The 225,425-nt window shown below is 49.9% G+C and overlaps 4 protein-coding genes across 6 annotated transcripts; 2 read left to right on the top strand and 2 right to left on the bottom strand.

The window, feature by feature from the left end:
* The first annotated feature begins 43,981 nt into the window (after positions 1–43,981).
* On the top strand, positions 43,982–78,523 carry GRAP (GRB2 related adaptor protein). 2 transcript variants are annotated; one of them, XM_030578793.1, is made up of 5 exons: positions 43,982–44,248; positions 53,649–53,746; positions 58,823–58,945; positions 75,219–75,495; positions 77,852–78,523. In XM_030578793.1, the coding sequence occupies exons 1-5, from the start codon at positions 44,171–44,173 to the stop codon at positions 78,035–78,037; spliced, it is 762 nt and encodes a 253-aa protein (XP_030434653.1). In that variant the 5' UTR covers positions 43,982–44,170; the 3' UTR covers positions 78,038–78,523. The 2 variants fall into 2 exon arrangements, with proteins under 2 accessions (XP_030434653.1, XP_030434654.1); XM_030578794.1 differs by having other exon boundaries at positions 43,985–44,248; positions 75,219–75,387.
* Positions 78,524–82,272: 3,749 nt separating this feature from the next.
* Positions 82,273–170,648, bottom strand: SLC5A10 (solute carrier family 5 member 10). Its single transcript, XM_030578716.1, is given in 16 exon segments — positions 82,273–82,374; positions 82,377–82,433; positions 83,105–83,141; positions 85,281–85,496; positions 88,010–88,178; positions 97,348–97,498; positions 99,677–99,784; positions 134,037–134,172; positions 137,682–137,887; positions 143,927–144,007; positions 147,008–147,113; positions 164,112–164,216; positions 165,066–165,125; positions 165,777–165,881; positions 168,307–168,378; positions 170,538–170,648. Coding segments are annotated over 16 exon segments (1,803 nt in total). The 3' UTR covers positions 82,273–82,291.
* FAM83G (family with sequence similarity 83 member G) lies at positions 108,248–137,673 on the top strand. Its single transcript, XM_030578715.1, has 5 exons — positions 108,248–108,736; positions 123,577–123,744; positions 128,625–128,749; positions 129,153–130,611; positions 137,167–137,673. The coding sequence occupies exons 1-5, from the start codon at positions 108,248–108,250 to the stop codon at positions 137,590–137,592; spliced, it is 2,667 nt and encodes an 888-aa protein (XP_030434575.1). The 3' UTR covers positions 137,593–137,673.
* Positions 170,649–178,430: 7,782 nt separating the features above from the next.
* Positions 178,431–211,142, bottom strand: PRPSAP2 (phosphoribosyl pyrophosphate synthetase associated protein 2). Of its 2 annotated transcripts, XM_030578543.1 has the most exons (13): positions 211,038–211,142; positions 207,433–207,475; positions 205,513–205,632; positions 204,718–204,869; positions 203,448–203,500; positions 202,745–202,811; positions 201,563–201,735; positions 200,377–200,492; positions 195,764–195,819; positions 191,614–191,762; positions 182,086–182,156; positions 179,746–179,892; positions 178,431–179,097 (listed from the first exon to the last, which is right to left on the bottom strand). In XM_030578543.1, the coding sequence occupies exons 4-13, from the start codon at positions 204,834–204,836 to the stop codon at positions 178,939–178,941; spliced, it is 1,110 nt and encodes a 369-aa protein (XP_030434403.1). In that variant the 5' UTR covers positions 204,837–204,869; positions 205,513–205,632; positions 207,433–207,475; positions 211,038–211,142; the 3' UTR covers positions 178,431–178,938. The 2 variants fall into 2 exon arrangements, with proteins under 2 accessions (XP_030434403.1, XP_030434402.1); XM_030578542.1 differs by lacking the exon at positions 207,433–207,475.
* Positions 211,143–225,425: the final 14,283 nt, after the last annotated feature.

Genomic DNA, 225,425 nt, shown 5'->3' with positions numbered 1-225,425 from the left:
TGAAAACAAATCTTTTTCCGCTGACCAAATTTCCTCCTTTTTTTCAGTTGGGGGGAGAAAAAAAATGATTTTCGTTCCCTGCCCCTTTGTCTCTAGTGCAGCAAACACCAAAACAACCTGAATTGTGATAAGGTTGTGTATCAGCAACATCCTTGACCTCAGGAGACACATCCAAGTGGAACAGCTCTGAGAATATTGTTTGTTAATTAAAAGCAGGGGTCGGGGCTCTGTTCTTTTACATGAATTCTTATTTTCTTTTAGTGCTGTGGTGTCTGTGTCCCACCAATGGATGGAATTATATCAGATCTGTTCACCTGCACCAGACTTTTCCCTTCATATTGCCCACTGATAGAGGGCTAGTGGAGACAAGGCACCGGCAGCCACCATCATTCCTCACAATGCCATCTGGACCTGCTCTGAGCTAGGTTAAAACACTAGCTCTATTCCCTGTGACACTGCACCAGTAGGAACTCAGAGAAAGAAAGTTCTAGTGTAGACACAGCCTTCATGTCTGTGTCAGTTCCCTGACCTGGCTGAGCTCCTAGATTCCTGGGCGAGAGGCCCATGTTTTGGGAGCTGAAGGTCATAAGTTCTATTTGCAGATGCAACAAGCATGCAAGGACAGCTCTGGTATTTGCAGTGCATTGGGTGAAGGAAGATATGCAGGATATCAGACAGACTTCTGTTAACCCACATAGCACATCTGGGTAGCTGGGTGGTTCAAAGAACTGAGGATGTCTGCCAGGAATTCCAGAGGGTTTTAGCAACTCAGCTAACTGGGAGAGAGTCACAAGGATTTCATCAACTAGGGAGGAAGAACGGAATTGGCAAGGGGAAGAGAGCCCACCCCATGGTCTATTTTTCAAGCTAAGCAGTTCATGGCTGGCCACTGGGTGGGTGAGGTCCTGGGTGTCTGGTGGGAGGGCAGGGCAGGTGCTTAGTTGACTAGCATAGAATCTGTATACATGGAGTTGTGGATAAATCCACATGATCTTCCTTTTCCTGTGCTGAGTTAGTCAGTACAAACTAATGGAGTTATGCATCTGGAAAGAGTTCAGAATCACAATAAGAAGCTTCTATTAATGGAGCTGAAATGAGACAAATGTATGATCACGACCCCTGATTATTGCGATGGCAGCTCACTTGAGGAAATGCTCAAGGTGCTTCAACAGTTGTCTAAATATAAGCCGAGCAACATAAGGGGGTTAAAGCACCTGACTCTCACTTCTGAGAATAATCCTTGCCCAGGATTACAGGTCCAGGGAGTTTAGAAGTCTCATTTTAGTCCTCTTTGGACCTTTGTTCCCATCACCAAACCATTTAACAATTCCAGGCAATTGGTCATCTCTGGCAAAGGCAGTGCTAGCCCATTGGGGGCCCTAAGCAGGAATATTTTGGGTCTCCATATACATACTAAAAAGCAAATGGGGGTCCCCTGGTGCTGCTTGGGGCCCTAAGCAATTAGTCTGTTTATGCCTAGCACTGGCTCTGATCTCTGGTCAGCAGAGAGCCAGGGCTGGTACAGATCAGTAGTGAAGTGCATTAGCAGAGCTCTGCCTCCTCTATGTCTGGCTCCAGCTACAGCTATTAGTCACTCACAAGAACCAAATTCCTCTAATTCTAAAAAAAACCCCAAAAAAACAAAACACACCTTAGAACAAAAGTCAAGTCGAAGGTGTTGTTCTCCCAGCGACCATCACAATCTTCCATGCAAACTTGGGGCCCAACCCTGTTTTCACCAACATCAATGGCAAAACTCCCATTGGCCTTCATGGTCGACAGATCAGGCTCAGTATAAAGGAGCTGTATCTGCTCTGCATCACACAAATAGTGAAATGTTCTGAGAGGCAGCCTGGTCTAGTGCAGTGGTTTTCAAACTGTTTTTCTGGCGACCCAGCTGAAGAAAATTGTTGATGACCGCGACCCAGTGGAGCTGGGGATGAGGGCTTTGGGAGGGACTCAGGGCTGGGGCAGAGGGTTGGGGTGTGGGGGTGAGGACTGCAGGGTGGGGCCAGGAATGAGGGTTTCAGGGGGTTGGAGGGGGCTCTGGGCTGGGGCAGGGGGCTGGGGTGCAGGAGGGGGTCAGGGCTTTGGGTTAGGGGTGCAGGCTCTGGAGTGGGGCTGAGGATGAGGGGTTTGGGGTGCAGGAAGGAGCTCTGGATTTGGGGGGGCTCAGGGCTGGGGCAGGGAATTGGGGCATGGACTTACCTTGAGCAGCTCCCAGTCAGTGGCGCAGCAGGGGTGCTAAGGCAGGCTTCCTGCCTGTCCCAGCACTGCGGACCACACTGCGCCCCAGAAGCGGCCAGCAGCAGGTCTGGCTCCTAGGTGGAGGTGCACAAGCAGCTCCGTGCGGTTCATGCCTGCAGGCACCATCCCGTCTCCCCCAGCTCCCATTGGCTGATTCCCGGCCAATGGGAGTGCAGAGCCGGTGCTCTGGCCAGGGGCAGTCTGCAGAGCCCCGTGTCCTGCCCCACTCCCCGCCTAGGAGCCGGATCTGGTGCTGGCCACTTCCAGGGCACAGCACAGTGTCAGAACAGGTAGAGACTAGCCTTCCTTAGCTGGGCAGCATCGCCGACAGGACTTTTACTGGCCCGGTCAGCAGTGCTGACCAGAGCCGCCGCGACCCAGTGCCTGACATTTTGCAACCCACTACTGGGTCGTGACCCACAGTTTGAAAACCACTGCCCTAGTGGTTTGAAGATGGCTGGGGAGCCAGAAATTCCCAAGTTCTGATGCCAGCTGTGATGCTGACTCTCACAATGAAACCTTGAGTGAGAGGTGCTAAGCACTATTAAATCCGGAACAGATGGAGACCTGGGTGAGAGAATAAAATGTTTTAAATGATGAACCATATCTGAAGGAATATGTCCCATTTTTCTTCTCTAGAAACACTAGCAATGGGTAAATGGAGGATGAAGCCCAAGGTGTGTGGAAATCGTATTTTTTTTGCATGTGAATTTGATGCTATTGAAAAGGACCTGTGGAATGAGGTCCTCCATTAATAGAAAATGTGCAGAAAAAGTTTCCTCATGATGCCTTCTCCCCACCCCTTCTTCCTCCACTTCCTCCACTCTGGCCTGAAAGGACCACCTTTGGGAACAAGAGGCGAGTTCCTTCTCCCTATCGAATTCAGTCCTTGGTTGCTCTACTGAGTCTACCAGCATGAGGGCCACTTGTGGTGCTGGTTTAGTATGATGGGGACACCATTACTGAGAACAGAGCTGAGCCAGTCAGACTTGTTTCACACAGCTGATTTATGGCCCCTTTAGGGTAGGAGCCACATTAAGTCCTCGCTACCCTACGCTGGGATCTGGACCTGTGACCTAATAGTGAAAGGCTTTCCATCCAGTCCTCCTATGTTACCCAACCCCTCACTGGAAACATGTGAGAACTGTGCTTAGTAAGTTGCTGGGAACACTCTATCGAATATTGGAGAACTCACAACTTTTCAAAGATGCAGGAGTCGGAGAGTTAGAAGCCATCCTTTACGATACTAATTTCTCATCAGAACCAATTTATCACCTCAGTGTCTGTCTCAGCCCAAGAGCAATCCATGTGTGCAAAGCAGGTTGAGGGTGGAGCAAATAGACCTTTCCAGTTACTGTACTATCTACAGAATTCTAACAAAAGGCATCGCCGTGCAATGTACCATGTGGAATAGAATCTCCTAGCTAAGGAAAAGTGGGTGCAGATCCTGTTGGCTCAGCCTAGGCAAGGCTCCTAGCCTAACAAAGTGCCTGTCAGAAAGCCACAAAGGGGCCCTGTTCCTGATGCCAGTGATGATATTCATATTGCTCACATAGCAAGTGCAGCCACATAGGGCTCGGGGACAGTCACTAATTAGCTAATGAGTCTGTTTTAGAGTGTCTGGCCATCGCTCAAATAACACAACAGGAACACCACCCTGAAAGCATTTCACAATAGGAAGTGCATTTCCCCCCAGCTTAGCATTAAAGAATAGGCTACAAACAACAATGCTCTATGATGATCTGATACTCCGGCCATATGTCAACCAGGCCAGAAAAAACCCTGTAAAAATTCTAAGGAAAACTTGATATATATAGCCCTGCAGTTTGAAATTTGATTTCCGCATTCTATTGTTTCCCATTTCCTGAGAGCTGGCTTGGTGGATCACATTTTCTTCTCCTGTCTCCAGGCCTTGCATCCAGACAAGACTGAATCTCATTATACTGATGCATGACTCTAGCTGCATGCAATTCAATCTCTAAATCACAGTCATTTTGCTCCATTACTGGTTTGCTTTCCCCATTCCCAACCTATAGGTCATTAAAAGAATCAATTTAAAAACAGAGGCCAACATTGTCAAATGTAGGTGCCTAATGTTAGGCACCTAAATCCACATTTATGCACCCAAATAGAAGCCACCTGAGTTTTCAAGGTGCTTAACATCTTCAGTTCCCATTGAAATCAGTGTGTGGGGGAGGAGCTGGGGCTGGTTAGCATCTCTGAACAATTAAACCCATCTAGGTGCCCAAATATGGATCTAAGAGCCTAATTTGAGCTTTTGAGGCCCCCACGTTTGGAAATTTTGAGCAAAGGTAATTAATTAAAATTGAAACTACAACAAAATGCTGCTAAAATTGCCCATTATCATTAGAGCTGAATGAATTTGAAAGGAATTATTTGATAAGTGCAGCCTCTTTTTGGCCTTCTGAATTATCGACAAGGTGCTGACAAAGTTATTGAATTGATTTGGTATTCCAGATCACTCACAACAATTTCCACCTCCAGTTTGTTCTGTAAATTGTTCACAAGCAGTTTGTTGCAAGTGATCACTATTCAGAATCTGAGCTATCTTGTGGTTAGTTTTGATTGGACACACCAGGTCCATATAGTATTGTTCCCTCTCCCAAACTGGATGAGTTTAACTCTTAGGCCCTTGTCGACATGTAACCAAAATAAATGTATCAGTTGTAATACATCTCCTTACTATATACATCTCTCCCTACTATATGTTCCATTCAATGCATTTGAAGAAGTGGGCTATAGCCCAAGCTTATGCTCAAATAAATTTGTTAGTCTCTAAGGTACCACAAGTACTCCAGTTCTTCTTGCGGATACAAACTAATACGGCTGCTACTCTGAAACCTGTCAATACACATCCTCAGTTATTTTGGTTTAAGTCTCAGAGACTTATAGACCTGAAGGCCAGAAGGGGCCATAATGATCATCCAGTCTGACCTGCTGCCCATCGCAGGCCACAGAACCTCACCCACCCACTCCTGTAGTAGACCCATAATCTCTGGCTGAATTACTGAAGCCCTCAAATCTTAATTTAAAGACTTCAAGTTACAGAGACTCCACATTTACTCCAGTTCAAACCAGCAAGTGATCCATTTCCCACACTGCAAATGAAGAAGAAAAACCCTCAGGGTCTCCACCTGGGGGAAAATTCTTTCTCAAACCCCAACATGGCAATCGGTACTGTTAGACCCTGAGCATGTGGGCCTGGGTATGGACTCCCTTATTTCAGTATAAGGGTGCCTTTATATTGATTGAGGTCTGGTCTACACTACAAACCTATATCAGTATAACTACATCACTCAGGGGTGTGAAAAATCTACATGCCTGAGCAACGTAGTTATACCAACCTAACCCCTTCTCGGCCCCCCCATGTAGACAGTGCTATGTTGGCAGGAGAGCTTCTCCCGTCAACATAGCTACTGCCTCTCGGGGAGGTGGATTAACTATGCTGATGGAAGACCTCTCTCCCATCGGCTTAAAGCGTCTTCATTAAAGCAGTGTTTTAAGTGTAGACTTGCCCTTAATTAAGCCCCAGAATCATCTCAAGTTCTATCAAAATAGGGCGTTTTACACTGATATCATTATTTTGGTTTCATTCACAATATAGACAAGCTCTTGGAATCCTTCTTCTAGTGCAAATATTCATATTTACAAGTTCCAAATTTATTCTCCTTAGATATTCTCTAACGGTCACTTAAAGTGCATTCTTTCCGCACCCATTCATTCATTAGAACATTGATGGGAAGGGTCATGAGAACACAGCCCAAGCAAATTGGGTGTTTTTCTTGGAAAGAATATTCACCAAAGACATTATGAGGCATGTACCTAGTTCTAGTCATAACCAAGTGTAACCCACCCACCACCAGGGTGTGGTGCTCTGTCCCATCTAGTGGCACTGAGACCACTTCGAGAGAGATAGAGAGACAGAGGGCATGGCTATACTTGCAGATGTAGAGTGCTTTCGGTTAAGCCAGCCTTCGGAGAGCGCACCAGGGAAAGTGCTCTAGTCTGTCCACACTGACAGCTATAAGCGCGCTGGCATGGCCACATTTGCGGCACTTGAAGCAGTGCATTATGGGCAGCTATCCCACAAAGCACCTCTTCCCATTCTGGCGCTGTGGCTTGTGGGAAGGGGGCATGGGGTGCAGGGCATTCTGAATCCTGTCCCAATGCCCTGTGATGCATCACTTCGCATCCCAGCAATTCCTGTGTCTCCATCCACATTTGGTGCCATCTTTCAATGGTTTCTGCGCTTTGTCTTCCCTTTCGGTCTGCGGGAATGGAGCCCGAACTGCTGCAGAACATGCTGACGAATCTCGCCAGCACGTCTCATTTGGCAGTCGAGTTACTGCTTAAGATCCAAAGTGACAGTGAGGAGTCTGACGATGATATCAAGTCGCATAATGTATACGACACAAAATTGATTGTCTCATTCACGGACATGGTGGGATCACATCATCCTGCAAGTCTGGGATGACGAGCAGTGGCTGCAGAACTTTCGGATGAGAAAAGCCACTTTCATGGGACTGTGTGCTGAGCTCGCCCCCACCCTGCAGTGCAAGGACACAAGATCGAGAGCTGCCCTGACAGTGGAGAAGCGGGTGGCTATTGCAATGTGGAAGCTGGCAACTCCAGACAGCTACCGATTGGTCACTAACCAGTTTAGAGCTGGAAAGTCGATGATTGGAATTGTGTTGATACAAGTTTGCAGGGCTATTAATCGCATCCTGCTCAGACGAACTGTGACTCCGGGTAACATGCATGACATTGTGGCTGGCTTTGAACAAATGGGGCGATAGATGGGACGCATATTCCTATTCTGGCACCAGCCCACCTAGCCTCCAAGTACATTAACAGAAAGGGGTATTTCTCCATGGTTCTCCAGGCACTTGTGGATCACCGTGGTTGTTTCATTAACATTAACACAGGCTGGCCCAGAAGGCTGCATGACGCACGCATCTTTCGGAACACTGCAGCCCTTACCCTCCTCACCCAAAGAGCCCGTACCTAAAAACTTCCTTCCCAAAAAGAAAGCCGCTTACAAGGAACCTCCTCTGTTGTTTGTCCTTCCCCAAGCGACTTCCTCCTGGCTTGAGAAGAGCTCCTGGCTGCATGCATCTAGGGATTCCGGGGTGTCTCTCCACACCTTAGCACCCTCGCTCGCACTTTTCTCCTCCTCCTCCTCCCCAACCCTTGCTGTGCTGGGCTCGGAAATGTCCATGGTGGTCATTGCAGTGGAGGTGGGATCACTCCCAAGTATCGCGTCCATCTTTTTGTAGAATTTGTAGAATTCACACCAGAGTGGCCGTTTGCCTTGCGGGCTTGGCGGTAGCCATTCCGCAGATCCTTTACTTTAACCCGACACTGCATCGCATCCCGTTCATGGCCCCTGTCCATCATGGCCCTTGATATGTGCCCAAAGGTATCGTAATTCCTACAGCTGGAGCACAGCTGGGACTGCACAGCTTCCTCCCTCCAGACACCGACAAGGTCCAGCACCTTGCCATTGCTCCATACTGGGGATCACCTGGCACGTGGAGGCATGGTCACCTGGAAAGATGCGCTGAGAGCACGCCATGCCTGGCTCAGCAAACAGGAAGGGGATTTTCAAAATTTCCAGGGAATTTAAAGGGTGGGTCTGACGCTTGGTCACCTGAAGACAGGGCAGCAGAGTTCAAAAGTGATGACCAGAGTAGCTAGAACAGGCATTGCGAGACACTTCCGGAGGCCAATCAGAGCCAGTCAGAGCGCATTAGGTGTCCTCACTGGCACCGCAGTGCTTCAGCGAGAGCACAACAAATATTATTGCTCTCAGGGAGGTGGAATACCAGGACCACTCCAGCCGCGGAGTCAGAGCACTCACCACGCCTTGCCAGTGTGGATGGGGAGTGAGGTACAGCGCTCTCAGCGGCTTTCTTGTGCTATAACGCGCAAGTGTAGCCAAGGCCCAAGATTAATGAGCCTGCTCTACAGCCTTAGCTAACAGCTACGTGGCTTTTAGCCATGTGGTCTAGAGGCTCATGCCCTAAGCTCCTGAGGTCCCAGGTTAAATCCTGCCCGACGACGATGGGGGTCTCTTGATGTTACACAAGCTCTGTGCTTCTTTAGAAGAAATAGGGACAATCTGATCCATGGTTGTGCCACCTTCTCTTATTCCTTCCCTGTAGATTCCCTTCCTACCCCTCCCTGGATTAAATTCGCCTCTGTGCATAAGGCCAATGCATTACTGTACTTACTGTAAGTCCCACTTAAGCCCCGTTTTGAGAGTTTAAATGGCTTCAGCAGACCCTCCGTGCTTGGGGTGGCAAAATGTCTAGAGCTGCCCCTGGACTTAAGTGTTGCATGGTGGGCCTTATGCTGGCCCATACTCAGGGTGACTTTGAACCCTACCACCACAGACTTGTTCTCCTTTCCTGATCCTGATCCCTGAGTCACAGGGCCGCAATCTCTCCCCAGCTCCCAGTGCTCTGGGCCTTTTTCCTTGTTGCATCACTGGTGTGAACGGAAGTCACTTGTTGCTCCTAAATTGCCCAGTTCTGCAGCCCTTATACACACTGGGTAGCACCCACCCACACCATCTCATTGGGCCTGTCGGCATCAATAAACGCTGCAGAATCAGCCCAAAAGTATTTAGCGAAGAGTGGGGTCACGTAATGCCATCTTACACTTCAATGGAGGAGAGAAAAGAGAGGAAAGGGAGACAACTCTGAGTCTCCATTTCTGTTCTAAAGGCGTAAAATGAACTTGTGGTTTCTGGAGTTTGCATCTTCTAGAAATACGACTTCTTGACTTCCAGCTTCCCAATGCTCTACACCCAAGAGAGCTTCCAGCCAGCAAGGAGGGCTGGACGCAATTTCCTTCAGAGCTTCTCATTGCCAAAGAATGTCTCCTGAGCGTTGAGATGCTCCCGTCTTGCCCTGGGGCTGTCCTCAGAGTGCTGCCAGCTCCTCCTCACCTTTGTAATGAAGGACTAAGCTCAAGATGACCTGTTTTGTTCTACAGATACCTCACGTGGCCACGGATTATGGAACCATAGAAATGAAGGGCTGGAAGGGACTTCAAGAGGTCAGCTAGTCCATCATCCTCCCTGGCTCCAGATTTTTCTTTTTGAGAAAGACAGAAACTCAGTATTAGCGAAAAGTCAGCAGAGCAAAAAGAAGAGAGAACAGAACTCCCTGCTGCGTAGCGCTGCCTTGAAATCGATCTCTTATCACCTTGCTGGGCTGGCGACTGTGCTCATTATTCAGTCTGATCCTATATCTGGCATGAAGAGGAATATGGGAGGCTTTATGCAGAGGGGGAAGTGAAAAAGAGCATGTTTGACTGACAAGCAGAAGAGCTTAATGAACAATCGATCAAAGCTGGTCAGGTAACAATGCCCCTGGGGCTATTCTTAATGCTGTCTCGGTGTGCATTTTAATCAAGGAGCCAACCATCCACACTGCAGCACAGTCCATTAGAGCAGTTTCCCAGTGACCACCAGTGAACCTACAGAAAACAAGAGAGGATGCAGGAGGCCTTGCACTTTGGCATCAAAATCTAATGCCCAGGGGAAAGTACCATCTTAACTACAAAGAAGACTAAGAGCCTGAGTCTCCTGTTATCACTGATGTAAATCCGGAGGAACATTACTGAAATCAACATGGTTACACTAGGAGTAATATTCATGTAAGTAAGAGGAGACAGATTCTTGGTGGCTTCTAGAGGGAAGGTATCCAGGGCCCATTTAATCATGAACTGCTCTGCTACCAGTCATAATGCACATCCCATACTTCTCTCAGAAGGGTGTAGAACAAGAACCTTCTATAGCATGAGCTCAACTATATGCAACTCTAAGACCCAATGCCCACTCAAATATACAGCGGACTGTATCCACTCCATCTCCTGTGGAGATTTCCCTGCAATTTATACTGAGAAAACCAGAACAGAATTTCACATCGCATTACTGTCGCAGTTTGACTGCAATCAGAGGAGTGATAGCAAACTCACACCCCTATGGCAACATGTTCTGTAGTGATGGACAAATCTCAGCGGTTTGGTACGTTTGTACAGCGCCTGGCACAATGGGGCTGTGGCCACTGGGTGCTGCCGTAATACAAACGACAACAGTGGATATAGCCAAACCTCTTTATCCAAAAGTCAGGCTGGGAATCTGGTGAGATTTCTGGTGCTTCCTGTTTCTGGCCAGGGGGAAAAAATAACACAAGAATAGCATCTTTCCTGTAGTATTTTGGTTATGGAATCCCCGGTGTTCACATGGTGAAACTATGTCTAACCAAAGCGTTAACCAGAGTTTTTTGAACCTGAGAGCGGGTTGGCTTGAGTTTCTGGGTAAATGTTCACATCCTTTTCTCCAGTGTGCCTCTCACCACGGCATCTGGGTGTCCACAAAATTCCATGACATTTAAGAAAGTATATTCTCTACCCACCCTCAGGTTTCACCACTAGCATGTATTCAGATCAAGGATGGGTTTGATTATTGCTGGCGTTTATCTACAGGGAAGCATTGACAATCCACACTTTGGATGTTACAATAGTAAGAAAGATTTGCAAAGAAACGAGTCTTAATTCTCATCTGTACTGGAGATTTGCCCCAACTGCAGTTTGCTCCATCAGAGTTAGCTGTACCAGTGCAAACCCCTGGTGTAGACAGGAGAAAACAATTCAAACAGGCATTGGTTAGCTTGATTGCCAGCAGGGGTAAGTTTCACAAGTGCAAATAGTGGCTTTTCCTGTCTATACTGGGGATTGTACTGGTGCAGCTATTCCAATAGTGGGCCAACAATAGCTACTTGTACTTGGAGCAAATCCCCCGGGTAGGTAAGGCGTTGCCTTTCTGTCTGGGGTGGGAGTTTTTCCTTTACGTCACATCAGTTGGCCCATCCCTAAAGTTATCACTACTGACCATAAAAGCAACCCCAGGGCTGCAATGAGAAAACAGGGATTGGAAAACAAAGAGAAAGAGGCTCTAATTGCTCCTTGCCTAATGGAAAACTCACTGAGAAAGCAAACTAAACTCCTCCCACCCGAAGATTAATGCCGTGATAGGAGCTCTCAAATTTCCAAGGGTGGAATATCACACAGATTAAATGAAAGAGGAGTGGTGTAGGGAAGTAGGGGCAGAAGGCCCTTTGTAGTCATCCATAAAAGTGCATCAGCTCTTAATCATTCACAGCCCCTCATCCCCAACAGTGCAAACCAACCTGAGAACAATGCCAGTTCATAACCCCTGGTCCCCGGGAACAGGCTTTGTCCACACCAGCTTTTTTTTCTTCCTAAAACTTTCCCGCTGTTGCTCCCACTGTTTCTGCTCTTTTGGTGGTAGCAACAATGGGAAACCTAATGTAGACAAGGTGCTGGAAGCCACTGACATTTTAAGCACCGTGTCATTTCACCCAGGACTAGGTGACATGACGATAGCTGGCACCCATTCTACACTAATGTCGCCATCACAGCCACAAACAGCGGCACTGAAACCCCGATAGCAACAGGGGGATGTTTTAGCAAAATAATCCAAGTGTACATGAGGCCCTAGTGACCTCAGAGCAACACCCTAAATTCACCACTGAACTAATATTACTCCTTCTCCCACTGAATACACTCATAAGTGTGCCACTTTCTGGAATGCAAATCTGGGGCAGAGACTGTCTTTTGCTCTGTTTGTACAGAGCCTAGCACAACACAAACAAATAAATAACAATAGTGTAGAATCATAAATAGATGGTTCTTAAACCTCAACAAGCAGACTGAAAATTCAGGACACAGGCTGGAAAAGATTCACCTTAAGGTGTCAGGAAGGTACAGGAACCAGACAGCACCGAAGGCAAGAAACACTTGCAGCATTATATTTGGTCCCAACGTGTTATTTGGGCCAGCCTTCCTTCTGAACGCTACCACTGAACGATTGCTACACGGGTCTCCCTGAAGCATTGAGTTCAAGCCTGGTTCAGACACGCACAGAAGAAAGATCTTTATCTTGCAAGCAAAGCAAGTTTCAGTAGGTACCAGAGTGCCAGGGCCGGTTGGTCAGGTTATAATTGGCTGTAATGGGCACTCCCATGCGCTGCCAAATTCTTCTGAGCTGAGTGGCATGGAGAAGCACAGGATTCCTTCCTGGCTGTAAACAGTAGAGGAAGTCAGAGGAATTACTTCTAGTCCAATCCTTAAAATCACACGTAGCACTGATCAGTGGAAGCAAAGCTCACACACCAGCACAGATGCGAACCAGCTTTGGCAGCGCATGACCCTGTTTTTGGTGGGGCTTGTACCACGGCAGCTGGAGCCCTGCGCGGATACAAAAATTTGGATCTGCATCCAATCTGTGATCTGCAAAGAGGGCAAACAATACAACTGCAGATATCAGCAGACATAAAGCCGATATCCAGGATCTGCAGGGCTCTAACGATAGCTTCAGCTGCACTCAAAAACAGGTGGGAAGCAAGTTTCTGACAAAAATATGCTGGCTGCCGCCACTGTCCACCACATCAGTGGCTCTTGTTAGCCCTGTTGTAGCTCAGTTTCCCCATCCGACAAGTAGGCTGACCACAGACAGGCCTAATCCCCACAAGCCGTCTCTTTAAACGGTTCTAAGGCACTTTGTAGGGAATATTAAGCATGGACGCCAATGTATTCAAGGCTGGAACCATATTAAAAATGGGATGACTATGGCTAAGATTTGATGCACAAGGTGCTAACCAGAACAAAACCAGCAAAAGTCAAGTAAACCTGGATTGTCTGAGCATTGACTCAAGTAAGACTCCACTCAGCTGGAAGAAAGCTTGGGACACCTGCTGAGCGAGGCACCTAATAGCTTTACACTGAGGTTATGGCTACACCAGAGAGCTTACAGGGCACAGCTGCACTGCTGTAAGCTCTCCCTGTAGCTGTTCTAAGCCAATGGGCGAGAGCCCTCCTGTCAGCATAGTTATTCCAGCCCCCACGAGGGGCCGTAGCTGGGTCGGCAGGGGAAGCTCTCCCACTGAGAGCACTGTCCACACCAGCGCTTAATCCAGCATAAATTGTGTCACTCAAAGGGGTGGCTAATTCACATCCCTGAACAACATCAACTTAAACTGTAGTGCAGCCGTAGCCTGAGAAAGAATTTACATCTGGCCTGTGTCTTACAGGTGTTTTCCTCTGCTGAAGCCACCGATTTGACCCTTGTGGTCATGCATGCAAGGCATCTTGGCAGAAGCCTTGTTCTAGCTAGGGAATAAAATGAGACTCGTAAGCACCCCAAGACGGTTGCTCTGTATTATCATTCCACTTGCAATCCCTCATTATCCAGCTGTTTATAAACAGCGAGCCTGGATCAGCATTGACAACTCTTGTCTCATGAAACACAGCATTTCCTCAAAGCCTCAGCTCCTGGAGCCCTGCGACTACATCAGAATCTCAGCTTTCTTTTTTTTCTTTTAAAAAGAGTACGTTTCTAGCCCTCCTGAATTGGGGCAAAAAGATGGAAAATGTAAACCGAAAAGCCTCAACATGCAGAAAACAAATAAAAAGAACCCTACCTGTATTATTTTTTTAATCTCTTTTTTTTTTAAAGACAGTCTCATGATTTTGAGGAGCTTGACTGAGTAGTTTTGAACACTTGGATTTGGTAACAACAGGATCCCCCACTGCCTTGGACTCTGTGCCTTCATTTTACCCCTGTACAAAGGAAGCGTCAACCACTAGCACGCCAAACAGTGATGCTTTGCACTTGTCTAAGGCCTGATTCAGTACAGCGCTGAAGCACTGTTTATAGGCTCTTCTGAACAAGGGTGGATTTAAACACATGCCAGAATGATTTGCAGAATTGGGACTTACATGACCCTCCAATGAAGAATCCAGGCCAGCCCCTGCTGAGATGATGGTGCTTAACCAGCTGTGAGACCAAAGGTTAAGTGCCAGCTTCACCTATTGCAGCTCAGGAACACACCTACCTTTGTAGAATTTCTGTATGGTCCTACTCTAATGGAATTAGTTCGTTGTTAGGAGACAAATTGAGATCGCTGAGAGAGTAACATAAGAGCCTGCATAATTTCTCATCCCCTCTCCCCAGCTCAGTTTCCCTGTTCCTGTTTAAATAGCTGGATGTAGGCTCCAGCCTGATCCTTAAAGGCATAGCATGCTCCTGCACCAGGATATGGGCCGATGCATCTGTTTCAGCAGAGAGCTTTGAGTGGGATCAAGGGAATGGCTAATACAAACCTGCTCAAGGAAGAGGGGAGCTAAGAATTCTCCCTTCCTTTAAAACATACAAACCTGGTTTTATGAGGCTACCTTTCACTGCACACCACCCTTTGTAAGAAGCTTGCTAGCCCACAGATGGGGGTGCCTAAATGTTAGATGGCCATTGAAAAACCGGAGGGACAATGGTTCTACGTAATGCAGCCTGTATCAATCCCTGCATTGTTCCTATCTTGAACGCTATTGCTGTTTCCCCCATGTGCTGCATTAACACTTCCCTGCATTTGCCTTCCTGCGACCGTATCCCTTCAGGCCATGAACTCCTCAGTTCTCATACTCTAAGCAGGGTGGGGCCTAGTCCCTACCTGGAGGGGAAACCTCCAAGGAAAACCCAGGGGATTGGCTGTTGGGGATTCAAGAGCAACACTGTCTACACGTGCAGGTTAGCTCTGATTTCAGTCATCAGCTTGACATCTGGGCTAGCTCAAGCAGTGCAAACAGTGGCATGCCCGGTTTGGGTCAGTGCAGCTACACTGAGGGCAGGCCACGGATGGCTGAAAATGGGGTTAAACCCCTAGTGTAGACAATGCTTAAGTGTACATAGGAGAGGGTATTGAGGGAGTTCTGTGCTGTCCTGTTGGTGAAATGTAGAATGCTATGCTCTAGGTGTCTCTAAGCCTCTGGCTACCAGAAGCTGGGATTGGACAAGAGGGAATGGGTCACTCGATAATTGCCGTGTTCTGTTCATTCCTTCTGAAGCATCTGGCACTGGCCAAGGTTGGAAGCCAGGATACTGGGCTAGATGGACCCAGTATGGCCATTCTTATGTTCTTAGAACCCAAGTCATCTCCTTTTGTGTTCATCAAATAGCTCAAAGTGCTTTTATCAATAAGAATTAGGTGTACTAACTCCATTAGTCCCACTAGATTCTAGGCCAAAGCCCTACATTCTGCCTCTCTAAATTCCTGTCTTTGCTTTCCCCTGAGTAATCTATTCTTCTTTTCCCCTCCTATCAATTGTTGTGTGTAGTTGCGGTTGAGTTCTACCCTAGAGTTGGCTGCATTTCAGGGGTCGGGGAGTGATCCCTACAATGTGTATAAAACAGGATCAAAACCATCATTAGCACAAGTTTGTGCAACTCAATTGACTCCAATAAACTCATGGGGACCATCAAAGAATACACAGTAATAAAGGCGCTGAGTTAAGGATCAGTGGCAGGATTGTGCAAGGGGCAGGCTCCAGGAGTGCAGTCTCTGCTGTTTCACTAACTCTGTTCTACTGATTGGCCACCAGCAACAGCCAAAAGCCGCCAAGCTCCATCTCTGTTGACTCATATTGACTTCGGAGATGAACACAGCACACGTGCCTTTTAGGGTTCTTTTCTGCTCCCGTTGAAATCAATGGCAAGATGCCTATTGCCTTCAGCTGGAGTAGAACTGGACCCATCTTCTGCAATTAATTTGGGAAGAGACCCCAGCCTCTCTGAGAGCGTCTTCGGGGGTGCACTGGAGCAAGTTCAGCCTTTTAAACCCAATGCATTAAGGAGAGCGTGCAACAGCTGCTCACCGGCATGCACAGGTGCAATGTTCGATTTCAGAGTAGATCTCCTGGCCACCTGGCAAACCCTGTTATTATTTCCCCCAGTTTGGACCTCTGCACCATCCCAACCCCTGGGGGGGAGGACAATGACCTAACCCACCCCCGCGTGCACTGCCCTCTGTTCTATTTGTTCAGCTTGAAGCCAGGGCAAAGTTCACCGGAGTTCAAAACTCTGACGGAAAATGAAGACAAGAGGGATTCAACCTCCCTGATGCCCCATGTGTTTTTAAACCCTCTGCCCTTTGGAAAACCCAGAGAGAAGCCAAATTCCTTGGGGTTTAAAGGATGGAACAAGACACGTTCAGTGGTGCTGCATTCAAGATAATATACCCTCTCTGAAACCTCCTCAAAGCCTATCCAACACAGCAGGAAACTCCCCAGTGACATTAATCCAACAAGACAACATGCGGGCACAACATGCTGTTCCATCCAGCTGTCACCTAAGCATCCGAATTTTGAAATGGCAGGGTGCTCTGGCACTGCAAAGCTTTTTATGACTAATAATTGGTAGTATTTCAAAGGGTAGGACTGATCCTGCATCCTTCACTTACCCAAGGAATCCCACTGAAATCAACAAGAGTATCTGACTCGAGTAAGGACTGCTTGCATCAGAAAGGGGGGTGAAGAATCAAGGTCTTGTTCATCCTTGGAGTCTTCCATAAATATTGTGAAATAAACAAAAAATACAGATTTGCATTTCAGATGCTTTCTCCACTACACTGAGAAGCATGGTGTATTTGGAATTGAAAGGAACATTCTGATCTCTCTCTCTCTCTCTCTCTCTCTATATATATGTGTGTGTGTTAAAAACCATCCTTGCCTGTGTTAGTAAAAGTACCTTACATGATGATGGCTGAAAGAATTCTTCAAGTCACACTCCATTTGCACCTATTGTGCCATTATCTTATCTTTTGTATTTACATCAGATGCTGAAATAGATGGATCAATTCCACTTGGCTATGGAACATTTCATGCTGGGGTTCTCATGAACTGACTAAGTGGGTGCCGTAAAGTTGGTCTTTCAAACACTGCAGCAGAAGAGCATTTTCTTTTAAAAAAAAAACAACAACCAACAACTTTAATAACATTTTATTTTAACATGGCAAGGAAACATTTCTAGGTATATTTTATAATTGTTTTAAAAAAGAACTCAACAAACCCTACATTTTGGATCTCAACTAGGTGACAATATTCCTTTAGAACAGATGGGCCCAATCTCAATCTTATTTCCACAAATGTAAATCTGGAGTGGCTTCAATGGAACTATACTGGGTTTACACATCAGGTGTGACTGAAATCAGAATCCAACACATCCCCGTAGAAAAGTCCAGCCGTACTTAAACATATTGGGTTAAACCCTATAATCGCTGCTCAATTTTCACTCCGGCCTCACTCGGGCAAAATCCTTGTTTAACACAGTTATAAAGGACCATATCCTCGGCTGGTGTCAGTCACTGTCCTACCCCTGAAGAAAGGGGTGACTAGAACAGAATGAAAATTAAGCTACAGACTTCAGGGTTTGCCCATAGAAAGGTCAAAGGGCTTTTGGCTGATTCAGTCTCCCCGTTCAGCTCAGGAAAAGTGGTACCTACAAATCAAAGGCCCTGGGACTTGACAGCTGCACCTGCATCCGTTCTGTGCCATAGTAAGACACAGAAGACTTTAGTGCTCCATCTTCCTGTTGCTCACTCTCTCCTTCCATATCTCCCCTCTGAATAGATCATTTCAAGAGGAAGACAGTGCTCTAATTCTGTGGGGTTTAACAGCCCATCCAGCACTCTGTCAATGATAACAAGCCTGGGCCCATGGCCAGCAGTCTGTTTCGCTCTTCCTTCGCTGTACGCCTGCTGTACAGATTATTAGCAGCTAGGCCGGGGACGCAGGAACACGCGCATCCTCATCCCAAGGAAATAACAGGCAAGCAAACCCCATCCCGAGGGCTGACCTCGCCAGCTGACTCTCTCCATCTGTGCTGGCACTGGCCGGGAAGTCCACACAGGGCTCCGTTCTTTCCTGAGCCCCTTCCCTCCTGTCCCTTTGGAGCAATTACACTGGCAGAGTTCAGTGAGCTCTGGCTGACGCTTTGACCTAAACGAGGAAAATTATTAGCTGCGGAAGTGAGTGTTGCCTGTCTCTTTATGCCTGATTGCAGCACTGACACAGGGCCCTAGCGCATGCTGGCATAGCAGTTGATTTCACAGTTTACCCTCCCTGCTGATGGGCCCTTTTTTTCCCCAGGCAACTGTTGGTCTGGAGAACATCCACCTGGAGGCCTGGACTTGGAGTTTTCTAGGACTGCTGAGGCCAGGTCAAGTGGGGACACCAGACAGAGCTGGCTGTTTGTAGTTAGTGTGTGGCTGGTTAGAGCTGGAACGTCAGGGAAGGACACAGTGTGTGTGTCCAACAGAAACAAGAATCTCTTTATATTCATTACACCTGAGTCCTGTCTCTTCTCTAAGCCCAGATCACTGCAACAATGAACAGGTGCAGGAAGAGCTCTGGATCCCATTTCCAGCTGCCCTCTCACTCTAATTGTAACAGGCTGGTTGTGGTTACTTGAAATGCTCTACCTTGTTATCATTGTTTGATTCTGCTGGGAAAGGTTTAACTGGAGGAGTCAGTTCACTAGGGTAGTTCATTACCCCACCTAGACACGAAGGGAGCGGAGTGGGAAGCAGCTCTCAAGAGACAGAGGATCTAGGGTGTGGGCTGAGCAATCCTAGGGATGGAAGCTGAAAGCAGCAGCCACAGCTGCACCTGGGGGAAGGTCTGAGCTGACCCGTATGTTATCGTATTGATAATTTCCTTGTTAATAAGGGCAGACTCTAGGACGGGGTTGAGTTTGGATTCTACTGTGTGTGTGGACTTTGTTTTAGAGCAAGCAGCGCCTGCCCACACTGATCATTCGCAATTTCTCCCTAGATCTGTATTCTCCAAAGTCACAGACTTACAGCTGAGTCATTGCAGTGACAGCTCCATTTCCATCACCCACATACATTTTGCAGGTTTTTTTTTTAAAAGACGTAGAAAAAATAACAGCTGTCATTGCCGGGGCGGTAGCTGCTGAGAATCTGTTCTAGTGTCAGGAAGAGTCTGGATGTCACCAGGTCTGGTAGCTCATGGCTTTCCCTAGATCATGTTCCACCAGCAAAGCAACACGTCCTACACCGTGCCCACTCACTGCTGAACTATTATACTGCGCTGGCTGAGCAGAGAGGAGACTTCCTCCAGGAAAAATAGCCCTGGTCCAAATCACAGGCCTCTGCTTCTATTTCTTCTTTCAGCTGTTAGTTGCACCAGTTAAGGAGACTAGTCTGACCTTGCTCCCACTGAAGTCAATGGCCCAAGCGCTTTCCCTCTTGCTTTCCCTATTAGATAATTTGCAGTCGTCTTACTTAGTATTTGCATTTTCATGGATTTTGGAGCAGTGCACATATTTGTGCACTTGGAATCGGACTGGCTTAGCTAAAGGTGTTATTTCAAACTCATGTCATTAGACTAGTCCAACAGGCAGCAAGGACTCTCAGCTCAGCTGTATTTTGGTTTAGCCTGAACAACAGGACAAATACAGGTGAAACACTGGATCCCAGATTTACCACCAGACACCATGGTGCCAGGGTCCAGAAAAGTGATAGTAAAACCCCAGGCTTAGATCCAAAAATCCTGAGCGACGTTCCTGGAAAGCACCCTGAGAAGTGCCTCCAACACAACCAGTGCATGTATCTGATCAGGGTAATCCTGTTTGGTTTAGATTGCCCCGAATTACACACAGGTGGTGAAGAGTGAAGTCCAGGCTAGAGAGGAAGAGCATCTCAGGATATCAGGCAACCACTTATGGCCAGAGGGGTGGGCCCTCTATCCCCACACTGAGCTTTGGAGTCCACATTAAACTAACGCCTGTCCTCCATGAAGCAGCTTGGACACTAAACAAGATAAAGCGACATTCAAGCTGAAGCCCAGCTGTGGACAAGCACAATCCTGAGGGAACCTCTTATCTCATTGGGCCTCATAGTCTCTAAATAAAAAACAAACCACACTTAAAATCTCTTGCATTTCCCCTGTGAGAACCAGACCTTCCCCCAGTCCATTCCAACAGGCCTGCTCAGTCCCCTCTCAGTTGTTGACCTATATCTCCTTTGACATGTCCCAGGGAGCCTTACGAGCTTCAGCTGTTTCCCAGCCCCACTGGTTAACAATCTCCTCCCCACACCAAACCCTTCTGAATCTCCCTGGTTTTCTGACCGATCCCTCCTCCTGCATGGAGATGGATAATAAACCTGTCAGTCACAAAGAGCGTGTGTCTAATCCAGAGTCAGACACTGTTATCCTTCACACCAGCATAAATCTGGAATAACTCTGGGGAAGTCAAAGAGCACAGTGACTCCTAATATTAGCATTCAGTGCCGGTCTCCATAAAAACACGTGTTCCAGCAGGGAGTAATGGAACCCCTCCCGGCTGCAGTGCCTTGTCATTGTTCATCCAAAGCCTCGCTCGAGCCTTTATCCAAGGCTATAGAGCAAACACTCGGGGGATCTCTCCCTGGAGGGCTATTCATGGACAGCCTGGTTCATTGACTTCTTTTCTCTGCTGCGAGCCTCAACACATTTGCTCTCCGCCATGGGCCTCAAGGCTTTTCAGGCCCCGATGACCTCAGAACATCATTTTCAAATGTATTCATCAGAGGTGGGCCCAAGTGGCAAAGTGCAAATCCCAACCCAAACTTCGGGGGCGTTAAAAGTCACTATTTTGCTTTGGTCAGTTATAAAACTAGCTCCAGTTCAAAAGCTCTGACCCAAATCTGAACTTCTCCGAAGTCTGGGGGTGTTCAGATTGTCTGCTCCAGTTCAGGCCTATCTCTAGTAACAGTAGTCATTCATTATTATCATTTTACATAATGCACCCCATCATAAGTGATCCCAAAGCACTTGCAAACGGGGGTCCAAATCCTGCCCTCAGACTGGTGGACGTAACCCCTGGCGACATCAACAGAAGCTTCCCACTCCAGGAATCACTTCACATACCATTGAAATGCAACCACTTCTGGTGTGCAGCCTAGCAGCTGTCTGGCAGCTTATAGAAACACCACACAATCACTCAGGAGAGGATGCAAAGTAGAACACAATATGCCTCTGAAACTGCAAGGCGGATTTTAGGTAGGCAGCATATGATTCTTACCCAGTTGGAATCTAGCCAGCGTACGCCCCTGCAAAAATGAACATAGCAGATTAGTGACTGAATCACTTATTCTGCATGCTAGAAGCAGTCTCCACCCTGTCCCTGTATTATGTCTAATTGAACAGCATCCCACATTCATTTCATTGATTTATTCAGACAACTTACAGCAGCATTGACTATATATGGAGTTAGTGCAAAGACCATACTTAACGGCATTTGGGTAACAAAGGGTACAAGCCTTTGGAGCACCAGAAACAAGGAAGAATGGGCCCAGTTCTGATCTCACCGCTGTCACTCAAGAGTAACCCCATTGGAATCACACTGGCATAGAGCCAGTATCACGGGGTATAGAATCAGGCCTATTGTGTCCTAGGGCAGCCAGGTAGCACCCACAGGTCAGCAGAGTTCTTTGTGCATGTGTGACAATGGGACACCGAAGTGGGAGCAAGGACGGAGTGAGGAGTGGTGTATATGGGCCATTGGGAGAAGGGAAGGGGAGCAGAGGGAACCAGGCCTTCTGTGAAGGCTGCTGCCATGATTTATATGCCATGAGCACTTTGAAGGCCCCAGCTGAGAGGTAAGACAAAGGGCGGGTGAAGAAACGGCGACACAGAGTGAGGAAGTGGCTTGCCATGGGTCACATCACAGGGCAGTGGAAGAGCTGAGTATAAAACCCAAGTCTCCTGAGTCCCAGGCTGTGCCCTACCTGTTAGATCACATGGCCTCGGAGCTTCACTTAACCCAAATCACCTAACCCAAAAACCTTGCCAGAACTTGGGGAGCCCTTCAATCTGAATGTAGCTGTCCCCCCGCTCAATAACAGGCCAAACCAGGGGTGGCTAACCTGAGCCTGAATTTACCAACGTACGTTGCCAAAGAGCCACAGTAATATGTCAACAGCCCCCCATCAACTCCTACTCACTGCAGATCAGTGCTTCCCCCTTCCTACACTTCCCAATCAGCTGTTTCATGGCATGCAGAAGGCTCAGATGGGGGAAGAGCAAGGGCATGGCAGGGGGAGCCCTGGCACACTGGAAAGTTGGTGCCTGTCTATACAAGGAGCTACAGATTGGCCACACCATCACCTCAGCTATGAACACCTAGATCTGAACTCAAGGAGATCCTGGATCCAAATCCAGACCTAACCTTTGTCACTCAGGAGGTCTCCCCCTGACATTATAGAATATCAGAGTTGGAAGGGACCTCAGGGGGTTATCTAGTCCAAGCCCTGCTCAAAGCAGGACCAATCCCTAGACAGATTTTTGCCCCAGATCCCTAAATGGCCCCCTCAAGGATTGAACTCACAACCCTGGGTTTAGCAGGCCAATGCTCAAACCACTGAGCTATCCCTCCCGCACTCTGGCTGAGCATGGCGTGTCTGATCTTGGCGCACCCTCTCGCTTCTTTTCTGTTTCTTCCACTCTAACATTTCCCTCCCGGTGTGGCCCAGCGGCAGAACAGGGTTTGTGGGCCTGAGTCTCCCCTGCCTTCCACTCTGTGGAGTTGCTTACGCCAAGATGGAAATAATGACACATGTTCCTATGCATGGGTGTGGGGGGAGGGTTAACTCTCTCTATGCATAACACTGACAAGATGCTGACTCAGCCCCTGGTATCGAGTCCGATTGGAAAGTGCTGACTCTTCAAACAGAAACTTCTATTTAACACACATGCTGAGCCATTTTCTAGCCTCAGCTGAAGACAGCTCCATATGTGGGCAGTCACGTCCCCCCAGAGCATCTCGGGGACTGACTGAGACACCGCTAAACCCCGCTGAACTCTAGAGCTATGGGCATGTGTGCGTGTTCTCAGACAGGGTGAGCATAGTCATCTGGCATGGTGAGGGGATATATGTCTGTGTGTGTGAGTAAATAGAGCTTCCTGCCTGGCTGTGTGTGAATCTGGGTGCGGGTATGTCTCCACGGCAAGCTGAGGTGTGATTGCAATATGGCTAGGCACCTGAGCTGCCTATAATCCAGCTCAGCGGGTCTCAGATGTCATTGCACTGCGAGCCTCTTCTGACAACAAAAATTACGACACGACCCCAGGAGGGGGGACCGAAGTTTGAGCCCCGCAGCCCCAGGCAGGGAGGCCAAAGCCCAAGGAAATCAGCCTCAGGTGCAGGGCTTCAGCCCTGGGCAGTGGGGCTCAGGCTTCAGCTTCGGCCCCAGCAAGTCGAACACCAGCCTTGGCGATCCCATTAAAACAGGGTCATGGCCCACTTGGGGGTCCCGATTCCCAGTTTGAGAACCGCTGTTTAGTGAAGCCGTGGATAGTTGCCTGAGTACACACCCTGAGTGGGTTTGCACAGCCTGCCCTGAAGCCGGTACTGCCCCAGCTTCACTACTATTGGTCCTTGTGCTAGCGAGATCAAAGCTAATTCAGGTATGTCTCCACATGCGGCAATCTCTTCTCTGACTGCAGTGTAGACATGCCTTGGGATGTGATCCTGCCCTAGGTCTGAAGTTCTGTATGTAAATGTGTGTGTGTGCCGAACCCCTGTATTTCTACCAGGGCTGGACAAACATCAAAGGAGACTTATTCGGGCCAGATCCTCAACTGGTGTAAATTGGAGAGGCTCAGCTGATTTCAGCAGAGCTGCAGTGACTCACCCCAGTTGACAACCGGACTCATTAGGAATTGGTCTGAGTACAAACTGAAAGAGGCCCTCAAGGTCTGGTCCCTTTAGAACTGCTTCTTGGCCTCTCAGAACTCACTGCAAGCTGTGAACTGCTAAACAAATGTTTTCCAAAGAGTAATTCAGTGTTTTCAAATCCCATGTTGCTCTAGGGGAAAGACCACCTGTGGGGCATGTCATATAGATACAGAATCCCCCCAAAGCTCAGCCATGCAGAATGCAGCTACCAAACTCTTTTCTTTTCATTTGATTTTTCTCTCTGTCCCTTTTCTCACCGTCTCTCTGCTCTGTTTTTCACTAGATATTTTTCTTGTTGGTGTGGACTTTTCCTGTCTTTGCTCTGCACAAACCCAACAGCATTACAGTGCCAGAGCTTGGTCTGTTTTGCAACCAGGCAAAAGGAATCGTCCCATTCCTGCTGCACAGGATGTGCGTGTTTGGGTGCGTGGGCGTGGAATGCCTGTGTGGATGTGTTGCTGACGGACTCTGCGCTGAGAACTTGCTTCAAGAGAAGCACTGCAACGTAAGCGGCTCGGTGACTGGCTGCATCTGATGCAAATATAGTGCTAAGTTTACTTAGTAAATACTGTCACTAGTCCTGTTTATCTTTAGCACAAACACTTCCCATGAATACAGCCCCAGGACTTAGAGCTCAGAACGAAAGATGACCAGACTCCACGTGGCTGGCATACTGTTTGCTCAGTGTGGCTTATTCTGAATGGGGTGGTGTCAATCTGTGGATGTCCTGTTTCAGGGGCTAGAGGAAAAATGCTGAGTGCTCTGGGGAGGAGCGGTGTTGCATCACTGAATTCCATGGAAACACAAAGCTTTCCATAAGGAGAAAGTTTAGAATGAATTGTTTTACTGTTCTCGTTTGCTGCTCATTCTGTCATGAGCTCAGTTCTAAACCATGTGCATGAACATAGATAGCGCCTCTGCAGAGGTGGGGATGGAGAACTATCCCCAAACCACAGATGTGGTTACCTAGGGAGCACCAGATTCATCCCTGCACTGGCGTCTGGTTCATTCAGGGGCTTCAGTGCCTCTTATGGTGCAAAATAGCCAGGATGCAGGTTTGCCCTAGACTCAAACTCCTCCCAGCCCCCTGATCCTCCCCAACTCCTCCGCTGGCCCACCCTCAAATGCCCCTGTGCTCAGGGCTCCTGTGGAGACAGCACTGATGAAAAGGCCCAGGGAGGTTCTGCAATTTGCCCACACAGTCAATCTGTGGTGCCAGGCCCTTGCAGAAGTGAGCCAGGGCAGGATTGTGATCAATACACAGGGGGCTCTGTACTGGACACAGACAGACCACTTGGCTCTCCTGTGGTATGGAGAAAACGCTGCTAGAGACACAGACTGGAGCATAACCCATCTGATCCCTAGTCTAGCTGCCAGACTTCACAGCCTGCTCCTGATAGGCAGTGGAGTTTCAAAGTGGTTTGGGGACCCATAAGGAGAGATGCTGGACAATTATTAGTATCAGTGGGTGTGTCCCAGAAGCGCTTTGGGTATGTCTACACTGCAGCTGGGAGGGAGTGTCTCAGACCCGGTAGACAGACTCACGCTAACGGGGCTTGAGCTGGCGAGCTAAAAACCAGCCGTGTGGATGTTCCAGCTCTCAAGCCTGCTCCAGCTCAAGCCAGAACATCCACGCTGCTATTTTCAGTGCACTAGCTCAAGCCAATGTCTTTAACAATCACTTCTGCTTTACGAATCAGCCCCTTTCCGTTACGATGACCATCTGCCACGAATTAAGGGCAGATCTGGGAGCCCTCACTGTCGGTGATGCTGCTAAGTTAACCACTTTGCAGCAAGGGCAAATTCCTTCATCAATAGGACATTTCCTTCCATCCTAGTACAGCGTGTGCATGAGCAAAATATAGAAACTCGTCACTGTGCTAGGCACAAAACAGTATTTTCTGAAGGCTCGGCCTCCGTCCATCAGTCAAATGTTCCAGCGGTGGTACGTTTTGCTAGCTCCTAAAGCCAAATGTTGTGTGAAAGTTCTTCAGATGATTCACCATTCCAAGCAGCTGATCTCCATGGGGGCTTGCCAATGGGCAGGGAAAAACCCGCTCCCAGTCCCTGCAAATCCTGAGAGACAGGAATCCCTGTGCTCCCAGTTAGGGTGACCAGATGTCCTGATTTTATAGGGACAGTCCCGATATTTGGGTCTTTTTCTTATATAGACACCTATTACCCCACACCCCCCATCCTGATTTTTCACATTTGCTCTCTGGTCACTCTACTCCCGAGTCCCTGCAAGTCCTGAGAATGAAGGGGATCCTACTAGTGCCAGATTATTCGATGGCACTCATCTCCACTTGATGAGAACTCCACCCTCCAGCTACAAAATGGTCTCATTTGCCTAGGTTCAAATCTCTGAGATCTTGCATCAACCACCAATCCTGTTAGGGGAACAGCTACACAATCCTCTCCTACAGCGTGTAGTAGGGCCAGTCAGTAACCCCCTATGGAGGCCCAGAGACAGAGTCCTTCTCTTCACTGCTAAAAAAGGGTATTTACAGCAAGGTAACTAATATCTGTGACCTAACCTGAAGTAAAACATACTGAAGACAAGGTTCTCTAGTTTTATTGCGAGGTAAATGAGGCGAGGTCAATCCCAGATGTGGGTCTGTGGCTGACCTTGCCTCATTTACCTCACAATAAAACTGAAGTGCCGTGTCTTCACTATGCTTTTACCTCAGGAGAGCTCACATGCATTAGTTACCCTGAGGTGCCAGAGTGAGGCAGCGAAGACAAGGCCTTAGGTTATCACCATTCAGAACGTCTCTGCTGGGACATGATCATGACATCTGGGTCACTCCCACACGGTGCAGCACCATCCCAGGGAGACAACATGTCACAGTGCACAGACACGGTGTCAACCGCCACAAATACTTCAGGACTGTTTTAAAGGCCTTGGAAGCTCTGGCTCTGGAGCTGGTGACAGCAGCTCCCATCAAAATTGGGCCTGGCCTGTGAGAATCAGGGCACATGTCTTCTCTGGATGAAAACAGGTCACGCTTTCGGAAACGCTGGACAGTAACAGAGAGGCCATGCTGCACATAACAAGGCAGCTGGTAACAACACAGTATTGTATCTCTTTGCTTCAGCCTGTTTTATGTGCACAGTTCAGGATCTCCTAGGGCAGCGGTTCTCACACTGCGGCCTATTGACCATCAATAGCTTGTAGACCCTGCTCCTGGCGGGCTGCTGGATGAACCATTCTGACAATCAAGCAACAAGGAATGGGGATATTGGTCCATGAGATGGTCTCCTCCTTACAAACTTTGCCACTGAATGCCATTGGCGAACCATAAGAACATAAGAATGGCCATACTGGGTGAGATCAAAGGTCCATCCAGCCCAGTATCCTGTCTACCGACAGTGGCCAATGCCAGGTGCCCCAGAGAGAGTGAACCTAACATGGAATGATCAAGTGATCTCACTCCTGCCATCCATCACCACCCTCTGACAAACAGAGGCTAGGGACACCATTGTCAAATCCGTCTGTCTGACAAGGGGCTTACATGGCTCTTGGCACCAAATGATGGATGACTGGGTCTCAGGGAGGGACAGGCCAAGGAGGAAGGGTCTGGAAGGTTGGTGAGGAGATATGAAAATACGTTCTTGGGGAGTGGAGAACTGTCCCCAGTGGCTGAGGGATGCGGAAGAGATGAATATTTTAGGGTGGCCCAAGAAGGTCTAACTACCGATAATGGTAGGAAATTAAGCCCAGGGGAACTTTGCCTGGAGATGAGGAGATGTTTCCTAATGGTGAAATTGATTAGACTGTGAAATAGCCTCTCTACAGTAAGGGAAAGAAACCCTGATGCTGGAGGCCATTGCAGCTGGACTGGAGAAAGTCCTGAAGGGAATAGTTCTGCATTGCTTTGGGACTAGATGAGCTCATAGCGTTTTATGTCCTGCCTCGAACCTCTATGAATCTTTGATTTTTTTATCCTTGAAATGTGATGTCTAATCTTCCCCCGGGGAGCAGAGAGGCTGCTTCCCTGCATCGATCCCTTTGTTCCAGAGCACAGTACATCGGTTTAATGGAAGGATCTGAGGTGGTAATGAACAGGCTGCCCTTGTAATTAGAATAATGACCTCAGGTCTGGTGCACACAGGCAAAAGCAAACACGTGCAGGAACAGGCCCACCCAGACAGGACCAAAATCCCCAGGAAGTGGGTGTATCCATCACAGCAAGGATGGAGAATCCAGGCAGACAATAAATAGCTCTGAGTTCTGAGCTCGGGGTCCCCTTCCTGAATACGTCCCAGCTCTGCTCCTGACTCCGGGGGAATTTCACAGCCTGCCGACTGGAAAAGCGGGAACAAAGCAGTGATCGGTACTCTCAAGAATGGGGAAGAATGGGAGCGAGGGCACTGGGTATGGAGGGTGGGGAGTGGGATGACAGAGAGAGGAGAGGGGACCAGGCAGGGGGCAAGGTAGGGAGAGAGAAGGGGGTGATGGGAGAAGACAGAACTGGGGACAAGGTTGGGAGATGATGGGGGAGTGGGGAGGAGGCTCAGAAGGCAAGTGACACTGTGATGCTGCCTGGGAATCCCCGAAGGGCCCAAAATGTCTGAGTTGCCATGGCCAGGAGGAGTCCCCCAGGTAGGCCACAGCCTCATGGAGATGGCAGTGGCCTCTCTGGTCCCGGTGTCCCCTTGAGAACCCAGTAGAGCTGTGGCTCCCATCCTTGGCCATCAGGAGAGGCCAGCGGCAATCCTGCCATGCAGGCACCTCCAAGATGGCCATTGGCAGCACCTCACCACGTGGACAGCAATCCTTTCCAATGGGTCCCTGGACTGTAGCGCCTACCCCCAGGGCGAGTCTTCAGAGCCCTCCCTTGGGCACAGGAGGGGGCATTCGAAACCAGTGTCCCCTGGGTGCAAGGTGCTGCCTCCGCCACCTTCCCAGTCCTGGCAAGGGCATCTTCCTGGCTAGCAGGCAGGCGACTGCTGGATGGAACCAGTCTGGCTCAGGTTTCCTGATTCCTTGGCCCAAGCCCTCGAACAGCTCGAGGGCAAGTGACTGCGTTGTATTTAGGGGTCTCTGGAAAGCAGTCGTGTCCTATCTCTTTCTATGCCCAGCAGCTGCTGTTGACACTCAGGTGCGAGCCAAGGTAAAAGGCCAGTGTCACGTATCTTCTAGTACTTCTTAAATGTTATTTCGAGTTCCCCCTCTGGCTTCTAATAGCCCCCTGGAAGCTTAGCTCTGGGATCTAATTTCCTTACAGAAATAGCTTCACTCCACTGCATGTGCGCACAGGCTGGTTATCATAGGGTTGCATTACGGGCAGAGCTGTCCCTTGGGTATGGCGAATCAGGGCAACTGCTTCAGACCGCGCACTTTGGGGAGCTTCATGGGCCAGTGCGATTGGCTGGCGCAGTCAGTCCCAGAAGTGATGGATTTGTCACTTCCGTCCCGGACCCTGCACCTCCCTAGAGATCGCCCAGACAATGGAGGGGTTGTTTTTGCAGGGTTGCCTGGGACTGCCGGGCTGGGAACGCTGCTCTGTTTCTGTAGGCTTGCTCATAAATGCCGGGCTGCTGAGATGTGCGCCTTGGTGGTATTTTTAAAAGCATATTTGTTTGGAGCTGAAAACCCAAAACATCTACCAAGCCCCCCGCCCCCCCCAACAGCTTTATCCCAAGCCAGATAAGCTGGGAGCTTCACGGCGGGGGTGGCGTTCCTGTAATGCGCCGAGGTGGTGGATTCAGGAATAGAGCTCTTCATTCCCATAAGAGCCCAAGAAATCTGGGTGCAGACTGGGGCATGTTTCTGCAACTCTGCTGAGCAAGTTCTGCAAGGCAAGAGCTCCCCTGACCTCACTGACATCCACCTCCCCCTGTCCAGGAGTGTCACAGACCCAAGCAGTGGCGGTTTGGGGCAGCGAGGATCTTGCATCAGTTCCACCCCGGCCATGGTTGGAGACTTCTGTGTTTATCAGAGGCTCAATCAGGCCTTGTGGATTCCTGAGTCCTCTGACTCCTCTGACTCACGCCCGCTTTGCAGGGGTGTTGTAATGCCACTAACTTCAGTGGCATTACTCTGGATTTACACCAGGGCCTCTGGGAACAGAATTAGGCCCTCTGAGCAATCAACCACTTTGAAGTGCTCACAGATGACTCAGGAATGGAAGGTGATGCATTACGGACCCCAGATTTGCAGCATGGTCTGGGATTTGACCTGTGACTGTGCTATCCCAGGCTACTGATGATCTCCGAGCAGGTGCAAACACAAGGACAGTGCTCCCAGATTGGCTACAGCATTATTCAGTGGAGGGGATGCACTCAGTTAAAGCAAACCCATGTCAACACCCCACATTAACCTGCTTTGGCTGAGGCCCTGCTGTTGTTTATGCCCACACGGCGCCCACAAAATAAAGCGAGTGTGGCTCTGACAGGTAAAGCAAGATGCTCCCACGTCGTACAGCAGGTCCCAGCCTGGCTTGTTCCCCAGCTTCCTCCCCACACTGGCTGGATCTCCTCAAGCCACAGCAAGGGCATCCTGTCAAGCAGGGATTCCCTTTTCGACACTAAACCGGCGAGATCTGCCTGGGGCAGCCAGTTGCACTTACAGGGCCATCTGTGCAGCTTTGCCAGACGCTCTCCTCTGTGGTCCCTGCGGGCCATCGTGCTCGGAGAACGTGCATGCAAGTCCACAGCCTTCAGCTAAATAACAGCTCTCCTTGTGACCAGTTCTACATGTCAGCTGGCTGCTTTCTGCACAGCGTCCTCCGGTTAGAGCTGGGCTGGGAGTTGGGAGACCAGGTTTTCCAGCCCCAGCACTCACTCACCTTGTGACCTTGGACAGGACAGGATCCCCCAAGGTATTTTAGCCCTAACTCCTTTTCATTGTCATGAGGTTAGGCACCTAAATAGCCTGGAGGAACTGGGCCTTAGCCTGCCTTTCTATGCCTCAGTTTCCCCACCTAGAAAAGAGAAGATAATATTTTTGTAAAGCGCTTTGAAATCCTGGGATAAAAGAGTAGAAGATTAGTTATAATCTATTATCATGCTCTAAGGACACTAGATGAAATCTGGACCCCACCAGGTCAATGGCAAAATCCCCGCTGATTTCAACAGGGCCAGGATTTCACTGTGCTTAAATACTAGAGGAATGGGTGCGATAGGGAACCCAGGCACAGAGAGATCTCTCATTTTCCTTCCCCTCCTCAAGGTTCTGTGACAAAGCAGCATGCTTGTACCTGTGGAGGGTCTGCCCAGGGAACCCATCAAAAATGGATGGCTGGATTCAGCCCACCACCACACATTTAACCAGAGCAATTGCACTGCAGATGGCAGCAGATGGCCTTCAACTCAGTATGCAAAAAGGCGAATGATCCAATTAGCTTCTGCAATTACCTGGGCTAACAGCCCTCATGTACGCTTCAGGGGCCTGATATGTGCATAAATACGTATGGAGTTACACTGAATGCTTCTGTCATCAGCCGTATAAGCAACCAGACCCCTCACCTCCAAATTAGCCTGCTAACTAATGACCCCTATACACCAACAGGACTGGAGCACCCACAGGGAAAAATTAGTGAGTGCTCTGCAAGCACCGGCAGCCAAGCTCCACTCCTCCCCTCCTCCTGTCCCGAGTACACTGCGTTCCCACTCCTCCGCCTACCTCCTCGCGTTTCCCACGCAGCCACCGCTAAACAGCTGTTTGGCCGCTCCGGGGGAGGGGAGGAGTGGGAACATGACCCGCTCAGAGGAGGAGGTGGGGAAAAGGCGGGGCCGGGGCAGGGATTTGGGGAAGGAGTCAGAATAGGGGCAGGGAGGGGGCGGAGTTGGGGCAAGGACTTTGGGTAAGGTGTTGGAATGAGGGTGGGGCAGGAGCAGGGCCTCGTGGAAGGGATGGAGTCAGGGCAGGGGCAGGGCCAGGGTCGAGCACTCACTGGCGGGAGCACAAGTCGGCGCCTATGCAGAGAAGGCTTTGCTGTTACACACACACACACACACACACACACACACACACACCCTGACTTGCTCAGTGTTGTGCCATCCCTACCTGTTATCTGCCCAACACAACCCCATTAGACATCGTAGGCGATTGGGTCAGGCCCTAGGCTATGATCTCTGGGCCCCTGTACATTTCACATTGGGTGGATGCAAACTCAGCCACTTCTCCTTCGGGCGCTAGCGTGGACCCCTGGAGTTACCTAGTGGAAAGCGCTTCAGGAGGCCGCAGTTGGGGCATGGGGCGCTGCAGCACTGGGAGGTTCAGTATAAAGGCTTGATGCAGCCACACCAATGCCGTCTCAGAACAGAGAAGGCCCAGATTGGACTGATCTGCCTGTGACAATACAAGTTTCTGCAGCCCTGGCCGTGACCTCAATGGGATCCACACAGGTTGCCAACTTTCTGACCGAACAAAACCGAACACCCTTGCCCTGCCCCTTCCCTGAAGCCCCACTCACTCCATCCCCCGTCCCTCCATTGCTCGCTCTCCCCCACCCTCTCTCACTTGCTCATTTTCACCAGGCTGGGGAGGGTCCCTTTTTGGACACCGGGGAACCAGGCCAGGCCTGGGCTGCACCCAAACTCTCCCACCGTTCAGGGCTGCTGGGATCCAGTCTTGGCTCAGCCAATGTAGAGAGAGGGCCCGAAAGGTCACAAAGTTTGGGGTGGCTCTAGATGAGCAGGGGATTATCGAGTCAGACTCATCTTGAGGCTGAAAACACAGCCCAGGCCTTGCTGCTGCTCTCGGTTCAGTTTGGGATCAGCCTCAGATGCCAGTGGCTTCAGGGTCTGTCCCCAGCCAGCAGCCCCTTCACGCTCTGAGGCCACATACCCATAAGCCGTAATAAGCCAGGACCCTCAGACAGCAATCGCCTGCCCACTGCGGCATCCTCAGTTTGGTACCAGAGGAGAGATGTGACCCAGGGAGGCTTTCCACAAACAGATCTCGGTTGCACCTGAATCTGGAGTCAGCCACATGTCACCCACCTTGATTCCACCAGCAGCACTTCCTGATGTGGGCCACTGCCTGGTCTCTTAAAGGCACAGCCCACCACTTCCAGCAAGATTCACTGTACAGGCCCAGCCAAGAGGCTGTAGCACACTTGTCTTCACCCTGCGCTGTTGTAGCACTTGTGTGAAGACACTACTGCACTCATAGGACAGCTTCTCCCATCGGCGTAGTTAATCTATCTCCCTGAGAGGCGGCAGCTATTGATGGAGAAGCTCTCCCAATGACGTAGCGCTGTCTACACAAGGGCTAGGTTGGTGTAACTACGTCGCTCGGGGTGTGGATTTTTCACAGTTGTACCCATCTAGGTCTGTAGTGCAAACCTGGCCACGGTTTTAACCCTGAGAGCGCTGGCCCTCCCCAGCTAGCCAGCCAAAGAGACACTTCGGCAGATGCATCTGAAACTCCTAGAGGGGAGACGGACAAGACGGAAGTGCCCTTGGACTTGTGAGGATATTACCCCCGCTGAGCCGGGGTCCCTGTGTCCAAACAGCCGTTGTCTGGGGAGTTTGGATGAATGCTTCTGACTTGGGCACGACCCAGGGTAGTTTCTGTAAAAATCAAACCCATCAGAACGGCAGAGCAGGAGCCCATCTCATCGGGACCGTAGTAGTTAGGAACAAGTGCTGCGAAAGGAGCACCTGCATAGTGTGAACAGGGCCTATGCTAAGAAATGAATCCAAACCAGAACCCTAGCTCCACCCCCTCTTCTCCCAAACTGTGGCAAAGTTTGAGCCAAATCTAGACCCGAACGTCACAGCTTGTGCCCCAGCTCTCCCTAGATGTGAGCAGGCTCCCCCACCCCCCTCCACACACACCCACCCCCTCTCTGAGCTGCCAGCTAAATGTCAGCATTAATTGATCTGAACTTTGCTGAATGAGCCATTCCCTGGGCTGGTTGCAGGAGAGCTGAAAATACCTCTGGAGAGCTGGGGCAGGTGGGTTCTGTAACCTGCCAGCTCCTCTCTCCAGTCAGGTTCTGTCTTATTGCGCCATGGGGCAACTGCTCTCCTGCGGCACTGAGGCACTAAGTGATTCTCCCAAGGTGACACAGAGGCTCTGTGGCTGAGCAGGGAATTGAGCACTGGCCTCTCAAGTCCCAGACCACCCCGCAGACTCTCTGCCCACTCTCAGACCCAGCAAGTCTCCCAGCAGGACAGGGTCACTCTCACTTGGCCGGGGAGCGATTGCTCAGCGTGCCCTAAGGGACAGGAACTAGGGGGAAATGCCCTGAAACTGAGCCAGTCACATAGGCCAGGCTATCCATTTTTATCATTGCTCCAGCATGTGAAACATCCTGCAGTCCCACAGGGATGTGACACCAGGAGGTGCACACAGAATGGCCCTGCTGATTGCTTCTCAGGCTTCCTTTCACAGCAGTTACTGTTAGCTGGACATATCCCAACATCTCTGGGAGAGAGGAAGGATGGCCTTGTGGTTAAGGTACCGGATTGGGACTCTGGGGATGCCTGTTCATTTCAGTTCTCTGCCACAGACTCCCTGTGTGACCTCGGCAAGTCACTTAGTCCCTGTGCTTCAGTTTCCCCATCTGTAAAATGGGGATAACAGCATGGCCTTTCAACCACCGCTCCCTGGGTTCCAAGAAGCAATGAAGTGACTTGCCTCTTGTCACACAGTCAGAAAATGACTCCAGATCTCCTGAGCCCTTAACCAACAAACCACAAGACCAATGTACAGAGCACTGGACTGGTATTGTCACTTCCTGTCTGCGTCTTGGAAATTGCTTTACTGCATTTTTCTCCCAGGCTATAGCAATATCAGCCCAGGGCTGGGAGGCAGATGAATCAGCAAGTGACTCTAAAGAAGAACTACACTCGACAGCCATGACCGAGTGATGGACAAGGGGAGGCATGAGGCCTCTTCCATCTCCAGCTAGTACAAAAAAGCCAGTGGGAGGAAACAAGCTGGCTTTGGGGGAGAGGCAGAGCAAGGGTGGGGTCTCAGGGTGGAGCATGGGCAGAGCCACAGCCTGGGTTGGGGAGGCTTAGCCTCCCCGTCCTATTATTCCCGCCGCCCATGTCTGCCCTCCTGTGCAGCACAGGCTGTTACATTTCGCCCCCGAGACCCCTGTACGGAGCCCCTGAGGGGAGTCCTCAGGAGACCACTGTCAGCAGTCACTAGCAGAGAACAGGTGAGGCTAAGGTGCCACCAGTGTCCCAGGCCCCTGCAGTGGCAGGGAATTGAGTGGGTCAGAAATTCCCGGATGGCCCCAGCCTGCGAACCACATCCCCCGCTGCAGAGGAAAGTGGAAACCCCCAAGGAAAAAGTCCCTGGGAGTTGCTCCTTGGGCACTGGCAGGGCAAACCCACACATGACGTGTACAAGCCAATGTCTCCAGGGTCTTTGTGTCCGTGTGAAACCAGAGGCCAGGACAGCGAAATGAAAACGAGGCTGGGATGTCCAGCTGCAGGAGTTTACGCAGCTGGGCTGACAGGGGGCACGTTTCCCGACTTTCTAGGCTTTAGGGCAGCAACGCAGGGCCATGTGAACAGAGCAACATAGCCCGTTAAAGGGGCTCTGTCAAGATCAACATGAGAGCCCCTGCCACCCGGATCTCAATGGGAGGTTTGCCCGAGTGAGGACTGAGGCAAGGCCTCAGGATTCGGTCCATCTAAAATGAAAGCTGTTGAGACTGCACAGGGTGCTCACATCCCAGGACAGGGGTGGGGATTTACCATCACCGATTGACTAGTGAGGGGCAGAAAAGTGATCAGAGCACCCAGAACACCCCACAGCCCTCTGGGGCTCACAGCCTCATTTCAGTGCAGACCCACAGGACACTCTAAGGATTGAGGGGGCCAGCTGCAAAGAGCGGGTGCAGGGTCACAGTACAAGCAGCAGCTGTTACTGGAAGGAACTGGGGGATTCCCGGGGTGGGAGTGTGCACTTGTGGGGTGGGCCTCAGGACTCCCTGAGGGGAACTCCCTCACTCACCCGGGAGAGACAAGCTCTGGAAACTGTTCCTAGGAATCTCCGTGGGAATTGTATCAACTTCATTCCTTTCCCTCTGATGCAGCCCTAGGCATGGGGGCCACCCTCCCAAGGGGGAGAGGGGGGTTGGGATTTGTACAGCAGGCAGGGGGCGGTTGGCACCCCTGATTGAGTCTTGAGTAGAACTTTTCAGCTTTGGTCCTGTATGAGCCACCACTTTTTTCAAATGCTGGCTGCCCCCTGGTGACCAAACCAATAACTGCCACCTCCAAAAACCACCCTCCTCGGCAACTGGTCCCTGGCTCTCACTGAGCAGAGTCTGGGTATTGGGTTCTCCGCACTCCCTTGTCCAGAGCCTGCCAGAGACACAGGGTGAGGGAGTCAGGCTGCAGCAGCATTTGCCGATTTTCTTTGGCCTGGGTCAGAAGCAAGAAGCAATGGGCTTAAACTGCAGCAAGGGAGATTTAGGTTGGACATTAGGAAAAGGTTCCTAACTGTCAGGGTAGTTAAACACTGGCATAGATTGCCTAGGGAGGTTGTGGAATCTCCATCTCTGGAGATATTTAAGAGTAGGTTAGATAAATGGCTAGCAGGGATAGTCTAGACAGTATTTGGTCCTGCCATGAGGACAGGGGACTGGACTCGATGACCTCTCAAGGTCCCTTCCAGTCCTAGATCCTATGAGTTTTTCCTTCTGAAATGGGACTTTGCATGTGCTGGCAGTGCCAGGGCTGCTCCCGGGTGCTAGATATAAACCTAAGCGAGAGAGAAGGGGAGCCAGGTGGGGTAATTCCCAGGCTGTTTAGTGACCTTCTGAACTGGCTAGTGCAGAGGTGGGCAAACTACAGCCCCTGGGCTGGATGTGGCCCATGGGAACATCGTGCCCGGCCCCTGAGGGAGACTAGTCCCTGGCCCCTTCCTTGCTGTCCCCCCACCCCCACAGCCTCAGCTCACTGTGCTGCCAGCACTCTGGGCAGCGTGGCTGGCTCCGGCTGGACCACGGGGGTGCGAGCTCCTGCCGCTCTGAGCGGCATGGTAAGGGGGCAGCGTGCGGGGGTTGGATAAGGGACAGGGGGTTCTGGGGGGCAGTCTGGGGACAGGGAGCAGAGGAATGTTGGATGGGACAGAGGTTCGGGGGGGGCCGTCAGGGGACAGGAAACAGGAGGCGTTGGATAGGCAGGGTTGGATAGGCATGAGAGTCCCGAGGGGCCTGTCAGGCAGTGGGCATGTGGATAGGGGTTGGGGCAGTCGGGGGACAGGGAGCAGGGGGGATTGGATGGGGATGGGGTCCCAGGGGGGCAGTGGTCCCAGGAGAGGGAAGTCAGGAGACAAGGAGCGGGGGGATTGGATGGGTCGGGAGATCTGAGGGGTGCAGTCAGGGGGTGGGATGTGGGAGGGGGCAGATGGGGGCAGGGGCCAAGCTGTTTGGGGAGGCACAGCCTTCCCTACCCAGCCCTCCATACAGTTTCACGTGAGGGCCGATGTGGCCCTCGGGCCAAAGCACCCCTGGGCTAGTGGTCTGAGTGCCACTGTTCTCTAGTGGATGGAATCGGACCTGCTCCTCTTTGTGGCGTTATTTTAATGATCTGTATCATCAGAGCAGCTGGGATCACCAGTTACAGACCAGGCCCCCGGCTGGGCTAAGGGGAGTTCATTATAGACACCACTCTTGGCAGGAGGGTTCTGCCTCCTGATTTGGCTGCGGTGCATATAGCCCTGGAAAGTTCAGTGGCAAAAGCAAGCCTGAAAATGAAATGGGGTAAAACCCAAATTCTTCTGGTGGATGACTTTGAATATGCTGCCAGCCTCTTAGCAGGCAAAACCACTCAGTTGAAACTGTCAGCGGTGTTCCCAACCTCGACTCTGTTGTGGAGGACTCGGGTGGCAGCGAGGAGGAACTCGGAGCCGGCGCTGTGAATGGGGAATGCCTTTCGCACATCACCTGCCCCACGGAGGAGAGAAAGGAAGCGGAGGCTGTGCCTAGGGTGACCAGCTGTCCTGATTTTATAGGGACAGTCCTGATTTTTGGGTCTCTTTCTTACCTAGGCTCCTATTACCCCCCTCCCACCCCCTCTCCTGATTTTTCACATTTGCTGTCTGGTCACCCTAGCTGTGCCACGCTTCGGCGGTTGGGATCCTGATCTGCACACTGAAACGCGGCCCCTGGCTGTCAAGACTGGAAGGAATCGGAGACCTAAAATCAGATGACTGGACGGCATCTACAGACTCCTGTCCCGCACAGGCATTTTACCCTATAACCCCCCAGATTTGGCTGAGGGCAGATTTGGTTCAGCAGCCTCTCTGCCTCCCAGCGAACCAACTATGCTGCACTGCAGACCAACAACCAGCAGAGGGTAGCAGCCTCCCGTGTCTCCGAGTCCTGCGTGTACGGTGTACAGCCTGTAAACGGCCCAGCCCAGCAGTGTTCTGCACGGCATCAAGCGAGCTGGATCTGGTGACAGTGTGAAAGCCCAGCCCAAGCTTCAGAGCGATTGCAGGCCCCACATCCCGGGGTTCAATCTGTCGTCTGCAATGCCCCTGGCTGCCTCAGGAAGCGGTTTCACTACAAACAAGCACATTTGCTGGATGCATCTGAGCCTGGCACCGACCTGCCGTGACCCGCTGGGGATTAGAACAACACCAGGATAGGTCCAGACCCGCCAACCCTGGCACATCCCGGCCAAGGCTGTGCAGACAACACAACCCTACAGTGCGCTGATATCATTCAGCAGCACGCTGGCTAGCCCATTAGAGTCCTAAATGCCACCCTCCGCAAGCCACATTCATGCACTGGTGTAGATCAGGCGTAAGTCTGCGTGTTACAGGGGTGGGACAGGAAGGCCAGGCCGCAAGATAATGTGGCACTGCCAACTCCCACAGTTGTACCACGAGTATCACAATATGTGGTGCTTTTCTCACAGCCTCCGCGGCTGGAGCTGTGAGACACCGTGAGAATCTCAGCTTTTCAAAAGTACGTTCCCAGCCTTCGGGGTTGCAGAGGGAAGCATGAAGCCGTGATCCCTCCAGGCCCCGAAGCGGAAGGCAAATGACATTCATTGTTTTTTCATATCTCCTGATTTTTAAGCCAGTCTCCCGGAAGGCCCAGCAGGGGCAGGCGTGGGGGCTGAGCCAGGAAACTGCTGGCCGTGGTCGGTGTGTTCCGAGAAGCGGGACTGGGTGGCCATCCTTTGTAAACAAACAGGACTGGACCCAAGAAGAGACCTGACTCCATCTTCAATTTGTCCTCCTAACGGAAACAACCCAGCAAGGCCCCAAATATTGGCTAACCTGGGGGCCTATAGGGCAACTCTGCACACCCCCTTCTCCTCCCAGGCTGAGCAGCTCGGCTCTGACTCTTCTACTTTCTCCTCCCCAGATAAAGAGCCGAGTATACGAGCAACCTCTGCTAACGTGACCTTCCCAGTGGTTCACAACAAGCTGCCGGAGTTCCGGTATCCGTCCCTTGGACCCAGGAACGTTTTTGCCCACGTGCTTCTCTCCTCGTTTTCTTTTCCGCTTGGCCCAGACCTGCCACAAACACTGCCCGTCCCCCTGCTGCCGGATTTTGGTGACAAGGGACTGTGGAGTGTGTTTAGGGTCACCTTGGCCTCCCTCGCCCCATATTACACCCTGCCTGCCCCCATCCTCTCGGCCTGCTCCAGGTGCTTCCTTTGACCCCTGTCATGGCTGATAAGAGCAGCAGGACAATTGCATTATAGCCTTGAACCGCACTTAGCTGAAGGCCACCAGAGAGGAACTGGGGACTCCGGTCCCAGCAAAGCCTGTGGATGAGCTAATGCCTAGTCTAGAGTAGAGCAAAGGGATCGGTGCTAAAACCAGGGGTTTAAGCTCCACCTAAGCTAGAACAAGGGACCTTTGTGGCATCTAGGTGAGGGTTGACCCCCAAAAAAGCCTTCTAGTTAAGCTGCCAGGAGATTCCCAACCCAGGAGAGCGAAGGCACACACAGGGCAGTGCAAGCTTCCTCCTCTCCTCTCTAGCCTTGCCAATGCCCCACCATCCGCACCCACAACCTGCCCTGCGATTCCAGCCCGGGGCTGCCCATTGCTGGGGTGATGCCAGGGGTGACATGAGCAGCAGCCAGATGAGGAAGCATAGAAGAGTGGGCATGATTCGGCACAGGGGTGGGGAGCAGAAAAACCCGAGCTCGGCCCCTGGTTCTCTCTGAAGCCTTGGGCAAGCCACTCAGTTGCTCAGTGCCTCGGTTTCCCTATCTGCAAAATGGGGACTGTAACCCTGCCCTAACCCTCAGGGCATCTGGTGACCAGGCTCTGAGTTCCTCAGGCAGCAGGAGCTAGGGAAATGCACAGTCTAATTCCCTGGGGCCCAGAGGGCAGGGGCTGGAGCATGCAGCGTATTTACCTTTTGCCCTGACTCATCATTCTTCAGGTCACATCCTCTGTCCCAGGAGACGCCATCATCATCTGGCCCAGTGCCTCGCTGATCCCCCTTGCTTCCCTTTTCTTCTGGCCCTGAGTGAATTTTCCCACTGTTTGCAGGAAGTGCTTCCTGAGATCGTGCCAGACAGGGGGAAAACAAGAGGTAAATATTGTTTTTTCCTCCCTGCCAGCCTGCCAGCAAGGCTGAGTGTCTCCAGCCAGCAGCACCCCAGCAACCCCAAACTCTGTGCACCCACTCAGGGGGGTCTCAGCCGATCCCCTGCAACTTGCCCAGGCTTCAGCTCGGGGCCCAGCTCCCCACACATCCTGTGCAGGAGGGCAGGGCATAGACAGCATTTCCCAAGACTCTGACATTGCTCCTGCTGCCCCCTTCTGGGTTCACTGGGCATGAATTTTTCTGCTGGGCAAATATAGTTACCCTCATCCAATCAGGGAACAGAAAAAAGTACCATGTGGTTTGTCTAGCCAATCACGGGAAAGCCAAGAGAGATCAAATGACAAACATTCACAGCTGCTTCCCAAGGTGAAAAATCCAAATAGAAATTGGATAAATGGGAGGAAACCACCATCTGCCCTGCCTCATCCACCAGCAGAAAAAAAGAACAAATACTCCCAGAATAAATGGCTGGCTGTGAATGACCCGCCCCTTTCTCACAGCAAGGCTGCTGAATTGGGTTTGCAGTCCTCTTAATATTGGGGCTCATTTCCCATACCCTCTGCGGTCCTGTCACCCCCTGGCATGCTGAGCTCATAACATTTCCCCACCCTTTGTTTCAACTGTATAGATTGTAAATTCTTTGGGCCAGAGGCTGTGTCTCACAATGGGCCTGATCCTGCCCCATTGACATAAATGAGCGTTCTGCCACTGACTTCAGTGGAAGCAGGCTCCGCTGGATTACATGTGTGTGTGTACAGCACCTAATGCATGACTAGGGCTGCCACGCCACCTCTGATGTCCAACACTCTAGGACATCCAGAATGATCCTGAGCCCCAAAACTAGGCAGCTGATAGTGTGTACTGAGCACCCTTACACACTCAGCTGCCTCAAAAAAGGGATGATCCTGGGAAAACCTTGATAAGCTGACTCCCCTAGACCTGATCTCATAGAATCATAAAATCATAGGACTGGAAGAGACCTCAAGAGGTCATCTAGTCCAGTCCCCTGCACTCATGGCAGGACTAAGTATTATCTAGACCACCCCTGACAGGTGTTTGTCTAACCTGCTCTTAAAAATCTCCAGCGATGGAGATTCTATAACCTCCCTAGGCAAATTATTCCAGTGCTTAACCGCCCTGACAGTAAGGAAGTTTTTCCTAATGTCCAACCTAAACCTCCCTTGCTGCAATTTAAGACCATTGCTTCTTGTCCTAAAGGTTAAGAAGAATATTTATGTACTTGAAAACTGTTATCATGCCCCCTCTCAGTCTTCTCCTCTCTAGACTAAACAAACCCATTTTTTTCAATCTTCCCTCCTAGGTCATGTTTTCTAGATCTTTAATCATTTTTGTTGCTCTTCTCTGGACTTTCTCCAATTTGTCCACATCTTTCCTGAAATGTGGCACCCAGGACTGGACACAATACTCCAGTTAAGGCCTAATCAGCGCAGAGTAGAACAGAAGAATTACTTCTCATGTTTTGCTTACAATACTCCTGCTAATACAGCCCAGAATAATGTTTTTTCTTTTTTGCAGCAGGGTTACACTGTTGACCCATATTTAGCTTGTGATCCGCTATGATCCCCAGATCCCTTTCCACAGTACTCCTTCCTAGGCAGTCATTTCCCATTTTGTACATGTGCAACTGATTTGTTCCTTCCTAAGTGGAGCACTTTGCATTTGTCCTTATTGAATTTCATCCTATTTACTTCAGACCATTTCTCCAGTTTGTCCAGATCATTTTGAATTTTAATCCTATCCTCCAAAGCACTTGCAATCCCTTCAAGCTTGGTATCATCCACAAACTTTATAAGTGTACTCTCTATGCCATTATCTAAATCATTGATGAAGATATTGAACAGAACCGGTCCAGAACTGATCCCTGCAGGACCCCACTTGTTATGCCCTTCCAGCATGACTGTGAACCACTGATAACTACTCACTGGGAATGATTTTCCAACCTTATAGTATCTCTTCCAACGATTTTGCACCCATCTTTTACTATCTCCATCTAGGTTGTATTTCCCTAGTTTGTTTATGAGAAGGTCGTGAAAGACAGTATCAAATGCCTTACTAAAGACAAGATATACCACATCTACCGCTTCCCCCCTATCTACAAGGCTTGTTATCCTGTCAAAGAAAGCTATCAGGTCAGTTTGACATGATTTGTTCTTGACAAATCCATGCTGACTGTTATTTATCACCTTATTATCTTCTAGGTGTTTGCAAATTGATTGCTTCATTACTTTTTCCATTATCTTTCTGGGTACAGAAGTTTGAGTTCTCCAGATGCTACCGTAACTTATTATTGTTATCAGTAATAATAACCTTTTATTGTTTCCTATGTCACCTCATGGCCTTTTTTCACAAGGCAATAAACGTTAAATAAACTAAGGAAATAGAATGTAAAAAACTTTGTGAATGAAAACTTAGGGCTACACATTGAAATGAAAAGAAAACCTGGAAACTAATGTCTGCATTTCTAACGTGCTTCGCATCGCAGTATGTGAGACACTGATGTTTTGTTCGGCCTCCAACAAGTTCTCTTCCAGAAGGTGCTGGACGCTTATGTTCTCAGAACATTAAGTCTTTCCCTTGTCTTGAATTTGCTTTGCACTGGTCTGTAAAAGGGTCACCACTTCCAACAGCATCCCCTCATGGCCAGGGGTGGCTCTGCAGCAACCCGCTGTAGGTTTCCTTCTCTTCAGGGTTCCTCGATCAACTTCAAACCCAGGTTTTGCTCTATTCCCAACACCCATCCTTAGGGTCTGGGCTGATTCCCATCAAAAGTCAAAAGAAAAGTCAAAATCCCCAGTGTACAAAGTTTAAATCAATCCCTTGCTTTAGCAGGCCACTCCCAGCCCTGCCTACTTGGAGCAACTCCCCCAGTGTCTCAGGATCTTTCCTGCAGGAGCCTTGTGCTCGCGCTGCAATCTCTATACCCAGGCCTCTCCCTGATTGAGTCATTGACCTGATTTATCCACCAGGGGAGCTGAGTGGGGCCCATCTCCCCTTAAAGCCCAGCCACCCTGTGACGGGGCCCATTGTTAGTAACACCTGGCCCATCTCGAAGAGCTTTTGTCTGAGGATCTCAAAGCACTTTACAAACTTGCAGCCACCCTCCCTCGAGGGACTGTAGCTCATTGCTATCACCCGATTTTACGGAACGGTAAACTGAGGCACAGATCAGCCAAATGGCTGGCCCTTAGGTAGCTGCATACTGAGCTGCTTGAGTGCCCAATCACATTAGACTGCGTCTTTCCCTTGAATTCAATGGGCTTTAAGTCAGACTCTGAGGCAGCAGGAGAGTCAGGAAAGGGACCCAAGAGTCCTGACTCCCAGCCCCATTCTCTCCTCCCCAGAACATTTTCCCCATCTCCCTATCTCCAGGGGCATCGGTTTCCATGTAACTTCTCCTCTTCCCGCCAGAGGCTGGGATCCCTTCCTGGCCCACCCAACAACAGCCAAGTGGCTTCCTGCCTGATTTCTCACCAGGAAGAATCTCTCACTCAACTAACAAACAAAAGAAAACAAAAAATCAAAGCAGCAATGCCTGCCTGCAAGCCTGAGACGAGAAACAGGAAGCCAAGGGCTTCATCGCCTCTTCCTGAGCATCACTCAGAACAGCCCCCAGGTCTTTCGGGGCCAGCTTGGCCCCTCCCTTCTGCAGCTGCATCCTTGCTCTCCAGCCTCACACCGACAGCGAGGGCAGGTGCAGCAGGCGAGAGACAGGGGACGGCTGCCAGGAGCCCTGCCGAGCCGGCGAGCGAAGAGAGACCGGCTGCTCTGGCACAGGATGGAGTCTGTGGCTTTGTACAGCTTCCAGGCGACGGAGAAGGACGAGCTGCCCTTTCGCAAGGGAGACACGCTGAAGGTACCTCTGCCCCCTGTTTTCTTATCAAGGGAGCCCCAGCAAGGAAGACAGGCTCCCCCAGGCACAGCCACCTGCCCCTAGGAGCTCAGACTGATGGCCTAAGTGCAGCATACCCATTCAGAGCACTTGTAGGAGTCCAGCATCTCTTGCTGGAGGATCCCAGTGCAGGGGAGGGCTAGGGAGTGGGGAGATCTGGGGGCAGATGAGGCTCTAGGATGCCTCTGAAATGCACTGACCCAGAAGCTCAGATTGGATCGAGCCCGAGAAGAGAGCTAGAAAGCATCTGAGACTGGCTGCACCAGCAGGGAGAGGTCGTGCTGGGTGGGGGTTAAACTGTGCCTGAGATGCAGTGGCCCAGAGAGACGGGTAAGCCCTGACTGAGGACACAGCAGGGCCCAAAAGCAGTGTTCAGCCCAAGCTACTATCATCTGTAGTGTGGACGGGCTTGTTCCTTCCATGGCCTGGCACCCAACCACCTCGAAGGGCTGGGAGGACTAGGAGGCATTGCTTGCCACTACCGATCCTAGCTGCACGGATGTCCATGGCCAAGCTGCCTGGGGACTTTACTGGGGAGAGGATCTGGCCCTTGGAGCAGCTCAGTCCTCCACAGATGGGGCCCAATGCTGCTCCAGGGGAGCAGCCCCAGCCCGTAGCCTGCCCGTGCAGCTTTCAGGTGTGTGTCTGTGGGTTGAGGAGGATCCCCAGGACATCTGTAAAGAGACCTGGTCTGGCAGTGGGCCGACTGCAAAGAGCAGATGAGCTTGGAATGAGGCGTCATGCAACACAGCTGAGCTCCTTCAAGTAAAGTGAGACAGAGGATGGGCTTGCAGTCTAGGCACGGGAGTAGGACCCTGTAGATGTGGGTTCGGTTGCAAGCTCTGTGGCAGGGTCCTCCTGTAACCAGGAGCAAACCAACCTATCTCTCTGGTCCTCAGTTCCCTTCTCCCACCCTTCATTTTTACTGTGAACTCTTCTGGGCAGAAACCATCTCTTATGTGTGGGCCTGAAACCACAAACAGCAAACTAGGGGAATGGGATCTAGGTGAAATGACTGTAAGGTGGGTGTGCAGCTGTTGAGAAACCAGTGAGTAGTTATGAGTAGTTCACTGTCAAACTGGGAGAATGTGCCAAGTGGGGTCCCACAGGGGTCTGTCCGGGGCCTGGTACCATTCAATATTTTCATTAATGACTTGGGGGATGGACTAGAATGGACAATTCTGACATTGGTGGACAACACCAAGCTGGGAGGGGTTGCAAGCACTTTGGAGGACAGGATTTGAATTCAAAACGATCTTGATCAATTGGAGAGCTGGCCTGAATTCAGCAAGATGAAAGTCAATAGAGACAAGTGCAAAGGACTACACTTAGGAAGGACACATCAAATGCGCTGCTGCAAACTGGGACTCGCTGGCTAGGTCGTAGTACTGCTGAAAAGAACCTGGGGTTATAAGGAATCCCAAATTGAACATGAGTCAACACTGTGATGCTGTGGCAAAAAAGGCAAATGTTGTTTTGGGGTGTATTGCCAGCAGCATTGTAAGTAAGACACAGGCTGTAATTGTCCGGCTCTGCTTGGCACTAGTGGAACTGTGGCCGGACTACGCTGTCCAATTCCGAGTGCCACACTTCAGGAAAGATGTGGACAAATTGGAAAGAAAAGCTTGAATGCATTGGGCATGAGTCTAGAGAAGAGAAGGGGGGGGCGATAGTCTTCAAATATGTAAAAGGTTGTCATAAAGGGGCTGGTGATCAAGGGCTCTCCGTGTGCGCCAAGGACAGGACAAGAAGGAATCAGCTCTGTTCACCACAAGGGAGATCAAGGATGGATATCAGCAGAAACTTGCTAAGGAGAGCTGAGCTCTGGAATCGGTTATGTAGGGAGGTTTTGGAATCCCTGTCACTGGAGGTTTTTAAGCACAGGTTGGACAAACACCAGCCAGGGATGGTCTGGGTTTACCTGGTCCTGACTCAGTGCAGGGGATTGGACTGGATGAGCTCTTAAGGTCCCTTCCAGCCTGACATATCTTATTTCTGTGATCTCAGTTGGGGCCGCTAGACATACCTGGTATACAAACAGGAGCAGTAAATCTCTTAAGAGATGTTTGATTCACCTGAACACTTATTTACTCCTGTGCTTTAGATCTGAATTAATACACTGCCCCAACATTTTGTCTCAGTAGAGCTCTGACTTACTGTTTAAGAAGAAAGTAGCCAAAAGTCTTTCTTCCCCAGGCTTGTGCTTGCGAAATTCTCCATATACTGTGGTGATATTTCCAGGCACTTTGTATGTGAGAGTTGACACCAGTTCTGTTAAAGTACCATTTGCAAATGACAAATTATGTGATAAATAATGGGGCCCACTCCGAGCTCGATCACTCCTGAATCATGCCAGCATGCCGAAATCATGGCCGTAACAACATTTGCACGGCCTACATCACATAATGTCTCTGGAGACATGGCAGGGCTGGTCTGGTCTGAGTTTATAGAGGTAGCTATCATGGTGATGAGTGAGATATAAACACAACTAGAGAGCTAGATACGAATGGGATTAGATAGATAGATAGATAGATAAAGCGGGTGGATGGGGATAGATAGATAGATAAAGTGGGTGGATGGGGATAGATAGATAGATAGAGGGAGTGGACGGGGAAAGATAGAGGGGGTGGATGGGGATAGATAGATAGATAGAGGGGGTGGATGGGGATAGATAGATAGATAGATAGATAGATAGATAGATAGATAGATAGATAGATAGATAGATAGATAGGTGGATGGGGTGGATGGGGATAGATAGATAGAGGGGGTATATGGGGATAGATAGATAGGTGGATGGGGTGGATGGGGATAGATAGATAGAGGGGGTATATGGGGATAGATAGATAGATAGATAGATAGATAGATAGATAGATAGATAGATAGATAGGTGGATGGGGTGGATGGGGATAGATAGATAGAGGGGGTATATGGGGATAGATAGATAGATAGATAGATAGATAGATAGATAGATAGATAGATAGATAGGTGGATGGGGTGGATGGGGATAGATAGATAGAGGGGGTATATGGGGATAGATAGATAGATAGATAGATAGATAGATAGATAGATAGATAGATAGATAGATAGATAGGTGGATGGGGTGGATGGGGATAGATAGATAGAGGGGGTATATGGGGATAGATAGATAGATAGATAGATAGATAGATAGATAGATAGGTGGATGGGGTGGATGGGGATAGATAGATAGAGGGGGTATATGGGGATAGATAGATAGATAGATAGATAGATAGATTTTCAGCTTAGCCCCCTTTTTTGCAGATGTAATTTTGCACCCACACTCCATCGGGTTGGGTGTTTGGTTTGTTCCCCAGGATTTTCCAAGAGCAGCGCTGATCGAATAGAAAGGGGTCGGGTGCTAACGAAAACAACTGCCTCGTGCTCAGGATAACCTGCAAAACTAGCTCACTGCTCCGCCCCTTGTGAGCAAAGCCGCCATCTCAGACCTGTGGCAATAAAAATCAGGCAGCACTCGTACCTTGCAATAGCCTCTCTGTGTGCCCTGTATGGCTGAGCAGATTAACAGCAGCAGATTGCAGAGACAGCATCACTGCCCTCTGAGAGATAGTCGGGTGGGTCAGGCAGTAGAAGGGGACTCAGGAGGCCCAGGTTCAAATCCCAGCAAGGCTCCACGTTTCCTGGGTGATGTTGGGCAAGTTGCTTCTTCTCTCCATGGGGCGGTTCCCCAGCTGCCCAATCCTAACCCCGTCTCTGTAGACTCTCTCTTACCAGGCCCAGCCTGGATTTAGCCTTTGGGGGCATTATCCCCATTTCACCAAGGAGGAAGTAGCAGCAGGAAGTGTTTGGCCCAAGGTCATCCAGGCTGCAGAGAGGCAGGAATAGAACCAAGGTCTCTGGGTACGTGCCTGCAGCACAAACCCTCGTGTGGGAAGGAAACCTCTTGTATCAATGTCGTTTGGTGTCAGGCCGGGTGCTTTGCCTGTTCCTCGTCCAGCGTTCTCCAGAGTCATTTATGGATAGAGCCACACAGCCAAGGGACTGTCTCTGTGCGGGGGAGCAGGTGGGAAATGGCTGGGACGGTAGCACCAGCGCCGACTGTCAGTACAGGAAATAACAAAGCAACCACCCGCCAGTTCCATGCGTTCGGCTGTTGCTAAGTCAGCTGGGAACCGCTGTGCAACAGGGGCACGGAGCAGACGCTGCCTCGGCTAGGCTGTCACAGGTCTCCTCTAGCCCTAGACCTGGTGGGCTCCTGGCTGACTCCTCAGTCACATCAGCCATGAGGCAGGGGCCCAAAGGCAGGGAGGGAGGTCAGATCCTGCCTTGGACTAAGCAGAGAAGACCAGTTTGGGAGCCGTTCCCTGCGCACCTGGGGTCTGTCTGCCTCTGAACTGCAAAGCAGCGCCTGGAGAACTCACTGCAAGCCCCATCGCCAGGGGCGTCTGGCAGTCCTTGCTCACCTGGGTGGCCCCGCAGAGCTGCTCACGAGACTAACGGCCGCTCACGTGTGTCGGCATGGGGCCACGCAGCTGTGGCACATTCCTCTCCCTCCCCTGCTGTTCCAGCCCTGGTTCCCCATGCAGCCCTGCTGACGCCCCTCAGATCTGCCCTGCTACCACCCCGGCTGTCCCTGGGCACCTCTGGAGAGCAGAGACCCTGCTGAGGACCTTGCAGCTGGTCCGGGGAGGGACTAGGTTGTGGTACCAACTGCAATTCCATCAGTGTCTCCCTTCAAACCCAGGTCCCCAGGGCACCGCCTGGCAGTAACCACATAATCCTCCATCCCCAACAACACTCAGCACCCAGCTCAGGGCCATCCATGGTCCCCAGCGAATTGGGTGTCTGACCTGGTGGCCGAGCCATTAGCCAGCCAGCTCATTTGCTAGCAGGCATTTAAGACGTGACTTGGCTCTCGTTGGGCCAGGCCGCGAAAGGACAGCAGAGGGGCCTGGGCACTGCCGGAGAGGCAGGTGCTCGCTTTGCAGGCAGCGCTGGCTTTTGCAGACACATGTTGCTCAGTCAAGCCCTCGCTGGGTTGGAAAGACGCAGCCTGGTCTGGTTTCAGGGTGGGGAGCAATGTCCTTGTCCACCCGCTGGGCTGTGACAGGACTCTGCCCCTTCGTGCAAGGCAAGAGCTATGCATTGCTTTGCTACAAACAGCTACTTCCCCTGCTATGCAACTCTGAAGCCCTGAGGGGAGCAGGGGATTCTGCTCTGCACTGGCCCCTCTAGCTGGCTGGGGAATAACTTCAGACACCAATTCCCCTCCAGGTCTCTCCTGTGTGGCTGGGTTGATACAATCCAGACAGAAGGGAAGAGGGTCCCAAGGAAACTCAGCCTGCTACAAGCCCAGTGACTGGGGCTCAGGCTGGTGGGAGGGGGCGGGAACGGCTGCAGGAGGGCTGGTGTGTGACTGCACCAGCCTTTCTCTTCTAGAGACTCAGGTTCAAATGCTGGAGGAGGTCAGATGGGAACAGGAGGCCAACGGGTCCCAGCCTTGACGCCATTTGTACAAAGCCCCCAAACCATCACCATTGCTGATGCCAGGAGAGCTCATCGCCATACCAGCCGGTTCATGCCAGATCAGGACTGAGAGGCACCGGCAGCCCAGGGTCAGGATGGCAGGGGCTGGGGTATTGGCATAGCCATTGGAAAGTGTAATGTTTGGTTCAAGCCAGTGCTGTCACAAGCGTCTCATGTGCACGAGTGCTAAATTCATGAGGAAGTGTGCAAAAGGGCTGAGCCTGCTGCAGCCCCTGCCTGGAGAGCTCCCCAGCTTCAGCAACGAGAGAGCCACCTGGACCCGTAGCCCCGATGAGAAGGATGGAATTTCCCCACTGATGCGATTTCTTTGAAAGCCCCATGGCAGTGAAATAGGCTCCACCCCGGTAGCTCTGGACTCTGAGCACGACGCCTCGTTCTTGGAAGGGATGCATGAATCAGAGTCTAGAGTGGAAATTCCCCTCTTGCCCCACCCACGGATCCAGGCACGAAAAAACGCAGTCAGCCAGACAGAAGGGGATTCCTCCGCCATCGCTAAAGCAGTTCCCTGTCCCAGAATCCACCAGGGCACTGTCAATGCAGCTGAGACTCAGCCCAATGTTTCTGGCTGCTGGTGTCAGGCGTAGAGGGCCACCCCCTCCCAGGAGAAGATAGTCGCCCCTCGCAAAACCTGATGTCTGGGAAAAGGTTAAAAAAAATCTGGGCATGTTTCAGCTGGAGAAAAGCAGACTGGGGAGCGGGAGACCTGATAACAGTCTTCAAATATGTTAAGGGCGGTTAAAGAGGACGGGAATATGTCCACTGAAGGTAGGATAAGAAGGATTGGGCTTAATCTGCCACAAAGGGGACTTAGGTTAGTAGGAGAAACTTTCTAACTTTCAAGCTCTGGAACAGGTTTCCAACAGAGGTTGTAGGATCACTGGTGGGTTTTAAGAACAGGTTTGCTTGGTCCTGCCTCAGCACAGGGGGCTGGACTTGATGACCTCTCAAGGTCCCTTCCAGCCGACATCTCTATGATTCTGTGATTCCCACGGTCAGCAAGTCTCCTGAATCGGCTCCTGAGGGCCATAGGGGAATTCCCAGTTATGACGAGGCAGGAAACAGCAATATAAAACGTGCCACAGGAAAGTGCCCTCCTCAGCATTGCCAAGTCTTGTGCCTGGATCACAAGTATTGTGATATGTGGTGGTTTTCTTAAAGCCTCAGCTCCTGGAGTTAGGGGATCATGTGAGAATCTCAGCCTGTGTTTGAAAGAACATACCCAGTACACATCTAGCCCTTGTAGCTGCTGAGAAAAGGCTGAAAACATGAGTGCTAAGAGCACAAACACCAGCAGGCAAAGAGCCCCACGTGCAGGATGTTTAAAATCTCACGGTGTTAAGGCCAGTCTCAGGATTTGTCAGGGGCGGGAAGGGGCGCGACACGTGATTTTTAAAGGCTTGGAGTGGGTGAGTTTGCTACCATGGCAGGGTGCTGGACTTGTACCCCCCAGACCCATTGCAGGTCTGTGTCTCCATGGCCACTCGTTAGTTAATGCCGCTCCTCACATCAATCAGAAGGGGTCACTAGAGAGTAAGGGGGGGGGCGCTCAGCCGGCTGCCTTGGTTGTAAGCCAGGTGCCCCCAGCTGGAAGAAGAATGGGCCAGATCTCAGCTCCTCGTCCTATTCACAGGGGGCCAGCCTGGTCCATTTGCTCAGGCACAGCCTTGATTGTACGAGGCTCCCCCCAGGTCCTGACCCCTTTGCCTTGCTCAGAAGCATGTCTGGAGCCCTGGGTCTGTTCCCAGAGACCCCGGCATCCGCCCTTGGGCCTGGCCCCCCTCTGCAGGTCTGAGCGCTGCCGGCAAGGTTGGGGGGTTGTGTTTGTTCAGCACATGGCTGTTTAAAATGCCCATTCGCCTCTCGAGTCCGGCATGCAGACACGGTGCAGGTCGCGAGTGCAAATGCAGGTCGCCATCAGTACCAAAACCACCACTCAGGCTGCTACAGCTCAGCCCGACCCGTGGCAGCCTCTGTTGTGGGAGGAGCCATGTCTCAGCTAGCAGGGGGCTGGGGGGGGGGCAGCTGCAGAGCTCTGTATGGGGATGGCAAAGGGGCAGCGGGTCAGGAGCTGCATGCGTGGGGAGGGAACCCAGGAGGGCAATGGCAGGGGGCTGCAAGTGGAGGCTGAGATTCATCAGCAGAGGTCCAGGGGTGGGGAGGGAGCCCAGAGCTAGTGCCTTGGGGTAGCCACGTAAGCGACGTTTGCACAGTGCCTGGCTGCTCGGGGCTTGGCTCCAGACAGCACTCCCCTCCCCGGCGTCATCTCAAGCATGGCCCCGGGTTCACACCCGTCATCTTTCCCATAGCCTTGAAGCTATGGCAAGCCCACAGGCGGCGAGTTATATTGGCCCGGGGGGGCCGGGCTCCACCAATATTCAGGAACGTGGGTCTGGCTCCACCAATGTTTGGGCTTAGATTTTCAGAGCCATCCCATCCATAGGACAGACCAGTGAGGCCCCGCGCTTCAAGGGGACGCGAGGTCCAGGGTAGCCTGGGGGATTAGTGGGGGGTAGCGAGCTACCCCAGCCCCAGCCCACTCCCTGCTCCACCCCCTCCCTGACCCCATTCCATCCCTTCCCCAAGCCCCCGTCCCGCCTCTTTCCGGCTTCCGCCCCCTCACGGAGCGACACTGGGAGCCGGCGGGGCGGAGTGGAACGGGCTGGGGCCAGGTCACTGGTTACCGCCAGCGCCAGGCTCCCCGCTAACCTCCAAAACCACCCTGGACCCTGTGTCCCCGTGAAGCACAGGGCCCCCCAGAGTGTGGGGCCCTGGGCGTTTGCCCCCATCTCTGCTTGGACCCGTTCTGGGCGCCACCAAAAACTATACAAACCTGGCACCCAGAGTCAAGCCGATCTGAGCAGCAGCAGGGTCATACCCAGCATGATGTGAACGGTTTCAAATCCTGTTTGCACAGCTGCACTGAACAGAGCTCCCCATTGCGTAGGAGTACTGGAAAATATTGTGAAAGCTGAACTGGGCAGCGGCCCTTCTATTTATATGGGGACATTTCCTTTTGGGTAAAATAGAGATGCCCAGATTAACTCCACATCTGTCTGTCCATCTATGGATCTATTTATCCTTCTTCAGATGCCCATATAAGGTATTGTCTGTCACGTGAGGTGTTGGCATAGAACAGCTGTACCCCATGGGCACCTGTGCCAGTCTCTTGCAGGAGTATCCAAACTTTGCTGTGCTGGCAACCTGTAACCCCAGGGCCACACCTAATGTCTTGGCCCTTTAAAAATCCCACTTGTCCTCCAAGGGTTTTCCTGCCTGCAGGAGGCACTCCATTGAATAACTCTGAGTTCCTGTAAAGAAAGAAAAAAGGATACTCCCTTCCAAAAAGACAGGGGGGGTTTAAAGGGCTGGGTATGCAATTTGCACAGGCTTCCTAGAAATCCCAAATCAACGCTCACGGCTGCCCATAATGTTCCCTCCTGCTTGTATCTGCCTGGGCAGCAGCACAGAAATTGCTGTTTGAGTTCATCAGCCATAGACCTAGCAATTGACATGATTAACAAAATTTGGATCTGGATTCGGAATGTGCCGAAGTCCAGGGGAGTTCAGCCACAGAACTTGGATCAAGCCTGTTTTAAAGACAGGCACAGCCAACAAACAACCTCATCAAATTATCGTTGCAAGAAACAAAAAATATTGTTTTCCACAAAACCTCATTTTTCCTATGAAAAAATATTCCATTGTGGGCCGGCTCCAATCCTGCCCCATTCGATTCCTGGAGCTGACAGCACTGAGAGGTCGCAGTCATTTTCTTTGTTTGGAATAGCTCAGAGTGAGATCAACATTTCAAAAGCACATTCATTCTCTTCCCTTGTGTCCTTAGATCCTGAATATGGAAGATGATCAGAACTGGTATAAAGCCGAGCTGTACGGGTCAGAAGGATTCATCCCGAAGAATTACATTAAAGTCAAGCCACACCCGTAAGTACCTTCCTGAGCTTCCACCTCGCACAGGCCTTGGAGGGTTCAAAGCAGGCCCACTCTGGGCCACCAGGCAGCCAACCCCGCTTCAGAAGGTAGCAGTTGAGTGCAAAATGAAGTGACCATATTCCCCTCCTGAAATAACAAGCAATAGGACTCAGTACTTCTGTGCAATCCTCTTCCTTCAGAGGGTCTCAAAACAGATTGGCAGCTGTGACCCGCCAAGCCTGTAAAGTAACTCACGAACCCCATTTCACAAAAGGGGAAATTGAGGCAGAGACCAAGCCAGTCACTTATGTCTCTGTGCTTCAGCTTCCCTGCCCCCAATGTTAACCCAGGGTTAATGACACTCTCGTTCATCAAGCGTTTTGTGATCTGTGTTTGGAAAACACATTATGCTAAGGTGAAGTATTCTTTCTGAGGGGCTGTCCTTTTAAAAGTCACCCGTCAAGCGATGTGCCTCCTTTGGCACAAAGATTCCAGAACCCATCCCCTGGCACAAAGGTTTCCCTTCCCAAGACGCTGGCAGAACGGCAGGTACCATTCGTTCGCCAATGGCACACAACGCCCACTAACGCGACTGCATCTTACACCACCTTCCTACTAGCCCAGAGATCCACGGCCCTTCGCGCTGCTCCAGCACCACAAAAAGGGGTGAAAGCTGCTCCAAGAGGCTAGTTGGGGTTACCCCAGTACAGGTTAATTCTCAGCTGGCCCAGGGCTGCCGTCGCCAACTATATGCAGCTGCTTCTAGCTCCCACTGTGTAAGGAACGGACTGGGGCGGGACTGGAGCACAGTGCACTCTGGCAATTCTGGCCAATAGAGCAGCTCCTTGGGAGCTCTTCTCTACTGGTGCAAACTACAGGAACCTTGGGGCTACTCTAATTTGTGCCTGGGGCTAATTAAGCCGCTGGCAGTTGCTGGGACTCAGGGCAGGACCAGGATCAGGAAAAGCAAACATCTCTGTGCCCCTGCAGGGATAAGGGGGAGCCGGATCACACTTCTCTCCTTGCATCCTGGCATGAGGCACCTTTACCCCCCACTGCCCAGGTGTGAGCACTGATCAGTTGGGGTCTGGCCCAGAGGATGTTTTCTCTAAACTGTTCAGCTGAGCCAGCCGAATCTGAAGCATTAAACCCCTTTTTCTGTTTGCAAGTCGCTTGTGCCCAGCTTTGCTTTTCACACCTGTACTAGTGACTCCCTCTTGCACCATGAACAACTGACCCCCGTGCGTGTCGGCCTCGGGGACTGTTCCACTATCGGTTTGTCCTCATCTGAGGCGTGAGATTGGGCACCTGAGTAACACAATGTCATTTCCGCTCCCTGACTGGATGTCTGTTGTGCTGTAAAGGAATCGGGAAGGCTCTTCTTGATGCCCCATGCGGCTGTGCGCCCTGGGATTTTCCCAGCCCACCAGCACTCATGTGCACGGATGTTCACGAGTGACAAGGGGTGAGAGGAACAGAGGCGCTGAAGGAGTGCTCCCCAAACTGCTGTGCAATGCTGCCCAGATAGGGAGGCCGCCTGCTCCCCCAATATGCACAGTGGCCCTGGGAACCACTTCCACCCCTGCACTGCCAACCCTGGGGGATGTGCCACCCAGATAAAGCAGCCACCACAGGAAAGGAGAGGGCACAGCGCTCAGCGTGGGAGATGAGCGACAGGATGTGGCTGAGGCTGTCAGTGTTTCTGCACAGCGGGCTTGCACAGCTCGTCTCTCTCAGCCGGGAGCACGATCACAGCCTTGCAAAATCACCAGGATCCGGCAGCAGCCGAGCACCCAGTCCACTCCCTGGCCCATCTCCCATGCTGCGGCAGAGCCAGGGGTTATGCTGTGATGGACATAAAGGGGGAGGGAAGTAACAGGGGCTGGGGGACCTGCCCCACTCATGGGACCCTGTGGTTCTCTCTGGCTCTCAGACGACGCCAAGTGGGGCTGGGCAGCAGCGCCACACGGGCCTGGCCTGGGTCTAGCAGCCAGGATCAGACTGGACCAGGATCAGGAAAAGCAAACAACTTTGCCCCTGCGGGGAAGCTGGATCACGCTTCTCTCCTTGTGTCCTGGGGTCAGGGGGCCATGACTCCTCAGTGCATTGGGGAGGAGAGGGAGAGTCGTATGCTGAGCTGAGGGAAGACAGAAGACGCTGTGCCTCTCAATAACGCCAGCCCAGGGCCGCCTGGCAGGCTCAGCGTTAGCGCTGGCATCACCCCGGCACCTGCTGAAACGTGGGAGTCTCCCAGTAGACTCCATCCGTCTCTTCTGAGGCACGGCCTATTGGCCTGCGAGCAGCTCAGACTCTGACTGCCTCTCTGAGCTGGGGCCCAGATCCTCACTGGGTGCCTGACTCCCACTGGTAGGGGCCGCCCCGGGCAGTGTTGAGGTCAATGGGGGTGTTTCATGCAGGAAGCAATCAGCCCCTGGCCCTGCCTCCCTCTGTGGCTGAGTTTCCCGGTCTCTGGCCGGGCAGCGGGCAGGGTGGTAACCAGCTGAGATGGCAGGATGATTTGCCAGGCAGCACAGTCACCTCCTCCGCGAAGTCACCGTGTCCTCCTCCATCACACCCCTCGCCCACATTCCATGATGGGCGTAGGGATTTTGCGTGTGGGTTTCAGTGATGAGGCCAGGCCGGGCACGGTCACCTGGCAGTGCTGCGGCCTGGCACGATAAAATCGAAAGGACCTGGCCAGCCAATGGCAGTGGGTCACCAGTGATCCAGCCAGAGCCTGGCCTGCCCTGGGAGGGGTGGGCTTAAGTCAGTTCTTGCTCTCTCCATCCTGACTCTCTCTCTATTGCTTGAGTCGCAGGGACGCCCTCAGGCCGATCGAGGCCCCGTTCTAGGACTGGTTAAAAAACTGAGCAAACACAGGATTTGCAAACCCGAGGCCCCACAGCCACGTCCCCTTAGACAGGAAGCTATTTTCATTTCGCGGGACAAAGGCTTTTGTCTAGATCTAACCCACTCCGCAGCGTCTGCAGCCCAAACCTCAGGGACAGTTTTAGCTCCCGAGCCAGGGAGTGAAACAGACCAGAAAGAGAAGTGAAACTAACTGGTGAGCAGCACATTTGCCTGTCAAAATCGCTGGGTCTCCCATTATCCCAGGTGCTGTCGGTGGCTGTCAAGTCTCTGCAGTGAGGGCTCAAGCCACACTTGGGTTTAAAGCTAATAGCACAGGGTGGTGCCCCTTCCCCATACACTGCCCCAGCTGGGGACGCCTTCTCTTCCCTGCTCACTGCTACGTAGGGTCCCCACCCGGGCCGCTCACCCGCCGGTGCCCTCCCCACTGATCCCATCCCAGCTGCCCCTGTGCTTTCCCCAGCTCAGCCCGTCACTTCAGGATGGCTTAGCCCGGCTCTTCAGAGCTTCAGGGACAACAGATCCGTCCCCTCAGCATGCACAGCCCTTGCACCCTCCTGCTAGGGGCAGAGGCTCAAAGGGGTTCCCCCACCACTACAAGCTCCCCCTTCTCTCCTTCTTCTTTGATCAATCCCCAGACACCCCCTCTCCTCCCTGACACACCAGGAAGCAGGATCTAAGGGGGCAAGCGGCAGGAGAAAAAAGACTCTGGTTGGAGAATGTGTGTGTGTGGGGGGATCGCTGCCTTTCCCCCAGGGGACCCAGGCTTGTGGGGCTCACTGTTTCCAAGCCTGGGCTTGAGTGTCCACACTGCACTGGAAACCTGGCTTTACAATTGCTGGTCCCGGGTCTCACCGCTGTGCTAACCGCACTGCGCACACCTGACTTGGGCCTGCAGCTTGATCTGCGTCCACACTGCACAATGACAGGGCTTGGACCCAAACCAGACTGATTTGCATGTGGCTGGAAGAGGGGGTTGGGCTCACACCAGAGTGACCCCAAGTTTAGGGCGCAGCGTGGACATACCCTTTGAGCCTTTTCTGCCGAGTGACCCACTGCTCTCTGTGCAGAGCAAGATGTTTGACTCCAGCCTGTCGTCCCCATGACGGCGACATCCTTTGCGGTCGTCCTGCGCTCGGTCGTTGGCTGTCCTCCGCACGGTCTCCTCCCTCCAGGTGGAATCCAACCTAAGACACACCGGGTGCTCCTGCCAGGCGTAGCCGGATGACACAGCCAACCTGTCTCTGTCTAATTGTCCACCCTCTTCCTGTGTCCTCTCCTCGCCAGACAAGCCAGCATCATGGCTCTGCAGGTCATTGAGCCCTGCAATGACAGGCACCAGCATTGGCCAGGCCTCAAGCCATGGTAACCACAAGATAAAGACAAACAATGGGCCGAGCGGGGCTGGGTGCTGCACAAATAGCAACTGGGAAGCTGCCGTTGCTGTGGCCAGGACGCTACAAATCAGCACACGTGCACCAGCAGGCAATTGTGATGGTGCCGCAGAGGTGGAAAGGCTGCTCATGGGGCTGTAATTATAGATTACACGCAAAAGGGCACAAATCGGGATCATTTTACCCACACCCTGCTCTAACGTCTTCCCCACCATTTCAACCAGAGACGCGCGTCTGCACTGCCCTTCCCACACAGTGCTGTGTTCCACCCCAGAGGCGGCTGCATTTCAGGGACAAGTGAACAGAGTCAGAGACCCTCTCTGGGGTGAAAGAAGGTTGTTCAGTCTCCATGTCCCATTCGACCCTTCGAGTCTCCAGAGGGCTGCATTTTAGAGCAATGCCTCCACACCAGCTTGTGGCCAAGGTTCTGGCAGATGCCTGAGCTCTAGGGGCAGCCTTGTCTAGTGTGTAGAGCACTGAACAACAACTCAGGAGACCTGGATGCTAATTCGAGCTCTGCCACCGAGCTGCTGCATGACCATGTCACATACCTCTATTCCCCAGGTTACTGGGCTCCATATGGGAGTCAATGGGGACAAATCTCTGGCCTGGGCTATGCAGGAGGGCTAACTAGCTGGCATTAAACTCTTTCTGCACAGTCCAGCCAAAGGCCCCCTCTTCAATGTAACCTAATGCCCAGCATCATCTCACACCTTCCTGCCCCATCTGGGTCTGGCCCGTGTTGTTGATGGTTTGGGGGGAGGGGGAGCGGTCACAGGCCTGCCATCTCCTGCTCATCTCCAGTTCTTTGTGTGACCCCCTCCAGGTGGTACGCGGGAAGGATCCCCAGGCATCTGGCCGAAGAAATCCTCTTGAAACGCAAGCACTTGGGAGCCTTCCTGATCCGTGAGAGCGAGAGCGCCCCGGGGGAATTCTCCATCTCCGTCAAGTAAGTTGCTGGTTCCTTTCTCTGATGCGCACGGCTCAGGCCCGCAGCCAGTCCCCTGGCAGGAGCCCTGCTGGGTTGGACATGAAGCCGCTGTGTTTAATGCTGATGGAATAGAGCAGCAGTAAGCAGGTGCAATTGGCACCTGGGAACACTAAAGGGAGCCAATGGTCCCAGCCGTCAAAGGCTGGCGGTAATGTACATCTGGTTATATACCCTCCGAGGAGCTGATTTCCCCGCTAGATCCTTCACTTCCAGCCCCTCGGTGGGTAAATGACACCCGCTCAGACTCCCTTATGGAAGCGTAGCTGGCTCCCCCTACCGCTACATCCAGACTGGCATTTAAAGGTGTCTTGTCTGCCCAGCTTCACCAACTCATTGCACAGTCTAGCGTCGCCAAGGCAGCGTCGCCTGTACCACGTTGGGTTACGGCCTGAGTTTGCCTAACACAGGCGGCTCACTAACCTCGCTCCCCTGGGAGCAGGGAGAGGGTTTTTCCCTGCCCAGGGCTCCTTGGAGCTGGCAGCGAGTGCCTGACTTTTGAACAGAGGCCAACCCGGCCAAAGAGCAGAAATTCTGCATTCGCGTTTCCTCTGTTGTTTCCGAACAGCACCTGTTTCACTTCACTGCCTTCTGCCCTGGGGCTTAGCCCTGCAGGGTCACACAACACCAACATATTCTCTAGGCGGCACACTCCAGCCGTTTAGGTCACATTTGCTTTCCGGTATGCTGGGCAAGGCTATTTTCCTCCTTTTAAACACTCTCTGCCCCCCCCCCGACTCCCCAGGGCTTTAAACTCCACCCTCCTGGCCCCAGTATTATTTGTGGCTTCCTATGCTAAGTGGTTGTGCAGTGTTGCTGTACACCATCGAGCAGCTGCTGCAGCCCACCCCAGAGGTGGCTGCATCCCAGTGGCGGTTGAGTGAGCCTGGTATACTGACTGTAGTCATAAGAACATAAGAACAGCCGTACCGGGTCAGACCAAAGGTCCATCTAGCCCAGTATCTGTCTACCAACAGTGGCCAACGCCAGGTGCCCTAGAGGGAGTGAACCTAACAGGCAATGATCAAGTGATCTCTCTCCTGCCATCCATCTCCATCCTCTGATGAACAGAGGCTAGGGACACCATTCCTTACCCATCCTGGCTAATAGCCATTTATGGACTTAGCCACCATGGACTGTCTGTACTAACTGTGCTCACTTATTTTTGTCAAACATCCTTCATTAGCATTAATTATTTCTATTTCAGCCGAGCACTGGAGAGGGCTGAACTGGGCCTCCCAGCTTCCCCTGGGAGACAGGCAGGGTCATGGCCATGGTGTGCAGTGGAGAAGCTGTGGCACAGAGCGGTCAAGCGATGCGCTCCAGGGCAGAGAGGGAGGCCATGCTCACGGGAGCCAGGCGCAGAACAAGGGGCCGGCCCGCTATGGTTGCTGCTGGGCCGATGGTGCATTCCTGTGCCCATCTGCACGTTGTTTGCTCCCCCTTGGAGAGGCACAGAGGGTGGCTGATCGAGCACCTGATGGCTGATGCGCTGAGGCACTTTGGAGTGGGTACCTGCACTTGGCTTTAAGCTGTAGGTGTGATCTTCTGAAGCCACAAGCAAGGCAGGAGAAAGGGGCACTCATTTCAGGTGCTACCCAGCCCTCTGGTCTCCCATGCAATGCTGCTGCATTCAGTGGGCTCCCAGGCACATGAGCAAAGCCAGCCCGGCCTCTGGTGTCCGTGCTGGGCCTTGTCACTTTGACCGCAGCTGGCTAGTGCTCAGAGATTGCCTGATCTCACTGGAAGAGAGGTGCCGTGGGAGCAGAGCCAGCCCACGGTTCAGCTGGTCATAGCATCCTGCTTCCAGCACCTCCATAACTCAGCACAGCAGCTAGCTCATTGCACAACGTGGTAGGATCAGGGGGAGAAGAATTCTTCCTGGCCCTGTGCCCTGCCGCATGAGGGCTGTCACCCTGCCCTAGCCCCACCAGGCAGGGCAGCTGGTGGGGAAAGCACCCCGACTTGTTCTCACATGACCGACCGGCCCACTGAAACTGGACTCTGGCTTTCTGGGTCCTTACAGAGCCTTCCTGTCCCCCACTCCAGAGCCAGCCAGCTCAGCCGCTTGCAGTGGCTGAGAGGAGCCACAGGGTGGCGCTCCTCCATCGCCCCTGCATCTCAGCCTCTCAGTCACTGGGTTTCAGTGATACTTCCCTCCCCTTGGGGGCTCTGGCCAGCACCCAGAGGGCACGAGCTGACCTATTGCACCGGATCTTAGCCAGACGTAAACCAGTTCAGCTGTTGCTCTCCTGCAGCTCAGAGGCCCTGTAGTGGGCTGGTGGGACCATAAAGAATCCCCTGCAGGGAGCCAGGGTGGGGTGGGGGACACGACTGTCATACAACTAAGCAGTGTGACTGGTCGGAGCAGGGGACTGGGAGCCAGGACTCCAGGGGACAGCTCAGATCCCACTCAGAGGGAAGGTGTGGGCCGCTTCTCACTTCATCTCACGCCAGTTGGCCCAGCCCTGGTTTTCAGTGTGTTTATTTTTTGCTCTGCAAACCTGTCCCCTCCCTCGCTGCAGGCCTTCCCTCAGCCCCAGATCCTCCCACGCACACCCCGGCACCGGCAGGGGGGTATGAAACCATCTGCCACACGTGATCAGATCCTATCTCTGCACCAACACAGCTCTGCATGCCAGCTAGAAGCACGCCAGGCAGCTGTGGGGGAGCTGGCGGCCGGTAGCTCCCAGAGCAGGGCACTGATAACGCGCCTAGCAAGGCGCAGCAGCAAAGGAACTGCACACCAACCCCGGGAGAAAGTCAGTCACTCTGCGTGCCTTGCCTGTCACTCCAGGCTCGGCCGTGCAGTGGCTCTGCAAACATCTCCAGAGGGCGAAGCTGCCCCTGGGCCCATCAGCCTTGACAATGGCATCCCCAGTCAGATCAGAGCCCCAGTGTGCTGGGTGCTGTACGAACAACACACAATAAGAGTCTCTGCCCCTTTCAGTGTAAGGTACAGCTAAACGCCCTGTCTCCCAAACCCCAGCCTGGCTCATGGACCACTCGGCTCTCAGCTCGCTGTTCATCCTGGCTTGGCCGTTCACCAGGACGATCTGGGTGCTTTCCAGCCAGGCAGCGTCTCCTGCCACGGATCTTTAATTAAGCGTTTAAGGAGGCTCTTGCTGGTAATAAAAGCAATTGCTCCCAGGCGCTTGCACCAGCCCAGCTCTGCAAACCTGCCCGGGCTGCATGTGCAGGCAAGGAAGCAGAAGAAAGCAGATCTTTGCAAGGGCCCCTGCCCTTCTCCAACCCTCCACTCTTCCTCCGTCTGGCCTGGGACGTCAGTTTCACAAGAGTATAAATGTTTGGCTCCATTAACCAGTAAGATGGGATGGAAGGGGAATGAACTCCTCAGCGATCCGTCCACCCCTAGACATTCCCATTATCTATCTGTTTATGTGGATGCTGCCACCACAGTCCCTAAGTGCCCTGTAAATATTTCAGTGGAGAAATAACAGCAAGCGATGGTCCAATTTCTAGGCTTCTAACCTCTATCTTTCTGCCTTCCCAGCCTGCAGGAGAAAGAGCGTGATTAGCTAACGGTTTTTGTTTGCTTGCATTGTGCTTGGCGGTGGGAGTGTCAGAAATGAGTTTGGCATCCCTTCCACAGAGGTGAGGGCTGTGGCCATTCTCGTCTCTTGTGGCAGTGAGTTCCACAGTCTAGGGCCGGTTCCTGGGCCCCACATGCTGATTTCAGCTCCTTTTAACAGAACGTTGGTCCTGTTTGTAAACCACACCTGGCGTGACGTCTGGCTGAGGCAGGCTCAGTCCCGCCCCGACAGGGCAGGACTTAATCTGGTGAAGCTGCTTGTGAGGATCCCAGATCTCAGCCCGGGGGTGTGCCCCGGTCACACACCAGGGGCCTGATCCAAAGCCCAGAAGAGTCAGTGGAAAGACTCTGGGATGGGCCCAGAGTGAGTTTAGCCCCCAGGTGCTTTGTTAACTTCCCTTCTTCACCTCCTCCCCCAGCCCCCGGTTTGATTCCCGGCTGGATGAAACACAGCACAGCCCATGTCATTTACTGTCCAGGCAGACAGCAGGTGGGAAGGGAAACAGCTAGGAAGGGACTTGCCCAAGGTCACGCAAAACCGGGACCCCCAGCCCTGGTGTCCTGCTCCATAGGTTGGGGTTCTGTGCACTGGCCCGTGGTCCCTCTCATACCCACATCCTTATCATGCCTGAGGCGTATTGACCAGGCGCCCAAGGGAGCTTATGGAATCCCCATTGCAGCCTCATTGCTGTGGGGTGAATCAGCTCTTTTCTTTGTTGCCACAGCCAGTGTTTGGCCGGCTCCGGTTCCCCCTGGCAAGCTCGCTTTGGATCCCAGCTGTCGGGGATGCGTCTCCTTTGCCAGCACCTGCTGCTGCGATCGGAAATCCCAGTGGAAACTTTGGCGTTACAAAGTAGATTCACTGACCAATGGCCATCAAACAGGAGCCTGTGACAGCTTAGCCACCCCAGGGCTGGAGTCTGGGGGAATGGCTTGTCCATGTCCATTATAAGGAGCATGCAGAGATTTTCTCAGCCTGCCCTACGCTACGAGCTGTGCTATCTTCCTGGGGACACTTCACACATGAATTTTAGGTTGAGCTGTTTTAATAACAATGATCCCTAGCTCTGACCTAGCCCTGCTCACTGGTAGATCTCCAGCTACCTCACAAAGGAGGGCAGTCTCGTTGTCCCCATTTTACAGATGGGGAAACTGAGGCATGGTGTGGGGCCAAGTCTTGCCCAAGCTCACCGCGCAGGCCGAGGAACTGAAGCCAGGTCTTCCAGGTCAGTAGGCCGCACCGTTGATTTTGCAAAAGCACAGCCCTGCCCCTGCCTCGCGCACTGAGGTTTGCCCACACGTTTCCCACTGGGGGCACTCAGAACGAGGCACAAAGCACAAGGTGGGAAAAATCAGGCCCAGGAAATCATTTGGCAAACCAGCTCGTCAGCGGTGCCTTTGTAAAGCTTTGTAAGCTGCCGGCTCCAAACCGCTCTCTCCCGTGTGGATTGGTGTTTTGCTATTGCAGGAGCTGATTTTGCTGTTTGGTCACATGCCAGCCAGCCACTGGATGCCCCCAAGCCAGAGGAGCCAGTTCCATGCAGCTGGCTCTGCTCTCCAGCAAAACTGCTCTCCAGCTAAATGACCTGAAAGTATTTGAACCATGTGGCTGTTCTTGAAGGAAGGCCCCGCAGTGAGGGATCAACAAACCCCCCTCCTGAGGCGGGGTTTGGGGGGAGAGAGCTCCAACCCAATGCCTGATTCTGCAGCTGCTCTGCTTGTTGCTTTCGAGATCGGAGAGATAAGGCAGATGACTTACTTCGGCATTAATGCTCAGTGGCAGGCACTGGCGGCAGGGAAAGTAACAGGGGAACCCGTTGCAACCAAGGGGAATTCTCTTATACCTCCGACTGGAAGATGTATTTGTGGATTCTTAGATTTCCAGGCCAGAAAGGACCATTGTGATCATCCAGAGCGACCCCTCGTATAGCTTAGGCCACAGAGCTGCAGCAGCCATTCCTACAGCTGGGCTCATAAGCCAAAGTCCTATTTTTATTTTTATTATTTATGGCAGAGTCTAGGAGCCTCGGTCACGGATCAGGACCCCACTGCACTCGGTGCTGTACAAACACAGAACAAAAAGATAACCCGGTGCCAACATCCCTGCTGGTTTTGCTTTTCCATTTTTATTTTGCAAGAGTACTTGCAAACGCTTTAGACCAATAGAGATGTCTCCCAAAAACAAGGAGCACAGAATTCACCACTGACCATCTACCCAAAAATGACAGCGACCCAGCCAGTGGACTAATTGCCCAGGGACTCCAGGGCTTGCCGTGAGCACTGACAGCCCTGCCCCTCCCCGTGCCTCAGTTTCCCCATCTGTACAATGGGGAGAATGATACTTTCTCCTCCTTCGTACAGCAGCTTGAGATCTCCAAATAAATGCTACATCAGTGCTTAGGATTAGTACTGAACAGTGCAATCAAGTGTGAAAGTCTACCCCAAGGGAGACCCCCAAGCTCTGCTGCTAGAAAGAAACTAGAGCACAGTTCCCATCAACCTGGCCACGGGAAAGGCTCCCTGTTAGCGAACTGGGCAGCCGGTCCGGCTGGTTTAATCTCACCTGCTGTAACACGCAGGGCACACGCTGCAAGCTGCTCCATGGGAGAGAATTCACTAATTAGGTCAATGCATTCCACTCTCGTGTAGCAAACACAGCAGTCGTCCCTGCAAGAATCAACCCAGCTTCCCCTAGGCACACTCAGCACATGTCTGCTCCTCTAAAGAGTCTCTCAGTCTGGGTTCTTGCTGCCTTCATTCAAACTAGCGTCTGTCCCTGGGATGCAACTGACTTTCCAAGGAACTGCCATGCCTAATGTGGCCCTGGTCCAGCAATCTGAACCTGCTCTGGGGGCAGGGATCTGCTCATCCTAATCCAGTTGTAGGATCGGGGCTTACGGTTTAATTTTAGGAATTGCTAAAAAGGCGTTTGGGGAAATTAGGACCAGGAAGAAAAGACTCAGGGATTCTCTCTCTCTTTTAACAACGTGGCCCCTTGAAGAACACGCTGGAAAGGCAGCGATTCCAACATGTCCCTAGATCAGCCCCTGGCTAAAGCAGCTTCAGTCTTCACCACTCAGGCCTGAGGACATTTCTAATTTACTTATGGGCCCGATGGTTTTTCAGAACATGCATGCACGACCCCCGCTGGAATCTAGGGGGAGCGCTGCTGACATAGAGGTGACAAAGGCGGCCTTCTGGCTCAGCCGGTGGTGGAAAGCCAGCCAGGTAGCTAAGAAAACACTGAGATCGCTTCTGCATGCATCAGCCAAAGCCACAGCCTACATCAGCACTGCTAATGTGTTATTATAGTGACGATTGCGCATTAATTACAAGCTCCCGGCACCATTTATCTCAGCACCTTACGAATGCGTTAGGCCAACAGAGATGCATGTATCAAAAGAAAGGAGCACAGAACTCACCATTCACCATCTACCCAGAAAGGAGGGAGACCCAGCCAGCAGGCTAATTGCTCAGGGATTCCAATTAACATATGATCTGAGCAAAGGTCTGCATTTGGCACCTGTCCTACTATATGCAACCCTTATACCTGAGAACATGGGCTGTGTTCCCACTCGTGCCACCATCTCATCTTGCCCCTCCCTGCACCCACCCAGACTCAAACGCCATGAAGGCAGAGGCCATCAAATGTCCATGAAACGTCTGTCGCCATGGGCAGAGAGAGCTCCTCTCTCAGAATCCAGCCTGACCTTCTCTGATACTCTGCTAGGCTGCAAACAGCCACGGTGAACCAAATGCAATAGCTGGGATCCCAGTTAGTCTGCAGTCACTGAACCTGACTCTCCTGTCCCTCTGGGGTAAATCAGGAATAACTCCATCCAAATCAATGGAGGGGCACCAGCGTAAAATTGACATGAGATGAGAACCAGGCCTGGAAATCCATGGGGCCAGGTTGGGCCACCCTCCCGCAGGTTGACTAGCTCCCCTGGAAATCCATGGGACGACATGCAGTGCCAGGTCCTGCATTCTGTGCACCAGTAGCACCCGGTGCTACAATATCTGCCCCTTTCCAACAGGGAATCCCTCACCATCTGCCGCTGGCTCTTTGCCTGGATCCCCCTTCCAAGCGATTGGAAATCTGCAATGTTACTATTCTGGGAGCATCACTGAGAAGCAGGAGGAGGTACTCAAGGTTTGGTGACCCTCACTAGCTTCACTACCCAGAGAAGGTGGACTGGAGAGAAGGCAAGAAGTCGTCAAACCAATATTCCAGAGAACACCAGATATTTGAGAGGTCACTAGATGTTCCAGCCTCCCAGCAGTGGGGACCAGCCACCCAGCAAGTGCTGGGACAGAAGTTGTCAGTAGGACGTGGGGCTATGAGTGGAGTGGGAAAGGATCAGACCCACCCTCACATCTGTCACCTCTCTGCTCCTCCTCCCTAAAAAGTCCCACTGCCAGAGCTGGTTTGCTGTCCTTGCCCCAGAGCCCAGTGCAAAGCGAGCGAATGTGGGAAGGGATCTGTATATGCCATGGCAGCCTGGTGTGGAGCAGTGTGCCAGCCAGGGTGTCCCTGAGCCCAGCAGGTGCTGGGAGCCCTTCACTGTTCACACACAGTTAGGACTCGGCCATGAGGTAAAGGCCGAGCAGCTTTAGTTATGTTGCAACAGTTTGGTTTTGCTTTTTAATCACTGTTCTCCTTTGCAATTATTTCTTAATTAACACACACAAAGCGATTAGCTGTAATACTGCATTATACAACTCCCCCTCCCTGTTTAACTTTCCAGTAATCAACTCAGAGCAGACACTCGCAAAAAAATCAATAAGAAAACAAAAAGGGAAAATTCATGATAGCAAATAAATCAGGGTTTGTTCTGTTTTTTTTTAATGTAATGCGAAAAAAATGCCTGGGGGGTTGTTTTATCAGTGAAAACCCAGACAAGTTTAAGATTTCTGTCTTCATTAATTTTGTGGGTGCCAATGTTCATGAGTTAAAGCACCTGGGATGTAAACATATCAAATTTAAACTTTACATTTTTATCACCTTAAAACTTTCAAATTGATTTACTTCAAAACTGGCCTGATATTTAGATCTTGAGAGAGCCACAGAAAAAGACAAGTTTGAGGTTTCTAACTGTGCTAGTGTGGGGCTAGGCAAGTTCAAAAGTTGGTCTCCACTTTGAAATCTAAGTCATGCAGGCAGATCCCTGCAGTCATGAAGACCCTCAAGATTCAGTCCTCACAGCAGTGTTCTCTCCCCCTGCATCTTATGGGCCAGCTCCTCAGCTGGTGTAGCTCAATGTAGGTGGACTTCAATGGAGCCACCCAATTTAAATCAGGTGAGGCTTCACCCTACATCTCCCAACACAATCTCTTATCACATCACTCCCACACACACATTTCCTTTATTCACCAACATCAATTCCCCATTTCCTCCAGCTCTCCCACAACTTCCTCTGCACCTGGCCCCTCTCTGATCCACACCACCGGGAACACATTCTCCTTTCCAGCCTCCCCTCCATTCACTCACATCCCTCACAGCAATGATATTAACAATAAACAAACCTAGTTCTGGCTTCCCCAGGGCATCCTGTCTCCCTGGAGACTCGTGGACATAAACTGCAAGATCTTTGGGGCTGGGGCTGTCTGGTTTGTGTCATGCACATTGTCAGTACCTAACAATTAATTATATTACTAGGAGCTGAAAACATAACAGGAACTGACCTGGGTTGCAGGCATTACAATACAATATGCTCATTACATGATCTCCCCCCCCCTTTCCCAGATCCACACACACACCCTCCTTTGTTTAGTCTCTGTCCTGGCTGTGCTGTGTCTGATTTAGATGATTCGCTTCTTGGGGCAGGGATACTGTCTTTTTATTTCCCTATAGAGAGCTGCATGCCCCGTGAATGACATGGTAGACCACGCCAGGATATCAAGAATGCCCTGTTCCACAAGGCAGCTGTGTGCAGCTGCTGGGATTGATACTTGCAATGCTTCCCAAACACTTTGCATCATGCCGTTGTCCCAGCCTGCCGTGGGACATGGTATTTTGCTGTTATTTCTCTAGGGGTATTTATGCGCAGCTCCACTGGGCGTGTCTGGCGGAGACGCTGCTAGGAACTACACTGGTGTTTTGTCCTCTCCTGTGCCATCTACCCATTAAAAAAAAATGTGTTGATCAAGAAGGGAAATGGTGCCTGATAGCTAGTAAAGGAGCACAGACCTCATAGCTGGCCCGTGGAGGCAGTTATCTGATCAGTCCACATATGTTTTTCACTGCTGGGCAGGAAGATAACTAGACAGTCTACACCACCTCTCAGCATCACAGAGAGATCTGCCCAGGACAACTCTGATTGCATCAGCAAACTCCAGCCTGGTTGGCACGGTCCCTGGGATTTTTGACAGCTGTCAGCATTAGCCCAACTCTGAACCCATGGAAGCCAAGGGTAAAACTCCCATTGACTTCAGTGAGGGCAGGGGTTAGGCCAACACAGAGTGCTTTGGAAAAGCCCATCCTTCATGCTGCAGCCCTTTATGCAGCAGACACAGTTGTTGCACTCCAGGTGATACACGGGGATTTGAGAGAAGCACTAGGCATAGCCCTCCATACTGAACAGATGTCTCACACCCCCTGCGTGTCCATCCCCTAATCTCAAGAGCACAGATGGTAGAAGTGACAGAGTGTAGGTGGAGAACGGGCAGCAGTCGCAGCATGGTCACTGGGCGATCAAGGTGCTAAAGGAGCACTCAAAGAAGACAAGGTCATTGTGGAGAAGCAAAATGAATTATTTGCATCAGGCTTCAGTGCAAAGGATGTGAGGGAGATTTCCACACCTGAGCCATTCTTTGTAGGTGACAAAATTGAGGAACTGTCCCAGACTGAGGTGTCCATAGAGGAGATTTGGGGACAAACAGATAAATTAAACTGTAATAAGTCACCAGGACCAGATGGTATTCCCCGAAGTGTTCTGAAGGAACTCAAATATGAAATTGCACAACTATTAACTGTGGTATGTAACCTATGGCTTAAATCAGCCTCTGGACCAGATGAGAGGCAAATATCTAATGTGATGCTGATTTTTTTTAAGGCTCTCGATGAGATCCTGGCAATTACAGGCCAGTAAACATAACTTCAGTACCAGGCAAATTGGTTGAAATTACAATTGACACCATATGTTGGGGAATAGTCAACACAGCTTTTGTTAAGGGAAACCATGCCTCACCAATCTATTAGAAATCTTTGAGGGTGTCAACCAACATGTGGACAAAGGCAATCCAGGGGATATAGTGTACTTAGACTGGCAGAAAGCCTTCGACGAGGTCCCTCACCAAAGGCTCTTAAGCAAAGTAACCCGTCCTGGGATAAGAGGGAAAGTCCTATCACGGATCAGTAACTGGTTAAAAGATAGGAGACAAAGGGTAGGAATAAATAGTTATTATTCACTAGCCGTATTCCCCACAGATCTGTACTGGGACCAGTGCTGTTCAACATATTCATAGAATGCCCCACAGCAGGACTGGGCAGGATCAATGCCTCTTCCAAAGCTCTGCTCCCAGGCCCGAGTGCTCAGCACAGGCTGGTAGCTCGCAGGCTCTGTTGGGAGGCCGCCTTTCCCGCTCGCTTTGGAAAGTACCTGACACATGGCAGGTTCCTTCATTCTGGGGATGGGCTGGGGGAGTCTGGGGTAGAAACAGGAGCCTTCCGGCCACGTGCTACACTCTGCGTTGTTGTAATGGGACAGTGAGCACCTTTCTCTGCAGGCTTCTCTGCTGCCCCTCTCAACTCCCCACCAGCCCTTCTGGCATTGCTGGGCGGGAAGGTGGGTGTATTGATGCAAGAGGCCGAGTAGCGCCAGGTGTGTCAGCAGCAGGGACCCCAGTCATGCAGAGGAGACTTAAATGGACCCAGCTGACTTTTATACATAACAGTCCATCGAAGCTCAGTTTGCTGTTCGCAAAGCACTTGGAGATCCTTGGGCAGGGGGCTCAAGAGAAACCCCCAGTTCTGTTCCCATGTCCCAGCTGGAATTCAATGAGCCCCAGCCAGGACCAAGCCCAGCATCCCCATCCATAAATCCTCCTGATACTCCTCATGGCCCATCCAATTAAACCTTGGGGGCTCGTGTGGAACCCTCCCATAGTGCAGAGGGCCTGAACAGACCAACCCTTAGGAGGCAGGAGCTACCCAGCTGACTAGAGTAGTCAATCCTGGCTTCTTGCTGTCTCTTTTCAGCCTTGTGGGACGGCAGGAATCTCTGGCTGGGTCTGAGTCACAGCAAATAGCGTCGGGGGCTAGTGAATGCCCAAGCCTGGCTTTCTCCTTTAATCTCCACTTTGCATTTGGGGCATCTCCATTTCACTAATGCAAATGCTAACCTCTTGCTGTTTCCATTTCTGGCTCTAGCAGATAGACTCACACGGCTCCTTGTGGCATTTTAATTTGTCTCCTGACTTAGCCAAACTCCCTTAGGGGTCAGCTCTCCGTCACCAGCCATCCGCCACTACAGGGAGGCACCCAGGGGCGAATGCTCTCCTTAGCTAGCCCTGCGCAGCTAGTCTGTCACTCACACCTTGGGAGAGCCAGTCACTTAGTGGCTGGCTTTGTGTGTGTGAGAGTGATATCGCCCTCAAGTGGCCACACCCACAGAGGATAAATGACCTAATCATGCCACTTCAGAGGAGAGCTCCTTCAGCTCAGACAGTAGCAGCCTGTATTTTGCAACTGAACGATCTGCGCTCTACCTGTTTCTTTCGGAGCCCCCTGCAACAAGCTATAAAAGCTCCATGGGCCCCTTGTGCCACAACAACTGGTTTTCTGCCTATAAAAGCGAGGGCCGGCATTCGGAGGCAGCAAGCAGGCAATTGCCTGGGTCCCGCGAACCTACATTGCTCAGGCTTTGGCCCCAGGCGGTGGGGCTTTCTGTCCTGGGCCCCAGTGAGTCTAACACTGGCCCTGCTTGGTGGCCCCCCAAAACCTGCTCGCAGCTCCCCAGGGGTCCCAGACCCCTGGCTGAGAACCACGGCTCTAGACCCAGCTCTGTGTGTGTGTGCACCTGATATATTGAGTCATTGTGTCTGCCTAGAACACCGCTTTGTAACAATGCCTTTGTCCTGTGTGAACTGTAAGTAGCTTTGACATGTCTCTCGCTCTCCCTAAGGAAGGATTTTGCTTTATGGGTCTCTATGTTTTAACATTTACTTCACTCACACAGTATTGTAACCTCAACAGCACAACACTTCACACTAGCCCTTCCTCAGCAAACTCCACCCTCCTCAAATGAGCCAGGCTGGCCTGGCCTGCCCTCCCTCCTGTGACCTGCAGTCCAGGCCACACCCCTGTTGCGATGAACACCTGCAGCAAGTCCAGATTCAGGCAGCTGTTAACTCTTTGCTGCCCCTGCCTTACAACTGGTCTCCAGCGTTTTCCACAGCATGCCCAGACCCGCCAAGTCTCCTGGCCACAAAGAGCCACTCCCTGGTTCAGCTCAGTCACCAGCCTTGTTATTCCAGGGATCTGCCTGCCCTGGCCCCGGGGGACCTGGGGACAGTGCTGACGAAATCTGGAGGAGATTTTCTATCCCCCTGAAACAAAGCCAGGAGAAACCCTTGCCAAACAAGAGGGAGGGATTTGACAACCAGCCTTAAGATTAGAGATGCATTTGGCTCCAGATCCAGATTTCCCAGAAGTTCGGGTGTTCCGAGCCAGGGCTTTGCTTTGTCCCACTGAAGAGCTAGCAATCAAAGGATAAAGGATTTGGATCTGGATTTTCAGGGCTGTGGGAGCACATTGCACTATGGCAATTTTCTGCTTCCTTGGGTCCATGGGAAGCTGAGCACAAGTTAGAGCCACCCCAAAGCCAATCTAACCTACCCCACAATACCAGCAGTGTAATGGTGGCTTAAAGCCCTCTTAATCCCCTGCCCTCTCGTCCTGCCCCATGGAGTAACTGAGAATCCAGGGGGAGATTTTTACAGTCACAAAGGGACTGTACTGCCCCTGTATTTAATTCCACGGCAAATCCAGGCCACGCTCTGACTGTGTCTCTGAGCCCTGCCGTCATTACAGGAAAGGGAAGCAGGGCCAGACACGCTCAGCTCCACGCCCCTGTGCCGAAAGCTTCCCCGTTCAGTGGGGCTGTAAAAGGGAGATGTGATCCCAGATGCCTGGGGACGTCAGCCTCCCGGGACAGAAAGTCAGTGACTCATTTCATAAAAAGACATTGTGTTACCCATGGCATCCAGGTGGCTATTCTGTTTTATGGGCTTTAGCCACCAGGTCAGGGTTCTGATCCGCAGCACAGACTCTGCAGCATAACAGGGCTGTTCTTTTCTGACTTTCAGCTGTCCAGGCTGCATATAGTTTCTGGGAAGGTGCGTTCCTTTCTTCCTTTCAGTTCTTAAGTGCAACTGGCTGCTCTGATGCTTTATGATTATTTATAGTGGTGTTGCTCCTAGGAACGCTAGTTGTGGGCCAGACCCCTATTGTGCTAGGTGCTGTACAAAGAGTACAAAAAGGCAGTCCCTGCCCCAATAGCCTCCAGCCTAAGTCTGAGACACCAGATGGACACAGACGGGTGGGAGCCCCAGGACACAATGAGACCGTATTAGTCAGCAAGATAGGCCATGATGAGTAGGCACTGTGCTGGCCCGCTGCGCAAGGGTGAGCAAAGACTGCGGCTGGCTGGTAGCTTAGCAGAACATCTCTCAGGGATAGGGTGACCACACGTCCCATTGTGGCCAGGACAGTCCCTTTTTCAAGCCCTGTCCCAGCCATCCCAACTTTTCTTTTTTTGGCAAAAGAGGGCATTTGTCCCGTTTTCTCCTGCCAAGGTGATCAGTTGGCAAGAGCAAAAGGGACAAATACCCACTTTTGACAAAAGTGGGGTGTGGTGTGGAGGAATGTGCGGGAGGGGCAAAGGGCCATGCTAGCCCTAAGCAGCGGGGGAGGCGCGGCTGGGGGTGGGGAAAAGATAGGTTTCAGCACCCAGCAACAGCCTGGCAGGGGGCAAGGGGGTGCTCAGGCGAGTGCCTGGAGGTGCCCCCTTTTCCCTTTGGGAATATGGTCACCCTACCACCCAGGGAGCACATTACACCTGCACTCCATCGACGGCACCGATCATTTCCCCGGGCAGTGTGAGGCGTTAGCTTGGATTTATAAAACCCTTTGGGTTTTTTTCTCCTACACACCTGAGCAACCCGGAGCCCAGGTTCTGATCTCAGTTACCCTGGTTTACATTGACTTACACGGTTTACACTAGGTATGGACCTTAACTCTTTATTCCCGGGTGTTTAGAGGTTTCAGCCTAGGCCCGCTTGGCCTTCTGAGACACTGACGATCAACGTTAACTCTGCCTTAATGGAGGGCAGAGAGTAGACAGACAGGTAGAGCCCAGTTCTGATCACTTATTGCTGACATCTATCAGCCCATCAGTAGTATTAATGCAAATGTCCCGTCACAGCACAATAAATCCCACGTTTTCCATTCCCCCTTAGCTGCGTCAGTACATACAGCCCTGAGTAGACACTGGGCTCGTGTCGAAACAAAAACAAGCTTGTCCCAGTTCAGACAAATCAAGCCATGTGTTGCCACTTTTGAATACACCCCTGCTTCTATCCGCAGACACATTTAATCTCACTGGGCAGATCTAGCTGACGGTGGGAAGTGAATATTTGCTGAGATCGTCATGCCCAGCACCTCGCACAGCCGTCGTTGGCCTGCAACATCAATCCATAGGAATTAAGCATGAGGAATAATTACGAGCTGGGTGGCATAAAAGCACTGATACAACCCTCTGATCTATCAACAACCCCATCAGTGTGTTTGTAACACACTTGCCCAAATGTGTTATCTTTGGCCGTACTCTGCTTTACCACTACTAGGGCACATGGGAAACAAGCCTGTTGTCCTGTAGTTCGCAACAGATATGGGCTTGTCTGCACCTCGGTGAAGTCGATACTGACCAGTCCTCTGTTAGCATGAACCAATCTCTCCCCTTGCAAACAGAGGGGACTGCAATGGAAGGAATGGACACCACATCTGGGCTGTGTTGCCTTCTCTGCTACTGACTGGCTGTGGGCAAGCCACTTATGTTCACCCTGCCTCAGTTTCCTGATCCATTAAATAGCTGGAAAAACACTCCTCTACTCCTAGGGGTGTTGTAAGGCTTAATTAATTAATTAACAGGTACAAAGCGCCCGGCGCGCCTCAGATGAAAGAAGCTGGTGAAGGGCAGGTTATTAGTTATTAGCATTGTGCAAGTGACGGGAAGATTCAAATGCAGGCAGGACGCCAAGCGGGTGATCTGAAGCCTGGATTTTGGAACCTATCGGTCCTCCCCACCAGGTTCGGCTTGCACGCTTGGGTCCCCGTTCTGCAGACACTTGGGCACACACCGAGCGTTGTGTGTGCGAGTGGTCCCATCGTGTGTGTAAAGTTGAGCAGGGGTCTGCGCAGGGGATTGTGGCCTTAGGGACTAGCTTGCAGAGCTGTGTGTTCTGGAACCACAGCTCCGATTGTTATAAACCAGGGCATTGGCTTTTGCAACAGACAGGCCAGAAATAAAAGTTCAGATGCTGCAGAATCAGGTCCTGCCAGAGGGGCTGGATAAATACCCCTACAGGCTGGTTCTAGGGGGATAGGAGGGGAGTTGTGACACCCCTGCTTTAAAGCCCACCTTTCAGAATAACCACTCTCTTCTCTGAATGTGTCCACAGCTATGGGGAGCACGTCCAGCATTTCAAGGTACTCCGAGAAAGGAATGGCAAATATTTCCTCTGGGAAGAAAAGTTCAACTCCCTGAATGAACTGGTGGATTTCTACAGAACCACGACCATCGCCAAAAAGCAACAGATCTTCCTGAGAGATGACGAGCAGAACCATGAGGTACAGGGCTGTTCGGCTGCCCACACAGGTCACTCCAAGAGGGTTGCGAAAGAAGGAGAGGGCAGCACCCAGCCCAGCATGCCCACTGCGCACCAGCAACATCGCAAGGCAAGGCCCCAGTGCAGCCACTTCACAATATGCGTGGTATATCCAGCACAGAGGACACAGCCACAGGCTGTTAGAATTCTTTGAGGGTGTCAACCAACATGTGGACAAGGGCAATCTAGGGGATAAAGTGCACTTGAACTGTCAGAAAACCTTTGACAAGGTCCCACACCAAAGGCTCTTATGCAGAGTAAGGAGTCATGGGATAAGAGGGAAGGTCCTCTCATGGATCAGTAACTGGTTAAAAGACAGGAAACCAAAGATAGGAATACATGGTCAGTTTTCACAGTAAACAGTGGGCTTCCCCCAAGGATCTAGTCTGGGACCAGTGCTGGTCAAGGTATTCATAAATGATCTGGAAAAGGGGGTAAACAGTGAGGTGGCAAAGTTTACCCACAATACAAAATTACTCAAGATAGTTTAGTCCAAAGCTGACAGTGAAGAGTTACAAAGGGATCTCACAAAACTGGGTGAGTGGGCAACAAAATGGCAGATGAAATTCAATATTGATAAATGCAAAAGTAATGCACATTGAAGAACATAATCCCAACTAGCCATACAAAAGGATGGGATCTAAGTTAGCTGTTACCACTCAAGAAAGTCACTGTGGATAATTCTCTGAAAACAGCTGCTCAATGTGCAGCGGCAGTCAAAAAAGCGAACAATATTAGGAACAATTAGGAAAGGGATAGAAAATAAAACAGACAATATCCTAATGCCAACATATAAATCCCTGGTACTCCCCCACCTTGAATGCTGTGTGCAGTTCTGGTCACCCCATCTCCAAAATAATATATTGGAATTGGGAAAAGTACAGAGAAGGGCAACAAAAGTGATTAGGGGTATGGAACAGTTTCCAATGAGAAGAGATTAGAAAGACTAGGACTCTTCATTTTAGAAAAGAGGCGACTAAGCGGGGATATGACAGAGGTCTATAAAATCATGGAGAAAGTGAATGAGGGAGCGTTATTTACCCCTTCACGTAACACAAGAACCAGGATTTACTCAATGAAATGAATAGGCAGCAGGTTGAAAACAAACAAAAGGAAGTATTTCTTCACATAACGCACAGCCAACCTGTAGAACCCGTTGCCACGGGGTGCTGTGAAGGCCAAACGTGTAACTGGGTTCAAAAAAGCATTAGGTATGTTCATGGAGGATAGATCCAGCTGTGGCTATCAGCGGTGCAAACCCAAGCTCTGAGTGTCCCTAAGCCTCTGACTGCCAGAAGCTGGGAATGGGCAACAGGTGATGGATCACTCGATAATTGCCCTGTTCTGTTCATTCCCTCTGAAGCATCTGCCACCAACCACCGGGCTAGATGGACCATTGGTCTGACCCAGTGTGGCCATTCTTATGTCTATATTCTAGTTACTCAGGCTGAACCCATTGCTGGGGGAGGGGTTCCTGCCTCTCTCTCCTCCCCCAGTTCTAGGTGAGACCTTTGCATGCTGCCAGGTTTGCAGAGCCCTGGGTGTTCTGCCAGTCTCTCTCCTCCCACCCAGCTGCAAAGCCTGGCTCTGGGCCCACAGCTTGCGTTGTGAAGCCAATCGCAGGAGCGGGGTGCAGCCCGAGACATGCAGAGCTCTCCTTAAATGTGCTGATGGCAGAGAAATAGAAAACAAAGCAAATGGGGGAGGAAGCCTGAAAAGGGGCTGGATTCGGTGTATCTGAACAACGCTAGCTGACAGCTAATGCCTAGCACACCACTCAGGGCTGGGGTGGGAACCGGCAATATACCCAGTCCACCACCGACCAGAATAGCGCTGGTCCTAGGTCCACTTTTATCGGGCACAGGCAGCTCTGCTTCCGGGGGCACGACTTGCTTTTGCCTCTGAAGGGGCAGATGCCCCGCGAGGGTTTCTAGGAGGCCACTCAGATAAAGAAGGCCCTGGGCTGGTAAGGAAATGCGATGGAAGTCGATGGATTGTAAGTGGGCAGCTAATGTTGCAGGGATCTAGAGCCAGAGCGAGCAGATCAGAATCGCCGGATATAGGGGAACATTCAGCTCGGGACGCAGACTTTGCATATTTTCAGTAAATCAACCCGAATCTTTTGCTTCTGAAGAGTTCTGCGGATTTACCCCAACTGAGGCTAGGACCCCACGTTGTCAGTCGGGGAAAGGAGGTGATGGTGAGTCATGGACACGTCCGTGTTTGTACTCATCAGCCAGGGCACGGTCCCTTTAGCAAAAGCTTTCACACGCCCACCTCCACCCCTGCCCATTCCTTGCCAGGAGGCTCCCAGTGTCCTGTGTCAGCAGTTGAGGGCAGAGGGGGGAAGCAGCATTTGCCTGTGCAGCTTTGATGCCTCCTCTGTCTTTCCCTCCTGACTTCTCTTTCACTTGGTTTCACTGCAGGTGAAGAAGCCGAAGTTCGTCCAGGCTCAGTTTGACTTCTCTTCCCACGATCCGTCCCAGCTGGCCTTCTACAGAGGGGACATCATCGAGGTGCTGGACTGCCCCGACCCCAACTGGTGGAGAGGGAAGATCTGTGGGCGAATCGGCCTGTTTCCACGGAATTACGTCCACCCCATTCACATGTGACGTGCTAGCCAGTGTCTGCCTGGACGCCAGAGCTCCCTGGCTGCCCATTACAAGATAAACTGCAATCCCCTTCACCTGATGCCATAGAGCTTTTAGGGGACAAGTTACCAGAGCACCAAGGACCTTTCTCAGGCTTAAAGCCAGACTGGGGGATGCTGCACTGGACAGACCTGAAGCTCTGGGAACTATGTGCTCTGGTGAAACCCCCTGCGCTGCAGAAGCAGCCTGCGCTAGGCATTTGCACATCGGGTTTTCAGTGCGCTGAAGAGGAGGTGATTTACTCAGCCCGGCGCATAAAAAGGACGCGACCAGAGTGAACTTAATGGGGCTCCTAGCAATCCTGATTGCGCCATCACTTTGCTTACGTGGTGTATCCCTTCCTCATCGTCCTCTGTCTAGCTGCACTGCAAGCCCTTTGGGGCAGGGACCTTTGTCCTCACACCTTCCTGCTAAGTGCCAAGCACGCAATAAAACATCCTAATCCCACTCTCTGCTCTCTGAGGGCAAGGCACAGGGAGCTTGGCTTTTCCCAGCTCCTGGGCTTGTGAACAGCCAGGTGACCTGGCCACCCCAGGCAGCTGTCGAGCCAAGAGGATTAAGAATAACCCTTCCAACAAGTATTTCCTTTGACTGGCCTGCCTCCTTCTAGAATCAGCCTCTTTCCCTTCCCATATCTGAGACAGGAAGGCCCAAGGCCAGGGGCTTTCCAGTGGGGTTTCTCATACAAAGCACACTGACATCTGTAGGTGGGCAAAGGTAGGCATGGTGCCACCATGCCCAACCAGCCCCAAACCTGCCCCTTGTCCAAACCTCCTCTCTACTCTGGAGCACCAGGGCCCTCGAGGCAGCTGTCCCGTCCCCCTTGGTGGGTCCCTGGGCATTCTCCCTCCATCCTGCCCTCCCTGCATCCTGAAACTGCGGGGAGTTTTACTTCTACTCTCACAGGGGTTTGCCCCCAGCTGCCATTTCAGCAGACGTATCTTTGTACATGGGCATTTCTCCCGTCTTTCTCAGCTTGGAGCCGCGAGGACCTGCTTGGACGCTTTCTGCACTGGAGTTATCCTGAGCCATCAGCACGAGTGCAATCCACAATGATTAAGGAGGAGGCCATGGGAGGGGACCGCACATTCCTGGCACCTTTAATAGGGCTTCACAAAACGATCAAAGAGGCCGTGTGTCTTTTACTGCACCTGGTTACGAGCTGACTCTGACACACTGCCAGCTGGGTTCCTCCGCTCACCTGGGGTGGAGAGATTTAATTCATTGTTTATGCAAATGTCTCTGTGTCCACCCAGAGCTAGTGTCGTCCCATTATCAAGAGATGGCTAAATTCTGGGGCAGATCCCACCTTGTCAAAGCAGTGGAGTTACGCCCTCATACCAGGTGTGGATTCGGCCCAGTGATTAGAAACGGCGCTTGGATTGTGTATTGGGCGGGCGGGGAGGCTGTTTTGGCCACCTTTAAAAGCCAGCGTCACCCTTGGGAATCCTGCCAGGTCAAACTCCAAGTGGGAAGGGAGGCTGGCTCCCTGAGAAGAACTGGTGTATTTCAGAAGCAAAGACTGGTGAAACCTGTTAGAGAAGGGGATCAGAGGGGGAAGAGGCCCTTTTTGTTCTCCTCCAACTCACCACAAGCTGGGAGCTCAGGAAGATTCTATTAATGATCTAAACTTAAGGCCGTGGCCTGAACAAAGCATATAGCACCGTAGACACCTCCGCGATAAGAGGGATTTGTAACACGTGCTACCTCTATACTCACCTGAGCCTCAGGGAAAGGTGGACACAACAGTGGCCAGCAAACTGAGCTGAAGAAAGATAAGGGCTCAACCTGGAAATACTCGCCTAAGAAACATGTAATGAATCTATGGAACTCACTGCTGCAGGGTGTCATTCAGGCAAATGCTTTAACTCAGGGGCTCTCAAACTAGGGGTCGGGATACCTCAGGGGGTTGCGAGGTTATAACATGGAGGGGTCACGAGCTGTCAGCCTCCACCCTAAACCCCGCTTTGCCTCCACCATTTATAATGGTGTTAAATATATTAAAAAGTGTTTTTAATTTATAAGTGGGGGGGTTGGACTCAGAGACTTGCTGTGTGAAAGGGGTCACCAGTACAAAAGTTTGAGAACTGCTGGTTTAACTGGCTTCAAAAAAGGATTAGCCGCTTCTGTGTATAAGCAAAATGTTTTGTAGCTAGCTTCAGAGCTTCCAAGGGGCATCCTAACTCCAAGTGTTTCAGAGCACCACAGAAATTTCACCCCATAGGCACAGGTTGGATCAGTCAGGTGCATTATGGGGGATCATCTTCTGAGGCATCAGGCCGTGGTCAATGCTGGCAGCAGGGAGCACCAGACAAAATAGGCCGCAGCGCGGTCCATGTCAGGTTGGCAATTTTATGTTTGGCTGAACTCAGGCTGAAAACTGGCAGTAATGCCTTGGTCTTTCACTTGCTGATCGATTGAAACCCAGAGGGTAGCCTGGGACTAAAAGGCTACTTCATTCCTGGGCACTTAAGTTAAAGGCTATTGAACTAAGCCTTGGCTGAAGAAGGCTTGAAGCAGGCCTCCTTAGCAACCAAGACTGACAAGTGTGGGCCACAGAAAGCATCTGAGCCAAACCTGCAGGCTGCCTTGGCTTGTCAGCTGCACTGACGTTGTGACGGCACCGAGCTTCTGAGCCACAGGACCCTGGACGCAGCATCGTGCTACAATGTGAAAGATCATCTACTTCCCCCCTCCCCTCCAACTGGCTCCAAACCTGGCTAGACTAAATTCCACAAGACCAGTCTGAACCCAGAATACTTGTTAATATCTGGGGTGCATCGGGGTGTCACGTTCTGACTACACCGTCGGGGAAATGAGAGGCCAGCCATGGTGTCAGCAGTTCTTTCTAGCTTCTATTTCCAAACTACTATTCAATCAGTTTGATTTTTCATATATATAGCTTGTTTCCTGAGGTCATTAAAGAAAGTAAAGCAAATCTCTCTCTCCACATGGACAATGAGACCAAGTTAATGGTGACGTGGCTGGCAAATGAAACGAATCTCACCAATGTACCATGCTTCAATATCACCATGTTTCAGATATGACCATCTTCTGTTAGCCTGTGTCATATCCCAGGAAATTGAGTATGCAGACACACACCAGCTACTTCTGCAGTGACATCATCCCATTAGGCCAGAGCTCATTGGCTAATATTGCTTCACTCCCCAGAAGTAAAGCCTCCAGAAAGGCAGCGCTTGCAGGACTGATGGGAAACCCCCCAGATTTCAGTGCTGGAGCCGCACAGTTCAATAATTCAGTGATTGTTTGCAAGCAACCAAGCAGATGGCATTGTCATGGGGTGCCCACAGGGGATGGTCAGGCAGATATAATTTCTAGCTGCAAACTGCATTTTAATTTCGAGAAAATAAAAAGTTATTCTGAGGTAACACAAGGGAGGGGGGTATACACAGAACCTGCTGTGAGGTGGCTGGTTTCCATTTCCAATTTTAGGAGGGCCATCCGGAGCTAGAAATACAGGTTACACACATTCACCAGGGCTGACATAACAGTCTACTGTGTGCATACAAGAGCTGCAGGCCAGCTTTGTCCAAAGCTACTGCCCCATGCAATGTCTTTGTGCGTTGTACCATAAGCTTCTTTAGAATCAGTGGCTTAGATCTTAAATGCTATTCAACGAATAAACCAAAAGTGTACAAGACTGGAAAAGCCAGGTTCAGTTTCGGAGCCCAGTGATGGCCCTGGGATGGACAGAACACACACGCAGGGTATGCACGCTGCTCCCAGGCAGCTCTGTCAATGCACCTCAGTCCTGACCTGCTTTTCCAGCTCTTGATCTTCCACAAGTCTCTCCTCTCCCCCAAGCTGAAACACCCCCAGCTATTCACCTCCTGGGCCCCTCCCGAGCACCGCCTGCCCCTGCCATGTGGAACTGGGGAGACCATCCAACACATTTCACCAAAGAGCTATGGCGAGCTGTGGAAAGACAGGCCGTAGGGACCTGTTGTGCCAACCCTGGTACTCCAACCTTCTGGCCCACAAAAAGCTTTGGGACAAATTAAGCTGATGCAAAACCCTCCAATATCCAGAATGTAGGGGAAGGAGAAGGGGGAATTAATCACACAACTGTCGCTTTCCACCCTCCCCTCGCCCCATCCCTCCCCACTACACCTTCCTCCCCTTCTCCCTCGCCCCTCCTCCCACCCCCGGCCCTGCTCCAGATCAGATCCCCCACACCACCTGGCTGCAGTAGGGCTAAGCGAAATAGGCATAACAGAAGACATTGACACACATCAGGATCACAGCATTGATGCAGCAGATCCTAGCCCAGAAGGGGGCCTCTGTGGTGTCCCTCAGAGCCTTTGCTGGGTGTCCCTCAGTCTTCGCCCCCTGGGGACTGCAGAAGGAATCCATGCAGGGGCAGGTCCCTGGTGCCCCCTCCTGGGAATCTGTCACAGATGGAGAGAGACTATGAGGGGGACAGAGTCATGGGTATCACCTGCCCTGCATGCTTCACAAGGGCCAGGATTGGCCAAAGAGAGCTGTGCCTGAGGATGTGCAGAGCAAGAGGGTCCGTGTTTCAAGCGGTGGGGGGCAAGGCCAAGGAGCCTGATCCCAGAACAAAGACCCCCAGCACCCTGATCCCTCCCCGGCTCCTCCCCAACCCCCTGCACTGGGATTGGAACTCAGGACCCTTCTGAGCTCAGAACACGCCCCAGGCCACAGCAGATTTCCAGGTCTAAAGGCAAGTCTGCAGCTGGGATTCGAGGAGACATCCCTGCCGTAGTTAGGAGCGAACTAGCATGCTAGAGTATAGCCCCTCCCACCACTCACACACCCACGTGCCCAAGCACGCTCAGATCTACATCCATTATGTCTCCTTGAGGTGGGATTGACACCCCCAGCTCAAAGTGCAGACCACCCCTTCGTCATTGGGTTCTTAGTCCTAGCGTTGCGTCCATCCCAAGCCCTGGCTGGGCAATATCAAATCACACGCACCCTCCTTTCCTCTCCTGGGTGAGTGGGTCCCTGCTGATGCGCTGGCCATGGAGATCTCGAGAGGCAGGCGCCCCCGGGAAATGGTCCACCAGGTGAGGTTCTTTATCTGGAACACAGAGCGGGAAGCTTAGAGAGGCCAGAGCAGAAGAGTGGCACAGCAAGAGGAGATGGGCCGAGTACCCACCTTCTGCCGGGCCCCTTTCAAGTGTCTCCAGTTGGGCATCTGAAAACGGAGGTTCCCAGCGTCACCAGCTGCTATGGCAAACTGGCTCTGGAGTCTGAGATCCGATTCTCCTGCCCCTCAGTGAAGCCGCCCCCAATTCCCCCCAGGATGAGAGGAGGCCATGCCTGAGGTCACATGGCCTGTATTATCTGAGCACAAAGACGGCGCCTCCGGCGGTGCGGCCACAGCCACCCTGCGATCCCTCAGCCTGGCCTGGCAGCACTCGCCCTCCAGGCACGGCCCTGCCTATGGGGGTTTGATCCCTCAGTGCCAGGGCCCCGCACTGGGTGCTGCCATGGTAAACCTGAAGAATCAGCTTGTTGTGGGGAGTGTCCAGATCCGGGGAGCAAATGCAGCTGTGTCTGGGAAGCACCATCTCACATCACCCCCGGGTGGGAATTGGAGGAGCCCAATTATTCCTCTGAGGAGGCCCAGCAAAGAGCCTGTGGTGAAGGACAACAGGAACAGCCCGTGCCTGGGGACATACCCAGCCCCCAAGGTGGGAGGTCACCCAATGATCTCCCCATGCTGCTCAGCCTGGCCAGCGTCTCTGCAGAGAGTCCCCCTAAACACCTGCCAGATTCGAACCCCGGACTGAACTTTCCGGGCCGGATCCTCAGCTGGGTGTAAATCAGGGTCATTCCACCCCCTTCAGTGGAGCTACACCAGCTGAGGCTCTGGCCAGGGCCTGTGTGGGTCAGCGCAGCCCAGCGTGAGCTCGGCCAGCGGACAGCAGGCAGGAGAGTCACTGGCCATGCTCGCAGCTGGGGCAGGTCCTTGTGCTCCCTGTACCCCAAACTCCTGCATGCTGCCTGGCTCCCCTGAAATAAACCCCATGCTCTGACACCTACCACCATCTCCCTGGCCCCAGACTCGGACAACGGAACCAACACCCCAGCCCTGGCGAAGTCCAGACCCAGAGCCCATCTCCATGGTCGGAGCCTCTCTCTACGATGGGCTGACTTCAAATGCCACTGGACTAGGGGAGGGGGGGAATTTCCATGTGCGTGTGGGCCTCTCCTCCCATAGCCTGTTCTGGGTGTGAGCTCATCACCCTTCCCTGCTCCGAATCCCCATCCCCGCTTTCACGTGACATAACATCAACCAGGCATAGGGCAATGCGAACAAGTGGAACATAGCGGGTCGGTCTGCTGTCAGGCTGCCTTCCGGCTGACGAAGAAAAACAGCCCAGCCACAGCAGGGGTGGAGCAGAGAAGACATTGAAGCCCTGAGCAGCCTTGAGCAGCCACGCATGGGTGGGGCAGAGAGGACATTGAAAGTGGTTCCTCAGAGACAGCTATTCTGTGCCTCTTGCTGGAGGATTTGGATAGGTCTCCCTGGCTCTTAGCTCTGCAATCACTGCCCTTGTTCCCATCCAGAGAAGTAGCTGTGAGAGAGCTGCCTTTCCCCAGCCATATACGCCTGTCCCAAGGAGACACGTCTCTTGCTGGACATGGGGACTTCCCTGCACGAGGGAAGGATCCGCGTGCGTGGGTATACGTAGCGGGTGGATCTGAATGCCACAGCACTGACTGTGCTCGACACGTAACAGCACCACTGCGCTCCTTTGCGTGGCTACCAAACCACAATCCCAGTCCAATAGCAGAAGCTGAGCTCAGGGCTGCTTTGCCCGTATGTTTGCCCATAGGCCATGGCTTAGGACTTTTGCTGCCAGCTACGTGCCCCTCGGCATCAGAGCTTCAAGGTGGGAGGGTGCGGGCTGTGTCTTTTCCCTAGAGGGGCAAGTGGAAATAGGAGACCCGTTCGCAGGACCCGCCTCCTGCCTCCTGGCTGACATGCCCACCTTGGTATCCTCACCAGACTCCAACAACATCCGGCTTGACCTGTGCAGGGGGTTGTGAGGAGGGGCGGCCACCATGGCCTCTTGGCAGCAGGGAGGGAAACAAGGGGCAGCTCAAACGTCAGCCCTGCCGCCCATCGCCCCCTTTGCAGTCAAATTGAACAGCTGATCACTTGATCCTCATTGGGGCCACGCAACCCGACCAGGGCGACTTTACCCACCTGCATCTCGGCGGGGGGCCTGCTCAGCAAGCTGATCCCCACCACAGCGCCAGCAGTCAGAGCACAGAGGAGGACGGCGAAGTGGAGGTAGTGAACGTCCTTCACGAGGGAGGGGCGCTCATCCGGGATGCCACAGCGGGGTGAAGGATATGCAAACTCCAGCCCCATCCTAGCCAGGCCTAGCGCCAGCCCCAACATCAGGCCCCAGAAAGCTCCCTGCAAAACAAAGACGTTCAGGGTGACGGCGCCTCTCCCAGAAGGTCTCACCCGGCGGGAATCCATCATGTCGATATGGCAGGTGAGGGCTGAAGAACGCACTTCTCTGCTGAACTCCCTTCCTGGCTCGCCTTTGCCAGTGAGCACATCCTAATGTGGCTACAGCCTGGGTGACCAGCCCATGTCTTGTGGTTAAGGCCCTGGGGTGGGACTCAGGAGTTCTAGGTTCAAATCCCCGCTGTCATAGACTTCCTGTGTGATAAGTCGCTTTCTGCATAGCCGGAGGTGCAGCTCAGGTTCCTGTACACACGTTAGCTTTGATCGAGCTAGCACATTAAAATTAGCAGTGTAGCCACACGGGCCAGCTGACAGACTGCAATCCTGGGTTACCACTCCAGTTGCTACACTGCTGTTTTTAGTGCACTATCTTGACCAAAGCTCGCCCAAGCTCATCTACCCAAGCTCAAAATTATATCTCCAGCCGCAGTGCAAACATATCTCCTCTCTTGCAGGTGCCCATCTGTAAAATGAAGATAATGTCTCTTACTGTGCACGTACAGCCCCTAGCACCAAGCAACCCGAATTGTAGTTAGGAGTTACAGTAGAACCTCATAGTTACAAACAGCAGAGTTACAAACTGACCAGTCGACCACACGCCTCATTTGGAACTGGAAGTACACACTCAGGTAGCAGCCAAGACAAAAGAAAAAAAAAAAAAAAAAGAAGCATATCCAGTGCAGTACTGTGTTAAATGTAAACTACTAAAAAAATGAAGGGAAAGTTTAAAACAAAGATTTGACAAGGTGAGGAAACTGTTTCTGCGGTTGTTTCCTTTAAATTGAGATGGTTAAAAGCAGCATTTTCTATCTGCAGAGTAAAGTTTCAAAGCTGCATTAAGTCAATGTTCAGTTGTAAACTTTTGAAAGAATGTTTTGTTCAGTGTTATGAACAACCGCCCTTCCCGAGGTGTTCGTAACTCCGAGGTTCTCCTGTACTGTAATACAAATGTTATTCTCTGACCAGCCACAAGACAGCACTGCACAGGTTCTGCCATTGGCTGGGTTCTTTCTTTCCAGGATGCTAACTAACGAGAATGTAACAAACATGTATTTATGCAGTGGAAAGTCCCTCGGGTCCCAGTCTGCTGTTTGCTAACGCAGTTGCCTGACAGTTACTGTTTTCTGTGACAGTGAGCTTAAAACTTCCCAGGCTACAGTCGGGCAGTGTTGCATGTCAACACCTGGGCTGTGCTCACATGTCAGCTACACATGACGCACCCACCAGTTCCTTGGGGAACCACCGGCTCGCTCTGGTCTCAAACGCAGGCAAGCGCAATTTCTGCTCTTCTTTGGGGGACTGGGACTCGGTTCCTCAAACAAGACTCTTCAGAAATCCCTGATGGCGCCAGCGGCTAGAACCGGCCAGCCAGAACTGGACTGGTCACGTCCTCATGGATGAGTCTGATCCCTGAAACCCTTGGCGTTGTCCTACCGAAGAAGAAACCAATGACCTTCAAGTCCTCAGGAGTGTAAGGCTCATCGGGCTGATCCTTGGCCCGATGAGACTCGAGGTGCTGCGTGCCATGCCACACCTCCTCCACTTTCTAGTAGCTCCTTTACCACTAAGGGAAAACTGGGGGGGTCCCACTTGGTGGGAGGGTCATGAGACATTTCATGGGCACTCAGCTAAGACAACAGCATGGTGAGACTTTGCTACAACCCACAAATCAATGTAGGGCCCCTCCTGCCTGTCAATGGTCACGTGACTAGCCCAAAGCCCTTCAGGAAGGCTGGGGTCCCGAGGCTACCTGCGCCCCTCTGTTTATTCCAGGAAAGTCTTGGTGCCCCTAACGAGAGACCCAACAATAGAGGTGTTTCCACCTCAGCTGAGACCCCTGGGCCATCCAAATAGCAGTTACCAGCACCTGATTCTTCAGAGTTCTCTTAAAATTCAGGGGCCAACTGTGCAATGCTGTGTATGGGCAAAAGGCTCCTTCCAGGAATTGTACTGCCCCCTGCTGGCCATGTGCCAGCATGGGGAGCCACAATGTGGAGCCGGTGCAGAAATGCAGTAAATGGATTTTCCCGTGTGACCTAGAACAGGGTCTGACCCCAGGTTTCCCCAAGGGAAAGGCCAGCATGCATTGGAATAATGGTGGTGAGCCATGGCAATTGGAATCGCATCAGCTAAGACGGGCCAGTGCTCTACAAGAGATGCTCTAGCTCGGAGGCTTTCAACCTGTGGTCCGCGGACCATTGGGGATCGAAGATTTCCAAAGGGGGCTGCACCTCTATTCAAAATGGTTCAGAGGGCTGCAAATGAAAAAAGTTTGCAAAGCACTGCTGTAGCTCCACCAGAAGCAGCGGGGCCAATGCAGGAATCATCAGGGGAGGTTGTCTGGTCCATGATATGCAGGGGAGTCAGGTTAGATGATGGCACTGGTCTCTTCCAGCTGTAACATGTAGGCGTTAGAGACCCCCCCACACGCACACACGAAATGGCAGAGAGCTTACCTGCTCATTGGCTCGTCTCCAGAAAACGGCCAGGGCGAACACAGCTGTGATGGGCGGAGCTAGGCAGCTTGTCACAGACTGGATGTAGATGTACAGCTGGCCGCTGTTGGAGCTCTGCAGGATGGGGATCCAGACCACGCTGATGGCGACCAGAACCACTGTGACTATCCTGCAAGAGGCAGCAATGCCATGTGTGAAGAAACAGACCCGTCAGCTGCAGAGAGGAGGACAGGCTATCCCCAGCGGGTGGCATGTAATGTAACGCACTCCTGAGGGAATGCACGTGTGAAGCCTGCCCGGTGCATGCAATATACACAAGGGACAGGCATGAGTTTAGCATGCAGCACATAGGAGGCACTTGTCTATGGTGCCTGCGTTATAGGGCTTAAGGCCGGAAAGGACCAGTCCAGGAGCACTTGTCTATGATGCCTGCATCATAGGGTTTAAGGCCAGAAGGGACCAGTCCAGGTGTGCCAGAACAGAGTGGGCCCACCCAGCCCAGGTAAGAATGGCCCAGGGAGCCCAGGCAGCTGTGGGGAGCCATGGACGCTCCACCAGGCCGGGGGGGTGGCGGGGTCTGAGAGCAGCCCCTGGCCTGTGTCCCTGCCTCCTGGTCCCCAGTTCAGGGCAGGTGGAGGGTGTGCAGCTCCCCACAGCTGCCCACACAGATCTTACCCCAACCCAACTCCAGCTTCCGGCTTGTCCAAGGGGAGAGGCCTCAGAGAAGGGCAGGGCCATGGAGGGGGTGGGGCCTCGTGCCCCTCCATTAGGAAAAGTCCGTGGCCCCGGATCGGGGTAGATACGCACTGAAATTCAAAGCACAGGGCCAGCCTGGCCTTTACTGATTATAGACACCGGAGTGGACTAGGACTTTCTCCTAGGGTGACCAGATGCCAGACATGGAGAAAAGATCCTCAGGGTTCGTTTCTTCTTGCCTCTCACTGAAATAATAGGGGGCGTTGGCACCGGCAGCGAAGTGGCCTCCTGGCTTAGGTCGGGCACGCCTAGGGCTGCAGGTCTTTCATTTCCGAGTCCCAGCTCCACCGGCACCACCCTGCTCCCCCACTGCGCCTGGCAGACTCGCAACTACAACTCCTTGGCGATCGCAGCTGCAGGCTGGACACCGGCCACTCCTGAGGCTTCCCTGCTTTCCTGGCTACCCGGCTGCTACATGTTCCCAGCCTGCCGGGGCAGCTGCATGCGAGGCCCAGACTCCTGAGCCCAATCCCTTTGCAGGAACAGGGCAATACAACTCACTCAATCCATACAGTGTTGTGTGCTCCAAGGGGCACGGAACACTAACCTGGAGCAGATCCAGTGTCAGACTGCATCAGAGTCTGTCTAAACACTGCACGAAACCTGGACCGCAATCTGTGTAATGCCCGATGGCTCTGAGCACGTTACCGGGGACAGGAGCTGCTCAGTGCGCTAACGACAGGCATACTTCACGGCCGACGATTTTGTCCCCAGCGCAGACCTGCTGCTGCTTGTGGTTCATGCCACCCTAGATCCCTGCTGCTCCCAAAGCAGCTGGCAAGCCCATGCTGAAGCAGACAGTCGCCTTGAAGGTACCCAAACGCCTCCCAACAACAGGCTGGCTTACCAAGCACCCTGACTCTGTGTCCCCAGCTGCAGGGCGCTGCGTGTCAGGGAGAGAGCTGAGGCGTGCAGGCCTGGGATTGCTTTTAATTATATCCCAGTCAAAATGCCCTCCGTTTTATTATAATAATCACAAGGCCCTTCCTTCTGGGTCAAAGGCTTTGGAGAGCAGGCCTCTCAGATGGCGTGAGATCCAAACCAAGCCCTCTCCCGCCTCTAGACGGGCTCTGCGCAGCCCAACGAAACGAGTCAGTAAGGGAAGCATGAGCATTTCTTCACCACAGGATTGGAGCCGCAGGGCTTGCTGGGATGCACCCAGATACCTGCTGCCATGGTCTGGCCTTGCGTCCTAAAGCAAACGAACGCCTTGGGGAGGAGGCTTATTCATGTGCAGGGATAGGTGAGGTTTGTTCCCCCCGGTTGTACCCTGACTTTGCATCGCTATCAGCGCTCCAGGAAGATCTTATGCAGAAGGCTGGCTCAGCAGTTTAATGACAAGGTCCTAGGTTGAGCTGGATCTGCAGCTGCCTGGATAGCAAGGTGTGGGAGCACTGGAGAGGCAACACACTAACCCCTGGGAGGGCGAACATGTGGCGCTGTGGTCAGGTGACCCTCCCAGCCACAACGGCAGCCTCTGGCTGGCACTCAAAACGCACGCTGACGTGGAAAGCGCCCCAGCTAGCTCCCTCGGCCAGGAGGGCTCTGAGCAGGCTCAGTCTTGCCAGGGGAACAGACAAGTGCTACATTTTTAAAAGACATCAGCTCTGGTTAACGTGTTCCAAAGTGTCCAGGGGACTTAGAGGCCTTGGATTTAGGCTTGTTAGCCACTTGGGAACTTTTAAAAATGTTACCTTAGACAGAGGGCCGAGTCCCACAGTCCCAGTGCCCATAAAACTCCCCTGATGGCTGGACAAGGGCCGCTGATCAGCCCCCTGGTAATTCCTATCAGATGGTTCGTGTGCTGGGCTTGGCTGGGGGGAGCCACATGGCGCAGCCGTTCTCTCATCAGTCCCTTGATCGGCCCAAAGGAGCCAAATGGGAAGATTTTCAATGTGAGCCTCTCAACCATCAAATTCAAGGGCTTTCTGCAGGCTAAGCCACATTCCCTGTGGAGAACCAACAGGGGAGTGTGGAGAGGCCTGGGAGGCTGAACATCCACCCACCCTTTCAGGAAGCAGCAGGGGCTAGTGGCCAGGACTAGGTGTCAGGGAACCTGGGCTCTATTCCCAGCCAGGCCCGTCTGTCATGGGTATGTCTCTAGACCCCGTTCCCGTAGTGCGTGAGCGCCTCAATCCTTAGCGTGTAGATCCTCCCAACGCCTCGGGAGGCTGTTACCTCCATTGGACAGCTGGGGGCTGAGACCCAAAGAGGCTAAGTGACTCGGCCAAGGTCACCCAGGAAGTCTGGGGCAGTACAGGGAATTCAAGCCCCAAGCTAACCGCCTGGTGACTTTGGGCAAGTCCCATCCTGCCTCTGCGCCTGTTTCCCCTCCCGCCCTTCATAACCCACGCTCCCCAGGCATCCAAGGAGAGGATCTCCTAGCACAGGATAACTCAAGCTCACATTAGCTCTCGCCCCCAGTCCATGCTCAGCACCTGCACTGCTCCAGTCATCTGCCACCTCCCACCCAAGCGCCTCTTGTGCTCACCCCCCACGCTGCCCAGCTGCTCTGGTTTCACTCGCTGATGGCTGAACTGGAGCTTTCAACCCCTCAGATCCCCAGCAAACATGTAGCTCCAGGGACAAGATCCTGTGAGGAAAACCCCTTCCCCGGGAGGCCCTGGGTCCTGCAGGGCAGGGGGAGTCTGTCTCCTAGGGGCTGAATTATCCCATTTATCCACAGAACAGCTGCAGGAGGTTTAGATACCCCAGGTAGTGGGACAGACACCGCCCTGTAACATACTGTAGTGAGGACATGATGGCATGGGCTTGCCATCCCACTGGGGACTCTGGGTACGTAGTTGGGATGCTGCCGCGTCTATGCCACCACATCTTCACTGCAATTACCCACACTAGCTAGATTAGAGCTACCCGGGCTACAGTTCCACCTTTGTCTGTGGTGCAGACCCACCCAGAGACTGCATCCTTCGGGCAGAGGCGGGCTGGCACTGGACTCATCAGTGCTGCTCCTGGGTCAGCCAGCAGTGGGCGCCACTGAGTGGCACGCTTTCTCCCTGCGGCGCTGTGTCAGGGAGACGGTGGCTCGAATCAGGGCTCCAACCCAGGTTCTCTCACCTGGCAGCACAAAGCAATGCAGATAAAAAGGGCAGGCCAGCAGCGGGACCTGCCCAGGTGATGTCTAAGGGTATTAGACACCTGCAGCTGACCAGGGCTCTTGGGGCCTGGGCTAAGGGGCTGGATAACTGCATTGTAGCTCACCTCACAATGGTCCTAGTGCTTGTGCGCCAGCCCGAGCCTGAACATCTACACTGCACTTAAACTGCCCCTTAGCCCGGGTCCCATGGGCCAGCCGCAGATTTTAACTGTGGTGTAGACAGACCCTAAGGGCCAGCAGTGTTCTCCTGTAACAGCTCTGAGCAAACCTGTCTCGGGTAATTCCACTCCATCCTGAGTGCCGTGAAGCATACCAGTGCCTCATCCATGCAGCAACCCTCTATTCCTCTCCCATTTCCTCTCCCCGGCTCCCGCACATTTGACTTTCTGACTCTTTGAGGCATGCTCCGGCCTGAATTCCCCCATCGGGGTTTGTCTGTGCCCATTGAATCACCTTGTGTTTAGTCATCTGCTAATGAGTGCTGATAAAGCTCTGAAAGCCCCCCCCCACTCCCCCCCCGTGTGTCATTCTTAATCATCGTGATTGGTGGCATTGTGCAATGGTCCGGGGAAGACCGCACCCCAGCTCGGGGAGCCTCTGTATCCAAAAGGAATGGGAGAACTAGAGGGAACTCAGAGAAGCACAAGAAGGATGACAAGGGGGAAGGAGGGCCGGGGGGACTGGCTTACAAGGCAAGACCAAGAGAGCGAAATCTATAGACCCTGGCTAAGTGATGGCTAAGAGAGACAGAGTAACAGGCTACGAGCAGTGGAAAGATGTAAATGGCCAAGAATGAGAGACATGAGTGTGATCCAGGGGGGTGGAGGTAGGGGGAATGGAGTGACATTAAGAAAAGGAAGTTATAGCCTGAATCTTCGGAAGTATTCCCTGGAAGCGATACAGTGGATTGTATAGTCTATGCACAAAGCACAGTCGATCTCTCTGTCTGCCCACCCACCTAGCTATTGTTAATGATTACTTGTATTATCATAGCACCCAGGAACACTAGTTATGCACCAGGACCCTGTTGTGCCAGGTGCTGGACAAACACTGAACAGACAGTTCCTGCGCCAAACAGCTTACAATCGAGCTATGTTACATCGTGCCCATCACCGTGATATTGGAATGGCTGGTATCTCCAGGGAACCTGGGGAAGCTCCATCTCTTAGGCCAAAGACCCCAAACCTAGGAAACCCACCATGCTACATGAACAATGGATTGAGCCCAATAATATGTGTAAATGCATATAAGAGACGTGCATTCTTGTCATGTTACTAGTGACAGGTCCCGGATATTCCTCCACTGCAAGAGACAATAATAAAATAAACAATTACGCTTTCATCCCAAGATCCTGAAGTATTTTACAAAAGCAAAAACAAACAATGAAGCCTCACAGTGGCCCTGGTAAGTATTAGGGAGGAAAGAGAGGTTAAGCCACTTGTTCCCATCAACAGAAGAACCAAGAATAAGACCCTGACTTCCTTTCTCCTCATCTAACCACAGCTGCAGATTCATAATTTTTTTACAGCACTTAACCACCCTTTGATGAAAGGTGTTATGTGACTGCAACATAATATCACTATTACTACACTGAGTTATGCAGCACAGATTCCCTAGGACAAGCCATGCCGAGTTGGCAGTATTATTGGCCCAGAATTAATCAAAACATTGTGAAAGATCTAAGCAAATAAGTTGAATCACCTAGCAGGCGGAGGCCTCATCCTCGGGCTTCCTTTTGTTGCATGGTTTTTAATGACAGCGCCTTAATTGCAGGAACATTAGCTACTTCATTTTCTAGGCTCTTTCTCTTTCTGCTCACGCATCACCAGCAAATTGATTGTCACAAGTACAAAAATAGACGAAAGGAAAACAATTAGGAGAGGTATGTTCCTGTTTCATCAGATCTTGTCTCAGTGGGATGGACCAGCCAGGGGAATTGTCCCCGCATATTTACAGGTGAAAGCATGTGATCATTTGCAAAAGCTGGGCTGTGGTATAAAGGGGCTCCACCAGACAGCAGTCCAAATTTAGCTTTGGTAAAAAAAAAAAAAAAACACTGATGGAAAGCCCAGGATGAAAAAAAAAATGTTGCCATCCACGTGTTTTCTTTTTAAAATTCATACAGAAACTTGCTTGCTCTTGAAAAATAAATACACCTCTCTCTGTATTGTTTGCAACCCCTGAATTGCAGCACTGTGTTAGCCCAAGAAAACCACAAAGTGAAACTGTTTATAAACAGAGGTGAAACTGACTAGCCCAGTTTTAGTGCCAGAGCTGAGAGAAGTGCAAGTAGTAAACAAACAGCTCCAAAGTCACAATACCCCAACAAAAAAACTTCAAAAACAGACTCCAGAAAGAAACTGCAGAACTGGAATTAATTTGCAAACTTGACACCATTAAATTAGGCTTGAATAAAGACTGGGAGTGGATGGGTTATTACACAAAGTAAAACCTATTTCCCCATGTTAATTTTTTCCCTATTGCTACTCACACCTTCTTGTCAACAGCTGCAAATGGGCCATCCTGATAACCACTACAAAAGTTTTTATTCTGCTGACAATAGCCCACCTTAACTAATTGTTCTCCTTATAGTTGGTATGGCAACATTTTTTCAGGCCCTCTGTGTATATACCTTCCTACTGTATTTTCCACTGCATGCATCTGATGAGGTGGGTTTTAGCCCATGAAAGCTTATGCTCAAATAAAATTGATAGTCTCTAAGGTGCCACAAGTACTCCTGTTCTTTTTGGTGATACAGATTAACACGGCTCAGAAAATACACTGGTATTCTTAAATTATTTTGCTCTGATTAATCATAGGGCGTTAGTGGGAACACAGGAGAAGACACATGCCTGTAGGTTTTTTCCAGATATATGCCGTGGTACCTACACTCACAACATTTGGTGTTTTTTCTTTAAGCCCCACTTCCTGGATTCAGGTGACTACATGAGACTCTCCGCTCGCACCTAAAACAAACTAAGTTCCTAGCCCTCCAAGTTGAAGAGAAAATCTTGAAAACATGCCTCCTGAGAGCTCCGAAACCAGAATGCAAATCAAGACCTTCACGTTTATTATTTTTGAAATCTCATGATTTTTAAATGCATGGGGGTTTGGCAACACTGTGTATGCAAGTAACTTCCACGGTCTGGAGAGCTGCATTCAGCGCATGACCGGAGGGAGGAGGGGAAAGCTGACTTTAAGGCCAGGTCTACACTAAAAAGTCAGGTCAACCCAGCTACGTGGCTCAGGGGCCTGAAAAATCCACATTGGTGAAATCAACCTAACCCCCGGCGTAGATGGCGCGAGAGTTCTTCCATTGATCTAACTACTGCCTCTCGGAAGGTGGATTACCTAGAGCGGTGGGAGAACCCCTCCTGACCCTGTAGGGAGAGCGGATCCTGAATTCTGGCGGATGCTGTAACTCACACTGGCTGTCCATAGCCCCTCTCTGGAGGTGGTTCGGACACCCAATCCGCAATCTGTGCTGGGACATGGCCTAGGGGGCCTCTAGGCAGCTCCATGCCCCTCAACGATTCCAGTGCCAGGGGGATCCTCATGGGGCCAGTGAAACTGGCATTGGGGTCGCTTTGTGCTGCCAAGCAGATGGTTTGGGGCCCAGGCTCTGGCTCTGGCTCTCTGGGGGAAATCCGGAGGGACTCTGCCGAGGCCAACAGAGCAAAGAGAGTGCGAATGAGATCGCAATCAGGGCTATAGTTACTCTCTTTGCTACGGAGTCTTGGGGGCAGGTTCATCCATCCCAGGGACAGAGGGATACACGTGCACCAACCCTACCCGGGGAGCCATCACAGGGACCCACATCGCAGTGGGTCCTCAGCACCTTGACTCACAGAGCTCCCAGGTGCCAGAGACAGTGGGGGCTCTCACAAGGAAAGGCGCAAGGTGCTGCCTGGTTCAGCCTAGGACCCAACGGAGCAGTAGGATGTGCCTCAGCCTCCTGAACGGAGGCTGTCTGTAACAAGCCCTGGCAGCCTTACTCCCACGGGTGCCAGGTGAGCTAAGCTCAGGGCCAGGGGGGCTGTGGCATGCGATCAGATGAGTTGCCCCAGATGGAGCCAGGCTCTATCTCCAGCCAGCAACATGTTCAACAACTGCCGCGGGAAGTCACCTGCCCTGTTGTGGCGCCAGTCCTCTGCCTGGCATCGCTCGCCCTGGCATCAAGTGCCTCCGATGACGATAATGGCAAGAAGGTTGACTTGGCCCCAGCACCCCCAGCCACAGGAAATGGGGCTGGGTTTACGAGGAGTTGTCTAGCACTTGATTGGCACAGATTGCCCAGTAAAATGGGCCAGCATAATGGATTAGCAATGACCATGTGCATTTAGGAAGCACCTTTCAACCTGGGGCAATCAAAGCACTATGTAACCAGTAATTAATTGTGCTCACAATGCATTTGTGAGCGTGGCTTCAGTGTCATTATACCTATTTTACAGGCAGGTAAACTGAGGCACAGGTGCCACTGGGGGATGAGTCAGGAAATGGGAATGTGCGGGGGGAAACAGGAGAGACCACCTGACCAGCTTGGCTGTAGGAACCATCCAAAGCTGAGTCATTTGCTCCATTAGCAACCTGAACATCCTTAGCACACCAGAGCACTTCGCATTTCATAGCATCTTTCACGTGTGCAAGGAGAGAGCTGGGGAGACAGCACTATCCCCTCAGCCTTCATGGGAGGGCTTCCACGTTGGGGTGAGGGGAAATCAGAGGATTTCATCTCCAGAGCCATCGATCCATCACCAGCACAAACATTCACAACAAAGCATAGACGAATTTAAGAACGAACCCTTCTGAAGTGATGACCTAGATTCCTTTATTATTATTGTCACCTGCATTCTGCCTGGCTGCCAGTTCTCAGAGAGCCCTCCCCATCACACAAAGGAAATAGGTTAGTCATGCACTTTCCTCCTAAATGAATTCCCTGTCCTAAGCACAGCACGATAGAAAAGGAGCACACACTGGCTGGTCAAAAATCGGAGCTCAATACTATTCTTGCTTATACTGGTTTTACACTAGTATAATTCCATTGATTTAAGTGGAGTCACTCCTGATTCACACACTGGTATACCCTCTATTGGCTGAAGTGGAGTCACTCCTGATTTACACTGGTGGAACCCTATTGACTTAAGGGAAGTCACTCCTGATTCACACACTGGTATACCCTCTATTGGCTGAAGTGGAGTCACTCCTGATTCACACCAGTTCAAATGAGATCACAATCAGGCCCAAACCCTTTTAGCTATTTTTAAAGCACCACTTGCTCTTGCACCACTTTTATAAATGAAATCATAATAAATAATAAAATACAAATCTCTCCTTCATAACCACAGGGTTTTGCAGCCCTGCTGTGAGCAGTTACTTAATAGGCTGTACATTAATCTTCACCATGAAAAGGAAAATGTCTGTCTGGCTCTGTTACCCCCCCCACACACACAAACCCTTCCCCTACCTTCCCACCAGAAGCAGCTCCCGCTCCTTGGCATTCCTCCGGATCTTCCTCCAGATGTCCATGGTGAAGAGGGTGCTGCTGCTGTTGAATACTGAGGTCAAGGAGGACATCAGGGCAGCCATCATTACTGCAATCATTAACCCTCGCAGACCTGGAGGAGAAAGAGAAGGACCACGGACTTCAGGTTTCATCTCAAAGAAGCCATTCTCTTTTCATTGACTTGTCTGGGCCTGGGATCCGGCTGTGTGAGTTTAGACTCTGAGCTCTTCACGCAGACAGCACTTTGGGCAATGGGGTTCTGATCCCTGGGCGCTCTGAGTGACACCATCATGTAAATAACAGCAGTACTGACCTATAAAAACAACAGACACACAGCACCACTGAAATGCAGCCAGCTCTGGGGAGGGAGGCAGCAGCCTAGCTAGCACACTGCACAGCAGCGAATTGCCAATCCCTAGCACTTCTGGAAAGTGCCATAGGAGCGTTAATTTCCACAAAGAGCAGACAAGAGCTCACTTTTTAAGATCTCAGCTGGCCTCATGGCATGGCACTCATTCATCGGAGGATTAGTTAGTGGTTAGAGCAGATTACTCTGAGCCAGGACACTGCCATTAACCAGCTGTGCCTCAGGTTCCCTGCCCCTAACATAAGAGGTGAGATCGCTTCCACCTCTGTAAAGGGTTTTGAGGTCCTCATTTGAGAGGCATTAAATAAAGATTAATGACCTGGGTGATGGGATGGATTGCACCCTCAGCAAGTTCACGGATGACACTAAGCTGAGGGGAGAGGTAGATATGCTGGAGGGTAGGGATAGGGTACAGAGTGACCTAGACAAATTGGAGGATTGGGCCAAAAGAAATCTGATGAGGTTCAGCAAGGACAAGTGCAGAGTCCACTTAGGACAGAAGAATCCCATGCACTGCTACAGGTTGGGGACTGACTGGCTAAGTAGCAGTTCTGCAGAAAAGGACCTGGGGATTACAGCGGATGAGAAGCTGGATATGAGTCCGCAGCGTGCCCTTGTTGCCAAGAAGGCTAACGGCATATTTGGCTGCATTAGTAAGAGAATTGCCAGCAGATCAAGAGAAGTGATTATTCCCCTCTATTCATTTGGAATATTGAGTCCAGTTTTGGGACCCTCACTACAGAAAGGACATGGGCAAATTGGGAGAGAGTCCAGCGGAAGACAACGAAAACAATTAGGGGGCTGGGGCACATGACTTACGAGGAGAGGCTGAGGGAACTGGGGTTATTTAGTCTGCAGAAGAGAAGAGTGAGGGGGATTTGATAGCAGCCTTCAACTACCTGAAAGGGGGTTCCAAAGAGGATGGAGCTAGGCTGTTCTCAGTGGTGGCAGATGACAGAACAAGGAGTAATGGTCTGAAGTTGCAGTGGAGGATGCTTAGGTTGGATATGAGGAAACACAATTTCACCAGGAGGGTGGTGAAGCACTGGAATGGGTTCCCTAGGGAGGTGGTGGAATCTCCTTCCTTAGAGGTTTTTAAGGTCAGGCTTGACAAAGCCCTGGCTGGGATGATTTAGTTGGGGATTGGTCCTGCTTTGAGCAGGGGGGGGGGCTAGATACCTCCTGAGGCTCCTTCCAACCCTGATCTTCTATGATTCTATGACAACGGATTCTTATATACTGGCTGGACACCTGTTCCTGCCAATGCATACATGGTGCAGGATGTCACCCCCAAGGAGTGACAGGCTAACCTGCCCTCTTGGGGACTGGGACCTGTGGGGCCAGGTATTATAAACCAGCTACTTGGCCCACCTCCTCCCCCACAGTGAGAATCAGTGCAACACGGGTGGAATGTCGTTGGAGGGAGAGAAGAGACAGGGCCAGGGAGGAGCAAGGGGGATAAAGGAAGGGCTCTGGACGCAAACACAGGCTGTTGTTCCAGCTGCGTGAGATTCCCTATTCCTGGCCTGGCTCGCTCAAGCGCGGAAGGGACTGCTGACCTCACTATGGGAGGAAGCCCATTCCCCCACCACACGTTGTCCTCCTGGGTTTGACTGGGCGCTTATTTCTGGTTTTGCAGCAATAGAAACAAAGAGGCGACTGTTATCAGTGCCTAGGAAGGACACTGCTGTAATCCTGCCAGGGGCTGGAATGGCCACTGATTCCCTGTTGTCACGCTTTCCGCTTCCTCATTTGGAACCCTCTGGTGGAAGCCCCAAGGCCGCCAGGTGGTTTTGCTGTTGGCAGAGAGCTCTCTTGGGCATGGCTGGAAAAGGGAAGCTGACCCCCAGCTCCTCCGACACACACACACCCACAAGACAGTCAGCATGGCCTGGCACTGCCAGCAGCACGGCCCAGACTTACCACTGGGCATCAGTTCGACCACCAGCTTGGGGTAAGCGATGTTGGAGCAGCCCACCTCGGACCCGCACACTCGGACGCACTCGTCGGGATCGACGCAGCTGACGGCATCTGCAACGACACAGAAAGAAGCAGCTCGACCCCGCCGAGAGCACCTGGCTGTGGAGCTGTTCCAGGTGAAGGGAGCTGCAGTATGACCAGAAAAAACCCTTCCTCCAGAAGGGCTTGCACCACATGGGAGCTCCAGCAGTGGGCCTGAGAGCAGAACTGGGTCCTGATTGCCCGCAGAGCAGCTTTCGAGCAAGCTGCCCCCGCCGACGGGCATCAGCCCTGCCCAGAGGAACGCCTGCGAAGGCAGGGAGAGTGAAGTGTCATTCCCCAGAATTTGTTTCACCTTGGGCTACCAATCAGCGTTTTGGTAATGGGGACTCTTGTCTTTGGGAACTGGACCAAGTCCCACCCCCGCCATTGGATAGCAACGTTTGGTCGCTGCTGACCTGGGCTGGATTTGAACCAGAAGCTTAGCGGTGAAAGACAGGCAGGATGACCTGGTGGTTCGGGGCATTAGCCTAGGATCTAGAAGACCTGGAGGACACTTCTCTGCTCTGCCACAGACTTGTGACCATGGGCAAGTTGTTTTGCCTCGCTGGGCCTCAGTTTTCCCCTCTGTACAATGGAGATAACAGCACTACCCTGCCTCAGAGGGGTATTATGAGGATAATTACAGGAAAGACTGCGGGGTGCTCAGTTACTATGGCAGTGGGAGGACAGGGAGCAGATAAGTGTCATCGATAGAGGCTATGGCCTATTAACAGTTTTCTGAGCTGTCCTGGTCCCCTCCAGAACTCTCCTGACCCACTTTAGCACCATTCCATCCGTTTGTTACAATCCGGACTGGCAAAGTGCGGCATGATTGCCAATGTCATGGTGTTTCAGGACAGAAGGGACCATCAGATCAGCTAGTCCAACCTCCTGCACATCACGGGCCCCCAGGATCCACCCACCAAATTTAGACCAAAGGATTACAGCCCCCCATGTCCTGCCTCAAAACCGTCACGGCTGGGACATCAACCTGGCACTGTGATCGTCACTGGAACTGAATCAGCACCCAGCAGCTCCCATCGGGACTCTGAGGGCAGAGGCCCGAAAGGCCCAGCACCCAGCAGCTCCCATCGGGACTCTGAGGGCAGAGGCCCGAAAGGCCCAGCACCCAGCAGCTCCCCTCGGGACTCTGAGGGCAGAGGCCCGAAAGGCCCAGCATCCAGCAGCTCCCATCGGGACTCTGAGGGCAGACGCCCGAAAGGCCCAGCACCTCCCATCGGGACTCTGAGGGCAGACGCCCGAAGGGCCCAGCACCCAGCAGCTCCCATCGGGACTCTGAGGGCAGACGCCCGAAAGGCCCAGCACCCAGCAGCTCCCATCGGGACTCTGAGGGCAGACGCCCGAAAGGCCCAGCACCCAGCAGCTCCCATCGGGACTCTGAGGGCAGACGCCCGAAAGGCCCAGCACCCAGCAGCTCCCATTGGGACTCTGAGGGCAGACGCCCGAAAGGCCCAGCACCCAGCAGCTCCCATCGGGACTCTGAGGGCAGACGCCCGAAAGGCCCAGCACCCAGCAGCTCCCCTCGGGACTCTGAGGGCAGACGCCCGAAAGGCCCAGCACCCAGCAGCTCCCATCGGGACTCTGAGGGCAGACGCCCGAAAGGCCCAGCACCCAGCAGCTCCCCTCGGGACTCTGAGGGCAGACGCCCGAAGGGCCCAGCACCCAGCACCAGTGAGCCAATTACTTAGGGATTTACGTGAGCCCCGAGTCTTTGTTTATTGCTGCTGCAGTCACAGAGCCGAACCGAGGGAAAGGAACAAAGGGCGTAAATATCAGCGCAGCCATCTACTGCTTCACGCCTCTTAATCCTTTCAATAAAGGTAGGGGGTAGCCCACATGCATTTCCACCACCCCTTTATGATCCTCAGCCTCTCCCTGATCTAGAGTCACTCCCAGGAACATCAGAGATGGTTGGACTGGGCCTTTGGATTCAAGCCTCTCCAGCAAACCAGAGTGGCGGGGCAGAGACAGGTCTCCATCCTTCCAGCCCATGACTGATTTTCTGCAGACTGTTTAAAGGACTTTTGCAAAGAGGCCATTTCCTCCTCCCCACAACACCCAGCATTTCTTATACAGACTGGCCCGAAATATTCAGGCAGGCGTAACACAGGCAGCCCAGCAGGACTGACCTAGCAGCAGCATAGATGCCAATTAGAAATAAGAGGAACAGAAAAGGCCCGACACATCCTGGGGTCCAGTGGGAAAACCTGAGCTAAGTAAGCCCTCCTGTTTGCAGTTGAGCAGACTCAGAGCCAGACTCTGCAGCTCACAAGCCGTCTGTAGCCAGCAAACCCAGGCTAGGCAGGATGGCATAGTGGCTAGAGCTGGGGTGGGTCTGGGCATTAGGAAACCTGGTGTTCTAGTCCTGACTCTGCTGTGTGCTCATGAGCAAGTTGCTGTATTGCTCGTTTCCTCATCTGTGAAAAAACTGCTTTAATTACTGGTTGCAAAGGGCTTTGAGCTCCTTGGATGGACGACGACACTCTAGAAGGGCGAAGTGCTACGTTAGTATTAGTCCAGCTCTAGTAATGAAGCAGCAGCAACAATAATGCTCTGCTCGCCCACAGCTCCTCTCACCACAGTGACTTGCAAACAGGAGTTAATGAAGCCTCGCCATAGCCCAGGATTTTTCAGATGGGAACTCTAAGGTGCAGGGAGGCAAAGTGACATGCCCGTGGTCAGGCAGCACATCAGTGGCGGAGGTAAGAACAGATCCCAGGCCCCTCGCGTACTGATGCTTCGCTTTGCATTTTCCAGTTTTGTTTCAGATGAAAAGCTAATGAATAACCAAATGGACCTGTCCTCTAATTAGCATCACCCAAGGCTGGTCCCATTTGTCTGCTCTGTCTGAGTTTGCTGAAAGAGCCGTGTGGCTCTCAAACCTGGGGCCTGGACTCCTGGAGCCAGGGAAGCTCCCAGGGAAAAACAGCCCTGGCTGTCTCTCTTGGCTGTAATCAGCGCAGGGCGAGCCGAAGTGGATGCGGGTAAGCAGGAGGAAGGATTTAAGGACCTGATCCTGAGGAGTCAGTGCTAGAACTTCCATTGACTTCAATTGGGCAGGATCAAGGAGACTATTCAGGCAGTGGGATGCGTTATGTCCTCAGTGCTAGACCGGGGCCCCGCGTGAGCGACCCCATACTGAGCTAAAGGGGCATTGTCTTCTTCCCTCAGGCTAGCTACGGGCTGCCCCTGGATTTGGGTCAGGGGCATCGATCCCTAGGAGGCAAAAATAAATCCTACTACTCCTGATTCCTGAGGACCTAACTCCTGAGCTGCAGCTGAGCAGCACAGACTGACAATTTCCCTTCCCAAACCCAGCAGGGGCAGAGCCCAGCTGAGCCAGCAATGGGTGAAGGCGGCAGCCCAGCGGAAATGGGCGGAGGGTGCCTGATCACAGCACTCATCTGGGCCACACCAGCCATGTGGGCGGCCGCCCTGGCTCTCGGCACGGATTTAACTCGTCCCTACCAAGTAGGTGGCTAATAAAATAATCATCAGAAGTAATTGGTGGTTGTAGGAAACACCCCCACGCAAAGGCGTTCAGAGCCCTGACAAACACTTGAACTCAGGACGGTTCCAAACAGGCCACAGCCCAGACCACGGGGCCATTAGAAAGTGGGCAGGTTGGGTCCCACACAGGGGCAGGCGGTGACTGAACCCAAACAGAGGGCCAGGAAGTGGCGTAGCTCCACTGACTTCCAACCCAGATCCTTCACTGCGGACACAAAAGCCTGGACGGGCTCCATTCTCGCCCACAGACACCTGAGGGAAGGGGCCCAGATGGGCAAATCGGTGTTTTGGTACCCAGTAAACAGGTTAGCCCAGTGGTCCCCAACATGGTGCCTATGGGTGCCATGGCGCCCGCCAGGGCATTTATGTGCACCCGCCTAGTGCTCAGCAGGGGAAAGAAGCCGCGGTCCTGCGGTTGCCGGGGACAGAGGACTCCAGGGCTGTGGGCACTGGTGGTCTTTGTCCCCGGTAGGCGCTGGGCTACAGCTTCTTTCCCGCTTCAACAAGAGAAGCCGCGGCCCCACGCCTGCCGGGCACAGAGAACTCCAGGGCTGCTGGGCACAGAGAACTCCAGGGCTGCAGTCGCCGGCGTTCTCTGTCCCCAGCAGGTGCGGGCCTGCCTAGTGCCTAGCAGGGGAGAGATGCCAGGGCCCCCCACCTGCTGAGGACAGAGTACTCCGGGGTTGCAAGCTGCGCAGCTTCTCTCAGGCTTCTCCCTGCACTGCCCAGAACTGCCGCCAAAAAAACCCAGACAAAAAAAAACAAACAAAAAATCCCATGCTCCGCCTCTGCAAAATGGACCAAATGCTGCCCTGTAGCACATGCTGACACAGGCACATGCTTATTCCACTGGTGCCTGCCCTGTGCGTGAGTATTCTTCCTGCACTGATATTGCTGTTTTCTTGTGCTTTGCAATTTATTATTTTTTTAACATTTTGCTCCATAGTGAGTGGTTCAAATAAGAGACAACGTACGTATTATTTCAACCCAGAATGGGAAGAATATTAAATATGATTTTTTTGTATTATTTAATGTACAAATACAAAATAAGCCTTGAAAAGTTGTTGGCGCCCGCCACACTCTTCTGAAAACATGAATGTGCTACTGGCCACAAAAAGGTTGGGGACCACTGGGTTAGCCCCTCAAGTGGTGATCTGAACCTCCAGATGTAGAACTGGGCTCCTGAGTCCAGATGTCTGTCCAACTTTCAAACAATCCCCTTTGGGCTGGCTCCATGTTGCTCTCCCCACCTGGGCAGGGCACCCTCTAAACATCCACAAGGCCATCTCCTTATCCTTTTTCACACCCCTCCGTTGCCATGAAACCTCCCAGAAACTTGCTAGGTTGCTGGTGTGCTTAGACTCTCTCATTGATTCTGCCTGTGTCCACCTGCCGTCTCTTGTCTTAGACTGCAAGGGCTTTGGGGCGGCCTATCATGTTGTGTGTCTGCAGAGCACAGCCCTGTCCCGTGGCTGGGGCGTCTATTCACTACGGAAATACAAATCATTAAGAATAACACCCCAGATGCATCCTAGGTTAACGAACTCCACAGAGTACAGTACATTCAAGCTTTAAGCTAAAGGCCAAACGCTCAGGGATGTCAACGGAGCTGCCTTACACAAGCTGGGGATCAGACCACTAGACCGTGCACGTCTTCTCCTATTGATGCTTCCTTCAAATAGATCCTTCCCCAAGACCATGTGACCCCATTGTAAGTTTTATGTCCTGGTGGATCCCTCTTCCCCTTAGCAGTTGGTCCAGTAAAAGGCATTATATCATCTACTTTGTGAGCTTTCTCACATGCATTAATGTCAGTGTTTTAAACTATACACACACACACACACCCCCTTCTAAAAAGTATTTGTCCCCATAATGGATTTTCAGTGCAGCCAAAAAGCCACAGGGCTCCATACAGACCTTATTCACGTGGGTGAAGCTCCAATGCACTCAATCGGAGTTGTACACCCAATTACAACAGCTTCGACGACACCAGCCTAGGCCAAGAAACACAGGGCCCTGATTCAGTAAGAGATTTAAGCATGTGCCTTTAAACCACACGTGCAAGCCCACTAACATCCTTTGTGCTGCACAGACCCATAAAAAAGAGACCGTCCCGGCCCCAAAGAGCTCAAGGTGCCCTGCTGAGTCAGGGTTGCAAGGGAAACAGGGGCATCCCATAATGACGACACCAGCTACAGTATTGTCTTAAGGTGGTTTTGTAACAGCCAGATATTGTTTATTTGGGCTAAGGTAGCACCGAGAGGCCCCGTCCGAGATCAGAGGCTCGCTGTGCTTGGCGCTGTACAGAGAAAGCCCCTGCACCAAAGTGCTTACAGCCTAGACCGAATACAGACAAAGAATGGCTGAAAGGAAGTAATTCCCGCCCTGTTTTACAAATAGCGAACGAGATCCTGGATTTCCAATCTTCTGAACGAGGGGCAAGAAAGTCTTATTGACCTGACTGAGGAGCACTTTAAGTTGGTGAGTTATTTCAAAGGGCTCAGGCTATCAGATGTGACACCAGAACTCCTCAAACCATCACCACCACCATCCGGTAACAGCAGTTGGTTTCTTCATTGCCAGCCTAGAACAGATCAGAATGTGCACGTGTGCTCTGCTTTCCCAGTGGAGCTGTGGGTTTATGAGAAATACCCCTTGCCCCAGCCACAGGCAACTGCCACTCTTTGTACCCTTGCAAAGCATCGGTCCCTCATCACACACTATACGGGTGCCACACGTGGACAGGTCCCGCGGCATGATGCAAAGTGAGCCTCACTTCTGACACTAGAATCTTTGCAGCCCTGGATTCATTGGTAGAGCGGGTGCTTTATCCTGGAACAATGAGCAAAATGATTGACACTACTGTGAATTGTCAGCTGGAATCACATCAGCGTAAGTAGCCATGGAAGAACCCCGGATTTACACTGGTGAGAGAACTGGCCCGTTTCTTGAAACCCCTCGGGGCATGGTTCTCAACCAGGGGCACATGTACCCTGGGGTATGCAGAGGTCTTCCAGGGAGCACATCAACTCATCTATTTGCCTCGTTTTACAACAGGCTACATAGTGAACCAGTAGAAACTACAATTTCATACAGACAAAATGAGAAATGCCGTGATTTTAGTACTAGTGGGCTGTGACCCTTCTGTATATTTATATCTGATTTTGGAAGCAAGTCGTTTTTAAGTGAGGGGAAACTTGGGATACACAAGACAAATCCGACTCCCAAAAGGGGGACAGTTATCTGGAAAGGTTGAGAACCGCTGCTTGGGAGTTGGCAGAGTTTAGAGTGACCAGTTCAAAGGGACTGGTGTGTTGGACGCTTTTGGTTTGCCCCGGTCTATTAAAAGAGCCTGGGTATTTGTCTTTCTTTCTCCCAATTGTTCATTTAATTTACTCTGCTGCAGCAAGTTCTAGGAAGCACATGAACTTCTTGCCCCCCGCCCCCTTAGAGGCTGGTTCACCTAAAAAGATAAAAGTCTACTATAGCTACTAGCTATGGGAGGTACTCTGCTAGCTCGGCTGGCAAAGACTCATCCTGTTAGCACTGTTGGCCCTGGGTTCCAATGCTGCTGCCAGGATTGGCAGTACTTCGTACAGCAAGGGTTAACAATTAGAGCCAGTCAGAAAATGGAGTGAGGCTGGGATCTGCAGAAAACTTTGATTTTTCATATTTTTAAATGAAAACCAAAAACTTTTTGCCAACCACTGAAAACACTTTGGGTTTGGGGGCTTTGCTTTGTTTTCATGGCCTCAACCCATCCTGTCCTCAACCCCCCAATTTTCCACTCAAATAATCATTTCAAAGGACAATGCTCAGCATGCTCAGCCAGTCAGGCTAGGCAGCAGCAGTGCTCCAGGAACTGTTGGTAGTTCTAGGACCACAGGTGGGCACTATACCAATACCCCCACAGAGCTTGCAGTCCACAAACTGCGAAAGCCCCAGACAGCCCCTCTCTGCCTTGGGGAAGCAAGATCCAGGAAGCAGTGCTGGGAGCTGAGCTGTGCAGTGCTGATGAATCAGCTTCCTGTCCTCCTCCCACCCAGGGCTGACTTTGCAGGCATGTGTGCACTGCTGAAGGAGTTAATGACCTAGGCAGATATTGGGAATGTTTGAAGGCAGCAGCATGTGATTGCAGGTGGGGCAGGGCGGAGCTATGAATCACTTTGGTTTTTTTTTCCCTTTTCTTTTCTCTTCTTGCTGTTACCTGTCCATCTCCACACTGCCTACCGGCAAGAGCCCTGCAAGAATCCAGCTTCCAGCCCCAGGAACCCTGGAGAAACTGATCAGGCAGCAACAGGCAGGATTTTGCTGCAGGGAAACACAACGGCTGATCCCATTCGGAGAACTTCAGATCAAGAGAGAGAGAAATAAAGAGAGGAAGGATCGGACTGAGACACCCCCCCGGCTGCTGCCTATCTGATTTCCTGGATTTTTTTTAAATTGTTATTTTCCTTTGTATTTTATTTTGTTCTGTTTTATATTATCATCGTGGGAAAGGGCAGGCAGCGAGAGGGAAGTGGATCTGGTGGTAGAAGATTCAAAGGGATTGTGCCACTCTCAAAGTACCCGTGCCTGCAAGCCAGTCGCCGCTCACCTGGCTTCCAGCACCGGAGACCTGGGTGTCAGAGGAAGAATCAGTTTTTCTCTGGTTTTGTCTCGCACAAAGGTCGCCTGGGCTGGCCAGAGCCGATGAGTAAATGAGAAACCAAGTCAGTGTCTCCTGAGCGGAAATAGCCAAAGAGGCAGGAGATTTGAGGCAGAGCGTGGGAGCACTTTGTGGAGAAGCCAAGTCAGCCGGAGGAGGGGGGGGGGGAACCCGCTGCTGTGTCCAACGCAAGAAGGAGAAAAAAAGCGAAGTTATTTAAAACCCGGGAAATAATTGACTCCTTATTTATTGTCAGAGTCTAGCATTCACTGGTGTCGCCGGCTCCCTTCAGTATCTGACTGTTTGCCGGGGCTATGGCTCTCTCCCAGGTGCAGTGTCTGGATGACAGTCATGTCAACTGGAGATCCAGCGAGTCCAAGCCGGAGTTCTTCTATAGCGAGGAGCAGAGACTGGCTTTGGAAGCCCTGGTCTCAGAGGGGCCAGAGGCCTTCTACGAGGTCCTCAAGAAAGAGAACATCCGGGACTTCCTCTCCGAGCTGGAGCTTAAAAAGATCATGGAGTCGCTGGAAACGTACGACCCGGGTTCGGAGTATATCCCACCCCACAGGGGCGGGGACAGCGACGGTGACTGCACCAGCCAAGGGGGCGAGGGAGAGTTGGCACCCTCCTTGGAGTACTGGCCCCAGAGATCCGACCGCTCCATCCCGCAGCTGGACCTGGGCTGGCCTGAGACCATCGCCTACCGGGGGGTCACCAGGGCCATGGTGTACATGCAGCCGCCCATCGACGGGCAAGCGCACATCAAGGAGGTGGTCAGGAAGATGATTGTCCAGGCTCAGAAGGTGAGATGTGTGCCGATCGTTAGGGCAGGAGTTTACTCAGGTATCCAGAGCAGGCCAGACCCCAAAGTCCTCCTCAGCCACGCAGTGCCCTGCAAGGGAGGTCTGGCTGAGCGATGACTGCAGGGGCCAGCCCGGTGTATCATCTATTCTTCCCCATTAAGCTTCACGCCCACTTATGGCTCAGATTCTGCCGCAGGAGAGGGAAAGAGCTGGAAGCCTGATCCAGCTTCCCCTGGAAACAATGGGAATCTTTTCTTTGACCTCCCTGGGCCTTGGCAACCCAGAGGTTGAGGAACTAAGAAAATGCAAACTAGTTGAGCTGCTATCGCTCTCCTAGCCTAAGGTATCAGCCTTCTCCTGATAATTATCTCCAGGGCCCCGGGGAACTGCACGCAGCTCTGCAAAATACAAGGGATCAAATTCTGCCCTGGTGCGAACAGGTGAAGACTGTTGGCATTGTACCAGCTTACATAAGGGCTGAATCTGGCCCAAGGTCTTCCTGTTAGTCCTAGTCAATTGCATCATGGTAAACAGATGACGCAAAATTGGTTAGTGGCTTGCACAGTCCAGGAACGTTTGATCAAAAACAGTATCTGCCCCCTTTCTGCAGCAGACCTTTGGTAAGACCCACCCCAAGGAAAAGGTCCAACAGCTGATTACGTCCAGCCTTTGAAAAAATGAGAACGAGCTGCTTTGCTGCATCTTAGCATTTAATAATGCTCTGATCAGGACCTTGAGATAGACTTAGCCACAATATATTGGTGGAAGGTAGTGAATGGCAAATGGAGAAGTCGTGATCCAGAGATGGAGGACTGGTCTGGGAAGTATCTTCACCCAGAGGGAGGGTGATCGGGATGGGGGAGGTAGTGGAAGCAGGTAGAACAGGTATGTTTAAGGAAATAAGAGCTGTGTACTGAGGGCCTCCTGTGACCAGAGTGTGGAAGGCCCCTCCGAATTAACGCCGGGATTGAGCAGGAATGGGGATCCAGGTGCAGCTGGTTGAGGCTCAGTGGGGTGGAGATCTGAGTGGCTCATCGGGGTGGTTCAGGTGAAGAAGGAGTGGGGCTCATTGGGGGGGGGTTTGAGTGGGAGGAGGGTGAGGCTCGGCAGGAGGGTCTCACTATGAGGGGGGTCTGGATGCCTGGGGGTTGGGCAGATGGGGGAGCAGCTCCCAGTACAGGGATCCCCCCCCCACAGCTGAGGAGCGATGGGTGAAGGAATTGGGTGGGGGGAGGTTTGCAGAGCTTCCTGCAGCCGGGGGAGAAGTCTTGGGGTGGGTCTGACCTGGCCCCAGATGCCGTGCAAGGGAAGAGGATGTCCCACCCTCCCCACCCCACCCTAGCCTAGACAAGCAGCTGAGCCTAGCACAGGGTAGAAGCCACCAGCCGTGTCTTCCCCAGTCCCACCCCACAATGATTTACCTCTCTGCCGGCTACCCTGGGCATCCAAACATACTGCTGGGGAGTGTTGCATGACCACTCTTGTGGTTTCTCTTTGCTTCCACATAAGAAAGTCATTTTTCTGCAGGAAAGCAAAGAAATCTGCAGGGGACATAAATTCTGCAGGTGCGCAGTGGCACATAATTCCGGCAGGAGTAATCTGAGGTGTATACACAGAGCCTTCTCTGCAGGCTGCCCCATGTGTGCCACAGGGACACTGGGGATCAGCAGCCACAGAGGTCACATCTCTGCATCCGATGTGACTTTGTCCTGTGCATTTGCCAGCTCCTCAGCTTGCTGTTCAGTCAGAAGAGCAAGTCAGGGAGCTTCTTTGATGCCTTAGATCCCAACAAGAATAACAGCCAATCTTCATCCAATTACAAAGCGCATCGAATGTCTCTTCCAGGCCCTTGTCGCCAGAGGGCTGTGTATTTGGAGAGGGCGGGTCTCCAGCGGGCCCTGTAGCAGGCAGAAAGCATGATCTGAGAACACGTTTGAACCAGTTCTGAACGCGGGCTGCCAGGTGCGGCCGGGGCCACGCTCTCTCAGACGTGCCGTGATCAGTCCACGCCGCCAGCCAAACAGCGTCTGAAACCAGTTTAGAGGGGAGCCATCTTTAAACCAGTCTGCAAACCTCTCATTCAGGATGTGCTTTCGGTAGCGGAGCAGCTTTGCGTTTGAGTGGGCCTCAGCCTGGCCTGAGGTGGGGGGTAGAGGGGGCTTAATTCCCCTCTCATCCCCCTTGGCTGTCGTCGCAGCCGAGCTGGGGTCTCCTAGGTAAGGAAGGTCTGGTTGAGGGAACCCAAAAACGAGGGGAGAATGTTTGCCATCCCCCCGGCATGCTCGGTTCTAAAGGCACAAGCTGGGGCTTCAGGAGACTGATCCAAGAGACTTTTTTGTCCCGCGCCCCGGTACAAAGCTTTCTGGCCTGGCCCTCCATGCCCCCAGCGGAGTTTGGAGCCAGGGCAGCATTCTGTTCACATGATGCAGGGCTAGGCCAAGGCCCTCCAACTTCTACTGATCCCCAGGGCTGCCTCATGCACAGCCACATCCCAGCTTGTGAGCGAGGTCCAGCATTCTGCAGGGCATTAGGGCCAGGCAGATGGGTTGACGCCTTGGCCAAGGGGCTCGATCGCCCAAGGAGGCGGCAAGCATGAAGCCAGGGAGGGCTTTGAGCCAGCATTCCTCCCTGATGGAACATGGACTGCGGTCGCCCACCTGCGCCCTGACTCTGTGACGCAGCCTGAGCCCAGCCGGGGGGTGCGCTGCACCTGTTCGATCGCTGCGTGGCAGACCCAGCAGGAGGAGATGGAATACGGGATGAACGGACGCAGGCAACCATCAGTGAGAACGTCCTGTCTTGGGGCCTGGCCTATAGTCCCTGACACTGGTTCATACGCTCTCTGCTGGCTCTGCATTCTCGTCACTTCCAACTCCTTCCCTGGGCCTCTGACTCAGAGTGCGGCTGGACCCCTGTCCTCCCCCAGCCCAGACTCCTTCTTCTGGCTGCTGGAGATGGCCTGCCTGGTTGGACGCCGATGCCGCATTTAGTTGACATCACGATCGCTGGCCACTGCTGTCCAGCTGCCTCCCTGTCGCCATCCCTGTGTGTGTGTCGGGATGGACCAAGCACCTGTGGGGGCCTGGCCGAGTCCACCGCTGCCCCATCCGCATACTGAGCTCCCAGAGTGGGGAAAGAAAGTGGCCGCATTGGAGCCTGGCAGCATGGGAATCCCTGCTCCAGACAGAGGAGAGATGCATGCCTGGCGGGGAGGGGGATCCTTTTGCAACACCACACCAATTCGGTGCCTTTCACATTGACTTAGCTGGGGAGCAACATTTGTTCAGAGGGGGCTGGGGAGTAGGAGAGACACGAAGTGTGATCCAGTTGCTGAGGTAGGGCATGAGGGTTCAGGAGATTTGGCTTCTGTTCCCAGCAGTGCCACAGATCCCCGGTGTGACCTTGGGCAAGTCACTTCCCCATTGTGCCTCAGTTTCCCCAGCTGATGAGGATAGTCTCCCATGCAGGGGATGTTGTGAGGCTCTGTTCATTATCCTCTGAGATGTGCTTTGAGATCCTAGGACAGAAGGTGCTCTAAAAGGAACGGGGATTATTAGGAGTCTACGAGTAGCCGGATTTCTCTGGTCATTCTATTGTTTATGCCACTCAAGAGAGTATGAGCCAGATCCTGACCTGGTGTAAAGGGGTGTAGCAGCTCCATCAGCTGTGGAGCAGGTTTTAGTTGCTATCTCTGCAAAGTTAGCCAGGTGTGACCTTCTCTCTGCCATCCCCACGGTTGCTGCTTTCTAGCGTTAGAGGTTTTCTTCTCACTGTCCAGGCGCTGCCTTTATATCATCTGGGTCATCCCATGATGAAATGGAAAAAAAGTGCTACAAGGCATTTTACCTACATCATCTGGAATTTCCTATTACATCCAACGTGACTGTCTCCTGCCGACAGCTGTTGCTTCATGTTCTGGAAGGGCATTGGCCTGCATCTGGCTCTTAAGCAGCTGGGAAGCACAGCTGCCTTTCTTTCCCTGGCTTAAGGTAGCGATCCTTCCTGCAGACTCAGCACCGAACCCTGAGCCCAGCAGCAATTTGGAGACTGAGCACATTTAGCCCATTCAGAACTAAAAAAAAACAGAAAAATCCCAACACCAAAGCAAAATACCGGGGCTGCTAATTGTGTACAGAAGAGCCAAGTTCCTCTGACGTCCTTACTGGGGCAGGTTGGGCACACACGCCAGCACAGCCATCAGCTTAGTTTGCATGCACCATGTGATGCCAGGAGGACATACACCCCTTCCACTGGGTTTTTCTTACTTAGCAAAATCTCCTTTGGCAGAGAGGGAAGCAAACTCCAGCTATTTTGACTACAGTTTTACAGAGCTTGTTCAGGGCTAAGTGCATCTGTCTGGGCTGATTCAGTCTGAGGCCAGGGATGCATTCCTTCTGGGTGCTAAGTGCAGGCAGGGCAGTGTTGTCCAGTGCAGAGGCTATCAACCTTTCCAGCCAACTGGACCCCGTTCAGGACCCTGACTTGTCTTGCGTACCCCCAAAGTTTCCCCTCACTTCAAAACTACTTGCTTATAAAATTGGACATAAAAATACAAACAGCAAAGAGTCCTGTGGCACCTTATAGATTAACAGATGTTTTGGAGCATGAACTTTCGTGGGTGAATACCCACTTTGTTGGATGCAAACGTGTCCCAGCCCACTGTTACTGAAGAATTGCTGACTTTCCCATTTTTACCATATCACTGTAAAATCAAACAACTGGAATATAAATATGGTGCTTATAGTTCAGTGTATGGTCTATAGAGCATTACAAACAGTATAAACTCTATTGTAGTTTGTACTGACTTCGCTAGTGCTTTTTATGTAGCCTCTTGTAAAACTAGGCAAATATCCGGATGAGTTGATGTATCCCCTGGAAGACCTCTGTGTACCCCCAGGGGTATGTGTACTCTTGGTAGATAACTGCTGTCCTAGTGGTTATGAGAAGGGAAGGGAATCAGGACTAAATCCTACAAACACAAGATTAAGCCCTCATGTAGGTGTCTGCAAGATCAGGGCCTACACGGCTAAACATTTTGCTGATGAGTTTAGGGACTAAACATAGTTTTGTGACATAGCTGGAATGGTCAAAAGGAGAAAAAGATGAGGAGGCAGGACGCCTGAGCTCTGTTCCTGTCTCTGGGTGGGAGTATCCCTAGTGATTAAAGCAAAGGAAGGAAAGCAGAACCCCTGATTCTATTCCCAGCTCTTCCAGTGACTTGGTGAATGACCTTGCTGTGCCTCAGTGCTCCCTATCTGTACAATGGGGATAATATAGACATGAGACAAAGAGGCACTATTCAGATTAGTTTTAGGGCAGGATTCAGGTTCAAGAACATGCCAGGATTAAAGCAGACCTGAGTTTTGACATGGCACTGAAATCTCACAGACTATTATCATGAGATTCTGACCCCAACCAGCTGAAAACCTCACTGGCTCAAGAGCGCTCCCATCTCAAATGGGGGAATTCTCAAGCGATCAGTTGTTTTCACAAGACTTTGGCTCCAGCAGAGCTGAAATCAGAACATATTGAAAATACTGGCCTGGAACAAAACCGTAGGAAGTGTTTTTTGAATCTGCCCTCAGAGTTTGCATTAGAGATTCCAGGTTTGGTTCATATCTGGTATTATCAACCTTCTCTACCTGCCAAGGAAGCTGTAAGGTTCAGTTAATTACTGTTTGCAGAACATTTCATGAGACACCGATGAAAGGTACCAGAGAAGGGACAGCAATTATTAATATTAGTCATCCCACTTACATCTTTCCCAACACATTATTGTTCTAATTGTGTGCTTACTCTGAGCTGATAATATATGGTCATTAAATAAACAGGCAGCAGGCCCAAATGCTGGTCTTTGATGATGCAGAAAGTAGGTTAATAAGAACTCCAGTTTCCCCTATAAAAAAATGATCCCACAGTGCACATGTTGATCAAAGCACCCTGAAATGATTCTGACCTCCCTTGTGCTTCCTGGATGGACACGGGATTTGTACGTGACACAGCAACGTCCATTAGACGGACTGTGAGCTGGAAACCTATATAAACACCCCATAGTTTCTCAATACCTGATCCAGCCAAAAATGCTGCACAGCTGCATGTTCTAAATACCTCACCAACTAGTTGGGACTGAGGGAAGACAGATCCAGTTGGAATCTGCTATGGGGTAGAGACCGTCTGGGCTTGGATCTAGGGCTCTCCTTCTCCGCTAGGGAAGGTTTTTACCTAGTTGAAAGCATTTCAGTGGGCGGAATTGTCTTGATGACACACCAGTGAAGAGAGGGAAAAGTCACTGTGTGAAAAGGGTCCGATTCCCCACTGCTTTGGATCCAGTATAGTGCTTTTAGATTGTCAAATGCTCCAAAGTCAGGAAGGCAACAGTGGCCAGTCCCTTTGCAGGGGATTAAATGATTATCCGAGTTACAAGGGGAGGGATGACGTTTTTTCCCCCCAGAGCTGGGGAAGCAGCCTGTGCTGGGGGCAAGCACTCCCACTCCTCAGGCAGGGCTGTAATCAGCACAGAGGGCCGGCCTCCTGTGTCCTCTAGCACACAGGGCTTCATTCTTTGCAGATTAAACCCTGCAGCTGAATTTTTGCCTTTTTCGTACTGATTTCAACAGGTTCCCACGGGTGGAGCTGTGAGCAGGGTTTGACCTCGTGCTGTTGAACTCCCACAGGAATGGGGGATGGGGACGATTTGTTATTAGGCCGCCTCACCCACCCCCCGCCGACACCCAATTGCAATCATGGTTCTTGTATAATCTGTCTTGCAGCAGCGTCTGGAGACTCAAAGTGAGCGTGAGCCCCACCCTGTGCTAGGTTATGTTGTGCAAACTCGCAGCAAGAGACAATCCCTGCCTGAAGAGCTTACAAGCTAAATGGGCAAGAACGCACAAGGGGAAACTGAGGCACAGGGCAGGGCCATGCCTGGCCCAAGGTTCAATAGCAAGTCCGTGGCAGAAATAGAACTTGTCCAGTCAAGACTGGGTGTCCTTTCTGGATGATGTGCTTTAGCCAAACACACACTACTGGGTGCAATATAGGGGTACCTGGGTGACATTTCATGAGCTGTGAAAGAGAAGTCAGCCCAGATGATCTACTGGTCCCTCCTGGCCTTGAACACTATGGAGCCAGGTCTCCCGAGTCCTGCTTCGTGGCCCTAGCAGCTGGACCTCAGTTGTTCCCTACGGCACATTGTCTAGGGCTTTGCTCAGCCGGGTGTTCTAGATCACTCGGGAGTCCCATGGGAGGCTATCCCACAAGCCAATCGATTTCACCGGCCAGATGGTTCCCTACTATTTGTGGCAGGGCAGAGTCAGCAAACCCGGACAACACAAACTGGCCAGAACATACTGAAGAGTTTGGGGGGTTTGCAGCTCTGTGTCTCGACTTTGCCTCTGCAGAGAGAGAGAAACGCCTCCTTTCAGATTCCTGCCTTCAGAAACAAGCAGCCGATGCAAAGAGGAGATAGGACAGAGCTTCCATTGGGGCTGGAAATAGCATCTACCTTGCGACATCCTGACCCCAGGACACATGCTGCCTGGTGGCACCCATCACAACTCCACTGCCCATGGCCAGCAGTCACTAGAAGGGACCTGCATCATGTAGGGCTCGTTTCTTGTTGATTTTATTTTTAAAGGCGATTCCCACCCTATAGATTCTGTATGTGATTATTCCTTGGCACTCACTTCATTCTTTTCATTTTCAAAGCCCTTTGCAGCTAACGCTCAGAGGCTGCTAACTTCTTAGCATCCCTGTTTTCCACAGTCTCAGGTTCCACGTGGAGGAAGTGAAACAGAGAGGCTATCCTCAAAGCTCTTCAGGCATCTCACTCCCAGGGGTTAGGTTCCTAAAGAAACTATGTGGAAATTAGTGTCAGAGCTGGACTTAAGACACAGGCGGTTCTGGCTCCACATCATGCTGGAGTAACACAGGACTGGGAATTTTCCCAACTCTGGCATCATTTACAGTATGCATTTCGATTAACTGGATGGAGCCACTCCTGATTCGCACTGCTATAAGTGAAAGGAGAACCAGGGCCTCTCCGTTCTAATTGTGGCTCTGACATCGAGGCACCTTACAGCCTTCAGCGAGCCGTTCGCAGCCTGATATTCAGAAGTCCACATACCTCACTGAAGTCAACGGGAGCTAGGAGGGCTCCGTATCCTTGCAAATCAGGCAGTCAACCCTTCTGCCTCGGTTTCCCCATCTGTAAAATGGGAGTCATCATACTGCCCTGCCCACCACATGGGATGTGGGTGGGTTCATCCACCGGTTCTCATAAAGGGCTTTGAACCTTGCTAAGGGCCGGGTAAATGAGAAGGGAGAACACATTTGTAAATGATTCTTTTTGATGTCTGCAGTAAAAGACCCAGCGTTACATTTCCCTTCTCACAGCAACTCCCGGTCGCCAACAGGGCAATGAGGGGTGGGCGTGCACCCTAACGTCTCCTGGAAGTGAGTGAAACACCCAGATTCCATTCCTCCTGGGAGCTCTGCTCCAACTCTCCTTGCTCCTGAAGGCAAAGTTCCCCAGCAGGAATGTGAAAGCAGGTGTTTAAAGATCCGTATGATGTCCCTGCTCCGGAGGCAAAGTGCAGCCATGGAGCTGCAGCCGAGCTCTGCGCCTCTGAGTAAACAGCAAGCAAACAAACAAATCAGCAGGCCCAAGTCACTGTTTCTGGTGCCAGGTTTGCTCGGTCTGCCTTTGCAATGTTCTCGCATTCATGCCTTTCATCACCGTAGGGCACTCATGCCCCCGGGGAACTCCCCAAGCAAAGCCGCAGTGCCCCCGCCACCCTGGAGCTGCTGCAGTGCTAACAGCCATGAGCACACGAGCCCCAGTCCTGGAGATATGCGGTTCTGTGGAGCAACGGGCAGGAGGCAGATTTCCAGGGTGACTTTTTCAAACCTGCTCGGGATTGGCCTCTTTCTGCTCCCACTGGACGAAGGCCAATGCTGAGCTCCTTTGAAAATCTCTCCCTCCAATGTCTCCTTGAGTTACACTTAAAATGCTCCTGCACCCAGCAGCCCTACAATGAATCCAAATGACTTGGCAGGGGCAGGAGGTGCAAACCCACATAGGAGCAGAGGATGGGAAAGGACCAGTGCCTTGCTATCACAGGCAACCCCAGCATAGCATCCCATTCATAGAACAGAACAAACTCCACCTGGGAGTGCAGTCTAGACAACATAACCAGGGTGTGGAAATCAGGTTATGCTGTACAATCCAGTCACTTCAGCTTTCTGTGCCTTGGTTTCCTAATCTATACAATGATGATCATCAAACTTCCCCGCCTGCCGGAGGTGCTGTGATGCTAATTTAATTAAATTAATTATGCTGCTTTGAGAGCCTTGGATGAAAGGTGCAATATAAGTGCCAAGCATAATTCTGATTCTCCTCCACCTGTATGAGGAGAACATTCCAGGGATTCTCTTAGTCTCAACATGTGTGTCTGGGTTTGGTGCACAGACAACGTACTCCCATCACAGCTAACTCTCACTGTTCAAGCTCAAACGAATGATCTCCCATCGGAGCCTCACACTTCATTCAGAGTGGGGGGAACCATGTTACGCCCAGCAACCCTGTTCTTACTCCTACAAGCAGTTACCAAACCCAGAGCCTCCTAGGAATAACCGAGGAGACAGAGAAGTAAAGTGTTGCAAGTGATGAACCAGATCAGGAGCCGACCGATTCACACCTCAGCACCTCTGTGCTGCATCCCGACCCACAGCAACAGCAGGAGAACTCCCAAGCGTGCCGGGCAAGGCAGTGAATGGATTCCCAGTTTTAGCTGGCACCTCAGCGCAGCTTTCACAGCTGAGTTGAATGGAGGTGGAGCATCAGCTGTTTGACATGTGATTGACGTGTGCCGCCTACAATGGCTCTGGGAAAGAATAGCCTCTCTCCATGAAGCATGCAAAGCCTGATGGGAAATTCAGGCTCCAAAATTTCCGAGCCTCAAAATCAGGGGCGGCTCTAGGTATTTTGCCGCCCCAAGCACGGTAGGCAGGCTGCCTTCGACGGCTTGCCTGTGGGAGGTCCCCGGTCCCGCGTATTCAGCAGCACGCCTGTGGGACCAGCGGACCCTCCGCAGGCATGCCGCCAAAGGCAACCTGCCTACTGTCCTCGCGGTGACTGGCAGAGCGCCCCCCGCGGCTTGCTGCCTCAGGCACGCACTTGGCGTGCTGGTGCCTAGAGCCACCCCTGCTCAAAATAAATGCTGGGGTATTCAGCAGACAAGGGACAACACACCAGCTAGTAATGTTTAGGGGTGAGAGGAAACTTTCCCCGAGCGCCTACTGCAGGGTTCTGTGCACCACCTGGGCCTGGCCCTCTCAGAGGCTGGGTTCTGGACCAGTGGACATGGGTCTGATCCAGGCTCCTATCCCCGCTTGACTTTTCTGCATTGCCAGGCGGTTGAACAGACCCTAATGGCTTGCAGCTGCGCTTTCCCCTCACCCTGACTGTCACTTGACTAACCCCATCCAGCTCCAACTGCTATTCTGCCGAGTTCAGCCCTCAGATCAGTCCCTGCTGGAGGGTGCAAATTCCCAGACAGACATAGGGTCAGATTCTGTGCCACGCCAACTCGCAGCTCCCGGAGAAGGAGGGAAAATGTGACAGTAAGCCCCCGTCGTGTAACCTGCCAAGCCTCCAGGGGCTGAAGCAAATGCCCGAGCATTACTGAGGCTGGGAGTTGATCCAAGGTATGGCAAGCCTGCAGGACTTGGAGCTACACACACCTCTCTTGCACCTGGGCTTGTGAGGGGACGGGCACACGGACGCCCTGTGCCATGCCTGCATCGAGGGCATTCTCCCCAGCCCAGCTGCGGGGCTTTGCCAGTACTCAGGGACCACAGCAGGTGAGCTACTCTCCTCTGGACAGCTCAAGCGAAGCTACGCCGAGTGCTGCTTCAGGGTTTAAAACGACCTTGTGGAAGGAGGCGTTTAAAGATCCAGGTAACGTCGCTGCTACGGAGGGCAAAGCACAGTCATGGAGCTGCAGCAGCAGAGCTCCTCGCCACCGAACAAACAAGCCAGCAGGCCCGGCTCACCGCTCTGCCCTTGCACCTCAGCATGACTGGATGGAACACAACAAGACCAGGCCCAGCACAACAGCAAATTTCTCCGTTCCAATGCCAGGACTGGAGCCACAAAGGTGACGGCCCGTGGCTATTGACCCAGTAACGCTGCACACGCAATACATGCCACCAGCATCGCCTCCTACCGCTCAACCTTGCCACAGCAGCCTGCCCCGGCTCCTTCTTGACTCCCCAAAATGACAGCTTATGCCCTGGGTGGATATGGGCATACACCCCCGTGGGGTGGAACCACACCCTGAGGTGGCTTTCGCTCCCATCCTCCCAGTGTCTGTTTGAATCAGTGGGGAGTCAGCTCCCCACCCTGGATCTTTTCCAGGGTGCTCACGGGTGTGTTTGTTTGCACATAGGGAATGGCATCCGAACCAGCACAGTGGGTCATATAAACAAAACAGGCCAGGCCGCAGGACGCGACACAATCAGTCATGACGTGCGGTAGTTAGACAGCCTGCTTGAAGGAACACATGCATCTTTCCAGCCACAAGGAACGGTTGGTTCAACCCAGTGTATATTTCCCAGTGAGCCAAACTGCACAAATTCTCCTCAATCGCATCACCAGATTAAACAGAGCAGCCAGGCGTGAACCCTGGTAACTACGACAAACTGCCAGCGACTTTCAAGTAATGCTGCCGGCTTGCAGCCGAGTCAGCTTTTAAAAAGGAAGGTAACGTCATGGCAGATCTTACCTCCGGCCCTAAGTCCATGGTTGCCAACCTTGACTCCGTTCATTTCATTATTTTGAGGCACGTCACCATATTGTCTCCAAATCAATTCACCCTCTTAGTGTCTTGCTTTAAGCTGTTTACCGCCCTTGCGATTCACAGTCTGGACAGTAAAATGAATGATGTTCGAGTCCAGCTCCGACACGAATCAAAATACAAGGGAAGGGTTTTTGTTCTCATATGCCGTTTTTAAAAAAAATTCCGTCACACACCTGTGGGGAAATGCTGCCCTAAATCATCTGGCTAGTGTCTGTGGCTTTACGGCCACGTTTTCCTATTCCCCTCCATCCCACTGCAGAGTGAAAGACGCACCTAAACCAAGAGGGGAAGCTGTGTAACTGTAGCTGAGGCCTGGCCTGACCTGAGTAATTAACACATGGAGGCCTCGTTTCTTGGAGGATCGCATTAGGGAGCAATGCTTTGTCCTCTGACATCCTTTGGCTATGGGAATCTTGGGTGTTTCTGGGAGCAACAAGAGGTAAGGCATTTGCAGACGAGGGTTGCAAACTTTCTGACTGCAGAAAACCAAACACCCTTGCCCCGCCCTACCATGCCCCCAGACCTGGCCCCTTGCCCCAAGGCCCCGCCCTGGATCACTCTATCCCATCTCTCTCCGTCACTCACTCTCTCCCACCTTTGCTCATTCACTTATTTTCACCAGGCTGGGGCAAGCAGTTGGTGTGCAGGGGGTGAGGGCTCCAGCTAGGGCCCAGGCTCTGGGGTGGGGCCAGGGATGAGCAGTTTGGGGTGCAGGAGAGGGCTCAGAGTGTGGGAGAGGGCTCTGGGCTGGGGCAGGGGAGTGGGATTCAGTAGGGGGGTGCAGGCTCTGGGAGGAAGTTGAGGTGAAGGAGGAGGCTCAGGGCTGGGGCAGGGAGTTGTGGTGTGGACTCCAGGAAGGAGGGAGCTCAGGCCTGGGGCAGGAAGTTGGGGCATGGGAGCAGGTTTGGTGTACAGGCTCTGGGTGGCGCTTACCTCAGGTGGCCCCAGGAAGAGGCAACATGTCCCTCCGGCTCCTAGGTGCAGGAGCACTGGGCTGCCAGGGGGCTCTGTGCACTGTCCCATCCAGAGGCGCCGCCCCCGTAGCTCCCATTGGCTGCAGTTCCTGGCCATTGGGAACTGCGGAGCTGGGTTGATGGCAGGGGCAGCGCACAGAGCCCCTCTGTCCGCCCCGACCTAGGAGCTGAAGGGACATGCTGGCAGGTTCTGGGAGCTGCACGGAGCTGGCCACTGTGGCCCGGTTGGGTTAGCAGTGCATTCGACCAAGCATGCCTGGCAACGCTACGACAGACAGAAGTGTAGATCCTGTCCCTTTCACACAAGGAATCGTAGCTTTGCCAAAAGAAATCAGGGACCTGGGCTTCCCGTGCTACATTCCACTGTTAGGAAGAGAGGCTGTTGAGTAGGGAACAGGAGTCAAGACTCCTGGGTTCTGCTCCTGACTCATGCTCATGACTTTGGGCAAGTCATGTAAACAGTCTGGGTGAATTCCTGGCTCATTTGAAGTCAGTGCAAGTTTTGCCACTGACTTCACCAGAAGCAGGACTTCACCCTCTGTGCCCCAGTTTGTCAGTAAAACGGGGTTAAGAACACCTCCCTCCCAGGGCTTAATGAAAGCTCATGAAGGACGAGACGTCGTCAGCCACTGGTGGCTGGAAAGTACAAAGCTCTCTGCTTGGGGCCGGAATGCTGGCTCAAATGACGCTGAGATGGAAATCTCAAAAGTGCCTTCATTTGCAGCCTGTCTCCCGAGCCAAGGGATTTGCACGCCATGCGGGGATACAGAGGGGTGGAATATTACAGGGTAGAGGTGGAAGGTGGTGCCAGCTAAGGACCCAGGTTCTAGTCCCAGCATCTCAGAGAGAAGGATAAAAAATGTCTCCCCTCTCTGCAGAGCACGTGTGAAGGCTGCCATCTTGGCCAATGCACCAGGGCCTTCTGGAGCTCAGAGCGTGAGTTGCTACAGTTTGAGCTAACGAGTCAAGATTCAATAGCTGGGGGCTGTAACTGGCCCACATCCTCTGTGTATTGGTGGGGGGGACCCAGGGCTCTGTCACAGAGAGCTCATAGCAGGGGGCTGGATTGTCAAGGCCCGGTATGAGTTTGCTGAGCTGAGTAAGGTCCGGCTCTCGTAGAGAGATGCACACAGGGGTAGTTCCATTGACTTCTAGGAGACTGCTTCCCTGGGTAAAGGTACCACCGGTGCCTAAGCGCCTGCAGGATCAGGGCCCTGAGCTGGTGGGTATGTCCCCAGCTTGTCTGATGTGAGTTCTTGGGACCTGCTCCGAGTGCAGCTCCCTGCCAGGGAAAGGCAGGGTCCTCACCTGGTGAGCCCCATTTGTTTGTGTCCTAGGCAGATCACAAAATCTTGGCAGTTAAAGTCACATCACCCCGATGACCGTCTTGCTCTGCTTCCAACTTCAGCTCCAATGTGAGCTGAGCACACGCTGCGCCCCAGTCTGCTAGAGTTGGCGATTAATCATAGAATCATAGAATCTCAGGGCTGGCAGGGACCTCAGGCGGCCATCTAGTCCCACCCCCTGCTCAGAGCAGAACAAATCCCCAATGTCAGATCTCATTTGAACGTGGGGGTTGCCAGCTTCCGGTTGGTACCACGCAGAATTCTACATAGTGGGTGTCAATCCAGAGGCAGATAAAATCATGTAAGAATTCCCTTGATGGGGAAAGCAGCGCGGTAAATCAGAGGGAAATCCCACTTCCTTAGGAGGCGAGAAACACTTGGATGGCACCAGTACAACTGCACTGAGGACTAGTAAACATTTCCCAGAGCTGGTCTTGCCCCAGGGATCAGAGAAGGCAGGAACTGTCCTTTTGTTCTGTTTTTGTACAGCACCTAGCACCCTGGGGGGCTGGGGTGTGGGGATCCTGTAATAAATAATAATTTCAGTCCCTGACTTGAGGTGGAACAGCAGGGCTCAGTCAGTGAAGCAACTCACCGCACTCTAGCCTGTGCATATCATTTGAACTCACCCTCTTCTGCCCCCTCCCCTCCCTCAACAGGTCGTGGCTGTTGTCATGGACATGTTCACGGACGTCGACATCTTCAAGGACCTCCTGGACGCAGGCTTCAAGCGGAAAGTCGGCGTCTACATCATTGTGGATGAGACCAATGCGAAATACTTCCTTCAGATGTGCGAGCGAGCGCAGATGCACGCCGGGCACCTGAAGGTAAGACGGGCACCGAGGGCGTGGCGCCGTGCAGTGGGTGGCTATAGGCAAGCAAGATTAGCCAACTGGAAGCTCGAATAGAAAAACTGGGCTTGATTCTGCCCTGGTGTCCTCGGTTACCTCCATGCACAGTGAATGCATGAAAAGGGATGTCACACATGAGCCCGGCTGGGTGACGACACATAGTGCCAGGTGCAGGAGAACTGGGCATCCTCAAGGCAATGGCACTGAATTGCAGCCGAGCGCAGCGTTAAGAATAGCTAGTGCCCTGGACGGCGCATTTCGCTCACGCCCACAGGATAACAACCTGAAATGGAGGGCTGCCTCCCACTCAGGACGCCACAGCTGGCGGGAGCTCGGCTGCAGGTGAGACCATTCCAGCTGGTATTTTCACCCAGTTTACAAGCAATGGTGCTCGCGCTGCCTGTAATTATCATTTCAAAGGCCGGAGAGCTGATGGTGCCATGAGTTGTTGCAACTCCTCCTGGTTCATGTTCAGAGCTCTGCCTTGACTCAGGAGGGGGCGGAAAGAGGCCAGCTAGGCACGTGGTCCCCACAAGCACATCTGAGGCCCAGCTTTCCTTCTGGGCACAAAGGGGGTGCAGATCTCCAGCCAGCCCCCTGCTAGCCTCTCTGGGCACCACCGGGGGAAGGGTATGTTTGTATAAAATGAAGGGGGGTGCTGGCTAAGCCAGGCAGTGGGGCCTAGTGGCTAGGTGCATCTGTGGCACTAGTCCCAGCTCTGCCCCTGGGCAAGTCACCTCCCTGCAATGTGCCTCAGTTTCCCCAGCTGTAAAATGGGGATAACGATGCTGCCTTCCTTCAGCTGTCTCTTCAGGACACAGGTATCTCTGAGGCGTGGGGGAGGCTATCCGTACTGGTAGCACATGTCAGACCGGAGGCTGCTGGAGGAGGTGGGACATGATGGGGAAGTTAGCAAGCAGCACTGGCCCTGAAGGTTTAATCCAGCTCCATGTCCCCACTGCCCACAGGCCAAAGAGCAGATCTGGGTGCAGGTGAATTGCACAAGGGGGAAGGGAAGGGCTAGGAATCCTTCTTCAAAATCCCGGAGCTGCCTCTGCAGCCCGCCAGCCCAGCCATTCTGCAGGAGAAGATCTGTGGAGTCTCCGGCCCGTATACCTGGTCCTGCCTAGCCAGGCTCTCTGGCCGCCAGATCAGTAGCTCCGTGGCAGCCTATGGGGCATGTGGAATGATTGGGTCTGCCACTTACAGGCAACCCTGCAGCCAGGGGAAGAGAAGAAACTCTTGAAAACAACAAGCAAGGCTGTCCCGTTCCAGGGCCTCCACACCCAGCAACAGCAAGGAGGCGAAATGGGAGGGGGGATACACACACCCCCAGCATCTCCTGTGCGCTGCCAACAATGTGTTGGTCCTTCCCATTAATGGCAGGCAGGGCCAGATGGCAACAGCAGAACAGCTGCTGGCACCAGCCAGGGTGATGTCGAACACCCAGCCCGACACAGCACCCACGAGAGAGAGGAACAATGGAAGGAATCTGCCAGCGCAGGCTGTGTTCACACTCAGGCAGGGAGACAAGGAGCGACTTGGCTTTGATGTCCCTGTCCTGTCCCCTTATTTTAACAGGAGAGAGACATGTATTGTAAACAGTCCCCTTGGCAACAAGATCTCATGGCTGCCTCTGGGCTAAATACCTCTGCCCCACCAGGCCCGACAGGGCTAGAATGCAGAGCCCATGGCACAAGCCCCTGCCACTTGCGCTAAAGGAGAAGTATCACTCCGGTGGGGTTTTTATATTGACCGATAACATGTAGGAGCAAGCCCCACAACTCGGCAAAGCAAAGCATTACAGCCCTCCAGAGACTAAACTATTGTGCGCCACACGCAGAGAACAGGGAAGGTCAAACAATGTGTCCGAGGCCCGGGCAGTGGCTGGAATGGATTCCGGGAGATATACCCGCACGTCAGCTGTCTAAGCGCTGCGCTGCCGTGTCCATTTACATGGGGGGGGGGCGGGGATCAGATCTCCTGGCTGGACAGCACCACGAATGTCTGGGATATAGAAATAAGAAACCGGGCACAGGCCATCACCGTGGGTTTGGTGCTCTCAAGCTAGTCCTTCCACTGGCATTTCACCTGCTCCTGCAATATCTAGCACTATTTGGCAGCCTCTGTTCTTGAAAAGCTCCAAGAGTGTTCCAGGCCAGGGACCTGTGTCCTTTGGCAAGCTGTGTGAGAAAGCTCCTGCTAGTGCTGCTGCCAGAGATCCGGACCCTGCTAGCCAGTGTTAGCAAGGCTCACTGGTTGCATAAGCCCATCAGCCAGGGCAGGCGCTGTGTGAAGGCAAAGAATGGATGGGAGGGGTTCCCAGAAGGGACTAAAGCCAGCAGGGCGCACCTTTGGTCCTACCTGCCTGCAGAGCAATGATCAAAAGCCGTCATGCACCAGGTGGGTGTGTGGCTGTTATCACAAATTCCTGATGCATGGGAATCTCCTGGTTTCACTTTCAGGCCTGCTGACCGACCTGATTTTCCAGGTTGTACTTTAACTATCAGGCCTTTGCCTTGCTTGGCACAGCAGATATCTACCTTGAGGAATGCAGCCACGTGGCTCCAGCCACCAAGCGGCTCTCTGATTGGCATCCAAGCACACTCATGAACCTCCCACCTCTCAAGCTAGCCGGAGAATGGCCGTCACAGGGACTGTGGCACAGAGAGAAAGGAAAGTTCATACATACATAGGCAACACAGCACTGGCTCCGACAGGTGCCTGGTGTTCTCCTACCCAGCACATTAACTGTCCGGGGTTGCATGTGGAAGTGATTTCCATGCATCTGGGCTGTGCAGCACCCAGCACTGAGGTTAAGATGAATGTTCAGCTCAGGAAAGCTCCAGGCTAGTCGCAAGGGGTGATGCCGGTGACAACTCTGGTATATTGGCAGAGCTGTGGACGGGGCCAGGACCAGAACAGCAGGCGTGCACCAGCAGATCCCTGGAGACAGAGTCCAGGTTGGATTCTCCCACTGGCACTGACCCTCCTGGCACCACTGGACAGACTCACACTAGCCCGAATCTATCTACCTGGGGTGGGAGGCTGGCAGTGTAGAAATACCCATGGAAGCCAAAACCAACAAGGAGTCCGGTGGCACCTTAAAGACTAACAGATATATTTGGGCATAAGCTTTCATGGGCATAAGCTTTCGTGCATCTGAAGAAGTGGGTTTTTTACCCACGAAAGCTTATGCCCAAATAAATCTGTTTGTCTTTAAGGTGCCACCGGACTCCTTGTTTTTGTGGATACAGATTAACATGGCTACCCCGTTACTTGACACCATGGAAGTCAATGGTGCAAAGCAGTCAGGACATCCCAGAGAACCTGAGACGCTATTTGGAAAGTGCTTTGAGCCGGAGCATGGAGGATAAAAGGTGCTAAAGACACGTAAGTTGTTATTTCAGTGTCTAAAAAGCAGGCTCAATGGACTTGGTAAATACCGCACAAGCTTGGGAAAGCCACACAGTTTGTTAAGCAACTGCTGAGTGTTTGCAGTGATTCAGGGGTTGAGAGAAGTGGCTATTGTGTTTTCTGATCAGGCATCTATCTTTACATGCCCTGGCTTTTGTTTTCTTCCTACTGGAGATTACTTAAAGCAGCTGCTGCTATGAGAGTGAGGAGGGAGAATGAAACATACCCTGAGACCTAGGTGTTTTGCTCTGCTGGGTGTGACCTGAGAGCCTCTAATGGTCCTTTGTGAATTTATGAAAAGGGTTGGCCTAGACAGAGGAGCTGGATTAATGGGCGGTTAAAGGATATTAAGTTAACAGGGATGTACTGAATCGGGTGACGGAATGGGGTCAGCCTCCAACTTGTTTTCCTGGGCATGGAAATGTAAACAACAGCACAGAGCTTCTAATGCGCCTCCCATGCCGGGATCTCAGGGCACACTGGGGTATTCACCACGTCCCTCCCTATGGGTCAGTCCACACTAGCGTTCTCATCTTGAGTTCACTGGCTGCCAGTTATTGCACGGTCAGTAACACGCTGTACAAGCTAGTCTGGAACACTCTCCAAACGGCTGTTCCAGGTGACAAGCATTTGCGGCTCACCCGAGGCCGATCCCATCCAAGCTCCAGCCAGTGGGTGACCAGGAAAAGGGGATAATCACAACAGAAAGCAGAACATTCGCACAAAACCAGGTTAGACATTTTGGGGAAGCAGCAGACTCCTGAACTCAAGTCCCAGATGAGCCACTGACTTGTGGGGCCTGGAGCAAGGCAGCTAACCTCCTTGTGTCTCAGTTCCCTTCTCAGCCACACAGGATAATATTTAGGCCAGTAAATCCACCTCCCTGAGCAGCAGTATCCAGGTGGCAGAAGAATTCTTCTGTCGACTTAGCTGCGTCTACACCAGGGTTCAGGCTGGCTTAACGGAGGCGCTCAGAGGCATGAATTTTTCACACCCCTGAGTGACATAACTAAGTCGATCGACATTTTACATGTAAACCAGGCTTTAGCCGCCTTTCAGAGCTATTGCGGGGATGAGTCAGTATCTATGCAGAGATCCGAATGGTGTTTTGAAGATAAGGGCTGTGCCTTTTTATTGAGACAAGGGGCCAAATTCAGCGCCAGTGTCAGTGGTGTGAAACCGGAGCACCACTGTCGAATTCTGCAGAGTTAATCCAGATTTAGAACAGCACCACTGAGAACAAAATCAAGCCCAAGCTGGCCAACAGAGGGAATGGTCAATGGAAATGGCCATTTAAAAAAAAGAGCAAATCAACAGGGAGAGAGAGACTCGATTTTTCAGCCCTAACCAAGAGTCCATTGAGGCAGGCCAGGAGCATCTCACTGCATCGCCTCCTCTTTGTCTCTTTTCCCACCCGCTGTCTTGCTTTTGCTTTGCAGAATCTCCGCGTTCGCACCACGGGGGGAACAGAATTTTTCACCCATTCGGCCACGAAGTTCAAAGGTGCCTTGGCCCAGAAGTTCATGTTCGTGGATGGTGACCGGGCTATGTGTGGCTCCTACAGGTAATCCAGAGACAGCTCTGTCAGGCGTTCCCACATCTAAAGAGCGTGCCGGATGGGGTCAGCCTCAGCTGGGCCACAGCGGGACCAGGCGGGTCGGCGTTTTAGTTTTAAGGGGATGTGAATTTTGATCCTCATGATAGTGCAGGGTCAGAGCAATGGGTAGAAGCATGCAGCTGGGTGTACCAGCTGAAATATGCATCCCGATCCTGACCTGCCTGAACTCGATCCCAATCCTGACCTGAACTCAGCCCACGGGGTGGCAGGATCCAGCCAGCCCCAGAGAGTATAAAACCGAGCCCAGGGTTGAGGTATTCACATCTCAGTAGCAAGCCAGGTAGCAGGGGAACCCAGGCCGGGTTTGCCGCCATGCACTCAGACTGTTTCTGATTGGTTTCCATTCCAGCTTCACCTGGTCCGCAGCCAGGACCGACAGGAACCTCATCTCGGTCCTCTCTGGCCAGGTGGTGGAAGCGTTTGACAAGCAGTTCCAGGAGCTGTATCTCATGTCCCGGGGGCTCAGCCTGAAGTCCATTCCCATGGACGAGGAGCCGGAACCTGAGCCATTCACTCTGCCCTCTGTCATGCCTGTCACCCCAGCCAACGCAGTGGTGAAGAGACTGATTAACCCAAAATATGCCCTGGTGAAGGCCAAGAGCGCTGATCAGATCAGCAAGATGTCGTCCGAGAGGCAGGCGGACGCCGGCAGAAACAAGATAATGGACAGCAAAGACAAGGCCCTTCCCGAGGGCCAAGCTGCCGAGCGGCAAAACGACATGGCCGACCTAGCCCCACCCATCCACCCCGGCCTCCTCAACATGGAGAAGGCCAACATGTTCGACTACCTGCCCACTTGGGTGGAGCCAGACCCAGACCCAAGCGAAATCTTGGGGTACATCAACATCATTGACCCCACTATAAAGAACGTGAAGCTGTCCCAAATGAATCGCATCAAGGTCTGTGATGTCTCCCAGGCCAATGCCCAGCACAGGCAGATGCTAAAAAGCAAGGAATTGGAAGCCAAGAAAAGCCAAGAGCCTTCTCCAGCCAGCCGGGAGCAAAGAGAGGCCCCTCCGACCCCAATCAAAGAAGCTCCCAAGCCAGTAGAAAGCCCCAAAGCAAGGAGTCCTGGGGAGAACAAGAAAGGAGCTTTGGCTATCCTGGCCGTAAGCCAGCACCTGAAGCAGCCCACGGCTGCAGAGACGCACAAGATGGACATCAGGCCCCCAGTGCCAAGGCCGAGGACGGTTGACGTCATGGACTTTATCTCCAAAAACGGTGCGCTCTGCAAAGACACGGCTGCCCTGCTTGTGGACGCCAAGAAGCAGCTGCGCCAGGTGGCAGAGCCAGCGAATGCAGATCACGGGCCGGGTGAAAACCCCACACAAGCTCAAGCCACAGCCAGCGATCACCAGCTGAGGAGGCAGGAAGCCGTATCCCAGGAAGCTCAGGGCACGGCAGCCATGTGTCCCGTGAACGGGCTGGAAGGGGAGGAAGATGAAGAGGACTATTTGACACTCAGTGATCAGGAGAGCTATTCTAGCAGTTCTGCCACCCACAGCTACCACCACTCCAATGCCTCCTCCACCTCGGATGAACTCTTCGAGGTGAGAGGTCGCTTTGGGCCGCTCCGGAGAACCAACTCAGATCACATCCCCAATGGGGGGAACCTGCACTTGCAAAGGAAAATGAGCGACCCCCACATCAGCCGGGGAACCTACGTCAGCCCCCTGGGGAGCCTGCAGTCGCCGCCAAACTTGCGCTTAGAGGACGCGGTGCAGAGGCAGGACGATGTTACCGAGGTTATTAGGTGTGTGCTGGAAAAGGTGGATGGAAAGGAAGCACTCGCCAGCAAGGCCAGGCAGGTAGGACGGCTTGTCGTATCAGTCTGTTCTTTGCCCTTTCTCCTGCCCTGGAGCCTGGCTGTGCCCTGCATGGGGGTAGGGATAGCTCAGTGGTTTGAGCATTGGCCTGCTAAACCCAGAGTTGTGAGTTCAATCCTTCAGGGGGCCATTTAGGGATGGGGCCAAAAATCTGTCTAGGGATTGGTCCTGCTTTGAGCAGGGGGTTGGACTGGAGGTCCCTTCCGATTCTATGTTGCTCAGGGCCAGCCTTAGGGAAAATGGCACCCTGGGCATGGTTATATTTTGGCCTCCCCCAGCACCCCCTTAATGTCCCATCACCCCTGCCCTCTACTCATGCCCCCCACTGCCTCCCCTGGGTCTCTGTGGCCTCCCACTCATGCCCCCCACTGCCTCTGCGGCCTCCTCTGTCCCCCTACTCATGCCCCCTGCTGCCTCCCCCAGCTCCCCCTCAACCTCCCATCACCCCTGCCCCCCGCTGCCTCCCCTGGCCTCCTCTAGCCCCCCACTCATGCCCCCTGCTGCCTCCCCTGGGTCTCTGCAGCCTCCTCTGGCCCCCCACTCATGCCCCCTGCTGCCTCCCCTGGGTCTCTGCTGCCTCCTCTAGCCCCCTACTCATGCCCCCGCTGCCTCCCCCGGCCCCCCCTCAACCTCCCATCCCCCCTGACCCCCGTTGCCTCCCCTGGCCCTCTGCTGCCTCCTCTGCCCCCCCATCCCTCCCAGCCCCCCGCTGCTTCCCTGGGCTCCTCCCCATCGCCCCTGGGCCCCGCTGTCTCCCCAGGCTCCCCTCACCATCGCCCCTGACCCCCACTGCCTCCCTGGGCTCCCTACTCCCCCAGCCCCCCACTGCCTCCCCATCCATCCCCCTATCGCCCCGACCCCTGCTGCCTCTCCGGGCTCCCCCCGCAACCATTCCTCCCTGGCCTCTGCCTCCCCACCTTTGCCCTGGGCTCCTTTCTGCAACCTCGCACCCCAGGCCTTCCCCACTCCTTGCCTCTAGACCACGGCACCCGGGTGGTTGCCCACATGGCCCACCTGTAAGGCTGGCCCTGATGCTGCTACTCCTGGGGTGGCTAGACCGTCCTGCCACCCCCGCAGCAGCGGCGCTATTTATCGCGTGAGATCTCAATCAAAGCTAGCACGCATCTGTCTACCCAACCTGGACGTTACGTCTCCAGCTGCTCTGCGGATGGAGCCCGAGAGAGCGGCGAAGGGCCGTCTGGGAGCAGAGCAGAACATCCATCCCCCCCACGCCCCTTCGTGAAGCTCTTTTCCCCAAGCCGTATTTCAGGCTCCAGCAAAAGGCCCTTTCAGCAACAAACACGTGTGCCGTGGCATGATGCACAGGTGGGGCCAGGGTGGCCCATGCAGGCAGGTCCCACCCAGGCTTGCTGTTTAGCTCCTGATAAAACACCGATTAGCATCAGAGAACAGCACCCGGTGTGGCATGACTCAGAGGCACCCGGCAACAGTGCAGTGAAATAGGGATGGTGGAGAACATTGCAACAGTCCGCAGTCAGCACTTTTCAGGCCTACTCACTCTGCCTAGCCACAGCAAGGAACATGCTGATCATTTGGGCTTGGTTTTCGTTGTGGGACAGCTGTTCCTGCGAGGCGGACACGCCCCACTTTTTGTCTCAAATGCTGAGGTTGCTGCTTCGCTGCTCAGCACTTACTGCATTTCCTTTTCTAGAGGCACAGAAATTAGTCCAGGGCCAGCTTTCACATTCCGCCTTTCAGTGTGTTCCGTCATTCAGGGCCTGATCCTCCACTGGCCGAAACTGGAGCAGCTCCGCTGAAATCAGCGGAGCTACCCAGGTGTACAGGGTCTCAGGATCCAGCCCTCAATGGAGCTCTAATCCAGTGGGTCTCAAACTTTTGTACTGGTGACCCCTTTCACATAATAAGCCTCTGAGTGTGACCCCTCTTACAAATTAAAAACACTTTTATATATTTAACACCATTATAAGTGGTGGAGGCAAAGCAGGATTTAGGGTTGAGGCTGACAGCTCAAGACCCCCCATGTAAAAATCTCGCGACCCCCGAGGAATCCCGACCCCCAGTTTGAGAACTCCTGCTCTAATCTGTCTATAGGTAACAAAATTTACCAGCCCAGACCCAACGCATGCTCGCCCTCATGTCCCTGCGGAGATGATGCTAAGCTAACAGCCAATGCGATTTCACCCATTCATCTGAAAATCACAGCACTGTGTAAAGCCGGCGGTGCCAAAGCTTTCAAGCACTGCGATAAAGCAGTCTGCTGTGGCCCAGCTTCCCAGCCACTGGCCAGGGAGCTTTGTATTGGGATTAGTGTTCTTGCAATAGCTTCCTCAAGACTTCTGAAGGGCAAAGAGACCAATGAGTCAAGTGCTCATATTAGGAACAGCCAGAAACCTAAACCAGCTCATTCATAAACAACAAGCTGTTATCAAGCTGTCACAGAGCGTGGGGGAGTCAGGATCCTGCACCCCCGTCTTCCTGCGATTTACCATGACTCTCAGCCAGCCAGTAAAACAGAAGGTTTATTGGATGACAGGAACACACAGGGCTGGTGCAACCCATTAGGCGACCTAGGGCACTAGCATTTGGGGGGCGGCATTATGGGTCCTTCGGCGGCGATCGCAGCGGCCGGATCTTCGGCTGCCCCAGTCGTTGGCATTTAGGCGGAGGGAGCTGGGGCAGGGGGGCACAGGGATGGCCGCCTGCAGCAAGTAAGGGGGGAGGCAGCACGCAGGGGAACCAGTCCCCACCCCAGCTCACCTCTGCTCTGCCTCCTCCCCTGAGCATGCTGCCCCGCTCTGAACCACTGTGAACATCAGTGGGGCATCAAGGATCTGCGTCCCAAAACTCAGACACACTCTGCAGAGTTTTGGTTCCAAATTGAACCCCAAATGGAAAGTCTGTTTCCCGTTTGGATGCTGCTGAGATCTCACAACATCAGATGATCTTGCCAAGCTTGGGGCAAAGCCTCATAAGAAGAGCTGTTGCCACCGAATTTCAGCTCTAACCCCAAAATTCAGCCCTGATCCCCCCCACCCTCACACCTCTAGTCCCAATTGGGATCAAAACAGCCCATCTCCAACACAACAACATAACGCTCCTTCCAAAGCATTTCACTGGCTGTATGCACACACCACCACTGAAATGCAGCCACCTCTGTGGTGGGGGAACTGCAGTCCACCGATGCCCAACACACACTAGGAGGGAAAAAGGGGAACTTTTGACCAAGGATACTCAGGCAAATCTCATGCCCTTTAAAGAGCCCCTGCGGGCTGGTTAGTGTCCATGCAGAGGGACTCAGCGTGCTGTCCCAATCCTCTATGCAAAGTGGCTAAAGCTGCCCTCCTGAACTGCAATGGCTTTTGCTCAGTGACAGGCAAATTATAAAACCCTGCCGACACTTCCTCTTTGCTGTGTCTGTACCTCACCTGGATAGAGAACCCGGCTGATCATCCCGGGCATGATGATAACCCCCAGCGGCAGCATTTTCAAATAGCTCGCCAGGATGGAGCCGGCCTTGGCATGACTCAGGTTCTTAGCCGAGAGAGACCTCTGCACAATGACCTGCAAGAGAGAGGGAGACACGACCAGCTGCAGCTTAGTGCTTGAGAAATTGGGCCCTAACCACCATGTCATGTCCAAACTCCCCCAAACGCTGGGGACGTTCAGAACTCAAACCAAATTTTGCAGCCCAGGCCCATCTGGTCCTTGCATCCTGCAGGGCTGCTCCAAACAGGATCTGTTGGTATTATTCCAGAACATCAGAATGGCCCAGTGCCACCCATGGACTTCCCCCGCTGGAGACCCCAGCTCCTTGCATGCAAGGTTCCCCCTCGCCCTCCACCGGGCCGGCGCGAGAGCACTGCATGCTGGGATACAACATCTCTGCGGGTGGCAGCCTGGAGCAACAGAGCAGGAACACAGCTGCACTCAGCCGTGTTTGAGATCAATCAGGTGGGATTGCTGGGTTCCTGGCTAGCGGCTAATGCGACCCTCAGAGAGCTCTCCCGCCGACAAAATAAATCCTCCCCCAGCAGGAGGCGGTAGCTTTGTCAGCGGGACAAAAGGCTCTTCAGAACGGCGCTTTTCATTGATAACACTTTTGTTGTTCAGGGGGCGGTGGGAGGCAGGCTTCACACTCCTGAACGACAAAAGTTTTCCCGACGACAGTGCAGCGTAGACAAAGCCTTCGAGCGAGGGGAGACGTTGCAGGAAACTGGGCCCATGTATATTCAGAGACAGAAGCATTGTTAAGTCCTCAGTTCAGTGTGACAGATTCCCGTTCACACCAACCCTCTCTATCCTATAACGAAGGAGCAATTTTCCCCCCACAATTAAATTCCAGATTCCCCTCAAAAATATAGATCTATGTAAACAGCAGCACTTCCATGCGACCCTACACAAACAAACCCACTAGTGCTTACGGTGTCACATGACCATGCAGGTCCATCATGCTTTGCGTGCTGTGCCTCTCCATGCTGTCCTTACAAGCGGGCTGAGAGCACTAGGCAGAGCATCCCACTGCTCCCTCACCATCCCCGCTGATCCCAAGAGCAGAGCGGTGCCGTAGCAGTGAGTGGAGGAAGGGACACAAGGGAGCATTCCCGCAGCGTGCGAGGCGTGACGCTGTCATCTTCAAAGCACCAGACACCCGCCCACACAGCCTCACTCACAGAGCCGTTGCATTAGTGCTCCCATTTCACAGATGGGGAAACCGAGGCAGCGGAGTTAAGTGCCTTCCCTGAGCAACTCAGTAGCAAAGCCAAGAACATAGAGCAAGAGTGGCTGGTTCACAGGTCTCTGCTGGAACCAAGCTCCCCCCATTGACGGCAGGGCTGGATTCGGAGCCTCTCTTAAAACAGCCAAGTCAGTGGAAGAGCTGCAAAAACCCAGCTTGGCTAAACAGCCCCTGCCAGCCCCCATGGCTTCATTATCAGGGGCTCAGCACCGCTCTGGCTTTGGCTCCATATTACTGGGCCGTGTGTTCAGAGGTGCCGAGTGCTCATGACCCCCCATTGTTGTTGTGGTCTTGGGGCCCGGGAAAGGCCTGCATAGGTGACCTCCCCAGGCAGCAGCATCGCTCTGACGGGCCAGAAGCCTTGTCTCAAGTCAGAAGGGCGAGGCTTTCCCTGCCATTGTGCCTTTATCCGTCACCTAGAGCTGCAATGAGCAGGCGTCTCACAGGCACCACGGCACTGAGCTACCGCTCACTCACTCCAGGGGCACCGCCGCTGAAATCGCTCTGGAGGGAGACTCGCATGGGTAAAGGGAGCCTCAGGCCCACAGATCTAAGAGAGCGGGAGGGCAAGTCACGTCATCTCATCGTGCCTCAGTTTCCCTTCTAGAAAACGGGGTGTTGGAGGCCCATGCCATTTCAGAGTGGGAGGCACTCAGGTGCATCAACCAGAGTGGCAGGGCCAGAACTACAGCCTAGTGGGTCACCTGCAAGGAGCCAGCGTGTTTCTCAGCAGTGCTGCTGTGGCTCAGAGCCTTGTGCCAGGGATCCTGTTTGCTGACGAGGCGTGGTGGAAACACACATGGTGCATTGCCTGGTTTCCTGGCAATTGTCTCTGTTATCTAAATATTTGCTCTTATCTCAACACGTTCAATGGGCTTTTGCACGACACCATCCAGCTGGGTCCTCTGGGTTTGTTCTGCATGGATCCAGCACCAAGAGGCCTCTCTGGCTCAGGCATGGAGCCATATTGGCCTCAGAGCGGAGCCAGGACAAAGACACACCCAGGATGTGCTGGCGTATTGTGCCCTGTCATTTACACCAGGGTGAAGTGGATGTGGAATGCGGCCTCCCGCATGAGTGGAGGCCTCTGATTTGGGTGTGGTTTTACATCCATTTTACAGGCTGGCATGGGAGCCCATGGCAAAGGACTGGAGTGAAAAGAAGCCATTCAGGGTATTTAACCAGCTAATAAAATGGAAACAGAGGGAGACAAATATCCAGTTTATGCAAGTGGTGGATTAAGACTATTGGGGCCTGGACCCAATGTAAAGGCCCCTCCACACACCTAATCAAGGTCCCCAATGCTACGGTGCTGCTGGCTTCCTGCCCCACTAATGTCACCTCCTGCTCCACCCTTCTCAGATGGCATCTTCCCCACCACTGAAATTCACAGCTCCAAGTTGTGTCAGTCCATGGTCTCCTCCATGCCCAGAGCCAGGACCTGCAGCTGCATGGATCTTGCCTTAAGAATGAAGCAGCCACACCGAGGTGACAATGGGTGTTTAGGCTACTATCCAGTGGCAGAGCACTGAAGTATCTCTGAAGGCCTAAGTGATGCCGTGAATTTCTGGGTGAAACAGAGGGCAAGCTATCATAGGATCCGCACTGGAAAACGCTGGGTTAAGGCTTAATTCTTTCTCTTGGGGGTTTCCAGTGACCCCAGACCCAAGGAGAATTATAGCTAGGGAACGGTGAGGGACTCGCCCAAGGCTGCACAGTAAGTCAGTGGCAGAGCCAAGCCCACACATAGCGTTTCAGGCGTGTGTCGAACCCATTCTTGCCAGTAATCTTTATTCTCTTCTCTTGTCTTTATCAAACAGGGTCAGCCTTTCCACCACTACGTATCCAGGAACCCAGCATGCCCAGGACAAGGCAAAGGGGGTGTCCATGCCCCGAGACACGAGAAAAACCCAGGGCCCAGTAAATACAAGGCGGACGGAACCAGTGCTAAGAAACCCACCACAGCCACCAGCCCCCCACCATACTGGCAAAGCAAAGGTTTCAGTTCTGCCAGGAACGTGCAGCCCCGCCACCTCTCGCAAGGCATCAGCAGAGCAACCGGCAAGCCCTTGTCCTCCCTCCCAGAAAGCCAGAGGACAGCGGACGAAGTGAGGACGCCTCTCGGCATCCCACTCACCAAACTCTCACAGTCCAAGCACCTCAAGGCCAGGGTGGGCGGAGGCCAGCAGGTTTCCACCGACTCCAAACGGAGGCTCCCGGGGGCCGCCAGCCGCAAGGACCAGTAGGTACCGAAGCAGCTGGACTGCAAGTATTCAGAGGCCATAGAGCGGGGAGATGCAATTCCGCGAGGGAGGGGGAATATGTTTACATTTACCTGGTCGGTGCACCAGTACCAAGTGGCCAAGACAGACAGCCCGAGAGTCATGCCAGTCCAGGGGAGGTCTCCGGAGATGGGATCTCGGAAGAGGTGCATGGCGTCCACTCTGGGCAGGTGACATGTTGTGTTGGGGATAATCTTGGCCGGAACAGCCTTTAAATAAGCCTCTGCCAGGTTCTGGTATCCTCCGATCTTGCTAAACGCTGGAAGGGAACAGGGAAGGGAAGCTGATTAGAGCACTGAAATACAAGCAGATCAGCTGGCAAAAGCCACAGCGACCTTCCTGGGCAGAATCTATCCCCCCTTCCCGCTTGCCCTGAGAAGCAGGGCCGGGGAAAGAACCACCGCACGTTACAACAGAATTTTATTCTTATTTAAGAGTACACAGCTGAGGTTTTGCACAATTGGGCCCGGCAGAGTCCTGCTCCCCCCCAGGGGAAGCATCCCAGGTCGTGGATCCAGGCTCCCCAACGGGACGCTCTCTCCACTGAGTTTGTACTTCCAACGAGTCACTTTTATTAAAGCACAAAGGTCCCTGGGCAGCCGAACGTTCTTGTTGAAGTGATAAATGCGAGCAGAGGGGGTAGCGACTGACTTGATCCGTGACGGTGCTAAGTGCACCCTTTGGCTCAGGGGTCAGGCCATTTTTTAGCGATCTAGGTAGTGACCTGATAGCCCCATAGTCTCTGGGTACCTAGACTCACTTCGCTGGGTTTTCTTAGGGTCCATCTACACTGCGAGCAGAGGTGACTGCAGCACGTGGAGACATATCTGAGGTCGCTTCGACCTAGTCAGCGTGTGTCCACCCTGCCAGGTATCCTGGCTAGGTACTCGAGTGACTAGACCATTCTGCTCTTGGGACAGGAGCTGGCTAGCGCAGGCATGGCTGGACGTGCTACATTCACATTCACAGCTCCGGCTGCAGCCCAGATGTACCCTGTGAAATGGCACCTTCTCTCTGGAGCAGTTAATTCCCTGGGGTGAAAGTGACACCTGTGCTAAAGGCCTAGCCCCCTGCTCTCCCCAAACCATCCCAAGCCTGGGCAGCCACTGGCAAATGAACCCCAGATTACAGACCCTGCTATCAGCGCCATCGCTCCACTCCCTGCCCCGCCAGCTTAAGCATTGCAGCACAAGGATCTTGTGGAGCACCCAGCTGCCCGACAGCCATGGGTAGTGCTGCCACGCGGGAATCCAGGCTTGCTTCTTCACAGCTGCTGGGAGACGGAGCTAAATTCACCTTGCAGTTGCCCCACTGAAGCCAGGGGATTACCCTGGCTAGCTGGGAGGAGAATTTGGCCGCGGATGCATAGGAAGGCAACCTACTTGGCTTGCAAAAGGAGGTGGGAAGATGCCGCTCCCTTTCCTGAGTGCCTCCTTCCTAGCCAGTTCATGCAAGAGCACGAACACCCCCTGTCTGTGGTCACTTCTCATGAGAGCAGGCACTCCAGGTGTTTGCATCCCACCCACAGCATGCTAGGTGGCACAGCGACGGTTACTCACACCCAGGAGGAGCTCCCAGAGTCTCCTCTTGCCCAAGCCCATGCCATGCCCCCACTGGGCGCCGGGCACAGACTCCTGCGCCACGGCAGACGGGGCAGAGGCGAGGTAGCCATCTGGGGGCAGGTTGAGGAAGCAGCCCCACTATGAAGGGCTGGGCGAACCCCAGGCCCGGATATCGGGGGCTGCTTCTAGCACAACTTGTGGTGTTTGGGGCTGAATCCAACTCTCAGCACCTTGGCATTAGCAGCAGGTTAGATTCATGGGGTTGCTGGATTGGTATGGACCCTCCCCTCCACCCCCCACACCGCCTTTCTGTGCCCTTTGACGGAGTCTGTGCCAGGGCTGCCACCCTCATGACTAGCTAGTGCCCATAAGTCACAGTGGCTGGCAGCCAAGAGAATTACCAGTGCAGCCCATGGAAACCGAATGCCCTGGTAGTGCTCCTCTGGGCCCAGGCCAGAACTGGGGGCCAGGTGAAAGGCCTGGGCCATCTGCTGGGTCTGCCCCATGGAGCCTTTCATGCTCCAGCCTGCTGCGGATTTGTGTCCAAATCTGCAGATTCTTAAGCCGGATGCTCCCAAACACAGGCATCCTTGGCTGGGAATTCATTACTGAGAATTCACACTCAGGTGGGGTGACCAGATGTCCCGATTTTATAGGGACAGTCCCGATTTCTGGGTCTTTTTCTTATATAGGCTCCTATAACCCTTCACCCCTGTCCCAATTTTTCACATTTGCTGTCTGGTCACCCTACACTCAGGTAACAATGGCCCCGAGCCCAGACTTTATTCCTTTATTCTTTATTTATCGCAATGGGCAGACGGGCCCATTGCGATCCCCTGGTCTGACCTCCCGCAGGACACAGCCCATAACTGCCCTGGGTTCCTGCCTGTTTGAGTGTGAGCAGCTCTTGTAGAAAAACATCCACCCGTCCACCTTCTCCTCTTCATGCCCCCTGGCCCCCTGCACTGTGGGGACACTGAGATGGGGCTTCCCCCTCCAGAAATGAGCCTGACCAAACTCCGATCCAAACACCCCAGAACCCTGGGCTGATCGAAGTGCAGTGCTCTGTTTTGTCAGCGGTCCCCAGCTTTGTAACCGGCCAAGGCACACAGCTCCCAGCAGTAGACGTTTGAGATCTGAGTCCCACTCTTAAGTTTGCGGCGTGAGTCCATCCCGGTTCCCTTTTTAAGATGCCACCCCAAAAATGCACATTACTCCCCCCTCAGTGTCTTTCCATTCCAGTGCAGTTCCATGGCCATGTGAGCTGAGGACCTGAGTAACTCAGGCAATGGTTACGGGCCCACCACAGGAGCAGGTGGACGAGAGTCTCTGGCCTGCAGTGGGCAGGAGGGTCAGACTAGATGATCCCGATGGTCTCTTCTTCTCAGAAGTCTGGGAGTCTGCGGTTTAGTCCTGGGACCATCAATCCCAGGCCAAAGTCAGAGGGGGGAGGGGGATGTTTTCAGAGCATCGTCTGAGGACTCGAACCCTCTCACACGCACACACACGCCGCTTTGAGAACAGGCCCGTCGCACTGGGGAGAGGATCAGTGTTTGTAAGCTCACCCTGCCCTTGTGACAGGGGAAGCGGCTACACGCCCACACCTGGTTAATCCCGGTGTGGGCGAGCCAAAGAGCGGGGTGGGTGGGAAGCAGCAATACATGCTCTCTAATAAGGGCAGGCGGTTAGCAAATGCTGAGTCATACTGGAAAGCAGGTAGATGCACTCCGGGCCCTGCAGTATTTCCAAAGGCAGCAGTTTGCACGCAGCACCGCTGGCATTTGCACACACAGGAGGTGTGGACCAACAGAGGGATGTTGCAGTTTGGGAGGCCCGCTGAGAATTTGCTCCACAGCTGCCTCATTAATGCCCAATGTGTTCACACACCAGGATTAACGTCTTTGTGGTGCATGCCAAAAGGAATCAGGGATTTAGGCTGTGATTTCAATGACTTGCCATGGTAACCAAGCCATGAGCCACAACAAGAGGGTGTGTGCGCGCGATGGTACGTTCCTCCCCAGAGGTCGGGACAAGGACTGTTTGCACCAATGCCACATTTGCGAGAGCCAGCCCAGGGCTAATGCTGGATAGGGGGATCCCAGTCCAGAGCCCTGCGCCAGGCTGCTTGATTTTTACCCCATCTAGAGCTGGGCTCCCAACAGTGGGGTTGGGCTGATGGCAGTTCTAAAACGTTTTTCAAAAACTGTTTGTTAATTGACACATTTTGATTCAATTTCAAACTTTTTTTTTTTTTTTTTTTTACATTTTTGCATTTTTAAAATAAAATTTGGGGGAAAATTAAACAAAATTTGGGGGGAAGGAAATTCCAAAACCTCAAGTCATTTCAACCCCCCAAACTGAAACCTTTCTGAAAACGTCATGTCAAGATTTTGGAACTGTTTTTAGGGAAGTTGGTTTTTGTTTGATTTTTCTTGACCGGAAATATTTGCGGAAATCTACCCCAGTTCACAAAATGTTTCAGTTGACTTGGATCTGCACATTTCAACTGTTAAAAATTTCAGATGAAAAATTTTGCCCAGTTCTACTCCCAACTCTGTGGTCATGGCTCAATGTTTGTAGAACAGCCTGGTGGGGGTAGCTGTTTAATACGTGAACCCTGTACGAACCCGCTCTCTATGCAATCACGTGGTGCAGGTATTTCCTAGCAGGATTTGGTGACTTGAGGCTGTTCCTCAAAGTATTGTGCTGTTGAGTATTTCTACAACGACAGCCCAAAATGAGTAGTTGGCAGGGACTGAACCTGTGACCTCTGATTTCAAAGCACAGGCCTCTACTGCTTGAGCTCAAGGAACAGCTATTTTGCAGCTGGCTGGTAGTAGCGGATTCAACCCTGTATGTGTGATCTAGCCACTAGAATAGGTTGACCAGGCAGCGAGTGTGAGAAATTGGGATAGGGTGGGGAGGTAATAGGAGCCTATATAAGAAAAAGACCCAGAAATCGGGACTGTCCCTATAAAATCGGGACATCTGGTCACCCTACAGTAGAGGGGGACAAAGAGGCATTTGGGAATGCCAGCCCCACATGAGCAGACACCTGTGTGCATGCCATTCCCACACTTGCCCTCCAGATTAAAAACCAATAGCCATAGAGGCCTTCCTGTTCAGCTGCCTGCACCAAACACGGGACAATACCCAGAATGCCAGGGCCTTTAGTTCTCTCTTCTCTGTCCCCAGCACAAACTGCGGCCGCCTTTCTGATCTGCACCTCCGGTAGGGTCAGGACGGTGGGTCTGGTCTGGTGACTACTAGGGGTGAACTGTCCTGCTCCTTTTTGTGCAGTCGAAGCCTTGGCTGCTGTTTGCCTTTGGTTTGATTTCTGTCAATACACGGCGTCAGAAACAGTGCCCCCTCCCAGCCCCAGAGAACAGGTGCTGAACTGTACGAGGAGGGTGGCGGGGAGGGGGGGGCTGCACAGAACAGGTGCAGCAAGGATTGCGGAGACGTTGGCTAGGGAAGCAGGGGTGTCTGCGCTCTACCCTCGACTCTGCCCCTGACTCCCGAGCGATCTAGGACAAGTCACGTAGGTCAAAGCTGGTCAGGCTTGGGTGCTTCACCTGATTTCGTTGGGAGCTGCTGGCACCCAGCACCTCGGAAATCAGGCCAGTTACTTAGTCTCTGAGACTTTTCACCATGAGTCCCCCCACTTCCCTCAGTGCAGACGTAACTCACTCTGGAGTTAGGGTGTGTACACTCGGACGACTATAGCAGCACAACGGCAGTGTTGCAGTGCAGACATTCACTACAGCCCTGGGAGGGGGGTTCCCAGCAGCGTAGACAATCCATCTACCCGAGAGGCAGCGGATAGTTCAACACATGAATTCTTCTGTCAACCTAGCACTGTCTATGCCCGGGGCTGGGCGACAGAGCTACGTCTCTCGGGGGGTGGATTTTTCCCACCCCTAAGAGCCATAGCCGTGTCATTGTATGTTCCCGGTGTAGACCACCTCTAGTGAGAGACACCCAACTGTGAAAATTGTGCCTTAACCCTTCTGCGCCCAAGTGCCCTGTCCATGAAAGGAGGAGAACAAGACTTCCCTACCTGCCAGGGGTGTTATGAGGCTCTATTCACTCAGGTGCTCCAGTGATGAGCGCCTGGAAATGCCTGGGAATGAAGTTAGAGCTGCCTGGGAATGAAGTTAGAGCAAAGCCGGAGGAAGACCCTGAGGAAGGGAAGTGAGTGCCCGACACCGGTTCCAGCTCCCTGGCTCCATGCACGTGGGATGCCGACTCCCTCAAGCCTGGGCTTTTGCTGTGCATGTTGCAGAGAAGATCAAAGGAAGTGGCATTCTGCTGTGGGCGGATCCCTTCCCGCGATGCCCCAAATAACACCCTGGGAGTCAACAGCTGGGAATTCCCTGGAGAAAAACTTGAAGTTCCACTTGATAGTCTGTTACCTAACCAGCCTGGCATCCTATATCGATCACATGGATCCCGAGAGCTGCCCCGTAGAACAGTGAAGGAGGAAGGGCACTAGGTGGGGAATTCACTCCTGTGCAGAGACTCAGCATGAAGTCTGCGCATTACAGGGCGTGCACACATGGGATATGGCCACAGGGGAGCATAAGCCGTCTGCAGAGCAACGAAGCTCACCCTAAACGTCTGGGCATGTGACTCCCTCGGATCAGGTATTTTAATTTATTTTGAAGCCTGCTCGAGTTGCGTGAGGAAAGGGGTTTCCCTTGAGCAGGGGTGTCTATGCGGCTCCCTGGCCTTACCTGTTACTGCTAAGACGACGGCGCCGATGATCATGATGAGCGTCTGCAGCGCGTCAGTGTAGATCACAGCTGCCAGCCCACCTGCACGAGATGGGAACAAGATACAGGGGACTCAGTCGGCACCAGGCCGGTCGTTGTTGTAATGTCAACAATAAACCCAACCATTCACCTGGAGACTTGGCCGTCGTTTATTGATCCCTGCTGAGCAGGAAACCTGCCTGGCAGGCCTGGAAGTGCTTCCACCAAGGTAAAACAGGAGGGCCAGCTCCATTCACTTCTGTGCAGCCAAGGGTTATGGGCCTGCCTGTCTCCCCAGGGGCGGGCGGGGACCATGCATACTCCAGTTGCAGAGCAGGGAGCATAAGGGTGCTGCGCTCCCCCACAAGCGTAGAGGAGGGTGCAGAAGAGGCTGAGCACTGGGCCTTGCCGTCCGTGCTGAGCAGGAGATAAAAAGGAAGGAGCGAGGGCCGAGGGAGATGGGTTCATCTGGAAAGAGGACTGAAGTGAGAGCACCATGTTCTCGCGCTCCTGCGCAGAAGGCCATGCCGCAGCCACGCAGCGGCTTTCTCCTTAGTGCCTGAGCCAAGGCCCAGGCACCGATCTAGCCCCGCTCCTCTCTTTCCTCTTTGCACTTCTACAGGCAGCGCCCAGGGACGCAGACAGCCTCTTGCTCAGTCCTCCAGCCCGTCCTCCTCCCCCAGCAAAGCAGGAATGTCCCCCCTGGGATGACAGTTCGCTCTCTCGGGCAGGGACCAGCTGAGCATTCTGGGTTTGTACAGCTCCTAGTACAACAGGGGCTCGGTCCATTGGAGCCTCTTAGAACGGTCACAAAACGGGGCCGTTATTCATAGGTCTGTGCGCGCGTCTAGGCCTGGGGCGCACAGGTGCTAATTCCTTAGTGCTTTGCCCTGTTTGTAACTAACTCAGCAAGGGGGCTTCCCACACTCGGCTGCGGACCTCTTTCCAGCCAACGCGAGAGCACTGCTAAGAAATGGATCCTTCCCTTTTCTTCCTTTCATCCCTTTCATCCGCAAGCAATTCCGCACCCTCCCTGGTGTTCTCACCCACCAGCTCCTGGCACTCCGAGCAGGTCCCCCATTAGTCACTGCCTAGCCAGGCGCTGCGCATTTAGTCCTTCCACGTCCTCTTTACCAAACAACCCCTTTAGTCGTGCGGTTTGGCCAAGCCTGCTCGCCTAGGGAGATGGGAATTCAGCCAATGAGGAGCAGTGGCTTAGAAAGGTAGCTGAGCTGTAGAAAAAAGGTTTGAAGCTATTGACTCCTGTCTCACGGCAAAATTTCTGGGTTTCACAGAACCCGTAACATCCGATTCGATTACACGGATTTTAAGAGATGTTCTCCTGGTTCAGTGGCTCAGTGACCCCACCCACTCGCTGAGCTCATAGAGTTAAATACCCAACACCCACATATGCTCTATGGACTGAAAAACATGCAGCCACACTTTGTTTGGGAGTGACAGTGACATCCGAATACCGTTTAGAGCAGGGGGGGCAAACTTTTTGGCCTAAGGGCCACATCGGGGTACGGAAACTGTATGGTGGGCCATGAATGCTCACGAAATTGGGGGTTGGGGTGCGGGAGTGGGTGAGAGCTCCGACTGGGGGTAGGGGCTCTGGGGTTGGGCCTGAAATGACGAGTTTGGGGAGTGGAAGGGGGCTCCAGATTGGGGTGCGGGGGGGTGAGGGCTCTGGGGATGAGGGGTTTGGAGTGTAGGAAGGGGGCTCCAGGCTGGGACTGAGTGGTTTGGAGGGTGGGAGGGGGATCAGGACTGGGGTAGGGGTACAAGGGAGGGTGTGAGGGCTCTGATTGGGGGTGCAGGCTCTGGGTGGGGCTGGGGTTGAGGGGCTTGGAGGTACAAGAGGGTGCTCTGGGCTGGGACTGAGGGGTTCGGAGGGGGGGGAAATCAGTGCTGTGACAAGGGATTGGGGTGCGGGGAGGAGGGGCTCAGGGGTGCAGGCTCCAGGCAGTGCTTACTGCAAGCAGCTCCTGGAAGCATGTCCCCCCTCCGGCTCTGAGGCGCGGCCAGACGGCTCTGTGCACTGCCCCATCTGTTCCCCATCCGAGAACCGTGGCCAGTGGGAGCTGCAGGGGCAAAGCCTGTGGACAGGGCAGCATGCAGAGCTGCCTGGCCATGCCTCTGTGTACTACATAGGAGCCGGAGGGGGGTCATGCCAGCTGCTTCCTGGGAGCCTCACAGGGCGGAGCAAGCCCCCAACCCCACTCCCCGGCTGGAGCGGGGCAAACCCCCGACCCTGCTGCCCGGTGGGAGCTGAGGGCCAGATTAAATGGTCTGACAGGCCGGATATGGCCCACGGGCCATAGTTTGCCCACCCCTGGTTTAGAGGTACTGGAGTGGTGTATTGATTTGATTGAAAGGAGAAGAGATTGGCCCAAACTTTCTGGGCTGGCGTGACTCCCCTGGCACTGATAATGAAGGGAACCTCCACTCCTGGTAATAATTCAGGGGCCTGCCACGGAGATCGGACCCAGTGGTCTGTGCGGGGTGGAAGCCAGGAACTCATGAATTCTACTCCCAGCTCTGACCCTCACTACCTGTGAATGGTTGGGGAAATCCCATTGGTCAGCCCACCAGTAAAGCAGGGAGAACACTGGTTACTACCTCCCCTCCAGTCATGAATGAGCTGATATTTGTGGTCACTGAAGCTGAAGAGCACAAGGATTATGATAAGCAGGGAAGTTTGTGATGAAGTGCGTTCGCTAAGGCCCTTTGGCTAAAGGATTAGACCCTCTGAGGATGGTCATGGTGTGGGGATGTCGCAAAGGTGGCCATTAATAATAGGCCCACCTGTGGGCACACGTACGTATACACAAGAGAGAGTCCCAGGCCCATGTTGGAGAGGGAGGAAGCCCGCTCATGCAGCCCTCACCCTGCTGACTTCCCTGGCCCAGGCAGCGTCTAGCAGTGCAGCCGCAGAGGGCAGGGAATCCCGAGCCAACGAGCCGAGGGGTATTTCAGTAGCTAGAAGAGGAACGTAAGCGCTGTGTGCCCAACAGAGCGCCGGCCTGGGAGTCCATCCTGCTCCAACACTTGGCAGCTTACCAGCGATGGTGTAGAGAGCTGTGACCACCAGCATCAGGACGGTGGAGAGGTAGAGGTTCCAGCCTAGGCAAACTTGTACAAACAGGGCCCCTGAGTACAGATCTGTCTGCATGAGAAATAAAGAACATGGCGTTTGGGGGAGGCCCACGGCTAGGCCCTGCCAACACACAGAGAGGTGGGAATGGGGACAATCTACCCACAGCTAACCTGGGTACCACAGAGCTTAGCACCTTCTGCCATGCACCCAACTGGAGGCAAGCGCTTCCCCACGCAGGCACCGCGGGACAGGAACTGGAGGTCTCAGCACACCTCAGCCAAGTGCAGAGCCACTGGCAATAACCAGGGGACTGACCTGCCCTTCCCACCCAAGTAGTGCCCAGAGCTGGGCAGGCAACACCTAGAGAAACTCCAAATGCCACTTCCCCGTGGTGGGGCCGTTTGGAGAGAAAATGAGTATTTCAGTCATCAGGGCTGGCAACCTGCCCTCTCTCACGCTCACACAGGGGTCTAATCCTTAACGAGGAGGCGGTGTGGTCTAGTAGCTAGCACACTTGCGTGGCACTCAGGACACCTGGTTCTGTTCCCAGCTCTGGGGCTGGCCTGCTGGGGGCATCTTGGTAACGTCAGTTGACTTCGCTGTGCTTCAGTTTCCTCAGCCATAAGATGAGGCTAATGATACCGACCGCCTATGTGACGTGCTTTCAGTTCTCTGGAGGACGAGTGCCATAGAAGAGCTTGGGATTATTATTATCCCGCCAGGCGCTGGCATGTCCCCATTCCCTTGAGAACAAAGGAGAGTTAAGGGTGCTCAGAACCTGCCAGGATCGGGCCTGTCACTGACCCATTAACCCCTCTTCCCTGCCCCATTGCTGACCCTACCGCTGAGAAGGCAGATGGTCACTGCAGAACTGGACTCAGCATCTCCCCACGGCAGGTAACTCCTCACTAGCACACTCTCCTCCTGGCGCTACTTTCAGCTGAGGATCTCAATGCACTCTAGAAACATTCACTTATTAAGCCTCATACAACCCCTGACAGGCAGGTGAGCACCAGGTGGGGAAACTGAGGCAGGGCACGGTCAAGTGACTCAGCCAAGGTCACGCAGCAAGTCAGCGGAAGAGTCAGGAGCAGAACCCAGGAGCCCCAACTCCCCCCTGCCTCTGCCTCACATCTTTGTTGTTTCAGGCTAAGTGCAGGCCATGCTCTCCGAGCAGGATCCGTCCCCTGGAGCTCCAGGGAGAGGAGACGACCTCGGCAGGGTCACTAGCTCAGATACCTAGGAACTAGAGACGCTAATTCCTGGTTACGCTGAACTCCTGATATGACGCATGATGGCACAGAGTCTCTCTCATGTGGCACACCCATGCCCGGAAGGCAGCGAGCTTGGCGCAGCACCAAAAGGAGGATGGCCCAGGCGGATAAGAGGGGTGGGCTCCTCCCAATCCCCAGGCCAGGCACTCAGTTCTCCTGTGAAAGGCAATTAAGCTGCCTCATCTCTGCAACATCCACCATCGGGCCCTTCCCAAAGAGTGGCTAGGGAGAGCCGGAGGCAGAGTGGAAGAGGGCACGGCCCCCAGGAGAAAATGGAGCACAGGAAACACACAGGAGTTGTTCTCCCTCATGATGGCAGGGCGCCGCAGAGGCAGTGCAGCATCCAGACCCCCAGAGACCCTGAACCTAGAGATGGCTGGAGGGGAGCCCTCAACTCCAGAGCCAGCAGGAGCTTTGGGCCACAGCTCAGCCCCTCGGTCTCTGTTTTCTGTCTCCTCAGCAAACTCCTTTGCCGTCTCTGCCACCCTTCGTCAGGCCAGCGGGCACACGTGATGGGTGCAGTAATGGGGGAGGGCCAGACTATCCCTCTCTGCTTGACTGGATTCGTTCCCTTGGCAGCCACCACCGCCTTTGAAAAGCCTGCCAAGCCGTTTCCCAGAGCCCCGCTTCCCGCCAGCTGGAGTGGGACGCTGAAGCTGTCTGAGCTTCGGGCCATCCCCGGTGCCATGGTGAGCCACGAGCTGGGGTGCTCACATGGGCAGAGGGAGCTCAGGCCAGGCACATCACAGATAGGATCCACACCAGGAGAGGAGCAGACGGGCTAAGTGCAAACACTAGAGGAATCGCTGGGTCTGTATTTCTATAACACCTCTTAGCCGAAGATCTCAGAGCAAACAATTAGCTCAACCCCTACACAAGCTGATTAAGGATTATACCCATTTGACAGATGGAGAAACTGAGGCACTCAGCAGCGATAGGCATTGCTTGCAGTTGGGCAGCAAAGACTAGCAAAGTGAGGGATCAAACTCAGCAACCCTGACTCCCAGTCCCCTGCTCTAGCCACCACACCATATTTGCAGCCCCCACGCAGCTGTCAGGGTTGGGTGTATGCTTAGATTGGCCAAAGGAGCCGTTCTAACACACACCAGAGGTTCGACGAGCCCAGCTTCTGGGGCACAAGGAGGAGATGTTGCCATGGACATTGCAACAAGACGCCTTGAGGGACCCGAGCCAGCCCTGCAGCTCTGCTGGTCACCTAGGAGAGACCCGTCCCGGCCCCCTTCCCTCCCCCCCACCAGGGGAGGGACTGGTCGCTCCAAAACCCTTTAAACCTCGTCATTCGATGAAATGTCACCTTTGACCAAAAGCTGGGGGAATGTCTCTTCCCTGGCACGTCGCTGATTGCAAGGCTACCACCCACATGGAGAGTGCTCTCCAGGGCACCGTCCTTCCGAGCCTCATTCCTTTGTGGCATCACACTCTGTTCAAATCACACAGCTCCACGGGACTGGAATGGAAGGACAGAAACCAATGGCCACCCATGGGCACCCTCCGCTGCCCAGCGGAGAGAGCGCATGGAAAGGTAAGTGGGAAGTTAGTTAAACATGTAGGGCCAGATCCTCAGCTGGTGCAAATCAGCCCAGCTCCACGGATGCCCATTTACCCCAGCTAAGGATCTCAGCCCTGAGTCAGCCTGAGTTCACAGGGCAGCCAGGCGGGTGCAGGAACTGTTGTTTATATCTCCTTATGCCAGCCCCCAGTCAGTCAGGCCTCCAAAGCAGAGCCTTTAAGAGCTGCCATAGGAAGACCTGCCGATGAAGGGCCAGAGGTGGTTATTAGTAAGAGACCCTTTCCAGGATGGAACCTGGTCCCAGACCAGACGGGCCCTGGGAGGCAGCAAACTAGGGGCCAGGAGACCTGGCTTTTATTCCAGTCCCTGCCGGGTGACCTTGGGCAAGTGAGTTTCCCTGTGAGTACAACATGGATAACCACAGTCACTCACCCAGCCTGAGAGAGCACTCAGACCGACAGAGGAAAAGGCTAAATATATAATTCATGCCCCAACCCCTCGCACACTTTCCACAGCCCCTTCCACACCAGGATCTCGGCTTCTGGCCTGCGAGGGGCAGGGCCCCAGAGCGTGCCTTCTGTTTGGAGCAAGGGAAGGAGGAAGAAGGAGTTGTCCCAGAAATGCAAATAGGATGGTGGAAGGAGCAGGAAGAGCCCCATGCTCCCTAGGTCATGGGGGATTGTAGCACCTCCTGCTGTTATACAGAACCAGGGTGCAGACATCACTCCTTCGCCAGAAGGATCTCCAGCATGCCTGCAGCTTCTCAGCGGGAGCCGGACAGGCCCAACAGACATTACTGGAAGAGTCCCAGATTAACAAGGCCTTTAACTTGGAAAGTTCAGGAGAAGAGGAGGACTTGGTAAGACTCAACTCCATGGGAGCTTCACGAATGCAGCTTGTGGATGTTCTGTGAGCTGGTGGGACACCTGCCGATTTAATCAGGAGGGTCCTGGCTACACCTGGTGCTGGGGTGCAGCCCGATCCATGCAGCTGAACGCTGTCATGTTCAGCTCAGCAAAGCGGGCCATCAACATTCTCCACGGGATTAGCGACTGGGTTGTGCAGGTGGAATCGAGGGCAAGATCTAGCTCCTCAAGCTCAAGGCTTCTCTGAGGGGGAGGTGAAAACCGCAGCCACGTGGGCCCAGCCTCATGCTGGGTGACGAGAATGAACCAGCCCTGTCTGACATCCCCGGGAGCCGGCCAGCCAGGACGTGGGAAGAACACTTGCAGTTCTCTAATCTATGTTGGCAGCGCGTTCTGCTGACCTGCATGGAATTAGCCTCCTGGCTGGACATGCCAGGCTCCATCCCTGCTGGATACATGTGAGCTGCTGCTGCTCTTGGTGCCCAAGACACAGATCCAGCACCGGTGCCCAACCCAAGCAATTGGGTTCTGCATCGTGGATCTCTCTGCAGCACCCTGGGGGTGTGGGGGGAAGCAAGAAGGAAGCCTCCCACCAGTCTGCCAAGGAGTCCCTCCACGGCCATTACTGCAGTCTGGCTGGAAGAGCCCTTGCTCCCTATGGCAAGAAAATAGCTGGTGGATCTTTGCAGGTATGGACTCGCCCACAGTCCCCACATTCTGCCCTTGTTCCACTGCCCAAATCCCCTTGGTTTGTGGGGTTGGTATCCCCGACTCGGAATAGAGCCCAGCCCACATGTTTGTACCACTCCACTTCTACAGCAGCCAAGACCCTCAGGGAGGGGAACCAGGATTGTCCCCTAACTGAACAAAACATTTGACTCTTTTTAACACACAGCCATGCAGTTCGTAATTAATGACTGTATGATGAAATGCCCAGGCTGGGGCCAGAACGTCTGCTGACATCCACCGCTCTGTGCTGGAGTCAATCACGCTCTGGTGGGTGTTTTAGTTAATGGTTCTAGCTAGGTTATGAATTTGCCTCCACTCCATTCTGGCCAAACCAGCTCTACAGGAGAGGCCAGGTCAGTACCCAGGGTCCATTAAGATCTTGGATTCTCTGCTGAGGCTGTGGGGGTTGGGGGAGATATTGAATACTGGCAGTGCTTGATGTGGGCACCTTTCCACAGAGAACACATGACCGAAACTGCAACTAAGCCCTAATAGGACTTTGGGTCAGCTATCTTATGCAGCCCCCCAGGAATGGCGCCAGATGTCAGCATTATCTTCTGGACTAGGTAATTCCACTGCAATGGGTCAGAGATCAGCAGAAACTCACCAATAACAATTATGATACCCAGGGCCATGCTCCATCCTGAAACTCTAAGCGGGAAGGCTCGAGAGCCACTCACACTCCCCTAAGCCACTAGTCCCAGCACAAAGTATTATTAATGTAGAGGGTCATTCTCCACTGGTAGGAGCACAAAGAAGCGTCAGTTTCCCCCGATCACAGTTCCATCCCATGGAGCTGGGATTAAAGGGGCCATTGTCCATCACGTTCCCTGGAGCTCCCAATGTTTTTCTCTGGAGTGATTTACCGTCTTTCCTGCCAGCTTCTAAGCCTTCAGTCCTGGGACTATCCCCAGCCCAGCAAGCCTTCACTTCGCCCCCTTGTCCCAGCCGTGGAGAGCAGATTTCATAACTGCTCCTCCTGGGTTCCTTAAGGTCTAACGATGTTTGCTTCTAGCTACAGCTGGTGCAAATGCCTTTAATTCCTGGCTCTGAAGAGGCCACAGCATCTCTACCTGCTTTGTAATTTTGCTAGGGTGGCAAACAATGAGAGTACATGTGACTGGTTAATAAGACATCCCAAAGACAAAAACAAGCTCATTAAAAGCAGGCCTGAACCATGCACAAGACAAGTTGTTACCATCGTATGAGGAGGGCAAAGCCTTTGAAGTCAGGCCCTGCAGCCTTGGCAGGAGGCTTGCCCTTCCCTGCACCCGTGAGTGACCTCACTTGAAAACTGGCTCTGATCCAATGCTGTCAGCACGGCACAAAGAGAAAACAGGCACAAGGCAGCGTTTGGATTTAATGGGGTTAACCCCATGGCCCTGGTGAAGTCAGGACGGTGCTGGAATGAGGCAGCCAGGGAACATACATGATCTTTAAAGCAGGCCGATACCCACAGTGTGCCAACATGGGCTGCCCAGCCAGATAGGGTGCTCCAGTATATTCTTACATGATGCCATGTACTAGCCAGGCACAAAGACCCCTGGGGAAGCCCATCCTGAGAGAAGTCTAACATCCCACTTGAGTTGGCAGTAGGATTTGAACCTGAGACCTTCAGCTTAATTGGGTGCGTTGTAGGTTCACGCTTTCCTCTAAAGCATCCCACAACAGTCCATGCAGGAGGCAGGACACTGGATCAATTTGTCCCTGTGTGCTTGCAAACATTCATCCCAACACATGGCTGGCAACAACTACCCCATCCAAATGTACCTGGAATGGAGCTAGTGTAACACAGACAGATCCCGGTTGTCGACGGGATGAAATTTGGCCAAGCCACCATGGTAACCACCCCTAATTTCTAAAAAAGTGCCACGGTGTCGTTAGTGACAATGAGGGGCCAAGATTGTGGTTTTACAGAATCATAGAGATGTCGGGCTGGAAGGGACCTCGGGAGCTCATCTAGTCCAGCCCCCTGGCTGAGGCAGAACCAAGTAAACCTAGAATACCCCTGACATGGGACTGTCCAACCTGCTCTTAAAAACTTCCAGTGATTCTACAACCTCCCTTGGAAGCCTGTCCCTTAACTACCCTTTGAGTTAGAAAGTTTTTCCTAATCTCTCACCTAAATCTCCCTCACTGTAGATTAAGCCCCAAACTTCTTGTCCTACCTTGAGTGGACATGGAGAACTATTGATCACCATCCTCTTTATAACAGCCCTTAACTTATTTGAAGACTGTTATCAAATCCCCCCTCAGAGTTCTCCAACCGAACCAGGCCAGGTGTCCTCACAGGTCAGGGTTTCTAAACCTTTTGTCATTTGTGTTGCTCTCCGCTGGAATCTCTCCAGTTTGTCCACCTCTTTCCTAAAGTGTGAATCCCCGAATGGATGCAGTTCTCCAACTGAGGCCTCAGCTGTGCTGAACAAAGCAGAACAATTACCTCCTGCCCTTGCGTACCACACTCCTGTTAATAAACCCAGAATGACTGTCAAACCTTAGTCCCAGATTTGGACCTTAGCGTCCAGAATATGGGGGTTAGCATGAAAACCTCCAAGCTTAGTTACCAGCTTGGACCTGGTACTTGCTGCCACCACCCAAAAAATTAGAGTGTTTTGGGGCACTCTAGTCCCCCTGAAAAACCTTCCCTGGGGACCCCAAGACCCAAATCCCTTGAGTCTCACAACAAAGGGAAATAATCCTTTTTCCCTTCCCCCCTCCAGGTGCTCCTGGAGAGATACACAGAAGCAACCTCCATGAATCTAAGCAGAAGGAGTCCACCCTCTTTAATTCCAATCCTGGAAACAAAAGCACTTTCCTCTTCACCCAGAGGGAATGCAAAATCAGACTTCCCCCTGACTTCTTCCTCCCACCAATTCCCCGGTGAGCTGCAGACCCAATTCCCTGAAGTTCCCCACTAACGAAAAACTCCAACAGGTCTTAAAAGAAAGCTTTATATAAAAAGAAAGAAAATACATACAAATGGTCTCTCTGTATTAAGGTGACAAATACAGGGTCAATTGCTTAAAAGAAATATTGAATAAACAGCCTTATTCAAAAAGAATACAAATCAAAGCACTCCAGCACTATATTCATGTAAATACAAAAGAAACAAACTCTTTGGTACTCACAGCTTGGAAACAGAAGATTAGAAAGCAGAAATACTTCTCCAATGCTCAGAGAAAGCAGGCAGACAGAAAACAAAGACTCAGACACAAACTTCCCTCCACCCAGAGTTGAAAAAAAATCCTGTTTCCTGATTGGTCCTCTGGGCAGGTGCTTCAGGTGAAAGAGACATTAACCCTTAGCTATCTGTTTATGACAATGACATTATCCTTTTTTGCACCTGCATCACATTGCTGACTCATTCAATTAGTGATCCAGTACAGCCCCCTGATCCTCTTCAGCAGTGCTACCACCCAGCCAGTTCTCTCTCATTTCGTAGCTGTGCATGTGATTTTTCCTTTCTTAGTACTTGGCACCTGCCTTTACTGAATTTCATTTTATTGATTTCAGACCAATCCTCCAATTTATCAAGATCATTTGAATTCTAGTCCTGTCCTCCAAAGTGCTTGCAACCCCTCCTAGCTTGGCATCATCCACACGTTATAAGCATACTCACCACTCCATTGTCCAAGTCATCGATGACAGTACTAAATAGTACCAGACCAGGACTGACTCCTATGGGACCCGATCCTCCCAGTTTGAGAGCAAACCACTGATACGTACTCTGCGTACAGTCTTTCAACCAGCTGTTCACCCACCTAGACCACATGTCCCTAGTTTGCTTATCAGAATGTCACTAATCTCTTACCCAAAAGACAGCACCTCCATCAGCACCCAAGCATCATACTGGAGTATGGATTCTGGGAAAACTCATGGTGAAAGGCACTTTCGTGTGAGTGCCCAGCACCACTCCTGCTCATTCTAGATACTCGGGGAAGCATATATGCAGGGAGAATGGTGTCCCTTTACTCATAGACTCATAGACTTTAGGGTCAGAAGGGACCAATGTGATCATCTAGTCTGACCTCCTGCACAAAGCAGGCCACAGAACCCTACCCATCCATTTCTATAACAAACCCCTAACCTATGTCAGAGTTATTGAAGTCTTCAAATTGTGGTTTGAAGACCTCAAGCTGCAGAGAATCCACCAGCAAGTGACCCACGCCCCACGCTGCAGAGGAAGGCGAAAAACCTCCAGGGCTTCTGTCAATCTGCCCCGGAGGAAAATTCCTTCCCGACCCCAAATATGGCGATCAGCTAAACTCTGAGCATGTGGGCAAGACTCACTAGCCAGCACTCAGGAAAGAATTCTCTGCAGTAACTCAGATCCTATCCCATCCAACATCCCATCACAGACCACTGGGCATACTTATCTGCTGATAATCAAAGATCAATTGCCAAAATTAAGCTATCCCATCATACCATCCCTTCCATAAACTTATCAAGCTTAGTCTTAAAGCCAGATATGTCTTTTGCCCCCAGTGCTCCCCTTGGAAGGCTGTTCCAGAACTTCACTCCTCTAATGGTTAGAAACCTTCTAATTTCAAGTCTAAACTTCCTAGTGTCCAGTTTATACCCATTTGTTCTTGTGTCTACATTGGTACTAAGCTTAAATAATTCCTCTCCCTCCCTAATATTAATCCTTCTGATATATTTATAAAGAGCAAGCATATCCCCCCCTCAGCCTTCTTTTGGCTAGACTAAACAAGCCAAGCTCTTTGAGTCTCCTTTCATAAGGCAGGTTTTCCATTCCTCGGATCATCCTAGTAGCCCATCTCTGAACCTGTTCCAGTTTGAATTCATCCTTCTCAAACATGGGAGACCAGAACTGCACACAGTATTCCAGATGAGGTCTCACCAGCGCCTTATATAACGGTACTAACACCTCCTTATCTTTGCTGGAAATACCTCGCCTGATGCATCCTAAAACCGCATTAGCTTTTTTAACGGCCTGTCATAAACGGATAGTTAAGAGTTAATGGAACAGTTCATATCTCTTTTGCCTGTAAAGGATTAACAAGATCAGTAAGCCAGGCTGTCACCTGACCAGAGGACCAATCTGGGGACAGGATACTTTCAAATCTTGAGGGAGGGAAGTTTGTGTGTGTGTGTCACGGAGTCCCCGGGCGATGCTCTGGAACTGCTCCCCACCAAGCCAGGCAGGACTTTGGGGAGCCTCCTCTCCCTTGGAGCAGACTTGTTCAGGGCAAGAAGCTCACACGTCTTCACCTCCTGGGTCTCTCCTTGGAGCATTCAGCATCCTCTGCCCCTCTGTGCGCTTCCCACAGAGAGTCCACCCCAGTGGGGTCCTGGGGAAGCCACAGGGTCCTGCACCCCCACTTTGCAGTCAGACATGACTCTTAGCCAGCCAGTAAAACAGAGATTTATTCAATGGCAGGAACAGGGTCTAAAACAGAGCTTGTAGATACAGTGAACCGGACCCCTCGGCCGGGTCCATTCTGGGGGGCAGTGAACCAGACCCCGTCTGCACTTCACTCCTCAACCCCAGCCAGCTCCAGACTAACAACCCCCCCCAGCCCCTCCTCTCTCCTCAGCCCCTTTCCCAGGCCAGGAGGTCACCTGATCCCTTTGTCTCCAACACCTTCAGCTGGCACCTTTGCAGAGGAGGGGCCCAGGCCATCAGTTGCTAGGAGACAGAGTGTCAGGCATTTAGGTGCACTGGCCCTTTGCTCTGCCAGATACTTAAGAACTGCCATGGGGACACTGAGGCACCAACACAGTATTTAGAGAAAACATTAAGAACATTCCCAGTTCATCACAGTGTGCTGTTAGAATTTGGTTGTTGTTCACTCTGGGGGCTCAGAGGGACCAGACGTGCAACCAGGTTTCTCTCCAATCTCCCTGATACAGGTTCTTATAGATTCAAAATAGTGAGTACTAGGTAGATAAAGCGAGTTAGGCTTATGCTTGTTTTCTTTATTTGCAAATGTGTATTTGGCTGGAAGGAGTTCAAATGCGTATTTGGCTGGAAGGATTTTAATTTGTACTTGTATACTTAGGCTGGGAGGGTATTCCCAGTGTCTATAGCTGAAAGACCCTGTAACATATTCTATCTTAAATTTACAAAGATAATTTTTACCTTTGTTCTTTCTTTAATTAAAAGTTTTTCTTGTTTAAGAACCTGATTGTTTTTTTATTCTGGTGAGACCCCAGGGGACTGGGTCTGGATCCACCAGGAAATTGGTGGGGAGAAAGGAGGGAAGGGGGAGAGAAAGGTTAATTTTCTCTCTGTGTTAGGATTACTGTCTCTCTGAGGGAGAGTCTGGGAGGGGGAGAGAGAAGGAGGGGGGAAGGTGAATTTTCCTCTCTGTTTTAAGATTCAAGGAGTTTGAATCACAGTGATCTTCCAGGGTAACCCAGGGAGGGGAAGCCTGGGAGAGGCAACGGTGAGGGAAAGAGTTTTCTTTCCTTGTGTTAAGATCCAGAGGGTCTGGGTCTTGGGGGTCCCCGGGCCAGGTTTTGGGGGGACCAGAGTGTACCAGGCACTGGAATTCCTGGTTGGTGGCAGCGCTACAGGTTCTAAGCTGGTAATTGAGCTTAGAGGAATTCATGCTGGTGCCCCATCTTTTGGACGCTAAGGTTCAGAGTGGGGAATTATACCATGACACAGCCATATCACATTGGTGGCTCATAGTCATCCTGTGATCAACCAATACTCCAAGATCCTTCTCCTCCTCTGTTGCTTCCAAATGATGTGTCCCCAATGTATATCTAAAATTCTTTTTATTAATCCCTAAGTGCATGACTTTGCACTTTTCACTATTAAATTTCATCCTATTACTATTACTCCAATTTACAAGGTCATCCAGATCTTCCTGTATGATATCCCGGTCCTTCTCTGTGTTAGCAATACCCCCCAGCTTTGTGTCATCTGCAAACTTTATTAGCACATTCCCGCTTTTTGTGCCAAGGTCAGTAATAAAAAGGTTAAATAAGATTGGTCCCAAAACTGATCCTTGAGGAACTCCACTAGTAATCTCCTTCCAGCCTGACAGTTCACCCTTCAGTATGACCCGTTGAAGTCTTCCCTTTAACCAATTCCTTATCCACCTTTCAATTTTCATATTGATCCCCATCTTTTCCAATTTAACTAATAATTCCCCATGTGGAACCGTGTCAAATGCCTACTGAAATAGAGGTAAATTAGATCTATTGCATTTCCTTTGTCTAAATAATCTGCCACCTTCTCAAAGAAGGAGATCAGGTTGGTTTGGCACAACCTACCTTTAGTAAAACCATGTTGTAATTTGTCCCAATTACCATTGACCTCAATGTCCTTAACTACTTTCTCTTTCAAAATTTTTTCCAAGACCTTACATACTACAGATGTCAAACTAACAGGCCTATAGTTACTCGGATCACATTTTTTCCCTTTCTTAAAGATAGGAACTATGTTAGCAATTCTCCAGTCGTACGGTACAACCCCCGAGTTTACCGATTCATTAAAAATTCTTGCTAAGGGGCTTGCAATTTCATGCGCCAGTTCCTTTAATATTATTGGATGAAGATTGTCTGGGCCCTCCGATTTTGTCCCATTAAGCTGTTCAAGTTTGGCTTCTACCTCAGATGTGGTAATATCCACCTCTATATCCTCATTCCCGTTTGTCATCCTTCCATTATCCCTAAGCTCCTCATTAGCCTTATTAAAGACTGAGGCAAAGTACTTATTTAGATATTGGGCCATGCCTAGGTTATCCTTAACCTCCATTCCATCCTCAGTGTTTAGCGGTCCCACTTCTTCTTTCTTTGTTTTCTTCTTATTTATATGGCTGTAGAACCTTTTACTATTGGTTTTAATTCCCTTTGCAAGGTCCAACTCTACTTGGCTTTTAGCCTTTCTCACTTTATCCCTACATGTTCTGACCTCACTAAGGTAGCTTTCCCTGCTAATCCCACCCTTCTTCCACTCCTTGTAGGCTTTCTGCTTTTTCTTAATCACCTCTCTGAGATGCTTGCTCATCCAGCTTGATCTACAACTCCTGCCTATGGCTTTTTTCCCCTTTCTTGGGATGCAGGCTTCCAATAGTTTCTGCAGCTGAACTTAAAGTAATTCCAGGCCTCCTCCGCATTTAGATCCACAAGTTCTTCAGTCCAATCCACTTCCCTAACTAATTTCCTTAATTCTTTAAAGTTAGCCCTTGAGAAATCAAAAACCCTAGTCCCAGATCTATTTTTGTTTATCCTTCCATCTAGTTTGAACTGAATTAGCTCATGATGACTCGAACCAAGGCTGTCCCCTACAACCATTTCTTCTATGAGGTCCTCACTACTCAACAAAACCAAATCTAAAATGGCATCCCCTCTTGTTAGTTCTTCAGCTACTTGGTGAAGAAATCCATCTGCTATCACATCCAGAAAAATCTGAGCCCTACTATTCTTGCTATCACTTGTCCTCCAGTCTATATCTGGGAAGTTAAAGTCTCCCATGATTACACATTTCCCATTAGTGTTTACTTCATTAAAAACATTGAAGAGATCTCTATCTATATCCAAATCAGATCCCGGCGGTCTGTAGCACACCCCAAGCACTATCTCAGGGGAGGCTTTAGTAGCTTTCTTTTAAGGCAGATGTCCTTAATGAGCAATGCCTGAAAGAACAGCACCATATTTAACGATGAGTTGTTTAAATTATAATCAGCATGGCAGCACCTGAAGGTTCCAACCAAAATCAGGGCCCCACCGTGCCAAGGACCGTGCAGACACAGCAGGAGACTGTTCCCAGCTCAGACCAAAGAGCAGGAGAGGGAAAAAGTGGCCCCGGAAAGGGGCCCACCCAAAGCCACACAAGGGGTCAGCAGTAGTGCTGGGAAGAGAAGCCGGGTCTCCTGTGTCCCAGTCCAGTGCTCGCTCCACTGGCCCAGTACCATTCAGCACTACCTCAATCAAAGGGCAGTTACTGATCAGGGAGTTTCAGTGCCGTCACATTTCCTCTTTGGAGAGCAAGGCTCCTTCCAGAAGACAGGCAGGCCCGGTCGGGCTGTCGTGGTTGGTGGATTCCACACCACTAAGTACTAGCGCCGCAAGCCTTATTTTAAGGATCTTCTGGACACTGACATCCTTATCTCTCTGAACAGGAGAGCAAGGACACAGTGCACTCAGATCCAGGCCCCAAACCGGCCTGGGAGCTCCTGGAAGCATATCCAGGGACTGAGCCTTTTCGGAGGAAAGCCATGGGCAGGGAGTGGGGCAGCAGTCACCACCCGGATCGGAACGGGCAGAACACACAGAGCTAGGGTTGCCAGTTTTGGGTGGATGTATCCCTGGAGGTTTCATCACATGACATTTTAATTAAAGATTAATCTCTAATGCCTGGAGACTCCAGGACAAGCCTGGAGGGTTGGCAACGTTACACAGAGCGGGCATAAGTGTGAACTGGTTGTGCACGCCCCCTGGTGAGGTAATAGCTACATTTCACCGGTAACATCCCTTGGTTCAGTACAGTGCTTCACAGACCCTGAAACGCTGTGCGAGTTGCTCTTGTTTCAGTTGTACACATGCCAAGACCTCGTCAGATCCAGGCATTAGATCATCCAGTCCCTATCCCAGGAGGCCATGCAGGATTGTCCCCCTAGAGCAGTGGTTCCAAACTTTAACAGCCAGTGAACCCCTTTCACTAAAATGTCAAGTGTCACGAACCCCCTCCTAAAAATGAATATTTCCAGGGATTTTCTCCTTTACTGGAGTATAAATTATAAAAGCCGTGATCTAGGAAATATAAAATTTGCTTTTATGACATGATTACACACTATTTATTATTATTATCATTACAGTATTTTTATTACTGTATGAAAATGGCAACACTCTTCCAGGATCTCACTTTCGTAGCCTGTATCACTTTGAATAAGCCTGTTATAAAAGACCAGGCTCCTATGGGTCATCAAGGAGTATCAGATGTGAAACAGCAGGAAGGGATTTAAGAAGCCAACTCAGAGAGTTCTTCTTCCACAAGCATTCAGGTCTTGAGCAGTCCAGGCAAACAACGCACGTTACAACAAAGCTTAAACTTGTTCTTCATAATCATTTTAAAACAAGACTAGCTGTCTGTTTAATCTGAAAAACAGCAAAAAACATCCACCTCCCTTTCCATTGCTTCTAAGGAGTCCTGAAGTTTAAATCTTCTCAGTGTGATAGAGATGCTGGCTTTGATCTGCTTAGCTCTTGGAAGTCCAGGAGCTCCAGGCCCTGTTCTGCCTGCGGTCCCTAGGGACAGCTCTGTCCGCCATTAAGGAATTTTTTCCCCGAGAATCCCCTGTAACATTTCACAAACCCCAGTTTGGGAACCACTGCCCTAGAGGACATTTCTGCCTCCATTCTGCACCTGGGCTATTTGTTTCCTCTCTGGGGAGTGCAGGATTGATGTGGCTCAGATCTGAGTCCTCCCTCGTTGCCTTCAGTCCCAGGTCACTCTGCAGCAGGGTTGCCAACCTTCCAGGATCGACCTGGAGACTCCAGGAATTAAAGATTAATCTTTCATTAAAGATTATGTCATGTGATGAAACCTCCAGGAATACATCCAACCAAAACAGGCAATTCTACTCTGCACCTTGGGCCTGGCCCCTGGGTGCGATGCTCCAGGCTGCTGTCATCGGATTACAGGTCAATTTACACCCAAGAAACTCACGACACACCAAGCAGCTCAGAAGGGTGAAGAGAGGAAGTTTTGTGTGGGACTAGAAACCTCTAGAAACCCTGAATAAGGACAGGACTCAGCTATACCCGCTTGTGGGAATCAGACACTTCCTGCAGGTGTTTGGACCATCCACTGGAATGCAATAAGGCTCCCTCTCACTGCAACTCAATTTTATGGGATGATTCCAAAACCCAAGGGCAAGGATCTTGTTCTTAATTAAACTCTACAGGGCTTTAACTTAATTCCCACTGAGCCCTGCTGGTTTCTTCTCTACTACATTTGACATTCACAGCTACATTTTTCCACAAGACGAGCCGGAAGCGTCACTGCTTGAGAAGTGACAGGCGAGGGAGAGGGGAATTCGGTTCCTCAGTCCCATGTCCCTCTTTGCTGAGGCTGCCAAGAATGGGCCAGTTAGTGCTGAGCATGTTGTGGGTTCGGGATCCTGATCTCTATCCATCAATCTCTCCACAACATCCCAAATGTGCCTCTCATTTGGAAGACGAAGCACCAAACATCCTAGTTATTAGCACTGAGTATCTTCTAAGGGCTGGTCGTCACTACAGTGTTAGGTCAAAGTATGACGTGAGTGTTGCCCCAACCCAAATTCTGTCCACACACAAAAATCTCTAGCTCGTGTTATGTGGTGCTTTGAGCTTGAGCTAGCTGGTCCCTGAGGGATGGACTGAAACTCTGAGTGCTGCTGACTCTAGATTAGTGGTTACCAAACTGTGGTACATGTCCCGCCGAGGGCACGTGAGACATCTCTTGGGGGGTTGCGGGAGAAGTTGTGTAATGGTGGTTTTTTTATTTTATTTATTGTATTTTCATAATAGGCGACTCAGACGGTGCTTTACAATTCTGTGGGAATTTGTTGTATAAAATACGGTAGTTAATTTACTTCAGGATGTCCCAATGAGAACACAGAGACACGGACGTAAGAAGCCCTCCCTTCCAATCACCGTACAGCACGGGGTGCAGGTGCCCAGCACCTGTCCAGTCTGAGCTCAGAACTTGGGGGGAGTTGATAATATACACAGCACACTATCACTATATCTGTACGTACGTAACAGGGAAATACGGACAGATGGTTAAAGCCAGGAAGCATGAAGAAGGACATATGAAGGATCAGTGTTGAGAGGGGTAGGGGTACGTGGGCAGCTGGTAGATTTGGAAGGGGGTACGCAACAAGAAAAGTTTAAGAACTTTTGCTCTAGGTAGTGATGCAGTGGGGACACAACAGCTGGAGGTAGAACAACTCCTGAGCCGCTAACCCAATCATTCTGCTCATTCCACCACTCAGTGGGTTCTCCCAGCAGTTAACGTGTCTCTCTGAGAGCCAGTAGCTAGGTCCACGAACGAATTCTCCCATCAACCTAGCGCTGTCTACACCAGCGGGGTCAATTTAACTTTTTACTGCAGACCTGGCCTACCTGTTGGCATGCAGACAACACCTCATTGGTTCCCAACTCTTCTAACTCCTCTGTGCTCAGATCTGCCTCCTCCATGACCTCCAACAGCTGCTTTTATAGCAGGGGGTCTCAAACTGGGGGTTGGAACCCCTCAGGGGATCACGAGGTTATTACACGGGGGTCGCAAGCTGTCAGCCTCCACCCCAAACCCCGCTTTGCCTCCAGCATTTATAATGGTGTTAAATATGTAAAAATGTGTTTTTAATTTGTACCAGGGGGTCACACACAGAGGCTTGCTATGTGAAAGGGGTCACCAGTACAAAAGTTTGAGAACCACTGTTTTATAGCATCCCCTGGGCTCCCTCCCAGAGCCCTGCTCTCCCTCAGTTCTCCCACCCTCTGAGGCCTGAGTATAAAGTTAAGTCTCCACTTGCTGGAAATCAAATCCCATCACAGCAGCCAAGCCCCACTCCCCAGATGGGTTTGATTGTTTGCATGGCTTTTGCCCAGGTGTTCAGTGGCAGAGAGCACCAAACAGATGCCCTCTGGGACACCCTGTGTTTCAGAGCCCTCAGTGCGATACAGAGTCCTGGCTACTCACTGATATTTTGGTGAAGACAGAGAGCAGGAGTGACAGGGCTGAGAGGTACATCCGGATTCTCTCCCCTCCGAACCGTTTCTGGAGATACTCTGGCATGGTGACGATCTGAGCGGCAGAGATGCAGAGGTCATTGCACGGCACGGCAGCCCCCTGCCACAGGCAGCTGCAGCCCAAGTCAGAACAGGGAAGCACCGGGACAGCTAATAGGAGCTTGAACAGAGCCCGGGAATTATGGCTGCACTTCCTCTTAACCCGAGAGGGGAGGGGCTTTGTGGGGAGCCTGGCACCCTCAGCTTTTGCCTCCACAAAGGGTGCATGCCACCCAGCATGCAGGCATACCTTGCTCTCCAAAGGGCACCAGCAGGCAAGCTATGGGGCTAGGAGAGGGGCTTGGTGCCAGGCAGGGAGGGAGCTAGCTAGGACCCCATCCCTCTGGCTTCTCATAGGGCCCTGCACAAAGCCAGTGTGTCTGGGGTCTTATACCCCTTGCCAAAGCTATAAAGCCCCTCAGCCTCTAAGATCCTGAAATTAATCAACGAGCCTAGGAACTGAGCTCGGCTTGCAAGTGGGAGGCTGATTTCACTGCAGGCACCACGGCAACACCAAAGTCATTGTTAGTATCAATATAATCAGAAATAGGAACATGGCTAATATTCCCACCTCCGTGAGGAATCAGTGTTTGCAAAAAATGAACCATGCCACTTGTGTGAATGCACATTCCCCATTGCTCTCTCCTGGGAGGAATCAGAACTGCCCAGGTGTGTGTCATGGACCCCATCCTGCAGGCTGGTGGGGTCTATTTCACACCTGCTCAGGTAAAGAGAGCAGAGTTCACACAGGGTCAGGGTTCACTCAGATCCTGCCCTGAGTCGCAGCCAGCCAGTGACAGGATCTGGTAATGGCTAGGAAAATGGGGCTGTCCGGCTGTGTCTGGTGTACTCTGACTGTACTTACCCCCGAGGAGATGTAGACTGGTACAAACACCCAGGCCAATGCCAGCAGGACATAGGTAGCCTATGGAGAAACAGGGGCACAGCCTGATCAATCACTGTTCTGTCCACAGCAGAGCCTCCAGCTTAATGTTAGCAACATCACTGGGTCCCACGCAGGAGGCCCGAGCTGGGGCCAGCCCCACTCTGAGATGCACACTCAGATCTCCATGGGCTCCGTGGAGCATAGGTGTGTCGGAGGGTGGGATACAGAACTCCCCTATGGACACTCCCCATCTCAGCACCTTAGCACCTGGCATTGCTGATTCCACAGGTGACCAGAAATTTCCTGTTAACTCCTTAAGGCCTTACGTTAATGCAGACCCGACCCCCTTGTGGAGAAATGCTTGGAAAACCAGGAAGCCTGTTTCTGGTCTATCAATTTGCCATAACATCCCCAGTTGGGATGTCTGCCAGGGTTGGACTTGGGATCTCTGGATCTGGAAGCATGGGCTCCCAGGGCACGAACTAAGGCAGCAGGTACATCAGCAGGCTCCTGAACATCTATATGAGGCCCTGCCAATAGAGGGATACAGAGAGCTTAGCATGGGTTACACATATTTTCCCCCATCAGCCCTAATGAGGTTATATGCAAATGCCCCATTAGGTGGGTAAGGCTTTGTCTGTCCCAGCTGGCTCCAGTGACCGATTAGCGTAATAAGGCAAAGTGACTCACATTCCATTCAAAGCCAGTGACAGCAATGCCCCCAGCAGCTCCAGTCCCAGCCAGTCCAATAAAGAGCCCTGATCCTTCACTGCTGGCGAAGAGGGAGGCGCCAATCTGCAGGCCAGAAGCAAGGCGGCACATTAGCACGAAGAGCTTAGCTAGGTATCGACATCTTTGCTATGTATCCCATAGGGCTAGCCTGGTCGCTTGCCTGTATACCTTCTCTTGTGGGCTTGACTGGTTGTTTTAATAGATTTATAGATTTGGACTAGATCATTCTTGGCTGTACCACAAGGACCCTAGAGGCCCCATCCTGTATGTTGACCTAAAGCAAGTTAGCATACATATGTTCGGGGCCTTTAGCCTAGGTAAGTGAGGATGAGTTAAAGCAAGCTAGACCTTTGCCATAGACAGATGACTACCTAAATTATGCCCTCTTTAAACTCGACAGGTACACCACAAAGAACATGGAACTAACATGGTTAGGTCAGAAATAAGAGAGGTGAGGATGAGCTAATGGTCATTACTAGGTATGAACATGTCAGCCTAGACGGTAAGCGTCCCCTGATGTTTTGTGGGTGAGGAAATTAAGTTTAGACATGGAAGGTGGGCACATAGTGGTCAGGCTCAATACGATGGGCAAACCACCATGTTAGTTAGTTGGTTAATTTTAGCTTCTATAGTCTTTCAATAGCTTTTCAGCTCTCTAGCGTCTCTTTAGTTCTGCACCTCCCAATCGAGAACTGAGGAACCTGCCCCATCGGACTCTCTTGGTGTGCCAGAGGCGAGACTGGTCCTTCGTCTCTTACCACCAGGTTACCAAGGGTGGGTGTGAGTGTGTTCATCTAGGAAGTTTTATGGTGTATAATACCACATGTACCTCTAGGACAATATTATTTCCTTTGTCACTCTGATCGATTACTTTTCCATGTGATCATTATTCCATTTATCTCCATAAAAGTCTGCAGGGCTGTATTTTGTTCTCAGTTGAGTCCTATATCCTGAGGGTCCTTGCAAAACTCTGTGTAGCCTGATTCTGGGACAAGAACCTTATTATCTTCTGATCAGATCACCTGGCAAGCTTGTAACCCATATTATAAAAACAAGAATATGAGTCCCCTAAAATCAGGCAACAGCAAGCACCTGCTTTTCGAAGCAGAACAGCGTGGCTCCGTCTATGCCGCCAATGGAACCGTGTTTGCCGAACGGGTTTCAAACAGGGTTCGCCTGGATGGCATACAGCAGGCTGCAGCGCCTGGCAAACTGCAAGGAGCCAGCTTGGCCACCAGGCATCTCCACGTAAGCTGGCAGGGCTAATCCACCAGCCAAAGGCAGCAAAGACATGCTCCAAACAAGGGCACCAGTCCAGCTCCTTTGCTCAGGGCTTTGCTCTATTGCCTCAGAATCAAGGATCCAAAACAACACACAGCCACTCAAAGAATCTCATTGCCCTTCAGGATCTCATCTAATCCTTGGGTCCAGGTCTTCCCTGAACTCGGAGCCCAGTCAGCTCCTAGGAGCATCTGCTCCTCTGCCCCTGAGCCAGGAAGACTTGTATGATTTCCTGTAGTCAGCAGGCCTGTGACGCACCATTACAGCTTCCAGTTTTAAAGGGCCCATGGGCTAGAAGAGGCGCCCTGGGACGTGCACACTCAGCTAATCCTGAGCTCACTCACAAGGCCGCTAACAGAATTTCTTGCTGTTGGGAGGCAGTTGGGAGCCAGGGCTTCCTTTCCTCATGCAAACGCTTGGCAGAGAATCACATGCCGTTGCATTTGCTGCAGTGCAGAAGTGCCATTACCGGGCAATGCTGCCCAGACCTGAGCTGTATCTAAGGGATATGGGGAAGGGATCAGCATCCTGCATTTCTAGACAAGAAGGAAATGCGGAAGGAATATATTGGTTGTAACAAATCTGGGGCCACCTATGACTTTGCGGGAGTCACCACGCTGCCGTTATAACCAGGCACGGCTGCTTGGCAACAGTGGGGACAGAATTCAGATCCTGCTGCTTCAAATGCCCCTACCCAAGCTTAGACTGGCCTACAGGGAAATCTCGTAGGAGACCACAAGGCGGTAGGTTAAGCACAGATCCCACTGATCTGGGGTCTGAGTCCTGGTTGGCAGGAGCAGGGGCGGGCAGATGCTGGCTGCCTCCAGGGTAGGAGTCCAGTGTGTTCCTGTGTTATGCATTATAGGGCATGATCTGAGATGTCTGGTGATTCATCGCAAGGTGTTTGAACTGAGTGTATTACAAGAGGTACCCCATGTGGCAAGCCAAGTACTGAGGCAGCTACACCCAGCAGAAGATTGCAACTCCCTGATATATGAAGAGGGATAATATGAGCTCCATCTCCCTGGGCACTGGATGTGATAGTGGGTAGATACGGAGACCCCGCTTTCCTCCTTTTCATAGGGGCAATGGCTCTGCAACAGAGGCCCAAGTGTGAGACCCGACTGCTGGGACTGTCCTGCATAAAGAGACAGAAGAAAAGCCAGAGCGTGAGATAGAGAGAGAGAGAGAGAAGGCATCTACTTACAGGCCACCATGCCATGCTCCTGCCAGCAAGGAAGTAGCCACTGAGCGTATTCCTATTCACCCTGCACGAGGACTGAGAGGAAATGGAGATCAGCATGGAAATAAAGCAGCTCTGCTCCCATAAACCCCTCCTGGAGAGCAATCAGGAGCCTTTGGATGGCTAGCGAGAGCCATGTGACAGAGGGATGATTATAACACCACCACCTCACTCTTATCTAGAGCTATTCATAAGTACATTGCAAAGGGCTTTACACATGAGGGCCACATCATTATCCCTATTTTACAGATGGTAAAACTGAGGCAAAAAAACTTGCCCAAGTCTCCCAGCAGGCCTGCGCTAGAGCAGGTCCTAGAACCCAGGTCTCCTGAGTCCAAGTTGAGTGCACTAGCTATTAGGCCATATGATTATACATTACTTGTGGCAGCAACCTGAGCAGGACAGAGCCAATCAAGCATGAGTGGCCATGGAATCAGAGAGGATTGTCTTACTCAGCCTCAGTGCTGAGCAGAAAGGCTTGGCCTGGAGGTACCATCATCCTATAATGGATGGACTCAGACCTGCTCGCACCCAATGGCTGGAGGCCAACAGAGGCTGAGGACCCTACCTATGCTGAGGTTTGATTTAACAGCCCAGGAAGTCAACAGGAGTCCTCCTATGGACTGAAATGGATGTTAGACCAGGCCCCTAACACTACCACAACTAACAGACTTCCTCCTTTAGCTCAAGTGGGAGAGGGATGTGCTTTCGTAAGCCATGGATCCTCCTGCTGAGGACATACGTGCGTGTGTGGATTGACTAACGAGCATATCAGACCCCAGACAGGTAGAACAGGCTGTTCAGATTTGTTCCCATATAGGAGACACTGTTCTGCTCTAACTTGGCCTCAGCTCGTCTCACTGAGCAATTAGCATCATCAAAATAGAAACAATTATTTCCCGTTAAGGATTATGTAGGGGCGGGGAAAACCTTTGCAAATGCATCTATGTCTGTTAAAGCAGGAGCTATTGGATTGACTCCCTGTGGCCACACCTGCCATGTGTCCTGGCCTTCCTAAGACTCAGCCATGCAAGGCACTGAGTACTCCAGCCCCAGTCTTACAAAACACTTAAGCACATGCTTAACTTTAAGCACACAAGTCCAGTGAACTTCTTTCAGCCAGCATTTCTCAGTGAACGCAATTAGAAATAATCCTTAGCTCTTAAAGTCAAAGGCATAAGGGAAAAAATACCATAAAAGCAATCTCTCCAGGGGCTGTTTAACGTATCTCTGCTTTATATATTGGATGTTGTAGTATTTTGACACTACAGAGTATAGTCCTGGGTGCACTGGAAATAAGATTAGATAGGTAGCCCAATTGATCTCTTAGAAGCACCTGAAATAAAAGACTCCACTGTGCCAGGGATGGAACGTGTGGGTCTGTACAATTATGAATGGGAGGTGAGGTGACCATGAAACAGATTCTGTATTAAAAAGTGGGTCATGCTCTGAAAAAAATCTGAGAATCTCTCAGGCTTCTTTCAGGTAAGTACCTCCAGTTACGTCCCAGGATCCCAGCAGACACACTCCAAGGCAGGTTCCTTTTCCACATGTTCTGAAAGCTGCAAGATTCACATTCTAGTTGGGCTGACTCAGCGCTTTCTATGCAGATAAGCTGAGCTCTCTGCAGTTTGCTGGGGTGGGGTCTCTCAGAGAAGATTTGAGAAGCCAAGACATTTTTAATAAGAGTAGAAGCTTTCCCTGGGCCAAAATTTCCCCTCTCCACCCTGTTTGGCACAGGATATGTAGGAGCATGCTGATTATCAAGGTGCTCAGCCCTTCTGATAATCAAGCCGCAGCTTTCTGCAATCCACCGGAGAGGCCTGGGACCCAATCCAGCAACTCCTACTCATATAAGGTTGCAGGATCAGGAGTGTAGACTCTTATCTTGCAGTCCAAGCCAGGCGGCTGGACCTGACTGCAGGATCAGGGCCTTAGTTTGCAAAGCACTTTGGGAACCTTTGGGATAGAGTGAATGGAAGCTAAATACCCAGAGCACCTTGCAGCCTCAAGTCCAGAAAGGCATGTTGCTAAGGTGCAATAGTAAAATAAAGCAATTAACTAATGAGGATTTCAAAAACTAGGCTCCCGGTCCTTTCAGGTGGCACCTGAGAAGCCAGTCCTGCGAGAGGAGACAGAAATTGCAAAGATTTAAGTACATAACAGCAAATTAAACAAACGAAAAATCTTCTTACCCATATTCCCACAGCCACATTCAAGGCAAAATAAGCCACGATGACAATAATGTCAGCAACATTGAACGGCTGCAGAGGGGTAACTGATCCAGCGGTAGAATTGTCGCCCATCATCCCGACGCTCCCTGCCCAGCCCCAAAGAAAGCAGCAGAGTGTCAGAGAGACAATCACGGACTCGGTAACTGATTAGCTTGCCGCTTGTGAGAATTGATCATTAAACAACCCGGAGCTAGGATTTTCGCTTTGCCAAGTAGTTTGTGTGGACAGGTTGTCAAAGTACAGCCCAGCTTCTGCCTCCCTCCCTCTTTCTGCTAACATATGGCCGCTCAGAGCTCCAGGAACCCAAAGCCAAGTCCAGGGAGTTAGGCAGTTGTTGAGTTGCAAACATGGTTTCTGGCTGTCTGCAATCAACAGAATGTAAACTAGCTCCTCTTACGCCCAGCCTTGAATTGCGATGCCCTGAGAGCGATGATCTTGGAGGCATGTTCCTCAGGTATTTAACCAAGGGCTTTACTTTGCTGTTGCTCAAGGCAGAGCCCAATTTAGTCGTTCTTTCCTTCTTCACTCTCTTTCCAAGTGGAGGAGGAAAGCTTATCTGACAGAACAAAGGAGGTATTACAAGCAGCAATGACCTGATCTAAATGTGTCCTGCTTTAGCTTCAGACCACTTGATCTCACATTGTGGTCCCGTTGACATACAGAATGAAACGTATCAGCTGCTATGGGGAGCCGTGGGTCTCACTCAGAGCCTCTCTCTCTCACAAGGCGATCCACAGAACAATAAAGTTTGAAACAGAGGAGACAGAAAAGTTCCTGGTCAGAAGAGCAATTGCACTAGAACAACCATCAAGGGTATTGTCGAAGACTCGTTCTGCTGATGAGATAATCCCCTCCAGGGTACAGTTGTGGGAGAATAGGTGTGCTAAGGCCAACATTTTCAAATTTGGGTGCCAACAGCTAAGCCCCTAAATAAATAGGCTGAATCTTGTGGGGGTGGAGAACTTCTGGTGGCCACTGACTTCACTTGTTTGAAAACATTGTTCTGGGACCATATATTTCCCTCCAGCACTACAGTCTGTGGTTGCAAGATTTACCATGGGAGTATTGTGATATGACAAAAGGCTGAAGGTGAAACCAGCAGCAGCCGCAAAGACACAACTTCTTTTTGCTCACAACACCCTGCAATTGGCCATGGGAGGAAAGCAAAACCACACACACGTCATGAGTCTGTCACAATTTCACTTGAAGACGACAGGGCCCTGGAATCAAACTTTGTGGATTCCTCTGTCATCAAAGAGGGACAGCCAAAGCAAAGCTAAGGGACCAGACACACTAACAGAGTCCCAAAGCCCAGTCTGCAGGCCGTGCAAATGTTGTTATGGCCATGATTTCGGCATGCTGGCATGATTCAGGAGAGATCGAGCTCAGAGTGGGCCCCATTATTTATCACATAATAATTTGTCATTTGCAAATGGTACTTTAACAGAACTGGTATCAACTCTTGCATACGATTGATAACACTTATTAATCAAACTGTTTTATGCTTTGAATGCTTAGCCAACAGACTCCATTTTATTTAAGATCGTGCTATACATTATAATGGGGGAGGGATAGCTCAGTGGTTTGAGCATTGGCCTGCTAAAACCAGGGTTGTGAGTTTAATCTTTGAGGGGGCCATTTAGGGAACTGGGGTAAAAATCTGTCTGGGGATTGGTCCTGCTTTGAGCAGGGGTTTGGACTAGATGACCTTCTGAGGTCCCTTCCAACCCTAATCTTCTATAATCACATATCTTAGGATTTAATTAATAAAACGTAGAGCAGTTACTCATCTGAACAGATTATCAGACCATCTTTCCAACATTTTGACCTAGTCACTGAAGTGCCTAGGGTATCTGCGACTCACTTCTGTAAACATGTGTGTGCCTACTCTTCCTATTTGACTAAGTTTTAACAGGCCATACCCTTGCTATATAGCCTGCATTAATACACTTGGAGCCCATGTAAGTGTTACTATGTCAACTTGGTGTAACTAGTAACACCGCTAAACTGCTTAATAATCTACTTTTGTTAAAGTATAACCTAGATACAGTGCTGTATTTTGACATCTGCCACATATTTCTGGACAGGAAATACAGAAATCAATTTTAGAGATAACCACTTTATGAATGATAACCTCACAGGATTATCACTGATTGCAGTAATATTTGACACAAAGGGATTTCCAGGTTTTAAAGCAAATAGAATTTGGCTTTATATTGCATCTCATCTACTCAATATACCTTACAAGGCAAATGATAATTGACTGACTGCTTGCAAATACAGAATTCTAACCTCAGCAAAGGCTCATTCATGCCCTTCGATGTTAGGAAGGCCTCTCTCTCTTTGCTGGAGAGAAAGTAACAGCAAAGGTGATCTTTCACTTCCCTCTGGCACTGCCAAAGATTGTTTGCAGCCATTTGCAAGGGATAATAAATTAGAGATTGGCCTGCAACAAAACCCCAGATTCAAATTCCAAACTCATTCTCCCTCTTACTGGGCAAAACAAATCCCTAGATGTAAATACAACTAACTTGGGAGCTCAGAATCCAGCTCCAAATCCAAAATGTACCATCACAGGTAAATCTATTATAGGAGGGCTAGTAGCACCAGCTGACTGCCTGACACTTCCCATTATAAATCCTATTTTTGGCTGCTTGGAAAGATTAGATTTTTATCAGCAAATGCTGGTAAACGTCAATTTCACTGTAAACACACAAACCAATAAAAAATATCTCCTTAGATATCAATCATAATTAACAGATAGTCAAAGTAAGAAAAATGATGCCCAAGAACTTATTAGAGTTTAAATTCACACAGGGCCAGGTAGGCAGGCAGAGCTTCAGAGTCTCAATGCATGGATGAGACGATGGTGTAGGGAGGAGGGGTTTAGATTTATTAGGAACTGAGAAAATTTTGGGATGAGGGAGCCTATACAGGAAGGATGGGCTCCACCTAAACCAAAGTGGAACCAGACTGCTGGCGCTTAACGTTAAAAAGGTTGCAGAGCAGTTTTTAAACTAAGAGATGGGGAAAGCCGACTGCTGCAGAGGAGCACGTGGATCGGACAGAGACTTCTCTTAGAGGAGAGTCTATTGACAGAGATTCTCTAGGTTTTAGTCAGGAGGAGAGGATGGAAGAGGATAATGTAAGGGCCAGATCAGATGAGAAACATTCACATAAAAAAGAATCAGACACATCAGAAAAGGGCAGACAAATAAATGGTGACAAGTTTTTAAAGTGCTTGTACACAAATACTAGAAGTCTAAATAATAAGATGAGTGAACTGGAGTGTATCGTGTTAAAGGAGGATATTATGTATCATGTACATATTATGATAATATGTATCACGGAAACCTGGCAGAGTGAGGACAATCAATGGAACACAATCATTCCGGGGTACAAAACATACCGGAAGGACAGAACAGGTCATACAGGGCCTGGTCCGTGGCACTGCATGTGAAAGAAAATGTAGAATCAAATGAAGTAAAAATCTTAAATGAATCCACATGTTCCATAGAATCTCTGTGGATAGTAATTTAATTCTCTACTAAGAATATAACAGTAGGGATCTATTATCGAACACCTGACCAGGACAGTGATAGTGACGATGAAATGCTAAGGGAGATTAGAGAGGCTATCAAAATAAAGAACTCAATAATACTGAGGGATTTCAATTATCCTCATATCTGGACCAAGAGGTAACTATAACAGAACCAGTTGGAAATAGTGACCATAATATAACAACATTTAACATTCCTGTGATGGGAAGAACACCTCAACAGCCCAACACTCCGACATTTAATTTCAGAAAGGGGAACTATGCAAAAATGAGGTTAGTTAACCAGAAATTAAAAGGTACAGTCACTGGAGTGCAATCCCTGCAAGCTGCGTGGACACTTTTCAAAGACACCATAAGAGAGGCTCAACTTAAATGTAAACTCCAAAGTAAAAAACACAGTAAAAGAACTAAAAAAGAGCCACCGTGGCTTAACAACCATGTAAAAGAAGCAGTGAGAGATACAAAGGCATCTTTTAAACAGTGGAAGTCAAATCCTTGTGAGGTAAATAGAAAGGTGCATAAACACTGCCAAATTAAGTGTAAAAATGTAATAAGAAAAGCCAAAAAGGAGTTTGAAGGACAGCTAGTCAAAAACTCCAAAGGTAATAACAAAATGTTTTTTAAGTACATCAGAAGCAGGAAGCCTGTGAAACAATCAGTAGGTCCCCTAGACAATCGAGATACAAAAGGAGCACTTATAGACTATAAAAGTCATTGCAGAGAAACTAAATGAATTTTTTGCTTCAGTCTTCACAGCTGAGAATGTTAGGGAGATTCCCAGACCTGAGCCGTCCTTTGTAGGTGACAAATCTGAGGAATTGTCACAGATTGAAGTGTCATTAGAGGTGGTTTTGGAATTAATTGATAAACTTAACAGTAACAAATCACCGGGACCGGATGGTATTCACCCAAGAGTTCTGAAAGAACTCAAATGTGAAATTGCGGAACTATTAACTATGGTTTGTAACCTGTCTTTTAAATCAGCTTCTGTTCCCAATGACTGGAAAATAGCTAATGTAACACCAATATTTAAAAAAGGGTTCTAGAGGTGATCCCAGCAACTACAGACCGATAAGTATAAGGTCAGTACCAGGCAAATTAGTAAAGAATAAAATTGTCAGACATATAGAAGAACATAAATTGCTGGGCAAAAGGCAACATGGTTTCTGTAAAGGGAAATCGTGCCTTACTAATCTCTTAAGAGTTCTTTAAAGGTGTCAACGAACATGTGGACAAAGGGGATCCAGTGGACATAGTGTACTTAGATTTCCAGAAAGCCTTTGACAAGGTCCCTCACTAAAGGTGCTTACATAAATTAAGTTGTCATAGGATAAGAGGGAAGATCCTTCCATGGATTGAGAACTGGTTAAAAGACAGGGAACAAAGGGTAGGAATAAATGGTAAATTCTCAGAATGGAGAGAGGTAACTAGTGATGTTCCCCAAGGGTCAGTCTTAGGACCAATCCTATTCAACTTATTCAAAAATGATCTGGAGGAAGGGGTAGACAGTAAGGTGGCAAAGTTTGCAGACAATACTAAACTGCTCAAGATAGTAAAGACCAAAGCAGACTGTGAAGAACTTGAAAAAGATCTCACAAAACTAAGTGAATGGGAAACAAAACGGCAAATGAAATTTAATGTGGATAAATGTAAAGTAATGCACATTGGAAAAGATAACCCCAACTATACATGCAATATGATGGGGGCTAATTTAGCCATAACTAATCAGGAAAGAGATCTTGGAGTCACCGTGGATAGTTCTCTGAAGACGTCCACACAGTGTGAAGCAGCAGTCAAAAATCAAACAGGATGTTACACATCATTAAAAAAAGGGATAGAGAATAAGACAGAGACTATCTTATTGCCCTTATATAAATCCATGGTACGCCCACATCTTGAATACTGCATACAGATGTGGTCTCCTCACCTCAAAAAAGATATACTAGCATTAGAAAAGGTTCAGAAAAGGGCAACTAAAATGATTAGGGGGGTTTGGAACGGGTCCCATATGAGGAGAGATTAAAGAGGCTAGGACTTTTCAGCTTGGAAAAGAGGAGGCTAAGGGGGGATATGACAGAGGTGTATAAAATCATGAGTGGTGTGGAGAAAATAAATAAGGAAAAGTTATTTACTTGTTCCCATAATATAAGAACTAGGGGTCACCAAATGAAATTAATGGGCAGCAGGTTTAAAACAAATAAAAGGAAGTTCTTCACACAGCACTGAGTCAACCCGTGGAACTCTTTACCTGAGGAGGTTGTGAAGGCTAGCACTATAACAGGGTTTAAAAGAGAACTAGATAAATTAATGGAGGTTAAGTCCATTAATAGCTATTAGCCAGGATGGGTAAGGAATGGTGTCCCTAGCCTCTGTTTGCCAGAGGATGGAGATGGATGGCAGGAGAGAGATCACTTGATCATTATCTGTTAGGTTCACTCCCTCTGGGGCACCTGGCACTGGCCACTGTCAGCAGACAGGATACTGGGCTGGATGGACCTTTGGTCTGACTCAGTATGGCTGTTCTTATATTCCTAAGGATATTTACTTTGTATATTTTGATGTGATATTTACAATTTAGATTAACAGTTAAAAGCTTGAATGTTTTGAATATCAATGTCTACTGTCATTAAATTGTCTGACCCCCAATTGTCTGATCTCCCAGTAATTTCCCACAACTGCAAAAACTTAAATCAATAAAAATAGGAAAAATGTGCTTTAAAATAAACAGATTATCTGTGGAAATTATAAAAACTATATTCTGATGCTAATAATTTGCGCTGAAATTTTCCATGACTGTTTTTGTAAGTTTCAGCCATAGCAGTTCAGCTGTTTGAGAACAAGGCTAGGGACATTTATATATTTTGCCCATGGTAAAAAATTCTTGAGAACTTTTCTTTCAAATGTTCTAGCATTTCTACGCTTCAGAGCAGGGACCTGAAGTTTGTTAAGGAGTGGTCTTTATGTCAGGGATGTGCCTTTTCCATCCCCATCAAAATCCACCTGAATTTGGCCAAGTTAAAACTTTTGGGAGGGAAAAAATGCAGTCTGTACATGCTCAGCAGGACTTTAACAAATCTCTGAAGACTGTCCTCCCTGAGTATGTTCAGGCCTCTTATAGCACGTGTGTATGACAGGACTAAGCAGGCTCCATCCTTGGGGGAAAAAAAGTGATCATGTAATTAGTGACTATTATAATGCTTACCCACAAGGGGGCTTTATTAAAGTTGCACAGGCAACCTTCATTCTGGCATTTCCTAACTTTTGAATGCTTACCTTTCTAACTTGAATTATCTTGCAATGTAGTTTATTCCTGCGTAACTATAGACAAGAGTTTGAGCTGGGAACACATCTCCAAAACTGTATTGAGTTTTCAAAGAGATTATGGCCTTAATTCCCTCCTTGCCAGAACCTGTGGGGTCCTTTAAGCTCCCTGACTCTCATACATTGTCTAAACTGACTGTGTATAAACTCACCACTACTCCTCCCCCCTAGAGTATGCCAAACTCGCTCAAGGCTCCTGATACCAGCACAATTCCAGGGCTTGGTGATTTAAGCAGTGGTAGAGGCCTGTGTTTCTATTCCATAACATAAATGGCCTGAAACCTAAGATCAGAACCCAGTGTTGTTGCTTTGCATGCTTGTCTCTAGTCCAACCCTCCGCACACACTGGCAGGCTGGAAAAACCCAAGGAAGCACTATTTTCTTCTTTTTGACACAATGACTCATCCCTAATGAAGCATAGCAATATTTATTTGCCATTGCCTGTAAACAGCACTCAAAAAGAGTACTCAGCAAATGAATGGCTCCAGACTGATCTAACGAAGCATGTGTGAAACACACACATCTGGATAATGGAGGTTAAGGAAAGCCAAGCCTTCCAAGTTACAAACAGGACGGTCAACAGCAAGACATGGAACAGAAATTGATACCATGACAGTGAATAATAAATAATATACATAATTTATTATAGATGAGCCTTATTTACTTGTCTGTAAAAGTACCTTGCACACCCCTGGTGCCATATAAACTACTTAGAGAAGTATGGCAGTTGAACCAAAAAGTGATAATATATTTGTTTCCCTCCCCACCACCCCCTTTGCTCTTTTACAGTAAAGCAGCAACAATATGCAGCCAATTACCTTCCCTAATGTTTATGCACACTCAGCTTATATTAGTAAGGAACATGTACCAAACCTTACAACTTTATTCAACATCGCAACCCTCCAAACGGCAATTTTTGATAGGGCCACATTCTGAAATGCAAGTAACTACTGAATAAACATTTTTTAAAAAGCTCACACATAACAAATCTTTATTCTTTGTTGCAGAAAATAAATACAGGTGCATATTTCATATGCTTTTCTATAAAAGCACTTCTACAAAATGTCACTTAACTGCATACAACAGTACAACCTTTTTGGCTTTTAAAATGCAAATATTATACAGTCACTTCATTTATCAACTTTTTAAAGCACTTGTAGCAAGCAGCTTTGGAAAAGGAATGTTTAGTTTATGAGCTAAATTCTTGCTTCAAGTGTTTGTTTTCAATACATAGTGCAACTAACCTAAAAGCAACTAGAACAACTTTTTTTCCTCTCTTTTTGGAAAACGTTTGGGTCTTTTTCAAAAACTGCAAAGAAAAATAGCTCTTGAAATCTAGTTTAACTTCAAATTTAAACCAATAAAAACAACAAAACAGAAATGACTCAATCGAAATATTAAGGTAAGCATGATGCTTCACAGCTTGTTTTCTATACAATTCCAGTTTGGCCCTTGGTTTTTCTTTAGAATAAAAAGAAAAGATTAATCATCTAGTCCTATATTTCTGAAAAGGTAAGACATGGACTCCCCATTATGGATTCTGCGAATGGCTTCTGAGAGGATCATACTGATATCGACAGTCTTAATTTTGGGACACTGGAGTTTTTGTATTTCATGTGGAATCGTGTTGGTTACAACAACCTAGAGAGAGAAAGAGAGAAGCTGTCACAGTAGAAGTGATTTTTCCCTGATCTTTTCCCTTCAGTTTCTGATCTGCACCCTACCACATCAGAGTCTGAAAAGGCAAGTTCTACCCTCCAGATCCCGAGAAAGTTAAATAGTTGATGCAAAGCAGATCTCCTTTTGCGGCTGTTTATTGACAGGATTATAGCCTTATGAAAGGTTAGCCATTGCTGTTGGATGCCTTCCTACTCACCTATCTACGAATGCTAAAGAAACAGTCCTTCCTTGCCTTCATCCTGTCAAACAGGCACAAGGGGATGCACTCTTAATTACTCTTCACTTAAGGAGACTCTCCATATGTTGACAATCCTTTACCTAGGCCCTTATTATTATGCTGCACTCATCACTAAAGTAGTCATGAAGACTTGAAAAAAAGGAATAATTATATGTTATAACCTTAATCTGTACTGAAAAATGAAGCCAGTAACAAAGCCACAGTATTGTTCCTGTAATTTGTAACTGATATTGTAATTAGTAATAATCCATATTAAAAATTTTAGGAGCCAAGCCAGTGGGGATTTTAAAGCTGGCTGAATTTTCGGAAGAGTTTTCATCATTTTCATTTGCTTCTGGACTTTGAAGCTAGCCCATCCTGCCCACACTTACTTCATCAATAGCAGACTCTTCTATCAACCTGGGAGCATCTGAAGACAGCAGGCCGTGGGTCGCCATTACAAAAATCTTGTATGCTCCCCTTTCCTTGAGAGTCTCTGCTGCAGCAAGGAAGCTGTCAACATCATCTATAATGTCATCCTGTCAAAATAAGACCAGGCCAATGAAGACTCCACACTTCCTCAAACAGGCCATGCAACAGAGGCAGACAGATCTAGTGTAATTCTTCTGGTGTCAAGGCAGTAGATTTCTCTAGTCTACATACAAACCATATTATTAATTTACTGATAGTAACCATTACTATCCTATATGGTGGCTCAAGGAACAGAGTGAGGGAGAGGAGAATTGCCATGGCTCTAAATATGAAACCAAAGATTCCCCTATAGAAAATGTTACTCCAAACATCAAAATCTCAAATTAATAACATTTTATATTAAAAACCCTAAGAATAATGCAATTTCTCCAGTATCCTTTAAGACAACAACATCAGTCTTTACGTCATTGGCACTTCTAGATCTGCAATGTTAATATCCATGATACTTTGTTTCTCTGAAATGATGCAGAGTCCAGCTACCAGGTTTTCACCTTATCAAAACTCTCATGGACAGAGTTTCAGGTAACCCATTCAGTAGATACTATCAGGACCAGATCCTGCTTTTCTGTGTCTATCACTGTGTATTTTGGACAATTAATAGCAGTGCTGTTCACTAAAGCACAAGAGGATTTTTAAAACCTATACAGCAAGATTCAGTCATGTAACCAGGAGGGTGCACGAGGGAAGAAACCAAGCATTTTTTAAAAATTCCAGAATGTATTTACTAATAAAATAATAATAAATATTCCCACAGGACAGTTAAAAACCTGGAATATTTTTTTTATTTTTGAACTTTGAAATTCAAAGGATAAAACATTTGATTTTAAAAAAGATGTGGAAAGACAGACAAAACAACCATTAATCCAAGATGATGTACAGGGAGCCCAAAACTTACAGTCATTATGTAAAGCTTTTCCAAATCACCTCAATTTTTACCCAAAGTTTAGTTAATATGGCAAAGAAACTGGTCCATCCTTTCTTTCATTTTATTCTTATACATGATATTTAGTCCTTTAATATCTTGCATGCAGCCCTGTTAACTACTATTAACTGTAGAAGATAATTTCTAATCAGTCCTTTTTTCTTCACTCTGCCTTCCCCAACACACTGATGTCCTCCTGGCTTTTAATACAGGAGCAGTGCCCAGAGAGTCTATTAAAGTACAAGAACTGGATTAACCAATCAGTTTCAGAAGTTACATCAGAAATTTTCATCAGCAAATTACATTGGCACCATCATCAAGAACTAAAACAGCACTTAAGCATTTTATTAAAAAATAAAAAAAAGACTTCAGAGAGATAGAAGGGAGTGATCCATTTTATTTTTAAACTCCCTCAAATGTCAACTTATGTGTAATTCGTATTAAAAATTCTCTTGGTCATTTAAATTATGAAAGTGGAAAGAAAATTGAAATTAATAGCCTTAAATGCAATTTTTCCATTAAGGCTGAGCAGCTTGCCATTTTGCTCAAACTTATGAGCCACTACATACAATTACACCAATATTCTGAGCGTAAGCTTCAGAGAAATCCAATGTATTTTAGCAACATCTTCTACTTAATTATCTTCAACTACTTTACTAATCTTAATTAACCTCTCTATTCCTGTAAAGTAACCTGCTAAACTCATTTTATCGAAGGGACACAGAAATATTAAGTCCATAATCAAGGAGATTTATACTGCAATTTCAGCTGCCCTCAGATAATAGAGCCTGTCAAGGGTATTAGGAAACCCCACAGTCAACCTAAATGTCTTCCTTATGTTCTTACAATGTCTGTGTAGTGAGCAAACACCCAGATAATCCATGTTTTTGCACTAGTTAAAAGTTTTAAATGCCAACAGCTCAGCATTTAATAATGACCCTTCAACAAGAAACTGGCAAGATTTGTGGAAGGCCATTTCAAGCTTATTATAAAGAGAGAGAACTAGAGTGTGATGGGATCTTAAAATAATCAAACAAGTTGCTTTCAAAAGATTTCACTTATATTTGGGAACCAGGACATGAATTTTTGAGGCTAAAAACAAAGATTGGATCTTCCACTGAATTCTTGCCCTGTGTATCCTTAATTTAAGACTAGAGTGACCACGAGCTCTCTTATATCTCAGGAGTTTGACAATTTTAGCTTAGATACAAATAAGAAAACCTTCAAAATTAGCCCTACTTTAAAGGATACCCACAAATATACACACACATTCCTAAATTCAAAGCTATCAGAGTTTTGATCCAAAACATTCACTTACCACAATGATGGCTATTCTTCCTCCTACATCTCCAACAACTGTGATAGGTGGTTTTTCCTTTGGAATCAGCACTGATAAAAGGATTAAAAAAGGGAGGGAGAAAAAATGGGAGAAAAAATGTACATGCTAAAATTAATGAGGAAATTCTTGCTTTGCATTAGTCATCATTTCTCATTTTTTCCATAGATAAAAGCAAAGCAGCAACTGTCTCCACCATCACTGCTCTGCTTCCTTGGGCAGCAGAGTCTCGTGCACAAGGCACTGAGTCTTTCCACATAGGATATCCAATATAAATATTTAGGCCCTGAACCTGCAATTTACCCTGTATGAGTAAACACCTGCACAGAGCCCCTCTGAAATCAGTGGGGTTCCAGATGGGCACAGGGATCCACCCATAAAATAATTTGCAGGACTGGTGCCTTAAAGGCATATATTTGCTGTCTGCTAACTCATGTCATTAAGTCTTGTATGCAGTGCAATTTGTCCAGTAAAATTTAGGAATGCTGTGCTGACACTCAATTCCTAGGGAGAAACTGGGATTTCTGGGCTCAATAATGGTGTAAAAAGCATATGAAAAAATGGTTACTTTCCTGCACAGTAACTGTTGTTCATTGAGATGTGCTGGCCATGTAGTCATTCCACTGTAGGGGCGTATGTGCCCAATACACTGGAATCAGAGACTTTTGCCTGCAGTATCACTAGGTAGCACTTGTGTCCCCGCTGTCTTCTCGCTCAGAGCTGAAGGGGACTTGGCTGCCATCTCCCTTTCCATTCCTTCGTATGCCCATCCAATACCCAAAGCAGTGGGGAATGTGGGATGGTCATGGAATGTATATGTGCATGACATCTCAAAGAACAACAGTTATGTAACATTTTTCTCCTTAAAGTGATTATGCACATATACATTCCAGTGTAGGTCACTCGTCAGCAGTTCTCTTAGAGGCTACGACACAGATTACTCGAAAAGCAGACTGCAGCACTGACTGGCTGAAACTGACACTGTCCCAGGAACCTGAGTGATAATAGCATGGTGTTTAGAGAAGATATGTACTTATGTCTATTAGCAGCATTGCAAATGTCCACTACTGGTATGTTACTCAGGAAGGCTGATGAAGTGGAACAAGCCCTAGTGCAATGGGCCATTATTCTCAGAGGAGACGCAACCTTTACGAGATCATAGCACAGCTTGATACTGTCAGACATCCAGTGAGATACAGGATAAGATTAAAGGGCAGCCAGTTACAGCCTATCAGAAACGGCTACAAAAAGAGTCTAAGAGATGACCTAAAAGATTGTTCAGGCAAGATGAAAGGAGAGAACCCTTTGAACATCCAAAGTATGAAGCCTCTCCTCAGCTTTGCTACAGTGAAGCTTTGGAAAACATACTGTAAGAGGAATAGGTTTGTTGAGGTGGAGTGCAAATACTACAATAGGCATAAACTTACAGCGTGGCCTAAGAGAAACCTTGTCAGAGCTTCTGGTGGTGGTAGCAGGACCCTTCTTTCACAGAGACATGTTTCTCACAGACATAATCGCTATCAAAACCACTGTATTTACTGATGGCAATTACAAAGAATTTGTTGCTAGAGGTTTGAAGGGGGAACCCATTAAACAGGACAAAACTAAATTCAGGTCCCTTGAGTATATGTGTAAACGAGACCCTTTAAAACCCAAGACAAGAAAGGATGCGAAAAAACCAAAACCCATCTACTGGAAGATGTATCAGGAGATGGAGCCTAGATACACTCTTATAGAACAGATACAGAGATCGGAAGATTTCAAACGTAGCAGGAAGTCTAATATATGTCTAATTTCAACAGTGTTCAGTGACTACTGGCAAGACTTAATTCAGGCTAAGAATCTTTTCCAATTTGCTGCATAAGTGCCCATGGATGTATCCTTCCCTTCTATGTACCAACTAGCATAGATGTCTTGGGAGCAAATTCTTTCCTCATTTCTAAACCAGAAATCAGACACACTATAAGTTCCATGGCTCAGTTCTGAGACACGAGGTCCTCACACAGAGGCAGAACTATGGGAAGTCAAACTGATAGTTGATGTAAGTCAGTGTACCAGTATTGTTTTGGGAAGGCCAGCGCAACAAGGATTAAAGTTGCTTTGTTGCTTTCAGCTCCATGATCATGTTCAGGATTAGGAGGATGGAGAAAACATACACTGGAAGATCTGACCAAAGGAGAAGGATGGACTGTGACCTGTTCTGGAGCAGAACTTCCTGCATTTGTTGTTCAGAGTGGTTGCAAAGACAGTGCTAGCATCGGTGCTTCCAACCAGACCCTGACTTGGCAGCAGAGATTTTTTTTTTTTTAAGCACCTTTTTATGAGAAAAGAAGTGCAGCCTATCAGCCTCAGAAGGCTTTGAGTATGTCGAGGAGGCCATAGGCGAGGAAGAAGATCTCACACAAAGACTGTTTTGGAGCAGAGACCACTGAAGGGGAAATCCCTGGAAAGGAATTCTCTTCTCTTTCGTGGTCAGGGTCAGGGCCAGGCTCTAAAGAGGGATGCATTGTCTGTTCCAGAAGAGGAAACAGAAGACAGAAATCCCTCTGTTTCCCTGTCCTCTTGGGGAACGAGGTACAGATAGGACATTTGTCCCTCACATACCACTCACCTAAATGAATTAGACTTTTGCGCCTGTGACAGGGATGACAGATGCGCTCATGCATATTGCTGTGGAGAAATCATCTGGATTTAAACCAAAATAACCCCTGAAAGACTATAAACTAACCAATTCAACTAAATACACACAAAGAAGAAAAATGTTTCTAAGGTGGATAACCAGAGGTCAAGATCAACAGGGGAGCTCCAACTCTCATCGCGATAAGAAGGAACTGTGAGGGAGGTGGCAAACACATCCCTTTTATGCCCTCAGCTCTGAGCACAAGGACAGCAGGGGTACATGCTCTACTCAGGAGTACTGCTGGCAAAAGTCTCCAACTCAAGTGCAATATTAAAGTGGAATGTATATGTGCATAATCACTCGAAGGAGAACTTTATCAAACCCCCCCATACACACAAATCAATGCAATATGAGATTTAAGATATTTTGTTTCCTTCCAATGAACTGCTAACGGAAAAGGCCCTATCTAATGACCAGGTACACATGAAGCATGCATTCATTAATAAAGCACAAGACTATTTGTTAGGACTCCAAACCTATTCATCGTTTGTACAGTGTAAATGTAAAGTGATCTGCAAACAATTTCCCTTCTGGATTCTCTCACAAAGACTTGTGAGGCACCCTAGAGAAGCCTCTAACTCAGTTTCCCCATCTGTAAAACTGAGTTAATTAAACCTCCCAGCATCCTGGGTGTTAATGTCTATAAAATGCTGTAAGAGCCTCAGATGAAAGAGGCTGCAGAAGTACAAAACATCATAAAGCAATGTTTCCACACATGGTCACTTGCCCTTTTCTTCAGCAGCTTGGTTCAGTTGAAATGTTAGCACCTCTGCATTCTTTTCTGGATGTCTGACAAGGTGTACAGAGGGGTATATTTCTGACACAGGCACCTAATGCTAATGTATACTAACAGATCTCCAACTTCTGAATGGCCATCAGTCCTATGCTCTGCTTCCAGCAATGCTGCTCAGCAATGACCCTGACAAGAAAAGCAAGCGCCACCTTCAGAGGAGTGGGCTCAGTGTGGCAACTGAAAACCAGGCAAACCTTTAAAGCTGACAGTCTTAAATAAGGCTGCTGCTTTGCCTTAATTTATACCACATGCCCTACTGCAAAGCAGCATGATATGTTCTTCTGATAATGACTCATCCTTCACACAGGGATCACAAGAATTGGGAAGATACAAGAAGGAATTGCCACATTTGAGACCGAACAAAACTGATATATAAAGGACAAGCAGATGTATAAATAAAGCTTTCAGCCATTACAAGATCATATAGTCAAACATACTTTAAGCATATTTGGGATCTTTACTTGTTTTTTTTTGCGCCATTTTCTGCTCTGTAAGTTTGTATTTCCCTAAAACTTTTAAATCTCACTGACAGAAGTGACACCTGCTGGTGAATAAGTTTACAGTCTGTCCTTTTGCTAAATTATTCTCAGCTCCAACAACTAGCTGATATTAAAGGTTGTTAAGGGGTAACATTTATCCCACAAAAGCAAGAAAATTCAAAGTTTTTAAAAAACTGACATCTTTCATCTACTCAGTGCATTTTCAATTTTATTTTATTTTCCACAATTACAAAGGGAAGGGGAAAACACAAGCTAAAAGAAAAATATAAATGTTAAAGTTAAACCTTATCACGGTGCTGGTTATATTTGTTGTAATTTTGAAGACACTGATTGCAACTCCATAGTTAAGCTTCCGTTCTGAGATTAGTTTAAAATGGAACATAAGTTTCTGTTTTTCCTATATTTGAGGTGGCCTTTTGGTGTGAAATTTCAATATTAGAAACCTAAAGGGTATAAATACTGTCATTTTTATCCACAGATGTATTTCAGACCAACTTCAATCGGACTTTTTTGTCAACTGGTATATTTTTTTTAAAAAACATTGGTCTATCTAAACAAAATTAATAGAAGAATCTTTATTAGATCTGTTACCTAAGGTTTTTTGGGTTTCTTTTTTTTTAAATACATTTTTAGCACTACAGGTCATTTTTTTGCCATTGTTCATCACAACAGAAAGTTTATACACAATAGGTGACCAATTGACACAATCTTCAGCATACACAAAATCCTCTGCACAGATAAAAATCTTTTCCATCAAAAGCTATATTCTATCAGTTTTTAAGTGCCAAGAAAGCATAGCTGTTAATGGAGAAAGTTGTATACAGTGTTGTAGCCATAGCAGTTGCAGGATATTAGAGACAAGGTGTGTGAGGCAACATCTTCTATTGGACCAAATTCTGTTGGGGAGAGAGACAAGCTTTCGAGCTTACACAGAGGTCTTCTTCAGGCCTGAAGCTCGAAAGCTTGTCTCTCTCACCCACAGAAGTTGGTCCAATGAAAAAATATTACCTAATTCACCTTGTCTCTCTAATGGAGAAAGTTGTCATTCGCCACTGCTCTAGTATATTTCCAGGAACCACACTCCCTGGAGATCCACCAGCAATACCTGGCTCACAATCTTGTCCCTCCACCCCAACTAAAACATTAAAAATCCTATGAAAATAAAAATACAAAAAATGCTGTGGAACTCTTACAGTTGCTACACACACCATATGACAAAACTACTTCAGCAAAGAAATGAAAAGTTAAGCCACGCCACTTTACAGTACATGCCTTCTACTCTTCCATCCACAGGAATGCACCTAACCACTACCACAGCTACCATACACACAACCATAACTGTATCCCAATATGGACGGCAGCCTTTATCACTTTATTAAACTGAGAGGAGGGGAAAGACCCTATCTGCACATAGACTGGCTAACCTAGTGAGGAGGGCATTAAACTAGGTTCGACGGGGACAGGTGAGCAAAGTCTACAAGTAAGTGGGGAACATAAAGACCTGGGAGATGGGTTGGAAACAAGAGGGAGCGTCGGCTATAATGGCAGAGAGAAAGGAGGGTCAGGGCAAAACTGGGAGGCAAGATCAAACCAGTATCTTAGATGCCTATATGCAAATGTGAGAAGTATGGGTAAATAGGCAGGAAGAACTGGCAGTGCTAATAAATAAATATAACTGACATTGTTGTCATCACTGAAACTTGGTGGGATAATACACGATTGGAACGTTGGTGTGGATGGGTATAGTTTGCTCAGGAAGGATAGACAGGGGAAAAAGGGAGGAGGTGTTGCCTTATATATTAAAAATGTACACACTTGGACTGAGCTGGAGATGGACATAGGAGAGGGAAGTGTTAAGAGTCTCTGGGTTAGGATAAAAGGGGTAAAAAACAAGGGTGATGTCGTGCTAGGAGTCTACCACAGGCCACCTAACCAGGTGGAAGAGGTGGACGAGGCTTTTTTTAAACAACTAACAAAATCATCCAAAGCCCAAGATTTGGTGGTGATGGGGGACTTCAACTATCCAGATAGATGTTGGGAAAATAACACCACGGGGCACAGACTATCCAATAAGTTCCTGGACTGCATTGCGGACAACTTTTTATTTCAGAAGGTTGAAAAAGCTACGAGGGGGGAAGCTGTTCTAGACCTGATTTTAACAAATAGGGAGGAATTCGTTGAGAATTTGAAAGCAGAAGGAAGCTTGGGTGAAAGTGATCATGAAATCATAGAGTTTGCAATTCTAAGGAAGGGTAGAAGGGAGTACAGCAAAATAGAGAACGGATTTCAGGAAGGCGGATTTTGGTAAGCTCAGAGAGCTGATAGGTAAGGTCCATGGGAATCAAGACTGAGGGGAAAAACAACTGAGGAGAGTTGGCAGTTTTTCAAAGGGACACTATTAAGGGCCCAAAAGCAAGCTATTCCGATGGGTAGGAAAGATAGAAAATGTGGCAAAAGACCACCTCGGCTTAACCACGAGATCTTGCATGACCTACAAAATAAAAAGGAGTCATATAAAAAATGGAAACTAGGTCAGATTACGAAGGATGAATATAGGCAAACAACAAAGGAATGCGGGGGCAAGATTAGAAAGGCAAAGGCACAAAATGAGCTCAAACTAGCTATGGGAATAAAGGGAAACAAGACAACTTTTTATCAATACATTAGAAGCAAGAGGAAGACCAAGGACAGGGTAGGCCCACTGCTCAGTGAGGAGGGAGAAACAGTAACAGGAAACTTGGAAATGGCAGAGATGCTTAATGACTTCTTTGTTTCGGTCTTCACTGAGAAGTCTGAAGGAATGTCTAACATAGTGAATGCTTATGGGAAGGGGGTAGGTTTAGAAGATAGAATAAAAAAAGAGCAAGTTAAAAATCACTTAGAAAAGTTAGATGCCTGCAAGTCACCAGGGCCTGATGAAATGCATCCTAGAATACTCAAGGAGTTAATAGAGGAGGTATCTGAGCCTCTAGCTATTATCTTTGGAAAGTCATGGGAGACGGGAGAGATTCCAGAAGACTGGAAAAGGGCAAATATAGTCCCCATCTATAAAAAGGGAAATAAAAACAACCCAGAAAACCACAGATCAGTTAGTTTAACTTCTGTGCCAGGGAAGATAATGGAGCAAGTAATTAAAGAAATCATCTGCAAACACTTGGAAGGTGGTACGGTGATAGGGAATAGCCAGCATGGATTTGTAAAGAACAAATCGTGTCAAACCAATCTGATAGCTTTCTTTCATAGGATAACGAGTCTTGTGGATAAGGGAGAAGGGGTGGATGTGGTATACCTAGACTTTAGTAAGGCATTTGATATGGTCTCGCATGATATCCTTATCGATAAACTAGGCAAATACAATTTAGATGGGGTTACTATAAGGTGGGTACATAACTGGCTGGATAACCGTACTCCGAGTAGTTATTAATGGCTCCCAATCATGTTGGAAAGCTATAACAAGTGGGATTCCGCAGGGGTCTGTTTTGGGACTGGCTCTGTTCAATATCTTCATCAACGACTTAGATGTTGGCATCGAAAGTACGCTTATTAAGTTTGCAAATGATACCAAACTGGGAGGGATTGCAACTGCTTTGGAGGACAGGGTCAAAATTAAAAATGGTCTGGACAAATTGGAGAAATGGTCTGAGGTAAACCGGATGAAGTTCAATAAAGACAAATGCAAAGTGCTCCACTTAGGAAGGAACAATCAGTTTCACACATACAGAATGGAAAGAGACTGTCTAGGAAGGAGTATGGCAGAAAGAGATCTAGAGGTCATAGTGGACCACAAGCTAAATATGAGTCAGTGTGATACCGTTGCAAAAAAAAAAAAAAAACCACGTGATTCTGGGATGCATTAAACAGGTGTGTTGTAAACAAGACACGAGAAGTCATTCTTCCGCTCTACTCTGCGCTGGTTAGGCCTCAACTGGAGTATTGTGTCCAGTTCTGGGCACCGCATTTCAAGAAAGATGTAGAGAAATTGGAGGGTCCAGAGAAGAGCAACAAGAATGATTAAAGGTCTTGAGAACATGACCTATGAAGGAAGGCTAAAAGAACTGGGTTTATTTAGTTTGGAAAAGAGATGACTGAGAGGGGACATGATAGCAGTTTTCAGGTATCTAAAAGGGTGTCATCAGGAGGAGGGAGAAAACTTGTTCACCTTAGCCTCTAATGATAGAACAAGAAGCAATGGGCTTAAACTGCAGCAAGGGAGATTTAGGTTGGACATTAGGAAAAAGTTCCTAACTGTCAGGGTAGTTAAAAACTGGAATAAATTGCCTAGGGAGGTTGTGGAATCTCCATCTCTGGAGATATTCAAGAGTAGGTTAGATAAATGTCTATCAGGGATGGTCTAGACAGTATTTGGTCCTGCCATGAGGGCACAGGACTGGACTCGATGACCTCTCGAGGTCCCTTTCAGTCCTAGAGTCTATGAATCTATGAATACACACAACCATAACTGTACCCCAATATGGACGGCAGCTTTTATCACTTTATTAAACTGCTACTCTAACAAATATCCAAAACTGGTAGGCACTGCGAGGACTTATTTTAGCAGAAAGGTTTGTGCAGAAAGAAGAGCTGAAGTGGCAGAATTACAGATGTGGTCGGGGTGTTCCCTTGCTTTTGTGGGTTTGAGTCTAATGCATTGTGCATATGTAGAAACCCCACCTGTTACACACAATTTTTATACCAAAATTAGCTTATAAACAATATGGAGCACTCCTTGGGATTAATTCTTTTCAACCAGCAATCTTTTCAGCCAGGAAAATCTCCATCTCAGCTGTTTAGTTCTCTCTCACTTTGTGGCAGTTAACAGATACACTTCTCACCACAAAAAATCCCATTTAATTATATTTGACTCTCACATAGCATTTTAACTAAAGGAATCATGAGCGGAACCTGAAGCAAATGACTTGTCCAAGATCATACAGTGGGTCAGTGGCAGACAGGAACAGACTCCAGGTTTCCTGACTCACAGTTCAATGCTCTATCTGCTGGACCATGCTACCTTCCTAAATTGATTTATTTACCTCAAGTGGAGAAGGGAAGGGAGAAGACGGTTTTTGTCTGGGAGGTTGCTGTTGTTGGTTTTTTTTGTTGTTGTTTCTTTGTTTTTTTGGGCAGAAGATGGGGGGTTATATACTGTTAAAAAATAAATATTTAAATAAATCAAACCTAAACAGCCTTAAAGTAATGTGTAAGGTATGAACCAATGAAATTATGAGGCAGAGGAACTCACTTGTCTATTTACCCAGGTCAGCGTTGATATTGCTAACTTATACAGGACACACAGTCAGACCTAAAGAAGAGCTCTTGGTAAGATCGAAAGCTTGTCTCTCCCAAGAACAAAAGCTGGTCAATAAGAGATCTCACCCACACAGTCTTGCACTGCTGCAAACCATAGGCACCATAGGAAAAGGGTATCTGTAGTAATGTTTTGCTAGTGTATTTCTGACAGACCTCCCTTTTTAATATCCTCAAATCGGCTAGAAAAACCCAATGTATAAGCAGTTACACACACACAAATTACTTACTGGGTATCTCCAAACTGGGATGAATAGCAGCTACACTTTTGGCTGTAGGAGGTGAATGTCGACCATCTACCAGGTCAGATTCAGCATCTTGAGCTTCCCCATGAATCACAGCAATTCCCAGCCTCAGGCGCTCAGCAAATGACTGTGCCCTGCCGGAAAGAATACATTACATTTAAAATAACCCGAACATTCAGCACAAGCCTATTTTTTTTCTTCTGAAATAGAGGAAAAATTGAATGATTCCTACAACTGAGGGAAAGAAAGCAGGGACTACTTCTAGAAGACACCTTCGAATCATTGGGTTTAGAAAAGTTTGATAATCCTGAAAGCATTTGCACTCGTCTTGCCAAGTGTTCCAAGCCTTTGCAAGTAACAGAACAAGTGTTAATCGTTAAATTCAGATTATCATCTTGCTTCTTCCATTTTTCAGCTGCAACATGAATTAAAAATCAACTGTTAAAATCATATAAGATTGCCTTACGCTCTTCTACTTCACTTCTGGCAGGAGTTTAAGGGCCACAGTGCCAAGACCCAACGTTGCTAGAAATTAATGCTATATACCATTGGAAAACTAGGGATCTCAAGTGAGCTTTTCCAACTGTATATATCCCTCATTTCCAGTCCTGAGGGAACCTGAGATCTTGGGCCTTAAAACTGTCACTGGTCTCAGTGTTTTTGAAAGTGGTCCATAACTGACTGCAGCAGATTCAAGACTTCAGATTAACTTGCATTCCCTTGGTAAACATTTTTTCAAATGGGAATAAGTAAAATCCAATTTAAAATTAAGTATATGAACACAAGAGGTGGACTAAATGAGCCAGAATAACCTAGACAGTCTGGTTTGCAACTATGGATATCCTATAGGAATAACAAAACTCAAGTAATCAGCTATTTAACCTATTGCCAGATCACCCGCTGCAAGTCAAAATCTGAGTTTTAGTAAATTTGCTAAATGAAAAAAAATCCCTTACCATACACCATTTCTTCAGTTGCAATCTGGAATTACGTAAACAGTTAATATCAAGGAGTTTAGGGTACAAATTTAGATGTGTTAAAAATAAAGCTTTCAATGAAATTTTAAAATGTCAGTGAACTGTTTGCTTGGGAATCAAAGAAAAGAAGGTAGATATATTTTTCCTGCAGTATTAGCATCTCAAATGCTGAGTGGAAGAGGATAACAAGTGAAAAACCAGAACTAACAAGTCCTGTTTCATTGTACAAGCCAAATGAAGTGCAATAAATAAAGAAGCAGCATCACTGGCAAGCTAAGTTAGATTTAAGAGTTTTTCACTTACAATCTATGGAGTTAATAAGGGTTTTTTAAAACAAATATTTAAATACAGCATATGATTTTTATTCCAATCACCTGCTTTTTTAATTAAAAATTCCAGTTAAACAAAGAGTTTTACAAAGTCTAACTGGCAAAATCAGGAACCACACTAAACTGAATAAAAGCTCAGACTATGCAAAATGACTTTTACCTGAATTTTTCAATGAGACCAGAAACTGAACAAACATACTGAATTACAACAGACTAAGCCATCTCCTGTCACAGACATACAATCTAAAGAAAAAATTGTTTCAGGCTGACATTTGTCTTCCTTGGTTACTTTTTTGTCAAGAGTTTATCTCCCCTGCCCAAACAATTTATTTTCTTACAGAACATTTCAGCTTTCTCAGATTTACAAATGACTACTTAAGTAAACAACAGTAGGAACCAACATTTTGACTAACAGTTGCCTTCAATGTTTTCTAGGTCATGCTATTTAGGCCAAATTTTCAGCCACAGATGCACATACAGAAACAGGAGTATATGCAACCCCTCATATATTCCTGTGAAAATTTATTAATTGTGCATTTAGGTTCTCTATTTGCACGCACAATTAAGTGACATGCATGAGCAAATGCAAGGACTTATATTTTCATTTTTGGATAGTATGTGTAGATATGTCCCAATAATACATCTAGGGAATGGGGGAAGAGAATGCAGGCACCCATGCAGGAACTAGATGCTTCAAGAGGAGCAAAAAGACAGCACACCCACCTTTCCTCAACACCAGCCACTGGAGCCAGCCAGCTCAAGAGAAAAAAAGGTATCATGTATCTCCTTAAGGAGTAGAGCAGATATACTCTATACCCCCGTGCCTGAGAGCTCTAAAAAACTTTGTGCTTGATGCACAATGCCTACAGGAACTGCCAGGAGAGAATGGCAGCTCTGCTCACCCTCCAACACAAACCTGTGACTAACAGGCATGATTAAGCCCCAAGAAACACTACGGGATCACTTTACTCATCACCAAAATGCAAGCAGTTGTAGAATGGAAGGCCAAAGACTAGATATCACTTCAGGACAGAAAAATAATCTTTTATTACATTACACTATTATAGCTTCACAGATTTAGATGCATACTTACAATTCAGATATTTAAGACATCAAACTGATGCCAGAAACAGAATTAATATTTCACAGTGCTCATGGGATTTTATGTATGCTTCACTACAAGCAATAAGGAGGTATTCCCAGAACAGTAAACTAATAAATCAAAATGATCCTGTTAATATTATTAGCTGCATAATCCTGTTGACAACAGCTTATATGAAAAACAGTAAAACTTAGAAGTTGAATTACAAGATAGGGATGCAGTTGGGGACCAGAATAATAATTTGTAAACAACTTCTATTTTAAAAAATAAAGTGCATCCGCTCATATAGCATCTGTCACATGGAAGGCAGATTAAAGAGGTATTTAATACAAGTAGTGGGATATTTAGTTCATATGAAGAATACTGCTAGATAAAAACATTAAATTGTTTTTCCTAGTACACTACCACCAGTTAGAAACTGTTCTGATGTGCTACAAAACAAATGTTTCCTACTAACAAAGTCATAATACCTGATATAAAAGTCTAGGCAACACTTCCACAAGTAATTAGTTGTGATTGCAGAAAAGCCACCATTAATTCTTAAACTATCATCCAACTCCTTATCAGCTTTTTAAAGGAGTGAAATTCCATCAGAGAGCAGAGGGATAGCTAGCCATAAACAAACAAAACTAGAAATCAATGATGATCACTTAACAAGCACGTTAACATGATAAAATACTCATTGAGATGAGTAGAGAAAGCTTGCCCTGGACCCTGCACACTTCAACCAGACTAGAGAATAAAGTCCCCATCTTCAGGATTTGGCCAGTCACTTTCTAATCATGATCACATTAAGCAACCATTTTGGACCACTGGAGTTGTAATATTTGCCTTGCCATTGTTCTTTGTCCATAGCTGAAATTTTATATACTAGATTTTAAATATAAATACATGTTTAAATGTAATAAATATTCCTAAAATATTTTTAGAATGCTAAACACTCTTTGTTCTTCCACTGTTGGATTCACTTTTTCATGCTTTCAATTTTTAAAAGACCCTCTAAAATAGCAATGACTTATAATAAAACTGGAAGAGGCTGAAGGCCGTATCTTAAATATTAGAACAAAGGTACTGAGATATGGACAATTTCACAAACATTCAACTAACTGCTTGCAATATTAAAAAAAAGAAGGGTAAAGCATAATGTCTGAGAAACAGCAATATGCGTTAGGTAGTGAATCAGTTATTTTTATCCATACTTTATTAATCAGAAAAATATTTCATTCTGCAGATTTGGCAGAAGATGGAGAAGCTATCTTTTTAACCTTCGAACCATGGCAGTGTTCCTTTATACTACTATGCTTTTATTTATCCCCTTCACGTTGACTTGTCCCACATTAGGACAGAGATTCAGATGTAACAAACAACATATAGAAACAGTTTCTATATATTCATACATACATATATAGCTCCACCCACATTGGTAAAACTTCAAATATTTTGAATAAAGCTTCACTGAAAAAACTAGTCATGGAGGCCACAATGATTTCCGAAGTATTCTATGCCCACATGGACCCAATGTTAACTGCATAGTGCTGTAAATTATTAGTATTGGCAATACTGACCACTGAAACAATATGGAAAGTTTCATGTATAAATTGGTCATCGGAGTCTTTCATTTTGAGTCTCTCATTTCATATGACAGTGCCCTGAACTTCAAGCTAAAATCAGGGACTACGTTAGTTACATATTGCTTGCTTAAATCAAAGAGAGTAGCTCTTACTCACCTCTTTGCAGATGCAGGTGATTTGGCCACGATCACAGCATTCCTGTAATCTGGGATCTGTAGCAAACAACAGAGATCAACTATGTCATATCTTTTACGGAAATTTAAGCTCATTAAGTGCCACAGATAATTTAAAATTTTTAAGAATTAAAAAAAAAATCTAAAGTATCAAATACTTCAAGTTTAAGCAAATAACCCTAGCTTTCAATGCCTAGATTTTACAACCTTAAAAATGTTCTTTTAATGTTGTTTTCTATGTGTAATTTCCTACATTTTTAAAAACAAACTGAAAAAAACCCAAATTCCATCATGTGGCATCATACTGACACCCATATGGATCATCAGCAGGGATGGAATATTTACATCCACTCCACAGACCACTATCACTTGATCAAATAGAGTAACTGATAGCAGTAGTAGGTTGTCATCTTATGTGGACCAGCACTACAGGTGGATGGGACTCTTATCCAGAGGGTTTCACAGTTATTTGCTGACAGCAGAGGAATGGTGAGACTGATGAATCTATTTTGGGTTCTGGAGGGGAGTGCAATCTAGCGGGCACAAATTCTTCAACTCACTCTTCCCAAGCATGACTTGCCCCAGTCTGGTCTCTTCCCCACCCTTGGCTTCTCAGCCAAGTTCCATTCTCCACACTTAGCCAGTCTCTTTCTTCCCCCTCTCCCTACATCCCTGTTCTCCATCCCCACTGGGTCCCACCTCAGGCTCCTTGTCCGATCTCAGTGTTCTTACCCCCACCCATAGCTCCGTGTTCCAATCTCTTTTCCCAGCCAGTCCCAGTTCTCCCCCCCAACCTTGGCTCCTTATCAGTTCTCTCTCTTCCCCCCTCACCACTGGTTCTAGATCTCAATCTACTCTCCCCCTCCATCCCAATTCCCTCTCCCTGTTCAGTCTCGTCTCCTCCAACCCCAGGGTCCTTGACCTGATCTACCATCCATCCACCCCCCACCCCCCTCAAGTTCAGGTCTTGTCCCCTCCACATTTAAAATCAGGAAGCTTACTCCTTCATGATGCCTGGGCCCAATGGGGAAGAGGAGTCACTGAGAGCACATAGGCTCCCTGCCCCACAGTTCAGATGGCCAGACACCTTTGCAAGGAAAGTCCTCCTCTGCCCCAAGCTAGAACATGTGGATAGCAGAGAAGCAGTAGACATGGTATATCTTGACTTTACCAAAGCTTTTGATAATGTCTCGCATGACCGTCTCATAAATAAACTAGGAAAATGCAACCTAGATGGAGCTACTATAAGACGGGTGCAAAACTGGCTGGAAAACCATTCCCAGAGAGTAGTTATTAGTGGTTCACAGTCATGCTGGAAGGACATAATGAGTGGGGTCCCACAGAGATCAGTTCTGGGTCCGGTTCTGTTCAATATCTTCATCAATGATTTAGAGAATGGCAGAGAGAGTACACTTAAAGTTTGCAAATGATACCAAGCTGGGAGTGGTTGGAAATGCTTTGGAGGACAGGATTAAAATTCAAAATGAACTGGACAAACTGGAGAAATGGTCTGAAGTAAATAGGATGAAATTCAGTAAGGACAAATGCCAAGTATTCCACTTAGGAAGGAACAATCGGTTGCACACACACAAAATGGGAAACGACTGCCTAGGAAGAAGTACTACAGAAAAGGATCTGAGGGTCATAGTGGACCACAAGCTAAATATGAGACAACAGTGTAATGCTGTTGCAAAAAAAGCAAACATCACTTTGGGATGTATTAGCAGGAATGTTGTAAGCAAGACACGAGAAGTAATTCTTCCACTCTGCTCTGTGCTGATTAGGCCTCAACTATTGTGTCCAGTTCTGGGCACCAAATTTCAGGGAGGATGTGCACAAATTGGAGAGAGTCCAAAGAAGAGCAACAAAAAATATTAAGTTCTAGAAAACATGACTTATGAGGGAAGATTGAAAAAACTGGGTTTGTTTAGTCTGGAAAAGAGAAGACTGAGGGGGGACATGATAACAGTTTTCAAGTATATAAAAGGCTGTTACAAGGAGGAGGGAGAAAAATTGTTTTTCTTAACCACTGAGGATAGGACAAGAAGCAATGGGCTTAAATTGCAGCAAGGGAGATTTAGGTTGGACATTAGGAAAAACTTCCTAACTGTCAGGGTGGTTAAGCACTGGTATAAATTGCCTAGGGAGGTTGTGAAATCTCCATTGTTGAAGATTTTTAAGAGCAGGTTAGACAAACACCTGTCAGGAATGATCTAGATAATACTTAGTCCTGACATGAATGCAGGGGACTGGACTAGATGACCTCTCAAGGTGCATTCCAGTCTTATGATTGTACGCCCAGTGCGAGCAGAATTTTTGTGGAATTTAGCTGCTAAAATCTAAGAAGCCTCTACTAAATATATTTAAATTGATTTTTCAAAGGCTTACATTACAATTTAGCCAAATTTGGGTGGATTTTCATGGCACAGCAAAAGGCACATCCCCGACACGAAGACCACCCCTTTCCACATGTCAAATCCCCCCTCCAAAGCATGGGGTGCTAGATAAAAGATATTGAAGTTTTAATGTGGGCAAAACAATGTATTTTCCCCTAGTCTCACTTCTGATACAATGATCCATTTTGGCTAAAAACTTCCAAATTATTCAGCTTGAGGCAGACACCCAGAATGGAAAATGTTAACCAAAACAGTTAAGTTTGGCAAAAGTTCTAAGCAACAGAAGGTAGGGTCTTACAATGGGAAGCATCAGGCAACATTAATAATAGATAGGACTACCAGCCCTGCTTATAATACAAGAAGCACGACCAGGAGAAAAAAAAAAAAAAAAAAAGTGCTGAAATTTCCCGCCCCCCCCTTGTAATTGTGCTCCTTTACAGACCTTGTAAAATTAGACAGGCCATATGAAAGAGGCATACAATGCAAGGTATGGACAAGGTAGGGCATGCCATTTAACATATTGAAGGCTCTATTTCTGTTCAAACAGGATTGTTTCACTTATAACTGCCAAATCTCCAAAGGTGATTTCCATTACTCAGTTCATGCAAAAGCTAAGTTAACAATCTGGAACTGTTCAACAATGCCCTTCAAAACTTAAAATATGAGCACTGGCAACTCCTAGCAGCAGAGAATTATGATAAGTCACTAACATCTAATGTGCACGCTGTACAGTGTGTGAAGGTGATATGAAATGTTCACTAAATAAGCATGCTCAGACATATACACAAACATGAAGGCTTTTGCCACATAGTATCCAACTAATAGGTATCCTGGGATGAAGAAAATCCAATTTCATCTTAGATTCTCATAGGATCTGGGTGGGAAGTGATCACAGAATGGCCACCAGCAGCTCCCAACCTTTACAATTTGATTTATGGTTTAAGTTCTTTGTAAATAATCTTCATTCTTATCAAGCTGAACTTGTTTCATGCTATTCAATACATCCCATTAAAGATACTAACAAACATTTAGCAGGCTGTAGTATTCAAAATGCATGACATCCAGAGCATATTTGGTAATCATGAAATGTAGATGATGTATTAAGTCCTTCCTGATCAGTGCTACATGGCAATTTTATGAAGAGATACACACAACTTAGGCCTCTAGATTGGCTAGAAAGCACTAAGAGTGCCTAAATCCTAAGAAACCAAGTATGTCAGGTCCTTTTAGTTAGCTTACTTTCATTTAAGTCATTCTATGAAGCAGAGAAAAGATAAAGGAAGTGAAATAAGAAAAACACCTTCTAAATATCCCACCCCCACCTCCCCCAGGGAGTTTGCTAGGTTCCGAAAATCTGCAGATGAGTTTTATACTATTGCCATCTTAATTTGAGAGAATTTTCTAATGCCAAACATATATAACCAGCTAACCACTGGCTGGGAAACAATCACTGCCATAAATTTGCTAACTTCCCCACACCAGTTTAAAATAATGTCATAACAAAAGTGCATCATGGAGTTTTTAGTACAGACGAAAGCTATACCTATATAAAACAATCCCTTGGGTTGAAGAGTACCATCCATTTGACAGGTTAGCTATGTGTCTGTTTTAAGATGGGAAGCATTCATGTTCTTCCAAAGCATTGGATATTAACCACTGACAGAAGCAGGATGTTACAATAAATATTTTTCACTAAAACAGCACTTTACATTCACAAGTCTCTTGGCACTTTGTAAAATGAGTACTGCCTTCTTTTATAATGGAGAAACTGGGGTACAGAAGTTCAGTTTCCCAAGATCCCACACTCTAAGGAGGCAGCTGATCACCATTAGACAATGCTGCTTAGGTGACCTCTAGTCTGATCTATTATAATTTTACTAAATGTCCTCAATTAACATTTGCACAATGCTCTGTACATTACGCTTTCACAATTAAAGATCCCTATTCTTAACTTTTTATTTTGGTGTCTATAGAGTGGGAAGAATGTTGATGCCAAGAATAGAAAAAAAAAAAAAAAACCTACCATTTTAAAACTCTCAAAAAATATTCCTCCTCTCTTCAAGACTTAAAAAAAAAAAAAAAGTACTCAATTTCACTTGATAGTATCTTTACTGATGTTCTAAACCCAACAAATGTAGGGATAACCTGAAATACAACATTGAAATGACAACTCTCATACACATTAGTAGGCCTTGCTCACCTCTTCTTGAATGTACTGAAGCAAGAATGGAGAGGCTCTCAAATTATCAACCGGAATATTAAAGAATCCCTGTATTTCCTTCTGATGTAAATCCATTGTAATAAGGTGAGTTAGACCTTTGAAAAGAGAGTAACACTTAAAAGCCACTGTATGAAAAACAAGCAGGACAAACCTAAATATTATCTGTAGATACCAAATTTAGTCCTCCTGTAATTTTCACAAAAGGCTGTTTAGAACATTAATATTTTGTTATAGTGCAACAGAATATTCTAGTATTCAGTATACATGGTAAATAAATCTTCAATTAAGGTTTATGGGGTATCAAACAAACAGGAGTACTTTGCATTTCTATGGTACCTTTTACCAAAGCCCACAGAGCAATTTACAAAAATTGACTAAAATTCTCAACACCCCCATAACATAGATAAATGCCACCTTCTTTCCACATTTGAAGAAATTAAGGTAGAGATTAAGTAATTTGCCCACTGTCACACAGTAAGATTGTGACAGAGCTGAGATTGTAACTCAGAACTCCGGACTCTCAATCCCAAATTCTAATTACTCCCACACTTCTTCCCATGAAATGAGAATCAATATTTAATTAAATCTACAAGACCAGACTGCACAATTACACAGCATATATATGAAATGTTCATTATAACCATCCACATGCTCCCTGGACAGATGCCATGGGAAAGAGCAGGCAGGTGGTTGCCCTGGAGGAATCAGGGGAGTTTATCCCATTCTCAGATGCCACCTTAAAAGAAGGTGTAAGTGCGATCACCCAACAGAAAGGTAAGAGAGAAATTGACAGAAATACAACTGCCCAAGAGAGAGAGTTAGGAAGGGAGAGAAGGGACCCAGCAGCAGTATCACAGCAAAGGAACCCCACCTTCCAGGATAGTAGGAATTCCAGAAGACTTATCTCACCAACTCAGCTTGGCATGGACTCTGCAATGGATGTTATAAAGACGTGCTCGTTTTTAATGCAGCATTTCACTCATCACTTTGTATTGCTTTTACGTTGGATTTTCCTCTCTAGGGTTTAAAATTTCCTCTTGCTAAAAATCTTTATAGCTATTTCTTATTAAAGTTCCCAGTTTAATGCACACAGCTGTCTAGAAGTTAAATATAACATCAGAAGCCCACCATGCCCTGATTATTTCACAACATGCTGCATTCTTACCAGCTTTGCACATCATCGAAGCCAGTAATTTAGAGACAATGGAGCCCCTTTTCCTCATCTTGCACTGCTTGCTGTATGGGAAGTAGGGAATCACTCCAATAATGCTTTTGGCACAGGAGGTTTTACAAGCATACACCATGATCAGGAGTTCCATGATCGTAGTATTCACATCCCTGGAATGAGAAGTTTCTAGTTCTGTATCCATGCATAAATATCCTTTAGCTGAATTCAATGTGATACCTACATCTGCTTCAAGGGACTTGAAGAAAAACTGGCAATTGAAATATCCCTATAAGGAATCCAAATATGCACCCTAGATAGGCCACTGCACTTGACATACTATTTTAATTTCTCACTAGGACTATACTTTATTATTTCTTTTCCCACTGCCTGTTCACCAACCTCATTGCTTAGAAAGTCATTTTCAGGACTGTATCAACACAACATGTTGCTGCAATAAGGCCTACATTGTAATTTGTCTCCCACATCTTTGCATCACAAGATAAAAATTGAGTAAATATGTTTTAACTATGGACAGGACTAACAGTTTTAGATTCCCACAATACATTCTCCTATTATTTTGGCCAAAAATAGGCCTTGGCCAACACTAGGCTTTAAATATTTAGCAACTAACATCCTATCTCCTGTCTCTAAAGAAAAAGATTGAGTGGTATATATTAAAATGGAAGGACTGATCATCAGGTAAACCAGTCCCATCATTTCTGCTGCTGTCAGAAACTGGAAGTATGCCTTTGAATTGTAGAGCTGTGTATGTTCTTGAGAACATACAATTATGTTGCTTAATGAGTCACATGAGCCATTTGCTTTGAAGAGAGTGCTCCCACATTTAAAAGCATTAAGTGGCGCTGCACTCAGGGTAGTCGATCACAACAAGATTTTAAAGAGAACAAAGTAAGGAACAGAGTCTACATTGCAAAAGAATGCAGAAACCCATAGAGCAAAATCCAGATTCATCTGAATATAAACAAAGTAAATGGTCAGATTATAAGAAGATCCCCCACATACACACCTTTTAAATCACAGAGACCAACTGGCCCCTCTGTGAATCTCTCACATGTACAAAAAAAAAAAAAAAAAAACCTAAGAGAAAAGAATTCTTAAAGATAAACCATGTCTGAAACTACTCTAGTTTCTTTAGAATATGTGTTAGTTGTTACTCACTTTGAAACTGTTTGGATGATAAAGACATCTTTTCCTCTCACAGACTCTTGAATCTGCACCCTTGTTTCTGCCAAGAAGAGAAACATACAAAGATTTAAGAAACACACAACAGGACTTCATGGAATTACTCCATGAGGTCATCATACGCTATAGACAATTCTAAAAAATAAATTATTTCTCCATCTTGAAACTGAAAGAGAATAGCCATATTGAAGACAATACTTAAGGTCAAGTTTACAGACTTCTGTGCATTAGGTGCACAACTCCCACTAAAGATGACGTGAGTCATGTGGTAAGTTCCCACACGAGGACTTGAAAATGTACCCTTTGGATCTAAGGAAGGTGATGATGTTGGCTACATACATGAACCCTCTGACCAATAATATTGCACCATGACAATATCAGCATTTAATGAGGATGAAGGAACAACATAAAAAAACTAATCGGAGAGAGAGAGCATACCACAGTGTGTGTGTGAGAGACAGATGTATGCTAGTGATCACATACAAAAATAGGTGGTCTGGAAGAGTGACAGTCCTCAGAAGGCAGGAAGAGGAAAAGTGAAAGTTCACATGTATGAGAGAACACAAATGTGAGAAAGTGGTGCTTCACTTTTCGGTAAGTAAGTTCTAAGGAGGGTTAGGTAATATACTGTCTCCCACAGAGGCAGAATGAAAGGTTTATTTAACCATTAAATGCTCACCTCTGTTTGGCTCCTGATAAACCTGAACTTTGCCCATCTCTACCCCCAAGCGTCTGAAGAAAAAGAAAAGCAAAAATCAGTACATTACACCAAAGGGAATGGAAACCAGCATAAAGAAGCCCAACGCAATGTTCATAACACTGTACAAATTTACACTTCATAAATCACGGTGCAGCTGGAGCAGCAGTGCTGGGGGTGGGGTGTTGGAGACCAAAAGAAAAACAGCATGGCCAGCAAAGCGGGGAAAAAAACAAAACAAAAAACTCTACAGGGTGGCCAGAGCCAGGGAGCAGGGGGACTCCCTGTGCTGCAGAGTGCGCGCCCGGTCTGGTGGAGGGGAGGGGAAGGTGACGGGGGGAGGCCCGCACTTCAGCAGGACGCTCACCCCGCGGCCCCGACCGCCGCGCCACCTGCCGGGAGGGCTCCACTCCGCTCTGGCCGATAGGGAGGGAAGGACGCGGGCTGCCCTACTGAGTTTGCTGCAGGGCACTCCCCTCCTCCGCCCCCTACAGGGTGGCCGGAGCAACGAACAAAAATAAATAAATAAATAAATAAATAAATAGCGGCCGTGCTGCCCTAGGTTTGGCCAGAATGCCGCCCTGTAGAATCTGCAGCCCCAAGCATGAGCTTGCTCAGCTGGTGCCTGGAGCCAGCCCTGTTAATGGGGCCTTTCATAGCTTGCAAACTAACAGGTCGAGCTTAAATGTTTTCTTTGTTGTTTGGTGAATAAATTACACAGTATATTTACAAAATTCAACTACTATAAAGATTTTAGGTGAGGTATTGACAACCTATCGCTGGAAATTGTGTTCTCTAATTTGCATATCCTACAGGAATGAAAAAAGGTTTGTCAGGGGCCATACTACTCTACATGTAGTTGTTAAATGCTATGGATGCCAGGGCAAGGTGATCCAACAACAAACTCTCCCAGCTTGCTATACTAAGCTTCATGGTTAACACCTTTATTACATGTACTACAGACTGCCTGGGGCACAGTTCCCTAATTAATTCTCTAAAATGATAGCTCAAAACAAACATCGATAATATTTATTTTCAGAGATGCAAGTTTAGTTGATTAGGAACAAAGATTTATTGTACTGACTGTGTACCTTGTAGGTAACTTTATTTTTCCAAACAATGGCTCCGTTTTACTAAGTAACTTTACAAAATATTCTTATCTGTTGAAGAATGATCTCTACTCCCAACCCACCTACACCAATGTCCTACATGCTATGATGGATGCAAAGACTAACCACAGGATATTACTCACTCAGCAATTCTCCTCGATAGTTCCATGCATGATGAATTGGAATTAGCTGAAAACAGCACCAGCCCACCCTTTGTTATATTCATGATGGCTCCTATTTCAGTTGATGCCACACAAAACATCAAAACTTACTTTGTCTTTCCGCTTCTAAAATACTGCAAAAAAAATAAGACATATTAAGCATTACAATATCTACTGTAGAAACAAGTTTCCTTTGAATATGGGCTGCAGACTAATTCATCCTCCTGCATCCTCATCCAGAATTGTTTAGTAAAATATAAAGAACAATAATACAAAGATGTAATCCTTACAACAATCCTCTGTGCCACGTAAGCATTACTCTTTTTAAAGATCTGGGCACTAAACAGTGCACCCAGCAACAAAACATGAGGAGTGTGAGTGGATCTGGTCCTCTCTACCTCGTCTTGTCCTGAGCACTCATGGCAGCATCTAGCAGAAAGGCACCGAGAATGGTTTCTTCAAACTCCCATCAGATCATATCACAAATTCTACAAAATTTTTAATCATCTTCCTCAGTTTACATCTGAAAGAGCAGATTGTTTGCCTACCAATTTTATCTGCTTGTCTAATTAACTTTCTGCTATTGTCATTCTCCAGCTGGGAGAAAAGACAAAAATTAAATGATTTTTCCAAGATTACACCATCAAATTGGTGATAGGATTGTTATTAGAATGGAGTTCTCAGTTCTGTGCTAAATCCACTACTGCAGCCTCTCTATGTATATACTATACATGTACTGTATGTGTTTGCTTATTTTGCAATAAATTATAAACTTACAAATAACGGCTGAACTTAAGGAAGAGTTCAATAAAGTTGGCAGATGTAACTAACGCCCTCTTGTACAATGCATCCACTTGGTCATGTAGCTGCTGTCATTCTTGGACACTAAAATTGCTCCTATGGAAACACCACAGAGAAAACAAACATCAAGAGACAATTTAGACACTTTTTTTCAATAAAGGCACACACACAAAAATCAATGAATCACTTCAGGGTTTCTCCATACTCTTTATTCCAGTTTGTAATATCACATTTTTGTGCCACAAGGTAATAGAACACTTAAGTGACAGTATCACGCTGAACTGCAGCCATCATTAGAGAGATAAAATAAGTACCATCTTAATTATCAAAGTGCTAAAAACCAGGGCTTTGGAGCACAGCCCAGAGCAGCTCCAAAGCAATGGAGCTGCAGGTTTTTCCCTGGAGCTGGAGCACAGCTCCAAAGCCCTGCTAAAAACTCAGCAACTTGATTTTTTAATATATAAATACTCCAATATTACTCAAATAACTGAACGTATCAATATCAGCAGCATAACTCAAACAAAGGAAGTTAACTTAGGCCACTGTCTTCATCTCATACCTTATCACAAATGTTTCCCAGACAGAGATTGCAAGCATCTAGCAAAGGTACAGAATCCATTTTAGGATTGTTAGTACACCCTCTTATTAAGTACTCTAAAATAGCATATACAAAAATGACTGTGTATTAGTCACATTTATGGAAGCAGCTGCTGGATTCAAACACTGACCAGCTATATTAAAGCTGTTTTACCAGCCTTTGCAACTAGACCTACTCTTACTCAGTCTGTCCAGGATGCAGAAGCTATATTTGTCTCATCAGCAGTTGAGAGCCAAAAAGAGGATGGGTATTTCTACAAATAAAACATGCCACCACTGTGCAGCATTCTGCTCAGTTCCTGTGAATCAAAAACTGGCTCATGATACCACAGAAACTTTTAATAGGGAGAGGTTGCAACAGGTACAACAGTAGAGCAGACCCCAGGAGTGTGCCTCAATTCTAACCTTAAAAAACAACCCGTACAGTTAAGAAGACAGAACAGACCTTGGGTCCTTTCAATCCCTGCCCTCAGCTGAGTCTGTCAGCAAGGAAAACTATCAGACTATGTCTACACTAGCACTTTTGTCAGTACAACTTACGTCGCTGGGGGTATGCCCCTCTGAGTGACATAAGTAACACCGACAAAAGCATCAGCGTGGACAGTGCTATGTCAGCAGGAGAGTCATATTTTGGGGGTTCTCTATAAAGTGAGCCTAAAAACAATAATACTTAATATTTGTGCAATGCTTTTCAAACTTTGGCCTTGTTCTTATCCATTTTTCATAGATGGGGAAACCCAGGCAGAAGAGTTAAGAGATTTTCCCCAAAGTTATGAGTTCCCGGCTTCCAATTTATTGTTCAGATCACATCTCACTTTTTAGTAAGACAGGAACATTTTCATGAGGGATTTTGAAGCACCAGTTCTGCAGGTCAGTAGGGTATACTGCAGAGGTAAGAATTGGGCTAAAAAAGGGGAGGAAATGCTAGGTATATGCATAATGCAAGCTCCAGGATGGTAAATCTGGGGATAATATTGACCTGGTCATCCTGAGACAGGTGTTGGGGTTACCGTCAACTCATTCAGCAAAACTATGAGTAAAGTCATGGCCTTGAAACAAGTGCATATCTATGCACACACATAACCCAATGGCTCTGTCCAGACTGACCTTCGAAGTTTGGATCAGGATTGAGAAAAGAACATTTATCCAAGATTGCCTTCCCAGCACCATCTTACCCTCCCCACCTTCCCCAAGCCCCCAATTCCCATTGTGTTGCTTTGGCTATAAAGTAACATACCACTGCCACTCAGGTACATAAGGAAAATAACATTGTCAGATTGAGCCCCAGTGAAAACTGACCTCAATTCATAATAGATTCTAGACCCTCCAGGATTTCAGGACCCTTTGATAGAAAGAAGGGAATGGAGACAAAAAATACCCAAATATCACAGCTTCCAGAGCATAAGGGAGATGAGCCATTGCCACCAGGTCCCGCCCTCATTGCTCCTACAGAGGAGGATGGACAGAGATGAACTTCCCACTCCCACCTCACCCACCCCAGAGGAAGGCTGGGGACTAATCCCTCCCCTCTCTCACACACACACTTCCCCTCCCCATTTGCAGTTGGAAATATTTATACTATGATAGAACCCAAAGGTCCCAGTTGGGATTGGGAACCCATTGCATACAAATACACAAAGGAAATTCCCATTCCCTGGAGGGCTTACAATTTATTTCCTATGCTAGGAAAGGAAACTCCCCCACCACAAGATTTCCCCTTGGGAGGAGGAAGAGGAGAATGGTGATGAACCCATTCCCCAACCCACCTACCCAGAGACACGGAGGCGGGGGAAATAGGAATTAACCCATCCCCTCTCATCCCACACTTCTTGCTCTGCGGAGCAGGGGCAGGAGGAAAGGGTACAGCAATGAGGCAGGGAGGAGGGGAAATAGTGAACCCATCCCCCACTCCATCCAGAGGCACAGAGGGGAGAGTAGGAATAACTCATCCCCCATCCCACCTGCCCCCAGCTCATGGGGGGGGGAGGGAGGGAAGGGAAGAGAGGGAATAGCAATGAACCCATCCTCCACCTTACCTGCCCTGAGGCTGCGGGGGAGGGGGGGATAGCAGCGACCCCATCCCCCACCTTACCTGCCCTGAGGCTGGGGGGGGAGGGGTGGGGACAGATACCAGTGACCCCATCCCCCACCTTACCTGCCCTGAGGCTGGGGGGGGAATAGCAGTGACCCCATCCCCCACCTTACCTGCCCTGAGGCTGCGGGGGGGGGGATAGCAGTGACCCCATCCCCCACCTTACCTGCCCTGAGGCTGCGGGGGAGGGGGGATAGCAGTGACCCCATCCCCCACCTTACCTGCCCTGAGGCTGCAGGGGAGGGGGAGGACAGATAGCAATGACCCCATCCCCCACCTTACCTGCCCTGAGGCTGGGGGGGGGGGAGGGGGTAGCAGTGACCCCATCCCCCACCTTACCTGCCCTGAGGCTGTGGGGGGGGGGGAGGGGGGTAGCAGTGACCCCATCCCCCACCTTACCTGCCCTGAGGCTGGGGGGGAGGGGAGGTAGCAGTGACCCCATCCCCCACCTTACCTGCCCTGAGGCTGGGGGGGAGGGGAGGTAGCAGTGACCCCATCCCCCACCTTACCTGCCCTGAGGCTGGGGGGGGGAGGGAGTAGCAGTGACCCCATCCCCCACCTTACCTGCCCTGAGGCTGGGGGGGAGGGGGTAGCAGTGACCCCATCCCCCACCTTACCTGCCCTGAGGCTGCGGGGGGGGGAATAGCAGTGACCCCATCCCCCACCTTACCTGCCCTGAGGCTGGGGGGGGGGTAGCAGTGACCCCATCCCCCACCTCACCTGCCCTGAGGGGGGGGGGGGGGGGGGTAGCAGTGACCCCATCCCCCACCTTACCTGCCCTGAGGCTGCGGGGGGGTAGCAGTGACCCCATCCCCCACCTTACCTGCCCTGAGGCTGCGGGGGGGGGAATAGCAGTGACCCCATCCCCCACCTTACCTGCCCTGAGGCTGCAGGGGGGGGGGTAGCAGTGACCCCATCCCCCACCTCACCTGCCCTGAGGCGGGGGGGGCACAGCAGTGACCCCATCCCCCACCTCACCTGCCCTGAGGCGGGGGGGGCACAGCAGTGACCCCATCCCCCACCTCACCTGCCCTGAGGCGGGGGGGGCACAGCAGTGACCCCATCCCCCACCTCACCTGCCCTGAGGCGGGGGGGGGCACAGCAGTGACCCCATCCCCCACCTCACCTGCCCTGAGGCTGCGGGGGGGGGCGGGTAGCAGTGACCCCATCCCCCACCTTACCTGCCCTGAGGCTGCGGGGGGTAGCAGTGACCCCATCCCCCACCTTACCTGCCCTGAGGCTGCGGGGGGGGGGAATAGCAGTGACCCCATCCCCCACCTTACCTGCCCTGAGGCTGCGGGGGGGGGGGGGTAGCAGTGACCCCATCCCCCACCTCACCTGCCCTGAGGCTGCGGGGGGGGGGGTAGCAGTGACCCCATCCCCCACCTCACCTGCCCTGAGGCTGCGGGGGGGGGGGTAGCAGTGACCCCATCCCCCACCTTACCTGCCCTGAGGCGGGGGGGGCACAGCAGTGACCCCATCCCCCACCTCACCTGCCCTGAGGCGGGGGGGGCACAGCAGTGACCCCATCCCCCACCTCACCTGCCCTGAGGCGGGGGGGGCACAGCAGTGACCCCATCCCCCACCTCACCTGCCCTGAGGCGGGGGGGGCACAGCAGTGACCCCATCCCCCACCTCACCTGCCCTGAGGCTGCGGGGGGGGGGGTAGCAGTGACCCCATCCCCCACCTTACCTGCCCTGAGGCTGCGGGGGGGTAGCAGTGACCCCATCCCCCACCTTACCTGCCCTGAGGCTGCGGGGGGGGGGAATAGCAGTGACCCCATCCCCCACCTTACCTGCCCTGAGGCTGCGGGGGGGGGGGTAGCAGTGACCCCATCCCCCACCTCACCTGCCCTGAGGCTGCGGGGGGGGGGGGGGTAGCAGTGACCCCATCCCCCACCTCACCTGCCCTGAGGCTGCGGGGGGGGGGTAGCAGTGACCCCATCCCCCACCTTACCTGCCCTGAGGCGGGGGGGGCACAGCAGTGACCCCATCCCCCACCTCACCTGCCCTGAGGCGGGGGGGGCACAGCAGTGACCCCATCCCCCACCTCACCTGCCCTGAGGCGGGGGGGGCCCAGCAGTGACCCCATCCCCCACCTCACCTGCCCTGAGGCGGGGGGGGCACAGCAGTGACCCCATCCCCCACCTCACCTGCCCTGAGGCTGGGGGGGGTAGCAGTGACCCCATCCCCCACCTCACCTGCCCTGAGGCGGGGGGGGGCACAGCAGTGACCCCATCCCCCACCTCACCTGCCCTGAGGCTGGGGGGGGTAGCAGTGACCCCATCCCCCACCTCACCTGCCCTGAGGCTGCGGGGGGGGGTAGCAGTGACCCCATCCCCCACCTCACCTGCCCTGAGGCTGCGGGGGGGGTAGCAGTGACCCCATCCCCCACCTCACCTGCCCTGAGGCGGGGGGGGCGGGTAGCAGTGACCCCATCCCCCACCTCACCTGCCCTGAGGCGGGGGGGGCACAGCAGTGACCCCATCCCCCACCTTACCTGCCCTGAGGCTGGGGGGGAGGGGGGGATAGCAGTGACCCCATCCCCCACCTTACCTGCCCTGAGGCTGGGGGGGGGAGGGGGTAGCAGTGACCCCATCCCCCACCTCACCTGCCCTGAGGCGGGGGGCACAGCAGTGCTCTCACGCCCCGAGGCGGGGGCAGACTGGACCCGAGCCGCCCCAGGGGTGCCCACCTCGCTAGGCAGGAGGACGCGCCGGTGACCCTCCCCGGCCGGCGCAGAACAGGCTGGTCCCCGCCGCAGGACGGAGCGCGCCCCAGGCGGAGATGGCGGCGTGGCCGAGCCTCTTACCTGCCGTTCAGCGCCACTCCGGCCCCCCCGGGTCCCGGGAGAAGGCGGCGGCCCGGCCGGCCGGCGGAGGGAGGGGAGGCGGCGGCGGCTTGGCTCAGCCCCTCGCCGTCCGGCTGTAAAATGGCGGCGCCGTGCGAGGGGGTGGGGCAGGGGCAGCCGCGAGGCGCGCTACTCCCCTCAGCGCCCCCCTCGGGTGGGGTGGCTGTGGGGCCTTACTCCCCTCAGCATCCCCCCCTCGGGTGGGGTGGGGTGGCTGTGGGGCCTTATTCCCCTCAGCATCCCCCCCTCGGGTGGGGGGGTGGCCACGGGGCACTACTTCCCTCAGCATCCCCCCCTCTGCTAGTGTGGGGGGTGGCTGTGGGGCCTTACTCCCCTCAGCATCCCCCCCTCGGGTAGTGGGGGTGTGTGGCCGTGGGGCCTTACTGCCCTCAGCGCCCCCCTCGGGTGGGGGGGTGGCCATAGGGCACTACTCCCCTCACATCCCCCCTCGGCTAGTGTGGGGGGGTGGTGGCTGTGGGGCATTACTCCCCTCACATCCCCCAACTCATGGGGGTGCTGTGGGGCACTACTGCCCTCAGCATCCCCCCAGCTCATGGGGGGGCACTACTGCCCTCAGCATCCCCCCAGCTTATGGGGGGGGGCTGTGGGGCACTACTGCCCTCAGCATCCCCCCAGCTCATGGGGGGGCACTACTGCCCTCAGCATCCCCCCAGCTCATGGGGGGGGCTGTGGGGCAGTATTATATTGGGTGTGGCAGGCAGGAGTATCCATGGGCGGATATGCATGTTGCGGGGTAGGGTGACCAGACAGCAAATGTGAAAAATCAAGACGGGTGGAGGATAATAGGCGCCTATTAAGAAAAAGACTAAAAAATCAGGACTGTTCTTATAAAATCGGGACATCTAGTCACCCTGTTTGGGGGGAAGATGGTATAGGAGTAGTGACATGGTCCATGTGTAGGGGTAGATAGATGGGGGCCCCTGAGCTGTGACTGCCTGGGGAGAAGAGGCGGGTGGTAGTAGGTGGATGTAAATAAGGGGGTGAAGGGCTTGTGGCGGGGGCAGATTTGAATAGGAGTCAGGGAGTGGGTGGCAACAGAAGTAGACGTAAGGGGCCAGGAGTCAGGGTAGAATTGATTGCACAAGGAGGGCAGTGTGTTGGAGGAACATTACACTGAATGGGAGAGCAAGCGTAGGAGAAACCAAAGTTGTGTATGGTAAAACACCCTGTGCAGTGATGAAGCCCAAATAATATCATTTATTACAACCATTTCCTGAAAATAATGAGCCTCCTCTCTAAGTCACACTTTGGCAAGTCAAAAACACAGGGCCCAGAATCATAGGATTAGAAGGGATCGCAAGAGTCATCTAGTCTGACCCCCTGCCAACATGCAGGATTTGTTGCATCTAAACCAGTGAATTTCAACCTTTTTTCATTTGTGTACCCCTAAAATTTCAAATGGAGGTGCAGGTACCTTTGGAAATCTTAAACATGGTCTGCAGACCCCCAAGGGTCCACAGACGGTTTGAAAACCACAAGGCTTTGTCAACACAACAAATCTTACAGATGCACAGCTGTACCACTACAGCTGTGCAGCTCTAAGGTCTCCTGTGTAGCTGTTCTTTGCTGGCAGGAGAGAGCTCTCCTGCTGGCATAATTAAATCACTCCCATAGCAGCATTAGCTATGTCAGCAAGAAAGCCTCTCCTGCCCACATAGCACTGTACACACCAGCACTTTTGTCAGTGAAACTTATGTCCACCACGGGGGTGTTTTTTCACACCCCTGACAGACAAAAGTTTTGCCAACAAAAGTGCTACTGTAGACAAAGCCCAAAACAGATGGCTCTCCAGCCTCCTTTTGAAAATCTCTAGTGAAGGAGCATCCACGGCCTTCCTAGGCAGTCTGGTCCATTGTCCTACTGTTCTTACAGTTAGGATGTTTTTCCTGAGATTTCATCTAAATCTGCTCTGCTATTGTTTGAACCCATTGCCTCTTGCCCTGCCTTCTGTGGCAAGAGAGAACAACTTTCCTCAATCTTTTTTATGGCAGCCTTTCAAGTATTTGAAGGCTCATGTCCTTCCTTAATCTCCCTTTTCTAAACTAAACATATCCAGTTCCTTCAGCCTTTGTTCGTATGGCTTGCATTCCACCTGTTTGATCATCTTTGTCGCTCACCTCTGGATCTTTTCCAGTGTCTCTACATCCCTTCTATACATTGGTGATCAAAATTGGACACAGTACTCTGGTGGAGGCCTAACCAGCGCTGACTAGAGTTGTACTATCACCTACCGTGACTTGTATGCTATGCCTCTGTTAATGCAACCCAAAATTGTGTTTGCAACAGCATCACATTGCTGACTCATGCTGAGGTTGTGATCCACTTCAACTCCCAGATCCTTCTTAGCAGTCAGCTGCTGCCAAGCCAGTTATCCCCCATTTTCTATTTGTGCATTTGGTTTTTCTTCCCTAGATGTAGCACCTTCCATTTGTCTTTGATGAATTTCATTTTATCGTCTGTCTCTAATTTATCATGATCCCTCTAAATTTTAGCTCTATCCTCCAAAGTGTTGGCAATGCCCCCAGCTTTATGTCATCTGCAAATTTGCTTGCCTGATTCGCTATAGCCTATTACTGCCTTTACACTTCTATGGTTGCACAAAGAGGTCCTAAACCTGATGGATCCAACCCCTGGAAAATATCCTGGAGCAGGGGAAATTTTAATGTGACATAGTGTGACATCAGGCAGGTATAACACATCTACATTACCTGCCTTCACCATCCCAGCATAGAGGATATGGTAGAGGCATGAGTAGGGAAAGAGGTTGTGGCTGGAACACTGCTGAGCTCTGGCTATTCTCAGCTACAAGAATGGTCCTTTGAGGGCTTGACAGGCCCCAGGATATGTGAAGGCCTCAAAAGGTGTGGTAAAGTCACCCCTGCCCCCCACCCTAGTCTTTTTTAGTCACTTACAAACAACATAGAATCATGTATCAGAGGGGTAGCCATGTTAGTCTGTATCCACAAAAACAACGAGGAGTCCGGTGGTAGCTTAAAGACTAAGATTTATTTGGGCATAAGCTTTTGTGGGTAAAAACCACTTCTTACTGATGAAAACTTATGCCCAAATAAATCTGTTAGTCTTTAAGGTGCCACTGGACTTAACATAGAATCATAGAACTGGAAGGGACCTCAAGAGATCATCTAGTCCAGTCCCCTACACTCATGGCACATCAAACACAATTGCACTTAATTTTGAGTTTCTTAGCAGGACCCCCTGCATTCTGTATCTAACTGGCTGAAAAGGTAATTTAAATCCCCAGCTGCTTTGCAGAAAGAGGCAGAGTTAGCTATTCTGTCTTTAAGCCTCTATGTTTATCACAGCCATGATTTCAATGATTTCCAGATTTTATTTTATTTTATTTTTTTATAAAAAGTCATGGTCTTTGTCATCCTGCAAATAAGTAAGACTGCCATGAATTTTCACGTTTGGATTTGTATCTTATATGAGGGATTTTTTAAATGGTTTTTGGTTTTTAAATGAGTTTAAAACTTTTTATTGTAAAATGGAGGATACTTGAGTTTTTTCAGTTTCCCATGATAAATAATGTTAATTATAATTTGTTCCACAATTTTAGCTTTTTTAAAAACCAAAGTTACGATTTGTGCAATTTTTGCCATGACAAAGCTGTGGGGTTTTTTTTCCATGACAAGCAGCCAACCTCTATTTTTCATTGTGTGGCTGCATATATCATTACTTTGGAGTGAGACCTTGGGCTCCTAGGCAGTTATTAATATCAGTACTGAACCCTCCCCCTCTCCTTCATAGTTCTGAGAGCCTAACATAAAAGGGGAAGTGAAGTCAAGTGATATCCATTGCCTCCTGTCAGGCAAGTGGTCCTGCATTCAGTTTCATATCTTTAAATTACAGCTTTCACTAACATGAGATGGATTATTTATTTTTGGTCTGCATATAGCACATATCACTCTAGTATCTCATGGTTGCTCATTTCACTTAGATTCCATAACCTTTGCTTATATTTTTAAAACTTACTTCCTTCCATCAACCAGTTTATCATCTCTCTTCATATTCTGGTAAAACTGAATGGAGCTTATTGATCCATTTAACATGGGAGCACAGAACAGATTCTAGATGAGAAAGCATCATTTTTCTTCTCCACGTGTTCACACAGAACTAAAGCATTTATTTCTGCTGTGTGAACAAAATAAATTCCATACTGTGGGCCTGATTCACCAGTTACACATTTTCTGTTCAAGTAACTTTGTTTACTTCTGTGGAGTTCTGATTTTACACTGGTAAGTGAAAGGAAAAAATCAAGCCCTGTAAATGTATTTCTCTGTAACCTGACAGGTGTTTCCCAAGCTCACTGAACCCTACATTTCTTTTAACTATTTTTCAGTATCTTGGGTTGATTCCCTCCCTGGTGCAGCATTGATTTTGCCCCTAACAGAAGCATCCACTGTAGCACCTCACTTCTAGCAAGCAGGGCAGGTCTGAAAGTTATTTCAGAAGTGATGGCAATAAAATGTCTTGGAGCACTTGATCATTGACACAATTGGCAACTTCCCCTAGAAACATTTAGCTACCTTAGTACACCCAGAATCTGCTGGTTGAGGATCTGATCTGGACTGCATTACTCCAGTTCCCTGACATTATTGCTACAGGTCCAAGCAAAGAGAGCAGCATTGTCTTACCACAAGTCTGGGAACCAAGAACATCTGACTTCTGATCCCTGCTCTGACACTAACTGCTTTCTGTCGCTTTAATCAAGTCACTTTACCTCTCTCTGTGTCTCCTTTTGCAAATCTGTAAAATGGGAATAATTAACTCCCAGGGAGAAGAGGATTTGTTAATTTTACAATGTGTATACAAGTGCTAAGAATTACTAATACGCCTGTGCCAAAGGATCGGGCATGAGCATGGTTCTTTTTGTGTTTGTATTTTATAAAATATAATTATTCAGCTAACAGTCACTTGAATGCCTATGCAAGACACCTCAGCTGGGACTGAGCCCTTGGTATAAGCCTACTACAGTTCATACTGACTCACATAGGGAAGTTTGCTTTTGGCAGCTGTGACAGAATTGGTGCTCACTGAAGTCCCTGTTTGATACTTGGGAGCAGTAACATGCACCAGGATGGGGGATTCTGCTAATTGGTTAAGTCTCCTCTAGAATCTGGCCATAACATAGACACAACAGTTCCCCTCTAACACCTGTCATGTAGTCCACAATATCGCCAATCCCAAATGTTCAAAAATCATGAGTCAGGCTCACCAAAAATCATGAGATTGGCTTTAAAGTCATGAGATGATGTACATAAAATAAAGTTGATGGTGGTCTTATTTGCCTTCTCTTTTTGATCCTTTAGTGAACTGAGGTCACATTTTGAAGCTTTCTTCACAGCCACATGGGCTAGAAACTTATTTTTTCTTTAAGAAAAGAATGAAGACTGGAATCAGCACATATCCACTTGACTCCAGGAGCTGGGGCTTTATGGAAAACAATAATTATCATGAATCTGATGATAAAATCATGAGAGTTGGCAACACTGAGTCCAATACTTCCCCCTCCCCTGGCTACCATCACCCAACTGTCTTCCATCCAGCAAAGCTCAGCAGCATGTTTTTAAAGTGTGCTTATTACGCAATCTTTCTGATTATGATTGTTAGCAAGACTGGAATACTATTAGGGAACCACAGATGTACTCAGAAACTACAGTGATGGAGCCATATAAACAGGATTCATCTTCCCCTGTAAATTGGAGTTCAACAGTGCATACAGCCTCCATTACAATGCATTGTCTTCTAGAGCCTACAAGAGTGGTCTGCACTGCTCAAATACTTTCACATGGATGGGAGTTTTCAAAAAACACCATCTCTGCTGTGAGCCATTATCAAGCCTCTCCCTCTTCGCTGCCTTGTAAGTAATGGACGAGAAGAGCTGTTCCCAAGTCAACATAGTGGGAGAGATGGACAGTGGCCAGCAAAGGAGGCAGAACATACCAATGAAGCTATAAATACTGTTACAAGTCTAAGCAGCCATTGGTGCAATTTTCTCATTCCTTCCCCACCCTTGAAAACATTGTGGGAAACAGCATTTTCCACATTTTGATTCTTGACAACAGCCTGGTTCACTAGACTCATGGAGCAGGTCTTATCTATGCTATGTTAAGTGTCATGTAAACACTATATAAATATTTTATCAACAACTACTGCCTTATGGTGACTTAATAGCCTAAGAGAAATAGGCACCCTAGCTATTTGTTACAGTCTAGTTTCTGCAGGGTTGGGAGACTTTTCACTGATAACATACCTTTCAATCATGGTTTTCCTGTTTGCAGGAGTTCTCAGCTTCGGGGTTAGTCTGAACTGACTCTCAGATTTGCCGTGTTTGCAGGAATTAAAATGGCAGCATACGTTATGGGCACTTGGCTATTCCCTCCAGCCGGTTTTAAGTGTTTGTGAGGGATGAGGAGCTTGACAGAGTATCTAGTGTCTAACGAGAAATAGCTCACTGTGCATGCACGCATGCACATACACACAATGTCTCACATCTGGAACAAGAGTTGGGAGAGAACAGATGTGTAACAAGTGTTGCCTTAAAAGTAGAACCTTTAGTGCACGGGTGAGCAAACTTTTTGGCCCAAGGGCCACATCAGGGTTGTGAAACTGTATGGCAGGCCGGATAGGGAAGGCTGTGCCTCCTCAAACAGCCTGGCCCCTGTCCCCTATCTGCCCCCTGACTGCCCCCCTCAGAACACCTGACCCATCCAACCCCCTCACTCCCTGTCCCCTGACTTCCCCGATCCTATCCACACCCCCATCCAAACAGCCTTCCCCAGCCCAGAATCCCATGCCTATCCAACTGCTCCTACTCTCTGTCCCCTGATTGCCCCCCCATCCAACTGCCCCCTGCTCCCTGTCCCCTGACTGCCCCCCAGAACCCCCTGCCCCTTATCTAACCCCCCCCCCGCCCCCTTACCATGCCGCTCAGAGCAGCAGGAGCTTACAGCTGTGTGGCCCAGTCGGAGCCAGTCACCCCACCCAGAGTGCTGGCAGCGGGGGAGGAGGGACAGCAGGGGAGGGGCCGGGGACTAGCCTCCCCAGCCAGGAGCTCAGGGGCTAGGCAGGATGGGACCGTGGGCCAGATGTGGCCCGCGGGCCATAGTTTGCCCACCTCTGCTTTAGTGGCATCTGTTTCCCTCTGAACTAACTGATATTTCCACCTGCCAGGCCTGCCAGGCCTGCCCAATCCTGTGATTTAGAGTCCTGTCATTTTGCAAAATTTTTTAGTAATATCATTCAATTTCCTATTTTACAGACACTTTTTGCACTCAAACTCATTTACAAAAGAGGGAAGTTCAGTTGAGCCGATTCACTGGAGTCATGTTTTAGAACAGGGAAAACGAAAAGCTAAGTACTAGTAGTGAAATACCCAGGCACCACTTAGCACTTGATTTGTGTCCTCCAGTGCCTTGCATTTACTGCTTCATTAAAGATTAGGGCAGGAGTGGGCAAACTTTTTGGCTCAAGGGCCACATCTGGGTATGGAAATTGTATGGTGGGCCATGAATGCTCACAACATTGGGGGTTGGTGTGCAGGAAGGGGAGAGGGCTCCAGCTGGGGGTGCAGGCTGTGGGGTGGGGCCAGAAATGAGGAGTTCGGAGTGCGGTAGAGGGCTCTGGGCTGGAGCAGGGGGTTGGGGTGCAGGTGGGGCAGGTGAGAGCTCCAGCTGGTAGTGTGGGCTCTGAGATGCAGGAGGGTAGGACTGAGGGGTTTGGAGGGGGATCAGGGCTGGGATAGGGGTTGGAGCACTGGAGAGAGTCAGGGGTGCAGGCTCCAGGCAGCACTTACCTCAAGCAGCTCCTGGAAACAGCTGTGTGTCCCCCCTCCAGCTCCTACACAGAGGCATGGCCAGGCAGCTCTGCACACTGACTTGTCCATAGACAAAGCACCTGTGGCTCCCATTGGCCACGGTTGCCAGCCAATGGGAGCTGCCTGGGCCACGCTTGGGGTGGTGGTAGTGTCCGGAGCCCCCTGGCTGCCCCTACACATAGGAGCCCGAGGGGGGACATGCTGCTACTTCTGGGAGCCATGTCACGTGCGGAGAGGGGCAAACCCCAGACCCCACCCCCTGGGAAGAGCTCGAGGGCCAAATTAAAACATCTGAAGGGCTGGATGCAGCCCCCAGGCCGTAGTTTGCCCACCCCTGGATTAGAGGATTCAGTCAGTGTTATGGCCTGAGTAGGCATTTGGTCAGTAGCAGTAGCATTTTCTTTCATAGGAGTTGGTATGGAACAGGCTATGATTACTTGGATATGCTAATCCAGAACAAGTTTGTATTTTAGCATAGCAAGAATCTATACAGAGGCACAAAATTCACACAACATAGACAAAAATTCTATTCACAGCATAAATAGTGGGGCGAGCAGAGCAGCATTTACATCTGGCTTCAGGGCGGCTCAGGGCAACCGGCAGGAATTGTGTTACTGACTGCACTTTTCTGATCCTTACAGGAGCAGCCTGCACCGTGGCTAGTGGGTGCTGCATATGTTTTGGCCTCACCCCTGAGCCTGCAGACCACACTTCCTTAGGCCGCAATGCACTGGCAGGGTAAACAGACCCCTTCCCTGCTGCTTTTGAACACTGGGTGGGAATCCGACCCTTCTGCTGCACAAAGAGGCTGTCACCCCGTTTCCATTCATTAGCTTAGCACAGGTCAAGCTATGCCTCTAAGCTTGCTAGGCCAAGGTCAACAATAGTCTTAGTATCCTGTATTCTGCAAACAGAGCCAGCCTTCCTACTAACCAATCCCTGTCTAGCCACAGACAATTGCCCTGCTTGCTACTCCTTAACGCCAGCCCTGGCTTTGAATCTACTGTGGATAGGCAGAAAAACAGTTGTTGTGGCACAGGTGAGCCATGGAGGTTTTTATAGCATGTTGGGGGGGGGCGCCTCAGAAAGAAAAAGGTTCAGAACCCCTGGGCTTGCCTGCCTCATCTTCAAGTCTCGACCACATCTCACTCATGACAGGAAACTGCAGCCTACATTTCCTGCCAAATCAGCAAGCTCTAAAATATGCTCCCCTTTCTCTGAGTACCTGCGTACTATGTTCTGCTTGAACTCAGAACTGGGCTATTCAACCAGTCCATCTCCCAGCCCAGCAAGGAGACACTTATTTAAAAGGTTGACTTACCAGGAAAGTCTCATAGGAGGCAGCCTCTTAGCTCCATTGGGAGGCGGGGTGGGGGGGGTGTCATTAGGTTTTACAAGACGTTCCTCATGTCTGAGTCACCGAACAGTTTGAACTTCCTCCCCTGTCACATTGCCTCCCCTCTCCTTCCCTTCCCTGGCCCTTCCTTCTCCACAACATTCAGCCCAAGCACCCTGTTCTCATCTTCAAGGCTCTGTGTAACTCTTCCTCTGCTTCCATCTCGGCTCTCAGTTCCTCTGGTGCCCTCTCTGGCTTCCTCTTACCTGTTCTGTGTCCCCCTCTACCCTTAGCTTCATTCCTTTCCTGGGTATTTTCCTAATCTCATGAAGGAAATGCCCTCTCCTCCAAACCCACTTTTCACCATGGCCTCCTTGATGGGTCTCCTGCCTGATGCTCACACCTGTACAGTAGCCGCTCAGACCTGGGTCAGGCTAAAATCATTCCTGCCTAGGGGCTCACCAAACACTTCTGAATCTACAGTGCCCCTTCCAGCAAGAGTCATCCTCCCTCCTAGCCCTACATATCTCCCTCACCAAGCTACTCTGAATACTATATTTGCCTTAATCAGTTCACCAAACAGTAACAGCCTTGCCAGCTCCACCTCTGCTGTTAATCCACGTCACTAATCCACATTCATTCTTCCTATGCCCTGCTGAGGCTCATCCCTCACTCAGACCATTCCTAGCAGTGCAGATTTAACCCTCCACTTGGCTCAAATAAGCTGTGCTTTCATATGCTCATCCAGTGAGCTGATCATCACAGGAACCAATCAGGTCTTCATATCAGTTGGGACAGCAGATTTAACATGTTTCAGCTACTGCAAACACTCAGAATGAACTCTCAGACCTTTCTGAGAACACCTCTTCCTCTCCCCCCCCCCCCCCGCCACCTGATTAAATTTAAAATCACCTTGAAAATACAACTGCATCGGGGGGAGGAGAGGGGAATCTATCGCCTGGACTCACTGGTCAGCTTTGAAGGAGTTTTATGGTGTTGGTGACTTTTTTTCAGAATTAACCTTTTCCGATAAGGGAGTGACAACTAAAATGGACATGGAAGCAAATCAATAGGTCGCCTTTCGGTTACAAATGAGAGATCCTGTGATAGTGAGAGAGTCTGACATGGGAAAACTCAGCACAAGGGAAGATCTATGTTGGGACTGATCTTGTCTCCAGCTCCAGCTATATTGATGTTACTGGGGTGTTTGGTTGGGTAAGGGCTATAGGTCAGACTATGATAGCACCAGGTCTGTCTCCAGAGTGTTCGTTAACAGAGCCATGACTGTGAGCAGTTAATTATTTTGTTAAAAAAATCATCAGTGCCCTTCCTGTGTGTAGCATTTTGCAATACCTACAATATTTTTTGGCAGGTGTCAGCAGGTGGTGCTGCCACAGAGTCTTCCAAGTTCTTTTTCCTGGCATGCACAACCGAATGTTCAGTCCTGGGAAGACATGTTGTGTTGTTGTTAGCTTTGGCTAGGCCCAGTTCTGTGTTGAAGCCAGTTTCTCTGCAAGCAGCAGGACAGTTTGATTTCTGGCCTCGGAATCTGATTTGAGTCAGTTCTTAGGGCAGAGTGTCCTGTGAGAATTGAGGATGGCTGAGAGTCCTGGAAAAAGGGATTGCCTGCTGTGTTGAAGTTTGACCACCTCTGTTCCAGGCCTGGAGTAAGTGTGTTAATGACACAAGTTACACTTAGAATATACCCAGGCATCACTGATTTCTTCTCTACTGGGAAGCCACCTGGAAGGCCTCAGACATCTGCTGCTGCTCAGCAGAGGGGCAATGCTGCTGCTGTCAGAATGGGACACTGGCATCAGGAGAAGGCAGTATATAATGGACTAGGGAGGGGACATGAGGGTGCTCAGCACCTGTGAACAATCATGGCACGTGGATATTATCACTGGTACGCTGTGCAGAAGGCATGGGGTTTTGGAAGTGATTTGAAGATGGGGCACCTGGCAGGCATTATGGGGAAGCTTTCTGGAGCATACAGGGAGGCCTGAAAGAAGGCACCAAGTTCAAGGTAGGATGAATTGACAAAAAGATCTGTAAGGAGGCATGTCTAGGCAGAGGACAGAGTGAGTGGGAGTTAATGAGGGCAAAAGTAAACGATGGCAAGACAGGAGGTGGGTCAAGTGGGGACATGGGACTTGTAGGTAGAATTCCAGGATTCTATTTCTGACTCTGTGTGACCTTCCCGTGCCTTAGTTTACCCCTAAGATTTTAGTCTGCCATAGGGTTTTCTATAATGCCTAACATTAATATCTAATATCAGAGGGGCAGCCGTGTTAGTTTGGATCTGTAAAAGCAGCAAAGAATCCTGTGGCACCTTATAGATTAACAGACATTTTGGAGCATGAGCTTTCGTGGGTGAATACCCACTTCGTCAGATGCATGGCATGGTATTCACCCATGAAAGCTCATGCTCCAAAATGTCTGTTAGTCTATAAGGTGCCACAGGATTCTTTGCTGCTTTTATTAATATCTAAGTTCCTGCAGGTAATAATACCTACCATACAGGGGCATTGTGGGGCTTAATTTACTAACATTTGCACACTGTTTTGAGAGTCACTAGTGTATTTTCTTTCTTTCTAGGCACTACTGCATTACAAATAATAACTAAGGCTCACGGCACCCTTGAGACATGCTGCAGGGTATGTATTATCCCCATTTTACAGGTATGGAAACAGAGGCATATAGCTGTTGAGTCCTACATTTTCATATCTGGGCACCTGAATAAGTAACCTTATTTTCAAAGGCACTAGTCACCTGCTGCTCCCACTGAAATTAGCACAAATCTAGGCAATTAATGTTAGGTACCCACAGTTGCCCAGTTTGGCCTAAGTCATTTTCGCACTGTCACATGGGGAGCTGGAGTCTGTGGTTCATAAAGGCTGCTTTGTGGTTGTGCCTCTCGGAGGGACAAAGGGCTGTTGTGGGGGGACCCAGAACCCTGATGCCTGAATGTCCCCTGAAGGCTGCTCACTTTTATGTTGGGGACTGGGTCAGTGTCCAGAGGCCTTGGGATTGGGGCCTCCTCCTCTGGATTTCTACCAAACATAGTGTAGCTAGTCCAGAGAATCTGTGTCAGAGTCAGAGCTGGGATCAGAAGTGCCAAGGTCTGTGCTGTGAGAGCCACTCCTCTGTAGGAATTACACGGACTTTGCAAACATAAGTAAAAAGTAAGGAGGTCAAATGCTGGTCTGAACAACCTTGATACTGCAGTTCACCTCCGGGAGTAAGTAAATATCCCCTCAGATGCATGCTGCAGAACAAACATTGCACTTGTTGGATGCAGTTTGATCTGGAGAACAGTCAGCAATTTCTGGCAAAGGTCAACTCTCTCTGAACCCAGCCCTGCAAGCGCTTACCAGGGTGCCTGACTTTGTGAATAGACCCCCTGAGTTCAGTGGAATTACTCACATGCTTAAAGTTAAGCACCTCTGTGGCATTGGCAGGATCAATGTCTACATTAATTCTGTTAAATACTGCATGGGCCAATGGACCCCTACTGCCTCCCTCCATGTATGTGAGCGACAGTGCTCATTCTACGCAGCCATACAATGTGTTCATATGAATGTGAACCATACTGACAAGTCGGGAGAGCAGAGCAGATATAATTTATGTTCTTTTTTCTCACTTGGATTAACAGACTGCTATTGAACACCGGGTTTTCCAAACCTGGTAGGTGAAAGGAAAGGCAGCAGAGGACAAGTTACACAAGGACAGGAAGAAGGGAATGATACCCTCCTAGAACAGCATCTCACTCTATGCTGAAATGCCTTTCCTGATCATTGAGGTTTTCTCTTCTAAAAAATAAACCTGGCCAATGACTGGTCACTCCTGCTGAACAAAAACCCAGATTCTCATCCGCAGCAGTTTCCAGGCTGATGCTCAAGCAGATACAGTCTGGAGGCATAAGGGGGGTTATTATTTTGTCATTCTCAAGCAACTGGTTTTCCAATGTATCAAAACCACTGAGATTGACTCATAAGCGAGGACCCCAGTCTTGCAATTGGATCCACAAGTACGGATCCCTGAGGCCAGGTTGGAGCCCCATTTACTTCAGTTTTGCCCCTAACTCCAGTGGTCTCTGAATTCCAGATGGTTCGGCTGTTTTGGTTAGTTGTCCCATCGTCCAAGGTGAACTTACATGGTCAGTTGTGATCACTGAGGATTTCCATGTATTTCAGCACAGGGTGACACGACAGTCAGTAGAGCCATGGGCTGTGTGTTTTTAAATGTTTTTATTGATTTTTAACATTCATTACGTGAAGTACAAACTATCAGGTCTCAGCTATTTGAGGGACAGTAAAATGTCTAACATTGAGAGCTGCCAGTCAGAAAAGCGTGTATTTTATATCAAACTTGAGTAACAGGGCACAGCTATTAGTCCATGTCCCAGTATATATTGGGGGGAAAATGATATAGTTTTACTACCTAGAGTCCTGGTCCTGCAAAAACACATCATTTTACTCACATGAGTAGTCTCATTAATTCTAAAGGGATTACTCCTGGAGTAAAGTTATGCTGTTATTACACCCGTTGAAGGCAAAGGAAGCCTTTCTATTGACTTCAGTACATTTCGGATTGTGCCCATACACAATAGCATCAGCGAGGATAAGGGCACAATGTGAGGAGGATCAATAATCCTTGTGGATCCTACAGTGTCTTCCAGTCACCTTTTTGCTGAACAAGTTATTTTCTCCTAAGCCTTTAGTTCACTAGGACCAGTGCACCAGATAAAAATACATGACATGAAAAAGGATCTTCACATCTGCTGATCTGACTTATTTGTAAACAGGACTCACCAGATTATCTTCCCTCTTTCTCCTCTGTGTGTGGATATATATATATATGGGAGCAGCAATGCAGCATGTTGCCACTTAGTGGTGCCCAAGCATTTTGGGACCTCTGCAAAGAGCAGTTTGTAGGACACTTGGCAATAGCTACAGCTAGCTCCTGCCATCGGACCAGTCAGGTGAAGTCAATGAGGCTACATAGCTGTAAATGTAAGTGGGGTTTGGCCCTGGGTGTACTGCATCAGAATCCACAAGGTGACCCCCGAGGCGACACTGGATAGAAGACATTTGTTAGATGAGTCACTGTGGAGAGGATCCTAATATTTCTTTATGGGGAACCCGAGTAAGAT

Source organism: Gopherus evgoodei, chromosome 10 (assembly GCF_007399415.2).
Source record: "Gopherus evgoodei ecotype Sinaloan lineage chromosome 10, rGopEvg1_v1.p, whole genome shotgun sequence".
Classification (NCBI taxonomy): domain Eukaryota; kingdom Metazoa; phylum Chordata; order Testudines; family Testudinidae; genus Gopherus; species Gopherus evgoodei.
This window is presented reverse-complemented; position numbering and strand designations above follow the sequence as displayed.

Excerpts from the sequence above, each read along its gene's own strand:
- PRPSAP2 (XM_030578543.1), bottom strand. The coding sequence starts at position 204,836 with ATGTTTTGTGTGGCATCAACTGAAATAGGAGCCATCATGAATATAACA. Across the intron at positions 201,736-202,744 it reads ATCATCCAAACAGTTTCAAA|GGATGTGAATACTACGATCA; the intron begins GTGAGTAACAAC and ends TTCTCATTCCAG. Across the intron at positions 195,820-200,376 it reads TTCAGTACATTCAAGAAGAG|ATCCCAGATTACAGGAATGC; the intron begins GTGAGCAAGGCC and ends TGTTTGCTACAG.
- FAM83G (XM_030578715.1), top strand. The coding sequence starts at position 108,248 with ATGGCTCTCTCCCAGGTGCAGTGTCTGGATGACAGTCATGTCAACTGG. Across the intron at positions 108,737-123,576 it reads TGATTGTCCAGGCTCAGAAG|GTCGTGGCTGTTGTCATGGA; the intron begins GTGAGATGTGTG and ends CTCCCTCAACAG. Across the intron at positions 123,745-128,624 it reads TGCACGCCGGGCACCTGAAG|AATCTCCGCGTTCGCACCAC; the intron begins GTAAGACGGGCA and ends TTTGCTTTGCAG.
- GRAP (XM_030578793.1), top strand. The coding sequence starts at position 44,171 with ATGGAGTCTGTGGCTTTGTACAGCTTCCAGGCGACGGAGAAGGACGAG. Across the intron at positions 53,747-58,822 it reads ATTAAAGTCAAGCCACACCC|GTGGTACGCGGGAAGGATCC; the intron begins GTAAGTACCTTC and ends GACCCCCTCCAG. Across the intron at positions 58,946-75,218 it reads GAATTCTCCATCTCCGTCAA|CTATGGGGAGCACGTCCAGC; the intron begins GTAAGTTGCTGG and ends ATGTGTCCACAG.